This window comes from Ornithorhynchus anatinus, chromosome 4 (assembly GCF_004115215.2).
Source record: "Ornithorhynchus anatinus isolate Pmale09 chromosome 4, mOrnAna1.pri.v4, whole genome shotgun sequence".
NCBI lineage: Eukaryota > Metazoa > Chordata > Mammalia > Monotremata > Ornithorhynchidae > Ornithorhynchus > Ornithorhynchus anatinus.
In genome coordinates, this window is record NC_041731.1 from 57,889,415 (window position 1) to 58,177,772 (window position 288,358).

Here is a 288,358-nt window from a genome sequence, read left to right on the forward strand (position 1 = left end):
TCTCATTGGATAGGTCCCCCGCCCTTCATCGGATAGGCCCCGCCCCTCCCCGGAGCCCCCGCCTCTCATTGGATAGATCCCCCGCCCCTCAGCGGATAGGCCCCGCCCTTCTCAGGAGCCCCCGCTTCACATTGGATAGGTTCCCCCCCTCACTGGATAGTCCCCGCCCCTCCCCGGAGCCCCCGCCTCTCATTGGATAGGTCCCCCGCCCTTCATCGGCTAGACCCCCGCCCCTCCCCGGCTTCCCCGCCTCTCATTGGCTAGCTCCCCGCCCTTCATCGGCTAGGCCCCGCCCCTCCCCGGTGGCCCCGCCCCCCGGCCCCTGGGCAGCCTCTCTCCTCCCTCGGCCCCGCCCCTTCCCCGAGCCCCGCCCCCCGGTCCCGGCCCTGGGAGGCCCTCGGCGGCCTAGCTGCGGCGCCCGCCCGGCTCTGCAGCGCTGCACCGCTGCCCGGCACTGCAACGCTGCACCGCTGGCCCTGCACCGCCCTGCACCGCCCTGCACTGCACTGCCCGGCCCGGCCCGGCCCGGCCCGGCCCGGCCCGGCCCGGCCCGCGGAGCCCCGGAGGCAGGAGAGGCCCGGGCCCCGCCGCGCCCATGGAGGAGGAACAAGGTGAGGCTCCCTCCTCTCCTCTCCTCTCCTCTCCTCTCCTCTCCTCTCCTCTCCTCTCCTCTCCTCTCCTCTCCTCTCCTCTCCTCTCCTCTCCTCTCCTCTCCTCTCCTCTCCTCTCCTCCCCCTCCCCCTCCCCCTCCTCTCCGGGCCCCCGCCGCCCCCATCGAGGCCCTGCAGCCCAAAGGCCTCCGCAACCCGGCGCCCCTCCCTCCTACGCCCGGCGACGGCCAGCCCCTCATCACACCTACAGATACACAGATACATACATACGTATAAGATATATAGAGATATATGATGCACATATAAGATCTGTGTGTGTATATAAATATATATATATATATATATACACACCCCTGGAAGCACCTGCGGGGAGGGGCGGGGAGGGGGTGCAGGTGGGCTCTCACCTGCACCAGTTGCGGGGGTGGGGAGGGGGAGCCACTAATGACACCTAGAGATAGAGAGATAGCTTCATATAAGATATATGTATGTCTACATATGTGTGTATGTATATAAGATGTGTATATACGTGTGTGCGCGCACATATATACACATATGTGTGTGCATATATATGTACACCCGCATATGTATACATACACATATATGTGTGTGTATATATATGTATGTATACACACACACACGTATACACACACACATACACACACCCACACATATACATACATACACCCACACATATACATACACACACACATGTATGTGTGTAAATATATGTGTATACACACACACACACACATATACACATACACACCCCTGGAAGCACCTTTAGCAAGGCACGGGGAGGGGGTGCAGGTGGGCACTCACCTCCACCCCGCGGGGAGGGGCAGCCACTCATCACACCTAGAGATAGAGATATGTATGTATATGCATATAGATGTGTGTATATATCTGTATCTATATATGGACAGATATAGATATCTATATATGCATACATACACACACACCCCTGGAAGCACCTTTGGGGAGGGGCAGGGAGGGGGTGCAGGTGGGCACTCATCTCCACCGGTTTGCGGCGGGAAGCCAATATATATTGGGTATATATGCACCCATATATATGCATGTGTATATATGTGTGTGTTTGTGTATATGTGTGTGTGTGTGTGTGTGTGTGTGTATATACACCCCTGGAAGCACCTTTGGGGGGGACGGGGGTGCAGATGTGCACTCATCTGCACCAGTTGCGGGGGCAGGGGGAGGGGGAGCCACTAATGACACCTAGAGATAGATACATATTTATATGCACCCCTGGAAGCACCTTTCCGGGGGAGCGGTGCAGATGTGCACTCACCTGCACCAGTGGGGGGGAGGGAGAGCTACTAATGACACACACACACACACACACATATATATAATAATGTTGGTATTTAAGCACTTACTATGTGCAGAGCAGGGTTCTAAGTACTGGGGTAGATACAGGGTCATCAGGTTGTCCCATGTGAGGCTCACAGTTAATCCCCATTTTACAGATGAGGTCACTGAGGCACAGAGAAGTGAAGTGACTTGCCCACAGTCACACAGATGACAAGTGGCCGAGCGGGGATTCGAACCCATGACCTCTGACTCCCAAGCCCGGGCTCTTTCCACTGAGCCACGCTGCTCCTCTATACACCCCTGGAAGCACTTTGGGGGGGGTGCAGTTGTGTACTCACCTGCACCAGTTGGAGGATGGAGGGATGGGGAGCCGCTAATAATGTTGGTATTTGTTAAGCGCTATGTGCGGAGCACTGTGCTAAGCACTGGGGTAAATACAGGGTAGTTGGGCTGTCCCACGTGAGGCTCACAGTTAATTTTACAGATGAGGTAACTGAGGCACGGAGAAGTGAAGTGACTTGCCCACAGTCACACAGCTGACAAGTGGCAGAGCTGGGATTCGAACCCATGACCTCTGACTCCCGAGCCCGGGCTCTTTCCACTGAGCCACGCTGCTTCTCCTATTTATATATGCACCATTTACATACCTATTTATACAAATAGGTATGTATGTATATACACCATATACATGCATATTTATATATCCACCATCAACATACACCCCTGGAAGCACCTTGGGGGGGGCAGGGCAGGGCAGGTGTGCAGATTTGCACTCACCTGCACCAGTGGAAGGGGGCGGGGAGGGAGAGCCAGTAATGACACCTATTTATAAATATATATACACACAGCTTGGCACATAACAAGCATTCAACAAATACCAACATTATCCCATTTAGACCGTGAGCCCGTCATTGGGCCGGGATGGTCTCTCTCGGTGGCCCAGTTGTCCATTCCGAGCGCTTAGTCCAGTGCTCTGCACATAGTCAGCGCTCAATAAATACTATTGAATGAATGAATAATGTTGGTATTTAATGATAATAATGTTGGTATTTGTTAAGCGCTTACTATGTGCCAAGCACTGTTCTGAGCACTGGGGGGGGGGGGGGGCGGATAAAAGGTGATGAGGTTGTCCGCCGTGGGGCTCACAGTCTTCATCCCCATTTTACAGAGGAGGGAACTGAGGCCCAGAGAAGTGAAGCGACTTGCCTAAAGTCACCCAGCTGACAACTGGCAGAGCCGGGATTAGAACCCACGACCTCTGACTCCCAAGCCCAGGTTCTTTCCACTAAGCCACCTTGCTTCTCTGTGGTGATGATGATGGTATTTGTTAAGCGCTTACTATGTGCCAACCACTGTCCTAAGCGCTGGGGCAAGTATAAGGTAGTCAGGTTGTCCCACATGGGGCTTACAGTCTTAATCCCCATTTTAAAGACTCATTCAATCGTATTTACTGAGAGCTTACTGTGTCCAGAGCACTGTACTAATGAAGGAACTGAGGCACAGAGAAGAGAAATGAAGTGACTTGCCCAAAGTCACACACCTGACAAGTAGCAGGGCCTGGATTAGAATCCATGACCTCTGACTCCGAAGCCCGTGCTCTTGTTCTTGTCTGTCCGTCTCCCCCGATTAGACTGTAAGCCAGTCGAAGGGCAGGGACTGTCTCTATCTGTTACCGATTTGTACATTCCGAGCGCTTAGTCCAGTCCTCTGCACATAGTAAGTGCTCAATAAATACTATTGAATGAATGAATGAATGAATGAATGAATGAAGCCACACTGCTTAGCTATATATATAGAGGGCGAGATACGCACATATCTCTTTCTCTCTCTGTATATATATATATATATATACACACACACACACACACACACACATTTGATGGTATTCATGACTGACTGCTTGCTCTGTTTTTCTGTCTGTCTCCCCCTCTTAGACTGTGAGCCTGCTATTGGGCAGGGATTGTCTCTATCTGTGGCCAAATTGTGCTTTCCAAGCGCTTAATACAGTGCTCTGCACACAGTAGGTCCCAGCTCTGCCACTTGTCAGCTGTGTGACGGTGGGCAAGTCACTTAACTTCTCTGTGCCTCAGTTACCTCATCTGTAAAATGGGGATTAAGACTGTGAACCCCACGCGGGACAATCTGATTACCCTGTATCTACCCCAGCGCTTAGAACAGTGCTTGGCACATAGTAAGCGCTTAACAAATACCAACATGTAATAAATACAATTGAAGGAGTGAATGAATATATATATATACACACACACGCATATATTATGATATTTGCTGAGCACTTACTATGTGACAGGCACTCTACTAAGTCTTGAGGTGGACACAAGCAAATCGGGCAGTCCCTGTCCCGCATGGGGCTCACAGTCTCAATCCCCATTTTACAGATGAGGGAACTGAATCACAGAGAAGGGAAATGATGTGCCCAAGGTCGCACAACAGACAAGGGGCAGAGGCAGGATTAGAACCCACAACCTTCTGACTCCCAGGCCCGTGCTGTAGCCACTACGCCATGGTTGGACTCTGCAACATGTAGATTAATGCATGTAATAATAATAACAGTATTAATGATGATGGTGTTTGTTGAGCACTTACTGTGTACCAAGCACTGTTCTAAGCACTGGAGTGGATACAAGAAATCGGGATGTCCCACGTTCAGCCGCTTGCCAGCTGTGTGACTTTGGGCAAGTCACTTAACTTCTCTGTGCCTCAATTACCTCATCTCTAAAATGGGGATGAAGACCATGAGCCCCATGTGGGACAACCTGATCACCTTGTATCCTCCCCAGCGCTTAGAACAGTGCTTTGCACATAGTAAGTGCTTAACAAATGCCATAATTATAATAATAATTATTATTATTATGGAGCTCACTGTCTTAATCCCCATTTTACAGATGAAGGAACTGTGACCTAGAGAAGGGAAGTGACTTGCCTAGGGTCACACAGAAGACAAGAGGCAGAGCCAAGATTAGAACCCAGGTCCTTATGACTCCCAGGCCCAGGCTGTATTCACTAGGCCATGCTGCATTTCTGGAAACTGGGCAATATTTTGCCCCAGGAAATATTCCGGGGGTGTGATAATGAGTTGCTCTAATTTAGACTTTAAAAAAATATATATATATATATATTATATATATATAAAGTAACCAAGTGGGAAGAGGGCGTTGGAAGAATTCAGTGAAAGGGTGGATGACTATTCTCTTGTTCTTTTCATGTTCCATCTCTACTTCTTTCTGTTTGCAGATTTTAAAATGTAAACGTTCATGTCCATTTAAGACCTTTTAAGAAAACAGTTCTGGAACCAAACAGCTTTTTAAAATTGTTCTTTGGCTACAATTATGATTTTTTTTGCCTTCATCTTTTGGATATGTGATCTCTGTTGACCAAGCAACCCTCACTTTTAAACCCTTCATATGTATCATTTGATACTCCTTTCTTCCCATGATTAATTGCAATAATATGTGAGGTAGGACTAATAATAATAGCTGTGGTATTTCTTAAGCGCTTACTATGCGCCGGGCACTGTAGTAAGCGCTACGGTGGATACAGGCAAATTGGGTTGGACATAGTCCCTGTCCCATGTGGGGCTCTCAGTCTCAATCCTCATTTTATAGACGAGGTAACTGAGGCACAGGGAAGTGACTTGCTCAAGGTCACACAGCAGACAAGTGGCAGAGTCGGAATTAGAACCCATGACCCTCCTACTTCCAGGCCCGTGCTCTATCCACTACTCTATGCCACTTCCCACCAATACCCCGGGTCTTTCCTTTATTGCCTTAGTGATTGGGTTCTAACTAAAAGGGTAAAATATTGAAAACTCCAAAATTACAGTAACCTGAAGTGCCTTAGTTTATTACATTTCAAAGAGCAAAGGTATCTTTGATGTTGGGCCCTCTATCGCTTATTTTTCGCATTGTGTATCCTAAAATGAGGCTGTGGAATTTTTTTATAAGATGACAACTCTTTATAGTTTTAGTTCTTTTCAAAAGGGGAGGAGGCATTCTTAGAAAAATTCATCAGTGAAAGAACTTGTAGGGTTCACATTCAGAAAATATTTAAAAGTGTTTATCCCCAGCCACAGGTTGTCACTGTGATATAAAGGGCCTGAGAAGGCTTTCATTTTTGCTCTTCATCTTGGTACCCTAGAAACTTAATCATGATAGTTTTGTGCAGTAATTCAATGGCTAAAAATATGTGTTACTTATAATACTAAGTAAAGACATTAATGTGACTCTAAATTGCTTAAAATATGTGCTACTTATAATACTAACTAAAAATATAGTAGTGTGACTATATAGTTGTATCTAATCATGGCCACAACAGTTGTGTAACCTTGAGTACGTCACTTTTGTTCTCTGTGCCTCAGTTCCCTCATCCGCAGAATGGGGATTCACGACCTGTTCTCCCTCCTACCTAGACTGCAAGCTCCATGAAGGACCTGATGATCTTGAATCTACCCCAGTGTTTAGTACAGTGCTTGGCGTAGAGTAAGCGCTTAACGAATACCAAAATTATCAACTGCATCCTGCTGAAAAGCAATTCAGTGTATTTTATAGTTCGGTTGATTCTAGAAATTCATCTTTCTGGATTCATGGTCTGCACAGCGAATACGGTAGCAAACGTTCCCCGATTTTCTCCTGTTCCCCCATATTCTTTTAGAGGAATTGGTCAAGAGAGTGGTGAAGGAGGAGCGGTTCATTCTCTCCCTCCCTTCCAGAGGCTGATTTGGAATATTGGGGTAGTTTGTCCTGGGCCCCGGGCGTTAGGTGTTCTGTCCACGTAAGCAGCAAAGCTGTTCAGTCTGGGAGAGATTGGCTTGCGTGGGATCCCGGGAGCCGGTGTTTCACAGGCTCTGTTTCAGGAGAAGCAAAATGGGACTATGGAGATGGTTAAGGGACCAGAACTCCAGCAGCAGTGAAGAGTTCTCCCCTACACCCCTCCCAGACAGACAGCCTCACCCTCCTAGGTTGACCTTTAGACCCTCTGTTGCCCACAGACGATTTGAGGGGCAAAGATAAGAATAATGAAGAATTAATGACCTTTTGGAGCATCAGATGATCCATTTGAACCTAAAATTACATGGGAATGGACAGTAGAGCCTATGGGGCTGTAGCCCAAATAAATCCTCAATTTAATTGACCATCCTCATTTATTCCTTCAGTCGTATTTATTGAGCGCTGACTCTCCGCGAAGCAGTGTACTTAAGTGCTTATTTCGTATCCCCTAAGGTAGGTCTTGGGAAAATCTTAAATGGGTATCACTGTAGAGACTGGCTCAGGATTGTTCCAGACTTGAGCACAGGTGTGGGGTCGGAGGATCTAGGTTCTAACCCGGGCTCTGCCCCTTTTTTAAATGTTATTTGTTAAACGCTTATTGTGTGCCAGTCACTATACTGAGTACTGGGGTAGATAACAAGCTATTTGGGTTGGACACAGTCCATGTACCTACATGGGACTCTCAGTCTTAATCCCCATTTTACAGATGAGGGAATTGAGACACAGAGAAGATCACACAGGTCACACAGGCAAGTGGCGAAGCCGGGATTAGCAACCCAGATCCTTGCGACTCTCTGGCGTGTGATCTCTCCACTAGGCCATGCTGCCCCTTGTCTGCTGTGTGACCTTGGGCAAGTCCCTTAATGTCTCTGTGTCTCAGTTCCCTCACTTGTAAAATGGGGATTAAATCCTACTCCCTCCTCGGACTGTGAGCCTTGTGCGGGACAGGGACCGTGTCCAATCTGATTGTCTTGTAGCCACCCCAGTGCTTAATACAGTGCTGAACAAGTGCCCTAATACTAATATCACTTTTGCTTTCACAGCTAATGCAGAAATAGGAAATATTAACTCTTATTTTAGTAGCCAATTTCAGGGCGAAATTCCCAGTTTGTGAACTTCCGCCCTGAAGCTTCTTGCTGCTTCTCTTCCATGCTGCCTGCCATTGCCGGCTTCCTATTGGGGGTAAAAGTGGGGCAAAGAGAGAAAAGGAATTTTTTTTGATGAATCAGCTGTAATTTTTCCATTTGATGAGGCAAGAGACTGAAACAGTTGACTGAAATGAGTGTTTTGGATTATCTGAGAAGTTGATTTATCCATGTTGTCCTTCACTGGAGGCCTGGCATCCAGCTGAAACATGAAAAGTTGAAACATGAGTAAAATGCCCAAGTTGGCATGGTGTAGGGTGGGTTGCCATTTACTAGTCTAGAGAATCAGACTGTATTCTACAATTTTGTAATGCGTCGCCGACGGAATAAAATAATATAAACTGCTTTTCCCTTGAAAGGTTCAGAAGGTGATATAAATCCAAGAGCCGAACTCAAAGGTTTGTTAGAATGTCAAGATGGGACCTTCCTATTTCATTGCCGTCTTACTACTTTAGAGTAAGAAAACCACCTTTTCGGAAATCTAATCTGCAGTGGAATTCTAGGAGAATTTTATTAGGTTCAAGATAACATCGCAGTACATTTCTAGTGCTCCTTTCAATGCGATACCGAGGTGATTAACTCCAAGTATTGAATTAAAACAATTTGGCAGGCTTCATAATGAAATAACTCTCTGAAATATTTTAAGGAGCGACAACCGAACTGCGACAAAGAAAGAAACCAAGCTGCTCAGGAAAGGAAGAAGCAAGCCTCGGGAAAACCAAAGACGCTCCCACCTCGGGGAAGTCACCAAGATGTAAGTATCGTTGGTTTTACGGTGTCGCTTTTGCCCATCGTGTATTTGGCTCTTTAACATTTTCGCCCACTCCTTTGGAGAACTCATTCATTCCCATGGCTTCAACTACCACCTCTATGTGGCTGATTCCCAAATCTCCGTCTCCAGCCCTGATCTCTCTCCCTCTCTGCAGTCATGCATTTCCTCTTGCCTTCAAGACATCTCTACTTGGGTGTCCTGCTGTCACCTCAGACTTCACATGTCCAAAACAGAATTCCTTATCGTCCCGTCCAAACCCCATCCTCCCCATGATTTTCCTATCGCTGCAGACGGCACCGCCATCCTTCCTATCTCACAAGCCCGTAACCTTAGTGTTATCCTCGACTCATCTCTCTTATTCAACCCAAATGTTCAATCTGTCATTAAATCCTGAGTTCAACCTTCACAACGTTGCTAAAATCTATCCTTTCGCCTCTATCCAAGCTGCTACCACGTTAATCTGAATTCTCATCCTATCCCACTTTAATAATAATACTAATAATTATGGTTTTTGTTAGCCGCTTACCTTGTGCCAGGCCCTTTACTAAGCACCGGGGTGGATCCAAGGTAATCGGGTGGGACACAATCCCTGTCCCATTAAGGGGCTCACATGCTTTGATTACTGCATCGGCCTTAGACTGTGAGACCATCATTGGACAGGGATTGTCTCTATCTGTTGCCGATTTGTCCATTCCAAGTGCTTAGTACAGTGCTCTGCACATAGTAAGCGCTCAATAAATACTATTGAATGAATGAATCAGCCTCTTTGCCGACCTCCCAGCCTCCTTTCTCTCTCCACTCCAGTGCATACTTCACTCTGCTGCCCAGGTCATTTTTTGCAAAAATGTTCAGTCCGTGTTTTCCCATTCCTCAAAAATCTCCCATGGTTGCCCATCCATCTCTGCATCAAACAGAAACTCCTCACCATCGGCTTTAAAACACCCAGTCGCCTTGCCCCCTCCTACCTACCTCATCTTGTTTCTCTCCTACTACGACCCAGCCCATGAACTTGGCTCCTCTAATGCCAACCTTCTCCTTGTGCCTCCATCTCATCTATCTTGCCCCTGGCCTTTCACCCACCTCCTGCCTCTGGCCTGGAAAGAGAAGCAGCGTGGCCTAGTGGATAGAGCACGGGCCTGGGAGTCAGAAGGACCTGGGTGCTGATCCTGGCTCTGCCACTTGTCTGCTGTGTGACCTTGGGTGAGTCGCTTGACTGCTCTATGCCTCAGTTTCCTCATCTGGGAAATGGGGATTTAGACTGTGACCCCAGGGGGAACAGGGACTATGTCCAACCTGATTAGCTTATATCTTTCCCAGCACTTAATACAGTGCCTGGCATATAATAAGCACATAACAAATGCCATTAAAAAAATGTCCTCCCTCTTTATTATCCAAAAGACGAATACCCTCCCCGGCTTCCAAGCCTTTATGAAGGCACATCTTCAGGAAGCCTTCTCTGACTAAGCCCTCGTTTCCTCTTTTCCGCTCTCTTTATTCATCCCTCCCTCCACCACTCAGCTCTTAGGTACCTATCTGTAATTTATTCATTTATATCAATGGCTTTCGTCCCATCTAGATTGTAAAGCTCGTCATGGGCAGGGATTGTGCCTATCCTGACTCTGTTATATTGTACTTTCCCAGGTGCTTAGTACAGTGCTCTGCACACACTAAGCACTCAGTAAATATGAATGATTCAAAATGATATCTAGGAGTTTAGCTAGCGGGTCTCATCTAATAGTATCACTAACATTTCTGTAGCATTGTGCAATCACCAATTTGTCCATTAAGTGCCTTCTTTGAGACAGGTGGATGCCCAATTCTACAGAGAAAGGAACAGGGAAGTAAAGGAAAACTTTCCCTAAATCTGTCAGGAAAATTGGGAAGGGCTCTGTAGTCCCAGGCTTTCTTGGTGCTAGGTAATGGGTTTAATTATTTTAATGGTAATAATAAAAATAATTATAATAATAATCATGTTATTTGTTAAGCACTTACTATGTTCAGAGCAGTGTTCTAAGCACGGGGAGAGTTACAGGTTAATCAGATTGTCCCACGTGGGGCTCACATCTTTTTTAATCCCCTTTTTTACAGATGAGGTAACTGAGGCCCAGAGAAGTTAAGTGACTTGCCCAAGGTCACACAGCAGACAAGTGGCAGAGCCGGGAGTAGAACCCATGATCTTTGACTCCCAAGCCCGGGCTCTTTCCACTAAGCCATGCTGCTTCTCTATGGCATTTAAGTGCTTACTGTATGCCAGACACTGTACTAAACTCTGGTATGAATACAAGCAGATTGGGTTGGACAAAGTCCCTGTCCCACAGGAGGCACACAGTCTTAATTCCCATTTTATGGATGAGAGAACTGAGGCCCAGAGAAGGGAAGAGATTTGCCCAGGGTCACACAGAAGACAAGAGGCAGAGCCGGGATTAGAACCCAGGTCCTTCTGACTCCCGAGCCCGTGCTCAATCTTCTAGGCCATGCTGTTTCTCTTCTTTTGGGAATTGCTGGACTAAATCTTAATATGGTGTGCATGAAAACCATCCTTGGCTTTTTTCCCTGTTGCTAAAAACCTTCGACAGTAGTATCAAGTGGTGTTTTGTTCAGTGGTATTTATTAAGCACTTACTGTGTGTCAGCACTGTTCTAAGCTTCTGGGGCAGATGCACGTTTATCAGGTTCAACACAATCCCTGTCCCACATGGGGCTCACAGTCTAAGAAGGAGGGAGTAGGATTTAATCACCATTTTACAGTTGAGAAAACTGAGGCACAGAGAAGTTAAGTGACATCCCCAAAGCTACACAGCAAGCAGTTGGCTGATCTGGGATTAGAACCCAAGCCTTCTGACTCCCAGGCCCATGCTCTTTCCACTAGGCAACACTGCTTCCATTTAATTTTTAACAAACTAGGAATACTGAAAAAATTCCAATCAAATGTTTGTATTTCTATTTTTCACTTTAAGTGCATTTTCTTTAATTGTTTTATTGAAATCTGTTTTTTCAGATGTATTATTTCAGCGTTTTGCAAAGCTTTTCTTTGGCTGCCTTGCAGCAGTAACAAGTGGTATGATATACGCGTTGTACCTCTCGACGTACCATGAACGGAAATTCTGGTTTTCCAGCAGGCAGGTAAGAAAACAGATTTATGTGGATGTCTTTTGTTAGTGTTTCATAAGGAGTCATATCCTGCGGGCATGTGTGGATACCAAACTAAAAAAATATTTCACCCTTGAATATTTAGAAAACTTTGAAAATTTCTGGATACATAGCTTATAGGTGGGATTCCATAATTTTTTGCATTCAGCTTAGTTAGGTGTCCCACAAAATCAACCAAAGTGGTAGGATTTGTTTCAGGACCAAAAAAAAAAAAAGGGGGTAACATGAACCTGGTTTTTGGAGGGGAGCTAGGGAAGGAAATAAGTACTTTGATAATCGTTTGGTTTTTCTTTTAGGAGCTTGAACGGGAAATCACATTTCAGGGAGACAGTGCCATTTATTACTCCTTTTATAAAGAAATGTTAAAGGCTCCTTCATTTGAAAGAGGTATGGCACTCATATTTACATTTATTTATTACCAAGTGGCTTTTATGAAATAATCAAATAATGTTCTCTAAACAGACATGAATGTCAAGGGTCTGGTACTGTTTGTCCCATTAGATCTTTTCAGGTAGGTGTAAACTGTTGGGAGTTAATGTATGTGAGGCTTTCATAAAAGAATTAATAACTTTAGTTTGAACCAGGATTATATTTTAGGACTAATGGAAATGCTTAGTCTTTTTTATGATTATCCTTTTCCTTTCCCCTTGCTCATATAATAATGATAATAATGATGGTATTTGTTAAATGTGTACTATGTACCAAGCACTGTTCTAAGCACTGGGGTAGTTATGAGGTAATCAGGTTGTCCCATGAGGGGCTCACAATCTTAATTCCCATTTTACAGATGAGGGAACTGAGGCCCAGAGAAGGGAGTGACTTGCCCAAAGTCACACAGCTGACAAGTGGTGGAGGCGGGATTAGAACCCTCGACCTCTGACTCCCAAGCCCGGGCTCTTTCCACTAAGCCAGGCTGCTTCTCCTATCGGGCTGTTCATATTCCCAGAAATTCTCGTGTACACTCCCTCTCTCTCGTATGCAAAAATGTACTAATATTAATGCACACAAACTAACAAACCCACCTACAGACTCTTGTCAGGGCCGTGATCAGCTATCGGTGCCAGCTGAGTAAAGAATTTACAACACTCTCCTTTTCCCTTTCCCCCAACTACACTGACCCCCAAGGCCATTAGGGGCCCGCTGTTCCATTGGATGGGCAGGCTTCAGTCAGTCGTATTTATTAAGCATTTACTGTGTGCAGAGCACTCTACTAAGCGCTTGGGAGACTACAGTACTGGGAGACTAACAATATAAGAATCTCATTCCCCGCCCACAACGAACTTACAGTCTAGAGGAGCGGCATTCCAGGGAGAGGAGGAAGCAGATTGGATGGGGAAAATGTCTTTTGTTCCTCCTCCTTCCTATCCTCCGCTAAGACCAGGAAAAGGGCCTAAAGCCTGGCCTCGGTTTTCCCCTGGGGCAGGGACAAGGACCGGACTAGGAGTTAGGTGGGATGAAGGAGAAGGAATTGGAGACACTTGTTGATTAGTGGGTTGTGGGGAAGAGGAGGAGGGAGGCGAGAAGGCTGGAGGCTGGGAGCCATTCTGTCAGCCGGGACAGGGACAGACCACAGTGCAAAACCGGCCGCTGGGGAAAAAGCAGACCTTTTCTGCCAGGACTTGCTGAGGTTCAGTCTTAGCCCCTTTCGGTTGAACATTTTGTAGTCCTGCACCTCCAGGTTTGTCATTCCAAGCTATGTGTCCCAAGTGACTTTCCCAAGGTCATACAGCAAGTGATTGGCAGAGCGGGATTAGAACCCAGGTCCTCTGACTCCCAGGCCTGTGCTCTTTTCCCTTAGGCCACACTGCTTCTCAGCAGAGCGGAGGTGACATTGATTCCTCTTCTCTTGTCCCTTCCTTCTGCTCCTATGTCTGCCCCTCCTCTTTTCTCAGCTTTTACAGATAATCACTGCTGGGTTATATCTCTGAACAACTCAGCAAATATGTACTGCTAAAAGCCCTCACCACTTCAAACACATCATCTTTTCATTTACCTACATTCTTTCTTTAAAATGATGGATGTCTTAATTGCCTTTCTGATTTATTGCCCTCACCAAATGCTTAGTAGAGTACGCTGAACTGCATTAGTGTTCAGCAGATACTAATATTAGTATTAATTGATCTGTATGCCATAGTAGTATTTTTACTGGATAATTGATTTCTTTGTTCTTTTTTAATTTAATCACTACTATTTAACGTACAAAAACTCTAGTGTCATCAAATACAGTCATTCATTCATTCAATAGTATTTATTGAGCGCTTACTATGTGCAGAGCACTGTACTAAGCGCTTGGAATGAACAAGTCGGCAACAGATAGAGACAGTCCCTGCCATTTGACGGGCTTACAGTCTAATCGGGGGAGTCATCTAGGTATGTGTTCAGTGGGGGTTTGGGATAAACTGCAGATGTGGGGAAGACTTTTTTCATTATCACAGTTTTCTTAAAATAGTATTTGTTAAGCACTTACTGTGTGTGCCGGGCACTATACTAAGTACTGGGTTTGATGTAAGCTAATCAGGTCAGACACAGTCCATGTCCCACATGGAGTTTACAGTCTTAATCCTCATTTTACAGGTGAGGTACCTGAGGCACAGAGAAGTGAAGTGACTTGCCCAAAGTCGGGCAGCAGACAAGTGTCAAAGCTGAGATTAGAACCCAGGTCCTTCTGACTGTAAGGCCCATGGTGTGGTCACTAGGTCATGCCGCTTCTCCAAATTCCTGAAAATTCCTTGATAGTTCATTGACTTCTCTGATCAAAACAGTGCAGTTTGGATAGTTCGACTATCTACTCTCTCTCCACCTTTCTCTCTGCTTCTCATTACAGCCTCTCTCCCCCTCCCTCCCCACATGCGTCTAATTGTTTGGGTGAAACTCTGTGCCGTGTTGTTTTAGAAGGTACAATATTCACCAAATGTCGAGTCCTGGTTCTGGGCCTTGTAATGAGTCGAATAGACTGCAGAAGGAGCACACTACGACCCAAGGCTGGAAAAATGTCTCCCTGTCCTTGTTCCTACTTATACCATAAGCCCTCCGTGGGGTAGGGACTGTGTCCGGCCTGATCATCTTGTATCTGCCCCAGTGCGTAATATAGTGCTTGGCACACAGTAAGTGCTCAAAAAGTATCATAATCATAATTATGATTGCCATCAGTAATTATTAATGGCAAGCAGAAGGTGCTGGCTCTTGCCAGTTCTGATAGGGACAAAGGCCCTATTGTTCCACTGATTTAGAATGTTTCTTGAAGGAAACAGGGGCCCGGGAGACAGGACACCTGCGTTCTAATCCCTACTCTGGTAATTGCTTGCTGTGTGACCTTGGGCAAGTCATTTCACTTCTCTGTGCCTCAGTTCCCTCAACTGTAAAACGGGGATTAAAGACCTCTTTTCCTTCCTGCTTAGACTCTGAGCCCCGTGCGGGACAGGGACCGTGCCCGACCTAATGAACTTGTACCTACGCCAGCCCTTAGAATAGTGTTTGACATACAGTAAGCATTTAGGAAAGACCATTAAAAAAAAGCACTCAGAAAAGTGAATGCTAGAATTCTACTGCGGATGCTGATATCATCAGCTGGACTCCAGTTCTGTACAGAAACTGGTTCTAACCAAGAATATGGGAAAAGGAAGAGTATTAGCATGCCCCATTGGGTTACAAGGAAGATATCCATTTGGCCCCTCACTCAGGGTCACATCCAGAGAGCTTCCAGTACTCTACCGGTCTCGACTATGGGAAGGAGAGTCAAGCAGAGGCCTTGACATATAGTAAGCGCTTAACCAATACCAACATTATTATTACTATCCATTCCATTCCTAGCTTGGGCAATGGCTAGTGAGTGGAAGGCAATCTGCTCTAAGTCAAAACTCACCTGTGTGTGCATGGGAGAGAGTCACAGGCAGAGACTCGTTTACTGTACAAAAGGAGACAATGGTAAACAGTGCTTGGCACACAGTAAGCGCTTAACAAATACCAAAATTATTATTAAACCACTTTCATATTTTTACCAAGAAAACTCTCTGGATCCACTACCAGAACGATTGCAGGTGGAAGTGGGGCGTTGTGGGAGAGATTTGTCCATGGCGTCGCTATGGGTCGGACGCAACTCGACAGCATAAGACAACAGTTCATTCAGCCGACTCTGTAGTTGTTTGTGGGTGTAGTAAGAGTGAAGTTCCAAACTTCGGGGATTAGTGGAAGAAATAGGTAAAGCAAATGCTTCCTATAGTTCATGCCACTGAAACGACGTATTAAATATGTTTGTAAAACAAATACATCTTTCCACTGCCTCATGGGCAAGCCATTTAACTTCTCTATGCCTCAGTTACCTCATCTATAAAATGGGGATTTTACAGACAGGGGACAACTTGATTACCTTGTATCTAACCCAGGTCTTAGAACAGTGCTAGGCACATAGTAAGCACTTAAGCATTATTATTATTATTATTACTATTCTATGAATCCCTTCTGAAATTTACACCAATACTTGTGAAAAAGAAATGTTGACTATGGATGTTAGAAATTTTGATATTAACTTGCTGCATTGTATTCTTCTTGAAAGGCTTAAGCCCATTTTTACTTACACATGTGAATGTGTTGGGGCTCTCAGGAAACCTTATTATTCTGATAACTCTAAGGCAAGTGGTTGTGAAATTGATGTAGAAGCAAGATAAGTGGTCTGTAAAAGAACTTCTCTGTCCTTAGGTGTTTATGAGCTGACACATAACAACAAAACAGTGTCACTGAAGACCATAAATGCAGTGCAACAGATGACTTTGTATCCAGAACTGATTGCCAGCGTACTCTATCAAGCAACTGGTAGTGAAGTCAGTATTTCTCTTGTGACATTTCAGTGTTTACATTCTCATGCACTGGAGGCTGCTTAAAATGGCCACCATCTTAGCATGCTCGGTTGGATGCATTTAGATTTGTTCATGATAGTTCTTTTGTTTCCTGTTTCAGGAGGTCATTGAGCCAGTGTATTTCTACATTGGCATTGTTTTTGGACTGCAGGGAATTTATGTGACTGCCTTGTTTGTGACGAGTTGGGTTATGAGTGGAACTTGGCTAGCAGGCATGCTGACTGTTGCGTGGTTCATTATTAACAGGTAGGAGAAGTATTTTCTATAGCTTTATCTTGGTTTACTTCTTTTCCTATGTGGACGTTTCTTCAAATATAATCAGCTCAATTTAAATGAAAAGTACCTGTGATAATTCATTTTTTTTCCCCTATCATACATCTATTTTCTGTCACCCACATAATTGTACAGCTCCACATTTGGAAAGTGAGGCATCCAGATGGTGAGAATTGACACTGAATCCGACCGGCTGCCTTGCTTTATACGCATGTAGATTTATAGGCTGACAGCAAGTTGAAGTAAAAGATTTTAGAATCTCCTTTTCTGGAAGCCTTTAAAAATAGACTGGACATCATCTGGCTGGGTGTTTTGAGATGTCATTTCGGGAGAAAGGTAGATGGATCGGGTGACCACTCAACACTTACTCTAGCTAGTGCTGGACAGGGGGCGGGGGGAGTCATTAAAAATAAGTACATTTCATTGAAAGTAACTCTAAAATTTGGAGACATCTGAAAGTAATGTATTGATACCTTGAATCGTTAATGTAAACGTTCTTAAATTTTTGTATTTTTTTGAGAGATTGCCACAGCAGAAAAATTGCTACTCTAGGCCAAAAGAGGGCCTATTTGAAAATCAGTTAGTGAAAGACTGCAGAAAGGGAGTAATGGCCAGCTTTCATCATTCAGCAGCTGGGACCCGCCCAAGGCAGCGTATCTGACTTCCTGCACGATTTCAGTAACATCAAGACTTAACATGAAACGGCCAGGTGGAGTCCCAAACCACAACATCCTAAAATGCAGTCAGCTCACTAGCATGAAGTAGGGGCGCCCAGCTTTGCAACACTCTTGCACAGGGCGTGTGTGGAGAACGGGAGTGACAGCAAGAAATTCAAGCTGCTCTTATTTAACAAGCTGAAGCAGAACTGCAAACAGAAGAACCCTAGAAAGATGGCGCTCCCCCATCTTATGTCTGTGGGGTCCCATTGTAGAGGGAGGCAGCCAAACATGACATGTCTTTGTGAACCAAGGTAGAAAACAGAGCTGGCAACAAGAAGAGACTTTTGACTATTTTGTGGCTAGTCCTGGGAACCAAAATGTGGTGTTCACATTAGTCAATCACTGACATTTATTGAGTGTTTGCTAAGCGCTTGGGAGTGTACAATACAACAGAATTAGCAAACAAGTCCCCTGCCCATTACGAGCTCAGAGGGGGGATTATGTAGTGCTGGAAGAACTGTTGATTACATGTCAGTCTTTAGTTACAGCTACCCACATGGCTAATGACGCTGTCAGCAGCATCTCCTTCAAATGCAGAAGACACCAATGAGCACAGTAGAGCATTAGTTCGACAGTCGATAGTATTTATCGAGCACTTAGCGTGTGCAGAGCTCTGTACTGAGTGCCTGGGAGAGAACAGTCACATTGGTAGACGTGATCCTTGTCCCCGAGGGCCCTAAAATCTACAAACGTAGTCTTCTATTTGGGGGGTAAGAAAGCAGTTGGGACACAGCCCTAATCTGGCTCAACACTCCTCTAACGTGCTGGGCTAGCAAATCTTGAGCACGAAGCCGTTGGAGAAAAAGGCCACGTTCTTAGCTTTTCTTTTGTTCCTTGGGTCTCCCAGTGACAGTTGAGTCAGGACAATAGCTTTTTAACTTTATCCAGGGGCCTTAATTATCCAAACAGGCCTCAGCCCCAACTACTGTGGATAACCAACTTCTGACATATGAATTGGTGATATCAAATATTTTACCCTTTTTGTAGTTAAACCAGTACATTTTAAAGCAAAGTGTAAATAAGTAGGATTGCAAAAATCACTGAACATGGTTTAAGTCAAATTGTCATTAATATTTGAAAAATCAATGATGTCTGTTTTTCATCTGTGCTGTGTAGGGCAGATACAACAAGAATCGAATACTCCATTCCTTCAAGAGAAAACTGGGCACTACCATATTTTGCCTGTCAGGTTGCTGCTCTTACGGGCTATTTGAAAAACAACATAAATCCTTCTGCAGAGGTAAAATACAAGGCTCTTGTTTATTATATTTCAGTTGTTCAGTGATGTGGTAAATATCCATTTAGGGAGAAAATAAATTAGAGATATTTGGTGAAATCTTGTTTCCAGGAAAGCTCACAACATTTTGAAAACTATATTCAGGGCTCAATATATCAATGAGTTCTTATCTCATGGTTAGGTCCATGATTTTCTCTCGCTTTCTTGAGAGTTCTCACTCATGGTTATCATTGTTTCATTAGAGTTTCAGGGAATCAGTTGTATTTATTGAGTACTTACTGAGTGCAGAGTACGGTAGTAAGTGCTTGGAAGAGTTCAGTGAACCAGAGTTGGTAGATCTGTCTCTTCCCCGCCTACAGAAGGCTTATGATCTAGACAGGGAGACAGACTCCAGATCAACTCCAGGTATATTCAAAAGTGCTGTGAAGCCAAGGGTAAAGTGAAAATCAAGTGTGTAAAGGGAACGGATCCAAGTACAAGAGTGATGCAGAAGGGAGAGGAGGCAGAGGAAATGAGGACTTAGTCAGGGAAGGCCTCTTGGAGATGTGATTTTAATAAGCTTTGAAGTGGGGGAGAGTGACAGTGTGTTGACTATGAGGGGGGACAGCGTTCCATGCATTCCATAACTGCAATTTATTTGTGTATATTAATGTCTGTCTCCCCTTCTAGACTCTAAGCTCATTGTGGGCAGGGAATGTATCTGTTCATTGTTATAGCGTACTCTCCCAAATGCTTAGAACAGTGCTCTGCACTTAGTAAGCACCCAGTAAATTCAGTTGAATGAAAGGAACAGGATAGAAGCAAGACGTGAGTAACCGGTCAGCAGTGAGATAGACAAGATTGAGGTTCAGTTAGTAGTTTGGCATTAAAGGAGTGAAGCATGAGGGCTGGGTTGTAGTAGGAAATCAGCAAGGTAAGATTGGAGGGAGCAAGTGACCGACTGCTTCAAAGCCCATTCTGCTTAATTTGGAGGTGGATGGGACATGACTGAAGGTTGGAGATTCATGGACCACACATTTTTTTCTAACAGCAGTGAAGTACGGACTGGAGTCAGGAGAGAAAAGAGGCAGGGAGGTCGGCAAGGAAGGTGATGTAGCAGTTAAGGCGGGCTAGAATAACCACTTACATTATTCATTCAGTAGTATTTATTGAGCACTTACTACATGCAGAGCACTGTACTAAGCGCTTGGAATGTACAATTCGGCAACAGATAGAGACAATCCCTGCCCAGTGATGGGCTCACAGTCTAAACGTCAGTATAGTAGCAGTTTGGTTGGAAAGGGAAAAGTGGATTGCAGAGATGTATTGAGGGTAGAATCAATAGGATTTGTTGACAGAATATGTTGGATGAGAGATAAAGATATCACCAGTGTTAGGGGCTTTTAAGACAAGGAGCACTTATATACATACCTGTAATTTATTTATATTACTGTCTGTCTCCTCCTCTAGACTGTAAGCTAGTTATGGGCAGGGAATGCGTCTGTTTATAGTTACATTATACTCTCCCAAGCACTTAATTCAGTGCTGTGCACACAGTAAGCGCTCAATAAATATGTTGGAATGAATGAATGAATGAAAGGAGGATGGTGGTGCTCTCTGCAGTGATGGGAAAGACAAGGGGAGGATAGGGTTTGGGAGAGAAGATAAGGAGTTCTGTTTCGAACATGTTAAGTTTGAGGTGTTGGGGGGACATCCAAGTAGAGATGTCCTGAAAGCAGGAGGAAATATGAGACTACAGAGAAAAAGGGAGACAGGGCTGGAGAGGTAGTTTGGGCAATCATCCGCATAAAAATGGTAGTTGCATCCATGGGGGTGAATTAGTTCTCAAAGGAAGTGGGTGTAGATGGAGATAGAAGGGGATCGAGAACTCAGTCTTGAAGGATTCCTAGAGTTAAGGGGCAGGGGAGAGAGGAGGAGCTTGTGAACTAGACTGAGAATGAGCAGCCAGAGAGATAGGAGGAGAACATGGAGAAGCAGTGTGGCCTAGTGGAAAGAGCCTGGGAGTCTAAGCCCAGCTCTGCCAGTTGTCAGCTCTGTGTCCAAGGACAAGTCACTTAACTTCTCTGTGCTTCAGTGATCTCATCTGTAAAATGGGGATTAAGACTGTGAGCCCCATGTGGGACATGGATTACGGTCCAAACTCAATAACTGGTACCTGCTCCAGTGCTTAGTACAGTGTTTGGCACTTAGTAAGTGCTTAACAAATACCACTTAAAAAAAATACAGGAGAAGACAAGTGTCAGTGAAGCCAAGGTTAATGTTTTGAGGAGGAGGGGGTGGTTCACAGCTGAGAGGTTGAGCAGGATTAGGATGGAATAAGGGCGTTGGATTTGGCAAAAAGGAGATCATTGATGACCTTTGAGCGGGCAGTTTCCATGGAGTGATGGGGCGGAAGCCAGGTTGGAGGGAGTCAAGGAGGGAATTGGAGGAGAGGAACTTAAGAAAGTGAGTGTAGACAACTCGCTCAAGGAGTTTGGAGGGGAATGGTAAGAGAGAGTTAGGGTGAGAAGTTTAGGGAGCAATGGGGTCAAGGGAGGGTTTTTTCGGCCAGGGGAAACTTAAGCATGTTTGAAAGCCAGTGGGGAGGAAGTTGAAGATGGTAGTTGAAGATGGCAATCAGGGAGGGAAAAAGGAAGGGGGCAAGTGTTTGGGTAAGGTGTGAAGGGACTGGGTGTTGGAAGCTTGGAAGGAGGGGGTAGATTTTGAGAGGAGGTGGGAGAGCTCCTTGAGATATTTCTGGGAAAGGTAGGAGAGGCGAAGTTACTTGAAACTGAGATAATATGCCAGAAGTAGTTAACTGTATTAGGTTTTAAGCTAGGCAAGGAACTTGTATGTGCTGAAGCTGGAATTTACAATTGGAATGGGAAGTTCCAGCTGCATTCTCTTCACAGTTTCTTCATATGGCTTCATTTGACCCAATTCAATCATTCATCCACTCCTATTTGACTGATTACTGTGTGCAGAGCACTGTACTAAGCACTTGGGAGAGTACAAAATAGCAATAAGCAGGCACATTCTCTGCTCACAACCAGCTTACAGTCTAGAGGGAGAGTCAGACAGTGTAAATAAATAAATTACAGATATGTACAGAAATGCTGTGGGACTGGGAGGGAGGATGAATAAAGCGAGCAAGTCATGGTGATGCAGAAGAGAGTGGGAGAAGAGGAAAGGAGGAGTTAGGGAAGACCTCTTGGAGGAGATGTGCCTTCAATAAGAGTTTGAAGCGGGGGAAAGTAATTGTCAAATTTGAGGAGGGGGAGGGCGTTCCAGGCCAGAGGTGGGACGTGGGTGAGGATCGGCAGGGAAATAGACAAGATCAGGTATAGTGAGAAGGTTAGCATTAAAGGGGTAAATTGTGAGGGCTAGGCCATAGTAAGAGAGAAGCCACCTGAGGTAAGAGGGGACAAGGTGATTGAGTGCTTTGAAGCCAGTGGTGAAGAGTTTTTGTTTGATGCGGACGTGGATGGGCAACCACTGGAGGTTTTTGAGCAGTGGGGTGACGTATCCTGAATGTGAAGTATGGACCTGGAGTGGGAAGAAACAGGAGGCTGGAAGGTCAGCCAGGAGACATATAGTATCAAGGTGGCTTAGGATAAGTGATTGTAGTACCATCGCAGCAGTTTAGATGGAGAGGAAAGGGTGGATTTTAGCGGCTGTGAAGGTGGAACCGACAGGGTTTAGTGTTGGATTGAATATGTGGGACGAATGAGAGGAGTCAAGGATAACGCCAAGGTTCCGGGCTTGTGAGACAGGAAGGATGCACAGCTCAAACTGGATACAGTTTGCTCAGGACAGATTGATTTTTTTTCAGCTGCTGAGCTACGGGGAGTGAATTAGCAGAAGAACCTAGCAGAGAAAGTCCTTGACTTAAGACTTTTTAACTGACAACATTTCTATATTGCACTGTTTCAGTTTTATAACACATTGACTTTGACTTTTCAAACTCTCTTTATGGCACAAGTTCTTTTTTGATGTCCTTCTTAATCTCTTGCTTTTCTGTTTCATTCTCATTTCACTTTTAGTTTCACTTTCCTGTCCTTTTTTTTTTTTTTTGCATCTCTTGGTGGGATGAGAGGAGGGCACAAACTCTAGAACAGCAGCATTTTGAAGGGGCTTTGTCAATTTTAAAAGCAAGGAAATTACTAAACCATCCAAGGCAGGTAAAGATCTTCAGGAATAGAAACTTGTTTATGTCCCTTACTAGACCATTTCAGGGTTTCTCACTCTCTGTCAACAGGTTTTTCCTTATCCATCAGTCAGTAGTATTTATTGAACACCGTATGCAGAGCACTGTGCTAAACATTTGGCAGAGCCCAAAGCAGTGGAGTTGTAGATACGTTGTTTTATTGTACTCTCCCAAGTGCTTAGTACAGTTCTTTGCACAAAGTAAGTGCTCAGTAAATACAATTGAATGAATGAATACCATTCCTTGCCCACAAGGAGCTTATAAAATCTGGGGTGGGCCGGGGGGAGTCAGACGTTAATATAAATAAATTACAGATAAATTAGCTTTATTAAAACACATCTCCAAGAGGCCTTCCCAACTAAGCCCTCATTCCTCTTCTCCCGCTCGTTCCTTTGTCACCCTTGCACTTTGAATTGTGTCCTTTATTCACCCCTCCCTTAACCTAAAGCACTATTGTATATATCCGAAATGTATTTGTATTATCTGTCTCTGGCTGAAGACCATAAGCTCCTTGTGGGGAGGGAACGTGTCTTCTTGGTTATAATGTACTCTCCCAAGATCTTAGTATAATGCTTTGCACGCAGTAAGCTCTTGATTAATATGATTGATTGGAAATGTTCATCTGTACATTTTAGGAAATGACCTAATGAACGGTAGTAGTGACCAAGTTTTTTGGCATTTAGGTTATTTCTCTTGTTTTCCCTAGAGGTTCTGCTACCTGTTGGTGAGTGCTTCGACATATACTTTCATGATGATGTGGGAATACAGTCACTATCTCCTCTTCCTTCAAGCAATTTCTCTCTTCCTGCTGGACAGCTTTTCCTTGGTACAGACAGACAAGGTATTACTTTATGAAAGTCAATCCAAACGTTAAAGTGCTCTGTGACGTTTTCAACATTTCTGTGTATTCTAAAAATGTTTGTTTTTTATGTATTTTTGAAAATTGTTAAAAAGCAATGTTAGTTTTTTTACGTATTTTTGAAAATGCTAGTTACACAGAATTTCTTAACCTCATCAGTTCAGTTAGGGCGATTGAGACCAAATTAGGGAAGAATGTAAGTTGTAGAAGCATATTTTAGTGCAGATGCCATTTTATTGCAGTACTGGGTGTCTGTGTGTGTTTTCATAGCTTTTTTTTCTAGTTCCTCTTCTGTCTTGTCTCTTTCTCCGTGCATTTAAATCTATTATAAGGGCAGCTAAATTGGCAAAACTACTCTCTCTTTCCCCTGACCCAGTTTTCTGCCCTGGTTTGCCAAAAGTTTGTAAGCCACAGGGTTTATACCACACCTGATTCCCTTCTTTTAGAGGAAGACAGTGCTAAGTGCTTAGTACATTGCTCTGCACACAGTAAGCACTCAATAAAAACCATTGATTGATAGAGGGAAAAGGCAGGGGACAAGTACCAAATTTTGGATGAGTCGATTAATGACTCATTATCATTATTATATGCTGCTGTATTGTATAATTTCGATGTGTCACTTCTTTCAGTGAGAAATTAAGCTTCATCTTAAAACCACCCTTCATCTTCCTCTGGGAGTCTAATATATTGACTTAGGGTATCTCTTTTTGAAAAACATGGGTTGTGGTGTTTGTGCCACCCAGGCTTTCTCCAGTGTTTAGATAGGGAGTTATGGAGAAAGTTGAGGGCTTCTCAGGAAACAGCCATATCTGCCCAGAGAAAATATGTTGTGAAGATCACTTTTTGGAAGAAGGATCTATTTGGGGTTCAGATATACCTGGGACAAGTCTAAGGCTATGACAGTACTCTCCTAAGGACTTAATACAGTGCTCTGCACACAGTAAGCACTCAGTAAATACGATCGAAGGAATAAATGAATGACCATTTTTCATGCAGACCGGAGGTGAGGTTCCATTAGTCTCACTTCCAAGCCCGCCTTGGTGGATAGCCTGGTACATATGCCGTTAATTGAAGCCTTTTAGATGTTTCCATCCCCTCTGTCCTGTCCTGTCCTGTCACCCCTTCCTCACTGCCAGCTGGTTAGAGGGGTGCTCCCTAGGCTCCAGGTAGGTGGGGGTGAGGGGAATTTGGGGCCACCAGCTTCCCTGGATGGCAACCGTCCAGCTCCAAAGATAATTAGAAGCCAGTACAAGAATGTAATCTCCGGACAATAACACCCTTCTCTAGTGACTCAGTATATTCACCCTATCAAATAGTAAGAGGAACAACTCTCCATGGTGAACAAGGCAGGTTAGTCAGGGCTGTTAATACTTTGGTGGAATCTCTAAACCAGTTTTCCACCCTCTCATTAGGCTTTCTGCGGGTCAGGCGTGGCCTCCATCGCCTATTCTTGCCTATAAAATAGAAACCACCTTCTCTTAGATTATTAACAGGCGAAATTGTGAGTGGCAAATTGCATACCAAATCTGAAGAGGAAAGATTAAGACTCAGGTCTAACCTCAGAAGCAGTCGAGCCCCCTGTGGGTCCAGGGTCGCAAAGTCACTACTTTGATTGTGGTGTGGGTCTGGCCCTAGACTTTGTGTCACCGGTGTTATTTGTGGAGCTGGTGCCAGCCTAGGTTAGCATTCCTGCTGGGAGCAGCTGGAGGCTTGGGCGAGCTGGGCAGCCTAGGTGGGAATCCTAGCCCCAAGGTGACATCTTCCTGGAAGAACCCCAAGGCAGAGGGTAGGGCGGGGACCCCATTGGCCTTCGTGTCACCCCACCACTTTCCCAGAAACTACCCCAGTCTGGACCAGGATCCTCCCTTTTCCCTGCTCCAGGGCAATAGTGCTGCCTCTCGGTGGGAGACCTGGAGTAAGGCAAAGATGGAACAGAGATGCCGTATGGCATCGTGGATAGAGCATGGGCCTGGGATTCAGAAGGACCTGGGTTCTAACCCCAATTCTGTCACTTGTCTTCTCTGTGACCTTGGGCAAGTCACTTCACCTCTCTGTGCCTCGGTTATCTCATCGGTAAAATGGGGACTAAGACTTTGAGCCCTATATAGGACAGGGATCGTGTCCAACTTGATGATAATAATAATGTTAGTATTTGTTAAGCGCTTACTATGTGCAGAGCACTGTTCTAAGCGCTGGGGTAAATACAGGGTAATCAGGTTGTCCTACGTGAGGCTCACAGTCTTCATCCCCATTTTTACAGATGAGGGAACTGAGGCACAGAGAAGTGAAGTGACATGCCCAAAGTCACACAGCTGACAAGTGGCAGAGCCAGGATTTGAACCCATGACCTCTGACTCCCAAGCCCGGGCTCTTTCCACTGAGCCACGCTGCTTCTATGATCTCTTATGAGATCATCTGTATGATCATACGTATGCGTATGAGATCATCTCATATCTACCTCAGCATTTAGAACAGTGCTTACATAGTAAGCGCGTAACAAATACCATCATTAACAGAGCCTGTGGCAGCACAGTCTGGAATCAGGGAAATCCATGATCCCTTCCTTCTTCTCCCCAGGCAACCAATGGTCCTATTTGGTGAGGGGCCCAGTGCCACTGTCATCCACCTTCCCCACTTCCTCTCATCCTTCCTCTTTCCCTCCTCCTTTCTTTTGGTCCTGACCAGCCTCGTTGTAAAGATCCACATATTATAAATCTACAGTGGGAACTTATGATTATAAAATCTAAAAATTATTGGATCAATATTTGCAGGTTCATGTTGTGTACAATCAATGAAAGAAAATTTAGAGCTTTTTCAGTATAAATATTGAATATGTTTTATAGACAACTCATCCTCTGTAGCAAAAAAGGAATAGGAAGTTGAACCGTATTTGAGATGTTTGGTTGAAAATGCTAATCATTCCCAAAATTCATCAGCATTTCTGAAATGTTTTAATAATTAATATCTGGAAATGCCATGAAAGGAAGGAGAATTATATCCTGAAAGAAGTATGAAATGTTATTCATTCAAATAATCGTGATATCCACTCGGAGAGGGAGAAGATTAGTTGCAAAATTAAGATGCGGTGGGAAGAGTTTCTTGTATTTAATACACTATCAGATTCATAAACATTTATTAAACATAAACAGGAGGCGACGTGGCCTAGAGGGTAGAACATGAGCCTGGGAGTCGGAGGACCTAGGTTCTAATCCCAGCTCCACCCCTTGTCTGCTCTGTGACCTTGGACAAGTCACTTAACTGCTCTGGACTTCAGTTCCCTCATCTGTAAAATGGGGATTAAGACTGCAAATCCCACGTGGGACAGGCACTTTGTCCAACCCGATTATGTTGTATCTACTCCAGAGTTTAGTACAGTGCTTGGCACATAGTAAGCGCTTAACAAATACCATAATAATAATAAAAGTCATTATTATTACTAGTGTCTTACTTTAGGCATAGTACTATCTGCAACCTATTAAGTACTCACTGAGTGGATGGCATTATACTAGGATCTTGAATCATAGAAAATGAGATATTACAGAAATACTAAAATTATAGATTTTTATGGTCATGACAGTCTGCTCTCACATACATTTAAGCTCAACTAAACTAAAAGCAAGAAGTGTTTTTAAAACCTAATTTAATTTTAATTGATTTTATTTTTCCAACAGGTGCATGAAGTGTACAAAATCTACTTATTTTCTCTCTTCCTGGGATATCTCTTACAGTTTGAGAATCCAGCTTTATTGGTGTCTCCATTATTAAGCTTAGTAGCAGCCTTAATGTTTACTAAATGCCTGCAGGTAATCAGGATGGCATCTCTTTGTGGGTTTTGTGGTTTGTTTTTGTTCTTGCTGAGTTTTGCAGTAAATCTTATTTAATGTTCATCATCTTTATTCTAATCTTTTTTCCACAGCTGAATGTGAAAAAAGGATCACTCATAGCTAAAATGTTGAAAGTAATGCATTTTTACTTGGTGTTTACACTCACAGTGACCCTGAACATTGTAATGAAGGTAAGACACTCGTGTCAAAAGGAAGGCAAACGAAAACATACGTTGGTTCAGACATTACCGTATAAATCATGCGACTCCACAAAAATGGTTCAAATGCCTTCACCGTATAACTGTCATGTGACCTTTGTTCAAAAGAGGCTTCCTAAATGGTTTATGGGGCTTTGGTACAGCATTAAACCTTTTTTCCTTAAAAGAAAATTATTTTTAGCCAATGAAAATAAATTTCATCATGACCCAGTGTTAAGACTCTATTCAGAAGCAAGTGAGGGTCCCCAGAAGGTGGGTGAGTTAGCGGGGCCTAAGATTGAATCTGGATATATTTCTTGCACTCACTATTCAATTTTGATTTTAATTTTCATATTTGTGTCTGAGAATATTAACCATTTAGAAGCACAATTTAGAAATGTTTAAACTACTGCAGAATCTCTTTACTGTCTCTTTTTAACTATCTTTTCAGAGTTTTGTTCCAAACAGAGAAAATGGCCATGTTTTAAAATTCCTTGAAGTGAAATTTGGGCTAAACATGACAAAGTAAGTTTGAAGAAATTACTGCTCTCTGAAAAGCTTAGTGTGGAAAAGTTGAATGAGCAATGAAATACAGAGCAATTTGTTCTCCCTAGAGGACATATTTAAGGTTGCATTTATGTTTTTTGGGTATAAGTGAGTTGTGCTCAAAACCTTAGAAATGTTGCTTTAACATATCTTAGAGCTGTGTGACAATTGCATGCGAAGTAGAACTTGTCTGTGCCTTAGTTACCTCATCTATAAATTGGGGATTAATCCTGGGAGCCCTATGTGGGACATGGAGCTGGTCCAACCTGATTAGCTTGTATCTACCCCAGTGCTTAGTACAGTGCCCGGCACATAGTAAGTGCTTAGCAAATACCATAAAGTAAAAAAAACAGTAGAGGAGGGACTTCAAGGTAAGATGAGCTGAAGGAGCGGAGGAGTTTGGCAGGCCTAAGAATTTAACCACCAAAAGCAGGCTAGGATGAGGTCCATCAGTGTCAGAGAAGTCAACTCTGGTCACCTACTGTGGCCCTCACCTCCTCCAGGACAGTTTCGAGACAGAGACAAGGTCTAGACTAGCCATAGAGAGGAGGGGATATATGTGAGTACCCCACATCCCCCTCACATGCTGGACATCATGCAAGGTTTGGGGTCAGAGGCAACTGGAATTTGAGAGGGAAGTATCTGTAGTCAGATGTTTTCTAGGCAAATTGAGGAAGCCATCAGAAAAATTGGTGTTTTGCCCTTGGGGTGATAAATTTGTAGGACTCTGCCCACAAAAATTGCTAACATTAATGGTGAATTCATTTAAGCTTTCTTAGTGTAGGGTAAAAGACTAGTAGAACCTGACATTAGTAATAAACGATGACAGCTATAGCTTGTAGTAGTGCAAATGTATTGCGATCAGGTGCGATCAGAGCTCAAAGTTGGGAACGGGGGCAAGACCAGATATGTGAGTGGGGAAAGGAAAGCAGCAGGAGAAAAGGCAAGATGGAAGTGAGAAAATAGGTGGAGGCATTGAGCAGTCACAGGCAGTTTGCCAGGCCCAAACTGGGCCATTGTTAGTTGGCCCTCAATAGACCCTATCCACCCGGCTTTTGTAAGAGATCGTCTCAGAGGTGTGGCTGCCTCAGGAAGGCAAGAGTCACCAAAGAGGGCTCCTCCATTTGGTCTGGATTCTGGGACTTCAGAGCCCACAGTCACCACGAGCCAATGTATCCCCATCTTGTCAATTGATTGCCCCATACACAGGCTTGTCCTGACTGCCCCAGGGCCTGTTGCCAGACTGTCTTAGAACCATTTGCGTAACATGTTACTAGGAAAAAAACCACAGAAATGGCTTTGACCACGGAAGTGGACGATGATCTAAACACATATTTTGAAAGAAGACTGGAACCTGGCTTGACAGAGCCGGTTCCTTCTGTAGGATAAAAGTTTGTTGTTGTTTTTGTCTGGCTGTGACTAAGGGTTTGTATCGCTTCCCTGAGAACACTGCATAATTATCTTAGCTTCAGCTTTCTTGTCTTTTGAAAGGTGCCCAAGAGCATGAGTTTTGATGTGTCCTATTTTAGTTTTCTGTTCTTTTCAAACTGTCATATTGGTATGTTTCTGATGGAAAATCTTTTAGAAGTAGGTTGTTTTGGTGACACAGTATTTTGACAACCAAGCATATTTGCCGAATAATGTTTTCAGGTTGTGGCTCCACCAACGAAATCGAATCAATCAGTAAATAGTATATATTGAGTACCTACTGTGAGCAGAGCTCTGTACTAAGCGTGTTTTTAGTTGATCTGGAATATCATGGATGTTTTTAATTTCTGTTTTTATCTTTACTAGGAATTTTACCATGAATTGGCTTCTCTGTCAGGAGTCCCTCCAAGCCCCATCTCAGGAGTTTTTTTTGCGGCTCACACAGTCATCACTATTACCTTTCTATATTTTGGTATTAACGATCTGCCTTTTTTCCATGATGCAGGTTATTTTTAGGAAAATCAGGTGAGGACCAATCAATCAGTCAGTGGTATTTATTGAGAAGCAGTGTGGCTTAATGGAAAGAGCACAGGCTTGGGAGTCAGAGGTCATAGGTTCTAATCCCAGCTCCGCCACGTATCAGCTATGTGATTTTGGCAAGTCTCTTCACTTCTCTGTGCCTCAGTTATCTCATCTGTAAAATGGGGATTGAAACTGTGAGCCCCAGCGTGGGACAACCTGATTACCTTGTATCTACCCTGGTGCTTAGAACAGTGTGTGGCACATAGTAAGCGCTTAACAAAAAACAAATAGAGCACTGTACTAAAGGTTTGGGAGTACAGTATAACAGACTTGATAGTTACATTCCCCGCCCACAGTGAGACCATTGATAGATAACAAGGTGGGATATTTTCTAACCCTGGGCTCTCTGACCAAGCTGAGGCAGGTTGAGGCCCAGCCTTGGGCTACTTTCTGGTTTTTAGGGGACCTCTAGGTAGCCAGGTTGGTTTGAGGATGTTTCAGCTGCTCAGGGAGGAGGCCTAGCAGGAACCAGTTTGAGCTAGTCCTGTGATAGCTAGCCCTGCATGGAAAATCACCCTCTTCTCATTTGCTGCTACCTTTTGGTTAAAATTACAGATCAGGTTTGTAATCAGCCCAGGGCTACTTGAATGGCTGACAGCCTCTTAAAGGCCACCTACAGCAGGTAGCCAGGAACAGTTAATCTCTCAAGAAGGTTGGTTTGCAAATATGTGGTAAAAACCTCTATCTGTATCTTTTCCATGCCCAGTGGTGAGCCCTTGAGAGAGACAGTTACTCTTGAAGATGGGAGAATCGGAGAAAGACCTGAAATTGTTTATCATGTGATTCACACTATTTTGCTGGGTTCTCTTGCAATGGTCTTGGAAGGGTAAGTGTCATTTTATTTGATCTCGTTTTGGGTGTGACTTTTATATTTTGATCGAGATAAGTAATGTCTGGCTGGGAGAAGAATATAGACTTAGACTAGATATGTGACTTTCTTCAGGAAGCAAGCCATTGTTCTGAGTGCTAACACTGTTAGACAGTACCTGTTTTTTTTTTAACCATAGCAAACCAGAACCATGCAAACTTTTTCTGGATTTCACTTCAGTTGGGCGGTGAATGTGAGGCTTAACAATTGCTTCATGTCTCTTATTATCCATTTCCCCCCCAATTGGCTAATTAACCTTAGTCAGATGCTTATTTTACTCAAGTCAGTTTTCAGATATATTTTTTATAGTCCCATGTACTACTCCTTTTGAACTTTGGGAACCTGGAATAGAATCCTCAGACAACAAGGTTATTTGTTTTTTTCTTAGTGAATTGAAGTCTTTTGAAATCACAATTGTTTTTTACTCTGCATTCAGCTCGCTTTTCTGCCTCCATCAAAATCAGGGCTCCCAGTAATTTATAATAAAGTCCACAGAAAGAAATTGAGGCCTGAAACTGCTTAATCCTAACAGCCAATTCTATTTTCATTTGCTCCTTATTCCAGTGTTTCTCCCATCTCTCTGCCTGGGTCCAAAAGTCAACATAGTATTGCTGACCACGGTTCAAGCTCTACACAGACTTTAAGCTCATTGGCTGAGCTTTACAGTTTCAACTACATATTATTGACACTTTTTATTATCTACCCTTATTCGGCACCCTTAGACATAGCACCCGTTCTCTTGGATAAGCATACTACTCTCTCGAAAGCAAAATATATCAGAAAAAGCCGGTGATCCCAAGTGACAGAATTCTCAGGAACCCATTTTTATTGGCGTGTTTATTATTTATTTGGGACATCTGTTCAAAGACCAAGGTGCTTGAGAGAAGCAGCGTGGCCTAGTGGATAGAGCATAGGCCTGGGACTTAGAAGGACCTGGTTTCTAATCCCGGCTCTGCCATTCCTCTGCAGTATGACCTTGGGCAAGTCACTTCACTTCTCTGTGCCTCAGTTACCTCATCTGGAAAATGGGAATTTCAGACCACGAGCCTTATGTGGGACAAGGACGGCATCCAAGTTGATAAACTTGTATTTTCCCCAGCACTTAGTAAGCACTTAACAAATACCATAAAAAATAAGCTTTGTGTTTTCTCCAAGCCATTCAGATGTCTTTTCTAAGCTAAACCCTCCAAAGGAGGGCATCTCAGGGTTTTTGAGCTGTCAGTCAAGGACATTCCCCCTTTCTCTCCTTCCTCTTAGACTAAGGCTGGGAACAGACAGTTTTTGGCCTTAATTTTCTTCTCTTAAGGAAGGGACAAGGGCACTGATCTAACTCTCGGGCTTCCCAGTGAGGATTAACAAAACCAACTAGCAATAATACTCCCGGTTGAATTGGCCTAGTCTTTGTGTCATGGGCTAAGGATAGATGTTTTCATTCAAAATAAAAGTTACCTTGGCTCTGACATAAGGAGCCAACCCCATGAAACCCAGCCAGCTTCCTCCCTCCACCCAGCTGTTGTTTCTGTCTGGTGGAATGCCCAGACCAGCTGGGACTGATCCCAGATATGGCCGAAATCCTACTTAGGCTGTTTTCCTACTTTTTTCCCTTATTTTCTGCTTTTACCACCTACTGAGTCTGGCCTGCTAGAAGCGACTTTGAAGACAGGCATGCACCTGTAAACCTCTCATCTCAAGTAGAGCCGTGCTTTTAAATGGCTGGGTGAAAGCCCAACTCAAGTTTAAACCTATTGTAACCTTATCTGCTTTGGAGTCCAGCAGAGAATCAATCCATCAGTGAATTTTTTTGAGTGCTTACGGGGTGTACCAAGCGCTTGGGAGAATACAACAGAGTTGGTAGACAGGTTCCCTGCCCACACCGAGCTTGCAGTCTAGAGGGGGATATAGCCTAGTCTAGAAATTTTCCCGAAACTCCCTCCTGACATCTCAGGAGTCATCCCTTCTGTCCCAAGAGGAAACGGGAAGGAGACAAAGTTACTTCGGTCTCTCCCAGACATGTCTGGTGTTGCATTTGACTGGGCAAGCCGAAAGAAGGGATTTGTAGTAATCCCAAAAAAGATGAAATATTCTTATGAGACTGAAGAGTTTCTTCTTCAGACAGTCTAGTCTTGTAGGTGGCCAAGCTAGCTAGTAGCTAGGATTCTGCCACTTTTCTCTGTAAATCTGTGGAGGTTTTTTTGGGTTTTTTTTGTTTGTTTGTTTTGGGTTGTGGGGAGGTTGGTGTGTCACATCCAAAACTGATATTGAATTAAGGAACAAAAGTAGAACCTTCCAGATGCACTAAAGAAAATAAAGTTTTCTGCACATGGAAGGTTTGTCACCATTCTTGCAGGATCCATACATCATAGAAACATAATCTGAACCAACATTCTCTGAAACTATTGAAAAACTTTTCAAAGTACAGTACATGCCACTTATATCAAGCCTCACAATGTCTGCAGTGCTTATTACTCTCTTGCTCATTAGCCTTCTAAACTTTCTCCAGATGCTATTTAATTCCTATAGCTCAAGAAAAAAAAAATCTGGCATTATGGTACACCAAGCATATATAGAGCTCTTTATATTTTGATTTTGTTCTTATAGTGATGGAAGCACTCCCTCCCAACCACTCTAGTCAGTTAGACCTGTTATAGCTCTCCATTCTCGGGTACTCCCATCTCCATTATATTCCTTGTTTCTTTTGATCTCTGTTGCTTACGATCCTTCCTGTAACATCCGTACCCCTTCCTCATCACCCGCTCTGCTTTTTCCTCACAAACTCTTCTCCAGTCTGTCAGTGTCATCACATCAACCCATCCCTTCTCCTTGTCCTCTTGCCCCATAGTGGGTGACCCTTTCCTCTATATCAGGATCATTTCTTCCCTTTTTGCCCATTGAATTCTGTAATGTATGATCATTCACTGATTGTAATGTTCATTAAAGAGAAGAAAAATGCTCTTCCCTATCATCAGTTTTCCCCCATTTTAAGGAACCATCACAAATTTAGTCCTTGGTTCCACTGCTTTAGTTTCTCAGTTCCACATTGAGCTATTCTGTTTTGAAGTTGATTGCTTTCCAAGTTCCACGTGAAGGAAGAGTTAATCTGAGCCCTAAAGTCAGAGGTCAGGTTGTACCCGACTTCTTCACGCCTCTTCACCTCGGTGTAGAATTATGGGGGAATATTCACCAGGTTTCAGGTTGGGGTGAGAAAGAAGGGGAGGGAGGAAATTTTCCAAGACCTTTCCATTAGGAGACCGTGAGTCCTTCACGTAGCCAGGGTTGTGTCTTAATCTGTTTATCTTGTAATAACGATGATGGTATTTAAGTGCTATGTGGCAAGCACCATAATTAACGCTGGGGTCTTGTCTTACGCTGTGTAGTCATTTCCGACCTTAGGCGGCACCATGGACACATCTCTCTCAGAATGCACCACCTCCAACCGCAATCGTTCTGGTAGTGTATCCCTCGAGTTTTCTCGATAAAACTACGGAAGTGGTTTACCATTGCCTCATCCACGCAGTAAACTGGAGTCTCCGCTCTCGACTCTCTCCCATGCCACTGCTGCCCAGCACAGGGGAGTTTGACTCGTAGCAGATTGTCTTCCACTCGCTGGCCACTGCCCAGGCTAGGAATGGAACGCGTATGCCTCTGTTTTACTCTCCCTCCTGCAGTTGAGACTGGTAGAGTAATGGAAACTTTCCAGGTGCGAGAGGGGAAAGACTGGGGTAGATACAGGGTAATCAGGTCAGACACCATCCCTGTTCATCATTGGGCTCACGGTCTCAGTAGGAAGGAGAACAGGTATTGAATCCATGTTTTACAGATGAGGAAACTGAAGCACAGAGAAGGTAAGTTAAGATCACACAGCGGGCAAGTGGCGGAGCCGGGAATTAGAACCCAGGATCTCTGACTCCCGGGCCTGTGATGTTTTTTCTAGATCAAGCTGCTTCTTAGTGTTATAACAATAATAATGATGGCATTTGTTAAGTGCTTACTGTGTCCCAAGCACAGTTCTAAGTGCTGGGGTAGATACAAGGTAGTCCCACATGGTGCTTAAATTCTTAATCCCCATTATACAGATGAGATAACTGAGGCACAGAGAAGATAAGTGACTTACCCAAAGTCACACAGCTGATAAATGGGGAATCTGGGATTAGAACCCATGACCTCTGACTCCCAAGTCCGTGCTCTTTCCACCAAGCCATGCTGCTTCTGCTTAATGCAGTGTCTAGGACATAGTGAGGGCTTTATAAATACTACAGTTCACCCAAAAGTACATGTGGAATTTCATCTTTAGATGTTTGTGTTCTTCTCCAGCATGAAATATCTTTGGACCCCCTATATGTGCATGCTTGCAGCATTTGGTGTATGTTCTCCAGAGCTTTGGATGACACTTTTCAAGTGGCTTCGACTGAAAGCAGTGCACCCATTATTGCTGGTGAGCCAGTCATTCCGTTCTAAGGGTGTAATCTCCCCCAACTGTGGAAGATCGGGAATGCCAATGACACTTAAAGAGCTGATAATAATCCAGGCTGATGGGGTAGAAAAATTGGGCTTGAAACAGTATCATGAGAAGGCTTGAACTCTTTGAATTTCATCTGTGTTGTCAGTTCTTTGAGAATCTTATGGTGTTCATTTTCACTGGCAGAGTACCTTAGAGCTATTTAATAGTATATGTGCAGTATATTGGTATCGGCTTGATTTTTTTTTTCCATTGTTAAGATAAATACTGGTTCTTCAACTAAACTTCATTTATATCCGATTTTCAGTTAGAAGTTCATGAACGTTTATATGGACTCTTCATTGTACTTTTTTTTATTCTCCAATAGATGATTTGCCACCAAAATGCCGCTAAGGAACATTTCATTTGTACCTCCTGCTTAATTTTAATATGAGTTTTTATGTAGTTTTAGTCATCAGTCATGCATGAAGTTTTCATCATTGAAATATATTGTATGACAATGATATTTTAATGCAGAGGATCCATAACCTTTTTTTGTTTTTAATATTTTAGGCTCTCATTCTGAGCATGGCAGTACCCACTATAATAGGTTTTAGCTTATGGAAGGAGGTAAGGAAATTAAAATTTTGCACTGGGTAGTGTTAAACAAGGAAAGTAATATTTCATGTAGGCAGTACTACATAAATAGTAATGGTACACAGGGGCTGGATATTTTGCATGGGCTTTGTTAAACCCAGGTCAGTCTTGAACCCAGCTTTGTGAGTGACCAGAGAATGTTATAAAACAGTTTGGTGTCTAGCAAGAAGAATCAGCATGGCCTAGGGGAAGCAGCATGGCCCTGAGTTCTGATCCTGGCTCCGCTATTTATCCACTAAGGATGTGTGACCTTGGATAAGTCACTTCTCTGTGCCTCATGTCTCTCATCTGCAGATTCAATACCTTTTCTCCCTCCTACTTAGACTGTCAGCCCCAAATAGGACCTGCTTATCCTCTATCTACCCCAGTGCTGAGGACAGTATTTGCTACATAGTAAGCCCTTAGGAAATACCAATATTATTATTATCAAGTAGCCCAAACCCTTTTGGTGTGCTCTTGTTCTTCTTGGGTGATGTAAAATTGTTTTCCTGCGGTTTTGACTGCCTGTTGCCTCAGCCCCCCAAAAATAAATAAATAAAACCAGTTTCTTCAGTAAGCAGGTGCAAAATGCTGTGATTTTCGTCAATCAATCAATCAATGGTATTTATTGAGGACTTACTATGAGCACAGCACCATACTAAGCACTTGGGGGAGTACAATACAATAGAAGTAGCAGAAACATTCCCTACCCATAGCGAGTTTAGAGTCTATGGGGGAGCAGACATTAATATGAATAAGTAAGTAATTTATTATTTATGTGTCTGTGTGTGTGTATATATATATATATATAAAATAAATTACTTTCAATTAATTCCTCCTGAACTCACTCTGTAGATATTGCAAATACTTCTTTCCTGAAAAAAGGTCAATTCCCTGAACATGTCCTGAGTGTTTCTTATAGTGAGAGAATCAGGCAACAAGGGATTCAGGTGGATAGGAAAAAGAGGAAGCATCTTAATCTTTTCGTGAATGATGTGCCGCTTCCAGAATCTCTCGCGTACATCCCCTCTAGACTGTAAAGTCACTATGGGGAGGGAACATGTCTGCCAATTCTGTTGTATTATACTCTCCCAAGCACTTAGTGGAGTGCTCTGCACATTGGAAGCGCTCAATAAATACGATCGATTGATTAATGCCCACCCAAATATACTTTTCCATTTTCCCTTGTCCCTCAGCAAGGGAGAGCAGGGGAATTCTAGAGCTGTTAAAGTTTGAAAATTCCAACCAGGTGACTTTTACGGCTCTATCCACCTACCCTCTTTTCTCTTCCCTGCTTTGACATCTCCCCTCTGACCTACATATTTTCCTCACCCTCTTTTACCTCCTCCCTGTACTTTTTAGTTTTGTATTACTGGCCCCTCCCCGTGGCTGCTGCTTCTCTTCCCGGTCATTAAAGTAAAAGTAAAACTCTATTATGAATGTAAAAATTACAAATTAATGGAGCCCAGTTTGTGAGTTTAGCTGTAACATTAAACCCAACTGTACCGAGAGAATGTCATCCCACTGAACTGAATCCAGAAGCAGAGTCATGGGAAAAAACAAACTAATCTGGTGAAACAAAGAACTGGAATTCTAATGCTCCAGAACGTCATTTTCTTCGCTTGAATAAGATTGTTTTTGTGCTGTGCTGGAAGAAATGTATCCATTGCTGAAAATATTATTTAGTGACTTTTAGGTATGAAGTAGCTCTGCTGTTGGTCAGGGCTAAGAGCACAGCTCTATGACTCAGGTGACGGGGTTCTAATATCCGTTCTTTAAGTGGCCGAATGACTCTTGGTGCTGTGCCAAGAGTCCGTTTCTGATCGGAGAGCCTCTTGGCATGTTCCATGAGATGGAGACATGTAGGAAAACCTTAATCATTTCTGACTGATGTCTGCTTCTTTGATCATGCTGTTACGGCATAGTGTCTACACGAGGCTAAGGTCACTTCAGAGTGTCTGCTTGTCTTACACTTTCGAGTCGGCTCTGATCCCATAGCGACTCCAGGGACACATCTCTCCCAGAACGCCCCACCTCCATCTGCAGTTGTTCTGGTAGCGTATCCAAAGGGTTTTCATGGTAAAACTACGAAAGTGGTTTACCATAGCCTTCTTCCGCGCAGTAAACTCGAGTCTCCGCTCTCGACTCTGTCCCGTGCCGCTGCTGCCCAGCACAGTTGAGTTTTGACTTGTCACAGATTGCCTTCCAATCGCTAGCCATTGGCCAAGCTAGGAATGGAATGGGTATAATAATGATAATATTTTTTAAGTGCTTATTATGTGCCAAGCACTGTTCTTTGCCTCTGCTTGACTCTCCCTCCCATAGCCTAGTAGAGTACTGGAAACTCTCCAGGTGTACTGCTGAGAGGGAACGTGTTTGCTAATTCTTTTTTTTATTGTACTCTCCCAAGCGCTAAGTACATTTGTCTGCCTGTAGTAAGCCCTCAATTCCAATGATTGATTAAATGACTTCAGCTATCGGTGAGTCCTGTACTTAAAAACCCTTTACATACATTTCACATCAGGTTGCACCCCTGACTTTAAACTTTTCCGTTTCACTCCAAACCCAGCAGAAATATGCCTTACAATGCCTTTTGAACTCTTGTTCCTGCCAATGCCACTCTCACTCTAGTCCATTCCTTAGTAATAATAAATAATCGTCATCATCATAGTATTTGTTGAGCTCTTACTATGGTGCAAGGCACTGCGCTAAACACTAAAGTAGATACTAAACACTAAACACTAAAGTAGATACAATGCAGTCAGATCATACAGATCCAGCGCTTAGAATAGTGCTCTGCACATAGTAAGCGCTTAACAAATACAACATTAACATGGCCCCCGTCCCACATATGGTTACAGGCTGAGGAATGGGAACGGGGATTGACTACCCATTTTACAAATGAGGAAACTGAGTCACAGAGAGGTTATGTGACCTGCTCAAGGTCACATAGGCATGTGGCAGAGTTGGGATTACAATGAAGGTCTCTTCTGAGGGTTTTCGATGTAAAAAGATTTCATTAGTAATGGCTATTACAAGTAAGCACTTACATGGCAGCACAAGTTTTGTTTTTTTAAAATCATAGCTAGTCTCTGTACCATGCCTGTGAAGGAGGAATTTTCCAGGAAATTATACTTTTCATCCTGCCCTAAATTGGGATATCGGCTTTATTGAAGTATGGCTACAAAATTATGAAGATTTGTGATTGTTTTATATTTTCCAATGTAAAAATGTATTTTTTTCCTTTGTAGTTTTTTCCAAGAATAATGACAGAGCTTTCTGAACTGCAGGAATTCTATGACCCAGATACAGTGGAACTCATGACCTGGATAAAGTAAGAATGGAATTCAGAAAATATTTTCAAATGTATGAATTTAAGTAGAAATTTGTTTTAAAGCTCTGGTGTTGAGTTCATGCCGAAGGATCTGGGGAAAATGGTGTTATAAATTATCAGTTGAAATCTTAGTGGATGAAGGACAGATTCACCCCTGCCCTCCACACCTGTCCATGAACTTTTTTGGCCTCTGCGTCTCTCTTTGTCTTTCTGTGTCATTTTGACCCTCTCCCCTTTTCCTTTGTCACTTTCTCTTTTATTCCATCTTTAGGATCTGCCTATGCGTCTCTGACTCTTTTTGCCTTTGTCTTTCTCTACTTCGGCTCCTGGCTCATATATTGCCTCTGCCTCTTTAAGTAATACTTAAAGCTGTTGGCGAGTTAAAATAATGCAAGTATTGCAGTAGTGTTCATATTTGCCAACAAATAGCACTGGGGTCTCCTTTGTGAACAGGTTTTAATAATAATTATGGTATTTAAGTGCTTACTATGTGCCAAGCACGGTTCTAAGCACTGGGGTAGATACAAGGTAATCAGGTTGTCCCATGTGGGTCTCACAATCTTAATCCCCATTTGACAGATGAGCTAACTGTGGCACGTTAAAGTGAGGTGACTTTTCCAAGGCCACCCAGCAGACCAGTGGTGGAGCCAGGATTAGAACCCATGTCCTCTGACTCCCAAGCCCTTGGTCTTGCCACTAGGCCATGCTGCTTCTCTGCGGTAGCTGAACGAGTCACAAGACATCACAAAGCCATCTCAGCTAGATGCTGAGCATTCTTCAGCATCAGTTGAGCTGTATTTGATTCCATTCCCAGGTTTAGTTGTTTAGTTACCGCACTGAAGCCAGTTGGAATATACTTTCTCGGTCCTTTCATTTTTTCACATCAAAACTTTTTTTGGTTGGCATAGTTCACTGAACTAAAATCAGGTTTTTTGTTGTAGGTCTTTAGTTTCTGCATAATTGAACTTCCGAACTAGTTTTCACCACTAGTCTCTTTTGGACTTTGATTCTGTTCCTGTCTTTATGTCTCTGAGTCTCTGTTTCTCAGAGAGCTTAGATACATGCCCTCTGGGAGGCTGGGCCTGTGACTTGCTTCACTTCTCATCTTCTTTGAGGTCCAGATTCCTTCGTGACAGGTTTGTCGGCCAGTCAGTTGTATCTGTTGAGGGCTGTACTAAGCGCGTGGGAGAGTAAAATGTAACAACAAAGAGACACATTCCCTACCCACAGCAAGCTTACAGTCTAGAAGGGTTTCACCTTGGAATTTTGGGTGGGGGCGGGGAAACACTCACAGTTCTGCAGCATCAACTGCCACAGCCAGGGCAATTCTTGGCCAGTCTTCACAAGAGAAAGAAATGTATAAATTGTTCAACCTAATTTCTGCCTTAAGGTTTTCTTTGGTTTGTCCTCTTGAGGGAAGGGTCAGCCTGAACGGGAATATTCCCTCCACTCCCTTCCTCCTTTCCCCTCTCCTTTTTCCCTACACCCACCCCCCGACATACCTTTGCTTTCCTCCCCTGCTCTCTAACACCCCTAATCCTTATAAAGGCAGCCGTGTCAGGAGGTATCTATCGGTTCCTAACCTTTCCCCACCATTTCCATGCTTCCTTGTTCCCTTCGAGAAGCAGCATGGCATAGAGCACAGGCCTGGGAATCAGAGGACTGGGGTTCCAATCCCCCCGTCCACCACAAACCTACCGGATGACCTTAGGCAAGTTCCTTGACTTCTCTGTGCCTCAGTTCCCTCATCTGCAAAATGGGGAAATCCCTATTCTCCTTCCTACTTAGTCTGTGAGCCCCTGGGGGACCTGATTATCTTGTATCTACCCCAGCGCTTAGTAGAGGGCTTGGCACATAGCAAGTACTTAACAAGCACCACAGTTATTACTATCATCATTATTATTATTAACATCCCTTACTTGCTTCCCTCCTTTCTAAAAATTTGGTAAAATAAGTCATTGGCAGAAGTCAAGAGTAACATCAAGAGCAACAATGTGTCTGAAAGCAAGTGAGCTGTCTTGGTTAATGGGAATGACTAGAAGAGGCCCTGCCCCTACCTCAACAGTAGCCATCATGTTACCTCCCAACTTCCAAGCAGAGTAGGTGCTAGAGCCAGGCCTTCAGCACCAAGCCCTCTGGCTGCTCAATCAATCAATCAATCAGTGGTATTTATTGAGCGCTTACTCTGTGCAGAGCACTGTACTAAGCGCTTAAAGTGAAAAGAGAGCAATGAGAGGAGAAGGAAATGGTGAAAGAGGACAAAGAGCAGTCCCTCACTGGCTCTTCATTTGCACCGCCTCAATTCCGCTAGGGTGGAATTTTAGTGCCAACTCATTAATGAGAAGGAGGTTGGCCTAGTGGATAGAGCACGGGCATGGGAGTCAGAAGGGCCTGGGGCTCTAATCCCGGCTCTGCCACTTGTCTGCTTGGGCAAGTCGTTTTGCTTCTCTGTGCCTCAGTTACCTCATCTGGAAAATGGAGATTAAGACTGAGTAAGATTGTTATGGGCAGGGAATGTGTCTGCTAATTCTGTTGTACTCTCCCAAATGCTCAGTACAGGGCTCTGCACATAGTAAGTGCTCAATAAATACCTTGGATTAAAGTGAGCCTCAGATGGGACGTGGACTGCGTCCAAACTGAGTAGATTGTATCTACCCCAGTGCCTAGTACAGTGCCTGGCACATAGTAAGCACTTAGCAAATACCATAGAAAGAATGCCGGTGGCCAAGCAACCCTGTATTTTCCTGTATATGACTTTCTGAATGGTGCTGTGCGCCAAATCATATTCTGCTCCTCTCCCGGTTACTTTCCTCCCTTTTTTTAAGAATATTTTCAGTCTGGTGAACAATAACTACCCAGCCTATAAAAGTTGACACTGCTAAGGCCCATTCCAATGTCTTCACCAAGCACTGACCATTTTCCTTAATTTCCGACTCTATTTTAATCTGTCTGAGATTTCAGAAATGATGCTGGAGGGTGTTCCTAAGCATTGATCTGTCCATTTGGAATATAAATTTTTTTTTGTGGGTTTTTTTTTTTTACTTTGCAGAAGGCAGGCTCCTGTTGCAGCTGTGTTTGCAGGAAGTCCCCAGTTAATGGGGGTGATTAAGTTGTGTACTGGGTGGATGGTGACAAATTTGCCTCTTTATAATGATGAAGATCTTCTGAAGAGAAATGAAAATGTAAGTCCCACCTGGGGGATGGGACTGATCTTTTGATTTTCCCATGACCCTTACCCATATATGTCTATGAATATGCAGATATACTTAATTGATTTGAAAGACAAATAGAAAAAAAGAAAAGTCAATGAGAGAAGAGATGTCTGGAGAGCTTCATAGGCTGATTTATTTTATAGCAGCAAAATATGCTAACACCCATTCCGAGGGAGCGTGGCTCAGTGGAAGGAGCCCGGGCTTTGGAGTCAGACGTCATTGGTTCAAATCCCGGCTCTGCCACTTGTCAGCTGTGTGACTGTGGGCAAGTCACTTCACTTCTCTGTGCCTCAGTTACCTCATCTGTAAAATGGGGATTAAGACTGTGAGCCCCACATGGGACAACCTGATTCCCCTGTGTCTACTCCAGCGCTTAGAACAGTGCTCTGCACATAGTAAGCGCTTAACAAATACCAACATTATTATTATTATGTTGAGGACTTTCCTTAGGAAATGAGTTGGGGTTTTTTAAAAATGGATTTAGTATTGAATTGGTTCTAAAGGAGGCAGCAGCGTTGTTTCTCAGTGGACTTTGTCCAACCTGATTTGCTTGTATTCTCCCCAGTGCTTAGTACAGTGCCTGACACACAATTAAGTGCTTAATGAATACCATTATTATTATTATTATAAATAACAGTAATAATATTTTTCCCATTCAAAAGTACTCATTTATGTCTAATGGAGTCCATGTGCACCTCCCCTGAGTCAATTTGTGTGTCTGTCATGGCCTTGATTTACATGGGGATGCCATTCTAACTCAGGCAGCACTGTATGTGGGTCATGTTTTAAGCATGGTCCTGCCCCCCAATTCCAAGCTGTATTGGGCAACAGAGGGCAACTTTTGGGGCAAGGACCCCAGCAGTCACTGGTGGAGTGTAAATAATAATAATAATTATGGTTTATGCTAAGCACTTACTATGTGCCGGGCATTGTACTAAGCACTGGAGTGGATACAAGCAAATAGGGTAGGAAACAGTCCCTGTCCCACGTGGGGCTCACAGTCTTAATCTCCGTTTTGCAGATGAGGTAACTGAGGCACAGAGAAGTGAAATGACTTTTCCAAAGTCACCCAACAGACAAGTGGCTGAGCTGGGTTTAGAACCCACAACGTTCTGATTCCCAGGCCCGTGCTCTATCCACTACGCCACGCTGCTTCCCTGGAATTGGAGGTAGTCAGTGCAGTCCAGTGCCAGGAGATACTCCCCCAAATTCTATGAGAAGCTATCAGGAAGGAAATCCCTTATCCTAACCCTGCATAACATCGGGGATTCCTTTTTTACGGCTCTGTGCAGGAATGGGAATGTTTTGGATTTAAGTCAAAGGACAATAGAGTGAAGTCCCTTTTGCCTTTGTTCTAGCAGAATCTAGGAGATTTTTGTGTATAAAACAATTATTCATCCTTGCTGAATCCAATTAACTTTGGTTATATGCCTGGTACTGAAATTTCTGATTGTTTCAGAGTTCCAAATAATATTTAATTTTTGGAATGGATTTATTTATCAAAATGCCATATTAAAATAGGTTTAAAGAACCCATAGTTTCATTTAGTGAACCCAAATCTGAGATTTCTGGTTGCTTTTGTATTTTAACTTCTCCAAATTTTAAAAGTGCACATCATTTGAGGTTCAACATGTCTTAAAGATCTTATTTCAAGAAGATAATAGTTCCCCGCTTTACAGAACAAAAAAAAGAAAAATAGGACTAATGCAGTTGGTTCTGCCATAATTCAAGTTTCCACTGTGCGTTTTTGGGTAGAAGGTGACCTTAAAATCAAGGAATATTTTTCCAACAACACTTGTTTGCCCGGATAGAACACGATGTAGTTTCAGAAGAAGCAGTGTGTCCTTGCATGTGGCATTAGAAATGGTACCAGTGGCAAAGTCCAAATTTTCCTTGATGGGTTTTGCAAAAACACCACCCAATCAATCAGTGGTATTTGTCGAGTGCTTACAATATGCTGAGCACTGTACTAAGCGCTTGGGAGAGTACAGTACAATAAAGTTGGTAGGCACATTCCCTGCCCACAAGGAGTTCAAAGTCTAGAGCACATTATAGGAAAGCTGACTTTTGACAGTGTAAGAATAGAGTAACATTAGTGAACGTATTTCCTTATTTCCTACTTATTAATGAACACCAGAGGGACCTGCTCCTCTTTCATTTCTTCCCTTCCTCTAATTAGGTAGCTACTGTTTCATTTAGGTTTGCTAAACACTATACACTTCATATAAAAGAACATCCTCGATTCTAAGGAAACATTGAAATAAAAACAAGTTTCCCTGCCTTCTCAATGGATATAACAGTTCTGATTTTCCACGGCTTCCCATTTTACAGATTTATCAGATCTATTCAAAAAGGTCTGCTGAAGATGTTTATAAAATACTCACATCCTACAAAGCTAACTACTTGATTGTAGAGGATTCGATATGCAATGAAGTCGGAACCATGAGAGGTTGTAGGGTTAAAGACCTGTTGGACATCGCTAATGGCCATGTAAGTAACCCAAAACACCGGGAAAGTTCATTATTGCCAGAAACAGAAACAATGGCTTGTAGAGCTCCCTGGGTTTCAGGCTTCAGTTCTGAGAATTTATAAGTAAAGTAATTTAGTGATTGAGCAGTGAGATGGGTCAGAAAAAAATACGTTTTCTTCGATTTTTGTATAGTTTTTTAGCTAAAGTTTTTGAATTCAGGATACTAAGAATTACTATTTTTATAAATTTAACAACAGCATTAATTAAGCACGTACTGTCACGTACTGTTCTAATCACTGGGGTAGGTACAAGTTAATGAGGTCGGACCTAGTCCCTGTCCCACATGGAGCTTGTAGGCTAAGTAGAAGGGAGATCAGGCATTGAATTCCCATTTTACAAGTGAGGAAACTGAGGCACAGAGAAGTTAAGTGACTTTCCCGAGGTCACAGAGCAGGCAAGGGGAAAATCCAGGTCCTTCTGGAAAAAAGACCTATTAAAATTTTTTAAATTGGGGTATTAAAAAAAATTGGACCAAGTAGAGGGTTAGATACGAGCAGAGAGGACCAGATGAGCCAGTCAGTCAGTCAGTCACATTTATTGAGTGCTTACTGTGTGCAGAGCACTGTACTAAGTGTTTGGTGAAGTACAGTACAACAATATGAGGCGCATTCCCTGCCCAGAATGAGTTTACAGTCTGTAGGGCCAGCACATTCTTTGGAGACTGGTGCGGGAAGGTGGGAAGAGACTCAGCCAGGTTACAGCCCCGACGTCCTGCTGCTAGCATCTTCTCAAGATCTCATATATCCCACCACTCGCATGATAATGACTGTGGTATTAAACAGTTACTATGTGTAAAGCACTCTACTGAGCTCTGGGCTAGATCCAAGATGATCAGGTCCCACATTGGGCTCACAGTCTAAGAGGGGGAATAGGTATTGAATCCCCATTTTGCAGATGAGGGACAGAGAAGTTAAATGACTTGGCCAAGGTCACACAGTAGGCAAGAGGTGGAGCCAGGATCAGAACCCAGGTCTCTGACTCCCAGGCCCGGGCTTGTTCCCCCAGGCTGTGCTGCTGGATTCTTCTCCACACCTCAGATCTCACTGCCCTCTCCCTGCCAGATTCTTGGGCAGCGTTGGTTTAGTTTCTTATAGAAGTTTAAAAAAGCATATTTTAATGTATTGTTTCATCTCTTTTGTCAGGTGGTTTGTGAAGGAGACAGTTTTGCCTACTCAAAATATGGCCGATTTTGTCATGAGATTAAAATTAACTATTCTCCATATGTGAATTATTTCACTCGAGTATACTGGAACAGATCCTACTTTGTATATAAAATCAACACTGTGATATCCTTCCAATCCTGAAAAAGAGCAGAGGCTTCTGTTCAAAGACTGATGTTACATGAAATGGAAGGGAATGGTATTTTCCTACTTTTTTTTGTGGTTTTTTTTGAGGGGGTGGGGGTTGTGGTTCAAAAGTATGGACATTGGAAATGATGAGATTTCTTTTTACTTAACTGGACCTGGAGTTCTGTAAACAAGTGCACATCGAGTTACTGTACTGCAAGGAAATATCAAATCTTCCAATTTTCTATTTTCAGTGAAATGACTGTCTTCCAAATTTTCACTTCAAACTGTCCAGATTTTCCCATCTACGATACATCTAAATATTCATCATGGGTTTTCAAGAAAGTATAAATTCCTTTTCCTGTTTCAGTCAGGTGATAAGGAACACAGTCACTGGAGAGACATTTATAGTCCAATATTAAATAGGATTTATGTTAAAGGGAAGTGTTATTTTTTCTAATGTTGAAGGCAATCAAAAGTTCCTAGCTGTTAAAATGTGACTTTTTTTAAATACAAGCAAATGCTGCCAGAACGTTGACACCACAGAATGTGATGTGGATAGAATTTGATGGATAAGTAAGGGACCGTAAATGCAATAATGTGGCTTTGAATTGGTTATATGCTGAAGCTCTGCCAGAAATATGTGTTAAAGCTTATTTCAAGCAGGACTGCATGGTAACACATTACTATTGCAAAGGAAACCTGTTGTAGATAGTTAAAATTCATTGTTTTCTGGAAACTTTATGTAGTTACAGTCTGGTTCTCTGTCAGGCACCTATAAGTGGTAATTGCATTTATTAAGAACCTATCGGGTGCAAAACCCTGTTCTAAGCTGTGGAAAAAAAACTTGCATAAGATTTAGACACAGTCCCTGGTCCGCAAAGAGACACACAGCTTTAGAATAAGGGGAGAGATAATAATAATAGCAGTGGTATTTGTTAAGCGCATACTATGCGCCGAGCACTGTACTAAGTGTGGGGTAGATACAAGATAATCGGGTTGGACAAAGTCCCAGTGTCAGAGACTCCAGGCTGCTTGAAATGTACACATGCAGGCTTGCCTCATCTTCCACGACCTTACCGAACTTCACCTGGCATGATGGAAACCGGGTACTACTTCAATTTTTTTCCAAACGTCTTCGCCCTAACCCTTATTTTCCATCAAAGCCACTGTTGATTAAAAACACGATATTGTGGTAACGCAAGTTTTCAAGAACGCCACTAATGTGTTGTGACTGGGAAATTGTACTGCTTAGAATTATGCATAATTACAATATAATATCAAATGCCAAACATGGGCACAAAATTTATTTTAGTATGATTATCTGTAGTGGAGTCTAATTTTTGTTGCAGCTATAAATTTGCCATTTTAATCATTAAAATGTTTACTCGGTTTACTTAATTTTAATAAATATGTAAAAGGAGGCTTGTCAGGTTTTAAAAAATTAGATAAAGTAACTTTTTAACACCCCTTCAGATTTGAATGTTTCCTTAGGTAAATTTTTTTTGTAACTCTTTTGTTAGGTGCTGTATATAGTGGACTTTTTTTGTTTTATACCCATTAAAGAAATATTAAAATCTGAAGTACACTTAACCTTCAGGTGAAAGAAAATGCACTGTTAGATGTTTAATTCAGATTTACTGAGGGTGCATGGCCATGATCCAGAAATTTATTGCAAACCCCTAATTGAATGTTACTTGTGTTGTTATTAACAAAATGCTGACCCTACAATAAATACCAAGATAAGATGGCAATTCATAATAAACTTTCATATCGGTTATTTTAGAAGCCTAAAAGCCCTGCCGGTGTTCTTTCTAATTTTTGCATGTAATTTCAAGTGGCTTATGAACCATAAAGTGAAATTCTAAAGAAATTCATTACGTCTTAGAACTGACTTTTAGAATTGATTTCAGGATAGGTAATTGTCTGTATACACATTATGTTAAATTGATTGTTAAGATAACTAAGTGTATGTTTGAGTATTTCTCTCATGTTTACATGAAACGTTTTTCAGAATTTTCATTTGTGTGGTGTTTACTATAAACGAGTGTGAGGGAAGGAAAAATTTTTAGCTAACTTAATTATACATGAATGTATTTTTTGCAAAATCACATGCATGTTTATGTTAGCCCGAAAATGGTAGACACTGTCGAAGCCTGTAGAGAATTGGATAGACATGTCAAACGTGTGAAGTGCAGTTCCATTCAAGTTCCTTTTTTAAAGGGTTATTTGTCAGTAATTTTTAGTAATACACCTTGCACTATTCAAGATGTTTGATTTAATTGTGCAGGAAATGCATCTCTAATGCCTGATTGTGTAGTACTTGGTGGGTGCAGATTCAATTTGAAGGTCATTCCAAATCTTGGGAGAATAAAATAAGCCCTCTACAAGCATATTGGTCTTTTTGCAGACAACTGAGTTGTGATTCTTTAAAAAGTAATACTGCTTATATTTTTGTTTCTTGTGGTTTCTCTCCAAGGTTGCTTACAGCCCTCTGCACACAGTAAACGCACCATAAATCCTTTTGCTGTTGAGCTCAGTCAGTGAACTTCTTGTCCTAAACAGAAATATTACGAGGGCTTAAAGGTTTTTGTAATTGGCTATTTTAATAAAGTGAAACTAGCAGTTGTGTATCATGACTATCAAGGGAAGAGCAAAAGCTCTATAATGAGAGATGAGAGTAGTTATTGGGAATGATCTTACAAGACGATTCCCATCATCCCAACTAAACGAATCGTACACATTATGTAAACTCTATTTCATATTCAAAGCTAAGGATGGTGCAGTTCACCTATGAATGTGCAATTCACACAAGTGCCTGTGTGACTGAAAGATCCTTTCACTGCAGGACCCACAGGTCAGGCCGTATAGTGTACACACAGGCCGTGGCTCTAGTTTTGTTCTGATAGCTCACATTTGCTTGGCACTGTTTTCTCATTTTTGCCTCTTTGTTTCTCGTTCCTTAAAAAACTTCTGCTCAAAAAGACCCACTCCATTCTGGATTGCACTAAACCTTCTTCTGTCTTTAGCAGTTAACTCCCGGTTTGCAGCGGGAATGAAGCATCGTTTTAGGGTTGGTTTTACTGAGCCCTTAAAAATCTATTCTGTCTTCCTTGTTTCTAGTTTCTTGATTTCAGCTCACTGTAGAGCAGCTGATGGGGTGTTTGACTGCTTTTCATTCTCCTCACGTGCCCCACTTCACTGTTTGGGATCTATCATGCTGTTCGATGTTGAGGAGAGCTTGTAAATGGTAATCAGTGGTATTTATTGAGCACTCACAGTACAGAGCACTGTACTAAGTGCTCAGGAGATACAGTTTGATAGAGTTGGTAGAAAGGATAATAATAACTGTGGTATTTAAGTGTTTACTTTGTGTACTAAGTGCTGGTGTAAGTCAGGATAATCACATTGTACACAGTCCCTGTTCCTCATAGGACTCACGGTCTAAGCAGGAGGGAGGACAGGTTTTGAAGCTACATTGGATAGATGAGGAAACACCGAAAAGTTAAGTGACTTGCCCAAGGACACACAACAGGTAAGTGGTGGAGCTGGGATTAGAACCCAAGTCCTCTCAGACTCCCAGGCCTCTGCTTTTTCCACCCCACAATGAGTTTACAGTCTAGAGAGGGAGATATTGATAGAAGCATTAGGGGTGTGGCTCCTTGGTGGAAGTCCAGGTTTCTCAACCATTTCTGCAAAATCATGTGCATGTTTTTGTTAGCCTGAAATAATAATAATAATAATAATGTTGGTATTTGTTAAGCGCTTACTATGTGCAGAGCACTGTTCTAAGCGCTGGGGTAGGCACAGGGGAATCAGGTTGTCCCACGTGGGGTTCACAGTCTTAATCCCCATTTTACAGGTGAGGTAACTGAGGCACAGAGAAGTTAAGTGACTCGCCCACAGTCACACAGCTGACAAGTGGCAGAGCTGGGATTCGAACTCAAGACCCCTGACTCCAAAGCCTGTGCTCTTTCCCCTGAGCCATGCTATTTCTCACAATACAATTTATCATTCATTATAAATAATAATTTATAATATTATTTATACTATATTAGATGTCCTTCCCAAAAACTATCCGCCAATCTCCAAAGGATATGCTGGGCCTCTAGAATGTAAGCTCCTTCTTGACAGGAAACGTGCCTGTTAAATGGTTGTATTTTACTCTCCCAAGCGCTCAGTACAGTGCTCTGCACACAGTAAGTACTCAATAAATGTGATCGACTTCCTTATCTAGCACTGTACAGTGGGACATTGACCTTCCTAGGTAACATGATCCCATGATGGAGTGTAGCTCTGTATTACCAATATAAATTTGTCGTGCATATGGCTTACATGGGACAGGCTATTAACCTCACTTCAACTTTCTTTACATTTGTCGCAAGGCCGTAACACCTGTATGATTTGACAAGGCAGTGTGCAATCCCTTTTGGTGGTCATTTGCCTCCAGCAATTCTCAAATGACTGTAAGACTTGATGATTTTGGGAAGTCTTCAGTTAGAAATACTTTAACAGAAGAAATACTTTCCAGAGGTGAGGAAGCATATTCCAGCTCCCACATCCAGGTCTCTTGTTGGGAAGTCCAGCTTGCCTGCGTAGAGTAAATTGAACAGAACATTGGTAACCTTGCATCCTGGCTTCACTCCTTTGGCACCGGGGAACGGCTCCGACAGGGCCCTCTCGGCTCTGACCCGGGCAGTCATGCCATCCTGAACGAGTCTCAGCACACGGCTGAACAATGTAGGGCGGCCAAGCTTGCTAAATAATTTCTAGAGCTTAAATCTTGAGAAGCAGCGTGACCTAGTGGAAAGAGCATCGGCCTGGGAGTCAGAGGACCTGGGTTCTGATCTCAGCTCCTCCACTTGTCTGCTGTATGATCTTGAGCGAATCACTTCACTTTTCTGTACCTCAGTTGCCTCATCTTTAAAATGGGGATTAAGACTGTGAGCCCCATGTGGGATAGGGACTGTATCCTACCCAATTTGCTTGTATCTACCCCAACGCTAGTACAGTGCCTGGCACAAAGCAAGTGCTCAACAAATGCAATTATTATTATCATTATTCTTATTATCACTGTTGTTATTTCTGGTTGCCTCTGGTATCTCGCCCCCGAACTGGCCAGGTAGCCTTTGGCCAGCCCCAGCTCATATCAAAAAGTAACTGGGGCTTGAGAAATGGCTTGTAGCAAGTGTTTTTGACAGAATTCATTCAATCGTATTTATTGAGCTTTTGCTATGTGCAGAGACAGAATCTGGGCCCGAGCCCCGGGTAAGTCCCAGCATAAACCAAGCCCCATGTAAAGCCTTAGTCCCCATCTAGACTGTAAGCTCATTTTGGGCAGGGAGCGTGATCACTAATTCTGTTGTACTGTATTCTCCCAAGATCTTAGTCTAGTGCTCTACCCCTAGGAAACACCCAATGAATACCAGTGATTGAATGATTCTCCGGGAGCTGTGCGAATCTACTCATAGAAGCACAGTTTCAAGGCGGGGGCACATATTTTCTGTAGGCAATCCAAATCATCTGTAGCTACTGTGAAGTTGAATAAGTGCCTTGAATGCTTTGCTTGATAGTCTTTGGGAAGATCATCTGTTTCTCCAAATGTGGCAACAGGGGCAGTTATATTTTTTTCTGCCAAAAGTCCACTCTGCGGGCTCAGGTGAGGTCTTCATAGTCATTATGGTGCAGTAAATGTTTACTGTGTGCTAAGCGCGAGGGCGGATACAGGGTGATCAGTCAGAGGGGAGGCAGTCTGAGGCCCACATGGGGCTCCCAATCCTTTTTGTTCCCCTTGTACAGGTGTTCTGTGACTTCCACCCCTGGCTGACAGAACTGGGTACAGCCGGGCCCCACTCTGTGGATGCTTGGTGGACAGATGGCCCCATGTGAGAGTTGTGGGGGATCGGTGTGGCCCTTATAAAGGTGCTTCCAGGCCGCTTCTACATGGGAACTGCACCTAGGGGCCCTCTCTGGGCCTGGGAGTCGAGCTACCCCCGTCTCTTGCCTCCCTCTTACCTTGCCGACCGGACTGAGGAAGCACTCCCAGAGTTCCTTCAGTCCCAGAGACGCCATGTGTAAGAGGGAAACAGGGAGGACCCTCCCGAGATGGGACTGTTCTGCTTCTGCCCTCAAACTTCTCTTAAACAGAGAGCAAACATTTCAGGAAAGAAAGTACTGATTCTTCTCTGCTTGGTGTTTTCTCCTAAACGCAAAGCCAGAGGAAGACTCACTTGAATGACCAAACGGAACAGGTCGACTGTTGGACTTTCCTTTTTTGACATTCCTATCTTGAACTTCCAGATTTCTGAGACTCTACTTTAGACCAAAGCTGTTGTACGGTTTGAGGAGCATAATCGTGCGTACCCTCAAAAGGTTTATGAAACTCCAAATTTAAAATGGAATTTTTAGGAATTGAGAAGTGTCTTTAAACAATGTGTAGATCTGAGGCTTCTCTGTAGAGGTTTAACAGTTTCTTTTATTGTTGAAATACCAAGAGTTATGTTTACCTTTTTAGAGATAGAAAATTACTAAGGGTCTAAGTTCCTCTAAGAGTACCTAAGCCTATCAGACTCAAGCTAAATTACTTCTCTTTAGTAAAACTATTGCTTACCATGGTTAACCTTAGTTTTTGTATCTTGATGAAACTCAGTTGGGAGAAATTGAATCCTTGGTATGCATTTCTAATTTCCTCTTTTTAGTTATTTAAACATAACCTCTACTGTAATGAGTGAGATTGCAATGTGCATTTCTGTATCTATATAGTCAATTTAAATAGAAACCAATAGTCAAGTAGCCCCTGATGTGTATTAGAATAATAATTATTAGGGAATCCAAGTGCTTACAGTTTGCTAAGTACTGGAAGACGATACAAGGTTACCAATTTGGATTTAGTCTCTAGACTGTGAGCAGGGGCAGGGAATGGATCTGTTTGTTGTTGTAGTGTACTTGCCCAAGTGCTTAGTATAGTGTTTTGCACACAGTAAGCGCTCATTAATACAATTGAATGAATGAATAGTCCCTGGGTCACACAGGCATCACAGTATAAGAAAGAGGGAGAGCTGGTATTTTATACCCATTTTGTAGATGAGGAGGCCCAAAGAAGATGATTTGCCCAGGGTTACACAGCAGGCCAGTGGCAGAGCTGTGACTTGAACTCTGGACTCCTGACTCCAAGACCCTGCTCTTTCATCTCATCCACGCTGTCAGTGATGGGAAATTAAAGCGGTGCTGATATCAGTACACTGGAATATTACCTCATAATTAGGTAATTTAAGTGCGTGTAGTACACATATCAAAACTTAGTAATGGAAGGTCTCAAGAAATGTATTCGTCATAACGTTTTGTCCATCAGTATTTTTGAAAGTTGTGTTTCTTTTGCTCTGTTTCATAATTGTGATGGCTAAAAGTGTTCCAAGGGACATAAAGTCATTTCTGAATATCATTTCTCCTGGAAATGGTTACATTTGAATGTTGATGGTATGAGAGGTATGTGCAGTTCTACAGGTGACAGACAAACTGTATTTAAGATAGTGACAAGATTGTAAAATTGTATTCATTTTATGGAGACGGAGGTGCTAGAAAAAAATTGTCAGCAGATTTCCCATTTTTAAGAATTGAAACATCTTAATATTAGTAGTTTAGCTTTTTTATTCTGATAATTTATATATTGTTTGGGAGAATAACTAGTACCTATGCTCTGAGCAGCCATTCGACATATTTGAAAAGTGCTATTTTGACTCGCGCTCCCTTTTGGTCCCAATCCCAGGACAAATGTGTGGTCGTGTAGAGAAATGATTATTTGAACAGCGATTCTATCTTTGAAAAACAATGGAAGTTTGAGGCAATGTGGCCTATAATAGATTTGAGTTACATGTTCCTTAGTTTTTGTAGCCTCAAATAGGATTTCTCCTGGAAAAAATTTCCTTTTTTCATAATAAAATAATTTTTGTTTTCCATTTCAGTAATAAAGTTTGTTTGGGAATTGTAAATTGTTCTTTGTTTTCTTGAGGGTGTTCAGACACAGTAAACTCTTACAGAAATTGGGGAGGGGACTGTTCTGGATTGTAGAGTGTTAATTACAGTGTGGTAGGGGTGTTCACATGTTCTGAGTTTAGCTTTGTCCTTTCTGTCTTTCCTCTCTAATTGTCTCTGTCTCTATAGAGCCGAAGGACTCCATCTCTTGCTTCCTGATTGAATTCCAGCCCCTCGTAGTATTCAGCTGCATGGCTGGGAATGAAGCTTTTAAATCAATACAAATCAGATATTTCCCTTTGGAGAACAAAATCTGCCTTTGATAGAAATTCTAAGGAGAAAAGGGGGAAGCCAAGGGGATATCCTGTCATAATTATTGTGAATTCCATATTAGCAGGGTCAGCATTAAGCCCTTCCTAGGTGCGAGGCACTAAACTAAGCACTGGGGTAGATACAAGCTAATCAAGTTGGTCATAGTCTATGGTCCCACATGGGGATGGAGGGGCCACGTTGTCCCTAGAGAAATACCACTTAGCAAGCAACCAAAAGTCCTACCTCTGGCCTGGAATGCCCTTTTTCCTCAAATCTGCCAAACTAGCACACTTCCCTCCCTTCAAAACCCTACTTGAAAGCTCACCTCTTCCAGGAGGCCTTCCCAGATGGAGCCCCGCTTTTCCTCTGCTCCCTCTCCCCTTCCCCATCACCCCAACTCCCTCCCTCTGCTCTACCCCCTCCCCACCCCACATCACTTGTGTGTTACATGTACATATTTATAATCCTGTTGATTTCATTAATGATATGTATATTTATATTGACGCTACCATTGCCCATTTACTTGTTTTGGTGCCTGTCTCCCCTCTTCTAGACTGTGAGCCCGTTGTGGGGAGGGTTTGTCTCTATCTGTTGCCAAAATGTACATTCCCAGCGTTTAGTCCAGTGCTGTGCACATAATAAGCACTCAAATACGATTGAATGAATGGATGACTATGAGCCCCACGTGGGACAACCTGATAACCTCGTATCTACCCCAGCGCTCGGAACAGTGCTCGACATATAGTAGGCGCTTAACAGTCGTTGGGCAGGGATTGCCTCTGTTGCCGAATTGTGCTTTCTAAGTGCGTGGTACAGTGCTCAGCAGGCAGTAAGCGCTCAATAAATACGATTGCGTGAATAAGTGAATGAGTGAAAGAATATTATGATTGTCCCTGGAGATCCCAGCGGTGGTCCAAGCCCACGCGGCCCCACCCACTTTCACACCTTGGCCACGCCCGTTCCCACATCTTGACCACTCCCACTTTCACACCTTGGTCCCGCCCACTGCTTCACCTCTACCCCGCCCACTTTCACACCTCGGCCCCACCCGTTTTCACACCTTGGTCCCATCAGAGAAGCAGCGTGGCTCAGTGGAACGAGCCCGGGCTTGGGAGTCAGAGGTCATGGGTTCAAATGCCGGCGCTGCCACTTAGCTGTGTGACTGTGGGTAAGTCACTTAACCTCTCTGGGCCTCAGTTACCTCATCTGTAAAATGGGGAATAAGATTGTGAGCCTCACGTGGGACAACCTGATTACCCTGTATCTACCCCAGCGCTTAGAACAGTGCTCTGCACATAGTAAGCGCTTAACAAATACCAGCATTATTATTATTATTATTATTATATGTGCCTCAGTGACCTCCTCTGTAAAATGGGGAATAAGATTGTGAGCCTCACGTGGGACAACCTGATCATCCTGTATCTCCCCCAGCGCTTAGACCAGTGCTCTGCACATAGTAAGCGCTTAACAAATACCAGCATTATCATTATTATTATTCTATATGCCTCAGTGACCTCCTCTGTAAAATGGGGAATAAGATTGTGAGCCTCACGTGGGACAACCTGATTACCCTGTATGTACCCCAGTGCTTACTTAGAACAGTGCTCTGCACAAAGTAAGCATTTAACAAATACCAGCATTTTTATTATTATTATCCACTCCTTCACCTCGACTCCACCCACTTTCACACCTCGGCCCCGGCCATTTTCACACCTCGACACAACCCACTGCTTCGAATTGACCCCGCCCATCCTTCATCTAGGCCCCGCCCGATTTCACAGCCTGACCCCACCCACTGTTTCGCCATGACCCCACCCACCTTCCCTCTGGTCCCCGCCCATTTTTAACACCTTGACCCCACCCATTCCTTCACCCTGACCCACCCACCCTTCCACTAGGCCCCATCCATTTCCCCACCTTGCCCCCACCCACTCCTTCACCCTGACCCCACCCACCCTTCCTCTAGGCACCGCCCACTTTCACACCTTGACCCCACCCACTCCACCATGACCCCACCCTTCCTCTAGGCCCCGCCCATTTTACACCTTGCCCCCACCCACTGCTGCACTTGACCCCCCCACCCTTCCTCTAGACCCCGCCCATTTTCCCACCTTGACCCCACTCATTGCTTCACCTCTGACCCCGCCCACTGCATGACCCCGCCCACTTTCGCACTTTGGCCCCGCCCACTCCCTTACCCCGCCTCCGGGCCCCGCCCTCCGGCCTCCCGATTGGTTGGGAAGGAGGGATGCTTGCTCCGCCCCTCCCCTCGGAGGTGGTGATTGGTGGGTGCGGAGAAGGGGCGGGGCCTGGCGGTCCTGCAGGTGATGCGGGGGCAGGGGGTTTGCAGAGCCGGGCCGGGCCGGCTGCGGGCATGGGGCATCCCCTCCTGCCCCGGCTCCTGCCCCTGCCCCTGCCCCTGCTTTTGCCCCTGCTCCTGCCCCTGCTCCTGCCCGGACACGGTAAGCCTCAGCCCTCCCCCTGGGGAGTCGGAGGACCGGGGTTCTAATCCTGGGGCAAGCCCCTTCCCTCTGCAAAAAAGGGGATTGAGACTGGGGATCCCACGGGGTTACCCTGCATTAATAATAATAATACTATTAATAGTGGTGATGATAGTATTTGTGAAGCATTTCCCACCGTTCCCTCGTCTGTAAAATGGGGATTGGGACTGGGGATCCCACGGGGTTACCCTGCAATAATACTACTACTAATAATCATCATGATGATGGTATTTGTGAAGCCCTTTCCCCCCTTCCCTCCTCTGTAAAATGGGGATTAGGACTCGGTGTCCCACGGGGTTACCCTGGAATAATAATGGTACTAGTAATAATGTTAATGTTGGCATGTGTTAAACGCTTACTATGTGCCAAGCACTGTTCTAGGCACTGGGGTAGACACAGAGTAATCAGGTTGTCCCACATGGGACTCACAGTCTTAATCCCCATTTTACAGATGAGGTCACTGAGCACCGAGAAGTGAAGTGACTTGCCCAAAGACACACAGCTAAGTGGCCGAGTCGGGATTCGAACCCGTGACCTCTGACTCCAAAGCCTGGGTTCTTTCCACTGGGCTACGCTGCTTCTCTAGTGATGCTGATGGTATTTGTGAAGCACTTACCGCCATTTCCTCGTCTGTAAAATGGGGATTGAGACTGGGGACCCCACGGGGTTACCCTGCAATAATAATAATACTAATAGTAGTGAGGATGATGGAATTTGTGAAGCCCTTCCTTGCGTTCCCTCGTCTGTAAAATGGGGATTAGGACTGGGGACCCCACGGGGTTACCCTGGAATAATAATAATACTAATAATATGAGGATGATGATGATGGTATTTGTGAAGCGCTTACCCCCATTCCCTCGTCTGTAAGCGTGGCTCAGTGGAAAGAGCCCGGGCTTGGGAGTCAGAAGTCATGGGTTCGAATCCTGGCTCTGGCACTTGTCAGCTGTGTGACTGTGGGTAAGCCTCTTAACTTCTCTGTGCCTCAGTTCCTTCATCTGTAAAATAGGGTGAAGACTGTGAGCCTCACGTGGACAACCTGATTACCCTGTATCTATCCCAGCACTTGGAACAGCGCTTTACAAATACCAACATTATTATTATTATTATTATTATTATTAAAATGGAGATTAGGACGGGGGAGCCCACGTAGTTACCCTGGAATAATAATTATACTAGTAATAGTGATGATGATGATGGTATTTGTGAAGCGCTTACTCCCATTCCCTTGTCTGTAAAATGGAGATTAAGACTGCAGACCCCACGGGGTTACCCTGGAATAATAATCATAATCATAATGAGGATGGTATTTGTGAAGCGCTTACCCTCATTCCCTCCTCCGTAAAATGGGGATTGAGACTGGGAACCCCAAGGGGTTACTCTGGAATAATAATACTAATAATAATGATGATAATGATGGTATTTGTAGAGCATTTACCCCCGTTCCCTCGTCTGTGAAATGGGGATCAGGACTGGGAACCCCACGTGATTACCCTGGAATAATAATAATAATAATGATGATATTTGTGAAGCGCTCACCCCTGTTCCCTCATCTGTAAAATTCATTCATTCATTCAATCATATTTATTGAGTGCTTACTATGTGCAGACACTGGACTAAGCACTTGGAATGGACAGTTCGGCAACAGAGACAATGCCTGCCCAATAGCCGGCTCACATTCTAAAAGGGGGATTAAGTAATAATAATGATGATGATGGTATTTGTGAAGCATTTACCCCAGTTCCCTCGTCTGTAAAATGGGGATTGAGACTGGGAACCCCACGTGATTACCCTGGAATAATAATAATGATGATGATGGTATTTGTGAAGCGCTTACCATGTGCCAAGCACCGTCTAAACGCTGGAGTAATAATAATAATGATGATGGTATTGATGAAGTACTTACTGTGTGCCAAGCACTGTCCTAAACGCTGGGGTAATAATAATAATGATGGTATTTCATTCATTCAATCATATTTATTGAGCGCTTACTGCCTGCAGAGCACTGTACTAAGCACTTGAAAAGTACAATTCAGCTACAGATAGAGACAATCCTTTCTCAACAACTGTTAAGTGCTTTCTATGTGCCAAGCACTGTTCTGAGTGCTGGGTTAGATACAAGGTAATCAGGTTGTCCCACGTGGGGCTCACAGTCTTCATCCCCATTTTACAGATGAGGGTACTGAGGCACAGAGATGCTAAGCAACTTGCCCAAGATCACACAGTGGACAAGTGGCAGAGCCGAGATTAATTCTGTTTGTTTATATGGTTGCCTGTTTACTTGTTTCAATATCTGTCTCCCCCCTTCTAGACTATAAACCAGGTGTGGGCAGGGATTGTCTCTCGTTACTGCTGAATTGTACTTTCCAAGCGCTTAATTACAGTGCTTTGCACACAGCAAGTGCTCAATAGGTACGACTGAATGAATGAGAACCCAGGTCCTTCTGACTCCCTGACCATGAGATTCAGTGTACCATTCACGGTGATGTGTCTGTTTATTGTTATATTGTACTCTACCAAGCGCTTAGTACAGTGCTCCGCTCCAGTAAGCGCTCAATAAATGCTCCTGAATGAATGGATGAATGATTGGCTGCCTGGTCTCTGCGTCCTGGCCCCCCAAGTGATTAGCAATGATGGTATGGACCAGAGTTTGACAGCTTGACATTCCTTCTCCACCTCCATGCGGGGAACATCACCTCTCCTTTGTTTTACTCCTCTGTTGTTGGGGTCAGTTAGTGTCTCCCTACACCCTGGGCTCCCTGCTGCAGCCCTGCCCAGAGGCGAAGAGGGACCCCCTATCTAGGGAAGCAGCCTGGCCTCATGGAAGGACCCTGGACTCCAGAGTCAGAAAAGACCCTTTTTTGTGAGCCCTTGCCAGTTTTTCGGTGTTTAACTCCTTCCTTAACCCCTTGTCTCCTCGCCTCCCCCATCCCTAGGCCCTACTTTATTGAGAAAATTGACCTTATCGGGTGTGATCTTCCTAAAATCACCCCTACCCCCCTCCTGCCCCTTCTTTAACTCGCCCATCTTTCCCAGCAGTATCTCTAGAGGAGAGCTCCTGCTTTCTCTCAAACTCCTCCCCCCACCCCTGTGTATCCGACCCCATTCCTTGGCAGCTTATCAAAACACTTCCCCCTCTCTTCTTCCCTCCCTAACTGCCATCTTCAACTGTTTGCTCTCCAGTGGCTTCTTCACTGTTTTTAAACATGTCCATGTCGCCCCGTCCTAAAAAGAACCCTCCATTGATCCCACAGCTCCCCATCTCCCTCCTACCATTCCTCTCCAAACTCCTTGAGCGAGTTGTCTACACCCACTGTCTTAAGTTCCTCCCCTCCAATTCCCTCCTTGACCTCCTCCAATCTGGTTTCCGTCCCCTTCACTCCACAGAAACCACCCTCTCAAAGGTCACCATTGATCTCCTTCTCGTCAAAGCCCACAGCCTCTACTCCATCCTAATCCTCCTCGACCGCACAGCTGCCTTCAGCACTGTGGACCACCCCCTTCTGGAAACTGACGCTGTCCTCTCCTGGTTCTCCTCCTGTCGCTTTGGTCTCTCATTCGAAGTCTCTTTCGTGGGCTCCTCCTCTGCCTCCCACCCCCTAACTGTGGGGGTCCCAAGGTTCAGTTCTGGGACCCCTCTTATTCTCCATTTACACCCACTCCCTTGGAGAATTCCTGTGGCCTTAACTGTCACCTCTATGAAGATGATACCCCAATCTTCATCTCCAGCCCTTACCTCTCTCCCTCTCTGCAGTCTTGCCTTTCCTCCTGCCTTCAAGACATCTCAACCTGGATGTCTTCCCGTCACCTCAAACTTAATATGTCTAAAACTGAATTTATCTTCCCACCCAAACCCTGCCCTCCCCGTGGCTTTCCCATCACTGTAGAAGGCACCACCATCCTTCTCGCTTAGAGAAGCAGCATGGCTTAGTGGAAAGAGCACGGGCTTGGGAGTCAGAGGACATGAGTTCTTAACCTGTCTCCGCCACTTGTCTGCTGTGTGACCTTGGGCAAGTCACTTCAGCGTGGCTCAGTGGAAAGAGCCCGGGCTTTGGAGTCAGAGGTCATGGGTTCGAATCCCAGCTCGGCCACTTGTCAGCTGTGTGACTTTGGGCAAGTCACTTAACTTCTCGGTGCCTCAGTTCCCTCAACTGTAAAATGGGGATTAAGACTGTGAGCCCCACATGGGACAACCTGATTCCCCTGTGTCTACACCAGTGCTTAGAACAGTGCTTGGCACATAGTAAGCGCTTAACAAATACCAACATTATTATTATTATTATTCTGTATGCCTGTTACCTCACCTGTAAAATGGGGATTAAGACTGTGAGCCCCACGTGGGACAACCTGATTACCTTGTATCTACCTCAGCTCTTAGAATCGTTCTTGGCACATAGTAAGCACTTAGCAAATACCTTAATTATTATCATTATTATTATTCCTGTCCCACAGTGAGACTCCTCTCTCTCATTCAACCCACATATTCAATCCATCACTAAATCCTGTCACTTCCACCCTCACAGTATCACTAAAATCCACCCTTTCCTCTCCATCCAAACTGCTACCACATTAATCCAAGCACTTATCCTACCCCACCTTGATTGCTGTATCAGCCTCCTTGCTGACCTCTCTGCCTCCTGTCTCTCTGCACTCCAGTCCTTACTTTACTCTGCTTCCCGGATCATTTTTCTACAAAAACATTCAGGCTGTATTTCCCCACTTCTCCAGAAACTCCAATAATTGCTCATTCACTTCCATATCTAAGAGAATCTCCTCACTTTCGGCTTTAAAGCAGTCAATCCCCTTGCCCCCCTCCTACCTCATCTCTCTACTCTCCTACTCCAACCCAGCCCTCACACTTCTCTCCTCTAATGTTAACCTTCTCACTGTGCCTTGATCTCATCTATCTCACTGCCGACCACTCGCCCACGTCCTGCCTCTGGCCTGGAACGCCCTCCCTCCTCGTATCTGACAGACAATTCCTCTCTCCCCCCTTCAAAGCTTTATGGAAGACACATCTCCTCCCTGAGGCCTTCCCTCCTTTCCCCTTCTCCCTCTCCCATCTTTGTCACCCTGACTTGGTCCCTTCATTTGTTTCCCCCCTCCCAGCACTACAGCGCTTACGTATATATCCGTAAGTTATTTACATTAATGTCTGTTTTCCCCTCTAGACTGTAAACTCGTTGTGGACAGGGAATGAGTCTGTATATTGTTGTATTGTAATCTCCCAAGCGCTTAGGACAGTGCCCTGCACACAGTAAGTGCTCAGTAAAAACAATTGTTTGAATGAATGAATGAATGAATGAATCACACAGCAGGCAAGTGGTGTCTCCAGGAATTAGAACCCAAGTCCTCAGACCTGTGCTCTTTCCCCTGGATCCTGCTTTTCCCGGATCTGCCGCTTGCTGGCCGTGTGACCTTGGGGAAGTCCCTTAACTTCTTTGTGCCTCAATTTTCTCATCTGTAAAATGGAGATTAAATACCTATTAATGTTGGTATTTGTTAAGCGCTTACTATGTGCAGAGCACTGTTCTAAGCGCTGGGGTAGACACAGGGGAATCAGGTTGTCCCACGTGGGGCTCACAGTCTTAATCCCCATTTTACAGATGAGGGAACTGAGGCACAGAGAAGTTAAGTGACTTGCCCACAGTCACACAGCTGACAAGTGGCAGAGCTGGGATTCGAACTCATGAGCCCTGACTCCAAAGCCTGTGCTCTTTCCACTGCGCCACGCTGCTTCTCTTCTTCCTTTCTCTTAGACTCTGAGACAAGGACTCTGTTTGACATGATTATCTTGTATCTATACCAGTGGTTAGCGCATAGTAAATGCTTAAAAAGTACCATAATTATTTATTGCTATTAGTTCCGGGCAATACAGGTGCCTTCATTCTCTCAGACCAGGAACACAAAGAGAGATGGGTTTCTCCAAAACAAATCCTCTTCCCAAAGGATGAGTGGTGCCGAGCTCTGTTGCCCCCTGGCACTGCGGGCACCCTTCTGCCTCCTGGGCAGCTTGAGGTAATGGATGGGCAAGGGGCCAGATGTGCCTCGGGTCTTAGGGCAGCTGAATGAAGAGAAGTAGAGTGGCCTAGTAGATAGAGCCTGGGCCTAGGAGTCAGAAGGACCTGGGTTTTACTTCCTGCTCTGCTAGTTGCTTGCTGTGTGACCTTGGGCAAGTTACTTCACTTCTCTGTGCCTCCGTTACCTCATCTGTAAAATGAGGATTAAGACTCCGAGCCCCATGTAAACAGGGACTGTGTCCAACCTCATTAGCTTGAATCTACCCCAGTGTATAGAACAATGCTTGGCACATAGTACATGCTTAACAAATGCCACAATTATCATCATTATCATTATTAAGTAGCATTTAAAAAAAAATCAGGGTCCGAGGCCCTTTAGGGAACCAATTTCTGGCGTTGGGACCTAATCCCCAGTCTGCTGGGGGTCACACTGTATCCCTGCACTGCTCAGGATACTAAATATTTCTGCCATTGACCAGAGGTGCCTCCCCTTGGACTGTGTTTGGGATGGGGAAGCCTAATGTGTGACTGTGGGCAAGTCACTTAACTTCTCTGTGCCTCAGTTCCCTCATCTGTAAAATGGGGATGAAGACTGTGAGCCCCACGTGGGACAACTTGATTCCCCTGTGTCTACCCCAGCGCTTAGAACAGTGTTCTGCACATAGTGAGCGCTTAACAAATACCAACATTATTATTATTATTAATGTGGGGAAATAGACTCCCACAGAGGATTGGAAGACCATCCATCTTATTTTTCTATGGGTTATAAATGTATATAAATACATATATACGGTTAACAATACTTATGTATTCTTGGCTCTGTCGTTCATCATTTCTATTCCATCTACTGTCTCTATCTTGCTCCTCTTGATTCCCACTAGGTTCTAAATTCCAATAACTGTCCCCAGTAATAATGCTTATAATAATTATGGCATTTGTTAAGCACGTATTATACTTAGCACTGAGGTAGATGCAAGCTAATCAGGTTGGGCGCGATTCATGTCCCACATGGGGTTTGCAGTCTTAATCCCCCTTTTACAGATGAGGTAGCTGAAGCAGAGAGAATTGAAGTAACTTGTCCAAGATCACACTTGTCCAAGGTCACAAGTGGCAGAGCTGGGATTAGAACCCAGATCCTTCTGACTCCCCGGACCGTGCTCTATCCAATAGGCCACACTGCTTTGCTGTCTTCTGCTGCATCTACTTTGACCAGCAACCATCCTAAGGTGTCTTGAGTTCTGATTGAAACTTTGAACACAATAACCCAATGAGAGGCAACATTCACCAAAAATATGAAGTTTCCACAAACATGGGAGGGGGATTTGTTTTTCAGATGTTGGCAATGATAGGGGAAATACTTTATATTTCCCCTCTAGTTGTTCAATAAATGTCGTGGTTGATGAGAAGAGTCGGGTCCCCCTCGCCACCTTCCCCCGACATCCCTGACCCCAGGGGAAGATTAGATTAAAGCCTCCTTGCCCAGGAGATCAGTGCAGTTTATCAAACTGGGTAGGATCCCATTCTGTGCATGGTAATCATGCCTTACCACTATTCATTGTATTTGCCAAATCTGAGGAATGCAATAGAGTTTATATCTGAGTTAGCACCAGCAGCTTGTCAAAACCATATGAATAAATTTGGATTGACGCTCAAGGCATAGGGTCTGCCTCTATGTTGAGGATTCTTATTCACTTCAACTACATACCTCAATCAAATTTTAAAAACATCTCGGTTTGTAGATACATCTAACATATGGGTGAGCGAGGTTTACTATTTTTTAAATTATCAGCTGAACATAAAATGTGTTTTTACTCAGAATTAACCAATAATCATGGACCAATCTTTAACTCATTAACCCTTGTGTAATGAAACAGTAAGGTAACACATTAAACAGATGAATATTACATTTTAAATGTGAGATTTGCTCCATCGTATTCCTTTGGCTCCATCTGAATTTTACCATGTATTTTTTGCCCCAAATAAAGTATTGACAAACAAAAAGCCCTGAGGGATGAAACCTCAGCAAGCAGGACAAGGTCATTTCAAGCCTTTCATGTTTCATTAATATAGAAAACCTAATGTACTGTATTTTCAAAAGCCAAGTTGATTCCATCAATAAACTGACAAGGCTCTGAATGTAGTCACTATAAAACATAACTGCTTCCAGAGCCCACTGAACTAGGAAGAACCAGGTAAGGATGATTAGGTTTTGGTCGTAATAGCATTCTTATTTGTTGTTTGCCCACCAAGAAATACAAAATGAAAAAGCAATATGTTTCCTGCCCACAAGGAGCTCATACTCTAATGAGGGTTGCCTATTCCCTTTACCTTTCTAAAGGAAACCTCTCCAAATTCATTGTTAATTGGAAATCAGTACTATTCCACTGTCAATATTGCCTGCTGTGGTTTTACTCATTTTAAGCAGAAGCAGCATGGCATAGTCGATAGAGCACGGGCCTGGGAATCAGAAGATCATTAGTTCTAATCTCGGCTCTGCTGTGTGACCTTCATTTCTCTGGGCCTCAGTTACCTCCTTTGGAAAATGGGGATTGAGGCTGGGAGCCCCATGCGGGTCAGGGACTGTGTCCAACTCGATTGGCTTGTATCCACCCAGTGCTTAGTATAGTGTCTGACACATAGTAAGTGCTCAACAAATACCTAATAAATTGTTTAGAGAAGCAGTGTGGTCTAGTGCATAGAGCATGGGCCTGGTAGTCTGAAGGACCCAGGTTCTAGTCCCAGCTCTGCCACTTGTCTGCAGTGTGACCTTGGGCAACTCACGTAACCACTTTGGACCTCAGTTCTCTCCGTAAAATAGGGATTTAGACTGTAAGTCCCAGGTGAGACAAAGGACCATTTCCAACCTAGCTTGCTTGTATTCTCCCCAGTGTTTAGAATAGTGCCGTGCTTACAAATATCACACTTATACTACTAGGCCATGCTGCTTCCCATTTGTTGTGAGATTTTTGTTAATTGGTGGCTACCGTTAATTTGTGGATAGCTTCCTCTCAGTGGTTTGGCCACCTGAAATAGTCGAGGATCTGCCACTCTCAAATCTGTCCTGTCCTGTTTCTGCCTACCTAACTGCAATGTATGCAGGAGATCCCTAAGAACATATATTCTGGTCATGCAGAACTGTTGATTTGCACTGCAAAACACTGATCTCTGAGTGTCCTACATCACCCCAGAACCCCAGAATGGGTTTTTAATTTGTTGTTATTTACTTGGCCTAACCATCAGTCCTGGCCCTTGTGTATATAGCAGGACTATAGCAGGTCCTTATGAAGGTGAACAGCCTGGGGAGGAAAGCTCTCTGTGGGCAGGGAATGTGTCTGTTTATTGTTATGCTGTACTTCTCGAGCGCTTAGTACTGTGCTTTGCACACCGTAAAGTGCTCAGTAAATATGATCGAATGAATGAATGGAAACAGTCACCTTCTCAACCCAAATGAATGGAGAGAACAATAATAATAATAACGATGGTATTTGTTAAGCGTTTACTATGTGCTGAGCACTGTTCTAAGTGCAGGAGTAGATACAAGGTAATGAGGCTGTCCCACGTGGCACTCACAGTCTTAATCCCCACTTTACAGATGAGGTGACTGAGGCACAGAGAAGTTAAGTGACTTGCCCAAAGCCACACAGCTGATAAGTGGTGGAACTGGGATTAGAAGCTACGATCTCTGACTCCCAAGCCCGGGCTCTTTCCACTGAGCCACGCTAACCGTTGGAGGCTTTGGGAGAATGGAGAGAAAAGTCTACTCCCTCTTGAAGATTTTAGTGGCTTGGACAGCAATTTTGATACCTCTCCTTACCGATCCCTGTTTTGGAAAGGTCAAAGAGACCTAGAAAGGAGAAAGAAAATTCTTGAATTTCCATGAAGATTTGATCCTCAACCTGGGTATAATTTAAAAGAATGGAAAATTTGCAAGGAGAAGATCGATTTCAAATCGGGAAAAGTGTGATTGTGGGAGAGAGGATTCAGCAAAGGAGTTATCACTTTTTAGGGGGTGCTGAAAATAATAAATAATAAAGATATTAGTTAAGCACTTACTATGTTCCAAGCACTGTTCTAAAAACTGGGGTAGATACAGGGTAATCAGGTTGTCCCACATAGGGCTCATACTTTTAATCCCCATTTTACAGATGAGGTAACTGAGGCACAGAGAAGTGAAATGACTTGCCCAAGGTCACAGCAGACAAGCAGCGGAGCCAGGATTAGAACTCACGTCCTCTGACCCCCAAGCCCATGCTCTTTCCACTAAACCACGCTGCTTCTCAAAAGCTGCCCCCGATTAACTCTTCCATAATCTTACCGTTGACATGTATGACTTGTTGAATTTTAGCAAGCTCTGGTTGCGTGTTCATTCTTGTCACCATCTGCTCTTTCTAATTTGGGCAGGGAGTTCCCCTGTGGCTATGAAATTTCAGGTCATGAAACCAGCAGTTAGTACAGTGCTTTGCAGAATCGTTGTAGAACCTTGGCAAATTTTAACAGCAAAAATTCAATGGTGTTTATTGAGTGTTTACTGTGGGCAAAGCATTCACTGTACTAAGTACTTTGGAGAGTATGGTATCAAAGTGTTGGTACCAAAGCTCCCTGCCGACAACGTGCTTACAGTCTAGAGAGGGAGACAGACACTGATGTAAATAAATTATAGATATGGACATAAGTGCTGTGGGGCTGGGAAGGGGAGGGTGAATAAAGACAGCAAATCAGGGAGATGCTTAAGGGAGTGGGAGAAAAGGAAATGAGGCTTTAGGGAGTAAGGCCTCTTGCAGGAGATGTGCTTTCAGTAAGACTTTGAGGGAGAGAGAAATTGTCTGGCGGATATGAGGAGGGAGGGCATTTCGGCTAGTGGTAGGAGGGAGGCGAGAGGTCGGCGGTGAGATTAATGAGACCGAGGTACGATGAGAAGGTTGGCAGTAGAGGAGCGAAGTGTGCTGGCTGGGTTGTTATTAGGAGAGCAGTGAGGTGAGGTAGGTGAGGGCAAGCTGATTGAGTGCTTTAAAGCTGATGGTAAGGAGTTAGATGTTTTATTATTATTGATAATAATCTAATAATACTATTGATGATGATGATGATGTTGATAGCAATCCGTTTCTAAATGAATTTAGGCCCCGAATCATGGCTCAGCATTTATTTGCACTGTATATAGAGTCCACTAGTCATGTCACAGAAGACAAAAGAAGGTGGCGCAGGAGCTGTGGGTGTTCTGCCTCACTGGAAAAGCTTCCACAAAACACCGCAAGCTCTCCTTTCCTCTTCTCCCACTCGCTTCCGCATCGCCCTGACTTGCTTCCTCTGTTCTTCCCATCTCCCAGCCCTACAACACTTACGTACATGTCTGTCATTAATCTCCCCCTCTAGACTGGAAGCTCACTGTGGGCAGGGAATGTGTCCACTCATTGTTAAATTGTACTCTCCCAAGCGCTTAGTATAGTGCTCCACACATGGTAAGCACACAATAAATGCGATTGAATAAGTGTATGACCTTGTCTCCGATTCCAGAAAGCTGATCTGGCCATCTTACTCCTTCAAGCAGGATCAGAGCCTTACCGGTTGTGGTTCTCGTACATGAGGATCTCTCAGGCGTTCATTTTTTGCTGCAATGTTACCTTCCCCCATATGTTTCCTTAAAAGAAATCCTTGATTGTTTCTTTATGCATTATCCACTGCCTTGTAGACCTTCAGAAAAGGTTAAACAGCCAATCAATTATTGATTGGTCACACATGACTGAACGGTACACAGCGCTCCAATTGTCGACTTGGTCACAAATCATTAAAATACGATTTCAGCCTTGGTTTTTCCCGTTTGAGATATAGTCCCAGTGGAGCATGAAGAAAGCCCACCCGTGATTTGTTTCCTCGTGCTGGAGTCATAGCAAAGGTTTTCAAATGCGCCGGTAACCGTTTCTCTTCATCCAGTCCTGGCTCCGGTGTATGACCTTGGGCAAGTCGCTTAACTGCTCGGTGCCTCAGTTTCCTCATCTGAAGAGTGAGGATTCAAAACCTTTTCTCCTTCACTCAACGAATGGTATTTACTGAGTGCTTATTGTAGGCAGAACACTGAACTAAGCGCTTGGGAGAGTACAGTACGACAGAATTAGCAGATATGTTCCCTGCCCATATCAAACTTACATTAGATTGAGCCCCATATGGTAAAGAGACTTTAACCAAACAAATTAGCTTGTATCTATCCTGGCGCTTAGTACACTTCTTGGCATATAGTAAAGCCCTTAACTAATGCCATAAAAAAAACCCAAACCTTTCCAGCCCCCAAATCAGGGCACTGCTGATATAAATGATTGCTTGGAGCTATCATGCTGCATTTAACAAAGCACAGACCTTGCAATATGATCTGTAACATTTTAAATACATTTTATAAAGCAGGCAATGCGGCCTCATGCAAAGAGCACAGGCCTGAGTCAGAAGATCTGGGTACTAATCCCAACTCCTCCACTTTCCTGCTGCGTGACCTTGGGCAAGTCACTTAACTTCTCATGCCTAAAGTGAAGATTAAATTTTTCCCTCCTATTTAGAGTGTGAGCCTCACATGAGATAGAGGTTGTGGCTGACTTCTTTATTCATTCATTCAGTTTATTCATTCAATCGTATTTATTGAGTGCTTACTGTGTGCAGAGCACTGTACTAAGCACTTGGAGTTTATCTTGCTTCTACCCTAGCTCTTAGTACTGTTTTTGGCCCATAGTAAGTGCTTAACAAATACCATAATTATTTTTCTTGTTATTATCATTAAATTTGAAAAATGTCAAGCTGCCTGTAATCCCATTTACATTTTATAAAAATCTGCCCCCTTATTTATATAACTTTTTGGCCTGTCAATAAACAAGCCAATAAAATGTATTTATCATTCTAGCCCTTCAAGATTAACTTGCCTTTTAAATAAAGTATCATGAGCTGATGTTCAAGGACTTTGATTTCATGTTTTATAAAGTCAGGATGGAAAGCTGAGAAGTCACTTTCATTAGAGAATGCCAAAGGTTGAAACCAAATAAATTTAACTAATTATTGACATGAGCTTATGTTTAATATTTGGACTTCACATTTGAACAAAAATAATTAGTTTTGTGCATTGATGGCATATTAAACCAAAATTGAAGTCTGTCAGGGGCATTAGTTGTTTTTAATATTTTAACACAATTTGGCAACATATTTAATTCTTAGGTGAAAAAAAAGGCTGATGAATTTCATTTAGAAAAAATGAATCAGTGCGAAAGAACCCGCCGAAAGCCCTATCAGTATCAGTGTGGGTGCAACTGCCCAGGTTTGATGAGATTAAGTAAAATTGATTTCTCTGTTGCTCTGCTCTTCCTTGCTTCCCCATTATTATCTAGGCAGAGGAATCGTCTGCATAATTTGAATTACCCCTAGTGAACAGCATGCCCAAGAGAGATCTGGTAAATATTGTTTCTGATTGTGAATTGAAAATAATTTCGTGGGTCTCAATAAAACTCATATGGAGGTCTCTAAACTTTCTGAGGAGGAAAGAGATGAATAACCTCATCTAGTTTCCAGTTTCTGGGAGTGATGTATTCCTATTCTGTTAATGTCCTGAACATTTCAGGGTCTGCTTAGCTTCCGTCAGAATTCGAAATAAAGCATTTTAAAAATACTCTATTTACAGAAAATGACTGGTATTTGTGTCGCTCAACGACTGTTGCCCAAGAGGAGGAACGGCCAGAATGGACCATGTCCCCATTTCCCTTTTTGGCCTGTGTGGCTCCTAATGCATCAGAAGGCACTCTTGTTTATCAACTGGAAGCTCACTGCACTAGCAGTGTTTCCACTGGCCGAATCAGTTATGCACTGGTAGCAGGTAAGCATGGAATTAATCTGGGAAAACTGCAGATCGTATGTGTTGTCAAATTTTTTTTTAATGTGTGTTGAAAAAAACCACAGGCTTTTGATTCTAAACTGACTGTGGTTTGCTGAAAATTTTAGTGCTAGAAGGAAACTTGTCTCAGATGCAGTTATAATAATAATAATAATGGTATTTGTTAAGCATTAATTGTGTGCCAAGCACTATTCTAAGCACTGGGGTAGATACAAGGTAATCAGGTTGTCCCTCGTAGGGCTCACAATCTCCATCCCCATTTGACAGATGAGGGCACTGAGGCACAGAGAAGTGAAGTGATTTGCCCAAAGTCATACAGCTGATAAGTGACGGAGCCTGGATTAAAATCCATGAGACTGCAAGCTCATTGTGTGCAGGGAATGTGTACTCTTCCAAGTGCCTAGTACAGTGCTTTGCACACAGTAAGCACTCAATAAATATGATGGAATCAATGAATGAATTTGTTCTTTCTCTCATCCCATTTCAACTCCCTCTGGCAAGATTTAATGCAGGAGTTTAAGGGGCTGAAGCTCTGAGTCCCAGGCTAAGAGGCTCCCCACCCAGATATCCAGGTTTAAACAGTAATTATGTGCCTTCCGATCCTAACACGATGACTGCCACGTGGGTCACTCTAAGGTGGTGCCCATACCATCCTTTTTAAGATGACTGCCACGCAGGAGAAATGCCATTGTGGGGTGGGTTGACACCAGAGGGCAATAGCTCCCTCACCCCACCTCCCTCTGGCACTGCAAACTATTATTATTATTATTTTATTATGTTTTCTTAAGCACTTACTAGGTCAAACACTGTACCAAGTGCAGAGGTAGATGCAGACACCACTCTCCCTTCCTTCCAAGCCCTATTAAAGTCTCTTCCAAGAGGTCTTCCATGACTAAGCCCTCACTTTCCCTATCTGCCCTCCTTTCTCCATTGCTTATGCACTTAGGTGTCTACGCCTTAAGCACTTTGATATTCACTCTCCCCCAGCCCCACAGCACGTATGTACGTACCCAACTTTAATTTTCTTTAATGCCTGTCTCCCCTTCTAGTCTGTAAGCTTGTTGAGGGCAGGGATCGTGTCTGCCTACGCAGTTTTGTTCTCCCAAGCACTTAGAACAGTGCTCTATACACAATAAGAACTCAAGAAATACCATTGATTCACTGATTTATTCCAAAGGTGCCTGACCAACTTTCAGGAAATAGTAGGGCATTGAAAGAATAGGGCTAATCTTTCTTAATAAATTTGGCAAAGCAGAAATTATGTCTTCCGAATTTTTACATCTTTTGGCCCACTGTGAGCAGTTAATGTGGCTATATCGATTTTTTCAATCAGTGGTATTTACTGAGTGCTTACTGTTTGCAGAGCCCTGTACTAAGCAGCTGGGAGAGTACAACAGAGTTGGTAGATACAATCCCTGCCCACAGCGAGTTTACAGTCTAGAGCAGGGAGACAGACATTAATATAGCAGCATGGCGTAGTGGATAGACCACAGGCCTGGGAGTCAGAAGGTCATTGGTTCTAATCCCAGCTCTGCCACATCTGCTGTGTGGCCTTGGGCAAGTCACTTTACTTCTCTGTGCCTCAGTTTCCTCATCTGTAAAATGGGGATTAAGACTGTGTGCCCCGTGCAGGACAGGGACTATGACCAATCCGATTTGATCATATCCACCTGTTCTTAGTACAGTGCCTGGCATATTGTAAGCCCTCAACAAATACCACAATTATTGTTATTATAAATAAATAGATGTTTATTTCTGATGATTTCTGTTGCAAAAGATCTAAGTGTAATTTACTCCAATGTCTTTGACTTTTTCTAAAGGTGGAGAAGGGCGATTTGAAGTGAATAAGCTTACGGGGGCCATAGTTGTAACTGATCTGCCTCTTTCCTGGGACATGGAATATGTGGTCATTGTCCAGGCCACTGATGAGTATGGCAAAAAAAGCCCTTATGCCTCTGTTTCCATCTTGGTTGGTTCCAGACCCCCCCAGTTTATGAATGGGACTTATAATGTGTTGGTGCCAGAAAGTACTCAGGTGGGAGAAAGGTAAGTGGAAGCATCCTGGGGAATAATAATAATTACAGTATTTGTTAAGCTCTTACTATCTACTAGTCACAGTACTAAACAAATCAGGTTGGACACAGATCCTGTCCTGCATAGGTCTCACCGTCTTAATCCCCATTTTGCAGATGAGGAAACTGAGGCACAGGGAATTGAAGTGCCTTGCCCAAGGCCACCCAGCAGACAAGTGGCGGAGCTGGGATTAGAACCCGTAACCTTCTGACACTTAGGCCCGTGCTCTAGCCATTATGCCAGGCTCTCTGGAAAGCTGCACATCTTTGGCATGGAGAGAAATAGCTTTTCATTCATTCATTCATTCAATAGTATTTATTGAGCGCTTACTATGTGCAGAGCACTGTACTAAGCGCTTGGGATGAACAAGTCGGCAACAGATAGAGACAGTCCCTGCCGTATGATGGGCTTTCAGTCTAATAGCTCTACGGTGACTGGTGGGACAAGAGGACTTAAAAATCTTACTGGCTTGTCACAGACATTGTCCTTCTTTGGTGAGGAGAGAAATTAGTTGAGTGGTGTTTAAAGATCCCCTAGACTGTACGGTCATTGTGGGCATGGAACAACAACTCTGTTGTGTTGTTCTCTCCCAAGTGCTTAGTAGAGTGCTCTGTATGCATTAAGCACTCAATAAATACCATCGATTGATTGACTGAGCACAAGTATAAGCCAAAAGGAACTAGAGGCTAATGCTACTGGGAATGGCTCCACCACTTGTCTCTGTGTGACCTTGGACAAATCACTTCACTTCTCTGGGCCTCAGTTACCTCCTCTGTAAAATGGGGATTACAAGTGAGCCCCATGTGGGACAGGGACTGTGTCCAACCTGATTAAATTGTATCTACTCCAGCGCTTGGAACAGTGCATAGCACATAGTAAGCATTTAACAAGTACCATAATAATAATAATTATTATTACACTGTCTCAGGTTAGACAGAGTCCCTGGCCCATATGGGGCTCGTGTTTAAGTGGGAGGGAGAACATGAGGAGCAGCATAGCCTAGTGGCAAGAGGACGGGCTTGAGAGTCAGAGGAAGTGGGTTCTAATCCCAGCTCTGCCACTTCCCTGATATGTGACCTTGGGTAAGTCGCTTAACTTCTCTGTGCCTCAGTTACCTCATCTGTAATGGGGATTAAGTCTGTGAGCCCCAGGTGGGACAACCTTACTACCTTGTATCTTCCTCTGTGCTTAGAACAGTGCTTGGCATGTAGTAAGCACTTAACAAATACCATTATTATTATTATTATTAAATCCCCATTTTACAGTTTAGGAAACTGAGGCACAGAGAAGTTAAGTGACTTATCCAAAGCAAGTTAATGGCAGAGCCAGAATTTGTATCTAAATTGATACATACGTCTAAGTGCTAAGGATGCCAAATCTTTCTTTGCCACCATCAGTCATGATGCTTCTCATTTCTCTTTTGTGTTTTGGAAAGAATCTGGGCTTTGAAAAAAATGAAAAACCCAGAAGCCGCCTCCTGCTTAATTTCAGAAAATTCTGAGATGGTTTGCAAATTATTGAGATCCCAGGGAAACACCCATATCCATGGCACTTCTTTGTCACCGGCAGGGTAGCCGTGGTCCGAGCTTTGTCTTTCCAGAGGCAGCCTCTCTTGTATTCACTGGTGACGAACCCCAGCAGTCTGTTCAGCTTGGACCAGCAGAGTGGGGAGCTGGCCCTGGCCCACCCCATGGACTACGAGACCCAACACCGCCACTACCGCTTCCTGGCCAGAGCCACGGAAGCCGAGAGTGGGCAAAGCGGCATCGCTGAGGTACTAATAATAATCATGATAATGATGGTATTTGTTAAGCGCTCACTATGTGTCAAGCACTGTTCTAAGCACTGGGGTAGATACAAGGTTATCAGGTTGTCCCACGTGGGGCTCACAGTCTTAATCCCTATATTCCAGATGGAGTAACTGAGACACAGAGAAGTGAAGTGATTTGCCCAAGGACACATAGCAGGGAAGTGGCGGAGCTGGGATTAGAACCCTTGACCTCTGACTCCCAAGTCCGGGCTCTGTCTGCCACGCTGCTTCTCGACACACAGCTCAGTCCGTTAGTCCACATCTCCTGGCCCATTTGTGCAGTAGCACGATTTTCAAATAGATTAAAAGGGGGTAAACCGAAGCCCGCCAACATGCCACCTCCCCTTTGATTCTGCTTGTACCAGGGTAGGACTGTGGGTGTGCCTCTCTGCCCAGCCCCTCTGACCCTCTTCAACGCATGTGGTTTGTAAAACACCCCAGGCAATAGGGAAGAAAGATAGTATGAAGAAAGAAAACACGCTTGTGGTGGGCAGAGAACGTGTCTACCACCTCTGTTATATTGTACTCTCCCAAGTGCTTAATGCAGTGCTCTGCATTCAGGAAGTGCCAATAAATACAATTGATTGATAATGGGCTAGTCTGTTGTCACCCGGGTGTTCAATCCACCCACCTAACAGGATTCCCCAGTTGCTAGTAGGACCCCAGCCGTCTTTGCCCCAAGCCCTGATCTAGGGCAGGGCTCTTTGAGGGGATCCCAGCCCTAGCCTCTTGTTGCCACCCCCGTGAGCTCCAGGAAGAGAGATCGGGGAGTTCTTGTCCTAGTAGCTGTTGGTCCTGGTTCCCTCACTCCTTTCCGACCCACCTTTTCTCCAGGTTTTAATGTTCAGTCCACATTTCTCCAGTCAAGAACCTCCAGTGGTTTCCCACCCAGATCCTCATCAAACAGAAATCCCCTTGCCCCCTCCAACCTCACCTCACTACTCTCCTACTTCAACCCAGCCCTCACACTCTGCTCCTCTAATGCCAACCTACTCACTGTGCCTCGATCTCGTCCAACTCGCCACTGGCCTCTCACTCACATCCTTCCTCCCTCATCATATACAACAGACGATTCCTCTCCCCATCTTGAAAGCCCTATTAAAATCACATTTCCTCCAAGAGGCTTTCCCCAACTAAGCCCTCATTCCCTCTTTTCCCTCTCCCACTCCCTTCCACATCACCCCGATTTGCTCCCTTTATTCACCCAACCCCGTCAGCCCAACAGCCCTAACGTACATATCCATAATGTATATATATTAAAGTGTGTCTCCCCCTCTAGACTGCAAACATTGTAGGCAGGAAATGTGTCCACCAACCCTGTTATATTGTTATATTGTACTCGCCCAAGTGCTTAGTACAGTCCTCTACACACAGTAAGCACTCAATAAATACAATTGATCAGTCGATTTTGATTGATTTGTTCCTCCATTTGTGTTCCTGAATGACAGGTCTCTCCCCTAGACATGGAAGGTGACTAAGAAACCTGAGCTGCCTTGAGCCCCACGTGGTCTGGAAGGGGACTTCCTCTCCTGCTCTTACCCTGCCCTGGCTGTTGGAGCTCCACGTTTACCGCTGAGCTCCCCAGGCCTTGAGTTCTTATCATCTCCATCCTTTGTTGCTTACACTAGACTCTAAGCTCCTTGGGCATGGATCATGCCTCCCCGTTCTATTTTTTATATTTCCCCAGGCTGTAAGTATAGTACTGGGCACACAGTAAGTGCTCAGTAAATACCATTGATTGATTGATTGTAGGTTGTAGTGCACATCACAGATGAAAATGACTGTGCCCCGGAATTCCGACAACCCATCTACAGCAGAGAGAACATTCCCGAGACGATTCCCGTCGGCACATCTTTGCTACAAGGTGACGAAGTCCTTTTCCTTTTCTACCTACCTCCTTGGTGACGTTTTCAGTGAAGGGATGAGAGTCGTCAGTTTGCCCTGGGCTTTTCCTTTTGAGGTTCACTGGCAATTAATGAGTTAAGTAATAATGATGGCATCTGTTAAGCAGTTACTTGTGCCAAGCACTGTAGTAATTAACTGTGGTTTTTCTTAAGCATTTACTCGGTACCGAGCACTGTTCTAAGCCCTAGGGTAGATATAAGGTAATCAAGTTGAACACTTATTCCTGTCCTGCATTGGGTTTACAGTCTAGGTAGGAAGGAGTAGAGTTTAATCCCCACTGTACAGAGGTGGAAACTGAGGCATAGAGAAATTAAGTGACTCGCCCAAGGTACCACACAGCAGACAAGTGAAGGAGCTGGGATTAGAACTCAGGTTTTCAGACTTCCAAGCCCATGGTCTTTCCACTAGGCCCCTTAGTTTTCTAGAAGTGACAGTTCTCCACTGCTTCTCCTGAATCTGCTTACCTGGTAGCTGTTCACTTTCCTGGATTTCTCCCTTACTCTGCCATGAGTCACTAAACTACCTTTCACTGCTTCAAAGCTTCCATTTGGTCCGTGGAGAGTTTTCCAAACAGTGCAGGTTCAGGAGAGGTTTCTAACTAAAAGGGTTTGCTTAGTAAACAGTTGAATACTCCAATTGTCTTAAATCCGTCCTGATGTAATGCGAGGTGTTCACATTTGGTGAGAAAATGGCAAGGGGTGAAGACTTCGAAGACTCCACGGGATGACAGGGCGCTCACTGTAAGTGCTCAATTACCATTGTTCGATTGATTGTATGATCAATCAGCCTTGTTAGGCTGCATCATCTAATCCTGAACAGAGAGCACATAGGCAGACTATGATATGGCAAGTCATTAACACAGCAGACAGATCCAAATCACTAAATGCACCGCGGGGGGGCTAGCAGGTAGAGCACGGGCCTGAGAGTCAGAGGACTTGGGTTTTAATCCCGGCTCCACCACCTTGGGCAACTCACTTAACCTCTTTGGACCTTGGTTACTTCATCTGTAAAATGGGAATTAAGATTATGAGCCCCATGTGAGACGTGGACTGTGTCCAACTCGATGAGCTTGTATCTACCCCACTACTTAGTACAGTGTCGGGCACATAGAAAGTGCTTGAAAAATACCAGAAAAAAAGGCGGACCAGTTAATTCACTTCAAAGTGTTTAGTTGGCAGAGTCAAATATTTATCCTTCTAATCTGGGCTGGTGATCAAAATTTGATACTTAATTGCACAAGTTTGGAGGCAGGCTCGTTCAGCGACTAGGCTGCTAAATAGACGTCTCTCTTCCTCATTCCATCTTTGCAGCCAAAAAGGTTTGCCAACTAACGCAGCGTGACAAAACAGATTTATCATCTTTTCCATGCCCCAGTGGGTGTTTGACCCAGGCACAGGTGAGCAAGCGGGAAAGGCTGATACATCCAACTGTCTGAGTTTCCGAGTTGGGAAGGGGAAAAAGCACTCTTCCACTCCCAGGGGGCTCTGTCTCTTGTAAAAAAAAAAAAAAGGACTTCTCTGCTCAGGTAGCCTCCCACCCTGGAGTGGAAAATGAGTTCTCCCCACCACCAAACTCCATTCCGACAGCTTCTAGCTTCCATCCCCCTTTCTTCAGTGTCCACCTGGCTCCCTACCACTAGCAGTGTTATTTTGTGAGTGGGAATAGAAGAGCCCAGATCCAGGGCTTTTCTAAATAATGGGAGCAAAGCAGTCTAGAGGATCCATGATCAGAGAATAGGGAAGAATTACGTGCCTACCAAATCTGTTATATTGTTCTCTCCCAAGCACTTGGAACAGTGCTCGGCACACAGTAATGCTATTGATTGATTGATTGATTGATTGATTACTCAAAGGAGGGAAACATATTTGGGGGTGCTTGTGGGCCAACCAATAAGACTCCCACGGACCTGGTTGCCCGTCCACCTCCGCATCAAATAGAAACTCCTTACCATCGGCTTTGAATCAATCAATCACCTCACCTCCTCCCACCTCACCTCGTTGCTCTCCTACTACAACCCGGCACTTCGCTCCTCTGATGCCAACCTACTCAGTGAACCTCGATCTCATCTATCTCACCACCGACCTCCTGCCCACATCCTGCCTCTGACCTGGAACCCCCTCCCTCCTCATATTCTACAGATTATTACTCTCCTGACTTCAAAACCTTATTGAAGACACATCTCCAAGAGGCCTTCCCTAAGTTCTCATTTCTTCTTTTCCCACTCCCTTTATTTACCCCTCCCTTAGCCCCGCAACACTTAGATGCATTGCCATAATTTATATTAATGTCTGTCTCCCTCTCTAGTCTGGGAACTCACTGTGGTCAGGAAATGTGCCTACCAACTCTGTTGTACTGTACTCTCCCAAGAACTTAGTACCATGCTTTGCAGACAGCAGTTGCTCACTAAATACGATTGATTATGGATGGATCACACAGCCCAGTCCCTGCTCTTCTATTGGAGCAGGAAGGAAATTTTGAACTAGAAAAATCTGATTTACAAAGTCTTACTTACATCTAATCTCCTAGAGGGCTTCGTAGACTAAGCCCCACTATCTCCCACTCCCTCGCGTCACCCTGAATTGCTCCTTTTGCTCTTCCCCCCTCTCTCAGCCCACAGAACTTATGAATATATCTGTAATTTAATTTATTTGTATTGATGTCTGTTAATTTGTATTGATGTCTGTCTCCCCCCCTCTAGACTATGAGCTCATTCTGGACAGGGATTGTCACTCTTCGTTGTTTATTGCACTTTCTCAAGTGCTTAGTACAGACATCATCTCCATTTCTCTCTTTAATTAATTGCTTTAGAACTCTCTTGCTTTGTGCTTATGATCAAAATATATAGAGCAGAAAGGAATCTCTTTTTTTTAATATGATGTATATTCACATATCTGTGTCTCAGTTACCTCATTTGTGAAATGGGGTTGAAGACTGAGCCCCATGCAGAACAGGGACTGCTTCCAACCTGATTAGCTAGTATCTACCCCAGAGCTTAGAATAGTGCTTGACACGTAGTAAGCGTTTAACAGATACTATTATTAATATTACTTTATTATACTTTTGGGTGCATATTATGTGCCATGCACTGTTCTAAGCACTGGGATAGATACAAGTTAATCAGGTGGGACAAAGTCCCTGTCCCACATGGGGCTAATAGTCTAAGTAGGAGAGAGTAGGATTGAATCCCCATTTTAGATGGGGTAACTGAGGCACAAGAAGTTACATTACTTGCCCAAGGTCACACAGCAGGCACATGGCAGAGCCCACATTAGAACCCAGGTCCTCTGACTCCCAGGCCCGGACTCTTTCCACTAGGCCATACTCCTTTCCTCATGTGTGTGTCTCTTGATGTTGAATGTCCCTGCCTGACATCTAAAATATCTCTCTCCTCCATTCCTTGTAGTTCAAGCCACTGACTGTGACGTCGGCCTCAACTCTGAGATCACTTACTTCATCCAGAGTGCAGATTTCTCGGTGTCAGCGCAGGGGGATGTCAGGACGCTCCGACGCTTAGACTTTGAGAGAATAAGCCCCCTGTATGAGTTGGTGGTTGTGGCCCAGGATGGAGGGTTCCCAGCTCTGACCAGCACTGCCTCCATCCGCATTCGCACGACCAACAGGAATGATGAAGTGCCCGTGTTTTCTCAGGCAGTGTGAGCTCTGGTTTCAGTGTTTCTAGATTACTAGATTCCTGGTACCTTCATGGGAAAGAAAAAAAGACCCACCAAAAAATCCCCTGAACTACACTGATTCCCAGTGAGTGCCAGATTGGAGCAGCATGGCTCAGTGGAAAGAGCACGGGCTTTGGAGTCAGAGGTCATGGGTTCGAATCCTGGCTCGGCCACTTGTCAGCTGTGTGACTTTGGGCAAGTCACTTAACTTCTCGGTCCCTCAGTTACCTCATCTGTAAAATGGGGATTAAGACTGTGAGCCCCACGTGGGACAACCTGATTCCCCTGTGTCTACCCCAGCGCTTAGAACAGTGCTCGGCACATAGTAAGCACTTAACAAATACCAACATTATTATTATTATTATTTTAAAGATGGCTTGAGAGTGAAGGGATGGGGAAGACTAAAGGTGGACTTTGAGTGGTTTAGGGGTTGGTATGCTCAGAGGTAGGGAACTGGACAAGATGACTTCTTGGGATCAGTCAATCAGTCAATCAATGAAATTTATTGACTGCTTATATGTGGAAGCTTTTAGTTTTCTGATCTATTGATTTGGTCAGATGGTCTCTTTGGCTCATGAAGTCAGCTGCCTGCTAAGAAACTGCAAGTGTGTTTCTTACATTCCCCTCATGGTTCTAGGTTTTGAAATCTCATTCCCATGCATTGCTTTACATTACATATGGATTTATCACCACTTGTACTGTCGACAAACTGACTTCCCTATCCTGAATGAGTACATATATGTGTTTTCATGCCAATTGCTATTCCATTCCCATTGGTATATCAATTGTTTAAGCCGAGACATTCTTAAGCAATGAAATATTATTAATTGATTGATGGAAACAGAGGTAGTCCTTGTCAGCTGCAGGAATTCAATTCCTGAAGTACCCATAGTTGTTGTTTGTTAGTGGTATTATTGAGCACTCACTGTGTGCAGAGGTCTGTACCAAGTGCTTGGGAAAGTACAACACAATGAAAGAGGTAGACACGTTCTCCACCCACAGTGAGCTTACAGTCTAGAGAGGGAGGCAAACATTTTATTTCCATTATATGTCTGTCTACTGTCCAACCCAACCCAATTATTTTGCATCTACACTAGGGCTTATACAGAGCAAGTTATATAGTAAGTGCTTAACAAATACCATTAAAATTAAAATTAGATTCACAATGAAGCCAGTATGTTATATGTCTGTCTACTGTCCAACCCAATTATTTTGCATCTACACTAGGGCTTATACAGAGCAAGTTATATAGTAAGTGCTTAACAAATACCATTAAAATTAAAATTAGATTCACAATGAAGCCAGTATGTTAAGGTGTTTAAATAGTGCAACTGGTCTTTGCACACCAACTGTTCAAAAGTTTTCATTTTGTTTCGCTCTTTTGGACAAAAAGATGACTGACCTCTGATATAGGGTATGCTAACTGGTTGGAATTAGGTGGCGGAGTTCTGTTCAGAAATATGGGGCTTAAAGATTTTGATTTGGAATACTTAAAAAAATATGAAGTTGGGTTGAAATGTAGTGTTTATATGCTCCAAGGCCTTGATGTAGATCATTCAATTCCACCTCTCCTTTTGATTTATAGTTATAGTTCTCAAAATGTCTTCTCTGCATCAACCCCAGGCTGGAGTGGAAGGATGATACCAGAGCCCGGGCTTGGTCTCTCCTCCACCCTCAAGGGTTTTTGGCTCTCCCTTCCTCTGGAAGGACCCCCTCCTGCCCCTGATCATGACAATTCCCAGATCCTGCCCCAAGAGCATTCACATTCTGAAGATCCTTGTGGGACAACATATGGAGCCGTGAGGGCTTCTGCTATGTGCCCCCAATTAATAATGGCGAACTGGAGACCCAGTTGGAAGCCACATTAATAAGAATGGAGGATGGTTGTCCAGAGACAAGAAAAACTGAAGCGGGACCTCTTCTACCTGGAGGTGAAAGCCTCTCACCCTCCTGCCCTGCTGATTGGTCCTTGGGCTGAAAGGGTAATGGTATTTATTGAGCGCTTACTGTGTGCGCTGTACTAAGTACTTGGGCGAGTACAGTAAAATGGATTTGGTAGACACATTCCCTTCCCTCTAGACTGTAAGCTCCCCATGGGCAGGGAATGTGTCTGTTCATTGTTGAATTGTACTCTCCCAAGCGCTTAGTAGAGTAAGTACTCAATAAATACGATTGACTGATTGCCCACAATAGGCTTATGGTCTAGAGGGTTCCTAAGTCATAGGCTGCGGCCCTCACATTCTTACTTTGAATTCTCCTTGTGCTTTAGTTACAAAACATTCCTCTCAGAAGATGCCGGCCCCAACACCTTAGTAGCTGTTGTCCACGCTAAGGATCCAGATGGTGATGGCGTTTCCTACGAGATTGCTGATGGGAACGAGGAGGGCAACTTCGAACTGGATGGTCAGAAAGGTAAGAGAAAAGACTCAGAGAAACCTGAGCCGGGATTCTGAGACTGTTTCCCCCAAGTCCCCCTGCCCACACCCACCCTCAAACTCTGTATTGCTTTTTGATTGCAGAATACGTCCCCTATCTTGAACTAAGGAAATTTTAGCCTCTACCACCATTCAGGTCATCACCAGATCCAACTGCTTTTTCCTTCACTTCTTAGAGGCCTCTAGACTGGAAGCTTCTTGTGGACAGGGATCACCACTACCAACTCTGTTGTGCTCTCCCAGGCACTGAATATAGTGCTCTGCACACTGTAAGTGCTCAGGAAACACCATTCATCAATTGATTGCCTGTAAGGGGCCAGTAATGGGTCTACCAATTCTGTTACATTGTACTCTCCCAAGCACTTAGTAAGTGCTCTGCACAAGTATTAAGCACTCTGCACATTCTGCACAAAGTAAGCACTCAATAAATGCCATTGATTCGGAATGACGTAGATTGCTACATCTAACAACACAATTTTCCAATCTTTCTCATATTCCTCTCCTCATGGCCCCCAAACTGTCTTCCTCTCCTTCAAAGTCTAAAAATTCACAAAGTCTGCCCAGTTCGATGGAAAAAAAAGGACCTACATTCCAGATAAGGCTGAGACCAGGATTTGACCTAAAACTCCCAAAAGACAAAATACGCTGATATTAGAGAGCCAGAACGCTCACTTGAATACAGTTCTGAAACATGAGTTGGAACCCCATTGTTTCAGCTCAACTGAGCTCCGTGATTTAAGGGAACTTAATGTGGTGGATTCCCAGCCCTGGGAACCCATCCAGCTCTATACAGACTGCTGTATGGCTGCCCAGCTGGACAGGCAGCTAAAAAAAAATACTCAGAAAAGGGTGGATATGAAGCTAAGAGGATTTTTCCCACAGTCCAAGGGAAGAACCTGGTGCCTCTAATGCTGTTAATAATAATAATTAATAATTGTGATATTTATTTAACACTTACTATGTGCCAGGCACTCTTCCAAGCGTTGGCAGTGGATCAAGCAATCAGTTTGCACACAGTCCCTGCCCCATGTGGGACTCACAGCCTCAATCCCCATTTTACAGATGAGGTAACTGAGGCACAGAGAAGTTAAGTGGCTTGCCTAAGGTCACACAGCAGACAAGTGGTGGAGCCTGGATTAGAACCCATGTCCTCTGACTCCCAGGTCCGGGGTCTTTCCACCAAGCCACACTGCTGACTCTCAGGCTCGTGCTCCATCTATGCCGCCATCCTGCTTCTCATAGCCCCTGGGCTCCTATCTCCCTCTAAGGATGTGACAGAAGAGACAAATGAGTCCTGCTTCACAGGGAATCCCAATTAAAGTGTTCTACTTTTGCTACAAATTCCCTGGAATGAGCAAGTGGCTTTGGCTGGGGCTCCCAGTTGCCTACTTTTGGTAGTGTAAGAATTGAAGTCAGTCAGTCAGTCAGTCAGGAAATCGTATTTATTGAGGCTTACTGTGCAGAGCTCTGTACTAAGCCCAGGGGAGGGTACAGTATAACAATATGGCAGACACTTTCCCGACCCAAACGAGTAGCGTGGCAAAGTGTCCAGAGGACAGGCCTGAGAGTCAGAAGATCATGGGTTTTAATCCTGACTCTGCCACTTGTCTGCTATGTGACCTTAGGCAAGTCATGGCTCAGTGGAAAGAGCCCGAGCTGGAGAGTCAGAGGTCATGGGTTCTAATCCCGGCTCCGCCGCTGGGCAGCTATGTTACTGTGAGGCAAGTCACTTCACTTCTCTGCCTCGGTGACCTCATCTGTAAAATGGGGATGAAGACTGTGAGCCCCACATGGGCCAACTTGATCACCTTGTATCCACCCCAGCGCTTAGAACAAACAGTGCTTTGCACATAGTAAACGCTTAACAAATACCAAATTTATTATTAGTAGTAAGTCACTTCACTTCTCTGGGCCTCCGTTTCCTCATCTGTAAAATGGGGGATAAGACTGTGAGCCCAATGCAGGACAGGGACTGTATCCACCCCAGCACTTAGTACAGTGCCTGGCACAAAGAAAGTGTTTAATAAATACCATAATAATAATAATAATGTCTAGAAGGGGAGACAGACATTAATATAAATAAATCAAATTACAGATATGCACTTAAGTGCTGTGGGGTTGGGAGGAGGTGATGAATGAAGGGAACAAGTCAGGGTGACATATAAAGGAGAGGAAGAGGGAAGGAAGGCTTAGGCAGGGAAGGCCTTTTGGAGGAGATATGCCTTCAGTAAGGCTTTGGAGTTGGGGAGAGTAATTGTCTGTCAGCTATGAAGAAGGAGGGTGTCCCTCCCTGAGGCTGGGAATGTGGACAAGAGGTTGGCGGTGAGACAGACAAGATGACGGTACAGTGAGAAACTTGGCATTATTGATTCATTCAGTCGTATTTATTGAGCACTTACTGTGTCCAAGGCATTAAAGGAGCAAAGTGTGCCTGACTGGGTTTTAGTAATCAGTCAGTCAGTCAATCATATTTACTGAGTGCTTACTGTAATCAGAGCACTATACTAAGCGTTTAGGAGAGTACAAGACAACAGACACATTCCCTGCCCACAATGAGCTTACAGTCTAGTGAGGGAGACCGACATTTATATAAAAAAAAAATTAGCAGGCGAGCAGTAGGTGAAGTAGGAGTGGGCAAGGTGATTGAGTGCTTTAAAGTACTTCAAAATAAAGGTGATAAATTGCTGCTTTGCTGTCAATCAATTGATAAATGGTATTTATTGAGTGCTTATTATGTGCAGAGCATTGTACTAATCACTTGGGATAATACAGTATAACAGAATTGGTAGATATGTTCTCTGCCCACAAGGAGTTTACAGTTTAGAGGGGGAAACAGGCATTCAGATAAATTACAGATATGTACACAAGTAGGAAGCAACATAGCCTAGTGCATAGAGCCTGGGTCTGGGAGTCAGAAAGACCTTAATTCCAGCTCCAACATTTGTCTGCTGTGTGACCTTGGTCAAGTCACTGAACTTCTCTGGGCCTCTGTTCCCTCATCTGCAAAATGGGAATTAATACTGTGAAGCCATGTGGGAAATGGAATGTGTCCAACCTGATTTGCTTGTATTATCTACTCCAGCTTGTAGTATAGTGCCTGGCCCATAGAAAGCGCTTAACAAATGCCATTAAACAATTTGCCATGGGCCTGATGGTGAGATAAATTAAGGGTACAAAATCAAGTGGGAAGTCAATGCAGAAGGGAGAGGGTGTAGGGGAAATGAAAGCTTAGTCAGGGTAGGCCACTGGAAGAGATGTGATTTTAGTAAGGATTTGAAGACTTCCCTTTTCCAGTCCTGCACTCCATTTGCCACTTCCTCACACCCTTGTCCTGTTCATTGTTGAGGCATTTCAAACAGGTAACAGGTAGCAAATATTTTATTTTGATTCGTTTGGTTCGTTTTGCAGAGAGTTGGAGAAAGGGTTGAGCATATCAAAGGAGGATTCTCAGTCCCCTAAATTTAGCTGCAGGCACACACTCACGTTACAAGATTTCATATCCCAAATCGAAACTTGGCTGCCCCACTTTCCTCTTTTTCTTTATTTGGAGTCAAAATTGGTTTTATTTCATTTGGTCTTAGCTAAGCTAAGCCTTTATCTTCCCTCACCCTCTTAATTCTAGGTATCATTAGACTTCGTAGACACCCTCTGCCTAGACTTAAGGGTCCTCAGTACATACTAAACATCTCTGCAATCGACGACAATTTTTCTGGGGGTCGATCGTCTCTATGTAGCTTTGCCCAAGTTGTTGTGGAAATTAATGACGTAAACAACCACAAACCTGTCTTCAGAAAGGTGAGGTGTATTGACCTAATTTTCCCTAAACATCACCCCACCCTCACCCCATGCCTCATTTCTTTCCCTTGAACTAACTTTAAGAGAGAGGTTTTGGGTGGTATATTTTATGTGGTCCTAGTGAGTTTGGTTGCTGAGTGTTTTTGAAATATTAGAACAGGGTCACTGTTCTGTCCTGTCTGATAATTGTACCAAATGTGTTTCATTTTAAGAAGCAACATGGCCTAGTGGCAAGAGCACGGGCTTGGGAGTGAGAGGATGTGGGTTCTAATCCCAATTCTGCCACTTGTCTGTTGTGTGACCTTGGGCAAGGCACTTCACTTTTCTGGGCCTCAGTTCCCTAATCTGTAAAACAGGGATTGAGACTGTGAGTCCCATTTGGGACAAGGAAGGTGTCCAACATGATTATCTTGTATCTACCCCAGTATTTAGAGTAATACTTGGCCTATAGTAAGAATTAAACAAATACCGTAAGGATTATCATCTCTGAGGCTTTCTTTTTGTTTCCAGTGTGCTCAGTACAGCAGAAGCACCTGGGTGCTGGAGAACCAGCCTCCAGGCACCTTTGTGCTACAGGTGGAAGCGCAGGATGCAGACCTTGGTCTGAATGGCGAAGTAAAATATGGGATTATACACAGGGACGGCGTAGCCCCAGGGTTCAGAATCGATCCAGACACAGGTGAGGGCACTGCTTTCTGTGGCCTCCAGCATTAATGACATGGGGTGAACAGGAAGAGGTGAATTGTGTCCATTCATTCAATCATATTTATAATCACTTACTGTGTGCAAAGCACTGTACAAAGCACTCAGACTCTGTGATCTGGGAATGCCTCTCTCACCCAATTGGCTAATTATGAGACACAGCCTTGGGTCTTCAACACAGCTGAACCCAGCTTCCTTTAAAAAAAAAAAATAGTTCAGCCACTAGGCTCTTTAACCCTAAGCAGCCATCTACAGCTGTCAAGACCTAAAAGTTGCAATTTTAAGTCAGAACATCACAGTTCTATTCAGTGGTTGGGAAGTTATACTGAATAATACAGACATGTCTCGTTGTGATATTTTGGTCTTGAAGTCGCACCCAAACTGGCTATTTCGGTCTCCCTTGGGTGCGTAAATAACCAGTATGGGGTGACTTGTCCGAATTGACGCTCAGGGGTGTAACACAGAAAGGACTCTTCCCTTTCCAGGAGTCATTGTTACCGCTCGGACCTTTGACCGGGAGAAGCAGAAAGCCCATCTGCTCTCCATTAAAGCCTCAGACCAAGCCCTGGAGCCTCTGATCGGACTGTGCCGAATCACCATTTTCATCGCTGATGCCAACGACAATAGTCCAAAATTTCAAAACAGTCACTATCAGTGTGAGGTTTTTTGGGTTTTTTTGGTGGGGGTGGGGCGGGGGGGCGGTTTTACTGCATTTGCTTTCTAGGGCCTCACAAGCCAGACTGAGGGGAGGTTCCCAAGGAGGAAATTCAGATGGACAAACAATATTTGAGAGCAAACAATCAGTTAGTATATGTATTGAGTGCTTACGGGGTGCAGAGTGCTGTACCAAGAGTTTGAGGAGAAGTATACCATAGCAGAGTTGGCAGTTCTATATAATCTCTGTAGTTAAAGAGTTTAGAGTCCAGTGGGGGTGACAGTAAAATAAATTACAGATAGGGGAAATGGCAGAGTGTAAGGATATTTACCCAAGTGCTGTGAGGCTGGGGAGAAGGGTGATTATCAAAGGGTTTAAGAGGCACAGACCTAAGTGCATAAGCCACCCAGAAGGTAAGGGTGGGGAAAAGAGTTAGTCAGGGAAGGTTAAGATTTTTGTTCTACATGGAGGATGGAGGGAGGATTACTGGAGAGAGAGAGAAGAGCCTTTTTCCACAGCAGGGATTTATATTCTTGTAGCAGAATGGAGTGCAATTGGGTCTGGGATCAGGCCTGGGATGAACCTAGGAAAGAATAAGGGTGGGGCCAGATCAGAGCAGAAAAGAGGGTTAATTTGGGGTAGGGACTAGGACTAAAACCAGGGTTAGCACACGGGAGGCTGAGATTGGAGGTCTAAGCCAATCTCATTCAGGCCCCGGGTTCATCAATCTGTCATTGGTATTTTTTGAGCTCTTACTGCATGCAGAGCACTGTAATAAATACCTGGGAAAGAACACTACAACAGAGTTGGTAGTTGTGATCCCTGCCCACTAGTTTACAGGCTGCAGGGGGAGACAGACATTAATCAATCAGTGGTATTTTTTGAACACTTACTGTGTGCAGAACAGCATGCTTCAACACTTGGGAAAGTAGACTGCAACAGAGTTAGATGTGATCCCTCCCCCCTAGGAGCTTACAGTCTAGAGGGGAAGACAGACATTAAAATAGATTATGGGTAGGAGAAATAGTAATAATAATCATAATAATTGTGGCTTTTAAGCACTTACTACATGCCAGGTACTGTGCTAAGCGCTGGGGTGGATACAAGCAAATCAGGTGGGTCTTCTGTGGGTTGGTTTAACCAGGTGAAACAGGGTCCGGCTCAGTAGGCATGTGGACAAACCCAAGCTTTTGCTTAAACAGAGCCCAATGAGTACCAAATCAATTAAGAGAACCTGAGAACCGTCCACAGCACGGATTAACATCAAGACCATATGCATAGAGTTGTGGATAGAGCACGGGCCGGGGAGTCAGAAGGTCATGGGTTCTAATCCCGGCTCTGCCACTTGTCTTCTGTGTGACCTCGGACAAGTCACTTCACTTCTCTGGGCCTCAGTTACCTCAGCTGTAAAATGGAGATTGAGACTGTGAGGCCCCACATGGGACAGGGGCTGTCCCAAGGACTGTCCAATTTGATTTGCTTGCTTCCACCCCAGCGCTTAGTACAGTGCTCTGCACACAGTAAGTGCTCAATAAATATGATTGAATGAATGAATGGCACATTGTAAGTGCTTACCAAATGCCATCATCATTATTATTTCCCCTTCTCCGAGTTTCTGCAGACTTCCTCCCTGAAGACACGGCAGTGGGGACGAGTTTTCTCCAGGCAGCAGCACGGGATGCTGACCTGGGGGCGAACGCGGCCATTCGGTACTCCATGTCCTCATGGGGACAGGGCCAGGAATCCCTCCAGATCGACCCCGCCACAGGCTGGCTCTATGTGAGCCACCCCGTCTCCCAGGTTCGGGGCCAGGTCCGAGCCGGCTCGGGGCCTCAGATGGGGTCGGGCTGGGTCGGTGGTCGGGTGCGTCGTCCCCTTCATCTCTCCCCTGGAACTTGAGGTGAACATCTGTTGGCAGGTGCCTCGGATCGGCTGCCGCATCGTGGCGACGGACGGAGGGAACCGGAGCAGTACCATGGAGCTGAATGTGACTGTCACCGGCGTTCTCCAGCCTCCCCCTGTGTGGGAGCAGGGGGACTACTGGATCTCCATCCCAGAGAATACCACGCGGGGCACCAGGATAATGGTATATAATAATAATAATAATTATGGCGTTTAAGTGCTTACTATGAGCCAAGTCCAAGTGCTGTTTTAAGGTTAGCACTTTAGACACAGTCCCTTTCCTGCGTGGGGCTTGTAGCCTCATGGGCTAGCTTCTCTCTCTGGGCTTCAGTCTCCTCATCTGTAAAATGGGCATTAAGACTGTGAGCCCCAGGTGGGAGCAGGCCTGTATCCAACCCATTTACCTTGAATCTACCCCAGCGCTTAGTACAATGCCTTTCACATAGTAAGCGCTTAGCAAATAAAATAATTATTATTATAGTTATTATCATTATATAGGGAGTTTAGGAAGGGTATTTTTCCACAGCAACCCCACAGGAGAGTAGGATCCCAACAGAAAGTGCCCTACCTGGAGGTGCCGCCTGTATCCGGCAGCCTGTATGTTTGAGCCCCCACACTGCCTATTCCAAACTGGCCTCCTCTGACTTGAGAAAGTGACATTTGTCTTTGTCAGGGTCATTGCCTAGGGCTCTGACTGGCTCAGCGATCGATCGCTCTCCGGAGGCATTTGTCAGAGTGGGCTGAGCAAGAGCAGCGGGAGGAGCCGAAGCACAGGAGAATGGAAAAGAGGGGCCAACCAAGAAGGGTGGGAGCTGGTGCCTGGGAAGGGAGCCAGGCTGAGAAGGGAATACTCTGGGACGGAACAAGAGCACTGGAAGGGACAGCGTTGGTGAAAGGAGTAGGAACAGAAGCTGGGACAAATGCAGAGATGCTTGGATGCAGACCAACAATTTCTATTAGAAAATCTATCTTTCTGGGTTCCAGTGATGTTCTATGTGTGCCCTTCAGACTCTCAAAGCGATATCTCCTTTTGGAGATCCGAGGGTGACGTACGACCTGGAGGAAGGAAGGATTCTAGAGGCAAACACCCCCATCCACTTCTACCTCAAACCAAACCGGCTGGACGGATCTGCTGCTCTCCTGGTGGCTGAATCTCTTGACTTTGAGACCACCCCTTTTTTCACTCTGAGAGTGAGGGCACGGAACTTGGCTCCAGTTCCGCTGGCCTCCTTCACCACCGTCTACATTAACGTAACTGGTAAGGGGATAATCGTAACCAAGCAGGGCTCTTGCTACGGAAATTCCAGACCTTCTGGTTACTTTCTGGCTGTCAATGGAGGCAGGACATCCAGTGGGGGAAGAGTACTGAGGCAGGAGTCAGGGAGAAATGCTCCTAGTTCCATTCCATCGATGGTTCAATCAATGGTATTTCATTCATTCAATAGTATTTATTGAGTGCTTACTATGTGCAGAGAACTGTACTAAGCTCTTGGAATGTACAATTCAGCAATAGACAGAGACAATCCCTGCCCATGGATGGGCTCACAGTCTAATCGGGGGAGACAGATGGACAAAAACAAGACAACTTAATCGCAATAAATAGAATCAAGAGGATGTACACCTCATTAACAAAATAAATAGGGTAATAAAAATATATTCAAATGAACACACTGCTGAGGAGAGGGGGAGGAGCAGAGGTATTTAAGGAGTGCTTACTGTGTGCAGAGCACTGTACCACGTGCTCACCCCAGTGGGTGGCGTAAGGGATGCCACCATCTTGCACTGAACCTCAGCTTCTCCTAGGCTAGCCAATTTGGGGGAGAAATCTAAAGACAAGCAATTGGAGTAAGTAGTAATAATAATAATGGTATCTGTTAAGCACTTACTATGTGCCAAGCACTGTTCTAAGCGCTGTGGGTGGGAGGGTGGATACAAGGTAATCGGGTTGTCCCACTTGGAGCTCACAGTCTTAATCCCCATTTTACAAATGAGGTAACTGAGGCACAGAGAAGTTAAGTGGCTTGCCTAGGGTCATACAGCAGAAAAGTGGTGGATTAGAACCCACGTTCTCTGACACCCAAGTCCATGCACTTTGCACTAAGCCACACCACCACACCTACTCTGGGGAATAGGAGTCTTACCATTTAGGTCAAAAATGTGTTTCATCCTTAGTGTGCTCTTAATAGAAACGGTGTTCCAAACATCCACTGGTTAATTTGATTTAGGAATCGTTAGTTTTGCAGCGGTGGTTTTTATGGTATTTATAAAGGGCTTACTGAAGCAGCGTGGCTCAGTGGAAAGAGCCTGGGCTTCTGAGTCAGAGGTCATGGGTTCGACTCCCGACTCTGCCACTTGTCAGCTGTGTGACTGTAGGCAAGTCACTTCACTTCTCTGGGCCACAGTTACCTCATCTGTAAAATGGGGATTAACTGTGAGCCTCACCTTGGACAACCTGATGACCCTGTATCTACCCCAGCGCTTAGAACAGTGCTCTGCACATAGTAAGCACTTAACAAATACCAACATTATTAGAAGCAGTGTGGCTCAGTGGAAAGAGAACGGGCTTTGGAGTCATAGGTCATGGGTTCGAATCCCAGCTCTGCCACTTGTCAGCTGTGTGACTGTGGGCAAGTCACTTAACTTCTCTGTGCCTCAGTTACCTCATCTGTAAAATGGGGATGAAGACTGTGAGCCCCACGTGGGACAACCTGATTCCCCTGTGTCTACCCCAGCGCTTAGAACAGTGCTGTGCACATAGTAAGCGCTTAACAAATACCAACATTATTATTATTATTATATCCCAGACACTGTATTAAGCACTGTTCCTGTCCCACATAGGGCTCACAGTCTTAATTCCCATGTTACAGGTAACTGAAACACAGAGAAGTTAAGTGATTTGCCCAAAGTCACATGCTTTTCCACTAGGTCATGCTGCTTCTCATTTTTTTCACTTCATATTCAGCACATAGGGGAGGTTATGTACAGCACTTATGTATATATCAGTAATGTATTTAAAATATTTGTTTCCTCCTCTAAACTGAAAGCTCATTGTGGTCAGGACACATAGCCTCCAATTCTGTTGTATTGTACTTTCTCCCCACTCCAGGCCATACTGCACTCTGCAGCCCAGATCATTTTTCTACAGAAACATTCAGTCCATGTTTCCCCACTCCTCAAAAAAAATCCAGTGGTTGCCCATCCACCTCCGCAACAAACAAAAACTCCTCACTTTTGGCTTCAAGCAGTGCATCACCTTGTCCACTCCTACCTCACCTCACTTCTCTCTTTCTCCAACCCAACCCACACACTTTGCTCCTCTAATGCTAACTTTCTAACTGTGGCTCGATCCTATCTCTCTCACCGCCAACCCCTTGCCCACGTCCTGCCTCTGGCCTGGAACGTCTTCCCCCCTCAAATCTGATAGACAATTCCTCTCCCCACTTTCAAAGCCTTATTGAAGTCATATCTCCTCCAAGAGGCCTTTCCTGATTAAGCCCTCCTTTCCTCTTCTCCCACTCCCTTATGAGTCACCCTGACTTGCCCCCTTTATTCATCCCCATTCCCAAGCTCCACAGCACTTATGTAGATATCCGTAATTTATTTATTTATATTAATGCCTGTCTCTCCCTCTAAACTCTAAGCTTGTTGTGGGCAGGGAATGTGTTTGTTTACTGCTCTCCCAAGTGCTTACACTCAATAAGTAGGATTGATGGACTTACTGACTAGTTTCCCAAATGCTTATTACAGTGCTTGATTGATGGATCATTGACCCTGTAGCTTTAAGGACACTGCATCTCCCAGAAGCCTTGAATATTGTAACCTCTGAAGATTGTTTCACCTTTCTGGTTCTCCTCCTCTCTCTCTGGCCGCATATTCTCAGTCTCTTTCACTGGCTCCTCCTCTGCCTCCCACCCGTTAAATATAGGAGTCCCTTAGAGTTCAGTTCTGGGTCCCCTTCTATTATCTATCTACACCCACTCCCTTAGAGAACTCATTCTCTCCCATTGCTTCAACTACCACCTCTTTGTGGATGATTCCCAAATCTTCATCTCCAGCCCTGATCTCTCTCCACCTCTGCAATCTCACATTTCCTCCTGCCTTCAAGACATTTCTACCTGGATGCTCTGCCGTCACCTTAACTTAGTCCATAACAGAGCTCCTTATCTTCCCACCCAAGCCTTGTCCTACCCCTGACTTTCCCATCACTGTAGATAGCACCACCATCCTTCCCGTCTCACAAACCCATAACCTTGGAGGTATCCTTGACTCCTCTTTCTCATTCTACCAATGTATTCAATCTATCATTAAATCCTGTCAGGTCAACCTTCACAATATTGCTAAAATCCACCCTTTCCTTTCCATCCAACCTACCACCCTGTTAATCCAAGCACTTATCCTAGTCCACCTTGATTACTCTATCAGTCTTTCTGCTGACCTGCCAGCCTCCTATCTCTCCCCAATTCAGTGCATATTTCACTCTGCTGCCCGGATCATTTTTCTACAAAATGTTCAGGCCACATTTCCCATTCACATTTCCCCAAGAACCTCACTTGGTTGCCCATCCACCTCCACATCAAACAGAAACTCCTTACTGTTTAAAGTACTCAATTACTTTGCCCCCCACAACTCACCTCGCTGCTCTCCTACTACAACCCAGCCTGCACACTTCACTCTTCTAGTTCTAGCCTGCTCACTGTGCCTTGATCTCATCTGTCTCACCGCTGACCTGTCGCCCACATCTCTGACCTGAAACACCCTCCCTCTTCATATCTTACAGCTGATTGCTTTCCTCCTTTTCAAAATCTTATTGAAGGCACATCTCCAAGAGGCCTTCCCTGACTACACCTTCATTTCCTCTTCTCTTACTCCCTTGTGTGTCCCCCTGATTTGCTGTCTTTATTCATCCTTCCCTCAGGTCCACAGCACTTACGTATGTATCTGTAGTTCATTTATTGATATTAATGTCTCTCTCCCCCTCTAGACTGAGAGCTTCTTTGGGGCAGGGAATGTTTCTACCAACTCTGTTATTTTGCACTCTCCCAAGCACTTAATACAGTGCTTTGCACACAGTAAGCACTCAATAAATATGAATGAATGAGTGAATGAATTTTCAAGGGGAGAAGGGGAAAGGAGAAAAGAAGAAAATTTTCAGAAAAATTCTGAAATTTAGTCTTGCCATTAGACTCAAAAAAACAATCTTCCACAGAATTTTCCAAGCTTTCTCCACATTTAATATGACTCTAGTAATAGTCCATCTACTAGCCATTCCAGTAATTGGTCACTGATGGTCAGTGTTTTGGGTGATTAAAATTCAGATTTGTACAAATCCAGATTTATTTCGGGTTTCTCTTTCATTTTTTCATTGTTTTTGGGGGTAGGTGGGCATGGTAATTATAATTGCATTAAAGGTTTCCAACCTCCTTTTGCAGATGTCAATGATAATGTTCCATTCTTTACGTCTTCTACTTATGAAGCGGCTGTACCTGAAGGGGCAAAGATTGGCACAGCAGTTGTACAGGTTTTAGCCACTGATTTTGACTCTGACCTACATGGAAAGGTTGGCATCATTTCCTCTAAAAGATGATTTTCATTTTACTTGGGAAGCTAGTTCATTGGTCCCTCATCTCTTCTCCCACTCCTTTATGTGTCACTCTTGCACTTAATCATAATAATAATAATTATGGTATTTGTTAAGCACTTATTATGTGCCAGGCACTGTTCTATGCACTGGGGTAAATACAAGAAAATCACATTGGAAACAATTCCTGTCCCTCATAGGACTCACAGTCTTAAATCCTCATTTTACAAATGAGGCATCTGAGGCACAGAGAAGTTAAGTGACTTGCCCAAAGTCACACAGCAGCAAGTGGCAGACCCGGGATTAGAACCCAGGTCCTTGAGACCCAGGTCCTTGAAGCCTGTGCTGTGTCCAATAGGCCACACTTATTCACCCTCCTTCAGCTCCACAGCACTTATGTACATCTCTAGACCGTAAGCTCGTTATAGGCAGGGCACGTGCCTGCTAACTCTGTTGTACTGTACTGTTCCAAATGCTTAGTACAGTGCTCTCCACATAGTAAAAACTCAATAAATATGTTTGATCTCCTTAATTTAATTATTTGTATCAATGTTTGTCTCTCCCTCTAGACTGTAAGCTCACTGTGGGCCGGGAACACGTCCACCAACTCCGTTGGTACTGTACTCTCCCAAGTGCTTAGTGCAGTGCTCTGCAAACAGTAAGCACTCAGTAAATACAATTGATTGATTCATTCATTAAATCCAACATGTGTATCTGCTCATAGGGAAAGTGTTTTCCCTGAAAAGATAAGCCATGAAGGGATCAGGAGATATCACTTGAACACCTAGTGCATCGGTTGTAAGAAGCACTGAGAAAATCATGCTGTATTAGAAAGACCACCTTCTGGTACTGATTTGTGGCTTCCTCCGAGGGATTTTTATTGCCCTTTTTTGTCTTTGGAAGTTGATGGGAAATGTTTAACTCAAAAGTCTTGTAGTCAAGTACCTCACTTACTATGCCTTTCTATATCTATGCCTTTAATTCTATCATTGATTACCCTAAGATTTACAGCCAGATTTCAAATCCAAGTGATCAGAGTATTTGAGGTGTTTCAGGACCAGCATGCTCACCCTGAGCACTAAAGAGTACTTGGAGTTGAAGCTGCATCCTTATGTGAGGTGGTACCAACTTAGGGATAGGTGTGAATGTAAGCCCTAAATTTCTGCCTTTATGGGTGATCAGAAGAATTAGAATGAAATAAGAACTTTTCCACAGAGAATGTATTAGGGGAAAAAATGAAGAAAAATGGAGAGTTAATCATAACTTCAATATGTCTATTCTCAGGTCCAGTATGTCATACTGAAGGACCCCGCTGGAGACCACCAGTTCTTCACCATTAACCCCAGGACAGGGGTCATCTTCAGTGAAGCATCTTTTGACAGAGAGGAAAAAGGCTGCTATTTGATTGAAGTACAGTCCCGGGACTCCTCTGAATCTGCTAAGCCAGGCATGCTTGGGCAGCCGAACACAGGTATATTGGGTTTTTTCCAGGAGCCTGACCAGAAACACACTGAAACAGAGGTGCCAGTTGCATACAGTTGAGGAAGAGCATCACCCACTTGACATTGTAATAACAGGGTGGAGCCAGAGTCAGAAGGTAATGGGTTCTTATCCCGGCTCTGCCACATGCCTGCTGTGTGGCCTTGGGCAAGTCACTTCATTTCTCTGTGCCTCAGTTATCTCTTCTGTAAAATGGGAATTAGGACTGTGAGCCCCATATAATAATAGCAATAATAATGATGATGGTATTTGTTAAGCACTTACTATGTGCCAAGTACTGTTTTAAGCACTGCTGGGGAGGTGGGTATTCAAGGTAATCAGGTTGTCCCCCGCCGGGGCTCACAGTCTTAGCCCCCATTTTTCAAATGAGGTAACTGAGGCCCAGTGAAGTGACTTGCCCAAAGTCACACAGCTGACAAGTGGTGGAGCCAGAATTAGAACCCATGACCTCTGACTCCAAAGTCCATGCTCTTTCCACTGAGCCTCACTGCATATGAGACAAGGACCATCTACCCCAGGGCTTAGTACAGTGCCTGGCACATAGTAAACACTTAACAAATACCACAATTATTATATATTATGAATAGGGTATTATTCCTTTAGCAGGGATAAACTTCCCCAGCTCCCGACTGTTCGTCGGGGTATCTGCTTTGGGAGGGAGGTAGTCCCTTGACTCTCCAGGATCTCTCTTCTCCTGGTGATAAATGCTGGGTTTCTTTCATCCTTTTCAGACAGAGCCTGTGTGAGGATCTGGGTCATTGATGTCAATGACAATGCTCCAGCCTTCCTTCAGCCCATCTACAAGGCCAGGATAGAGGAAGACAAGAAGCGGGGTCACGCTGTGATAACTGTGACAGCTAAGGACAAAGATGAAGGTATGGGAACTGGCCCAGAATAGCCCTTACCCTGAAGCTACCTACTGCTCTCCCGTGCCGGGGTGGACAAAAAAGTGACTCATTAAATTAATTCATTCATTCATTCAATCGTATTTATTGAGCACTTACTATGTGCAGAGCACTGTACTAAACACTTGGAATGTACAGTTAGACAACAGAGACAATCCCTGCCCAATGACGGGTTCACAGTCTAAACAGGGGAGACAGATGGCAAAGCAAAGCAAAACAGAACAAAACAAAACAAGACAACATCATCAAGATAAATAGAATCAAGGGGATGTACAGTTATGTTACCTGTGATCTCTGTTTCCAGGGCCCTGAGTGAAAGAGAAGCAGTGTGGCCTAGTGGATAGAGCACAGGCCTGGGAGTCAGAAGGATCCGGGTTCTAATCCCGGCTCTGCCACTTATCTGCCGTGTGACCGTGGGCAAGTCACTTCGCTTCTCTGGGCCTCAGTTACCTCATCTGTAAAATGGGTGTTAAGGCTGTTTGCCCCATGTGAGACATAGACTATGTCCAACCCTATTTGCTTATATCTACCCTAGTGCTTAGAACAGTGCCTGGAACATAGTAAGTGCTTAACAAATACCATAATTATTATTATTATCATCATTTCTCCTCTGGTAGTGACCACCCACTGAGCCAACTCAGCAGCTGCCTAAATCATCCCCAGAAAGTCCTCTGGTGCCCCACTTCCAAGGCTACACTAGGCAGCTGGAATGAAGACTTGGTAGCTTGAGGTGCCCTTGTATGTCTGAGTGGGATTTCTGTGCTCCAGAATGGGGTATTTCAGAGAGGATCAATCAGTGGTATTCCTTGAGTACTTACTGTGTGCAGAACACTGTACTAAGCACTTGGGAAAGCAGACTATAACAGAATTGGTAGATGCGATCCATGCCCACAAAGGAGTTTACACTCTATGGAGGGCGACAGACACTAAAACCAATTTCTGATAGGGGAAAGTACAGAGTTATAAGGCTATGAACATAAGTGCTGTGGGTCTGGAGGGGTATTAAAGTGCTTAAGGGGTACACAGCCGAGCGCACAGTCGACAGTGAGGGAAGTGGGATAAAGGAAATGAGGACTTAGGGAAGGCCAGAGAGGAGTGCCTAAATTACATCTAAATTAGTTACACGACCCCCCCGAACACTCTCCTGTTACCACCCAGCCCTCACACTTTGCTCCTCCAATAATAATGTTGGTATTTGTTAAGTGCTTACTGTGTGCAGAGCACTGTTCTAAGCGCTGGGGTAGACACAGGGGAATCAGGTTGTCCCATGTGGGGCTCACAGTCTCCATCCCCATTTTACAGATGAGGTCACTGAGGCACAGAGAAGTTAAGTGACTTGCCCACAGTCACACAGCTGACAAGTGGCAGAGCTGGGATTCGAACCCATGACCTCTGACTCCAAAGCCCATGCTCTTTCCACTGAGCCACGCTGCTTCTCCAATGCTGCTTCTCCAATGCCAACCTATTCACTGTAACTTGATCTTGTCTATCTCACCGCCGCCCTCTGGTCCACATCCTGCTTCTGGCCTGGAACGTCCTCCCTCTTCATTTCTGACAGACCATTAATTACTCTCCCCACTTTCAAAGCCTTATCAAAGACACATACGCTCCAAGAGGCCTTCCCTAAGCCCTCTTTTCCTTTTTTCCCACTCCCTTCTATGTCACCCTGATTTGCTCCCTTTATTCACCGCCCCCGCCCCCCTGCTTCAGCCTCACAGTACTTATGTACATATGTGTGGTTGATTTACTTATATTAATGTCTGTCTCACCCTCTAGACTGTAAGCTTGTGGATAGGCAATGTGCCTATTATATTGTTATTTTATACTCTCCCAAATATACCTGTTACATTGTTATTTTATACTCTCCCAAGTGCTTAGTCCCCCTCTCAGGATCACACCTGGAGAGTTTCCAGGCCTCTTCCAGTCTTGGGAGAGAGAGTCAAGCAGAGGCCTACCCATTCCATTCCTAGCTTGGGCAGTGGCTAGCGAGTAGAAGGCAATCTGCTACCAGTCAAAACTCACCCATGCTGGGCAGCAGCGGTATGGGAGAGAGTCAAGGGCGGAGACCTGAGTTTACTGTGCGGAAGGCGGCATTGGTAAGCCACTTCCATATTTTTACCAAGAAAACTGTATGGATCCACTACCAGAACAATTGCAGATGGAGAGCGGGGCGTTCTGGGAGAGATGTGTCCGTGGCATCACTATCGGTCAGAAACGACTAAACAGCACAAGCGCTTAGTACAGTGCTCTGCACAAAGTAAGTGCTCAATAAATACAACTGACTGATTGATAAGGCCATGGGCTTATGATGTAGAATTGCCCCTGAGGAATTTACGAATGGACAAGTTCTAGATCAGGAGTTATTAACCTATCCCCTGAGTCCCTCTTGGTCTAAATCAGCCCATCAACCTGTCATCGCACGTTCCAGTTTCTCCTGGGCACGTCACCTACCCTGCTTCCTTGACCAGCTGGCTGCCTCTAGAGAGCCTGGAGGTAGAGGAAGAGGAGAAGGTGTAATGGTGTTTATTGAGCACTCCCTGAGGCAATGCACTGGACTAGCCTCTTGGGAAGGATCAACAGAATAAGGGGACAAAGAATGATGCTGAAAGCAGAAATGAGTTCAAATTTCAGAAAAAAAAGCTCTCCTCAGAGCCATGGCCCTAAATCCTAAACTTTCCCCTGTGAAACAGTTTCTGCTCCCTATTTCTCCAATTCCTTTTCAATCAATCAGCCATATTTATCGAGTGCTTACTGTGTGCAGAACACCATACTAAGCGCGTGGGAGAGTAGAGTATAACAGAGGTGGTAAACACACTCCCTGCCCACCACACGCTAGTTTTCTATCTGCATACCATCTTTCTTCCAAATTTTCCAGGGCGTTTTACAATCCACATGTGTGGAAGAGGGTCCGAGGGGCACCCCGACAGCCCCACCTTGGTAGAAGCAGAATCAAAGGGGAGGTAGCGTGTTAGCAGGCTTCATTTTACCCACTTCTTGTCTGCTTGAAAGATGTGTTTTAGCACTAGCGGGCCAGGAGGCATGAATTAACGGACTGAGCTGTATGTCCTACCTCAGCGATGCTGCTCTGCCCACTCTTGGCTTCCGTAACTCTGGCCAGCACGTGGTAGTGGTGGTGTTGGCTCTCGTCATCCACGGGGCTCTGCTAGACGAAGCTGTACAGGTCGAGGCTGAACAAACCACTGGGATTTGTCACTGGTGAATACAAGAGAGGCTGCCTCTGGAAAGACAAAGCTTGGACCACAGCTGCCCTAGCTTTCCTCTACCTTTCCTCTCCTCCCCTTCTCCCTCTTGGAAAATTTTCCCAAGATGGTAAATGTCTGCCAACACTATCAGAAATCTCAAAAATGGAGATTCACAAACAGTTTTCTCAAAAAATGACCCTGAATCTTGCTTTCCTCGAGTTTTTTCTCTGTCTCCTTCTCTCCCTCTCCTCCTCTCTTTCTTTCTCTATCGCCTCATTTTTTCTTTCTTGTCTCCTTTTTTCTTCTCTTCTCACTGTCCTAAGCTAACTCTCTCTGTCTCTCTGTTTCTCTTTTCCTTTGGACTTTTCTTCCTTTTCCCACCACTGAGGCTCTGAAGCTGAGGAAGAAAGAGAGGGCATCTTTGGATATTGCCTTAGTCAAGAAAGCTGTAGCTAGTGAAAAGAGCACTAATGAGATTGATTTCAGAATCTGCTGGCCAGACTTCAGGATTTTTTGTTTAATGGTATTTGTTAAGTGCTTATTTTATGCCAGACACTGTACTAAACACTGAGGAGATACAAGCTAAACAGGTTGGACACAGTCCATGTAATAATAATAATAATGTTGGTATTTGTTAAGCGCTTACTATGTGCAGAGCACTGTTCTAAGCTCTGGGGTAGACACAGGGGAATCAGGTTGTCCCACGTGGGGCTCACAGTCTTCATCCTCATTTTACAGATGAGGGAACTGAGGCACAGAGAAATTAAGTGACTTGCCCACAGTCACACAGCTGAGAAGTGGCAGAGCTGGGATTCGAACCCATGACCTCTGACTCCAAAGCCCGTGCTCTTTCTACTGAGTCACGCTGGGGCTCATAGTCTTAATCCCCATTTTACAGATGAGATAATTAAGGCACAGAGAAATCAAGTGACTTGCCCGAGATCACCCAACGGACAAGTGGTGGAGCCGGGATTAGAACCCAAGTCCTTCTGACTTCCAGGCCTGTGCTCTACCCACTAAGGCCACAGGCTCATTGACCTGTCCCTGTTCCCACGGCAACAACACTTCTTATTAGAGTTTCCGTGCAGGGCCAAGTACCAAACTGAGGTACCAGATCACATCCGGCAACGAGAGAGGTACCTTTGACATGGATCGCCAAGTCGGCACCGTCTTCGTGGCTCAGGCTCTAGACTACGAGCAGGAGCGGCTGTACAGGTTGCGATTGGTGGTTTCGGATGGCAAGTGGGAGAGCCACACTGAGGTTCTCATCCATGTGGTGAACCAGAATGATGAAGCCCCGCTGTTTTCCCAGAAGGAATACCACCTTCACGTGCTGGAGGAGCTGAGGGAGCTGCCCATAGGGATTTTGCAGGTAAACATCCCTCCTCCTAAAGGCGATTCGTTCGGAACAAATGTCCGTTCTTCTACTGCGCCCTTTTCAGAGCCATCTTGTCTTGGCTGTGGGATTGTCTTCAATCAATCAGTTGTATTTATTGAGCACTTAATGTGTGCAGAGCACCGTAGTAAGCGCTTGGGAGGGTACAGTATAACAGAGGTGGTAGACATTTTCTTTCCCCACAGTGAACTTATTGTGTTGCCTGCATGTGCTCGTTCAGAATCTCACACTTCATTCATTCATTCAATCTTATTTATTGAGCACTTACTGTGTTTGCCCCGACTCAAGGTCTGAGGTGGCTGATTTGGTGTAGATCACCGATGCTATTGTGAATCCTCACCATGTAGTTTTCTGGCACACAACTCTCCTGATAGGTCTCTGTCCCATTCAGTCATTGTGGGAAAAATGCTCATTAGATCCAATTCTCAGTTCTCAATATATTGTATTCATTCAATAGTATTTATTGAGCGCTTACTGTGTGCAAAGCACAATTTACTAAGCGGTTGGGAGAGCAGTAAAGCAATGTAACAGGCACATTCCCTGCCCACAACAAGCTTACCATCTAGAGGGTGATGCGGGAAAAGCTGGGCTTTCCCAAGTGCCAGGACTATTGGGGTAGTCATCTGGATGGAGGATCTTGGAAATGCTGTGGAGGAAGAACCAAAGGATTTGGTGACAGACACAAATGTGAAGGTTGAAAGAGAGGAGTGACTCAAGGATGATATCTGCAAACACATTTAACCAACATGATGGTTGATGCTGCTGGTGTCCTGATTTCATTCACCGTTGCTACTATAATAATTTTTTTCCCCACTGTTGCGACCTTAATTCTGTAAACCACAGTGGCTAGTGAACACATGAGTAGTTTCTTGGCCGTGAACTGACACACCATAATAATATCCATGATATTTCTAAAGTACTTCCTATATGTGAAAGCACAGTGCTCAGCACTGGGATAGATACTGATCATCAGTTCGAAAGCAGTCCCTGCCCCACATGGGTCTCAGAGTGTAAGAGGTGGAGAGAGCGAGTATTATCCTCATTTCACAGATGAAGAAACTGAAGCTCAGAGAGTTTAAGAGACTTGCTCAAGGGCGCACGGCAGTTCAGTGGCCGAGCTGGAATTAGAACTGGGTTTCTTGACTTGCAGTCTTCTTGTTCTTCCCACTCGAGCTGATCGCCTCTCCTGCACGTCTCATCTCTCACTAGATTATAAGCTCCTTGAGGGCAGAGATCACATCTACTAACTCTGTTGTACTCTCCCGAGCACTTAGTACTGGGCTCTGCATAGAGTAATAAATAAAATAGTAGTAATAAATAATAAATAAGTACCACTGATTGATCCCCGTGTGTAATTAATTCCACCTCAGGTTTTTGCCATGGACCCTGATCAGGAAGCAGACCAGACAGCTCTCCGATACTCCCTCCGCGGACAGGGCACCGGTGGTGAGTTCCTCATCGACGAGGTAACGGGTCAACTTTCTTCGTGGAAGAGCTTGGACCGTGAGAAGCGTTCAGTCTGGCATTTCCTCGTCTTGGCCACTGATGAGAATGGGGAGGGGCTGACCGGCTTTGCCGACGTGGTCGTTAAAGTGGACGACATAAATGACCAGGCCCCTTTCTTCCTCTGTGCCACCGATGACTGCTTCGTGGGGCACGTTCCTGAGGATGCTCCGGCGGGCACAGCCGTCCTAGATATGGCTGCGGTGGACTTGGATGACCCCCGGGCAGGAAAGAACGCTGCCCTCGCCTACCGGATTTCCCACAGTGCACAGAACGACACCTACCTAGACTTGTTCTCTGTCCATCCCACCACCGGCACCATCTACACCCTGCGGAAGTCACTCGACCGGGAAGAAAGAGACGAGTATCTGGTGGTGGTGGAGGTGAGAGATGGTGGGGGACTCACGGGAACAGGAACAGCCACCATCTTGGTGTCAGATGTCAATGATCACGCCCCCGTCTTCACCCGGGATGTGTACACGGCCTCCGTCTCTGAGAGCGCTGACCCAGGCAGCCAAGTGGCTGTCGTATCAGCCACCGACTGGGATGAGGGAGAGAATGCAGCTGTGACCTTCAGCATCCTGGAAGGTGATCCGGAACGGAAGTTTTTCATGGAGACCGACAGAGGCTCCAGGCGAGGCTGGATCCACCTGAGGAAGAAGCTGGATTTCGAGAGGCCCCACGAGCGGGTATTCAACTTAACCCTCCGGGTGGAGGATGCGGACTTCTTCAGCCTGTCCCGCTGTGTGGTCCAGGTGGAAGATGCCAATGACCACGTGCCCACTTTCTCCCCGCCGCGGTATGATGTCCCTGCTCTGCGCGAGGACGTGGCCTTGGGGACTGTAATAGCTCAGGTCTCCGCCGTGGACCTGGACTCGGGACCGAATGGCCGGGTGTCTTACCACTTGCAGGACCAGCCCTACGCAGGCGGCCGGTTTTCGGTGGACGGCGATGGCAGGGTGAAGGTGGCGGGACCTCTGGACCGAGAGGCCGTGGGCCAGCACCGTCTGGTGATCCTTGCGGTGGACGAGGGCCGTCCGGCGCTGACGGGCAGTGCCACCGTGCTGGTGACCCTCCGGGATGTCAACGACCACGCCCCCACCTTTGAGGTCCCGTACCGGCCGGTGGTGTGGGAGAACACTGCCGCCCCACGGGTCGTCCCGATGAATGAGACGTCTCCTCTGTTGTACGCCATGGACCGGGACTCTGCGGCCCATGGTGCCCCGTTCTCCTTCCATCTGCTGAGTGGCACAGCACCCTTCAGCCTGCGGGATCTCCACAATGGGAGCGCCCTGCTCACGGCGCTGAGCACCTTTGATCGGGAAGTCCAGGAGACTTTTCACCTGCCCATCCTGATCACGGACAGTGGCGACCCCCACCTCAGCGCCACCCACATGCTCACTGTCACCGTTGGAGACAGGAACGATCATGCTCATGCCCCCGGGCACCTGGAATGTCTAGTCTACGCCTTTGAGGGTAACATCTCCCCTTTTCTGCTTCATTGCACTGGGCCAGACTAGGGATGACCTGACGTCACCTTTGACCAGAGAAAGCATGGCTGCGGCACCTCTCGGAGCTCATGGAGCCTGTTCTCTTAATGTTAATAATAATAATTGTATTATTTTTTAAGCAATTACTATGTGCCAGGCACTCTACTAAGCACTGGGATAGATACAAGTTTAATCAAGTTGAACACAGTCCCTGTCCCACATGGGGCTCATAGCTTTAATCCCCATTTTGCAGATGAGGTAACTAAGGCACAGAGAAGAGAAGTGACTTGCCCAAGGTCACACAGCAGGCAAATGGCAAAGCTAGGATTAAGACCCATGACCCTCTGACTCCCAGGCCCGTGCTCTGTCTACTAGACCATGCTGCTTCTCTACCACTATGCTCAGTGAGCAGCTACTTTGCCAGAAAGAGAGACAGACTGTGAGCTTGTTGTGGGCAGGGAATATGTCTGTTTATTGTTATATTGTACTCTCTCAAGTGCTTAGTACAGTGCTCTGCACATAGCGAGAGCTCAGTAAATATGAATGAATGAATAAATGAATGAATAAATGAATGAAAGTGAAGCTTACTGTCCGAGGAGATGGGTTTTTAGGACATGTGGATGAAGGATGACATTAGAGAAGCAGTTTGGCACAATGGATAGAGCATGGGCCTGGAAGCCAGAAGAACCTGGGTTCTAATTCTGGCTATGCCACTTGTCTGCATTGTGAACTTGCATAGGTCACTTCACTTCTTTATGCCTCAGGTACCTCATCTGTAAAATGGAGATTAAGACTGTGAGCCCCACGTGGGGCTGCTACCCGGATTATCTTTCTATAGAAACGCTCTGAGCATGTCACTCCCCTCCTCAAAAATCTCTAGTGGTTGGCTATCAACCTTCGCGTGAAGCAAAAACTCCTCACTCTTGGCTTCAAAGTTCTCCATCCCCTGGACCTCACCTCCCTTCTCTCCTTCTAAAGCCCAGCCCACACACTCCGCTCCTCTGCCTCTGCTAACCTCCTCACGGTGCCTAGTTCTCACCTGTCCCGTCGTCGACCTCTGGCCCACGTCCTACCACTGACCTGGAATCCCCTCTCCCTCCTCACATCTGTCAAACCAGCTCTCTTCCCTGCTTCAAAGCCCTACTGAGAGCCCACCTCCTCCAGGAGGCCTTCCCAGACTGAGCCCCCCTTTTCCTCTGCTCCTCCTCCCCTCCCCATCTCCCTGATTCCCCACAGCACTTGTATATATTTGTACATATGTATTATTCCATTTATTTTATTATTGATGTGTACATATCTATAATTCTCTTTATCTATTTGATGGTATTGATGCCTGTCTACTTGTTTTGCTTTGTTGTCTGTCTCCCCCTTCTAGACTGTGAGCCTGTTGTTGGATAGTAATTGTCTCTATCTGTTGCCAAATTGTACTTTCCAAGAGCTTAGTGCAGTGCTCTGCACACAGTGAGCACTCAATATATATGATTGAATGAATGAATGAATGAATGAATGAATGACAGGGACTGTGTCCATCTTGAGAACCTTGCATGTACCCCAGCGTGTAGAAGAGTGATTGGCATTTGATACGCACTTATGTACCATCATTTTTATTTGCGTGGTCCTTGGTGAAGATGCATTTTTGAAGTTTGTCAAACTGGGAAAAAGCTCTGATTTATGACTTCAAATGCCATCGACTCTCTAGCCCGAAAGGTTTTCTGTAAATTAGAGCTGTGCAAGCAGCTCATGTGAGACAAAGAACAGCCCACTGTGTCATCTAAGCTATAAAGTGATACCTGAAACAGCTGCCCCATCTCAGATTTTCCAACTCTCCCTCACTTGAAACTCTCTGTATTCATTCACACTAAAGTGTTTTGTTCACACCAAGCAGGAAAGTTGGCGTAGAGAGAAATGTTTTGGAAGGGATTTGATTTAGACTTCTTGCGCTCAGAAAAAATTTATATAATCAATGAATGGTATGTTGAGCACTTACTGTGTGCAGAACATTGTACTGTTTGCACTGTACTAAGAAACACACTATTTGTGATTGTCTGTCTTTCTCCAGGATTTAGGTCTTTGGTATGAGGTTTTTAAAGTCAAATCCCACTACAGTATGTGTAAAAGAAATTGTTCCAAATGGAGGGCATTGAGGTTACTGCTTGTGTGTGGGTATGTAGGGAAGCAGCATGGCGTGGTGGATAGAACCCAGGTCTGGGAGTCAGAAGGTCATGAGTTCTGCCACTGTCTGCTGTGTGACCTTGGGCAAGTCACTTCACTTCTCTGGGTCTCAGTTACCTCATCTGTAAAATGGGGATTGAGACTGTGACCTCCACATGGGACAGGGACTGTGTCCAACTCAATTTGCCTGTATCCACCCCCGCACTTACTACAGTGTCTGTCACATAGTAAGTGCTTAACAAATGCTATTATTATTATTATGTATGGGGGCACAGGGGAGCAGGGAGGTCTGTGATGTTCCTACTGGATTCTGCCCAGCTGGGTAATGTATGTGTTTGTTCCATTAGGCAACCTCCCCACGATGGTCCTGGGTCAAGTCCATGCTCTAGACGTGGATGTCTGGGATGAGAAGACCTATCACTTGGAAGGAAAAGCCTCCAGGTACCCTTGATGCAAAAAGGTTGTGGGCAGGGAATGTACAGTACAGTGCTCAATAGATACGATTGAATGAAAAGCATTAAGTAAACTTTCTCACTACACTTCTGCAAGGTTATTACAGGATTTTAATTTTCCAATGCTCAACTCTCTCTTCCTCCACAATCACAGACCTATTGGGAGTCATTTTAAAATATAGACTTGCCATTCTTCACATCCCTAGAAAATCACATCTTACAAATCCCAGAACTAGCATTGACCTTTGTCAAACCGCTCAGTCAGTCAATGAGTGATATTTTTTGGGCCCTTACTGTGTGCTGTGCGTTGAACTAAACACCTGGGAGAGTACAATATAATGAAGTTGCTAGTTGCGATCGCAGCTCCCAAGAGCTTATAGTGTAGAGGGAAAGCCAGACATGGAGATAAATACAGCTAGAGGAAATGGCAGGATTTAAGGATCACCTTAAAAGTAGGGAGAGCAGATGTTTTCCTTTCCTTTCTCATACATCAACACCATTATCAATGGTATTTATCGAGTGCTTACTGTGTGCTGAGCACTGTACTAACAGGAGAGTACAATACAACAGAGTTGGCAGACACATCATCCTGCCCTCAACAAGCTTACAGTCTCAAAGCTTCCCGTCTCAGAGCACCACCATTCTAACGTCTAAATGACTTTTTTGGTTTTTGATATTTCTCTCACTAGAGAGCCCTATCCATGGTTTCATAGGGTTTTTCCAATCTAGAGAAGATCTTCTAAGTTCAGATTCCAAGGAGTTGGCTTTACGTGTGGATGTAGACAATCTATAGAATAATTAACTGATGCCGTGACACTGTCTCTCTCCCTCTTCCCTAAATCCCTTGTTCAATCTGTTTGCTGCAGGCACTTTTTCCTTAATGGCACCTCTGGTATATTGAGTATCAAAGAAGGTATCCCCCCAGCAACTTACAATCTTGAAGTGAAAGTTTCAGATGGTGTCTGGCCAGATGTCATCTCCACTGTAAAAGTCATCGTGAAGGAAATCAAAGAAGATGCCATCCGTAATGCAGGCTCCATACGAATTCCAAGTAATATTTTGCGACTTTCATAATAGTAATAATAATTATAGTGGTATTTAGTAATAATAATGGTGGTAGCTACCAGAATGATTGAAGGTGGAGAGCAGGGTGTTCTGGGAGAGAAGTGTCCGTGGTGTCGCTATGAGTTGGAAACTACTTGACGACATAAGACCAGTATGTGCCAGGCACTGTACTAAGCTCTGGGGGGGATACAAGTAAATGGAGTTGATGGAGTTGGACAGAGTCCCCATCCCATGTGGGGCTCACAGTCTCAACTCCCATTTTACAGATGAGACAACTGAGGCCCAGAGAAGTGAAGTGACTGGCCCAGGGTCACAGAGCAGACATGTGGCAGAGCCGGGTTTAGATCCTATGACCTTCTGAATCCCAGGCCTGGGTTCTCTCCACTTTGCGAAGCACTTTCTATCTATCAAGGATTGTTATAGAGGGTGCTGGTTTAGATACAAGATAATCAGGTCCGACATGGGGTTCACAGTCTAAGTAGGAGGGAGAACATGCATTCATGCTCAGAACTTTGTCTTAACGGGCTTTATAAACCTAGACTGTGTTTATACTTTGGATTATTACATGGGCCTCCCACATTTATTTTAGACTGCCATGCCTTGCATCTAAAAAGCACTTTTCCTCTAGGCTGTAAGATTATTGTGGGCTGGAAACGTGTCTACCAACTTTGTTATATTGTACTCTCCCAAGTGCTTAGTACAATGCTCTGCACACAGTAAGCACTCCATAAATATCAATTGATTGATTGATTTTCCTTATAGAAGTTGAAAGCCTATGAAGAGCTGAACCTGGGCATTTTCGTTCTTTGCAGAGTATCATTCAGTCAATCACTAGCATTTATTGAGCGCTTAATGTGTGCAAAGCACTGTAGTAAGTATTTAGCACTACAGTAGAGTTGGTGGACACAAGGAGCTTATAGTCTAGTGGGGGAGGCGCACATAAAACTACATTAGAGATAGGGGAAGCAATGAAGTATAAGGACGTGTACATAAGTGCTTGGGATGAGAATCAAAGGGGAACGGACCAAAGTCAAAGGCGACGCAAGCGATGGGAAAACAGGGTGGGGAAATGAGGGGTTAGTCAGAGAAGTCCTCTCTGGAGATATGACGGAGGAGGTATGATTTTAGTAGGGCTTTAAAGACGGGGAGAATAGTGATCTGTGGGAACATTTCTACATCCATCCCATTGTCCTCCCCAGCCCTGCTGTCATAGTAGAGTGTCATAGCAGAAGGCATTTCGCACTGGCCCTTTTCCTCCCCAACCCCTCCTTTTATAAAGCCGCCTGTCAATTGAGTTCCTGGCCAGGGTGGTTTGGAAGGGAGAAGCAGCATGGTCTAATGGGTAGAACATGGGTCCAGGAGTCAGAAGGACCCAGGTTCTAATCCCAGCTTGTCTGCTGTGTGACCTTGGGTAAGTCACTTCACTTCTCTGGGCCTCATTTCCCTCACCTGTAAAAGGGGGATTAGCACTGTGAATCCCACATGGGACAGGAACTGTGTCAACCTGATTAGCTTGCATCTACTCCAGTGCTTAGAACAGTGACTGGCAGATAGTAAGCACTTAAATGCCATAAAAAATAAAGGGAGGTGAAAGTCAACTTCCTGACAATGGGGGAGGGCATTCTGTTGTACTCCCTGAAGGCATGGGCCTTGATAGAGGTCCTATTGGATTGGCACAGACCCTCACCCAGGATGAACATAGTGAGTGCAGCTATCTCCCCACCAGACCAAGCAGCCAGAGGGAGGGGTGGGAAAAAGACTAACTGGAGGTGCAAATCCCTCCCGCCGAGGACGTTATTCTAGCAATCAATTGTATTTGTAGAGCACTTCCTGTGTGCAGAGGACTGTACTAAGCTCCTGGGAGACTACAATACAGTGGAGTTGGTAGACAGATTACCTGCCCACAACAGGCTTAAGGTCTAGAAAGGAAGACAGACATTAATATGAATAAATAAATTACAGCTATGTACCTGAGTGCTGTGGTGCTGAGGGAGGGGTGAATTAAAGGGTGCAAATCCAAGTGCCCGGGTGACACAGAAGGGAGTGGGAGAAAACGAAATGAGAGCTTACTGGGGGAAGGCCTCTTGGAAGAGATGTGCTTTTAATAAGGCTTTGAAGGTGGGGAGACTGGTGGTCTGTCGGATATGAAGAGGTAAGGCATTCCGGCGGCAAGATGTGGGTGAGAGGCTGGTGGCGAAATAGACGAGAGATCAAGGGACAGTGAGTAAGTTGGCACTAGAGGAGCAAAGTATGCAGGCTTTGTTATAATAGTGTTGTTGTAGTAATGTAGGTGTGGGGGGGGATGTAGGAGCTGAAAGGGCCATAATAAATGAATCTCCCCTGTCGTGGCATAGGATTGTTTTCTACAGCGTCAGAGGGTCAAGGATTTTCCTGCTGTCATTCCAGATCTCACCGCGGAAGATTTCATATTTCAGCCCCCTGGTCAAGACAGCAAGTATAATCAAGTGAAGAAAGTACTCTCTGAAATCATTCCAGTTCAACCTGAAAACATTGATCTCTTCAGTGTCTTGGATCACCAGGGCCAGAGTCAAGGAATTGACATTTGGTTTGCAGCAGGCGGGTCCTCCTATTATAAAGCAGAAAAGCTGAACGGAAATGTGGCTGCAGCCAAAACGCAAGTATGCAGATATCCCTGTCCCTCTCCCCATGCCCTGGAAATATAATAATACTACTAATAGTGCTTGTTAAATCCTTACTATGGGCCAAGCTTTGTACTAAGCACTGGGTTAGGTACAATATCCTCAGCTCCTACATGGGGCTCAGAGTCTAAGTAGGAGAGAGCATGGAGATTGAATCCCAATTTTGCAGTTGAGTGAACTGAGACAGAAGTTAAAACGACTTGCTCAAGGTCAAGACATGGGCCTGGGGGTCAGAAGAGCCAAGATTCTAATTCTGGATCCACCATTTGTCTGCTGTGGAACCTTGAACAGGTCACTGAACTTCTCGGTGTCTCAGTTACCTCATCTGTAAAATGGGGATTAAGACTGTGAGCCCTGTGTGGGACATGGACTGTTTCCAACCTGATTAGCTTGCATCTACTCCAGCGCTCAGTAGAATGTTTGGCACATAGTAAATGCTTAATACCAAAAAAGAAAAGGTCACACAGCCAGCCCCTCTGACTTTCGGGCCCATGCTCTTTCCACTACGCCATGCTGCTTCCTGATGAGGCAGGGGTGTGAGGAGAAAAGAGTCAATCAGCTCTGGACTGCTGAGAGGCCTCATTCAGCAGAGGTCCAGGCCCCATGTTTCTTTCATTTCTTCATTCTTTAGTAATAATTATGGTACTCCGCAAGCGCTTACTATTTACCAAGCACTGAACTAAACTCTGGAGTACATACGAGATATGAAGTCAGGCCCAGTCCCTTTCCCATTTGGGGCTCACAGTCTAAGTAGGAGGGAGGAGGAGATGAGGTACAGATGAGGTAACTGAGGCACAGAGAAGCTAAGTGACTTAGCCAAGGTCACACTGAAGACAGATGGTGGATCCGGGATTAGAACCCAGGCCTTCTGACTCCCTGGCCCGTGCTGTTTCCACTAGGCAATGTTGCTCCCTTATAATGTGGATGTAATTTTGATTTGATACAGTATTGGTGGAACAGCTATGGTGGGCAAAGCACTCTGCTGAGCATTAGGATAAAAAGCCAGGAGGAGAATTAAGCCTGGGCCCTTACCTCAAAAAGACTCAAGCTAAGAATAAGGGGCGGAGAAAGGGATTTGCAATGGACACGGAAGGAAAGATGAAATCAAGAAAAGATGAGGGCGACAGAGCCCTGCGGCTAAAGGAGCAGAGTTTTAGGTTCATTGCCTCTGAGGTAGGACTGCAGGTAGGGAAGTAAATCTGCCACATTGCTGATGGATCTGATGACTGTGGGAACTTTGAGAAACTTTGAGAAACTTGCCACTCTGAGCCCCACCCCAGCGGTTCAGGATTACTTCATTTGAAGAGCCATAGACCCAAAATCAGACTAACCATGCTCCACTCAAACAAGCTGAAGGATTTTTAAAATCCTCTGAGTCTCAAGTTTTCGTCTGAGCAGCCCCTCTTTTCTGGGTCTCCCTTAACACAACTCACTCACACAGACCTGCACACACTTTTCATTCTGAGTGCATGCATGAGAAGCAGATATGAATTTAGGCTGGGGGCGTATCCAAGTTTCTAAGGGAGTTTTGGCCACAAAGCCACTGTTTTGAGTCTTTATTAACAATAATAATAATGGTATTTATTAAACGCTTACTTTGTGCCGGGCACCGTACTAAGTGCTGGAGTGGATACAAGCAAATCGAGGTAGACATAATCCAACTTAATACATCTCTACATATACACATCTCTACGTACACACCCATATCTCTACGTGCCCACAGGCATCTCTGTATACACACATACCCATCTCCACACACTCACAGGACGTACTCATTGGAGCTGAATGACCCTTCTGGCAGAACATGTGGGCCACAGCAGCCAGAGCTGATGAAAAGGAAAAATAACGCTTCTCCTGTGGCTTTTGGGACTCAGTTCCCTGGGAAAAGTCAATAATGATGGTATTTGTTAAGCGCATACAATGTGCCAAGCACTGTTCTAAGCACTGGGATAGATACAAGGTAATCAGGTTGTCCCAACTGGGGCTCATAGTCAATCTCCATTTTACAGATGAGATAACTGAGGCACAGAGAGGTTAAGTGGCTTGCCCAAGGTCACACAGCGGACAAGTGGCAGAGTATCACCTGTTCCTGCTTCCGCTGCTCTTTGCTGTGCTCCTTGCTGTGCTCCTTGCTGTGTTCTTTAAGGTTCCCATGGCCTCTGGGTAGCCGTGGTCTGCCAAAATTCCAAGAGCACTGTATCCATTGAAAATTTCCAATCAAAGCTAAAGGGGGAATAATAAGAATGATAATGGCTTTTTTAAAGCACTTCATATGTGCTAGGGTAGTTACAAGACAATCCGGTCAGACAGTCCCTGTCCCACATAGAGTTCACAGCCTAAGCGGAAAGGAAGACAGGTATCTAATCTCTATTTTACAGATGAGGAAACTGAAGTCCAGACAAGTTAAATGACTAGCCCAAGGTTACACCGCAGACAAGTGTCAGAGCTGAGATTAGAACCCAGGTCCTCTGACTGGCAGGCCCGTGTTCTTTCCAGTAGGCCATGCTGTTTCCCTGCCTGAGTTCTGCCTCCCTGTTCAACACCCGAGCGAGTGGGAAGAAATATAATAATACTAATGTTGGTATTTGTTAAGCGCTTACTATGTGCCGAGCACTGTTCTAAGCGCTGGGATAGACACGGGGGAATCAGGTTGTCCCACGTGGGGCTCACAATCTTAATCCCCATTTTACAGATGAGGTAACTGAGGCACCGAGAAGTTAAGTGACTTACCCAAAGTCACACAGCTGACAAGTGGCCAAGCCGGGATTCGAACCCATGACCTCTGACTCCAAAGCCCGGGCTCTTTCCACTGAATCACCAGAGAGCTGTGAGAAGCCTGAACTATGTAGCTCTGGCCCCTTACCTTCCTCATGACAGAAATAGACCTGCCGAATTGGCTCTCTTCAGCCACTCCACCCAACTTCCCACTCTTATCTTCCCAAATTCGCCTCTTTAACTGTCCTGTACACTCTCCTTCCCTATCTCTGAACTCAATCAGGTTGTTCCCTGCCCTGGAACTCCCTCCCCTCACCTATCCACTAGACCTCAGCCCTTCTCACTTTCAAAGCCCTCCTAAAATCCCACTTCTTCCAGTAAGACTTCCCTAATTCATTTGCAGCCCCGTCCACCTAAAATAAATCAACCCAACAGTCAACTCTGGCATTTAGGCATTTACGTAAATCCATCCCATTCTCAGTGTTTGTAAATTCAACTGTACATTCAATTTTTTATTCCGATCACACTATAAATATTTTTTATGTCTATCTTCTCCGTTAGATTGTAACCTCCTTGTGGGCAGAAAATATGTCTTGTGCTTCTGTTGTTCTTTTCCGAACACACAGAGCACTCAGTAACCCCGTTACCACCTCCACCACTACTCTGAAACCTCCAAATCCCACCAGGTCTTTACCACTCATGAGCAGGCAGCAGTCATCTGGTAACTTTTCTTTATAAAAATCATCCCATCAGAAACACAGAACTGGGAGTCAGAAGATCTGGGTTCTAAACCCAGTTCCACCGCTTTCCTGCTGGGTGGCCTTGGACAAGTCACTTAATTTCTCTCCCTCAATTTCTCTGTGCTTCCATTGTTCTATCTGTGAAATAGAGGTTAAATACTTGTCCTCCCTCTCCCTATGTGGGGCAGGGACAGTGTCTGGTGGTCAGTCAGTTGTATTTATTGAGCACTTAATGTGTGCAGAGCACTGTACTAAGCACTTGTGAGAGTACAGTATAACAGACGTAGTCCCTGCCCACAGTGAGCTTACAGTCTTGGGGGAGACAGGTAAATAAATGGGGGATATGTTACAAGAGTGCTATGAGGCTGGGACAGAAGATGAATAAAGGGTGATGCAGAAGAGGAAAGAAGGGCTTAATCAGGGAAGGCCTCTTGGGTGAGATGTACCTTCGATAAGGCTTTGAAGAGGGGGAGAGTAATTGTATGTCAGATATGAGGAGGGAGGGTGTTCCAGGCCAGAGACAGGATGAGGGCGAGAGGTCAGCGGCGAGATAGACGAGATCAAGGTAGAGTGAGAAGGTTAGCACTAGAGGAGCAAAGTGTGTGGACTGGGTTCTAGTAGGAGAGTTAGCGAGGTGATATAAGAGAGGATAAGATGATTGAGTACTTTAAAGCCAAAGGTGAGGAGTTTCTGTTCGATGCGAAGGTGGATAAGAAACCACTGGAAATTCTTGAGGAGAGGAGATTGCATTGATGGGATTTTTATCTACAAGGACACTTAGCACAGGGCTTGACATTTAGTAAGAGCTGAACTTATACTTTATTTTTGTTGCCAATACACCTTTTTTTCCTCCAGGATTATTACATGGTTTGATCGGTCCTCCAGATGATTTTTCTAACCCATGTTTCTTCCTCTCCTTTAGCTGGAGAGCCTCTTGGGTGTAGACATCACCCAGGTTGGCATAGACGAGTGTGCCAATGTAAATTGCAGCCAGGGCACCGGATGCGTTAGCAGCAGTGACCACAGCCCGGTTCCCAGCGTTGTTACAGCTGGGAATGTTTCTCTGGCCTCAATCACAATGCTCAACAGTGCTCAGTGTTTCTGTGCAGCCCGGGAGAGCCGGCACTTGTCCTGTTCTACCTACAAGACGGACCCGTGTCTTAACGGAGGCACCTGTGTCGACACCGAGCTGGGCTTCAGGTCGGTTGGTTGTGGCCGTTCCGAGTCCGAATCAACAGGGACGAGGAAGGGATGGACCTCTTTTATGTGTTTGGACCAAATTAGGCTCAGTACTTTAATAATAATAATATATGGTATTTGTTAAGCACTTACTATGTGCCAGGCACTGTACTAAGTACTGGGGCAGATACAAACTAATCAGATTAGACACAGTCCATGTCCCACCCGGGTCTCACGATCTTAATCCCCATTTTACAGCTGAGGTAACTGAGGCCCAGAGAGGTTATGTGACTTGCCCAAGGTTACACAGCAGACAAGTGGCGGAGCCGGGATCGAATCCCAGGTCCTTCTGACTCCCAGACCGGTGCTCGATCCATTAGGCCATTTGAATATGGCTAACGTGGCACTAAAATCATGTCAGTTTAGAAGTTGCACAGCCCAGGCTCTCCTTCTAAAGTGCATTGTCTGAGGATCCGTGGACTTGGCAAATTGTTTGTTTGCATCCTTCGCCAGGTGCAGGTGTCCCGTAGGCTTCCGTGGCCCTGAGTGTCAGCAAACCCAGCGCACGTTCAGAGGGGTGGGTTATGCCTGGTTCCCCCGCATCAAGCCCTGCTCCGAGAACCACATCTCCTTGGAATTCATCACCGAGGAACGAGACGCCCTTCTCCTCTATAACGGCCCGGTGGCAGAGGTGCAACCAGGAGAGGCTGAAGATTTTATTGCGTTGGGTAAAAGATGACCGACCAGAGGGCTGGATTTTTGGGAGTGCACGCGATTCAGATTCAAACTTGGCATCTCACAGATCCTCACACTCTATGGGTCAGGAAGGTTCACTAGGGATAACAGAGTGAGAGAACAATTTGGATCTGACCGTAATTGCCAGTTTTTTTTCCTTGCATCAGCAGTTAAAGGGGCAGCGTGAAACATCTTGGCTTAGTGGAAAGAGCACGGGCCTGGGAGTCGGAGGACGTGGGTTCTAATCCTGGCTCTGCCACGTGTCTGCTGTGTGACCTTGGGCGACTCGCTTCACATCTCTGTGCCTCAGTTACGTCATCTGTAAAATGGGGGTCAAGAGTGTGAGCCTCGTGTGGGATAGGGACTGTGTTCCACCAGATTACCTTGTATCTACCCCAGTGCTTAGAACAATGCTTGGCACACAGTAAGTGCTTAACAAATACCACAATTAAAGAGGCAAGGAAATGGTTGCTTCAAACTTTAGGGAACCTCCAAAGAATCCTCAAGTAACAGACTAGTCGTAACAATAATTGTGGTATTTTTTAAGTGCTTTACTATGTGTCAAGCATTGTACTGAGCTCCGGCGGAGATACAAGACAGTCAAGTCAGACGCAGACCCTGTCCCTGTCCCACGTGAGACTCAAAGTCTAAGGGGGAGGGAGAACAGGAATTTTACCCCCGTTTTACGGATGAGGAAAATGAGGCACAGAGAAGTGAAATGACTTGCCCAAGGTCATGCAACAGCCAGGATTAGAACCCAAGTTTCCAGATGAATCAGCCCAATAGTATTCGTTGAGTGCTCTGTGCTAATGATAATAATAATTGTGGTCTTCATTAAGCACTTACTATGTGCCAGCGAGTGGATTCAGGGCAGTCAGATCAGACAAAGTCCCGGTCCCAGCAGAGCACTGTATTGAGTATTTGGGAGCACACAATAGAGTTAATGGACATCATCCCTCCCCTTAACGAGCCCATGCTTTTTCTGCTACCCACCGCCTCATAATTTAAAACTAGTAATCTCTGCCAAACGTGAAGAAATGCAGCACCAAATACAGCACCTGGGTTTTATCTGGGGAAAGGACGAAACAAATCAATCAACCATTTCATTAATAATAATGTTGGTATTTGTTAAGCGCTTACTATGTGCAGAGTACTGTTCTAAGCCCTGGGGTAGATACAGGCTAATCAGGTGTAGTCACTTAACTTCTCTGTGCCTCAGTTCCCTCATCTGTAAAATGGGGATGAAGACTGTGAGCCCCACGTGGGACAACCTGATTCCCCTATGTCTACCCCAGCGCTTAGAACAGTGCTCGGCACATAGTAAGCGCTTAACAAATACCAACATTATTATTATTATTAGGTTGTCCCACGTGAGGCTCACAGTTAATCCCCATTTTACAGATGAGGGAACTGAGGCACAGAGAAGTTAAGTGACTTGCCCACAGTCACACAGCTGACAAGTGACAGAGCCGGGATTTGAATCCATGAACTCTGACTCCCAAGCCCGGGCTCTTTCCACTGAGTCACGCTGCTTCTCTAATTCATTCAGTCATATTTATAGAGCTCTTACTGTGCAAAGCACTGTACTAGCTCTTGAGAGAGTACAATATAACAGAGTTAGTAGACACATTCCCTGCCCACGACAAGCTGACAGTCTAGAAGAGTGAAGTATCTGCCTCCTTTTTCTCTTTAGAGCTCCGAGATGGTGTTCCCTGCCTGATGCTGAACCGAGGGTCCGGACCCCTCTTTCTCCAGTTGTCCCCCGAAGTTAATGTGGCTGATCGTCACTGGCACCACCTCAAAATCTTCACCAACGGGAAGGCAAGCGTGTTCCTTCTGACTGGTTCCCCAACAGGGTGGTGAAATTTTCACTATGACATGTTTTTTAGGCGAAATCCTTCAAGGCGATATGTCAAGTGGCATTCTTAAATACCTGCGGGGTCACCTGTCTCGTGTGCGGTTCATAACCAAGCTGTAAATTAGCCCTCTCAACGGAGTGGAGCCGTAATCCAATCAGACAGAGCTCAGGCACTTCACACCCATGTCATCTACCCTCCTGATCCATCCTAATTCTAGCTACCTGGGAGGTTGTTTCATGTTTTCTACCTGACTCAGTTCCCTTTTCAAAATGCAGTGGGTAAATGTTCTGTTTTCAACAATGCAGTCACATTCTAGTGCTTTTCAGCAATCTTCACTCTTCTGATCTTTTCTGGCATCATTCTGCCTCTTCAATACGTTGTTAAAGGATCCTTTTCATTCTCTATTTATTCCTTCTCTGGGCCATTCTTCTTTTCTTTGTCCTCTATCTAATACCTCTCTTAATAATAATGGTATTTGATAAGCGCTTACTACATGCCAGGCACTGTACTGAGCACTGGGATGGATACAAGCTAACTGGGTTAGACACAGTCCCTGTCCCACGTGGGACTCACATTCTCAAACCCCATTCTACAGATGAGGTAACTGAGATCCAGAGAAGGGAAGTGTCTTTCCCAAGGCCACACTGCAGACAAGTGGCAGAGTCAAGATTAGAGCCCTTGACCTTCTGACTCCCAGATCCATGCTCTATCCATGTTGCTTCTCTCTTGAGAAGCATTTAGTACAGTGTACATGTTCCAGAGTTAATGATCATTTGGCTTTTTCCACTCCTTAAGCAATCTCATCCATCCTCATGGCTAAAATCACAATGCAAAGGACTCTGAAATGATTGTCTATCCTTTTGATCTCTCCCCCCGTACCTCCTGAGTCTCCAATTTACTGACTGTAACGTCTTCCTAGATATCACCAGCCTCTAACTGATAAAACCAGGACTCTTCTCCCCGCTGCCACTTAATCCTACCCAACTCCTCAAATTCCTTGGGTACAAAAATCTGAGACCCTGAAAACTCCCTACTGTTCTTCTGTCCCTCCATTTAAATAGTCCTCACATTCTAAAGAGAGAGTTCCACATATCTACAGAAGGCATCCTGGATGCCAGCGTTTAGTACGTTGCTTGGCACATAGTAAGCACTTAAATACCATTATCATTATTATTGCATGTCTGTGGACTCGCACACTCCCACTTATATCCTGCAGCAACTGTGCTCCTTTGGAATCCCTTTTCCTCAGACCGACTATTTGAATGTGTTCCTTTCTTCTCTCCACACTGCCTTTTAAGTTTTAGAATCAAATACAGGAGAATAAAAGTATAAAGGGAAGCAGATAGCCTAGTGGGAAAGAGCCCAGAGAGAGCGGGAGAGAGAAAAAAAAACAACCCGGGTCTTGTCCTAGCTGTAGTCACTGGTCTACTGTGTGATCCTGAGCATGTCATTTAACTGCTCTGGGCCACAGTATTCTCATCTGTAAAATGGGGATAAATACTCCCTCTTTCTTAGACTACGAGCCAGTGTGAGATAGGGACTGTGTCAGATCTGATTATCATAATAATAATAATGTTGGTATTTGTTAAGCACTTACTATGTGCAGAGCCCTGTTCTAAGCGCTGGGGTAGATAGAGGATAGTCAGATTGTGCCACGTGAGGCTCACAGTCTTAATCCCCATTTTACAGATGAGGTAACTGAGGCACAGAGAAATGAAGTGACTTGCCCACAGTCACACAGCTGACAAGTGGCAGAGCTGGGATTCAAACCCATGACCTCTGACTCCCAAGCCCGGGCTCTTTCCACTGAGCCAAGCTGCTTCATGTATCTACCCCAGCACTTAGCACATTACTTTGACATGTCGTGAGTACTGAATAAACACCGTTGTTATTGGTACTATTTTGTCAAAATCAACTCTAAAAAGAAATAGCGGCCCTATATCCAGCTGTTTTAGATCAGCTGCCAAATGTTGAGCCCATCCTTCAGATAGCATCTAGCATGTGCTCGGCACATAGTAAGCGCTTAACAAATACCAACCTTATTATGTAGTGAGTGCTGAAGAATGATAAAATATTCATGCCTATTAGCACATCCAAGGATTTAAGGAGAAGGCAGTGTACTTCAGTTGGAAAAGCACAGGATTGGGAGTCAGGAAACCTGGTTCTAGTTTCTAGTTCTGTCACAGGTCTGATTTGTGACTTTGGGATGTGTCTGATTTTTCCTACCTTTAAAATCGGGATAATTATATCTGCCTCTCTCTGCCTCACAGGAATGTTACAGTGATAAAATAAGGTAACTAATGTCAAATCACTGTGGAAAAATAAAGGGACTATGCCAATTCTAGATAGTGTTCTATGCGACGAAGTGTGTTAACCTTCATAATCATAATACTAAATGATTTTCTGATTTAGAAGGTGAAGCTGATCCTTGACCACTGCATTAATGCTTCTGCAAAGGAGGAGTCAGAGAAGGCTTCATGGGGAGAATCTTCACATTGTGAGGTTTCCGAGGAAATTCCAGGAAGCAAGAGGTAAAATGGGAAAACTAAGACCAAAGAGAAGTAAAGCAGAGAGTGTCTCACAGTGCAAACCAAGTTTTCTTTTGTTTTGAACCTTTTGGCAGGTTCTTCAACATTCAGCAGCCCCTGCAGCTGGGTGGAGTTAAGAAGTTTTTGCCTTACCACAGTGCAGAAACTCACCTCAGAGGGTTTGTCGGTTGTGTGAGGAATCTGGTCGTCAACAGCAAGGTAGGCTGACGGAAGGATCTTATGGGATGCCAGCAAGCGGTCCTGGAGAGAGCACTCAGTCAAAGGATGCTCAGTGGAGCTCACAGACCCAGAAATATGTTCAGTCAGGCCTCAGGAAGCAAGATGAGGGGAGGAGGAAAAGGAAGAGGGATCCCATGGCATCCTGCTGCAGTACCAGCACCAACAGACTCACCAAGATGGGCATTCATTAAGTCGTATATATTGAGCGTTTACTGTATGCATAGAACTGTATTAAGTGCTTGGGAGGGTACAGTATAGCAATAAACAAGACACATTTCCCTGCCCACAACGAGCTTACAGAGGTGGGTAGAGTAACTTCTCTATGAGGGGAGGTTGAAAAGATCGCTATGCTTTAATCTGGAAAGACAGAAGCCAAGAGGACACAAGATTGCCGTTTACAAAATTATAAAAAGGGTATGGAGAGGGCACAAACGAAATTGCCATTCATCAGATCGCACATCAGGACGAGGAGAGACCCAGTAAAGCTGAAACTTGAAGGTGGTAGGTTTGAAATAGAAAAGGGAAGTGCCTTTCTCACACAGTGTAAGAGTGAGCAAGTGGAATTTGTTACCATAGGAAGCAGGCTGAATATACCAAGAGGTTCAAGAGGTTTGCACAGATTCATAGATGACAAGGCCATAAGGACTTACTTAGAGGGGCAAGTTAAGGACGTTGAGGTTGAAGAGAGAAGTGCTACTCCTTCAAACTCCCCCTGGCCAATACGTTACTATGAATTACAACAAAGCCTCCCCAAAGGGTTACTCTTTTCTAATCATTCCCCAGTTATACTGGGAGGGGACTTGGGAGATGACTCCATCCTTAACAAGGTTTTGGCAAGAATAACATGCCTGTCTCTCCCCGCCCTAGCCAGAATTCCTCAGCATGGTCCTGCAGTACTATGACCCAGATATGCGACAGTCTGGGGAGTCTAGAGAGATGAGTTCACTGCTGGTCCTTCCTCTCCTTCCCCTTGGGCTCTCTCTCCTCCTGTTGCCATCGGCAACCCCCGCATCTCCACTCCACCTCCCGCTGCCTTCTTCATTGGTCTTTGCTCTCCCTCCTTGCGTTGTCATCCAGACCACCACCCAGAGCCGAAAAATAAGTCAGGTGAACCAGTGATTCAGTTTTGCAGAAATGCAGGCTAGATAAAATGAGTTTATCTTGAGTGCAGTGTTTCCCTGGCCCGCGCTTTCCCCAGTTAGCGCCGTTTCCCTTGCGTGCTTTCGGCTCTGGTGCACGAATAACCAAGAGGCTCCAGAACAGTGTGCTGACTGGCTTCTCAGAAGGCTGCCCCGTCTCTTTCCTTGCCAGGTTTATGACTTGGAGCAGCCAGCGGAGTCCTTACACAGTTCCCCGGGCTGCGGCGTTACCGATGGGATGTGCGGAGAGGACGGGGACTCCCCCTGTGGTCCTCATGGCACGTGCACGGGGGAGTGGAGCTCCTTCAGCTGCAGCTGTCAGCCTGGTTACACAGGAGCCAAATGCGACAAAGGTACTTTCAGCCCGGCGGAGAAATCCTGCCCATCTCTAGCACAGTTCATTCATTCATAGTATTTATTGAGCGCTTACTGTGTGTAGTGCACTATACTGAGTGCTTGGAAAGAACAGTTCGGCAACAGATAGAGACAATCCCACCCAACAACAAGCTCACAGTCTAGAAGGGGGAGACAGACAACAAAACAAGTAGACAGGCATATTGCCCCTGGGAGTTTGTGGAGAGTAAAGGAACAGGTTCCAACCAAGCAGGACTCATTTCTGTTTACAGGACCAAGTGGGAGATGAATTTGATGAAATACAGGCTGCACACTCGTCCCTCTCTGGGGAATGAGCCAGCTTGGTCTCCACCCAAGGGAAGGGCTTGTCAGTCAACCAATCAGTGGTATTCAGTGAGCACTTACCATGTGCAGAGCACCAAATTAAGCACTTGGGAGAGTGCAGTGCAACAGAATAAGTAGATGGGATCCCTGCCCTCAAGGAGCTCATAGTTGAGAGTGGGAGGCAGACATTAAAATAAATTACACATAAGGGAAATGACAGAATATAAGAATATATCCCCTTCTCAGGCTTGAACGTGGAGAGTTTCCAGTACTCTACCAGTCTCAGCTAAGGAAGGGAGAGTCAAGCAGAGGCCTACCCCTTCCATTCCCAGCTTGGGCGGTGGCTAGCGAGTGGAAGGCAATCTGCTACAAGCCAAAACTCACCCATGCTGGGCAGCAGCGGCATGGGAGAGAGTCGGGGGTGGAGACTCGAATTTACTGTGCGGAAGGTGGCAGTGGTAAACCACTTCTGGATTTTTACCAAGAAAGCTCTACGGATCCACTACCAGGTCGATTGCAGATGGAGAGCAGGACATTCTGGGAGAGATGTATCGGTGATGGCGCTATGGGTCGGAAATGACTCGACGGCATAAGACAAGACAAGAATATATACATAAGTGCTTTGGGGTTAGGGGTGGGGTGAGTATCAAAGTGCTAGAGAGGTACATACCCCGTCAAACGCAAACTTCTCACCGTTGGCTTTAAAGCAATCAGTCACCTTGCCCTCTCCAACTTCACCTCACAACTCTCCTACTATAGCCCACCTGCACGCTTCACTCCTCTAATGCTAACCTACTCACTGTACCTCGATCTCATCTACTTGGCCTCCAACCTCTTGCCCACATCCTCCCTCTGATCATTCCTCTTCATATCCAAAAGACAATTACTCTCCCCTCTTAAAAGCCTTATTGAAGACATATCTCCTCCAAGAGGCTTTCCCTGACTAAGCCCTCCTTTCCTCTTCTCCCACTCCCTTCCGTATCACCCGATTTGCTCCCTTTATTCACTCCTTCCTCAGCTCCTGGTATAGGCCTCACAATCCAAGTCCCTCTAACGTCCCGTCGCCCAAGTAATCTTGTGTGCGGTTGGTCTGGCCCTGCTCAAAGCGAGTTCCGGATGTGCTCTTCAGGAAGGCACAATGCAAGGCGGCGGGGGAGAGGTAGGGAGAGGTGGAGGAGGTGGAAATCACTGCCTCGTAATCCCAGGCACACAGCCACTCAGGAAAGTTAGAAAGAGATACTTTCGTCACTCAAGTTAGGAAAGAAATGAGGGCAGAAACTCGACTTTAACACTTTGGCTTTCAATTCTCCCTTTTAATTTGATGGGAGTGGGATCAGTTTATTCCCTCAGATGAAAGTTCCATACTACTACTAAGAATAATAGTCATAACAGCAATGATAGTAATAATAATTGTGGTATTTGTTAAGCACTTATTATGTACCAGGCATGGTTCTAAGCACTAAGGTAGATACGTGGTAATCAGGATGGACACAGTCCCTGTCCCACATGAGTCTAACAGTCTTAATCCCCACTTTACAGATGACGTAACTGACACTCAGAGAAGTTAAGTGACTTTCCCAAGGTCACACAGCAGACATATGGTAGTGCCGGAATTAGAACCCAGGTCCTTCTGACTTTCAGGCGCATGCTCTTTCCACTAGGCCAAGCTGCTTCTTACTCTTTGGGCACTAGGTAGTTACCCTGCCCTGTAAGCCCATCAATGGGCAGGGATCGTCTCTCTCTGCTACCGAATTGTACATTCCAAGTGCTTAGTACAGTGCTCTGCACATAATAAGTGCTAAATAAATACTATTGAATGAATGAATGGATGAATGAATGAATGAATGCCCTCAGCCCCACAGCACTTATAAACAGATCTGTAATTTATTTATTTATTTATTTATTTATTTATTTATTTATTTATTTATTTATATTACTGTCTGTCTCCCGCTGTAGACTGTAAGCTCATTGTGTCTGCCAACTCTCTTACATTGTCTATTATACAGAGAAGCAGCATGGCCTAGTAGATAGAGCACGAGCTTGGGAGTCAGAAGGACCTGGGTTCTAATCCCGGCCCTGCCACGTGTCTGCTGAGTGACCTTGGGCAAGTCACTTCACTCCTCTGGGCCTCAGTTCCCTGAGCTGTAAAATGGGGGTAAAGACTGTGAGCCCCATGTGGGACAGGGCCTGTGTCCAACCCGATTAGCTTGAATCTACTGCATCACTTAGTACAGTGTCTGACACATAGTAAGCACTTCAAAAAATACCACAATTATTATTATCATTATTACTCTTCCAAGCATTTAGTACACTACCCTGTGTACAGGAAGCCCTCTACAGGTGCCACTGATTGATAATAATAATGATAAATAATTAACAAATACCACAGGTACCATTACAGTTTTCTGCACACTGTAATCACTCAGTAAGTACCAGTGATTGATAATAATAATAATGCTGGTATTTGTTAAGCGCTTACTATGTGCCGAGCACTGTTCTATGCCCTGGGGTAGATACAGGGTAATCAAGTTGTCCCACATGAGGCTCATAGTCTTAATCCCAATTTTACAGATGAGGTAACTGAGGCACAGAGAAGTGAAGTGACTTGCCCACAGTCACACAGCTGACAAGCGGCGGAGCCGGGATTAGAACCCACAACCAAGCCCAGGTTCTTTCCACTCAGGCACGCTGCTTCTCTGATTGATAAAGATAATAATAATAATAATGTTGGTATTTGTTAAGCGCTTACTATGTGCCAAGCACTGTTCTAAGCGCTGGGGTAGACATAGGGGAATCAGGTTGTCCCATGTGAGGCTCACAGTTAGTCCCCATTTTACAGATGAGGGAACTGAGGCACAGAGAAGTGAAGTGACTTGCCCACAGTCACACAGCCGACAAGTGGCAGAGCTGGGATTCGAACTCATGAGCCCTGACTCCAAAGCCCGTGCTCTTTCCACTGAGCCACGCTGCTTCTCTAAAGAGACAACTTAGCCACACTGTCCTGGGCAGTGCTTCCCTGACACATCCACCATTCCGGGGATGTTCTTCCTCCGGGAAGGGGACTTGTGCTTGCCCTTCTTCCCTTGTCTCCTTTGGCGTGTTCAGCAGTGCCTTCCACGCAGCTCTTCTCCTCTCCTGTTTCAGTTCTCCCAGAGTGGTCTTTTGGCAGGGACAGCTGGCTCCGTTTCAAGCTGAAAGGCCCTCTGAGTGCCCACCAGACTCACGTCCAACTCATGGTCCGCACCCGGGCTTCCTCTGGCACCCTCCTCAGCCTGGCCTCCGCAGCTGGCCCCGGCCATATCCGGCTGGAGGTGAGTCACTCGAAAACCTTCGTCCCCGCCACCTCTTGGGCGAGAGAGGTTTTGTGGAGAAAATGAAATGAGCTGGAGGTCTCCTTTGGTGATGTCTCCCCCTCTAGACTGTAAGCTCATTGTGGGCGGGGAATGTGTCTGTTATATTGTTATAGTGTACTCTCCCAAGCACTCAGTACGGTGCTCTGCACACAGTACGAGCTCAATAAATCAGGCTGATTGACAAGAGTCTGAATTTTAGGGAAAGGTTGTTCATGTTCCCGATGCCTAGACTGTAATAATGTTGGTATTTGTTAAGCGCTTACTATGTGCAAAGCACTGTTCTAAGCGCTGGGAGATACAGGGTAATCAGGTCATCCCATGTGAGGCTCACAGTTAATCCCTATTTTACAGATGAGGTAACTGAGGCACAGAGAAGTTAAGTAACTTGCCCACAGTCACACAGCTGACAAGTGGCAGAGCGGGGAGTCGAACCCATGACCTCTGACCTCTGACTGTAAGCTCATCATCTGTTATATAATAATAATTTTGGTATTTGTTAAGTGCTTACTATGTGCCAAGCACTGTTCTAAGTACTGGGGCGGACACAAGGCTGTCCCACGTGGGGCTCACAGTCTTAATCCCCATTTTCCACATGAGGTAACTGAGGTTCAGAGAAGTTAAATGACTTGCCCAAAGTCACACAGCTGACAAGCGGCGGAGCCGGGATTAGAACCCTCAACCAAGCCCGGCCTCTTTCCACTGAGCCATGCTGCTTCTAATGTACTCTCCTAAGCACTTAGTACAGTGCACTGCATATAGTAAGTGCTCAAAAAATACAATTGACTGACTATCTGACAGACTAACTGCCAAGGGTCTGCATTTTGGGGAAAGGTGGGTGTGAGGAACACCTTTCCCCAAAATGCAGATCCTTGTCAGTTCAAGGAAATCCAAATTTAAAAAAATTAAATAAAATTGTGGTATTTGTTAAGCGCTTACTATGTGCAAAGCACTGTTCTAAGCGCTGGGGGATACAAGGTGATCAGGTTGTCCCACGTGGGGCTCACAGTTTTAATCCCCATTTGATAGATGAGGTAACTGAGGCACAGAGAAGTTAAGTGACTTGCCCAAGGTCACACAGCTCATCAGCAGCAGAGCCGGGAGTAGAACCCGTGATCTCTGACTCCCAAGCCTGTGCTCTTTCCACTGAGCCATGCTGCTTCTCAGCAGCAAATGGTGGGGTTTTTTTCATTAGTTGATTTTTACCTACTGCCACATTGGGAAAAGCCACCTCTCTTGGGTCCTCACTTCGGCCCCTGTTTGAACCAGGTCTGTGCCTGGCTCCGGCAGAGGGCTGCCCCACAAGCGGTGGGAGGTTTCAGTGAATCTCACGTATATATTATCCTCAAATGCAAATGGGAGGCTTCATCAAGGGAGAAGAGCAGCTAAGACTATGTTTCCAGATTGGGTGACTTCCACCCCACCTCCACTCTCAATAATAATAATGTTGGTATTTGTTAAACACTTACTATGTGCAGAGCACTGTTCTAAGCGCTGGGGGAGATACAGGGTAATCAAATCGTCTCACGTGAGGCTCACAGTCTTCATCCCCATTTTACAGATGAGGTCACTGAGGCCCAGAGAAGTGAAGTGACTCGCCCACAGTCACACAGCTGACAAGTGGCAGAGGCAGGATTCGACCCCATGACCTCTGTCTCCCAAGCCCGGGCTCTTTCCACTGAGCCACGCTGCTTCCCAAGTAAAGTATACTTAAGATTTGTCTGATTTGCCCATTCTCTGATCCAAATATTGGACTGCTATAGAATTGGACTACCCCCGCAATTAAGAGGGAATTTCTTTAGCGGAAGGAACATGGCACAGTGGATAGAGCGCGGACCTGAGAGTCAGAAGGTCAGGGGTTCTTATCCTGGCTCCACTACCTGTCTGCTGTGTTGCCTTGGGGAGGTCACTTCACTTCCCTGGGCCTCAGCTCCCTCATCTGCAAAATGGGAATTAAGACTGTGAACCCTATGTGGGACAGGGACTGTGTCCAATCCGATTTGCTTGTATTCACCCCAGCGCTTAGTACTTTGCCTGGCACAAAGTAAACGCTTAACAGAAGCAGCGTGGCTCAGTGGAAAGAGCACGGGCTTGGGAGTCAGAGGTCATGGGTTCAAATCCCAGCTCTGCCGCTTGTCAGCTGTGTGACTGTGGACAAGTCACTTAACTTCTCTGTGCCTCAGTTACCTCATCTGTAAAATGGGATTAAGACTGTGAGCCTCACGTGGGACAACCTGATGACCCTGTATCTACCCCAGCGCTTAGAACAGTTGCTCTGCACATAGTAAGCGCCTCACAAATACCGACGTTATTATTAACAAATACCACAATTATTAATGATTATTTTACCCACACAATTTGGAACAACTTTGATTTGGGGGCTCAAGGTAGGATCTGCGTGATCTCCAGTACCCCAGGACTAGTTCAACTAATCATACGAAGAAGCATAATAACTGTGGTATTTGTTAAGTGCTTACTCTGTGCCAGGGACTGTACTAAGAGCTCGGGTAGAGACAAGCAAATGGGGTTGGACAGAGTCCCTCTCCCACATGGAACTCCCAGTCTTAATCCCCATTTTGCAGATGAGGTCACTGAGGCAAAAAGAAGTAAAGCGACTTGATCGTCCAACAGACAAGTGACAGACCTGTCTCCTTCTTCTCGCAGGTGGTGAACGGGCACTTTGGGATGGATTTCAGTTTAGGGGAAGAGAAGCACACCGTGCAGCTGCCGACTCCGCGTGTAGACCACGGGCAGTGGGTCCTCCTGCAGCTGGAACGATACGCCCAGGAGTTCACTCTGCGAGTCAATGATGGCGGAGGGGACCGGGAAGCGACGTTGGTGACTGGCACCCGGTGGCGGTTTGAGATCGATCAGGAGGGTGTGCTACTGGGGAATCACCTCTTGAACCATTCAGAGAGTGACTTCCAGGGTAAGGCCTGCGACTTAAACAATAGACTCTCCAAGGGACGTGACCTCTTGGGCTTTCAGGCTATTCAATCAATGGTATTTATTGAGCGCTTACTGTATGCAGAACACCGAACTAAGTACTTGGGAAGTACAACAGAGTGGTACATACATTCCCTCCCCCCAACAAGCTTGGAGTCTAAAGGGGAAGCAGACATTATTATTAAGTGCTTAATATGTGCCAAGCACTATACTAAGTGGGGGGTAGGTACATGTTTTGATGTCTGTCTCTCCTCTTCTAGAATATGAGCCCGCTGTGGGCAGGGATTGTCTCTATCTGTTGCCAAGTTGTACTTTCCAAGGGCTTGGTACAGTGCTCTGCACACAGTAAGCGCTCAATAAATACCAGTGAGTGAATGAATGAATGAATACAAGATGAACAGATCCTACATGGGGCTCACAGTCGAAGTAGGAGGGGCAACAGGTATTGAGTCCCTATTTTATAGATGAGGGAACTGAGGCACAGAGAAATTAAATGATTTGCCCAAAGTCACTCAGAAGGTAAGTGGTGGAGATGGAATTAGAACCCAGATCCTCTGACTCCCAGGTCCAAGTTACATCCACTAGGCGTGCTGCTTCCCTATCAATTTCTAATAATAATAATAATGTTGGTATTTGTTAAGCGCTTACTATGTGCCAAGCACTGTTCTAAGCGCTGGGGTAGACATAGGGGAATCAGGTTGTCCCACATGGGGCTCACAGTCTTAATCCCCATTTTACAGATGAGGGAACTGAGGCACAGAGAAGTTAAGTGACTTGCCCACAGTCACACAGCCGACAAGTGGCAGAGCTGGGATTCGAACTCATGAGCCCTGACTCCAAAGCCCGTGCTCTTTCCACTGAGCCACGCTGCTTCTCCACAATTTCTGATATGTACATTAGTGCTGTGGGGTGAAGGTGGGGTGAAAACCAAGCGCCCAAAGGCCACAGATCCAACCCCCATGTTGTTGTTAACTTCTCTGTGCTTCAGTCTAAAACTGAGCTTATTTTCCCTCCCAAACCCTGTCCTCTCCCTGACTACCCTGTCAGTGTGGACGGCACTACCATCCTTCCAGTCTCACAGGTCCGCAACCTTGGTGTCGTCCTTGACTCATCTCTCTCATTCACCCCACACATCCGATCCGTCACCGACACCTGCCGGTCTCACCTTCACAGCATCACCAAGATCCACCCTTTCCTCTCCATCCAAACAGCTACCGTGCTGGTACAAGCTCTCATAATATCCCAGCTGGATTATTGTGTCAGCCTCCTCTCTGACCTCCCTTCCTCTTGTCTCTTCCCACTCCAGTCTATTCTTCATTCCGCTGCCTGGCTCATCTTCCTGCAGAAATGCTCTGGGCGTGTCACTCCCCTTCTTAAAAACCTTCTTAAAAACCCTCCGCATGAAGCAATAATAATAATAATAATGTTGGTATTTGTTAAGCGCTTACTATGTGCCGAGCACTGTTCTAAGCGCTGGGGTAAACACAGGGGAATCAGGTTGTCCCACGTGGGGCTCACAGTCTTAATCCCCATTTTACAGATGAGGGAACTGAGGCACAGAGAAGTGAAGTGACTTGCCCACAGTCACACAGCCGACAAGTGGCAGAGCTGGGATTCGAACTCATGAGCCCTGACTCCAAAGCCCGTGCTCTTTCCACTGAGCCACGCTGCTTCTCTCACTCTTGGCTTCAAGGCTCTCCATCCCCTTGCCCCCTCCTACCTCACCTCCCTTCTCTCTTTCTACTGCCCACCCCATACACTCCACTCTTCTGCCGCTCACCTCCTCACAGTCCCCCGTTCATGCCTGTCCCACCGTTGACCCCTGGTCCATGTCCCCCCGCTGTCCTGGAACGCCCTCCCTCCTCACCTCCACCAAAATAACTCTCTTCCCCTCTTCAAAGCCCTACTGAGAGCTCACTTCCTCCAGGAGGCCTTCCCAGATTGAGTCCCCCTTTTCCCTCTGCTTCCCCTCCCTTCCCATCTCCCCACCCTCTGCTTTTCCCCCTTTCCCTCCCCTCAGCACTGTGCTCATTTGTATATATTATGTATTACCCTATTTGTTTTGTTAATAAGGTGTACCTCTCCTTGATTCTATTTATCTTGATGATGTCTTGTTTGTGTTTTGTTCTGTTTTGCTCTGCTGTCTGTCTTCTCCGTTTAGACTGTGAGCCCGTCACTGGGCAGGGATTGTCTCTATTTGTTGCCGAATTGTACATTCCAAGTGCTTAGTACAGTGCTCTGCACATATTAAGCACTCAATAAATACTATTGAATGAATGAATGAATGAATCTGTAAAATGGGGATTCGATACCTGTTCTCCCTCCTAGTTAGACTGTGAGCACCCTGTGGGATCTGATTATTTTGCATCTGCCCCAATTCTTAGTACACTGCTTGACACATAATAAGCACATAAGTATCACGATAAGAATAATAATAATAATAATAATGTTGGCATTTGTTAAGCGCTTACTATGTGCAAAGCACTGTTCTAAATGCTGGGGGGATACAAAGTGATCAGGTTGTCCCACATGGGGCTCACAGTCTTAATCCCCATTTTGCAGATGAGGTAACTGAGGCACAGAGAAGTTAAGTGACTTGCCCAAAGTCACACAGTTTAAGCACTTACTATGTGCCAAGCACTGTTCTAATTGTGATTGTGATTTTACAGATGAAGTAACTGAGGCACGGAGAATTTAAGTGACTGGCCCAAGGTCACACAGCAGACAAATGGCAGAGCAGGGATTTGAAACCAGGTCTTTGTGACTCCCAGGCCCGTGCTCTATCCACTAGGCCACGCTGCCTCACGCTGATTTTTGCAGGCGGTGCATTGCTCTGGCTCACAGTCACTGGGATGGCTCACACGGGACGCTCGGACAGCCACCCAGGCAGCATGGCTCTACCACTCGTCTGCTGTGCGGCCTTGGGCAAATCACTTCACTTCCCTGTGCCTCAGTTACCTCATCTGTTAAAGGGGGATTGAGACTCTGACCTTCAACCCCACCCTATTTGTTTATATCCACCCCAACGCTTAGTACAATACCTGGCATATGGTAAGCGCTTGATAAATGCCACGTCGGCTTTGACTCGGAACAGCACATTGGAATGCAGCCTCTCTGTGTGGACTTAGTCTTGGCTTCCTGGGTCCTAGAATCTGGGCCAGGGTTCCCATTTCTGCTTATTTCCTTCAGCCTGGATGGGATTTCCAGTTGACAAGGCCAAGTTGGTCTTTTGATGTTGGGGGGGATAGGGGCAGAAGGGGAGGTTGTTCTTTGCGCTCTATTCTAGAGGATCTTAAGCTCCGCCGTGTCCTGTGCTCTTCTCTTACGAATAAGGTTGCATGCGTGATGTCCAGCTCAATGGGAGGCCTCTTCTTGTGGAGAGTAAATCGGCGGGGTTTGGCTTGATTCTGGGCAGCCAGGGCGTCACGGTGGGCTGCCATTCCAGAGCCTGCAGCATTAAACCCTGCTATAGTCCTTTTCACTGTGTGGACTTATGGAGAAAATATGAGTGCAGGTAGGTTACGGACCTTACCGGCTTTTTCTTCCCCCGTTCTTGCTCAGTGAGTCATAAGAACACTCAGTCACCTTGCTCTCTCCTACCTCACCTCGCCGCTCTCCTCCTACACCCCAGCCCGCACACTGCACTCCTATAATGCCAACCTTCTCACTATACCTCAGTCTCATCTATCTTGCCTCCGGTCTCCCTCCCATGTCCTGCCTCTGGCCTGGAACGCCCTCCTCTTCATATCCGACAGACGATTACTCTCCCCCGCTTCAAAACCTTAGTGAAGACATATCTCCTCCAAGAGGCCTTCCCTGACTAAGCCCTCTCAAACTCTTCTCCCACTCCTTTCTGCATTGCCCTGTTTTGCTCCTTTTATTCACCTCCACCACCCTCAGCCCCACAGCACTTATGTACAATATCCGTAGTTTCTATTAATATCCGTCTCCCCCTCTAGACTGCAAACTCACTGCAGGCGGGGGATGGTGTCTACCAACTATGTTATATCGTACTTCCTAAGCGTTTAGTACGGTGCCTAGCATGCAGCGTGGCTCAACGGAAAGAGCCCGGGCTTTGGAGTCAGAGGTCAGGGGTTCGAATCCCGACTCTGCCACCTGTCAGCTGTGTGACTGTGGGCAAGTCACTTCACTTCTCTGTGCCTCAGTTCCCTCATCTGTAAAATGGGGATTAACAGTGTGAGCCCCACGTGGGACAACCTGATTCCCCTGTGTCTACCCCAGCGCTTAGAACAGTGCTCGGCACATAGTAAGCGCTTAACAAATACCAACATTATTGAAGTAAGAGTTTAACAAATCCCCCAATTATTATCGAGTGCTTACTGTGTGCAGAACACCGTACCAAATGCTTGGGAGAGCTCAGTACAATCGAGTAGATAGAGCCGAGCTTGCAGACTTAAAGCGGGAGAGCACAGTACAGCAATAAACAGACACGTCCCCTGCCCATAATGAGCTTACAGTCTAGACTGACGTGGAGAGAAGCTGAAAGCAGGGAGACCAGCGAGGAGACTAAGAATCAATCAATCAGTGGTATTCACTGAGCGCTTACTTTATGCAGAGCACTGTAATAAGCCCTTGGAAGAGTACAGTACAAAGGAGTTGGTAGACATATTCCCTGTCCACAATGAATTTACAGTCTAGAAGGGGAGACAGATATTAATATACATAAATAATTTTGGGCAGTCTAGTCGTGATATGAACTTGGGCCAGGGGAGCAGCTGTTTGAGTGGAAAGAGGGCCTATCCATTCATTTATTCATTCAGTTGTATTTATTGAGTGTTTACTGTGTGCAGAGCACTGTACTAAGTGCTTGGAAAGTACAATTCAGCAATAAGGAGAAACTATCCCCGCCCACAGTGTTCTTCCCCTCGACTCTATTTATTGCCATGGTTCTTGTCTGTCCATCTCCCCCGATTAGACTGTAAGCCCGTCAAGCGGCAGGGACTGTCTCTATCTGTTGCCGACTTGTTCATCCCAAGCGCTTAGTACAGTGCTCTGCACATAGTAAGCGCTCAATAAATACTATTGAATGAATGAATGAATAATCCAGAAAATGTTTTGAAGGGAGAACCTTTTGGCAGTTAATGAATGTGAAGGTGGAGGTAGTCATTCATTCAACTGTATTTATTGAGCGCTTACTAATAATAATGTTGGTATCTGTTAAGGGCTTACTATGTGCAGAGCACCGTTCTAAGCGCTGGGGTAGATACAGGGCAATCAGGTTGTCCCACGTGGGGCTCACGGTTAATCCCCATTTTACAGATGAAGTAGCTGAGGCCCAGAGAAGTGAAGTGACTTGCCCACAGTCACATAGTTGACAAGTGGCAGAGCTGGGATTCGAACTCATGACCTCTGACTCCAAAGCCCGGGCTCTTTCCACTGAGCCACGCTGCTTACTGTTTATTGAGGTAAAAACAGAGATGGAAAGCTAGGAGACAGAGTGGTTTTGGAGGGAAAAAGAGAAGCACAGTTTGTGGCATGTGGAGTTTGAGGTGTCAGTGAGACATCCAAATGAAGAAGGCGGCAAGAGGAAATGTAGGATTTTGGAGTAAATGAGAGGTGGGAACCGGATGGGCAGATTTGTGTGTCGTCCACATAGAAGAGGTAAATAATAATAATGTTGGTATTTGTTAAGCACTTACTATGTGCAGAGCACTGTTCTAAGCACTGGGGTAGATACAGGGTAATCAGGTTGTCCCACATGAAGCTCACAATCTTCATCCCCATTTTACAGATGAGGGAACTGAGGCACAGAGAAGTGAAGTGACTCGCCCACAGTCACACAGCTGACAAGTGGCAGAGGCAGGATTCGACCCCATGACCTCTGTCTCCCAAGCCCGGGCTCTTTTCCAGGAAAGTAAACAACAATAACAATGATGGTATTTGTTAAGCGCTTCCTATGTGCCAAGCACTGTCTAAGCGCTGGGGTAGGTGCCAGGTCATCAGGTTGTCCCATGAAGTGCTCACAGACTTAATCCCTATTTTACAGGTGAGGTAACTGAGGCACAGAGGAGTTAAATGACTGTTCAGAGTCACACAGCTGATAAGCAGAGGAGCCAAGATTAGAACCCATGTTCTCTGACTCCCAAGCCCAGGCTCTTTCCGCTGAGCCAGGCTGCTTCTCATCTGTTAAGCGCTTAGTTTGTGCCAAGCGCTGTTCTAAGCGCTGGGGTAGATGAGGTAATGAGGTTGTCCCAGGTGGGGCTCACAGTCTTAATCCCCCTTTTACAGATGAGGTCACTGAGGCCCAGAGAAGTCAAGTGACTTGCCCAGAGTCACCCAGCTGATAAGTGGCGGAGCTGGGATTAGAACCCACGCCCTCTGACTCCCGAGCCCGGGCTCTTTCCACTAAGACACATGCTGCTTCTGAACGAGGGGAACAGACACCCTCTTGACGTGTGGTGTGTTTTTTCCAGGTGCCCAGCTGGCCGAGTGGAACTCATCGACGGTCTGACAGGTCTCAAGCAGTGCTCCCCGCCCCCCTGCGAGCCAGGGAGCTGTAGAAACGGAGGCACTTGTGTGGGGCGATCCCCGGAAAAATTCATCTGCCGTTGCCTGGATGGCTTCCGGGGGAAATGGTGTGAGATCAGCCGGGCGAAGACTGCGAGCCCGGGGGGACTCAGCTCCGGATCGATCCTAGCCATCAGCATGGGCCTTCTTGTATTCCTAGGTAGGAAATACATTTGGGGAAGTTTCTGATGGGGCTCCTGAAGACGGTTTATAACATAGCACCAGTGTGCTAGCTCTGGCTTAGCGGATAGAGCGCGGGCCCGGGAGTCAGAAGGATCGGGGTTCTAATCCCGGCTCCGCCACGTGTCTGCTGTGTGACCCTGGACAGGTCACTTCACTTGTCTGGGCCTCAGTTACCTCATCTGTAAAACGAGGATCAGAGTGTGAGCCGCATGTGGGACAGGGACTGTGTCCACCCTGATTACTTTCTATCTACCCCAGAGCTTAAAACAGTGCTTGGCAACATAGTAATCACTTAACAAGTACCATCATTATTATTATTGTTATTATTATTCATTATTATTATAGTTTGGCATGCCTCCAAATGGTGTGGGGATTTTTGTAATAATAATAATGATGTTGGTCTTTGTTAAGCGCTTACTATGTGCAGAACACTGTTCTAAGCGCTGGGGTAGATACAGGATAATCAGGTTGTCCCATGTGAGGCTCACAGTTAATCCCCATTTTACAGATGAGGTAACTGAGGCCCAGAGAAGTGAAGTGACTTGCCCACAGTCACACAGCTGACAAGTGGCAGAGCCAGAATTCGAACCCATGACCTCTGACTCCGAAGCCCGTGCTCTTTCCACTGAGCCACGCTGCTTCTACAAAACAAGTACCGTAATTATTATTATTGTTATTATTAGTCATTATTATTATAGTTTGTGCATAGCCTAGTGGATAAAACATAGGCCTGGGAATCGGAAGGACCTGGGTTCTAATCCTGGTTCTGCCACTAGTCTGACCCTGAGCAAGTCACTTCACTCCTCTATGCCTCAGTTACCTCATCTGGGAAATGGGGATTAAGTCTGTGAGCCCCACATGGGACATGGACTGTGTCCAACCTGACTAGCAGCGTGTGTCTTTGTAGAAAGAGCAGGTGCTTGGGAGTCAGAGGGCATGGGTTCTACTTCTGGCTCTGCCACTTATCAGCTGTGTGGCTCTGGGCAAGTCACTTCACTTCTCTGTGCCTCAGTTCCCCCATCTGTAAAATGGTGATTAAGACTGTGAGCCCCACGTGGGACAACCTCTTTACCTTGTATCTACCCCGGCGCTTAGAACAGTGCTTGGCACATAGTGAGCACTTAACAAATACCATCATCATTATTCTTATTTTGCGTCCAAACCCAATTTGCTTGTATCTACCCCAGTGCTTAGTACAGTGCCTAGCACATAGTAAGCGCTTAACGAGTACATGATTATTATTATTACCATAATAATAACAATAATCATGGTTATTTTAGCTTGCATCTGCCCCGGTGCTTCGTACCGTACCCGGCACATAACAAATGCCTTAAATAAAAAACGTTGTCTCTTCTTTCCCTGCCCTGCTCACCCCCATCAGCAGAGGTTCCCCCCCTTCCCCCGGGGGCTTTTGACACCCCAAATCCTGCGCCCCAGCTCTGAGAGGGAGGGCACTGAGTTGAGTGATCAAATCAACGATAATAAAAGAAACATTGATGGATCTGTCTGTCCAGCTCTTCTGGTCTCCTACACTGTTTGGAGCCAGTGGGGACGGGCCAGGTTTCAGAAAGGAGAAGTCTATCGCGTCCCAAAGAAACACGAGAGCCGGGAGGACGCGCGAGGAAACATCTTCAACTCTAATGAGGAAGGTGGAGGAGAGCATGAGCTGGTATGACATCTTCATCTCATTTTCAACAAAAACCCCTCTGTTCGGATAACTAGCGAAAGCATAAAGCACCGTGTGCGTTCAACAGCAGCATCGATCGTATTTATCGAGCGCTTACTGTGTGCAGAACACTGTACTAAGTGCTTGGGAGAGGACAATACATCAGACTTGGTAGACGTGCTCCCTGCCCACAACGAGCTTACATTCTAGAGGGAGAGGCAGACATTAATATATCTAAATCATTTAATATATATAATTTATAGACCTGAATGTAAGTGCCCGGGGGTTGAGGGTGGGCACGGAGCAACTGCCAAGGGGTCAAAGATCCAAGTCCAAAGTGATTTTCCCCAAATGAGCTCTCCTTTCCATCTACTTCCACTCCCTTTGGTGTCACCTATGCACTTGATTCAGTGTGTGCAGAGCACTGTACTAAGCACTTGGGAGAGTACAATAAAACAACGAACAGTCACATTCCCTGCCCACAGTGAGCTTACAGTCTTGGATCTGTACCTTTTAACCACTTGATATTCACCCCACAATCAGGTCCACAGCACTCTAAACTGAAAGCTCCTTGTGAGCAGGGAATGCGTCTACCGACTCTTGTATCTACTCTCCCAAGCGCTTAGCCCAGGGTCCTGCATCCAGCAAGCGCTCGATAAATCCCACTGCTTGCTCTTCTTCTGCGGACTCCGTGTTATGAGATCGCACCCAGAGTATGGCAGAATTTCACTTGTTCCCTCTCGGCATCATCCAAGCTGGGGCTCAGACCCCTTTCGTCTTCCAGAGACCCAGACTTCAGGAGCCGGGTTCTCCCAATCTGTAGCTAGCCCCGGGTACCGCGTGGCGCCGCGAAAATCCAGCACCTTCCAGAAGGTATCAGCCGACGCCACGGGCCTAAGCGGCCTTATCCGGTCTTCCAGGTCGTCTTGGGTCTGCCGCATCCTGCCCCGTGGGGAAAACTACTCCGTTCATTGTATTTATCGAGCGCTTACTGCGAGCGAAGGACGATACTAAGCACTTGGGAGAGTACAGTATAACAATAAAAAGACACATCCCCTACCCACAACGAACTATCCGTCCAGAGAGGAGGGAAGAGGAGAGATTGCCGTGGGAGAAGAAGGGTGTCTTGGCAAGTCTGGGTTAATCACAGAGGTCAAGAGAGTCTCCTAGTGTTTGGATGAAGCTTTCGGTGACTTTTTCTTCTTTTCATTTTCAGATCTCCCGTGCTGCCGATGAATTCAAGAGGCCTCGGCCCCCAGGCTGCATCCCCCAGCCACTTTCAGACCTCTCACCCCAGGAACCTCACCCTGGACCAGGGAAAGACACCCAGCTCACATGCGTCATTCACCCCCAACCCAGAGAGGCCAACCTGGCAGCGGCCAGCGGCCCGGACGCTACAGATTCCGCCTCTCCCGGAGCAGAGGAGGCGGGCAGCGAAGGGCAGAATCTCCCAGGGGATACCCTCTATGGGGTCCGCTTCGGAGGGTGGGGGACTCTAGCAGGGAGCCCGAGTTCTTTAGGTTCCCCCAAGAAGGTTGGAGACGTAGACGATGATTCCCTCAAGGAGTCGGGCTCCGACTTTGACCCCCTCAAAGACCTCTACGAGCTCTCAGAAGGGCAGCTCTAAGGGGGGAATTCCATCCTATGCTGCGGTCGGGGGCGAATCCTGCCATCTCCTGAAGATCTCCCCTCCCTCTTGGGGGCTTCATTCATTCATTCATTCATTCAATAGTATTTATTGAGCGCTTACTATGTGCAGAGCACTGGACTAAGCGCTTGGAATGGACAAGTCGGCAACAGATAGAGACAGTCCCTGCCCTTTGACGGGCTTACGGTCTAATCGGGGGAGACGGGCAGACAAGAACAATGGCAGTAAATAGAGTCAAGGGGAAGAACATCTCATAAAAACAATGGCGACTAAATAGAATCAGGGTGATGTACATCTCATTAAACAAAATAAACAAAATAAATAGGGTGATGAAGATATATAGAGTCGAGCGGACGAGTACAGTGCTGAGGGGGTGGGATGGGAGAGGGAAAGGGGGAAGAGGGTTTAGCTGCTGAGAGGTGAAGGGGGGGTAGAGGGAGCAGAGGAAAAAAGGGGGGAGCTCTGTCTGGGAAGGCCTCTTGGAGGAGGTGAGCTTTAAGTAGGGATTTGAAGAGGGGAAGAGCTTCAGCAGCAGGGACCGTCTCAGTTATTGAGCTCAGGGAAACAGGAGGGAAAAGGAAACTTGGTTAGACCCGCCACTGGTGGCATTTATTCGAACCGTTGCCTGCGTCAAGTAAATAATTAGTGATTTGTCTGACACGCTCCAATTTTGCCCATTGCTTTGGGTCACTTACTGGTGCCAACATTTGGCAGGAGAGGCTGTGTTTTAAATGACCACCTTGGATTTTTATTATGTATTTTATTATTGTGTATTTAATTATTATTAGATTTTATTATGCATTTGTCTGAATACTGAAATCTAGAAGTTTAAGATTTTGTAGGTGATTAAATGAGGGACTCTCTGAACCCATGTATTTCATTGTGTTTTCCATTGTTTTGGCAATTCATCTCATAGTGGGGAGTAGGGAAGCAGCGTGGCTCAGTGGAAAGAGCCTGGGCTTGGGAGTCAGAGGTCATGGGTTCGAATCCCAGCTCTGCTGCTTGTCTGCTGTGTGACTGTGGGCAAGTCACTTCACTGCTCTGGGCCTCAGTTCCCTCATCTGTCAAATGGGGATGAAGACTGTGAGCCTCACGTGGGACAATCTGATGACCCTGTATCTACCCCAGCACTTAGAACAGTGCTTTGCACATAGTAAGCGCTTAACAAATACCAACATTATTATTATTATTATTATCATTATTATTATTATACAAGATGATCAGGTTGTCCCACGTGGGGCTCACAGTCCTCATCCCCATTTTACAGGTGAGGTTACGGAGGCACAGAGCAGTTCATTCAATAGTATTTATTGAACGCTTACTTTGTGCAGAGCACTGTACTAAGCAGTGAAGTGACTTGCCCAAAGTCACCCAGCTGACAAGCGGAGGAGTGGGAATTAGAACCCACGACCTCTGACCCCAGCCCGGGCCCTTTCCACTGAGCCACGCTGCTTCTCTGCACACAGTGAGCGCTCAGCAAATCCCCCTTGATGGAGGAACAAAGACCATCATTATTCCTACTCCTTGGACACTTCCAGGTACGGCTCAGGGAAAGGGAAAGTGGAGGAGTCCGGGATAAAAACTAGGGAAAGACGGGGAGGGGGGAAGAAGGGGAGACCCTTAAAGGCTCCGCCCACCCCCTCTTTAGCTGCGTTCTGATTGGTGGAAAAAGATGAGCCGTGTGGCTCACTGGAAAGAGCCCGGGCTTGGGAGTCGGAGGTCATGGGTTCGAATCCCGACTCTGCCACTTGTCAACTGGGTGACTGTGGGCCAGGCGTTTCACTTCTCTGTGCCTCAGTTACCTCATCTGTAAAATGGGGATTAAAACTCTGAGCCTCACATGGGACAACCCGATCACCCTGCATCTCCCCCAGCGCTTAGAACAGTGCTCTGCACATAGTAAGCGCTTCACAAATACCAATATTATCATTATTATTATTATTACGGAGCGGGAGGAGAGGAGGAAACCTTTAAAGGCTCCGCCCACACGCTCTTTAGCTGAATTCTGATTGGTGGAGGAAGACTAGGGGGCGGGAAAGAGGAGAAAAGCCTCAAAGAAGGCTCCTCCCACCCCGTCTTTATCTGGATTCTGATTGGTGGAAAAAGATGGGGGGGAGGGGGGGAAAAGCCTCAAAGGCTCCGCCCACACGCTGTTTAGCTGGATTCTGATTGGTGGAAAAGGACTAGGGAGAAGGAGGGGGGAGGTGGAAAGGGGGAAGGGGACCCTTAAAGGCTCCGCCCACAAGTTATTTATCTGGATTCTGATTGGTGGAAAAAGACTGGGGGGGAGGAGGGGAGAGAGATGGAGAGGAGACTCTTAAAAGCCCCGCCCACCCGCTCTTTATCTGGATTCTGATTGGTGGAAAAAGACTGGGGTTTGGGGGGAGGAAAAGGGGAGGAGGCCCTTAGAGGCTCCGCCCACCCGCTCTGTAGCTGGATTCTCATTGGTGGAAAAAGACTAGGGAGCTGGAGGGGGGAGGTGGGGCGGGAGAAGGGGAGGGGATGCTTAGAGGCTCCTCCCACACGCTCTTTGTCTGGATGCTGATTGGTGGAAAAGACTGGGGGAGGGGAAAGAGGAGGAAAGCCTCAAAGGTTCCGCCCACCCGCTCTTTAGCTGGATTCTGATTGGTGCAAAAGACTGGGGGCGGGGAGAAGGGGCGGAGACCCTTAGAGGCTCCGCCCACCAGCTCTGTAGCTGGATGCTGATTGGTGGAAAAAGACTGGGGGGGGTAGGAGGGAGGAGAAGCTGTTTGGCTGGATTCTGATTGGTGGAAAAAGACTAGGGGGCGGGGAAAGAGGAGGAGACCCTTAGAGGCTCCACCCATCCGCTCTGTAGCTGGATGCTGATTGGTGGAAAAAGACTGGGGGGAGGAGGGAGGAGAAGGGGAGGAGACTCTTAGAGGCTCCGCCCACCCGATCTGTAGCTGGATTCTGATTGGTGGAAAAAGACTGGGAGGGGGGGAAGGGAGGAGAAGGGGAGGAGACGCTTAGAGGCTCCGCCCACCCGCTCTGTAGCTGGATGCTGATTGGTGGAAATGACGGGGGGGGAGGGAGGAAAAGGCGTCCTTTAAAGGCTCCGCCCACAAGCTCTTTATCTGGATGCTGATTGGTGGAAAAGATTGGGAGGGGAGGAGGAGACGCTTAGAGGCTCCGCCCACCCGCTCTGTAGCTGGATGCTGATTGGTGGAAAAGACTGGGGGGGGAGAGAGAGGGGGGAAGGGGAGGAGAGTCTCAGAGGCTCCTCCCACCCGCTCTGTATCTGGATGCTGATTGGTGGAAAAGACGGGGGGGGAGGGAGGAAAAGGCGACCCCTAAAGGCTCCGCCCACCCGCTCTTTATCTGGATGCTGATTGGTGGAAAAGATAGGGAGGGGAGGAGAAGGAGACCCTTACAGGCTCCGCCCCCCCGCTCTGTAGCTGGATGCTGATTGGTGGACAGAGAGGCGGGGCGGGAGGAGCAGGGGAGGGGGCCCGGCGAGGCCCCGCCCCCTAGCGCTCGATCCGGCCTCCGATTGGTGGAGCCTGGGGTGTGGGCGGGGCGGGCGGGAGGGAGGGAGGGAGGGAGGGCGGTGTCCCCGGGCCGGGCCGCCATTTTGTATGAGGGGAGCGGAGCGGAGCGGAGCGGAGCCGAGGCGGGATGAGCGCCGAGGCGGCCGACCGGGAGGCGGCCACGTCCAGCCGGCCCTGCACCCCGCCGCACACCTGCTGGTTCGAGTTCCTGCTGGACGAGGCGCTGCTCGACAAGCATCTCCGCAAGCCCTGCCCCGGTGACCGCCACGCCCCTCCCCTCCCCGATTGCTTTATTAATAACAACAATAATAACGGTATTGGTTAAGCGCCTACTAGGTGCAGAGCGCTGCTCTGAGCGCTGGGGGAGATACGGGAGAATCAGGTTGGCCCACATTGTTTATTATTAATAATAATAATGGTGGTATTTGTTAAGCGCTTATTAGGTGCAGAGCGCTGTTCTGAGCGCTGGGGGAGATACGGGAGAATCAGGTTGGCCCACATTGTTTATTAATAATAATAATAATGGTATTTGTTAAGCGCTTACGAGGTGCAGAGCGCTGTTCTAAGCGCTGGGGGAGATCCAGGGTCATCAAGTTGGCCCATATTGTTTATTATTAATAATAATAATGTTGGTATTTGTTAAGCTCTTACTAGGTGCAGAGCACTGTTCTAAGCGCTGGGGGGGGGGATACGGGAGAATCAAGTTGTCCCACATTGTTTATTAATAATAATGTTGGTATTTGTTAAGCGCCTACTAGGTGCAGAGCACTGTTCTAAGCGCTGGGGGGGATACAGGAGAATCAGGTTGTTCCACATTGTTTATTAATAATAATAATGGCATTTGTTAAGCGCCTACTCTGTGCAGAGCACTGTTCTAAGCGCTGGGGGAGATACAGGAGAATCAGGTTGGCCCACATTGTTTATTAATAATAATAATGGCATTTGTTAAGCGCCTACTATGTGCAGAGCACTAAGTGCTGGGGGAGATATAGGAGAATCAGGTTGGCCCACATTGTTTATTATTAATAATAATGTTGGTATTTGTTAAGCGCCTACTATGTGCAGAGCACTGTTCTAAGCGCTGGGGGGGGGTCCAGGGTCATCAGGTTGTTCCACATTGTTTATTAATAATAATAATGTATTTGTTAAGCGCCTACTAGGTGCAGAGCACTGTTCTAAGCGCTGGGGGAGATACAGGAGAATCAGGTTGGCCCACATTGTTTATTAATAATAATAATGGCATTTGTTAAGCGCCTACTATGTGCAGAGCACTGTTCTAAGCGCTGGGGGAGATACAGGAGAATCAGGTTGTCCCACATTGTTTATTCATAATAATAATAATTATGGTATTTGTTAAGTGCCTACTATGTGCAGAGCACTGTTCTAAGCACTGGGGGAGATCCAGGGTGATCAGGTTGTTCCACATTGTTTATTAATAATAATAGTAATGGTATTTAAGCGCTTACTCTGTGCAGAGCACTGTTCTAAGTGCTGGGGGAGATACAGGGTCATCAAGTTGGCCCACATTGTTTATTAATAATAATAGCATTTGTTAAGCGCTTACTATGTGCAGAGCACTGTTCTAAGTGCTGGGATAGATACAGAGTCATCAGGTTGTCCCACATTGTTTATTAATAATAATAGTAATGTTATTTAAGTGCTTACTATGTGCAGAGCACTGTTCTAAGCGCTGGGGGAGATACAGGGTCCTCAGATGGTCCCACATGGGGTTTACAGTCTTCATCCCCATTTTGCAGATGAGGGAACTGAGACCCAGAGAAGTGAAGTGACTTGCCCCCAGTCACCCAGCTGACAGGTGGCAGAGCCGGGATTGGAACCCATGATCTCTGACTCCCAAGCCCAGGCTCTTTCCACTGAGCCACACTGCTTCTCTCCAGCAATAGAGAGAGGCCATCCTTGCCCACAGCGGGCTCACGGTCTGGAGGGGGGGGGAGACGGGCAGCAAAATGAGGAGACGGGCATCAGTGCACCCCCGCCTCCTCCTTCAGAACCCTCGCTCCCTGCACCCTCCTCCTCCTCCCTGTATCCCTTCTTCCCTGCACCTTCCTCCCTGCAGCCCTCCTCCTCCCTCTTTGCAACCCCCCGCACCCCCTTCTCCTTCCTCCCTGTGCTCCTCCCTCCCTGCACCTCCTCCCTACACTCCTTCCTTCCTGCACCTTTTCTTCCTTCTCCCTCCTCCCTGCATCCTTTCCTCCTTCCTTCCTGTACCCCTTCCTTCTTCTCCTTCCTGTACCCCTTCCTTCTTCTCCTTCCTGCACCCCTTCCTCCTCCTCCCTCCTCCCTGCATCCCCTCCTCCCTGCATCCCCTCCTCCCTGCACCCCCTCCTCTCTGCACCCCGTCCTCCCTGAACCCCCTCCTTCCTACACCCCCCTCCTCCTCCCTACACCACCTCCCTCTCCTCTCTGCATCCCTTCCTCCCTCCTGCTTGTGCCCCCTCCTTCCTTTCAGTTGTATTTATTGAGCGCTCACTGTGTGCAGAGCACTGGACTAAGCCCTTGGAAAGTATAATTCAGCAAGAGAGACAATCCTTGCCCACAACAGGCTAACAGTCTGGAATGGGGGAGACAAGACATCAAAACAAGGAAACAGGCATCAATGCACCCTTTCTCCTCCCTCTACCCCCTCCTCCTCCCCCTTCCCTCCTCCCCTTCCCTCTCCTCCCCCTCCTTCCCTCCTCTTGCACCCCATCCCTCCCTTTCCTCCTCTTTGCATCCCCTCTCTCCTCCTCCTGCCCCCACAGCCTGGAGTCTTTTGGAGAGAGGTACCCAGAAAGGAGGGATGGAGGGTGGCCTTTCCCCGCTGGCCTTATTTTGTTCGATTCCAGGCCACTTCGGAGAAGTTCCCCTCCTAACTTCTCCCGGGAGAAAGGTGCAGTAGTGGACGGAGATCCTGCCTGCTGCCCCCCTCATTGTGGGCAGGGAATCTGTCTCTTCTGGTATTGTACTCTCCCAAGCGCTTAGTACAGTGCTTCGCACACAGTAAGCGCTCAGTAAATCCAAGTGAGTGAATGAATTAATCCACCTGCTAGCTAGTCATTGGGGCGCTGGGGGGGAAAGGGGGAAACCACACGTCCTTCCATCCATTCATTCAATAGCATTTATTGAGCGCTTACTATGTGCGGAGCACTGTACTAAGCGCTTGAAATGTACAAATCGATAACAGACGGAGACAGTCCCTGCCCTTTGACGGGCTTACAGTTTAATCGGGGGAGACAGACAAAAATAATAGCAATAAATAGAATCAAGAATTCCAGCAGAATCTCTACTCCCTCCACACCCCCAAACGGTTGTATTTATTGAGTGCTAACTCTTTGTGTACACCAGCGTGCTAAGCACTAGAAAGGTGCGTTCCCCGAATGACACAGAATGAGCCAATCCATCGGTGGAATTTACTGAACACTTACTCTGTGCAGAGCACTGTACTAAGCACCTGGGAGAGCACAGTTCAACAGAAATTAACGGGCACGTTCCCTGTCCATAACAAGGAGCGTTCAGACTAAATAGTAGGCAATGAAAACCAAAGCACGATTGATCGCTTGGGTTAACTGAGCACCAACTATGTGGAACGCTGCCTTGAGCTCCTGGGGAAGTATGCGGAGAGCAAAATATCCCTGTTCAGATGCTATCCTATCATTTATTGTCGTATTTATTGAGCGCTTACTGTATGCAGAGCACTGAGCTAAGCGCTTGGAGAGTATACAATCAGAGGTTATACTCCTTCATGTGGGGAAAGCTCTCGCATTCACCCCACACATCCAATCCATCGCCAGCGCCTGCTGGTGTCACCTTTACAATATCGCCAAGATCTGCCCTGTCCTCTCCATGCAAACGGCTATCGGGCTGGTACAGGCTCTCGTAATATCCCGGCTGGATTATTGTGTCAGCCTTTTCTCTGACCTCCCTTCCTCCTGTCTCGTCCCACTCCAATCTATTCTTTATTCCGCTGCCCGGATCATCTTCCTACAGCAATGCTCTGGGCATGTCACTTCCCCTCTCAGAAATCTCCAGTGGTTGCCTCCGAATGAAATAAAAACTCCTTGCTCTTGGCTTCAAAGCTCTCCATCCTCTTGCCCCCTCCTACCTCTCCTCCCTTCTCCCTTTCTCCTGCCCAGCCCGTACGCTCCGCTTCTCTGCCGCTCGCCTCCTCACCGTCCCCCGTTCTCGCCTGTCCCACCGTCGTCCGCTGGCCCACGTCCTCCCGCTGGCCTGGAATGCCGTCCCTCCTCACCTCCGCCAAACTAACTCTCTTCCCCTCTTCAGAGCCCCACTGAGAGCTCATCTCCTCCAGGAGGCCTTCCCAGACTGAGCATCCCCTTTTCCCTCTGCTCCTCCCCCTCTCCTCAGCACTGTGCTCATTTGTACATATTATTTATTACCCTATTTATTTTGTTAATGAGATGTACCTCCCCTTGATTCTATTTATTGTGATAATGTTGTCTTGTTTTTGTTTCGGCTCTGCCGTCTGTCTCCCCCGATTAGACTGTGAGCCCGTCATTGGGCAGGGATTGTGTCTATCTGTTAGCGAATTGTCCATTCCAAGTGCTTAGTACAGTGTTCTGCATATAGTAATCGCTCAGTAAATACTATTGAATGAATGGAAATGTGGGCACACTGTGGGTATCCCTCCTACCAACTCTCTATCTGTAAACTCAGTTTCCAGATTACATCCAACCTCTGCCTAGAAGCAATTCTCTTCCTGCCCCCTTCTCCCCTAACCTCTCTGTTCTTCTTCTGTCCAGTTCCGAACAGATTTCATCCACCCCTTCCCAACTCTGAAGCCAGTTCCTCCCCACCCCTTTTCGCCTTCCTCCCCTGGCATTAAAAAAAAAAAAAAAAGAGATGCAGTGCCAGTGCCCCCTTCTAGCCAGGTGCCAAGAAGTAGCATGGCATAGAGGGTAGAGCAGGGGCCTGGGAGTCAGAAGGTCATGGCTTCTAATTCCAGCTCTTGCACTTGTCTGCTGTGTGACTTTGGGCAATCCACTTCACTGTGCCTCAGTTCCCCCATCTGTAAAATAAGATCGGTAATCATGATGGTGTATATATTAAGCGTTTACTATGTACCAGGTACTGTGCTAAGCCCCGGGGTGGATACAAGGAGATCGAGTTGGATACAGGCCATGTGGGGCTCACAGTCTCAGTCCCCATTTTACACATGAGGTGGCTCAGTGAAAAGAGCCTGGGCTTCGGAGTCAGAGGTCGTGAGTTCGACTCCCGGCTCTGCCCCTTGTCAGCTGTGTGACTGTGGGCAAGTCACTTCACGTCTCTGTGCCTCATCTGTAAAATGGGGATTAAAAGTGTGTGAGCCCCACGTGGGACAACCTGCTTCCCCTGTATCTCCCCCAGTGCTTAGAACAGTGCTCGGCACCTAGTAAGCACTTAAATACCAACATTATTATTATTATTATTAAGTGAGGCCCAGAGAAGTGAAGTTACTTGCCCAAGGTCACACAGACAAGTGGCAGAGCTGGGATTAGAACCCAGAACCTTCTGACTCCCAGGCCCCTGCCCTGTTAAGACCTTAAGCCCTACATGGGACAGTATGTCTAACGTGATTAGCTTGTATCTACCCAAGCTCTTAGAACAGTTCCTGGTACGTAGTAAATGCTTAACAAATACCACGATTATTATTATTATTTTACTAGTAGTAAGGGTGGAAAAAACATGGAAAATGTTACTTGGGGTCAAACTGTGTCAGCTCTTTGCTGCTTTGGGCAAGGAGCCAGCTGTCCAACCTAGCCCTCCTCTCACACCCTCCCTGGCCACCTCCCTCCATGACCCCAAACCCTCAGCTTGCATCAGAAGACCTCCTCATTTAAAGAGACGTGAAATTTTCTGTTTCTAACTTAATTTGTTTTTTTGTTTGTTTTTAAATCCTAGATCCTGCACCGGTTCAACTGATAGTTCAGTTTTTGGAACAGGCATCCAAACCGTCCGTCAATGAACAAAACCAAGTCCAGCCTCCAGTCGATAACAAGAGAAATCGTATTTTAAAACTTCTTGCCCTTAAAGTTGCGGCGCATTTGAAGTGGGACTTGGACATACTAGAAAAAAGGTATTGGGTACAACATCACGAGCTGAATTTCATTTAAAGCACTGTCCTTTTGGGGTTCCGTTGTCCCCCGTTCTTGTGGTGCCAAAGTAATCCTATTGGGTATTCAGGATGAAATGTGAAAGGAAAGTGTTTAAATGTAAACATTTTGACTGCGGGCTATTAAAAAAAATGGACTCGTATAGTATTTATTGAGCACTTACTGTGTGCAGAGAACTGTACTAAATGCTTGGGAGAGTACAGTGCAATAGATGCGGTAGCTCTCCCAGAGACTATGATCTAGTGAACGAAAAATGATTGATGGAAACCGGGAGCTGATGTACGGTGTTCATTTTAAATGTTATCGTGTCTGGACATCTTTTTAAATTGTAAGCTTGGCTGCCGCCTGGGCACAGGTACAAAGGTAATTAGAGAGGAAAGTTATTGGCAGTTTTGAAACTTTGTAAGATGACAATTGATGGCATTTGTTGAGCGCTTACTATGTGCAGAGCACTGTACTAAGCACTTGGGAGAGTACAGTACAACAGATTTGGTGAAAACACCCCCTGACCTCAAGGAGCTTGCAGACTGAGAGAGACAGACATCAAAGTAACAGCCAGGGGAAGCGGCCGAGGGTAAGGGAATGTACCTAAGTGCTGTGGGGCTGGGGTTGGGGTGACTGTCAAAGTTCATTCAGTAGTATTTATTGAGCGCTTACTATGTGCAGAGCACTGTACTAAGTGCTTGGAATGTACAATTCGGCAACAGATAGAGACAATCCTTGCCCACTGACGGGCTCACAGTCTAATCGGGGGAGACAGATGGACAAAAACAAGACAACTTAATTGTAATAAATAGAATCAAGGGGATGTACACCTCATTAAAATCAAAAGGATAATAAAAATATATACAAATGAGCACAGTGCTGAGGGGAGGGAAAGGGAGGGGGGAGGAGCAGAGGGAAAGGGGGGAAAGGGGGCTTAGCTGAGGGGAGGTGAAGAGGGAGCAGCGGGAAAAGGGGCAACTCAATCTGGGAAGCCTCTTGGAAAGTGTTTTAGGGATAGAGACCCAAGGCCTCAGAGGATGCCGAAGGGAGGGTGAATAGGATGGAGAAATGAGATGTTAGAGAAAGCTTTCTGGAAGGCCTAGGATTTTAGGAAGGTTTTGAAGATGGGGAGAGTGGTAGTTTCTTGGGAGAGGGAGTTCCAGGCCAGAGGGAAGAAAAGAGCAAGGGGTCGTAGGTGAGAGGGATGAGAGGTTACAGTAAGAAAGTTGACATTAGAGAACTAAGTGGGTGGGCTGGGTTTTAGTGGGCGATGAGCGAGATTAGTTATGTAGGAGGGGGAGAACTGATGGAGCTCCAATGTTAAGGAGTTCCTGTTTGTGGTTGAGAGGACGTGATATTAAATATAGAGGGATTCTCTAATGCGTCCGGGTGCATTCTTAAGAGAGTGTATGCAAAGCCGACATTTGTGAACTGTGATTTCAGTGGAAAATTAAGGAATGTGTTCCAACCCCCAGCACCAAACTTCGCTTATATTATTTACTCATTCAGTAGTTCATTCAATAGTATTTATTGAACGCTTACTGTGTGGACAATCCCTGCCCAATGACGGTTCACGGTCTAAATGTGGGGTGAGGGGAGCAGACAGAAAAGCAAAACAGAACAAAACAAGACAACATCATCAAGATAAATAGAATCAGGGAGATATAGACCTTATTAACAAAATAAATAGGGTAATAAATAATATATACAAATGAGCACAGTGCTGAGGGGAGGTGAAGGGGGAAGAGCAGGGGGTGGGAGAGGGGGAGTTAGTGTGTGCTTCCTTCATTCCATGTTGCTGCTAATTGGTGAATTCACTTATCTCCCATCAAGCTGGATTTCCTAGGTAGTTGAAATTTTCAAATGCAGCTGAAGGCACAGATGCTCATGGCCACAATAACGCAGTTATTTGCATTCAAAAACCCAGCAACTTTTACACCGCTTTGTTTCACAAAAACATCCATTTGTAAATCCCCCTTGATATTTGTGAATTTTTGGCATTTAGTTAATCGTTCAAATGTGGAATAGAGAATGTTTTTTGTGGAGGCTCTGACATTCTTGCCCCTATGAATCAGTCAGTCAATTGTATTTACTGAGTGCTTACTGTGTTCAGAGCACTATACTAAATGCTTGGGAGAGTACAGTGTAGCAGAGCTGGTAGTCATAGGGGCTTACAGCGTAGGGGGACACAGACATGAAAATAAATTGCAGATATATGCTTACATGCTGTGGAACCTAGAACGGGGTGAATAAAGGGGACTCATCCAAGTGCAAAAGGGCTGCAGAAGAGAGAGGGTGTAGGGGAAATGGGTTAGTCTGCAAAGGCGTCTTGGAAGAGATGTGATTTGAATAAGGCTTTGAAGGTGGGGAGAGCGATTGTCTGTCGGGTATGAAGGGGAAGGGTATTCCAGGCCAGAAGCGGGACATGGGCAAGAGGTCTGCAGCAAGATAGATGAGATCTAGGTATGGTGAGTAGGTTGGTGTTAGAGGAGTGAAGTGTGCTGGCTGGTTTATAGGAAATCGGAGAGGTCAGATAGGAAGAGGCAAGGTGATTGAGTGCTTTAGCACCAATGGTAAGGAAGTTGTTTAACTGCTGAGGAGGATGGGCAGCCAATGGAGGTTCTTGAGTAGGGAACATGAACTGAACAGCTTTTTGGAAAAATGATCTGGTCAGCAGAGTATGGACTGAAGTTGGGGGAGGCAGGGAGGTCAGCAAGGAGGCTGATGCAGTAATCAAGGGAGTTTAGGATAGGTGCTTAGATCAACGTGGTAGTTCGGATGGAGAGGGAAGGGTAGAAATCAGTGATGTTGGATTTGGTGATATTGATTTTGTGGGTTGATGGGGATATTGCCAGAGTTTGTGAGACAGGAAGGCTGATGGTTCTGTCTACAGTAATGGGAAATTCATGGGGGAGGATACAATTTGGGTGTGAAAATGAGCTCTGTTTTGGACATGTTAAGTTTGGGGTGTAAGTGGGACACCTATGTAGAGATGTCTTGAAAGCAGAAGGGAATTAGGAGATTTTATCAGGGAAGGGGAGAGGTCAGGACTGGAGATGTAGATGGGGGAATCATCCACATAGAGATGGTAGTTGAAGTCATGGGAGCGAATGAGTTCTTCAAGGGAGTAGGTGTAGACAGAGAATAGAAAAGGACCCAGAAGGGAGCCTGGAGGGGCTTCTGCAGCTAGAGGGTGGGAGGGTGAGGAGGGACCTGAGAAAGAAACAGAGAATGAGCAGCCACAGAGGTAGGAGGAGAACCAGGAGAGGACAATGTCAGTGAAGCCAGGAGAAGAAGGTGGCCCACAGTGTCAAAGCAGCTGAGAGGTTGAGGAGAGTTAGGATGGAGTAGAGGCTGTTGGATTTGGCCAGAAGGATCGTGGTGACTCTTGCGAGGGCGGTTTCTGTGGAGTGAATGGGATGGAAGCCAGATCGAAGAGGGGTCAAAGAGAGAATTGGAGGAGAGGGATTTGAGACAGTCGGTGTAGACAACTCGCTCAAGGAGTTTGGCAAGGAATAGTATGAGGGATATGGGATGATAACTGGAGGGAACCATGGAGTCAAGGGAGGGTTTTGTTTTTTGTTTGTTTTTTTTAGGATAGATGCATGAGCATGTTTGCAAAGCAGTGAGAAAGAAGTCTTTGGAAAGCGAAAAGTTGAAGAGCGAGCGGGGGAGGAGAGAGGGGGCGAGTAAGTGTTTTGATAAAGTGTGAAGGAATGGGGTCGGGGGTGCAGCGGAGAGAGTGGATTTTGATGGGAGGTGGGAGATCTCTTGAGACACTGCTGGGAAAGATGGGAGAGTTGAAGAGGCCACTGGAAGAGGGAGAAATTGGAGATATTTTAGGGAGGTCACTACTGCTGGTATCAGTTTTATCAGTAAAATATGTGGCCAGTCAGAGGCAAGAAATAAGGCAGGTCGGGGGACAGGAGGTTTGAGAGAGCTAGACGTTTGAAACAACTAGTGAGGGCAATGGGCGTGGGAGTCGGTCAGTAAGGAAGGAGAAAATAATGTTGCTAGGCAGAGAGAGAGAAGCAGCATGGTCTAGTGGATAGAGCACGGGGCAGGGAGTCAGAAGGACCTGGCTTCTAATCCCATCTCCACCACTTAGCTGCCGTGTCACCCTGGACAAGTCACTTCACTTCTCTGGGCCTCAGTTACCTCATCTGTAAAATGGGGATTAAGACTGAGAGCCCCTTGTGGGACAGGGACTGCGTTCAACCTGGTCAGCATGTATCTACCCCTGCACTTGGGACATGGTAAGCGCTTAACAAACACCATAAAAAAAAAGTTGAACTAGTCCAGGATGAATTTGAGGTGGACAAAGTTGGCGTGATATCTGGATTTCCACCAGCAGCGCTCGGCTGTTCGTACACAGGAGTTAAGGAAAGCGGACTGTAGAGGTGATCCAGGGCTGTGGCTTAATAATATGAGATCGAAGGGATGGGAGATCAAATGAGTTGACTAGAGCGGATGGTGTTGAGGGTGTCAATTTGTGCGGTAGTTTGGGTGTGGAGATTAACTGTGGCATGATGACTTGAGAAAATTGGGGAATAGGACATTCATTCATTGTCGTAATTACTGAGTGCTTACTATGTGTAAAGCACTGTACTAAGAGCTTGAGAGAGTACAATATAACAACAAACAGACACATTCCTGCCCACAACGAGAGCTCACGGTCTAGAGGGGGAGACAGTAATACAAATAAATAGGTAAATAAATGACAGATTATGACAGGTAAATAGGTAAATAAATGACAGATAAATGACAGACGAATAAAGGACAGATTTGCAGGAGGTGGGTGGTGGGAGAGAGGCAGTTGAAGTTACAGTTTGCATAGAGGGATTTCAGGGTGGATGAGGGGAAAGATGGAAAAGTGACTAGAGATTAGTGACTGTGTCAGTGTTTGAATTTTCAATTATCTCAAATTTTGTATAATTGATATTTAAAGTTCTGATGCTCATTTGGACCTCACACCTGGGTCAGAAATGTGAGCCAGATATCTTACCCGTCCCTTCATACCGTAGACAGCACCACCGTCCTCCCGGTCTCACGCCTATAACCATATCATTATCCTCCACTCATCCCTCTCATTTAACCCCCTTATTCAGTCTGTCACCAAATCCTGTCAGTTCATAGCCAGAAACCATCCATTCCATTCCTTTTCATCCCAATCACTTACCGTATCCTACTATAATTGCTACATCAGCCTTCTTGCTGACCTCCCTGCCTCCTGTCTCTCCCCACTGTAGTCCATACGTCACTCTGCCGCCCAGATCATTTTTCTGAAGAAATGTTGGGCCCATGTTTTCCCACTCCTCAAGGATCTCTAGTGATTGCCCATCCACCTCGGCATGAAACAGACTCTTTACCAGAGAGTCTTTATTGAGCACTTTAAAGCATTCAATTCTCTTGCCCTCTTCTACCTTTCCTCTCTGATTTCCTACAGCCCAGCCCAGTCCTCTAACGCCAACCTACTCACTGCACCTGGATCTCTACTATCTCACTGTCTGCCGCTTGCTTACGTCCTGCCTCTGACCTAGAGCTCTCTCCCCCTCCATATCCGACAGACCATCGCTCTCCCCACCTTCAAAACCTTATTAAAATAACATCTCCTCTAAGAGGCCTTCCCTAACTAAGCCCTCCTTTCCTCTTTCTCTCTCCCACTCACTTCTGTGTCACCCTTACACTTAGATTTGCACCCTTTATTCACCCCACTCTTAGCCCCACAACACTATGTACGTATCTGTAATTAATTTAAATTAATGTCCCTATCCCCCTTCAGACTGTAAACTCATTGTGGGCAGGGAATGTGTCTACCAACGCAGTTATATTGTACTCCCCCAAACACCACTACAGTCAACTGTGTGCAGTAAGCACTCATTAAATGTGATTGATTAGTTGATCTTACCTCTTCTCAACTCCTTCAGACTTGAAATGGGGTGGAATGTTTTTAGTCACCTGACAAAGACATTTTTGCCCAGTGGTATCTAGTTGTCACCTGTCGCTGGGGACAGGTTCTTTCAGAGTCGGCGCAGCGAGAGAGAGAGAGAGAGAGAGAGAGAGGCTGGGGATGGAAAACCTGAGTTTTGTATAGAATTTATTCCGCGGGGCGAATTGAATTAATTATTTAGACCCGACAAATCGGCCTTCCCTTTTGGGAGAAATATGGTATTAAAGCTTCCCTAACGGGAGGAATACACTGGTATGTTACTTGCGTGTGGCCGGACACCCGATCCCACTTATGATTTACTCACAACGTGGGGAGGCGTCTGGCTCCCACCATGTGCTCGCCCCACCCAGGAGGAATCCACATTTGCATTAAATACACTTATGCGTTAAATACTGAGTTACATACACTTATGAGTTACATACACTTATGCGTTAAACCCAGTTATGCATTATCCACTTGTGGTTACTCGCACTCGGTGAGGCGGCTAGCTCCCACCTTGTTCACGTCCCACCGGGGAGGCACCCACTTAGACATCAAATCCATTTAAGTGTTACATACCCACGGTGAAGCATCTGGCTTCCAACCCCATGAGCACTCAGCAGGACGGGACACTCACCCATCCCACTGCTCCTCGCTTGGTACAGGCAGAGCGGCCTGCTCACGCTCTGGACAGAGGCGACCTGCAGCCGGCTGCTGCAAGTCCAGTTCCTCTGCACAGAAGGTTAGAGGCAGCAGGTAATTATCACCTGTGCCCTTAGGCCATTCCAGCTTCTGGCCTCAGTTTATCCAATCTCTGCCCTCCCCCCCTCCTCCATTCCTAATTTGAGTGGCACGGGGGCGAGGGGCACCTTCTGTATTCCCAGCTCGGGCTATCAATCTGGCAGTTTCGGGTGTCGGGGCGGTGTCCCACCCTCACTTTCGAGTTCCACCTGCTGGCTCAGGAGGTCACGAGAAAGCATTTGACCTTGAGATGGTCGGTAACCCAGGGTCACCTTGGGACACTAGTGTACCTCCATCTACTCCATCTTTGGGTTAGAAAGGGGACCAATCAATTGATCAGTGGTGTTGATTGCTTACTGTGTGTACTTTCATTCATTCATTCAATAGTATTTATTGAGTGCTTACTATGTGCAGAGCACTGTACTAAGTGCTTGGAATGTACAAATCGATAATAGAAACAGTCCCTGCCCTTTGACGGGCTTACAGTCTAATCAGGGGAGACAGACAAAAACAATAACAATAAATAGAATCAAGGGGATGAACATCTCATTAAAACAATAGCAAATAAATAGAATCAAGGTGATGTACATCTCATTAACAAAATAAATAGGGTACTTGGGAGAGTACAGCATAACAGAGTTGGTAGATACGTTCCCTATCCGCAGTGAGTTTACAGTCTAGAGGGGAAGAGAGATGTTAATATAAATAAATTCAATTGTGGATATTTATTTGTGCTGTGAGCCTGAGGGAGGGGTGAAGAAAAGACGTAAATCCCAGTGCAAGGGAGTAGAAGAAGAGGAAAATGCAAGCTTAGTCGGGGAAGGCCTCTTGGAGGAGATGTGCCTTCAGGAAGGTTTTGATGTCGGATATGAAGAGGGAGGGTGTTCCAGACCTGAGGCAGGATGAAGGCAAGAGGTTGACGGTGACCTAACTGCCCCCTTTCTTCCTTCTCAGTTATCCAAAATATTTGGTACCCAAAAAAGATTGTCCCAAACATTTGGGATTCTAGAGAGTTTGCTCTGTGTAAGTGGAGTTTGGTAAAAATGTTTGTTCCAGAAAAAGTTGTTTCTTAGGTATTCTAATCTATTTTCCTCTAAATATTTTAGAAAAAGGAAAATTTAGTAGCTGTGCCTCGGGAAACAATACCAGTTACTTCTCCAGTGTTTATATAGATCTTTAACACTGCGATTTGTTGTAGGCACCAATATATGTTAGTCTGCGTACGAGTAGAAGCGTGAAGATCTTACAGATGTAGAATATGATTTCTTTCAGTTTGTCCGTTCCTGTATTGAATATGCTACTAAATGAGTTGCTGTGCATCAGTAAAGTGCCTCCAGGGACAAAGCACGTAGACATGGATCTGTCTACTCTACCTCCGACCACTGCCATGGCGATCCTACTCTATAATAGATGGTAAGACCCCTTATCACCTTGGGATTTATTTCACTAGGTGTGTAGCCTAGCGGAAGCAGCGTGGAACTGGGAGTCGGGAGATCTGGTTCTAATCCCGGCTCCACCACTTGTCTGCTGCGTGACCTTGGGCCAGTCACTTCACTACTCTGGGCCTCAGCTTCCTCATCTCTAAAATGGGAATCAAACGCCCATTCTTCCTCACCCAGAGACTCGGAGCCCCGAGTGGGACAGGGACTGTGCCTGACCTGATTATTTTGTGTCTACCCCAGCACTTGGTAGAGTGCTTGGCACATACTAAACGTTTAACATGTTCCACAGTTGTGGTGATAAATTTGAGGGGACATATTCATGCCATTTTAAAATTGAAACAGTAGCGTGGTAGCCTGCGGTACTTATCTGGTGTTTTTAGTAAATCAGTAATGATAGTATTAGTAGTCGTAGTATTCATTCATATATTAAGTGCCTACTGCATGTGCAGAGTGCTGTACTAAGCACTGTTCACCACACACAGATGAGAGTTTAGACATGGGCTCTGGCCCTCCAGGCAGTCACCATCTAAAAGTATGTCAGGGCTGGGTTTGGGGGCAGACCCAGTCGGAAAGATGATGCTGTAAATGCAAAGCGACGTAAAAGTACCGGTCCAGTGTTAAACGGGACCTTTCCGTCCCTCTCTTCGTAGCAGCTGTACCTAGTGGAAAAGAGCACGGGCCTGGGAGTCAGAAGGACCTGGGTTCTAATCCTGGTGCTTCTGCATGTCTGTTGGGTGACCTTGGGCAAGTCACCTCACTTCTGTGGGCCTCAGTCTCCTCAGCTGTAAAACAGGGATTAAGGCCGTGAGCCTTAAGACTGTGTCTAACTCGATTAGCTTGTGTCTGTTCCAGCGCTTTGTACAGTATCTGGCACATAGTAGGCGCTTAACAAATACCAGTAAAAACCAGCAAGAAAAAAGTCCAGAATCCTTGTTGAAGCAGGGTTGCCCTGAGATCATCTCCATAAGGAAAGCAGGATTTGCGAAGAGAAGGAGGTGCCTTGAGGTGGAAGTTAAACAGAGCAGCAGATGGCAACGGGCACCTGTAGGAAATATGATGAGACACTTGCTCCCGGCAGATGTTAGGGTGATAGCTGGCCCTGTGTACCGAAAGCATGAACAACTTAAAATGTGTTTACTCCACTCTTTAGAAGCCAATCTTCTGAGTTTTAAATTCAGTTCTGTTTTTATTTCAGGGCAATCAGGACAATTGTTCAAAGTAGCTTTCCTGTTAAGCAAGTGAAACCTGGTCCCCCTCAGCTGAGTGTGTAAGTCAGCAAATGTACTTCTAAATGTTGCTTCTATCACCCTGGCAAAATACCATCTGTTCTGTTGTATAAGGTTATTAAAAATACGTCGGAGAATTTGCCAAGAAATTCAAGAAAAATTCCGTAAACATCGAAGTTGTCTTCAGACTCAAAGATTTTAGTTTTCGTTGGTATTTGGAAGGAAAAACCCCTGAAGGTGAAATTTGGCAGGGTGAGGTTGGGAGGAGCACTAACAAGGGACTGTCCTTTGTTTTGCCCTAGTGAGTTTAATTATGGTCTGGCAGTTATAAAAATGGCTCAAAATTGTTCAGAAAAATCTTCAGCAAGACAATGGACGGAATTATCTTCAAGGGACAATTTGGGCCACCCACAAACCTTTATAAAGTGAACTTGAATAAATTTCATTAGAGCGAGTGCATCCGTATTAAACCCATATCTGAAATGTAGAGCTCAAAATAAATTTAGCCATCCAAAACAATTTTGGAAATGTTATTTTAATGAGTGACGATGCATAGAACATTTCAATGTGCTATATGCTTACACAACATGGAACTTCTGAGAGACCAAAAGTATACAATACAGTACAAAGAGATTGATTTTTAAAAGTTTACATAAATGGAATTATATATGGAGAAATTATGTTCACAAGTACAGTAATCGTGTAAATGGTATATCTGTCCATTTGTTACTAATTAATGCATTTTTGCATTTCAGCAATTTGTGTTCTGTTTTTACGGTTAACCTCCCTGAATATTAGTAAATCCTTAATTTATTTTTTAGTATGAATCAGGTCCAGCAGGAAAAGGAACTGACAGAAAATATTTTGAAAGTGGTGAGTTCTACGTTTATTTTTTAGTTTTGGTATTTTTATTCACGTTGAGCGAAGATAACGTTATCTACCGATTTTAAATGAGTGAATATTTGTTGTGTTCAAATTTTTGACTTGGTGAATTTTAGACTTATGGTTAGATGAAGGATGTAGTCTGTTACTAATAATAATATGGTGGTTTTTGTCTGAGGTGTAGCTTTTTGATTTTTGGTTTTTTCTTCTTAATATTAAAATGATTTACGTTTGCTACCAATTTCCACTGAGATGGACTTGTGGAAAGCTTGTTTTATAAATAAATTAGAGAATGATTACATTTTGTTCTATTTTTTAGAAAAGCGGAAATGTGATGGTGTTATTTACTTCAATAATATTGCCTATAATAATTCATGGTAAACAATGGTAATAGATGATCATTCATGGTCGGAGTATCTAATAGAAGCCCCCAAAGGATTGCTTCCACTCCCTGTTCCCTAAAGCTCACAATTTCACTGTCATCACTGATCCCACTTTTTATTTGCTTCCTTTCTTCATTTAGTCTTTGCTTTTCCATGTCTTCCTCAGTATTTCCTTTCTAGTTTTCCGTCTCCTCCCGTGACACAAATTGTAATCCCCTTCTGGCTGGATTACCATAGTAGAGCCTTGTCTAGCTGTCCTAGTCCTCTCCCTTCTTCAGACCCCCTTCTTCCTCCAATAATAATAATAATAATAATGTTGGTATTTGTTAAGCGCTTACTATGTCCCGAGCACTGTTCTAAGCGCTGGGGTAGACATAGGGGAATCAGGTTGTCCCACGTGGGGCTCACAGTCTTAATCCCCATTTTACAGATGAGGGAACTGAGGCACAGAGAAGTTGTGACTTGCCCACAGTCACACAGCCGACAAGTGGCAGAGCTGGGATTCAAACTCATGAGCCCTGACTCCAAGCCCGTGCTCTTTCCACTGAGCCACGCTGCTTCTGTGCTCTAGACCATGTGTTCGTTGTGGACAGGGAAAGGTTCTGTTGTATTGAACTCTCCCAAGTGCTTAGTACAGTGCTCTGCATATAGTATGTGCTCAATAAATACCATTGAGTAAGTCTGTTTTGCATTCAGCTGCATGAATCATCTTTCTAAAATGCCTATTGGTGCAAAACAACCTTTTCTTCTAACCTCCAATAACTCCTCCATTACATCTTTTTTTTTTAATTCATACTGAGCCTTTGCTTTGTGCAAAGCACTGTACTAAGCGCTTGGGAGAGTACAGTCTAACAATAAATAGACGCATTCCCTGACCACAGCGAGCTTACATCTTACACGAAAGACAGGCTCCAACTCATTAGTTTCAAAGTTCTCTGTCGGGTGGCTACCCTCCAACCTAGTTGCCCTCTTATCCCACCACCCTTCAACTGGTGCTGATAATCTCCCCTAAAGTCATCGCCCAGTGTCTCTTCACTCAGCTGCTCACCTGTTCAGTTGTTCATACCATTCCCTCTGAAACGGAAATAACCTCTTCTAATCTTCACCAAATCACATCCATTTCCCCACCTTCAGCGCCCTTCTAAAAAACCATCTCCTGCATCAGTGGTATTTGAGTGCTAACTTTGGGTAGAGCCCTGGATCAAACGTTTGGGAAAGTATAATACAGCAAAGTCGGTAGATTTAATCTCTGCCCACATTGAGCTCGCCGTAAACAGGGATCTTGCAGTTTCCATATAGGAATCCCTGTCTAATCTAGCAATCCCTGTCTAATCCATGTCATTCTGGGATCGTTTTATGTAGTCATCCCTTTAAAATGGGCTTCCGCAAACCCTCAATTAATGAGGCTTGTGTTTTGGTAGAAATTGGGCGTGCCATCTCAGAGTAAATGCTGTTCTTGGAGTTCCCTGTTTTTTGTTTATTATTGATTTATTCGTATTTATTCCTGGAATATTAGCATCACTCCGGGCCCACCAAGGGTGTATATTTGACCAGATTTTCTCTTTACATTTCTCAGATTTCCTCCTAAAGTTGTAAACACCTGCCCATCAATTGCCCTTCCACAGGACTGTAGCATAAAGAGCGATCAAGATGGAGGGTTGCTGTAGGAGTTTTCCATTGCTCTCTCCCTCTGGGTTGTAGCCGAGCTCCAACAGACACAGAGAGTTTTGGTCGGACTTCAGGAACTTGAAAAGCAGCATGGCTTCATGGATGGAGCATGGGCCTGGGAATCAGAAGGACCTGGGTTCTAATCCTGGCACCATCACATGTCTGCTGTGTGATGTCGGCAAGTCACTTCACTTCTCTGTGCCTCAGTTACCTCATCTGGAAAATGGGGATTACGACTGTGAGCCCCATGTGGGACAGGGACTGTCCAACCGGGTAAACTTGTCTCTACCCCAGTGCTTAGAAGAGTGCTTGGCACGTATTAAGCTCTTAAATACTGTTGTTATTATTAAACCATTAAATAGTTTATAGAAATGCCATTTGTTCTGACCCACCATTAAGCAGGGCCGTTTATGTGGAGGCTGTTAGAAGAAAGCTACTGAAATGATACTTGTCAGCAAGAAAGTTTTGTAGATAGGGGTTTTTTTTTTAATTGGCATTAAGCGCTTACTATGTGCCAAGCACACTTTCGCAGCCCACAAAGACCTTACAGTCTAGAGAAATGTTAAAATCAATTACTGACAGGTGAAATAATCTTGGTTTTTGTTAAGCACTTACTTTGTGCCAGACACTATACTAAGCGCTGGGGTAGATAAAGCTAATCAGGTAGGACACAGTCCCTGTTCCATTTAGGGCTCTTGGGGACACAGTCCTTGTCCCATTTAGGGCTCACGGTCTTAACCCTCATTTTACAGATGAAGTAAGTGAGGCACAGAAAAGTTCATTGACTTGCCCAGGGTAACACAGCGGACAAGTTGCAGAGCTGGGATTAAAACCCAGGTCCTTCTGTTGCCCAGACCTGTACTCTATCCACTAGACCACACTGCTTCCTATCTAGGATGCATGGTTTGCTTCTCCTATAGGAATATTTTTAAGAAGATTAACCATTTTACAGTTTTAACAAGTTACTGTCAAAATTACAAAATAATTTATTAAAAATTGTTAAAAATAATATTCCAGTTGTTGAGTGCTTAACCTACTTTTAAAATATATTTATAGAATTTACTTCCAAGTTGGTGTGAAAATACATCATAAAACCAGTCTTCTCTTGCATACATTCTCTATTGTGACAACAGGTGCATCATTTTTTTGTATTTTAAAAAAAAATATTTGAAATTTTTGTAATAGCTTTAGTCATAGGGCTAATAGTTCTAATCTGGTTCTTATTGCCACTGAATTAGTGTTTCTTTCGTTTTTTTTTTAACTGTTGTAGCTCAAAGAACAGGCTGCTGATTCTATCTTGGTGCTAGAAGCAGCACTTAAATTAGACAAGGATCTTTATGTGCACACTATGAGGACTTTGGATTTACTGGCCATGGAACCGGGAATGGTGAATGGAGAAACCGAGAGTTCAACTGCTGGATTGAAAGTCAGAACCGAGGAAATGCAGTGTCAGGTACGGTACTTAGAGTACTTAGAGAAACAGCGTGGCTCAGTGGAAAGAGCCCGGGCTTTGGAATCAGAGGTCACGGTTCAAATCCCGGCTCTGCCACTTGGCGGCTGTGTGACTGTGGGCAAGTCGCTTCACTTCTCTGTGCCTCAGTTACCTCATCTGTAAAATGGGGATGAAGACTGCCAGCCCCACGTGGGACAACCTGATTACCCTGTATCTACCCCAGTGCTTAAAACAGTGCTCTGCATATAGTAAGCGCTTAACAAATACCAACATTATTATTACTTCAGTTTTCCAGTGTATTCCGGACAACTTTCCAGAATTACTGGAATGAGATGAAATTAGTATTTTAAAGTGAAGTGATTTGAGATTCCTTGCCCCACCATTTCTGTAGTTCTGTGCCATCATTGACCACTTTCTCATCTGGGCCCTCCCCACTTAGAGCAGAAAGATCTGGAAGTACCCTCAGTTTTTGCCATAAACACGTTGGGTGGACCGTTGCTGGGGAGGAAGGAAACATTCTTCTGACAATACAATCCTGTTGGGATACAGTGTGATTCAGGGTTGAAGGAAGTCAGTCGATCAGTAGTATTTATTGTGTGCTTGCTGTGTTCAGAGCACTGTAACAAGTATTTGGGAGAGTACAGTACACTAGAGTTGGTAGACACTTTCTCTGCCCACACAGACCTTACAGTCTAGAGAAAATGTTCAAATCAATAACCGACGGGAAATAATAATTCTGGTATTTGCTAAGCGCTTACTATGTGCCAGGCACTATATTAAGCTCTGGGGTGGATACAACCCATCGGGTTGGGCACAGTACATGCCCAACACGGGGCTCACCGTCTTAATCCCCATTTTACAAAAGAGGCAACTGAGACGTAGAGAAGTCAAGTGACTTGCCCAAGGTCAGACAAGAGGTGGAGGTGGGATTAGAACCCAGATCTCTGACGCCTGGGCCCGGGCTCTGTCCCCCAGGCCACGTGGCTTTCCATATAGTTTGTATTCGACTTGCTTATATATCTCTTTTTATCAAGGTAAAGTTAAGGGATGGAGCCAGGATTGGAACCCAGATTTAGCCCTCAATCTAATGGTACATACTGAGTGCTTTCTGTGTGCAGAGCACTGTACTAAGTGCTTGGGAGAGTACAGTATACCTGTTGGTGGACTCATTCCGTGCTCACAGTGAGCTCACGGTCCACAGGTCCTCTGATTCCCAGGCCTGTGCTCTTTGTTCTGTGACAAACTGCCTCACAATTCACTGTGGACTGTTTTCAGGAAAAATACAGCATTAAAATTTAAGACCGAATTAATCGAGCCCTTAATGTCAAATTAATTCCGCCTCCGTTAATAGAACACCTCCTATCTACGTGGTGCTACTACTAATAATAATACTAATTATGGTATTTGTTAAGCGCATACTATGTGCCAGGCACTGTACTGAGCGCTGGGGTGGATACAAGCAGATCGGGCTGGACACTTTCTCTGTCCCATGTGGGGTTCACAGTCTCAGTCCCGGTTTTACAGAGGAGGGAACTGAAAGAAGAGGAAGTGAAGTGACTTGCCCAAGGTCACACTGCAGAGAAGTGGTGGAGATGGGATTAGAACCCATGACCTTCTGAGTCCCAGGCCAGGGCTTTATCCACTGCGCTATGATGCTCCTTCTACTATAGGTTCTAGGCCTTTTAGTCAGTCAGTGATATTTATTGAGCACCTACTGTAAGCGGAACACTATACTGAGCATTTGGAAGAGTACAATACAGCAGAATTAGTAGACGGGTTCCCTGCCCACAGAGAGCTTAAGAAACTGAAGGACAGAGGTCTTTTCTGACTGTGTAAATTTTAAGTAAAGTGTTCAATGTTCTCTCTTCCAGGTGTGTTACGATTTGGGAGCAGTTTACTTCCAGCAAGGCTCTACAAACTCAGCTCTATATGAAAATGCCAGGGAAAAATTTTTCAGAACCAAAGAATTAATTTCGAAGGTAAAATATTACACTCGGATTGTGGAGCTGCAAAACCTCAGTCCTTTTGGGCAACCGGAATTTTTGATTAAGTGGCAAAACTGGTGTTATTAACAATAATAATAATAATAATAATAATGATCATTAAGCGCTTACAGTGTGCCAGGCACTGTACTAAGTGCTGGGGTGGATACAAAATATAGGCCCTTCACAGTCCCAGCCCCACTGGGCATGCAATGTGCACATCATCCATTTGTCTGTGGTATTTATGGAGCACTTATTTGCACAGCACCATACTAATAAAAACAATTGAGGTATTTAAGTGCTCACTGTGGGCCAGGCACTGTTCTAAGCGCTGGGCTAGATATAAGATAATCGGGTTGGACACAGTCCCTGTGCCACATAGGGTTTACAGTCTCAATCCTTATTTTGCAGATGAGGTAATTGAGTCACAGAGAAGTAAAGTGATTTGCCCATGGTCACCCAGCAGATGTGGTGGAGCCGGGATTAGAACCCACGTCCTTCTGACTCCCAGGCCCGTGCTCTAGCCACTAGGCCACGCTGCTTCTTAGAGCGCTTGGGAGAGTATAGCCCAGTAGAATCAGCGAACACGTGCCCATAACAAGTTTACAGGCTACAGTCGAATTCCTTAGGTTTGCCCAGTCCTAAAAGTCACCTCCCCTATAAAGAAGCAGCATGGCGTAGTGGATAGAGCACGGGCTTGGGAGTCAGAAGGTCATGGGTTCTAATCCTGGATCTGCCGCTTGACTCCTTTGCGACCTTGGGCAAGTCACCTCACTTCTCTGAGCCGCAGTTACCTCATCTGGAAAGTGGGGATTGAGACTGTGAGCCAGCCCCACATGGGACAGGGACTGTGTCCAACCTGATTTGCTTGTATTCATTCATTCAATAGTATTTATTGAGCGCTTACTATATGCAGAGCACTGTACTAAGCGCTTGGAATGTACAGTTCGGCAACAGAGACAATCCCTGCCCATTGACGGGCTCACAGTCTAATCGGGGCAGACAGACAAAAACAAAACAACTTAATCACCATAAGTAGAATCAAGGGGCTCCACCCTCGCGCTTAGTACGGTTCCTGGCACATAGTAAGCGCGTAACAGATGCCATTATTATTATCCCCCCTCCCTTCCTCACTAGAGCTACCTAGGTCCCTTGAGAATCCATCACCCCGCGAATCTGCCCACCTGTAAAGCCTCCTGAACTTTGTCATCTCGGGAACCGAGGATGCCAACCACCTCTGTCTGAATGGCTGAAATTCATTCATTCGTATTTACTGAGCCCTTATGGTGTGCAAAGCACTGTGCTAAGTGCCCGGGAGAGTACTGTAGAACAGTTCCCTGCCCACAACAAACTTAGTCTAGAAGGAATGGCAGGCATTAATCAAAATAAATAAAAATTGCTTTACTGCTTCAACCACATCATGTGAGGTAAAATCAGTCGTGCCCGAAAGTCAGGAAAAATCTTTGGATGCGTGCATATCCTGCAGTGCTGAGCTCAGTATACTACTGCTCCAGTTCTTGCAGCAGCAGACACAACTACCTGAATATTAGAGAAGAAGCGTGGCTCAGTGGAAAGAGCCCGGGCTTGGGAGTCAGAGGTCATGGGTTTGAATCCCGACTCTGCCACTTGTCAGCTGTGTGACTGTGGGCAAGTCACTTCACTTCTCTGTGCCTCAGTTACCTCATCTGTAAAATGGGGATGAAGACTGTGAACCTCACTTGGGACAACCTGATTACCCTCTATCTACCCCAGCACTTAGAACAGTGCTCTGCACATAGTAAGTGCTTAACAAGTACCAACATTATTATTATTATTATAAGGACAGTGCTTCCCTGCGGGGAACTCTCATTACCTGCAAGGACTAGCTAAGCAGTGCAGCTTTGTGCATTGAGCACAGGCCTGAAGTCAGAAGGACCTAAATTCTAATCCCAATTCTGCCACATGGCTGCTGGGTGACTTTAGGCAAGTCACTTCACTTCTTTGTGCCTCAGTTGCCTCATCTGTAAAATGGGGATTCAGATTGTGAGCCCTATATGGGCAACAGGAATTGTGCCCAACCCGATGATCTTGGACCTACCCCAGCACTTAGTACAGTGTCTGGCACAGAGTAAGCGCTTAAATGCCAGAAAAAACTTTTGGCACAGTCATCTTGTTTGTTTGCTTTTTTAACCCAAACATTGTCTTTACAATCTTTTCAGGAATTTTTGTTTTTATTGTATTTGCCCTGCCAATTTTTTATTATGATTTTTAGCCTTCAAGTCATAATTGTTTTAAAAAAAAATCATTTTTGGTCGATTTCTACTCTTTTTCCTCAGTGTAACTCTCTATTACCTGAAACAGCAGCCCAAATTTTCATGTCTCACTAAAGCACACCCCCAGGGCTCTAAATCCCCAAAAGAAGAGCATTTGGTCACAATTGTCATGGATTCCCAAATACTTATAGAGAAGCAGCATGGCTCAGTGGAAAGATCCCGGGCTGGGGCGTCAGAGGTCAGGGGTTCGAATCTTGGCTCCACCACTTGTCAGCTGTGTGACTGTGGGCAAGTCACGTCACTTCTCTGGGCCTCAGTTCCCTCATCTGTAAAATGAGGATTAACTGTGAGCCTCACGTGGGATAACCTGATTACCCTATATCTCCCCCAGCGCTTAGAACAGTGCTCTGCACATAGTAAGTGCTGAACAAATACCAATATTATTATTAGAGAAGCAGCGTGGCTCAGTGGAAAGAGCACGGGCTTGGGAGTCAGAGGTCATGGGTTTGAATCCCGGCTCTGTCACTTATCAGATGTGTGATTGTGGGCAAGTCACTTAACTTCTCTGTGCCTCAGTTAACTCATCTGTAAAATGGAGATTGACTATGAGCCCCATGTGGGACAACCTGATCACCCTGTATCTACCCCAGCGCTTAGAACAGTGCTCAGCACATAGTAAGCACTTAACAAATGCCAACATTATTATTGTTATTATTACTTTCTCGTTAGGGTTAGCCAGTCAGACCATCATTGAAATATAAGGTACGGAGGGGTGTTTTCAACTGGAATGTCATTTATGCTGATTTAGCTAACAGAAAATAACCTTTTATTTTCCAGCTAGGTTCATTATCCCTTCACTGCACTATAGATGAGAACCGGTTAGCTGGCTATTGTCAGGCTTGCGGGGTTCTTGCACCGTGTGCTGATAATACAGCGCAACAATCAACCCCCTATGGTCAAATCCATACCTGCATGCGATCCGGCAACTATCAGGTAAGTTACAGAAGGACTGTATTGGAATTGGAGTGGGAGATGATTACATTTGGATGCATGCCTTTCTGACATCAATCTTAAACAACTTAGCTAAAGGGAAGATTCAGAAAGTCTAGAAGTTGTGTGTGGTTTTAAAACTGTATGAGACTCCGAGTTTTATATTCAGCCTGCAGTATGATTCCCGTTTCAGTTTCAGGTGGAATTTCTATGGAAAGACAGTTTGTAGAAAACATTAAAAAGGTAGCCTAGATAAAAATAAGGAAGGTTTTTTTTTTCCCCCCACCCTAATCCATACCCAAAAAAGAATTTTCAGGTGCATTCTCCTAAAAATGATTCTAGCATTTGACATGGTTTAGACTTCGAGTCGCAACTCTGCCAAGGAGTTTTGTGTTTTGAATTTTTTTCCTTTGCTTGAATCGTGGGAGCATTTGGGGATCCTGTGGATTTGTACTCAGGGTTTCATTTAACATTAGCAACAGTTTTGTGGCAATTATGATTTCCTCATTGGAGCCTTCGTGGTATAGATTTTTTGTTTCTCAAAGAAAATTGGATCCTGGTTGCGTAAGCAGCAACCACACATTGTAACGGCTGCACCTTTTACCAAATAGGCTGATAACAAAAAAAACCTAGCAGAATCACATTTTAAAATGATCACTGTGTGTCTCTTGCTACCCCCCTGCCTTTTGGTTGGTCTTTGTCTATGTTTCTCCCTCTGTGTTAATCTGTTTCTCTTTGTCCACCGGGAAATTACTTGGTGGTCATATATAAGGGACAGTTGGAAATCTGTGAAAATAATTGTGGAAATCCAATTTAACCCAAGCCTAGATAAAGGAATCTTTATTATCTGAGTTCTGCAAACCCTTTGCATTCTGCTTCTTGCTACAACTGCTCCTGTAGATCAGTCAGGGAAATAGTATCAGTTCATCTGTGGCAAGTGCTTGTTTGGATCCCACATTTGACCAACCCAGCCCCCACAATTGATTCTCAGGCTGTGGGCAGAAGTCGGACCCTGCTTTCATCAGCAGTCTCCAAAACTTGCTAGCTATGACGCCTAGGGCTGGAGTTTTGACAATGGGTTGGTTAAACCCTGGCCTGGAAATAAGAAAATCGAATTTTAATCCTGCCTGCTGGTGACTTTCTCTTTAACCCTGAGGAAATGGTATAACTTTAGTATATAATACGGATGGTGATTTTGAATGCCTCCAAAGATGAACAATTGTAATTAATATTTGTACTGTAAAACACAGGACAGTTTTTATTCTGCTGAGCTGTAGAATTGAGAGGAAGGAAGTTCAAGGGCTTCTTTATCTGTTTTCAGGATGGCTTTGGTTCCTTCCATTGCATTCTACAGATATTTAGGTAGTAGAAAAATTATTGATGCTAATGATGCCTGTTTACTTGTTTTGATGTCCGTTTCCCCTCGTCTAGACGGTGAGCCCGTTGTTGGGCAAGGATTGTCTCAATTTGTTGGTGAATTGTGCATTCCAAGTGCTTAGTAGAGTGCTTTGCACACAATAAGTGCTCAATAAATACATTTGAATGAATTAATGAATAATGTAAACTTGAAAATTAATGCGTTGCCACATATGTGTTCTAGGAAGTAATAAAGATTTTCCTTGAAGATAATCAAACCTTCAATTTACCTGTTCAATTCAGGCAGTCAGTTCTTAGAGAACTCTTCCAGAAAGCTCAACAGGGGTAAGTCAGTTATTTGAATGATTAAGCTTATGTTTCTACTCTAGGGAAACAAACTTCTTTGTCATCATCACGAATAGTGTATTATTGATGATGCTTTTGGCTCATTGGGACTCGGAGGCTTGGAGGATTTGCGGGATAGATTGGGATATCTAACTTCAGAGCAGACGGATGGGCGGACACCCACTCTCCTGTTCAGAGCTGACCAGTCAGTCTCCCGTCGGGCCCGGGCATGGCTCTGCGGTGACGAAAGACCCAGAATAAGCTGTATTAGCCCAGGAGCCTGACTGGTGGCAACTCAGAAGCAAAGGATTGGTCTGCCCTGCCCAAGCCCCATCCCTTCAGCCTCTCTCGTTTCCTCCCACCTTTGGACACGTTAGTGCGATGACAAAAGTATGTTATTTAAATAGTACTTTAGAAGTATTTATATTAATGTCTGTCTCCCCCTCTAGGCTGTAAGCTCGTTATGGGAGTCCATTAGTTCTGTGGTATTGTACTCTCCCAAGCACTGAGTAAAGTGCTCTGCACATAGTGAGCGCTCAATAAATGCCATTGATTGGTAATTTATCTAATCGAGCCAGGTGTGTATCCCATTGCAATGGCAGCAACTAAACCGTAGAAATCAGATTACCTTTACTTAGACTTTGAATAGCTGCTGGGTGACCACTCTTAAAACTTAGCTGATCCTTTTTATAGACTACTTAATTTAATGTTTGAAAAGACCCAAAGTGCACGAATGACCTGCAGGCAGACAGGAAGCTGAGCCTGAATCTACTATCTAGCACTGACTTGAACTGTAGTGAGATGATTCCACAATTTCTTTGTATACAGTCAAAATTCATTCTGTTTATTCTGTTTTTCTTCTTTTGTGGATCTGAGGGTGTAATTCCCCCAAGATGATACAAATTGTATTTGTGAAATTATTTTTAGACAAGAGCATATTTCCATTAGTATTTGCTCATAACCCCATTTTTTGTACTTTACAGAAATGAAGCGCTAGATGAGATCTGTTTCAAAGTGTGTGCTTGCAACACAGTCTGTGATGTACTTGAGGGAAGAACAGTTAGTGTTCATTTTAATCAGCTATTCCTACGACCAAATAAGGAGAAAATTGATTTCCTTCTTGAGGTGAGAGTTTTCCTTTTCTTTTGATGCTAGCTTCCAACCGGAACCATTAGGATTAGACATTTCAATCATTTCCACACCCCTGAATTGTGCAGGTTTTCTTTGTGGCTTTGTAGATAGGACCGGAGTAGGAAATTATTTTGGCCAGAGGGACACTGGCCAGATTTTCCAATGTGTGGACTTCTACGGGGAATGGAAAGTGGGGGGAAAGAAGAGTGGATTAAGAGGTTTAAAAAAGCAGTCCAGTCAGCAACCCTTAACTTCCACTGACGGAGGTGCAGTTCCTGGCATCATGGGATCCACTGCATCTGCCCCAAGGGCCGTATTATATCCATTCCCTAATTAAAAACTACTAAGTACCGGGGTAAGATACAAGATAATCATGTTGGACTCAGTCCTGTCCCACATAGAGCTCACGGTCTAAGTTGAGAAGCAGCATGGCCTAGGGAAAAGAGCACGGGGCTGGGCGTCAGAGGACCTGGGTTCTAATCCCAGATCTGCCACTTATCTGCTTCGTGACCTTGGGCAGATGCCTCTAGATTGTCACTAATTCTGCTCACGCATTCCTCCCTGAGGTGAGTATAGTTTTGGTATTAGTAGACTAACTATGTTCCAGAACTTCATTTCTCAGGAAGCCTCACTCAGACCCATCTAAATGCAGAATCTCGATCTTTATCCAGCAGCACATGTGGGCTCTGGAAGTTGAGCAGTTTCTCCACCTCAAGTACGTTAGGTTCCCAAGTGAAAATTGTTTTCAGTTCTGGTTCATTTAATAAGTTATTGCTGAAGGAGGGATTTAAAAAAATAATAATAATTGGATTGCTATTTCCTTAGGTTCAACGTTGATATTCACTTGACTTTATGTTTTTCAGTTTGTCTTGAGTTAGGTATTTTTGATAAGAGGAATTTTGGAGGCTGCATAACCGTCCGTAGCAAACTGAAAGCTAGAATTTTTAAAGTGCCTACATTTCGAAAAGTTCTTTTATATTTTCATTATTTAGAGTCCTTAATTTTAATTATTTCAAACCCTTAGGTGTGCTCCAGATCAATAAACTTAGAACAAGCTTCGGAAACTTTGAAAGGAAACATGGCAGCTTTTCTGAAGTAAGTACCTAGAGACAGTGGTCAGCTTTTCACTTGGAGTGCAGAGTTGTAAAGGGGTCAGAGATTTTTAGAAGGAATGAGGACTTGTACTCTCCCAAGCGCTTAGTAAAGTGCCTCGCACTCAGTAATTGCTCCAAAAAATACGATTGAATGGATGAATGCCATGATCCCACAAGTGGAGAAGAGGTGAGATGGGCATGCCTTCACTCCAAAAAGGGACAAGATGGATTGCCCAAATGGGGAGGCAGAGCTCAGCCCCACCACTGCTGGAGGATGGATGAGCTGGAAGCCAAGCTGCCATTTTGGCAGGCTCCAGTATCAGGCCTTGACCTCATCCATCAGGAAGGAGCTGGGAGGGTTTTTAGGCACCTGAAGCTGCTTGATCTACGCAGGAAGCTCTGGGAAGGAAATATATGGCTAGTCTGACCCAGACCCAGTTATCAGGAGGGCGGTCGCTCCTGTTATTTCTCACAAATTGTCCCCTCTGTTAGTCGTAGTGAGACTGTATTTTCCGGTTTCAACTCTGTGGGGCATTAATGTTAAAATTTAGTTCAAACAAAAAGCCCTGAAACCCTCTCATAAATAAAACATTGCTTTTCGTCTTTATGGAATGTTGACTTCATAAAGAGCCATGGTAGTGGGTATTTCGTAATAAGATATTGCAGATTGTTTCTCCCACTCAGTATGCACGCTTGATTGGATTTGTCATCAGATTTCCATTAACGGGCAGTCCTTTTTTGGTTCCCCAGGAACCTGTGTTTGGGACTGGAAGATCTGCAGTTTGTCTTCATGATATCGTCTCACGAACTCTTCATTTCGCTGTTGAAAGATGATGAAAGGAAGTTGCTTGTTGATCAGATGAGGAAAAGGTGCCCTCGAATAAATCTGTGCACTAAACCTGTAACTTCCTTCTATGATATTCCAGGTTAGTTTTCTGACCAACCACACTTATTCCACCACTGTTATTAATACTGAAAAATACAGGAGCATGTTTCCAGCCATGAGTAGTTTACAGAATTTTTCTGTTAAAATTTTTTTTAATTACTACATTTCTTGCCAACTTGTGGCAAAAAGAACCCCAGGTACAGAGGAAGGTGCTAAAGCAGTCTATTCCCAAATATTCCTCTCCACAGACAGGTTGTCCCCACCTGTAATTCTAAAGTATACCTAAGTAGCTTGATTTGGTGGTAAGTGAAGGTGAAAGTTAGAAATTTGTGTTCATTTTTTAGAGTCTAGATTGCTTTCAAGGTGAAAATCACTCCCGACATTTATTTTACAATTGGTAGAAAATGTTTCTCAGTTCACTGTAGGATTCTTCTTCTTCTTTGTGAGCACAGTTCAAGGTCTGAGTTTATAGGGTTAGTAAGGAGCTGGGACGGTACAGAGATTTCAGTTGTGTGGTAAATAAAATCATTCTTCACCCAGCTCAGCGTGGATGTTTTAGGAATTACATTTATGGTTGTGTTTCATTTCTGTTAAATGGAGTCCACACTCCCGCTTATTGAATCGGGTCTTTGTCACAACTAGTCCTTAGGCTTTCATTCCGTAAGTTAGATAGTCAACATTGTTTTTCACCACTTAGCGTCAGCAAGTGTCAACATCGGCCAGTTGGAGCATCAGCTTATTTTATCAGTGGATCCTTGGAGAATTCGCCAGATTTTAATCGAGCTGCACGGCATGACTTCGGAACGCCAATTCTGGACGGTTTCTAGTAAGGTAAATCATCACCTAGTAAATGCAAAGGGTTAAAGTCACTGCATTTTATTTTTCAATTTGTATTATGAGAGGATTTCTAATGTATTAAATAGCGTGGCCCGAGATGTTTCGGCTTAATGTTTCTTTTTTTAAAAAATTGCGCCTGTCTCCACCTGAGGTCCCATAAACTCATTGTGGACAGGGAAAGTGCCTGTTCATTGTTGTACTGTATTCTGCTGAGCGTTTAGTACAGTGTTCTGCACACAGTAAGAGCTCAATAAATATGATTGAATGAATGAATAAAAGTTTTTGTACACCTACTGCAGATATGATAGTCATTTTAAAACGGTTACCATGCTCCAGTAGGAAAAGGGGGCCAAGCTGGGTTGGGCTTGAAGGTGGAGTGACATATGAAAGGGCCCCTAAGAAGAATAACGGGCAGAAAGATGTCACAGGGGCAGATAAAAGGAAGTTGTCTGTGTCTTCAGAAAATGGAAGGAAGGTAATAATATATTGCTACTGCCAAACTAGACTTCTAGTTTTAGAACATTTTCCAAGGGCGGGGAGGAAAGAGCCACTTTGAATAGTGTTCTCAAGGCATCCTTTCTCTTGCAAATACTCTTGGCTTAACTGGTTTAACTGCTGGTGCTGCTCCTGTTGTCATGCTAACCGATTATAACAATCAAAGGAATTTATTGAACACTTATTGTGCCCAGACCTCTGTCCTAAGCAATTGGGAGAGGGTAAACAGAAGTTTTTGAAGGCCGGGTATCTATAGGGTTCTAATTCCGGCTCCAGCACATGTCTGCTGTGTGACCTTGGGCAAGTCACTTTACTTCTCTGGGCCTCAGTTCCCTCATCTGTAAAATGGGGATTAAGAGTGTAAGCCCCATGTGGGACAGGGACTGTGTCCAACCCGATCTACTCCAGTGCTTAGAACAGTGCTTGGCATGGAGTAAGCACTTAAGTACTATGATCATTATTTTTCTAGAACGTATTTAAATTTTCCTTGAGGTTGACTATCGCCAACTCTAACCTAGAATTTGTCATTTGTTTCTCGCAATTGGCTATTTTGTAGAGACTTTTCATAAACAAGTGTGTCCTTTATGTTTTACCTTCTAGTGGGAAGTGCCAGCAGTGTACAGTAATGTCATTTTAGGAATTAAAGACAGTTTGACAAGAGATCTGGTGTACATTCTAATGGCAAAGGGCTTGCACTGCAGCATTGTCAAGGTAAGTCAGGCCATCCTTAATTAATGGTTCCGTTGGATGGCAGATCGTTTTTACGATGCCACCCTAGATTTAGGGTCATGGCTGTGACAGCTGGAATGGAGGTGAGGTGGAGGAGGATCGCGACCATGTTCCTGATCGTGGGGACAGAGCATAGAAGGGCAGGCACCTGTGCTGAGGGAAGGCAGTTCCAGCGCAATTCTTCTAGCCAGCCCAAAAAGATCCCCCTGACGCAACAGTCCGGCAACTAGAAACTTTCACTTCAACTGATCTGTGTCTACATTTTGAGTCCAGAGCGGTCCGGCATTTAGAAGATTTAAAGTGGCGTTTTAACTCAGTTGATAACACTGATTTCACTCTGAGGATTTCTTGTTCCCCTTAAAGTTTTCTGTTTTTGTTTTTAAGCATTAGTGCCTCATGTCTTCTCCCTAACTTATTTAAAAAAAAATACATCTACTCATAATAAAATACTTTATTGAAATTTTCCCTGAAGCTGACATTTTAGCCTGAAAGCAGGAAGGAAAAGCAAACCTATACTGGGGTGTGCAGAGTTGTTTTAAAAAAATCTTATAAATGAATATTATATAGCTGTAGCCAAATAAAATATGTCCTTAAAATCCCTGGTTCATGAATTATAACTTGAACGTGTTGTGTTCAGCTGTGCAAAAATAATTTTTGGTCTCAATCCTTTTTTCAACTCTTTACTTAAGAAACTAGATTACATAATATACCTGCCTAGTAGTATTTAAAATGTATTGTACTCTCCCAAGTGCGTAGTATACAGGGTTCTGCACACAGTAAGCGCTCAGAGAATACTATTGATGGTTTCCATTTTAATGCAAGCTCAATAAGCATGCTTTTCTGGGGTACTTAAGTAAAACAAGGAAAATTCATGTGCTCTAAAAGTTTCCGAGATTTCTGATTTTAACTTTTATGAGCCGAACAAATCCTGTTTTCACTTTGTGGTAAAGCTATACTTCAAGTCAAGGTTCACAGGCCTGAATTTTTTGTCATATCCCAAGTCATGCATTGCCATCTCATTTTCAGTTTTATTATGCTTCACCCTTTCCACATTTTTCAGGCCTCATGTCAGAGTAATTGAGGGTGAATCTCTGGCTCTGTTACTGTTACTTCAAGTCCAACCAGGATGAGAAGCAGCTTGGCCTAGTGGAAAGACCATGGGCCTTGAAGTCAGAAGACTTGAGTTCTAATCCCAGCTCAACCACATGTCTGCTGAGTAACATTGGGCACATCCCTTAACTTGTCTGTGCCATAGTTATCTGTAAAATGGGAATTAAGACTCTGAGCCCCACATGGGACAAGGACCATGTCCAGCCTGATTAGCTTGTATCTACCCCAGGGCTTTGAACACATAGTGAGCGCTTTACAAATACCATTAAAAAAATCTAGCATATAATAAGAAAACTTCTTCCAGTATATTTCCCAGGTCTTTCACCGTTACTTCCTTTCCACCATTACAGGTCTTGCTGATGAGATTCCAATAGGATATATTTTATTTCCTTGTTATGATGCTGGATTTCTGTATACATCATTTCAGATATTGAAATATCTAGGATTGGTTCACTGATTATCCGAGGAACACAACATGTATTGTGGGTTTAGAACTTGCAACCTCAGTGACAGTGAATGTAGAATTGGTCATTTTTTTCCACAGGACTTTGTCCACGCTAAACAGCTGTTTGCTGCTTGCCTGGAGCTGGTGACAGAATTCTCTCCAAAGTTACGTCAAGTCATGCTGAATGAGATGCTGCTTCTAGACATTCACACCCATGAAGCTGGACCAGGGCAATCAGGGGACCGTCCTCCTTCTGACCTTATCAGCAGAGTCCGAGGATATCTGGAAATGAGGCTTCCTGGTAAGAATTCTTTTCACATCAAACCTAAAAACATACGGGGCGATGGAAGGATATGCCTCTCACGTAAGGGAACCGGCACAAATCTACTGACCTTAGGTGTCCTATAGAAAAACATTCTCCCACATTTCGAAGGAGGGGTTGGTTTACGGGAGGAACACAAAGTCTTTAAAATAGCTAATAATGATTATGGTTGTGTCTGTTAAACGCTTAGCGTGGCTCAGTGGCAAGAGCCAGGGCTTGGGAGTCAGAGGTCATGGGTTCTAATCCTGACTCTATCGCTTGTCAGCTGTGTGATTTTGGGCAAGTCACTTCACTTCTCTGTGCCACAGTTACCTCATCTGGAAAATGAGGATTAAGACTGTGAGCCCCATGTGGGACAACCTGATCACCTTGTATCCCCCCAGCGCTTAGAACAGTGCTTTGCACATAGTAAACGCTTCACAAATACCATCATTATTATTATGTGCCCAACACTGAACTCAGCGCTGGGGTGAATACAAGGTGATCAGGTCAAACACAGTTCCTGTCCTACATCCCTGCTCTACCACTTGTCAGCTGTGTGACTATGGGCAAGTCACTTAACTTCTCTGTGCCTCAGTTCCCTCATCTGTAAAATGGGGATTAAGACTGTGAGCCTCACGTGGGACAACCTGATTATCCTGTGTCTACCCCAGTGCTTAGAACAGTGCTCTGCACATAGTAAACGCTTAACAAATACCAACATTATTATTACATAATGCTCACAGTCTAAAGGGGAGAGAAACTGGGCATTTCAGACCCATTTTACAGATGAGGAAACTGATGCAGAGAGAAGTGAAGTGACTTGCCTGAGGCCACATAGCAGACAGATGACAGAACTATGATTAAAATCCAGGTTTCTTGGACTCCCAGGTCTGTGTTCTTTGCACTAGACCACACTGCTTCTCCAGAATATGGGAGAGTTGAACTCAGTTATAAGCCTGTCCATATTAAACTGCTAATGGGGAAATAAGCAGAATTGATGACAAATTTGGTTGAAAATACCCAGGAAAACACATAAATTGTAACAAAACCTTTTTAAGAATTTTACCATGTGGTCTTCTGATTTGAAGCTTGTGGGGAATTAAAAGGGCAAAATTACAAAGAATCACCAGACTTTCAAGAGAATCTGGAGTAATTGTGTTGCTGGAGATTTGGGGGTTTCAGGCTCATTGATCAAAGTGAAAATTCCATTGTATTCAAGGTCGATTATAAACTTAGGAAAAGTCCTCCCACTTCTAATGTAATAGCATTTATACTAACAAATTTACTTTTCTTTTAGATATTCCTCTTCGACAAGTTGTTGCAGAGGAGTGTGTTGCTTTCATGTTAAATTGGCGGGAAAATGAATACCTTACTCTGCAAGTTCCAGCATTTTTGCTACAGAGTAATCCCTATGTGAAGGTAATGGAGAGGGTTCGTTTGAAATAGTTGTAAGGAGGATAGGGTCAGTACACTGACCCTTTAGTTAGTACTTCGAAAATGTATTTTCTTTCATCATCATCTTCATCCGTGGTATTTATTGAGTGCTTTCTGTGTGCAGGGCACTGTATTAAGCACTCGCTTGGGGGAGAGTACTAAACAACAGAGTTGGTAGTTAAGTTCCCTGCCATGTTGGGTAGGGATTGTCTCTATTTGTTGCCGAATTGTACTTTCCAAACACTTAGTACAGTGTTCTGCACATAGTAAACGCTCAAATATTATTGAATGAATGAACTTACAGTCAAGAGGAGGAGGCAGCTGTTTTCTTTCCATTATATCGTACAATTTTCTTATTTAATGAAAACTAGTAGTCCAAAAGAGTTTACAGTACTTTTGACAAATCTGAATGAGTAAAGAATAAGGTAAAGCAAAGGGCTGTGGCAACTCTAGCCATATCTCTTTATTGTATTGGGGCCATCTGCAGTTCTTATTAATAATAATAATTGTGTTAACCGCTTACTATGCACCAGGCACTGTAGTAAGCGCTGGGGTGGATACAAGCAAATTGGGCTGGACACAGTCCCTGTCCCACGTGGGGCTCAAAGTCTCAATCCCCATTTTGCAGGTGAGGTAACTCACGCACAGAGAAGTGAATTGACTTGCCCAAGGTCACACAGCAGACAAGTGGCAGAGCCAGGATTAGGAACCATGGCCTTCCGACTCCCAGGCCCGTGCTCTACCCACTCATTCATTCATTCATTCAATAGTATTTATTGAGCGCTTACTATGTGCAGAGCACTGTACTAAGCGCTTGGGATGAACAAGTCGGCAACAGATAGAGACAGTCCCTGCCGTTTGACGGGCTTACAGTCTAATCGGGGGAGACGGACAGACGAGAACAATGGCACTAAACAGCGTCAAGGGGAAGAACATCTCGTAAAAACAATGGCAACTAAATAGAATCAAGGCGATGTACAATTCATTAACAAAATAAATAGGGTAACGAAAATATATATAGTTGAGCGGACGGGTACAGTGCTGTGGGGATGGGAAGGGAGAGGTGGAGGAGCAGAGGGAAAAGGGGAAAATGAGGCTTTAGCTGCGGAGAGGTAAAGGGGGGATGGCAGAGGGAGTAGAGGGGGAAGAGGAGCTCAGTCTGGGAACGCCTCTTGGAGGAGGTGATTTTTAAGTAAGGTTTTGAAGAGGGAAAGAGAATCAGTTTGGCGGAGGTGAGGAGGGAGGGCGTTCCAGGACCGCGGGAGGACGTGACCCAGGGGTCGACGGCGGGATAGGTGAGACCGAGGGACGGTGAGGAGGTGGGCGGCGGAGGAGCGGAGCGTGCGGGGTGGGCGGTAGAAAGAAGGGAGGAGAGGTAGGAAGGGGCAAGGTGATGGAGAGCCTTGAAGCCTAGAGTGAGGAGTTTTTGTTTGGAGCGGAGGTCCATAGGCAACCACTGGAGTCGTTTAAGAAGGGGAGTGACGTGCCCAGATCGTTTCTGCAGGAAGATGAGCCGGGCAGCGGAGTGAAGAATAGACCGGAGCGGGGCGAGAGAGGAGGAAGGGAGGTCGGAGAGAAGGCTGACACAGTAGTCTAGCCGGGATATAATGAGAGCCCGTAATAGTAAGGTAGCCGTTTGGGTGGAGAGGAAAGGGCGGATCTTGGCGATATTGTAGAGGTGAAACCGGCAGGTCTTGGTAACGGATAGGATGTGTGGGGTGAACGAGAGTGACGAGTCAAGGATGACACCGAGATTGCGGGCCTGCGGGACGGGAAGGATGGTCGTGCCATCCACGGTGATAGAGAAGTCTGGGAGCGGACCGGGTTTGGGAGGGAAGATGAGGAGCTCAGTCTTGCTCATGTTGAGTTTTAGGTGGCGGGCCGACATCCAGGTGGAGACGTCCCGGAGGCAGGAGGAGATGCGAGCCCGAAGGGAGGGGGAGAGGACAGGGGCGGAGATGTAGATCTGCGTGTCATCTGCGTAGAGATGGTAGTCAAAGCCGTGAGAGCGGATGAGTTCACCGAGGGAGTGAGTGTAAATGGAGAACAGAAGAGGGCCAAGAACCGACCCTTGAGGAACTCCAACAGTTAAAGGATGGGAGGGGGAGGAGGCTCCAGCGTAGGAGACCGAGAATGATCGGCCAGGGAGGTAAGAGGAGAACCGGGAGAGGACAGAGTCCGTGAAGCCAAGGTGAGATAAGGTATGGAGGAGGAGGGGATGGTCGACAGTGTCAAAGGCAGCAGAGAGGTCAAGGAGGATCAGAATGGAGTAGGAGCCATCGGATTTGGCAAGAAGGAGGTCACGGGTGACCTTAGAGAGAGCAGTCTCGGTAGAGCGGAGGGGACGGAAGCCAGATCGGAGGGGGTCTAGGAGAGAATGGGAGTTAAGGAATTCTAGGCATCGATTGTAGACGACTCGTTCTAGGATTTTGGAAAGGAAGGGTAGTAGGGAGATAGGACGATAACTGGAGGGGGAAGTGGGGTCAAGAGTGGGTTTTTTTAGGATGGGGGAGACGTGGGCGTGTTTGAAGGCAGAGGGGAAGGAGCCCTTGGAGATTGAGTGGTTAAAAATAGAAGTTAAGGAAGGGAGGAGGGCAGGGGCGATGGTTTTAAGAAGGTGAGAGGGAATGAGGTCCGAGGCACAGGTGGAGGGGGTGGCACTTGCGAGGAGGGAGGAGATCTCCTCTGAGGATACTGCAGGGAAGGATGGGAAAGTAGGGGAGGGGGTTGTTGGGGGGGAGGGGAGAGGCGGAGGGGTGACTTTGGGGAGCTCAGACCTGATCGTGTTGATTTTCGTGAGGAAATAGGTGGCCAGATCATTGGGGGTGAGAGATGGGGGAGGGGGAGGAACACTCGGCCATGCTGCTCCTGCTGCTGCTTTTGTGGAGCGGGGGAGAATGATGTCACTGGGGGTTCTCAGCCCTAAATCCTGGCCAAAAAAGCTTTGCGGTCATTTTAGGGGTGCCCAGACCCTAGTCACCCTTCGCTGGGCCCTAAAGCATTCCAGTTCTTCCATTCTTCTAACCCAGGTTTGGAGACCTTTTCTGCTTGGAGCTTCCCAAAGCCCTGCACCCTTTTTTCAGTCACCGGCCTTTGACAAAAGCCCAGGAATCTCCCCAAAGGCAAAGGAGACGAAAACCAGCCTCCCTCCCTTCCCCCCCCCACCTCCCCCACCCCCGTCCTCACCCCCCACCTCCTCAGGAGGCTTGGTGGATAAAGCGCTTTCTCCTCTTACTGCAGCTCCAAGGCCACATATCTCCCCAGCCCACAGAGCTTCTCTTCAGCTCCTACCACAGCCAGACACCAAGATCTGAGATCTCAAAAATGTTCACTGGGGTCTTAAGTGGGTAACAATGAAAACAATTCCTTTTTAAACTGTCTTGCCCTAGCTCGATCAACGAATGGTATTTATTGAGCACTTAGTGTGCAGAGCACTATACTAAGCGTTTGGGAGAGTACGATATGTCAGTAAACAGACACGTTCCTTGCCCGTGATGAGTTTATGAACTAGAGGTAACACTTATCCCCTAGGACCTTGCAGTGTTGCCTTTAGGCATTCCAGCGCCTTCCCTTCTTTTGGGGTGCCCAAGTTTCTCTCCCCCCCCCCCCGAGTCTACTAATTCTCTCTTACATTCCCCAAGGTGTAACACAGTGTTCTCCCCACAGTAGGTGCTCAGTAAATAGAGACTATTGATTGATAAATGACCGATAAGTGCTGAGGATAGAACATCTCTCCCAGCTCAGTTATATTGTACTTTCCCAAGCACTTAGTACAGTCCTTTGCCCCCAGTAAGCGCTTAATAAATACTGTTGATTGATTGCTGGAAAAACTATAGCGGCACTAAGGACGGGGGTGGGTTAGTGCAGCTGCAGTTGTGTGACTTTATTGGGATTTTCCAATTAATTTCCCAGGAGAACCTGGGAAAACATAGGGCTCTTGGCTGGGTGTGAAGGTGGGGAGAGCATGAGGGAGGGGTAAAGGGTGAAACAGTCCAGTGCGTGGGGTACAGTTAGAAGGTGAGTTTGGCTAGAGCCTGAAGTAAATCTGTTTGGGCCATAAAGCGGCCCACGTGACCATACCTGCAAGGCTTTAGATAGTCACAGTAATACTATAAATCCAGATGGAATTGAGAAGCAGTGTGGCCTTGTGGGTAGAGCACGGGCTTAGGGGTTGGAATAATATAATAATTAGGGTATTTGTTAAGCACTTACCATGTGCCAAGCACTGTTCTAAGCACTGGGTTAGATACAAGGTCATCAGGTTGTCCCATGTGGGGCTCACTGTCTTAATCCCCATTTTACAGATGAGATAACTGAGGCCCAGAGAAGTGAAGTGACTTGCCAAAAGTCACATGGCTGACAAGCGGCGGAGCCGGGATTAGAACCCACAACCTCTGACTGCCAAGTCCGGGCTCTTTCCATTAAGCCACGCTGGGACCTGGGCTCTAATATTGACTTTGCCACTTGTCTGCTGTGCGAGCGTGGGTGAGTCACTTGACTTTTCTGGGCCTCAGTTCCCTTATCTGGCAAATGGGGATTGAAACTTTGAGCCCCATGTGGGCCAGGGACTGTGTGATCAGATTAGCTTGCATTTACCCCAGTGCCTAGTATGGTGCCTGGCATGTAGTGTGCGCTTAACAAATAACCACAATTGAATTCAGTTCTAATGTGACTCTTGTGAACTTCATTTTATTTTGTTTTCTCAAAGCTGGGACAACTTTTGGCAGCTACTTGCAAAGAACTTCCTGGCCCTAAAGAAAGCAGGCGAACAGCAAAAGATCTCTGGGAAGTGGTTGTCCAGATCTGCAGTGTGTCCAGCCAACACAAACGGGGAAATGATGGCAGAGTAAGCTTAATAAAGCAGAGAGATTCTACGTTGGGGATTATGTACAGGTGTGTTGGCCTTGATTTTTTTGTTTGGGGCGGGGGAGGGGGTGGTTTGGTAATATGTCTATCAGTTTTTGTCCGTGTTCCTATTTAAGTTAGCTAGCCTAAGAACTGTCAGGAGACCAGGGATGTAGGCAGGGAATGTGTCTGTTGTTAAATTGTACTCTCCCAAGCACTTAGTACAATGCTCTGCACATAGTAAGTGCTCAATAAATACACTTGATCGACTGACTGACCGTATTACCTGAGGAGGAATGTTAGGCCTCAAGCACCTTCCAAAGTGAGAGTGAGGTGGCCCATCTGTCATTTCCTCCTGAACCTTCCAAGGGTCAGCAGAACAGATGTTGATTGTCTAGAAAGTCCTGCCACACAGTTTAACCGAAAACACGTTACGGTAGATGAATCAATCAGAAGCCTCCAGGTCATTATTTTTGCAAAAAAGAGAGAATTCCTGTGTTATTACACATTTGTAAGCTCATTGTGGGCAGGGGACGTGTCTGCAAATTCTGTTTTACTCTCCCAAGTGCTTAGTAAAGTGCTCTGCGTGTAGTAAGTGCTCAATATTCATTCATTCAATAGTATTTATTGAGCACTTACTATGTGCAGAGCACTGTACTAAGCGCTTAGAATGGACAGTTTGGCAACAGATAGATACAATCCCTGCCCATTGACGGGCTTACAGTCTAATTGGAGGAAACAGATAAAAACAGTAGCAATAAATAGAATCAAGGGGATGTACATCTCATTAACAAAATAAATAGGGTAATAAACTATGTAAAATTGTATTAAGATTCAATATTCAGCCACACCAGTGAATGCATATTACGTGTTCCGGCAAGAATGAGCCTCTGATATGTAAATAGATCTGGATGATACCAGTGAAATCCCTACTCCTTGAGGGTCCTGGAACACTACCAAAAGGCTTGAGGTGAAGGGCAGAAATAATAGTGATAAGTCTCTCCCTGTTGGTCAGAGGAAGGGGAGAGAGGGAGAGGCAGAATCTGAGAGGAGAGAGAGAGAAAAAGGGCCAAAACGGGAAGGCCAGCAAGGATAAAGGAGCAGGAGAGGGAAAGAAAGAGAAGACAGGGCAATTGCAAGATCAGAATAAGAGTGACTTAGTGGGTTAAGAAGGATAATGGGAACAGGGAAAGATTGGACAATAGAGTGTCAGGCTAAAAGTAGAAAAATGAGGAAATGCAGAAGAGAGGCCTAGAGTTTGAAGACTGGGAAAGAGAGGGACAGATATGGAGCAGTAAAATGGATGGAGAAACTGTCCTGTCCCTGACTTTCCTCTCCCTGTAAACAGCACTACCGTCCTTTCTGCCTCACAAGCCTGTAACTTGAGCATTACGCTTGACTCATCTCTTTCACTCAAGCCACACATTTAATCTGTCATGAACTCCTGTCAGTTCTACCTTCACTGCATCTCTAGAATCAGCCCTTTCCTGTCCAGCCGAACTGCTATCATTCTGATCCCGGCACTTATCAGTCCCACCTTGACTACTGCATCAGCCTCCTCGCTGACTCCTCCCTGCCTCCAGTCTCTCCTTTTCCAGTCCGTACTTCCCTCTGCTGCCGGGATCATTTTTCTGCGAAACCGTTCAGTCCGTATTTCCCCACTCTTCAAGGACCTCCAGCGATTGACCACCCACCTTCACATCAGACAAACTCTTTATCTCCGGCTTTCAAGCACTCAGTCACCCCTCTCCCTCCGACCTAACCTCACTGTTCTACAATCCCACCTACAGACTCCGCTCCTCTAACAGCACCCTACTCTCTATACTCTATACCTCCGTCTCCTCTTTCCTGGCCCCTTCGCCTTGCCCACATCTCCTCCCTTTGGCTTGTAACTCTTTCCCCCTTCACATCCTACAGTCCACACCACTCCCTTCACCTTCCAGACCTTCCTAAAATCACATTACCTCCAAGAAGCCCCCATTTCCCATACCCACCCTTCTCTATCCTTTGCTTACGTACTTAGCTGTGTGCCCTTTAAGCCCTATGTTGCTCCTTCCAGCCCCAAAGCATAGATGCCCTTGTCCTTATAGTTTTCTCTTTCCCCTATGAGAAGCAGCGTGGCTCACTGGAAAGAGCACGGGCTTTGGAGTCAGAGGTCATGGGTTCGAACCCCGGCTCTGCCACTTGCCACCTGTGTGACTTTGGGCAAGTCACTTAACTTCTCGGTGCCTCAGTTCCCTCATCTGTAAAATGGGGATTAAGACTGTGAGCCCCACGTGGGACAACCTGATTCCCCTGTGTCTACCCCAGCGCTTAGAACAGTGCTCGGCACATAGTAAGCGCTTAACAAATACCAACAATATAATATATATATATATATTTTATTGTCTGTCTCCCCCTTAGACTGTAAACTCTGTGTGGGCAGGCTTTGTGTCTACTTTGTGGTATTGTATTTTCCAAGAGTTTAGTGCAGTATTCTGCACAGAGTCAGTGCTCAGTAAATACCATTGTTTGATAACCAAAAAAAATTGAGGGCTATGAGGAGAGGGGCAAGCAGAAATGAGAATAATAATAATTATGATATTTGTTAAGCACTTACTATGTGCCAAGCTCCGTTCTAAGCTCTGGGGTAGATACAAGGTAATCAGCTGAGGCGCGCATTCATTCATTTGATTGTATTTATTGAGCGCTTACTGTTTGCAGAGCATGTACAGAGCTTGGAAAGTATAATTCGGCGACAGAGACAATCCCTACCCAACAATGAGCTCACAGTCTAGAATCCCCATTTTACAGACGAGATAACTGAGGCACAGAGAAGTTGTCGTACAGCAGAAAGTAGCCGAGCCGGGAGCCGAGAAGGGTGATGGGGGGAATTCTAGGATGAGAGGACAGGATAAAAGAGAAGAAAAAGTGCAGCACCTTTAAGTGATTAGCAAGAATGATTTTTCCATTTTATTATTTTAAAATATATGTATGTTACATTATGGTATGTTTGTGACTGTAGACTTCCTGCTTTTACAAGTGGCTCGAGGGCAGCTTGTGCGCTCTAGGTTATTTCAGGTTGAATGTAATGTAGCAGACTTTTAAGAATGCCTAAGTTTATACCTGAGGATCGAGATATTAATTGAAAAGACACACAAATGCCTTCTGCTTAGTGTCAGGCAGTAAACCTCTTTATATGCACATCTACAAATTATTTCATTGATCTTAATCAGAATCTCCAAATATCAAATAACGGACATTAAATTTTCTTTTTTTATCATGTAGGAGTGAGCTGCTGTCTTTCATCAAAAAATTGCGGGTAGGTTTCACAAGAAAATTGCTGTGACTTACCCAGTGAGTTGAAAAATGGTGATAAATTCTAAAAATGTCTGAATTTGCATTACTGAATTCCAAGTTACTAGTATGTTGGGAATTGGGGCACAGAACTCAGTGGGTATTGCCCTCCCTAAGGGAGGAACTTTAAGTAGGCACCTTTTAGAAACTTTGCAGGTAGTCACCGGCCATCCTTGACCCGTGTAGTGCAAAAGAGCCTGCTGGGTCATAGAGTCCGCTAGCCAGTTTCTGGCCTAGGTGCAAGGAGTTGTCCTTTTCCCTCTCCATTCTGGAGTTTCGTATAGTCCTAGGTGTCCCATGTCACCCCTCTAGGAACCTCGTCCCTATCGTGTTTCTACCCTTGTCCACTTATGCCTCAGTTTATGTGACAGTCCCACCACAGTAAAAAAAAAAAAAAAAAAGCTTGAATGGGAGGAGGAGGAGTGGCTCTAAAGGCAGTGTAAAACTCTTCCTCCCTCCCCCTGTGGCCTTCATTGTGGATTAGTGGCTAGAGCACAGGCCTGAGAGTCAGAAGGACCTGGGTCTAATCCTGGCTCTGCAACATAATAATAATAATGATATTTGTTAAGCGCTTACTATGTGCCAGGTATTATTCTAAGCACTGGGGTAGATACAAGGTAATCAGGTTGTCCCCCATGAGGCTCACAGTCTTCATCCCCATTTTACAAATGAGGAAACTGAGGCCCAGTGAAGTGACTTGCCCAAAGTCACACAGCTGATATGTGATGGAGCCGGGATGAACCCATGACCTCTGACTTCCAAGTCCGGGCTCTTTCCACTAAGCCACTCTGCTTTTGTGGTGTGACCTTGGGCAAGTTACTTCACTTCTGTGGGCCTCAGTTATCTCATCTGTAAAGTGGGGATTAAGGGCGTGAGCCCTGTGAGGAACAGGGATGGTGTCCAAGCTAATTAACTTGTGTCTACTTCAGCGCTTAGAACAGTGCTTGGCACATAGTAAGTGCTTAACAAGTACCATTAGATTATGTTTTTCTTCCTGGCAATAGTGTGTCGTGGCAAGGTCCTGACAGTGGCCTGCTGTGCAGGAAAGTTGGCAGGGCCCACTCTCTGAACTTGTCTCTGAACTTTAGGGGAAGCAGCGTGGCTCAGTGGAAAGAGCCCGGACTTGGGAGTCGGAGGTCACGAGTTTGAATCCTGCCTCTGCCACTTGTCAGCTGTGTGACTGTGGGCAAATCACTTAACTTCTCTTGGTCTCAGTTACCTCATCTGTAAAATGGGATGAAGACTGTGAGCCCCACATGGGACAACCTGATTACCCTGTATCTACCCAGCACTTAGAACAGTGCTCTGCACATAGTAAGCGCTTAACAAATACCAACATTATTATTATTGTCTACTCTTCCAGGTATGGAAGCAGTGCTAATTCCCTCTGACCCTCTCACTTCACTCCTCTTCATGAGGTTCCAGACAACTCTGGAATTGCAGCTCTGCCCCAGCCTTTTCGCCCACCTTTAAAGGAGAATAAACATCCATTTTACACCCTCTTAAATTTGGTTTCCTGCAAAGATTTGAAATAGTTGCACAGTGGTTGCCTCTGAAAATGAGGAGTAAAGGTGGATTATCTAACCCTTCTTTCTGTTTGCTTTCTTTCCAGGAACCATTGGTTTTGACTACAATCTTATCTTTATTTGTGAAACTGCACAATGTACGGGTTAGTATTTATCACATTGTCTCGTCTTTGCATTTTGGAAAGAAATTTCTTATCAAATGGCTTTTTTCCCCTCCCAGGAGGACATCGTGAATGACATTACTGCAGAACACATGTCTATTTGGCCATCCTCCATTCCCAAGTAAGAAATCTGTTATGGAATACCTACTTTGAAGTTATTTCTAATGTTTGCAGCCAGTAAAATTAACTAAATCTTAGTCACGGTACTTAAAGCAAATCTTATTCTCTTAACAACTCCTGTTAAAATTGCTCATTTAACCCAAAATATGGATAATTGTATTATATGATCAGAGAGGGAACCACGAATTTAAGTCATAGATCCTCATCAGTAGTATTTATCAAGCAGAGGACTGCAGGTAACATTTGGGAGAGTTCAGTAGAAGGAAAAAACCGGTTTCCTCCCCCTCCTGTCATACAAGCTATGAACAGCAGCAGTAGTAGTGATAGTATTAAATGCTTCGTGGATGCAGAGCACTGTGCTAAGCGCTGGAGAAGAATATACAGGCAGGAATTAGATACTCATTCATTCATTCAATAGTATTTATTGAGCGCTTACTATGTGCAGAGCACTGTACTAAGCGCTTGGGATGAACAAGTCGGCAACAGATAGAGACGGTCCCTGCCGTTTGACGGGCTTACAGTCTAATCGGGGGAGACGGACAGGCAAGAACAATGGCACTAAACAGCGTCAAGGGGAAGAACATCTCGTAAAAACAATGGCAACTAAATAGAATCAAGGCGATGTACAATTCATTAACAAAATAAATAGGGTAACGAAAATATATACAGTTGAGCGGACGAGTACAGTGCTGTGGGGATGGGAAGGGAGAGGTGGAGGAGCAGAGGGAAAAGGGGAAAATGAGGCTTTAGCTGCGGAGAGGTAAAGGGGGGATGGCAGAGGGAGTAGAGGGGGAAGAGGAGCTCAGTCTGGGAACGCCTCTTGGAGGAGGTGATTTTTAAGTAGGGTTTTGAAGAGGGAAAGAGAATCAGTTCCCTGCCCCTTAGAGGCTCACAATCTAAACCTCTGCTCCTCATCCCCTCCCCGTCACCCCTACTCCCTCCCTCTGCTCTACCCCCTTCCCCGCCCCACAGCACTTGTGTATGTTTATTTTATTTATTCTATTTATTTTATTAATGATGTGAATATATCTATAATTCTTTGTATCTATTTTGATGCTCTTGATGCCTGTCTACTTGTTTGTTGTCTGTCTCCCCCTTCGAGACTGTGAGTCCATTGTGTGGTAGGGATTATCTCTATCAGTTGCCCAATTAGACTTTCCAACCGCTTAGTACGGTGCTCTGCACACAGTAAGTGCTGAGTAAATATGATTGAATGAATGAATGAGAGGGGACTGGAGACAGATACTTAAGGAGAGACATAGCAAACCACTAAGATGCCATAAAGACATGTAGGCCATTTTGTGCCATGAGATCAAGGATCCCACCAGGGTCTACTTGTGACGATTCTAAAGGCGCCGACCCGAAGGGAGGGCGTTACCTGCTGAGTTCTGCATCCCCAATTCCAAACTTACTATTGCCATGAAATTTTAGCACAGAATTCAGGTGTCATCTTCAAGAGACTGCTTTCTGAATTTATCGCCATTTTAAAACGTTAAGGGGTGAGTCATTGCAGAAAGTGGGATTATTGGGGCCCAGCTGGACCTACGCAGTATATTGCCCCAAGATCCTCCCCTTTCCTTTCTCTTCCCTCTAAGGCTGGTTGGGCCAGAAATGGGCACTGCGTAGCTCAGTGGAAAGAGCCTGGGCTTCGGAGTCAGAGGTCATGGGTTCGACTCCCGGCTCTGCCACTTATCAGCTGTGTGACTGTGTGCAAGTCACTTAACTTCTCTGTGCCTCAGTTCCCTCATCTGTAAAATGGGGGTTAACTGTGAGCCGTACAGGGGACAACCTGATGACCCTGTATCTACCCCAGCGCTTAGAACAGTGCTCTGCACGTAGTAAGTGCTTAACAAATACCAACATCAGTGCAGGTCCCCTCTTTTTGATGCCCGCAGAGACTATGGAAACAGTTTTCTCTGCTTTCGGTTTTATAATTCTAATAATAATTATGGTATTTGTTAAGCCTTTACTAGGTGCCAGGCACTGTTCTAACTACTGGGGTAGATACAAGCAAGTCGGGTTGGACAAAGTCCCTGTCCCATATAGGGCTCACAAGTCTCAATCCCCATTTTCCTGATGGGTAACTGAGGCCCAGTGAAGTGACTTTCCCAGGGTCACATTGCAGACAAGTGTCAAGAGTCAGGATTAGAACCCATGACCTTTGGACTCCCAGACCCATGCTCTATCCACTACGCATCCACGGGATGACTGTACTCCCTTCTCCCCCTCAGGGTTGCATCTGAAAGGCCTTTGGTAGGAAGAAACTAAAGAAAAGCCTTCTGGTTCTCATTTATGTATCCTTACTCTTGTAGGCTCCAGTCTATTCACAAGTGTCCTTGTGGGTCATTAGTTGTATTTGTTGATTGCTTTACTTTGTGCAGAGCACTGTGCTAAGCACTTGAGAGAGTACAGTATAATAGAGTCTGTAGACATGTTCCCTGCCTACAAGGAGCTTACAGTTTCACTATATAAGGTCTCAAGTACCAGAATTATTTGCCGTGTTCTTGTTAATTGCTTTAGAGTATATGTGTTGTTTGGGGCTTGGGAATTAGGTGAACCGTTCTGACAAACTGAGGCAGAGAAGAGTTGCGACTGGGTCTGTGAGTTACAATGATTTAAGATGCAGCTCCTATTTTTACGGTTTAAAAAAGATAAGTGCAAATTAGCATACCTGTACTGGAAGCAAATCAGTTTTGCCCAAATGCATTGGTTCCATCCACCTTGTCATCTCTGGGGTTGAAAGTACTGTGAGTGGTTCAGAAAGTGCCCTAGCACATCAATAGAGTCAAGTTTGGGGTTGGGCAAATGGGATGAGCCAGCAGGCTAGACCTGCATGTAGAGAAAGGGGAAAGTCCCAGAAATGCCTGAAGGAGGAAAACAATTCACTCCTCAAGTCCTCTTCCAGAAGGGAGAGCTCTTTTGCATAGGATGTCCATCACTCATCTGGTGACACCAGCCAGAGCGCAACTAATTACAGGGGAGTCTTGGGCAAGAAAGAGGCCAGAAAAGTGGGAAGGGAGAGCCACAGCCCTAAGGAGGGAAGAGTCCATGTTGGCATCTGAAGGCAATGAGCCATGGGAACGAGTGTTCCTGCTGTGCCTCCGAAAGGAACGGGCCTGGGAAGCTGGCATTCTCCAGGAAGGCTGAGAGGGAGCAGGGTGAACTCTCAGGAAAGGACCTGGAGACCACGAGCCCACAGAGATTTGGGGCTAAAGGAAGATCAGAAATGGGTTCAGGGAGCAGGGGCCTCTATTTCAAGTTAAAAAGTACCACCAGATCAGGGAAGATGATTATACTTTGGATCTAGCTTAAGATTCTCTTTTGTAATGACTGCCATTGCTGAAACCTTTACCAAAGTCAATGCTAGTTATCTGTTTGTAGCCAGTGTGCCTCTGTGTGTATTTTGCATGTAGTTTGTAATATTGCAGGTGTGCAGTCACAGGCTGGGAGAGGACTTGCATTTGGCATTCCTCCAAAACTCAAAGCCAGTCAGTCGAATTTATCGAGCAGTTACTGTGTTCAGAGCACTACTAAGCGCTGGAGAGAGTACGGTGCAACAGTAAACGGACACATTCCCTGCTCACAACGAGCTTACAGTTCAGAGGGAGAGACAGACATTAATAGAATAAATAAATTACAGATATGGACGTAAGTGCTGTGGGATTGGGGTGTGGGGGGATGAATAAAGGGAACAAGTCAGGGCGATGCAGAAAGGAGTGGGAGAAGAGGAAAGGAGGGTTTAGGGAAGACCTCTTGGAGGAGATGTACCTTCAGTAAGACTTTGAAAGGAGAGAAGAGTTATTGTCTTTCGGATATGAGGAGAGAGGGTGTTACAGGCCAGAGGCAGGATGTGGGCGAGAGGTTGCTGGTGAGATAGACGAGATGGAGGTGCAGTGAGAAGGTTAACGTTAGAGGAGCCCGGTTCGGGGGCTGAAAGTGCTGGACTGACTAGCTGAACCCGAGTGCTTCTCCAGGGGTTCCAGATCTAACTGTTACAGAATGGTGCCAGCAAACTACTGGAACAACATTAGGGAACACTAGTTTGGAGTCTGAAAATATTCCCCAGCCCTGAGTTGCTAGACACTGGACACCATGGCATAGTGGATAGAGCACAGGCCTGGGACTCAGAAGGTCATGGGTTCTAATCCCGGCTCTGCCACTTGTCTGCTGTGGGACCTTGGGAAAGTCACTTCACTGGGCCTCAGTTACCTCATCTATAAAATGGGGTTTGGGACAGGGACTGTGTCCAACCTGATTTACTTGTATCTACCACAGTGCTTAGAACAGTGCTTGGCACATAATAAAGGCTAAACAAGTACCGTTATTATTATCCAGTGCTTAGTATAGTGCTTAGCGCAGAGTGGGCAATTAACTATTATGATTATTTTTATCCAACCTCAGAAGTGGTAAAAATACAGAAGAAAGATGATTCCATAAAATAAGCCCAAATGTTCCGCGCCTATAAAGATACCCCAAAAGCCCATTTTACAGTGGCTCTAATAAACTGTAGAAGTCTAAGTGCCAGGCTTCAGTTTAGAGCACAAGGGTGTGAAGGTGATTGCTACCATAATCCCTGGAGAGTGGATACATCTTGGTGGGACAACAATGCGAAAACATTGTTTTCTATCATAAATGAGAATGCAAAATGACATCCACATCCATTCCATTGTGCCACACTTAAACACCTTTTTTATGGTATTTGTTAAGTGCTTACTATGTGCCGGGCACTGTACTAAGCACTGGGGTAGATACACGGTAGATACTGGGATAGATACACGTTAGATACTGGGTAGATGCTCGTGGGCAGGGAATGTGTCCATATGTTGTTATAGTGCACTCTCCCAAGTGCTCAAGTACAGTGTTCTGTACACAGTAAGCTCTCAAATACAATTGGATGAATGAATGAGGTAACTGAGGCACAGAGAAGCTAAATGACTTGTGCCTAAGGTCACTCAGCACACAAGTGGTGAGGCCAGGATTAGGACCCTGGTCTTCTGACTTTCAGGCCCGTATTCTTTCCACTAGGCCAAGCTGCTTCTTATTTCCTTACTTTTTCTATTGCAAGCTTTCCTGTGAAGATGAACCAGCATTTTCTATGCGGTTGAGGAAGCAAACACTTGGTGGAAGGGTCAGATCAGAATAGAGCCATTATTTCCTGACAGCCCTCCTTCAGGGACCCAAATGTGAATTCATTCCAATTCCAGACCATTTTTCAGTGGGCTCTCCTCCACTTCCACGCCAAGCTTTACTTTCAGAATGGCAAAAACGAGCCAGAAATTTGGATTTATTTCTTTCATTTAAAAATAAAATTGGTGGAGGGTTTTGTGGTCGTTGGGCTTGTTGAATTTAACTTTGGTAGCATCTTGAGAGAGAGACCTGTTTGAACCTTCATTCAAGAAGCTGTCTTATCCCTTCCTAGACCCAGTGAGGTAGCCCTCCTGAAAAGCACCCCCAGGAGGTATTCCTCAACTAATCCCCTCACCCCAGTACTCTTCAGCTTTTACTCAATTTCGATTTCCTTTTTCCCTTTTACTGTTTTCCATCTTTCTATGTATTGACATTGTGTGCTTATCAGCTCTTCCGCTAGACTGTAAACACATGGAAGGCAGGAACCATTTCAGTCAATCATATTTTTAAGCACTTATTGTGTATACTGAGTGCTTGGGAGAGTACAGTTTAACAGTTGGTAGGCTTGTTTCCTGCCTGCAAGGAGCTTACAGTCTTAGAGGGGCAGAACAGTCTAGAGGGAGACCATATCTTTTACTCGTATTCTCCCAAGGGCCTGTTTAAGCACTGTGCTATACAGCAAACAGTAAATACCAATGAAAGGTCTCTCGCCCATAATGGTTTTTGCACTTTTATCGGATTATAAAATTTAAACTTGTTTAGACATCTTACCTAATCCTCATCTCTATTAAGGTTTCTTTATAGATTTCTCATAAATGTGTGATGAAAAAGTAACATTTGCCCATGCCAAAGAGGTAACTCTTAAAATATCCTTTTTTAAGCCTTCAGTCAGTGGATTTTGAAGCCGTTGCCATTACTGTCAAAGAGCTAGTTCGGTATGCACTTACTATAAACTCAAACAACCACTCCTGGCTCATTATCCAGGCAGACATTTATTTTGGTAAGTGAAGCATTTACTTGATTTAAGTGTTCTTTGTTTTTTTTGTAATAAATGAAACTTGATTCCTTCCTAAATTAAGACAAAAACTACTAGTGATGGGAATACAGATTGATGGTAAACGAGTAAGGGAAAAGCTGGGGAGTATATACAGTTATTCTTCTAGTCTAGAGCGCATCATTTTCAGCAGAACAAGTGTCATCTGATACTGTAATAAAATTGGTTCAGTATTAATTGCCATGGTATTAGCTTCCTTTAGTCGTGCTGCATCCTTGCTCTGTATTTCCTTTCACTGTTTCTCATCCACTCCCTCAATTATTATTATTGTTAGATTTGTTATGCTCTTTTACTGTCCTAACCACCGAGCTAGATACTGTAAATGAGATCAGACACAATCCCTTCAAGACATCCCTACTTAGATGTCTTGTTGATGCCTCAAATTTATCATGTCCAAAAGATAACACTTTATATTCCTACCCAAACCCTATCCTCCCCCTAACTTTTTCCCATCCCTGTAGACAACACCACCATCCTCCCTGTCTCCTGAGTCTGTAACCTTGTCATTGTCCCTGACATCTCTCTATGAAGCAGCATGGCGCAGTAGATAGAGCACAGACCTGGGAGTCAGAAGGTCATGGTTCTAATCCCGGCTCCAAAACGCTGTCTCCCATGTGACCTTGGGCAAGTCACTTCTCTTCTCTGGGCCTCTGTTACCTCATCTGTAAAATGGGGATTAAGACTGTGAGCCCCATGTAGGACAGGGACTGTGTCCAACCTGATTTGCTTGTATCAACCCTAGCGCTTAGTACAGTGCCTGGCATAGAGTAAGTGCTTAACAAATACCACAGTTATTATTGTTGTTGTTGTTATCATCATCCAACCCACATATTCAGTGTCACCAAGTCCTGTAGGTTCAAGATCCACCCTTTCCTCTCCATCCAAACTACTACCATGTTAATCCAAGCACTTATCCTATCCCTCCTTGACTACTGTATCGGCCTCCTCTCTGACCTCCCAGCCTCTTCTCACTCCAGCCCTTCCTTCACTCTGCTGCCTTGATCATTTTTCTTTGCACGGTTCAGTCCACGTTACCACACTTTTCAAGCTCCTCCAGTGGTTGCCCATCCACCTCTGCATCAAACAGAAATCCTTAGCATCACCTTTAAAACACTCAATCGTGCCCCCTCCTACCTTACATTGCTGCTTTCCTCCTATAACCCAGCCCGCACACTTCTCTAAAGTGACCTCAATCACTGTATTTTGATCTTGTCTGTCTTGCTGCCAATCTCTCATCCATGTCCTGCCTCTGGCCTGGAATGCCCTCCCTCTTCATATCCGACCACTCTCACCAACTTCAAAACCTTATTAAAAGCACATTTGGGCTTCCCTGACTAAGCCCTCGTTTCCTCTTCTCCCACTTCTTTCTGCATCACCTTTTCACTTGGATTTGCACACTTTATTCACCCTTTGAGTCCCACAGCACTTATGTAAGAATCTGTAATTCATTTATTCATATTGATGTCTGTCTCCTCTAGACTGTAAGCTCATTGTGGGCAGGAAAGTGTCTACTTGTACTCTGCTTCATATTATATTGTACTCTCCCAAGCATTTAGTGCAGTGCTCTGCACACAGTAAGTACTCAATAAATGCAGTTGATTTCTTCCATACATCAGTTCTTTTTCACTTAGTCCGTATTCTCCACCCTTAATCTTTCAGTTCTCTGCAGTTTTAGATACCTTGGATGCCCCTTCTCCATCTTTCTTTCCTTTTCCTTTTACTTCTTTTTTTTTTCTTTTTGTCGTCTCATTTTCCTATCCCGGTGGAGGCCAGGAGTGTATCTACAAAGGCCAAACCCACTGTTTTCTAGGCTGGAGCAATACTACTTTCACACCTAAAATGGCTTTGTTTCATCAATCAATCCATGATATTTATTGAGTGCTTACTGTGTGCAGCCCACCATACTGAGAGTTTGGGAGAGTCCAGTGTAACAGAGTAGGTAGAGTTCTGCCATTTGTACAGCTGACATGCTGTAGTTGCCAGCATGGCTCCGTGGGTCTGCATGCCGTTTTCCACGTACTTAATTATCCACCTCAGATTTCTAGCCTGAACCAAGTCAGAATCATGGGATTCTCAACCTGGCCAGATTCACACCCATTCTCCAAGCAGGTGTCAGGCAGTTCTTGCTGTGGCTGTGTTCTAAGCTGTGGTCTGTAATGAGAGATGAATTCTCATTGTCAAATCAGCACAAAAATTCCTTACTTGATGGTACATTTTTCTGTGGGAACGTTTAAATTGGGTTTTTGGCCAATTCATTAAACTTTCAGCAGAAGACCAAAGTCTCATAGTCCTCAAAGTTCAGCCAAGGAAACCTGAATTAATCTGGATTTCCTTTACTTAGTAAATGGTAGGGGGTGTTTAAGCAGCCTCTGAAACTGCTTGGACTTGCTGGTGAAGTTTGCCAGCCTATCAACACTAATAATAATAACAGTTATGGATTTAAGCGGTTATATGTCAAACTCTGTGCAAAACGCTGGGGTAGGTACAAGCTAATCAGGTCCCACATGGAGTTGACAGTCTAAATACCTATTTAGGAGAAGAGGTATAGAATCCCCGTGTTACAAGTGAGGAAACTGAGGCACCTTGAAATTAAGTGACTTGCCCAAGGTCAGCCAGCAGACCAGAGGTCGGGCCAGGACTAGAACCCAGTTCTCCTAACTCCCAGACCTGCACGCTGCTTCCGACCTACCAAGTTATACAAGGTCTTCAAACTCAAGAATACCCTGTCATAGAAATGGCATTTTCCTCAAGCTGATGATGTTGTTGATCTCATTTTATGGAAGGCAAGTGGTAAAGTTTGTCTAATCTGTTTTCTCTTTCTCATTCCAGCAACTAATCAGTATTCAGCAGCTCTTCACTATTACCTTCAGGCAGGAGCTGTATGTTCTGATTTCTTCAATAAGGCTGTGCCGCCCGATGTATACACAGACCAGGTTTGTTGTTACTTAAAATTCTCACATAGTCCGTGAAAAATAAGACCTTTCCTTCTGCAGTTGACTGTTTACGGTCATGCAGCTAGTGAACATAGGCAACTTGCAGTGGCTGATAAGATGTAGCAATTACCTTCACTGGAATTAAGTGTTTGGAAGATGAGATTTAAAAAATCTTGGGAAATAATCATGTGCAATTTTATGTAGCAAAGTACAAGTTCTGTTGGTTTACTATTAGGGGATCTGACTTGTAAATTGGTAATAGTAACTCTGAAAGTAACTAGAATTGCTTTTCTCTGTAGGTCATAAAACGAATGATAAAATGTTGTTCTTTGCTCAACTGCCACACGCAGGTTAGTACGTACGTAAGTTCAGATTGTTTTCGTGGTGCTAATGTCACATTTCTCCAGGTATCTCGTGACAGTTGGGCTTCCAGGTTCTCTTAGGGGGTGCATGAATGTTTCAGCTCTTTTAATTTGTATGAGCTTTACCTATGTAACAGTTTATTTTTCATCATAATTATTATTACTTAAGTGCTGGGGTACATAGATAATTAGGTCCCACGTGGGGCTCACGATCTAAGTAGGAGGGAGAACTGGTATTGAATCCCCATTTTGCGGATGAGGGAATTGAGGCACAGAGAAGTTAAGTGACTTACCAAGGTCAGAAGGCAAGTGATTGGCAGTGCTGTGATCAGAACCCAGCTCTTCTGATTCCCAGGACCGGGTTCTTTCTGTTAGGCCACACTGCTTCTATGTACCGATTATCTGGATCAAAGTATATTATGGGGTGTTAACAAAACAAAGTATTCCCAAATTAGAAAAGTTTGAGGGTAATGCCAAGTCCATTGACTGAAGGGTTTAAAGAACCACATCTAGAAACCTTTTAGCCATAGAAAGAGTAGTGGAAGAAAAAGATCACATCCTGCAGGGATTATTTGTTTTGTTTTGCTCTTTTTTTTTTTTTCAGAAAATAAGTTGGACTTAAAGATTCTTGTAGTTGAAGAGAGTTAGTAGCTGCTGGCATTGAAGTGAACAAGGCCACTCAAAGAACCCTGCAAAGTCTAATGCTAAAATTAGATTAACTTTTCAAAAATGCACACCTAGACCTGTAGTCCAGCTTTGGCCCTTCAGTCTGCCGGTCTGCGAGATTGTAGGGAGGGAGAGAGATGGGGACTGGAGATGTAGATTTGGGTATCATCCGCATAGAGGTGGTAGTTGAAGCCATGGCAGTTCTCCGAGGGAGTGGGTGTAGATGGAGAATAGAAGGGGACCCAGAACTGAGCCTTGAGGGACCCCCACAGTTGGATGGGGGGAGGCAGAGGAGAAGCCCCTGAAAGAGACCGCAAAGCACTTGTTCACCGTTCTTTATTGAGTTTAGAACTCTGTATACATGGGTGAGGGTGGAGGGAAACAGGAAAGTTGCGTGTCCTCTTCATGTTATGTTTGACACCATTTGGGAATTTATTGCCCTGTCAGGAGCTGGGACTTAATGGGCCAAGCTTTTTCCATACCTCCCTCCCCTAAAGGTTGGCAGAGGGCAAGAGTTGCAGAGAAGCATTGTGGTCTAGTGGATACAGCACGGGCCCGGCAGTCAGAAGGACCTGGGTTCTGATCCAGCCTCTGCCCCTTGACTGCTGTGTGACCTTGAGCAAGTCACCTCACTTCTCTTTGCCTCTGTTCCCTCATCTGTGAAATGGGGATTAAGACTGTGAGCCCTATGTGGGACAGGGACTGTGCCAACCTGATTACCTTGAATCTACTCCAGTGCTTAGTATAGTGCCTGGTGCCACAATTATTATTATTAAGAGGACTGAGGCTGGATTTGTCAGGGGGAGGGGTTGGCAGTGAGCAAGAGGAACTTTTCTTTCCTTCCTCTTTGGGCCCTGCTCTTTGCATCACTTCTCGACATGCCGCCACAAAAGCTTCCACTCCGGCCCTCTACTCCTGCCCGCCGTCTTTTCCCCATATCCCCAGGGCTGACCTCTCTTTTCTTTTTTTCCCATGACCTCAGCGGTTGAATCTGAAATGGAGTCAACTCCTCTAGGAGGACGGGGGTAGAAGGCTGGTGTGGACATGGGCCGACCGAAAGAGTTTAGACTACACTGACCACGTAGCACAGAATTATTCAGAAGTTTCCCCGGTTCAGATTAGGTGAGGGAATTCCTCCACAAACTCTTGACTTTGGTTCCAAGAGTGAGGAATTAATAAGGGTTTTGGTTCTTCAGAGTTGCCTGAAACCAATTTTTAAACGACTTCTATTCTCTTTATACAGGTAGCAATTTTATGCCAGTTTCTCAGGGAAGTTGACTACAAAACAGCATTTAAATCACTGCAGGAACAAAATAGGTAAGCGTGGTTCAGAGATCTAATAGAGCAAAAATATACTGTGTACTTTAAGAAGGAGCTAAACTGATGGAATTACTGTCTTGCAGTCATGATGCCATGGATTCGTATTACGACTATATATGGGATGTGACCATTTTGGAGTACTTAACATGTATCCTTGTCGTGGGCACTGGACTAGAACAGAAGGCAAAAAAAACATTCAAAACTTTCCAAGTTTCCAAAGCTTTCAAGTCCAAACCGATAAGGGGACAAATGGATGGCAGAATTCCTGGTTTGGATTAAGCTGCTTTCTTGTTATGAATAATACTCAGGTTTCCTTGACTAATCTATCCAGATCTTCATCATAAAAGAGGAGAAACGGATAAAAGACAGATTGCGGTAAGTTTATTTCCTTATTGAATGATTAATTGTTCAGGATATCAAAGCCTAGCTAGGAAGGGAACAATATTAATTTGTAGGGTGCAATTTTTAATATTTCCTATTTAGAAAAGGTCTTTTCACTCTTCAGTCTACAGTATCAAGTGAAGACCTGTGTGCAAAGCACTGTGCTAAGTGCTTAGGGAAGTACAACAAGTAATAATAATGGTGTTTATTAATAAGCACTTAATGTGCCAGGCACTGTACTAAGCGCTGGGGTGGATACAGGCAAATGGGGTTGGACAGTCCCTATGCCATGTGGGGCTCACAGTCTCAATCCCCATTTTACAGATGAGGTAACTGAGGCACAGAAGTGAAGTGACTTGCCTATGGTCATACAGCAGACAAGTGAAAGAACTGGGATTAGAACCTGTGACCTTCTGACTCTCAGGCCCGTGCTCTATCCACTATACCAAGTAGAATTAGTAGTTATGCTTTCTGCACTAAATGAGCTTTTACGTCCTATCCAGGATGCAGATACTAAAAGAAATTCCAATACAAGGAAAAAATGGAGAATCAGGACAAACGTTGTGGCCTAGTGGATAGAACACGGGCCTTGGAGTCAGAAGGGCCTGTGTTCTAATTCCAGCTCCACCACTTGTCTGCTATGTGACCTTGGGCAAGTCACTTCACTTCTCTGTGTCTGAGTTTCCTCATCTGTAAAATGGGAATTGAGACCATGAGCCCCATGTGGGGCATGGACAGTGTCCCACCTGGTGAGCTTGTATCAACCCCAGTACTTAGTATAGTGCCTGGCACATAGTAAGTGCTTAACACCTGAAATATATAAGATCTGTACTTAAGAGCACTACAGTGTAAGCACTTACAGAAGTGCTGATGTGTGAGGTGGGACATTTGGAAATTAAGAAAGGAGATGGGATTCTAGAAGGGCTTTAAAGAGTGCAAGAGCTGGGGCCTGTCAGAAATGGAGGGCACCGTGGGCATGGGGAGGGTGTGAGCAAGGGGTCGGTGGTGGGAGAGTTGAGAACAGGGCACAGTGAATTGGTTAGCTTTTGAGGAACAAAGGATGGGAAATGGGGTGTGGGGGAAGAAGAGAGTGATTAAGTAGAGGAGAAAGCAGAGTGTTGTAAAAATTTGAGTTGGGGTCACTTTTTTCTTGATGTGGAACCATTTTTCTGATCCTGAGCTGCTATTTTACAGTTGGAAGTTGGACACTTAAAACAGACTGTAGAGCTTAATGCCGACCCTCCCAGGTCAAGGGTCTATTGCTTCCGCTTAGCTTCGCCACTACAGCATTTTAACGCCCAGCCTTTTACCATCCCACTAACTGCCCCCCTCCCGGCCCCCCTTTACCTTAGCTGCTGTTCCCACCATTTCTGAGTTGCTCTCCCTCCTTCTCCAGCTCTTAGAGGGCAGTGGAGAGGAGAAACAGAAGTGGAACCTGCCCTCAAAATATTGGGTGGGCAATTTTTGGCAGGAGAGCTAAAGAAAACGTGCCCAAAGAACCATACGTGTGACATTCTGAAATCACTGTCCTGGGCTGCAGCGGTCCACTTACCTCACTAGGCTGCTGGACTCATCCCCTGTCCTGGAGCCTTTCTGACCAATCTGAACCTTGGCACGGGGCCTTCTCAGTCTCCTCAGCTGACCGGTGGTGAGCGAACCTGAACTCCCTCCCTCCCCGGCCCCCTTAGGGCTCAGAGGGACAGGGTGACCCCCTTACTTCCCGCTTAGCTCTTGGCTGGGAAGGTGAAGCTAATGATACGGCCGTCCCAAGAGGCAGATTGGACTCCCAAGAGAGCCCTGGTTTACTCACCTAAAGTGTTCTTTACAACGCCAAGGTCAGTGCAGCCTGTTCCAAACAGTTCGCGGCCATGGGGAAAACGATATTTAAGTGAAAGTGGGATATCGAAGCCCACTCCCCGAGGCCCGTTTGCTTCCAAGGACGAGCCGTAACGGGGTAATGAGGTCTTTAGCCATCGTTTTTTCCACTGTCAGCGGTTAGAGCTAGAGGCTGCCATCCACGCAGCATGTAAAACCCTTAGCAGAGGTGTACCTAACGATACGTTTTCTTGTGTGTGTGGCGAAAGATCAAGGCCATAGGCCAGACTGAACTGAATGCAAGTAATCCAGAGGAAGTGTTACAGCTCGCGGCCCAGAGAAGAAAAAAGAAGTTTCTCCAAGCAATGGCAAAACTTTACTTCTAAGTTTCTAATGAAGGAATGACTTTTTTTGACTGGAAAATATTTTAGCTTTTTATTTTTAAACAATGTTAAAACAGTATTAAGATTAAATTTATACAATACATATGTACATATTTAAGTGGTGATGTTTTCTTCTTAGAATACTGCAACAATCATAGGAAAAAAATCTTATAAAACTATACAGAAGGCCTCACACCATATCGAGAATGGCTTAAATCTGTTGATTTCTTCAAAGGAAGAAAATATTTACATGTCAAGTGACAAGAGTAAAGTAGCAATTCAGTTAATTTTCTGATTAAATCCTGTGTCCAGGCTGAATGAAATAAGCATATTGAGATGCAATTATTTTATGCCCATCAATTTTTCTTGTGATTAAGTGCCCAGCTGCTTCCCCTACGTTCTTGGACTGAATCCTGCTTCACATATACGATTCTTTTTAGATTTGCATTTTCTAAAAGTTAGCATATAGTCGTTCCCCTCCTCTCCACACCAAAATGGCCTTTCAAGAACAGAATGCTACCATTTCACTACAAAGAACTGAATTTACTTTAGGAAGTTTTATGGAGGGATGACATCCTTGTTTCGATTACATGTGTAGAAACTTCCTTGTGACATCGTACACCATGAAAAAGGTTACCTTTTCATCAAAATAGGAGTCTCTCCCTTCCTAGCATTGAGGATTAGAAGGAATGTTTCCATTTGGTTTTGAGTAGTATCTCTGGGGCCCTGGCCCCAATAAAGGAACCCTTTTTATGGAAGGGGTTAGTATGGATGACTGGTGGCCTTTAAGCTTTTAAGGCCTCAAAGTCAAGAGAAGGTAAGAGGAAAAAAATATAATAATGGAAAATTCATGTTAGTTGCTAAACCTTGCATTTTTCAAACATAGTAAAAAAAATCAGATTGTAACAGCATCCTGTCCCAGCTGCATGTCATCTTAAACTTAGAACAATGTAAACAGATGCAATATTTGCTCAATAAATAACTAGCACCAACTATGAACTTGACAGTCTAAAAATTAGGCTCAGCTTTTTTGATTTTGACTGTTAACCAGCCCAAATGTCCATAAAAATTTAAAATTCCTAGTTTATCACAGTAAACTTAGCCTAACAAGATATAAAAACTTGCAGTGTGGTAGAAATGACTCCTGCCTGCTACCTTCCACTTTCCTTAAGTCTTGTAAACTGATCCAGTTTCCTATTTTTCAAGGACCCGATTACAGGTCGGTCCTTTAGCTGGTATTGCAGTGCAGTGTCTAAATTGGAAAAGACCATTGTAAAATTAAGTTTCGGTAAAGCTTTAGTAATCCAATCGGATCGGAGTCATTCTACCGTGATGTTAAAAAAAAATCCCTTGTTTCAGTCATCAGCTGCTGCAGTTATTCTCTAGTGTTTTGCTGGTGATTTTTCCGTGCTGGTCGGTGGGGTCATAATGCCGCCGTTACACACTGGTGATAACTGGCCTGCTTCGGTGAGAGCTGCTACATAGTTAACTTCATCCTATACAAGAGCAAAGAGGTTTTTGCGATTATTCTTCCGGTAAAGCAGCATAGAAAGTCAATCATATTCTGAGAATTTACTGTGTGCACAGCACTGTACTAAGTACTTGGGAGAGTACGGCACAAAATAACAGCATTGATGGACAAGTTCCCTACCCACAGCCACCTTACCATCTAGAGGGAGTTCTCATGCAATTCACTGTTTTTCTCAACCCTTTTCTTTACTGTCAGAACATATAACTCTAGGCATATACTGCTATTTCTACTAAGAGGAAAAGTAAGTACCCAGGGGACAATTTTAAAATTGTTTTACGGTGTTTGTTAAACGTGTACCATGCATCAGGCACTTTTAATAATAATAATAATAATGTTGGTATTTGTTAAGCACTTACTATGTGCCAAGCACTGTTCTAAGCACTGGGGTAGACACAGGGGAATCCGGTTGTCCCATGTGGGGCTCACAGTCAATCGCCATTTTTTACAGATGAGGTAACTGAGGCACCGAGAAGTTAAGTGACTTGCCCAAAGTCACACAGCTGACAAGTTTTCTAAGCGCTGGGGTGGGTACGAGTTAATCAGATCGGACACAGTCCCTATCTCAAATGGAGCTCATAGCCCTCCTCGTAAGCAGGAGGGAGGACAGGCATTGAATCCCCATTTGACAAATGAGGTAACTGAGGCAGAGAAATGAAGTGACTGGCTCAAATATCACACACCAAGCGAGTGGCTGGGTGGGGAGATTAGAACCCAGGTCCTCTGAGTGCCAGGCCTAGGATTTTTCATTCATTCAGTTAATTGTATTTATTAAAGCACTTACCATGTTCAGAGCACTGTATTAAGTGCTTGGGAAAGTACAACAACAAAGAGTGACATTCCCTGCCCACAGTGAGTTATTCGGGGGTGGGGGGAAGAAAGACGTCAATATAAATAGGCCACACAATTTCCCGTTGGTTGCCTAGTGGTTCAAGGTTGCTGAGGACACCTGATTTACTAACAGTCTCTAACTGGAATTGGGGTCTTGTTGTGGTAGCCATTAGCTCCCCAAGGCTCAGGGTTGAGCAGGGTTCTGGAGTGGAAAGGAGACTGCCGATGGCCCGGGTAACCCAAAACCACCACTCTGTCCTTTCTGCACCACAGAGGCCACAGGATCCCCAGCCTAAACTCTTCCCACCGTGACAGACACTAATCCTGTTGTAACAAGAGGTCAAACCTGAATCACCTTTGCTCCTCCTGGGGTTTCACTTTAACCTATTGGGTGAAATTTATGTGTCAGTCTTCATTTCTGATAGAGTATTAAAGGAAGTTGAAAGCCAGAAGACATTCTTTAGGACTTTTAAACCTATATTCTAACCTCTAATTTCTTTTGAGTTATTAAAATATTAAGTCATACCAGCATAGCCAAGTAATTTGTGTGGGTCTGAATATTATGCCTGTCTTCTACAGGAACCTTCTTAAAAGACTTTAGCTTCACAGGAGCAGCCCCTCTTACTACTTTGACAAAAGGTACCATCCAGTCTACGCATTCAGATATGTTTTCCCAGTCCAAACCTAGAAGAAAACAAGATGTAAAGGGGATTTATAATCTCTTATAATAGAAATATTCACTATTTCAAAGGCTGATGATAATTTTAAAATGTGTTGATTCCCATCTCAGAATTGGGGGTATGAACATGGTGCAGTTTGGCATTAAGAGTCAAAAACGAGAATACCAGTGCCACTGTGAATGTATAATGGCTAGTTTGCCAGATTAAAGTAAGGCACAGTGGGTGGGTGAAAATTCCATTTGATTTTGATATTGCCTCGTTTGTAGGGTAGAACATAGAAAAGTCTGCTTCATCCCCCAATTAAAAGCAAAAATAAGGCATTTAAATTCAAGTTGCAGTAGGATGAGGAACTGCTGTTTAGCATAAATTTTGCTTCAACTATCAGCCTAATTAATAGTGCTTTCTTTGGGATCTCAAATTAGAAAGAAAGGTATTACCTGAAGCTTTCTTAACTACTTCAATTGAGGTAAAATGGCACAAGGCAGCAGCAGCCAATATCCTATACTGGAACTCAAGTGAATCTAGAACTAGGATACACAGATCTAAAAGCTGCAAAATAAAAACATTGAATTCCAGTTAGTTTAGATCAAGGTTTCGAAGCTTCTGCTTCCAGAAAGAGAAAAGAAATTCCACCAGTTAGGTTAGTTTGGTTCACACTTTAAAAGTGTCAGAAAAATGCCGAGACGAGAGAGTGACATTTAATATAAAATCTGCCTTGCCTAGCTAAATATTCAGAAGTATAGGACCACCTTCCTAGCAAGACAGTTACTGCCCTTAAAAAAACAAACACCCTACAGTTAACAAAAGCTAAGCCATTTTTTCCCCTACCAAGCAAACTGCTCTGCTTTTCACACTTCATTGACTGACCATCCCAAGGGAGACTGACTGCAAATAGGGAACGTTTACCTCATTAAACTATCACATGGGGGTGGGAGATAGGGTAGATTATGTAAGAGACTCAATTAAATCAGTCTCTAGTTATCCCATTCCTCCATCTTAATCCTACACAAAAGCGTCTCATCACTACAAACAAACATTATAGTTAGAGTCCACCCTCGCTATGTCCTTTCTTGTTTCCTTCTACTTGAAAAAATTAAATTAGCTGCTACCTAGGGCAGTGTCTATTTTAAAAGAGTGGGTGGGAGAAAGGTTTAAGTAGGGATTAAGGGTAACCGACTAGGTTTTCAAAATTAGACTGATGGTTGAGATTACCTTGAGATTGTTCTGGGGGCTATTAGTCAATTATTCACCATTTTCATTTTCTGGATAAGAAAGAACAATCTCAAAAATTAAATTCCGTCGGACAACGCGGGTGAAACTTCAAGTAAATGAATAGGGCACACAACAAAAGGAGAGGCACAAATCAAATTAATGGTGCTCCATACAGAGGAATGGCATTTCCAGAGATGCTCTATATTATTCGGCCTCTAAATAAAATGAGTATCCGTTTCTCTTAACATATCAAAAGGCGAGATACAGAGAGGAGAAATTTAAATGAAAAATTTGTAAATGGACTGCCATGTACTGTACTGTTTCTTATTGTATTGTACTCTCCCAAGTGCTTAGTACAGTGCTCTGCACAAAGTAAGTGTTCAATAAATATGATTGGATGTTTACAAACATGATTGGTCTGCTTTCTGTGCATAATTTTTGTAACACTTGAAACAGAGATGGGGCTATTATATGGCAAGAAATGATTCTAACAACGAAAGAAGGGGAAACTGAAAATAAACGTAACCGGGCACTTGACATTAGGTATTTCACCTCGGTTGCACTCTCCTAAATGCCACACAAGTGGCTAACCTCATGGTCTCTAGCAGTCTTTTAAGAGCCAAATGGCTTTTCTGATTCAAAAGTACGTTTCTGGAGGAGCTTAAGTTGACAAAATACATCTGCACCCCTTAAATTGAGGTTGTTTTAGGAGATCATAAAAGAGGGAATATTCATCCTGAGCATTTTTCCAAATTGTGACCCATTTCCCTCTCTCCCTCCTCATCTTTCTATGTGAAAACACTGTCGTAGAACTCCAAAATGTGGCTTTCATTTGGCGCAATTTTATCCTTGGATGCTCTACTTCCGACGACTGGTACGGGTTAGCAGAATATACGTGCACAATATATGAAGCAATTCTTGTACCTGTGCTATTTGAATGAACTTTTCCTGAGAATACTGAGGTAAAAGAACTTTAGGAACATCTTTCAGAGCATCAACTTGGAGGAAGAGATTCAGCCAGGAGATGATGGTTACTGGACAGAGTTCCCATTTTAAAGCCTGTTGATAGAACACACAGTAAACTCTTGGATAAGAACCAATTCCATTCTCGCCTCACTTCCCCACAAGAATTACACCAGCTGTTTAGAGACTTGAAACAGATTCCTCTCACTTGCCTAATTACACGGTCATCATCATCTTGAGTACAGATAACTATCAGGTTTTAACATCACCGCTGGCCGGCTCCTCTCCATCGCAAATCAAAGAGTCCCAAATCTCTTTCTAGTACATTTCTAACCACTAAATTGACATTAAGGTGGCCACAAGATAACCAAAGATGGAATGCTTTGTCTGCTCCAATCTTGCAATCTAATAATGGTATTTACTGTGCTCTTATTGTGTGTAAAGTAATAATAATAACAATACCAACATTATTAAGCGCTTACTATGTGCCGAGCACTGTTCTAAGCGCTGGCGTAGACACAGGAGAATCAGGTTGTCCCACGTGGGGCTCACAGTCTTAATCCCCATTTTACATACAGATGAGGTAACTGAGGCACTGAGAAGTTAAATGACTTGCCCAAAGTCACTCAGCTGACAAGTGGCAGAGCCGGGATTCAAACCCATGACCTCTGACTCCAAAGCCCGTGCTCTTTCCACTGAGCCACGCTGCTTCTCAGTGGAGTACTGTACTGAGTGCTTGGGCAAATATAATACAACCGAGTTGGTAGATATGATCCCTACCCACTAGGAACTTATAGTCTAGAGGGAGACAGATACCAAATTAGATAGGGGAAATAGAGTATAAGGAGGAAGGAGTGAATAAAGGAAGCAAATCAGAGTGATGCAGAAGGGGGTGGGAAAGGAGGAAATAAGGGCTTAGTCAGAGAAGGTTTCTTGGAGAAGTTGTGCCTTAAATAAGACTTTTCACAGTGGAGAGAATAATTGTCAGATATGAAGAGGGAGGGAGTTTCCAGGCCAGAGGCAGGATGGGGGTGAGAGATCAGCAGTGAGAGAGATGAGATAAAGGAACAGTGATGGGTTGGTATGATGAGCAAAGTGTGCAGGCCAAGTTGTAGTAGGAAATGTAGGAGGGCACAAGGTGATTGAGTGCTTTAAAGCCTATGGTAAAGGGTTTGTTTGATGCAGAGGTGGATGAGCACCCACTGGAGGTTCTTGAAGAGTGGGAAAACATGACTGAACGATTCTGTGGAAAAATGATCTATCTGGGCAGCGGAGGGAAATAGGGACTGGACTGGGGAGAGACAGGAGGCAAGGGAGGTCAGCAAGGAGGCTGATAGAGTAATCAAGGCGAGATAGGGTAAATGCTTGGATTAACGCAGTAGCAGTTTGGATGGAGAGGAAAGGGTGGACTTTAGCAATGTTGTGCAACTTCAACTGACAGGATTTATGACAGATTGAATATGTGGTTTGAATGAGAGAGATGAGTCAAGGGCAATGTCAAGGTTACGGTCTTGTGAGACAGGGAGGATGATGGTGCTGTCTACAGTGATGGAAAGTCACGGGAAAGACAGGAGGTGAAAGGGGTAGAAGTGCCAGGCCTGAGGGAGGACGTAGGCAAAGAATCGGGAGGAGAATAGTGTTTGAGAAGCAGTGTGGCTCAGTGGAAAGAGCCTGGGCTTTGGAGTCAGAGGTTATGAGTTCGAATCCCAGCTTGGCCACTTGTCAGCTGTGTGACTGTGGGCAAGTCACTTCACTTCTCTGTGCCTCAGTTCCCTCATCTGGAAAATGGGGATGAAGACTGTGAGCCCCACATGGGACAACCTGATTCCCCTGTGTCTACCCCAGCGCTTAGAACAGTGATAATAATAATAATAATAATGTTGGTATTTGTTAAGCGCTTACTATGTGCCGAGCACTGTTCTAAGCGCTGGGGTAGACATAGGGGAATCAGGTTGTCCCACATGGGGGCTCACAGTCTTAATCCCCATTTTACAGATGAGGTAACTGAGGCCCAGAGAAGTTAAGTGACTTGCCCACAGTCACACAGCTGACAAGTGGCCGAGCCGGGATTTGAACTCATGACCTCTGACTCCAAAGCCCGCGCTCTTTCCACTGAGCCACGCTGCTTCTCTGCACATAGTAAGCGCTTAACAAATACCAACATTATTATTATTATTAATAGACAAGATAGAGGTACAGTGAGTAGGTTGGTATTAAAGAAGCAGAATGTGTGGGGTGGATTGTACTTTTCTACTGATCAGAGAGGTAAAGGAGAGAGAGAGCTGATTGCGTGCCTTAAAATCAATGGTAAGGACTTTCTGTTTGATGTGGACGTGGAGGGGAAATCACTGAAGATGTTTAAGGAGTGGGGAGACAAACAGTTTTTCAGAAAGATGATCTGGGCAGTAAAGTGAAGTAGAGAAACAACATGGCCTAGTATTTAGAGCATGGGCCTGAAGGACCTGAGATCTAATCCCAGCTTTGCCTCTGCTGTATGACCTCGGGCAAGTCATTTTACTACTCTAGGCCTTAGTTACCTCACCTGTAAAATGGAGATTAAGAATGTGAGCCCCACGTGGGTCAAGGACTGACTCCAACCTGATTAACTTGTAACCTCCCCCAATGGTTAGTACAGTGACTGGTTTATGGTAAGTGACTATTATAATAATGAAAAATAAAAGTATGGACTGGAGATGGGACAGGGAGGCGGCAGGAAGGTCAGCAAGGAGGCTGTTGCAGTAGTCAAGGCAGGAAACCATAAAATGCTTAAATCAGCATCACTGCAGTTGTTGATGGAGGGGATGGGGGAGATTCTAGATAGAAGGCAGAATCTACAGGATTGTATGCCAGATTGAATGTGTGGGCGGAATGAAGGAGATGAGTCGAGGTTAAGGGTTTTTTTTAAGAGAGGGACGGTTCTGGTGCTGTCTACAGTAATGGGAAAGTCAGTGGGAGGGCAGGGTTAGGGTGGGAAGATGAGGAGTGCTGTTTTGAACGTGTTAGGTTTGAGGTGTCAGTAGGATATCCAGGTAGAGATGTCCTGAAAGCAGGAAGAAATGTGAGACTGCAGGAGTGGCTGGCTTTAGAGTAATCCCCAACATTCGTGTCCCCCACTCTTGTCTGTAACATGCCGCTCAATACAAAAGCAATCTCCTCTCACCTCCAATCTACTCATTCCCCTCAGTCAGATATTTCTCATTTCTCTTTCACTACATCCCTAACCCTTAATGTACTTAAATTATTTGATATTTCTGCAAATATTGCTGTTTATGCATATCTTTTCTCCTATAATGAAATAAATTACCTGAGGGGAAAAAGGAATACGTAATCTTTACTATCTACTCTGGGAGCACTTGTAGTATGCTTATGATAAAAATATTTTGTGTATTTACCCCACCCTCATCCCCATTGCACTTATGTACATATCTATAATTTATATTAATGTGTCTACCCCTCTAGACTGTAAGCGTCTTGTGTCTACCAATTCTGTTGTTCTGTACTCTCCCTGGAGTTTAGTACAGTGCCCTGCACATAATAAGCACTCAGTACCATTTATTGAATGTGTAAACTTTAGATTATTTCCTTTAGATTATTCAGGAGCTGGTTTTCCAGTTTGATAGCTTCCCCATATTCCCCTCTTTGGCTATTTCACTTATTCCGAAAGGGAAAGGATTAGTGGTAAAAAGGTTAAACCTTTATGGGAAAGCAAATTGAAACTTGGCTAAAATGAAGATTGGGGATGATTGAGTCGTCACTGAATTCACTAATAGAAATTTCCCAGTCTAATCTCTAAAATTTACAATATCCATCTTATATTATTATTATTAATTTTATATACGCTAGGCTTTGTTCTAATCACTCGGGTAGATACAAATTAATCAGGTTGGATACAGTCCCTGTCCCACGTGTGTTTCAGTCTAGGTACAAGAGAGAAAAAAGGCACTGAACCCTCATTTTAAAGATGAGGAAATGGATCACAGCATCCATTTGGCAGAGCTGGGATTAAAACCAAGGTCCTCTGATTCCCAGGCCTGGGTCTTTTCCATTAGGCCTCACTGCTCCTCATATAAAATTCATAATATACACCACCACCACCAAGATTTTTCTCTCCAGAAGTCTGGACCTTTTTAATCTATAGATTAGTCAGCAGAAGTGGCATATGGTAGAGATGAGTTGCCCTTACTCAACGTGCCCGAATAATCAGGAGCAAAGAGACGGGACTCCCCAAGGGTTGAGCGAATGGGATGGGAGAAAGGAATGCCATCCCAAGGTTTCTCCAGAGGATAATTTCAAAAAGGTTGATGATGCACTACTGGCATGATGTTCAAATAGCCATTCTCACCCCGGCATGATCTGAAGTTTAAAAATGCCTGTTAATCAGTAGTACTTGAGTGCTCACCCTGTAAAGAGCACCATATGAAGTATGAATGCTGTCAGTTTTGAGTTTCCTAGTGGCGTTGGCAGGTGATGGGCTAGCATGTGGCATTAAAGCACTCAATCACCTTGCCCCCCCATCGCACTTCTCTCCTACTACAACCCAGCCCGCACACTTCGCTCCTCTAATGCTAACCTTCTTACTGAACCTCCATCTCGCCACCGACTGCTCATCCTCTGGCCTGGCCTGCCTCTGGCCTGGAATGGCCTCCCTCCTCATATCCGACAGATAGTCTCCCTGCCTTCCAAGCCTTACTGAAGGCACATCTCTCCTCCCCGAGCCCTTCCCTGACTTAGCCTCTCCTTTCCTCTTCTCTCGCTCCCTTCTGCATCACCCTGACTTGCCCCCTTTATTCATCCCCCTCTTCCAGCCCCACAGCACTTATGTACCCACCTGGAATGTATTCACTGTTACTAATATCAGTCTCCCACCCGCCCTCTATAAGCTCATTGTGGTCAGAGAATGTATCTTGTTTATTGTTAAACTGTACTTTCCCAAGCACTCCGTATGGTACTCTGCACACATACTGGGCATGTCACCACCCCCTCAAAGACCTCCAGTGGTTGCCTATCAACCTCCATATCACAAAAACTCCTCACTATTGACTTCAAAGCTCTCCATCACCTTGCCCCTTCCCAGCCCATACATGCCACTCCTCTGGTGCTAGCCTTCTCACTGTGCCTCCATCTCACTTGTCCCTACACTCAACCCCTGGCCCATGTCCTACCTCTGGCCTGGGAAGCCCTCCCTCTTCAAATCCGCCAATAACTCCCCCCTCTTCAAAAGGCGACTCACCTCCTCCAAGAGGCCTTCTCCGACTAAGCCCCCCTTTTCCTCAGTTCCCCCTCCCCTCCCTGACTCACTCCCTTTGCTTTATCTCCTTCTCCCCACCCCACAGCCCTGTGTGAATATGTAATTCTTCTTCTACTAATGCCTGTTTACTTGTTTTGATGTGTGTGTGTGTATATATATATATATGTATATAAATATAATTCTCTATTTCTATTGATGCCTTTTTACTTGTTTTGTTGTCTGTCTCCCCCCTTCTAGACTGTAAGGTCGGTGTGGGCAGGGATTGTCTGTCTCTATTACTGAACTGTACTTTCCAAGTGCTTAGTACAATGCTCCGTATACAGTAAGCACTCAACACAACTGAATGTAAGCACTCAGTAAATACCAATGACTGACTGACGCTGATAGTAGGAAGGTACCCTGCATGTTTATATACAAAAGGGATTGGCATGTTGTGGGAAAGTGGATTCCTAAGTGATACATAAGTCAGTTGACTGAGAGGTTGCCAAATTAAGAAAGTCACCTAATTATGGAATCTATGCATGTGCAGGCCAGTGAGGAGTCCTGTTAAGGGTAGGGATTGTCTCTATTACTGAATTGCATTTTCTAAGAGCTTGTCTGTATATGTATAGCCAATATTACTGGAGGCAAGGAAAATAATCAATTCAAGTGTCAGGGTTGAACTATGGAAGAAATGAGAAACATGGATGTTGACGGACAAGCCCAGTGTCACCAACTTGGACTAAAGGTTCCTAGCCCACAGCAACCCAGCAGCCCTGGCCTAGTGTGTGCATCAGACATGGGTTGATTAAAGCAGCACGCCCCTGATAAAATCAAGGAAACTGAGGACATGGCAAATAAGCCCCTCACCGACCTCAACCCCTCCCAAAAAAGGAAAGGCACCTGGTCTTTTCCCTCAAAGTTATCACCATTTTCCACCTTGTTAGTGGGACCCACAGAAGTCCTGAACCTCCATGTTACTGGGGTTCTGGGATTTGGGAGGAGTTCTGATTTGTACCAGGGCACCTCCCTCCTCTCCATCAACAGTATTTATTCATTCGATCATATTTATTAAGTGCTTACTATGTGCAGAGCACTGTACTAAGCACTTGGGAGAGTACAATGCCACAATAGACACATTCTCTGCCCACAGTGAGCTTACAGTCTATAAAGGAAGATAGATGTTAAAATAAATAAAATTACAGCTATGTACATAAGTGCTGTGGGGACAGGAGGGGAGGAGGGAAGAACAAAGAGAGCAAGCAAGTCAGGGTGATGCAGAAGGAAGTGGGAGAAGAGGAAAGGTGGGGGCTTAGTCAGGGAAGGCCTCCTGGAGGAGATATGCCTTCAATAAGTAAGAACCTATTGCATATGGGTATTATATAAAGCACTGTGGAGAGTATAATGCGGTGAGATGACATGATCTTAGCCCTCAAGCAGTAGTAAGACCATTTATTGAGCACCCACTAGATGTACAGAGTGATTGGAATTTACAAAATAAGGTAGTGTCACATACCTGGCCCCTAAAGAGCTCATACTCTAATGGAGGAGACAAAAATATTTACCAAAAAAGTAACATGTATACATAATTGTAGATCGTGATACTAGTACTAGAGAGATGGAGTGCAGATAGCTCTAGGAGTTTTCATTCTAATTGAGAAGGCAGATTGAGAATAAATTACTATTAGGAAAAAGAATGGAAAGATAAATGAGTTAGTGTTTAAAGAGTAGAATATGTAATTTGTTACATATAAAAAGGACTACAGTGGCTGTGAGTACACATAAGTAGATAGAGAAGTAGTGTGGCATGGTGGATAGAGTATGGGCCTGAGAGTCAGAAAGTCAAAAATGTGTAAAAAGAAGTCACCCTTGTTGATAGTCTTATTGCTTCATTGGTTTGTCTTTCACCACTGAGAGACTCCTTGATTATTAGTAAATTGTATTAGCCAGTAAACTCACTAAAATGTATTGTACTTCACTTTGCCAGATCAGAATCAATTATGCTTACTAAAGATAAACTATTACTTCCATATACTTATGATTCCCATCATAGTGTATCTGATCTAGCCTCCTCATCTATTCAACAAAGACTTATTTACAGAGCTCTGATGAGCACCGTGATATAAAGAAAAAAAAAAAGGTACATTACCTTTAATATAATGAGTTCCATCCTTAGGATATCTTCTTCACTGCAGGCACCATCAGTCACATAAGCAAACTCCTGAAGTTTAGGAGCATAGATTTCCTTTAGAGAGAACCAATTTTATGTTTAAGACATTTTGGATGTTCTCATCTATAAAAATCAGCAGTTCCACAGGATACATTTAAAAAGTGTTTTATTATCTTTTAAAAATCTATGCTACTAAAGAGAGACAGGAACCCAGTTTTCAGAACACTTTTCAATCAATTCAGGGTATTTATCGTGCACAGAACACTGTACTAGCCCCTTGGGAGAGAACACTACAGCAGAGTTGCTAATCACGCTTCCTGCCCACACTCCAGAGGGAAAGACCTCTTCTCTATATTCTAGAGACGCAACATGGCTTAGTGGATTCTAATCCTGGCTCTGCCACTTGCCTGCTGTGTGACCGTGAGCAAGTCACTTCACTGTACCTCAATTACTTCATCTGCAAAATGGAGATTAAGACTTTGAGCTCCATGTGGGGCATGGACTGTGTCCAACCTGATTATCTACTCCAGCACCTAGTACAGTTCCTGGCACATTATAAGCACTTAACAAATACCATTAAAAAAAGTCATTAAAACAAGTTATAGATAGGGGAATGGCAGGGAATAAGGATATGTACAAGAGTGCTGTGGAGCTGGGGTGAGTATCAAGTGCTTAAGGGGTTTTGATACAAGTGTGAAGGACCCATAAGAGGGAGGGACCAAGGCTAAATAGACTAAGCTCATTGTAGGCAGGGAATTTGTCTTATTGTTCTACTGTACTCTCCCAAGGACTTAGTACAGTGCTCTGTACACAGTAAGTGCTCAATAAATACGATTGAATGAATGGAAAGCCTCTCAGAGGAGATGTGCTATCAGTAGGGCTGCGGAAGTGGGGAAGATGTGGCCTGTTGTATGAGTGCGGATTAAGTTCCAGAACAGAGAGAAGATGTGGGCAAAGGGTTGACGGTGAGACTGAGGTACAGAGAGTAGATTGGCATTAGAGGAGCGAAGAGCATGGGTTGGGTTGTAGTGGGGGCGGGGGGAGAGCTGATTGAGTGCCTTAAAGCTGACGGTAAGGAGTTTTTACTTGATGCAGAGGTATAGAGCCAGCCACCGGAGGTTTTTGAGGAGTGGGAAGATGTCGACTGAACGTTTTTTAGGAAAATGATCCGTGAAGCAGAGTGAAGTAAGGACCAGAGCAGGAGAGACAGGAGGCAGGGAGGTCAGCGAGGAGGCTGATAAAGTAATCAAGGTGGGATAGAACAAGTGCTTGGATTATCATAGCAATAATTTGGAGGGAAAGGGCAGACTCTAGAGATGCTATTAAGGGAGAATCAACAGAATTTGGCAACCAACTGAATGAGTGGGTTGAATGAGAAAGATGAGAAGGAGAGGTCAGAGCTGGAAAGATAGATGTGGGGATCATCCCCACAGAGATGGTACTTGAAGTGAAAGAAGTGAATGAAATGTCTTTGAGAGCAGAGCGAGTGGAAATGGAGAATAGAAGAGGACCCAGAACTGAGCCTTGACAGGCACCCAGAGGGGGTGGGAGGCAGAGGAGGAGCAGGTAAGACACAGAGAAGGAGTAGCCAGAAAGGTAGAAGTGGCCAGAAAGATTGGTGTCAGTGACACCAAGATTTGAATGTGTTTCCACGAGAAGAAGGTGGTTCAGCGTCCAAGGCAGCTGAAAGGTTGGAGGATTAGGGTGGAGTAGAGGTGACTGAATTTGGCAAGGAGGAGGTCATTGGTGACTTTAGAGAGGTTGCTGTCTATGGAATAAAGGGGGAAGAAGACAGATTGGGGGGTGGGGGACGGTCAAGGAGAGAACTGTACCAGAGGAAGGAGACTGAATTTAAACATTTCACTTAAGAAGCCTAGAAAGGAACGGAAGGAGGGAGACGGACAATAACTGGAAGGTGCCATGAGGATCTCAAGAGGGTTTTTAAGGGCTAGGGGATACACGGGCGTGTTTGAAAACAGTGGGGAAGGAGCCATTGGAAAGTGAGTGGTTGAAGATGGAAGTCTGAGGGACAATAATAATTATGGTATTTGTTAAGGGCTTACTATGTTCCAGGCAGTGTTATTAAGTTCTGGGGAGGTTACAAGCAAATTGGGTAGGACACAGTCCCTGTCCCAAATGGGCCTCACAGTCTCAATCCCCATTTTACAGATAAGGTAACAGGCGGAAAGAAGTGAAGCGACTTGCCCAAGGTCACCCAACAGACTTGTGGCAGAGCCGAGAAAAGGGAGGCAGGCGTCATGATGAGGCATGAGGAGATGGAGTGGAGGGGGCCGAATTTGAGAAGAGATGGGAGATCTCTTCGAGATACCAGTCAGAGAGTGGCAGGAGGAGGGCGAGCAATACGCTGAGAATCAGGAGAGTTAGCTCATTGAGGGCAGAGAATATGTCTGTACATTTTAATGTACTCTGCCAAACGCTTAGTACAATACTCTGCACAGTAAGTGTTCAGGAAATACGAAGAAATGAATGAGAGCTGGGTTCCAATCTGATTATCCTGCTGGACTATGCCACTAGTAACGAAGAGCCACCAATAGCATTCCCTGGGCTGGGGGCAGGGGGGAGAACATCACAGCACTTACCTCTAATTTGGAAGCAATAAATAATGAGGTAATTCCTATGAGTTGAAGCATATTTTTGTTTATGTTCTTTTGTGTCGACATGAATCTATCAAAGAAATCCTGAGCAAGGTAAAATGTTTCTCTGTGAAGTGTGTATACTTCACATACCTAAAATAGGATGAAAACATTGCTTAAAATAATCTTCCAAGAGAAGGAAAAAAGTCACATGAATGCATATTGTGAATTGGAGTACTATTTTCTCCTTCCATATAAGTGTTTAGATAGTTAATGCATAAAAAATATCAATTGCTGGTATAACAACCACAAAATTGTGGTCCTTGTTTCAAAAGTGTTTTTGATTATTAAAATGTACACCCTTAAAAGAAGTCTCTGGGAAGATACATAAACCAACCCAATTATTCATGCTGATGGGGAACTGGGACAATATGGATAATTAAAATTAAAGTTCTGGATTATTTATTTCAATCTTCCTGTCTCTACCAGAGCTGCTAAGAAGCAATAGTTTTGACCCCCATCTCTGGTCCAAAGTCAAAATGAGGGACTTCAAAACGTTTGTCTTGAACGTGTTTGGTTAATAAGGCAAAAATGCATTTTGTCAGCTTTGGATACACACACCGAAGTGAATCTACATATACGCACCTCTAAAAGCCAGTCCAGTAGTATCGACCTCATTTGTGGCTCTAAATCGGAATGCAGGTCTTCAAAATGCTTGTCGTGAACATATTTGGTCTCTTTATTTAACAGGTTTAGCCAGACATCATTAGAACATCCCCAGCTGTAAAACCAAGCAAAAAGAAACTGAGATTAAAATATAGTGATTTTAAAACGCCTCCTCACAACTGTTCTTTAATCACATGCCATAAAGTTTTTGAAGAAGGATAGCGCGAGGGCTGAAAGTGCAAAGTTTAAAGTTGACACCAGGAACTAAGTGAGGCAGACAGGTACAAATGCATTCTCTCCTAAATCCCATCCAGATACATCCCCCTACTACCACTTCGGTGGTTCTCACCGCTCCCCTTGAGGTACCTACCCTTACTTCTTTCTTCCTTCCTAAAATGTATTTTAATGTATGTCTTCCCAGCTGGACTTGAGAATTCCTAAAGGGCAGGGATCACGTCTACTAATTGCATTGATTATTAGAAACAGTGACATGCAAATGATGCCCTTGGTGACCTGAAAGGAGGAGATGAACCCCTAAAGAAGTGAGTTGGGCCACGATTCGAATGTGTTTCCATGAGAAGGTGGTTTACAGTGTCCGAGGCAGCTGAGAGGTTGGAAGATTAGGATGGAGTAGAGATCAAGGGATCTGACAAGAAGGAGGTCACTGGTGACCTTAGAGAGGGCAGTGCTGGATGAACTGGCTGGAGTTCAGCTGCGGAATATCAAAAGGGACCTGAAACAAGTGGGCCAGAGACTGTAAGCTCATTGTGGGCAGGGAATGTGTGTTCATTGTTATCTCTTACTCTCCCAAGCATTTAGTACAGTGTTCCACACAGCACTCGAAAAATACAATTGAATAAATGAAGGAAGAGCAAGGGAAAGGAATGAGAATGGGACCCTCCCTCCCTCCCCAGCCAAGAAATCCCACCTTTCACCATGGCCATAACCACCACTCCTCCAAACCCCACATCCAAGATAATAATTTAATTTTAAAAAAAAAAATTCAGAACTGGTTAGGACCCTACCAGGAAATAGCCCACCATTCCATGTTATTTCCAGTTATTTCTTAACTTGGCTTGAGGGGGAAGGAGAGGGGACTCCTCCCAGATCAGGTCCCCACAAACACTGTTCAAATCTACAACTGGGATAAGCCAAGAACTGCCTTCATTTTGAACCAAGTAAAACCCGGATGACTGTTCTAGCATCTACTCCTTATGTTACCCTCCTAGCCAAAACAGAGACACAAGTACAATAGTAAAGTCCTTTAAAACACAATCATCAGGACAAAGTTACAGTATTGTCAAGTGCCACAGCCAAACGGGAACAGAAATAAATACCCTCTAAAATAACTTACCTCTTACGGAATTGCCATCGAGAACAAAAACAACAACAAAAAAATCAAACTAGCAAGCAATCGTATTGTCAGTGACTTAAAGCGTTTATTGGTTGGGCCCGGGGAGGTGGGGGTAAGTTAAAGAAAATAACTTACCTTAAGTCAGGTAAAGGTGAGGGATTTATGAAGAGATTTTTAAACCGATAATTGGTGAATCTAGAGAAGTCACTGGTGACTGTTTCTTTATGTGGCGTTTCAATTATGATGCAAGGACTGATACCTCCAGTCAACATAGATGGCCAACAACTCTGTCATTTAGAAGGAAATAAAAATTGCATCACTGCTGTTCATTTTATTCAAAATAACCTGCTGCCCTGATGAAAAAATGGAAGCTTTTCTAGAATGCTGTAATTAAATGTACTTCTATTTCATGGAACTGAGTGCCATAGTAAGGAAGCTTTGCATAGCGTTTTAAGTCTCAAATTTGATTTTCATTTAAAAAAAAAAGTGGACCAATTCAGAACCCCACAGAGTTACTAATCTGATATGGGGGAAAAAACAAACAAACAAAAAAACCCCATCAGGCAGGTGACCACAGTTCAAACAATTAAACGGATATTTGGGGAGGGAAAGAAGAGAGGGAGCATGAACACCAATGTACTTTCCCAGCTAAAACAGATCCATCCTTTATGATATCAAGTTATTGTTCAAAAAAGTTGTTGATTCCCCTTACCTCCCACCACCTCATTTGAGAGATAGCCCCCCCCCCCTTTTTTTTTTTTTTTTTTAATAAAATCTATTGCCCAGCTAAAGCTTATTTTAGGGATATGGGCCAGGGACCCTTCAAAGCCTCAGAAAATGTTGAAAATGGGACAACCGATAAGAGAGTTGTCTAGTTTCTGTCCAGGGGGGTGGCTTCGGAAGGGAGTGGGGGAGTTTTTTAAAAGAAATAAATTACAGAAGACAATGAAGGCTCTGGAGAATCCACAGATAGGAAGGCGAGTTGGGTACAAAGCTGATCCCAGGTGCCAGGCTGCCAGGGGACCCTGGGCTCCGGTTAGGGAGGGAACAAAGAGCAGTATATCCGACAGGATTAGGCGGGCCCTGGGCGCGCCAGGCGGCTCCGAGAGGGAGGGATTTACAAAGAGGAACCAGCTGCTTGGACAGGCTAAACTTACTCTGCAGCAGCAGCCAAAGCAGCAGGGGCAGCCCTGGCTGCAACATTCAGACGCACGCTCGGAAGGGCCCGAAGGTCGGAGCCCCCTCTCCCGACCTCTAGGCGGCCTTTAGAGGTCAAAATGTCAAAGGGGCCCTTCCCCCCAGGCAGCCAGCCCTGCCCCATACTCAACACAGTGCTTTTCACCTATGTCTCCTCCCCCACCCCCGTTGGTTGCCCAATTCTGCATTACCCGAATTTCATACTGGTGCCTCTTGCTGACTTTGTCGTCTTTCCTTTTCTTGGCATCCTGAACATCGTGAAGAAAGTAGTCATAAATAATATATGCAAATCGGAACAAGTGTGGTGGGGAGGGGAAGGGGGGTAGAGCGGAGGGAGTAGGGGGAGGGACAGAGGGAAAGGGAGGGCTCAGCCTGGGAAGGCCTCCTGGAGGAGGTGAGGTATGAAACAGCCCTGGTTTAGGGGTGGCTACCCCCAAAGTGGCCAGATGGGCACCTCTACGGGTCCATCAGCTCCCCTTCCCCCCCCACCAAGTGGCCAGGTAGGTAACAGTTAGCTTTCCCTTTTGCTTTTTTCCCCCCCTCCCCAATTATTTCTCGGCTCACCTGGATCGGTTTTCTCTTCCTCGTTTGGAGGAGCTGAAGTTCTTGGAGGGATTCCCCCTGGCTGGGCTGGGGCTGCTGCTTGGCTTGCAGTCGGCAACTAGATCGGGGGAGGGAGGGGAGGGCAAGAAAAGTCTTTTAATTCTTCCGATTTTCTGCTGTCGTGAGGCTAAAAGCATTCCACCCCCCCCCCCCCAAAAAAAAAAGCACACCCATAACGTTACCTGCGTCTTGACATTCTCCCGTTAGAATGGTTGGCCACCTCTGTAGAAGGGGGGGGGAGGGGGGAGAAAGAAAGCCAAATTTTCAGTCCATATCCGGACCCGACAAGCCCCAAAGAGCTGCACTGGGGGAACACAACGTCCAGCAGAGTGCCAGAGCCGCGTCGCACCGTGAGAACACAATTAAGGTCGCTGTGTGCACCGTATTAAACTCTACTTTCTTAACCAAGGAAGCAAGCCGGCCTGGCATCCGTCCCCGGGGTGCCTTCCTTAGCCCCTCCAGGATGCTCGGGGATGGATAAGTAGCGATTATTTGTTCCTCGGGCGGGGGAGGTCACCTTTCGGGACCCAGAAGGGGGTGGTTATGGAAAATGCAGCGCTCAGTACAGTGCTCGGCACCTAGTGGCGCTCCCTACTGACTCCTCCCTCCCCCTTCCCCTTTCTCCCGCCCTCTGCTCTTCCCCTCCCCACAGCACTGCGCATATTGGTAGAGATTATTCCTCTATCTTGCCCACGCTATGAATCTATTTCTCTTGACGCTCTCCATACCTGACTACTTTTCTGTCACCCCCTTCTAGACTGGGAACCCCTGGTGGGGGCCGGTGTCTCATCCTGAACTGTCCAGCCCCAGCGCTCAGCCCAGTGCTCTGCACACCGTGGGCGCTGCATAAATACGAAGGGAGGTTTCGTTGTCCGTCTCCCCCTTTTTCACCCTTTTGGGGGGGGGGGGCGGTCCCATTCCGGGGGGCTGAGTCCAGCGCTCCGCGCACAGTCATTGCTCCATAAATAGGACTGTGCTCGAATAAATAGGATCGAATGAAGGGAGGGAAATGAGGGCGGGTTCCCCTCCCCCAGGTGGATGTCCCCCTTCCCTCCCCCCCCCCTCCATGCGTCTGGTTGGAAGGGGGACTGACCGGTCCTTTTTTCAAACCCCCCAAGGAGGGGCAGGAGGACGTTGGCAGGCCCGGGCAGCCTCCCGGCGGGTGGCAGGGCTCAAGGTCGGGGGTCTCCATCCTCCCCCACCCCAGCTGGGGGCTGGAGGAGGAGGAGGGGGCTGGAGAAGCCGGTTCCGCGCCAATTTGGAGGGCGGCAGGGGCGGGGAAGCGAGGGGAGGAGCAGCGGGAGAAGCGCGGGGCTGAGCTCCCTCCCCTCCGGGCCCTCCCTGCCCTCCATCCTGGGGGGGAACGAAATTAGGGGGGGGGGGGGATCTCTCCACCGAGGGGGTGCCAACCACACCCGCCCCTCGATTCTATTTCTCGTCATTCCGTGGCCTGGCTTTTGTCCCTCCGTCCCCGATGAGCCCGGGACCGTCCCGGTGTCTCCACGACCCGATTGTCCAGTCCGAGCGCTCAGCACCACCGAGCCGCTCCCTCAATCCTCCCGGACGGATCCCGCGGCCGCATCCGAGGGGGCGTTTTCGGCACCCAGCGGGCGCTCCATCCATGCTCCCCAGGGAAGGGATGCGGCTCCACGGCCGGGACGGAGCTTCAGCGGGCGTTTGGCCCAGCGCTCCGCACACAGTGGGAGCAGCGGCAGCAGGGCCAGTCCTGCCTCCATCCATCCCCCCCCTCTGCCAGGCCTGCAGAGAAGCAGGCGGGCAGCAGGTTCCTCGTCTTTCCCGCCGTCCTGGAGCGAGGGGAGGGGGGGGGGGGGGAAATGGAGGAGCGGAGGCCGCGCCCCCCCGCCACCCCACTCACCTCGCCGGCCGCCGCTCAACTCTCAGCTGGCGCCGGCGCCAACCCCTTATATACCCCCCTTCCCGCGCATGCGCCCCGGCCTGACACCTCTGGCCGGCGCGTGCCCCGAGGCCCCGCCCCCTGGGCCCGCGCGCCCCTCGGGCGCCGCCCCCTGGGCCCGCGCGCCCCTCGGGCCCCGCCCCCTGGGCCCGCGCGCCCCTCGGGCCCCGCCCCCTGAGCCCGCGCGCCCCTCGGGCCCCGCCCCCTGAGCCCGCGCGCCCCTCGGGCCCCGCCCCCTGAGCCCGCGCGCCCCTCGGGCCCCGCCCCCTGAGCCCGCGCGCCCCTCGGGCCCCGCCCCCTGAGCCCGCGCGCCCCTCGGGCCCCGCCCCCTGGGCCCGCGCGCCCCTCGGGCCCCGCCCCCTGGGCCCGCGCGCCCCTCGGGCCCCGCCCCCTGAGCCCGCGCGCCCCTCGCCGCCCGCGCGCCCCTCGCCGCCCCAGCGCGCGCGCCTCCCCCTCCCCCCATCGTTAGAACGTTGATGTGGCTGAAGGGCGAATGTTCTCATCGTAACCGAATTATAATAAAAACAGATCATCCTAATGTCGGTGTTGGTGAAAGGTTGACTTCTGTGCCGAGCCCTGGGCTAAGCGCTGGGGGAGGCCCCAGGGGCATGAGGTGGGCCCACGTGAGGCTCCCAGGCTTCCTTCCCCATTTGACAGAGGAGGGAACTGAGGCCCAGAGAAGAAGAAGAAGAAGAATGTTGGGATTTAGGCGCTGACTGTGTGCTAGAGCGCCGTTCTAAGCGCTGGGGGGAGATCCAGGGGCATCAGGTGGGCCCACGTGAGGCTCCCAGGCTTCATCCCCATTTGACAGATGAGGGAACTGAGGCCCAGAGAAGAAGAAGAATGTTGGGATTTGTGAAGGGCTTACTAGGTGCAGAGCCCTGTTCTAAGCGCTGGGGGAGATCCAGGGGCATCAGATTGGCCCACATGAGGCTCACAGGCTTCACCCCCGTTTTAATAATGTTGGTATTTAGGCGCTTACTCTGTGCGGAGCGCTGTTCTAAGCGCTGGGGGAGATCCAGGGGCATCAGGTGGGCCCACATGAGGCTCACAGTCTTCATCCCCATTTGACAGATGAGGGAACTGAGGCCCAGAGAAGAAGAAGAATGTTGGGATTTGTGAAGGGCTTACTAGGTGCAGAGCACTCTTCTAAGCGCTGGGGGAGATCCAGGGGCATCAGATTGACCCACTTGAGGCTCACAGTCTTCACCCCCGTTTTAATAATGTTGGTATTTAGGTGATTACTCTGTGCAGAACGCTGTTCTAAGCGCTGGGGGAGATCCAGGGGCATCGGGTGGTCCCACGTGAGGCTCCCAGTCTTCATCCCTGGCATTTGCTGGCATTTGTTGAGCACTTACTAGGTGCAGAGTGCTGTTCTAAGCACTGGGGGGGATACAAGGTGATCAGGTTGTCCCCCATGGGGCTCCCAGTCTTCATCCCCATTTTACAGTGGAGGGAACTGAGGCCCAGAGAAGTGAAGTGACTGGCCCACAGTCGCACAGCTGACAAGTGGCAGAGCCGGGATTGGAACCCATGACCTCTGGCTCCCAAGCCCGGGCTCTTTCCACTGAGCCACGCTGCGGTTATCAGATTGTCCCACAGAAGGCTCACAGTCTTCATCCCCATTTTAATAATGTTGGTATTTGTGGAGCGTTTACTAGGTGCAGAGCGCTGTTCTAAGCGCTGGGGGAGATAGAGGATCATCAGGTGGTCCCACGTGAGGCTCACAGTCTTCATCCCCCATTTTAATAATGTTGGTATTTGTTAAGCACTTACTCTGTGCAGAGCACTGTTCTAAGCGCTGGGGGAGATCCAGCGTCATCGGTGGGGGGGGGGGGGGCCACGTGAGGCTCCCAGTCTTCATCCCCATTTGACAGATGAGGTCACTGAGGCCCAGAGAAGTGAAGTGACTTGCCCACAGTCACACAGCTGACAAGTGGCAGAGCCGGGATTTGAACCCATGACCTCTGACTCCCAAGCCCAGACTCTTTCCACTGAGCCAATAATAATAATGATGGCATTTTTTAAGGGCTTACTATGTACAAAGCACCGTTTTAAGCGCTGGGGGAATACAAGGTGATCAGGAGGTCCCACATGGGGCTCACAGTTTTAATCCCCATTTGACAGATGAGGTCACTGAGGCCCAGAGAAGTGAAGTGATTTGCCCACAGTCACACAGCTGACAAGCGGCAGAGCTGCTTCAAACCCATGACCTCTGACTCCCAAGCCCGGTCTCTTTCCACTTAACCATGTTGCTTCTCTAGGCTAATAATAATAATAATAATAATAATAAATGTTGGTATTTGTTAAGCACTTACTAGGTGCAAAGCGCCGTTCTAAATGCTGGGGAAGACCAGGGTCATCAGGTGGTCCCCCGTGAGGCTGCCAGTCTTCATCCCCATTTTACAGATTCATTCATTCATTCATTCATTATTTATTTATTGAGCGCTTACTATGTGCAGAGCACTGTACTAAGCATTAATAGTACTTATTGAGCGCTTACTAGGTGCAGAGCACTGGACTAAGCGCTTGGAATGGACAAATCGGCAACAGAGAGAGAGACAGTCCCTGCTCAACAACGGGTTCACAGTCTAATCGGGGGAATAGATTATGAAATAGATTATATTATAATAGATTATAATAATGACACTAGGCCCTTAATAATAATAATAATGGTTGGTATTTGTTAAGCGCTTCCTATGTGCAGAGCGCTGTTCTAAGCGCTGGGGGAGATCCAGGGTCATCAGGTGGTTCCCCCGTGAGGCCCCCAGTCTTCATCCCCATTTTCCAGATGAGGGGACTGAGGCCCAGAGAAGTGAAGTGACTGGCCCACGGTCACACGGCTGACAAGGGTCGAACCCATGACCTCTGACTCCCAAGCCCGGGTTCTTGCCACTGAACCACGTTGAAAGGATGGATGGCAGTTGCTCAGCCCTTACTATGTGCACTGTTCTAAGCGCTGCGCACAGGGGGGATACAAGGTCATGAGGTTGTGTGTCCCCTCCCCGCCCCGTGGGGCTCACAGTCTGCATCCCCATTTTATTGATTTGTAAAACGCTTACTATGTGCTAAGCACTGGGGATGAGGTTGTCCCCCCCCCGTGGGGCTCACAGTCTGCATCCCCATTTTATTTTATTTGTGAAGCGCTTACTATGTGCTAAGCACTGGGGTAGATGCAAGGTCATGAGGTTGTCCCCCCCGTGGGGCTCACAGTCTGCATCTCCATTTTATTTATTTGTGAAGCACTGACTATATGCTAAGCACTGCTCTAGATACAAGGTCATGAGGTTGCCCCCCACCACCGTGAGGCTCATGGTCTGCATTCCCATTTTATTTATTTGTGAAACACTTACTATGTGCTAAGCACCGGGGTAGTGACAAGGTCATGAGGTTGTCTCCCCCCACCCCCATGGGGCTCGCGGTCTACATTCCCCTTTTATTTTATTTATTTACGATGGTATTTGTTAAGAATGCTGGTATTTGTTAAGCGTTTACTATGTGCCAAGCACTGTTCTAAGCACTGTGGAGATACAAGGTCATCAGGTTGTCCCACCTGGGGTTCACTTCTTAATCCCCATTTTAGAGATGAGGGAACTGAGGCACAGAGAGTGAAGTGACTTGCCCAAAGTCACCCAGCTGACAAGTGGCCGAGCCGGGATTAAAACCCATAACCTCTGACTCCCAAGCCCGGGCTCTTTCCACTAAGCCATGCTGCTTAGGAGCTTACTATGTGCCAAGCACTGTTCTAAACGCTGAAAAGGACACAAGGTGATCAGATTGTCCCCCGTGGGGCTCACAGTCTTCCTCCCCATTTTACAGATGAGGTAACTGAGGCCCAGAGAAGTGAAGTGACTTGCCCAAAGTCACACAGCTGACGTGATGGAGGAAGAATTAGAACCCATGACCTCTGACTCCCCAGCCCGGGCTCTTTCCACTGAGCTACGCTGAACATTATTAATATTGTTAAAATGGGGATGAAGACTGTGAGCCCCACGTGGGACAACCTCATGACCTTGTACCTACTCCAGCGCTTAGAACAGTGCTTGGCACATAGTAAGCTCTTAATAAATGCCATCACAAATAAATAAAATGAGGATGAAGCCTGGGAGCCCCACGTGGGCCAACCTCCTGACCTTGTATCTCCCCCAGCGCTTAGAACAGTGCTTGGCCCATAGTAAGCGCTTCACAAATACCATTATTATTATTACCATGATTATTCTTATTACGTCCCCCAGCGCTTAGAACAGTGCTTGGCCCATAGTAAGCGCTTCCCAAATACCATGATTATTAGTATTATTATTACCATGAGTATTCTTATTATGTCTCCAGGCGCTTAGAACAGTGCTTGGCCCCTAGTAAGCGCTTCACAAATACCAATATTATTATTACCATGACTCTTATTATCTCCCCCAGTGCTTAGAACAGTGCTTGGCCCATAGTAAGCACTTAATAAATGTCATCACAAATAAATAAAATGAGGATGAAGCCTGGGAGCCCCACGTGGGCCAACCTCCTGACCTTGTATCTCCCCCAGCGCTTAGAACAGTGCTTGGCACATAGTAAGCGCTTCACAAATACCATTATTATCATTATTATTACCATGATTATTCTTATTATGTCTCCCAGCGCTTAGAACAGTGCTTGGCACATAGTAGGCGCTTCACAAATACCATTATTATCATTATTATCACCATGATTATTCTTATTGTCTCCCAGCGCTTAGAGCCGTGCTTGGCACATAGTAAGCGCTTCACAAATACCATTACTATTATTATTATTATTATTACCATGATTATTATTGTCTCCCAGCGCTTAGAGCAGTGCTTGGCACATAGTAAGCGCTTCACAAATACCATTATTATCATTATTATTATTATTACCATGATTATTCTTATTATGTCTCCCAGCGCTTAGAACAGTGCTTGGCACACAGCAAACGCTTCACAAATAGCAATATTATTATTATTATTATTATTACTATTACCATGGTTATTGTTATTATGTCCCCCAGCGGTTAGAACAGTGATCGGCGCCTAGTAAGGCAGGCGGTCGTGGCGGCGACCTCCTCCCGCCCGCAGCGTGGTTCAGTGGAAAGAGCCCGGGCTTGGGAGTCAGAGGTCATGAGTTCGAATCCCGACTCTGCCCCTTGTCAGCTGTGGGACCGTGGGCAAGTCACTTCACTTCTCTGGGCCTCAGTGACCTCATCTGTCAAATGGGGATCAACTGTGAGCCTCAGGTGGGACAACCTGATGACCCTGGATCTACCCCAGCGCTCAGAACAGTGCTCGGCACCTAGTAAGCGCTTAACAAATACCAATATTATTATTATTATTATTATTATTATTAGCCCCAGCTCCGGCCGGGCTCCGGCCACCGGGAGGGCTGCGGGGGGCGGAGCCCCGAGCGCGCCGGCCAATGAGCGGGCGGGGTGGGCGGCGCCCGGCCAATGAGAGGGCGGGGCGGGCGGAGACGGCCAATGAGAGGGCGGGACCGGCCTAGGGGGCGGGGCCGGCGGCGCGGCGCCCACCAATGAGCGGGCGAGGCCGTCCCACCACGTGCACCCGCCGCGGAATGTAAACAGTGCGGGAGGCGCTGCGCTCCCCGACCCATCCCCAGCCGCTCTCCGCCTCCCGGGGGGAAAATAATAATAATAATAATAATAATAATAATAATAATAATAATAATAATAATAATAATAATAATAATAATGATGATGATGATGGTGATGATGATGATAACAATAATAATAATAATAATGTTAATATTAGAGAATCAGCGTGGCTCAGTGGAAAGAGCCCGGGCTTGGGAGTCAGAGGTCACAGGTTCGAATCCCGCCTCCGCCCCCGGTCAGCTGCGGGACTTTGGGCAAATCACTTCACCGCTCAGTTCCCTCATCTGTAAAATGGGGATGAAGACTGGGAGCCCCACGTGGGACCACCTCATCACCTTGTATCCCCCCCCAGCGCTTAGAACGGCGCTTTGCACATAGTCAGCGCTTCACAAATATCATTATTATTAGGGGCATTATTGGCTCAGTGGCAAGAGGCCGGGCTTGGGAGGCAGAGGTCATGGGTTCCAATCCCGGCTCCGCCACTTGTCAGCTGTGTGACTGGGGGCCAGTCACTTAACTTCTCTGGGCCTCAGTTCCCTCATCTGGAAAATGGAGATGAAAATTGTGAGCCCCACAGGGGACAACCTGATCACCTTGTATCCTCTCCAGCGCTTAGAACAGTGCTTGGCACATAGTAAGCGCTTCACAAATACCAACATTTTTTAATATTTCTCAAGCGCTTCCTCTGTGTAGAACAGTGCTTTGCATAGAGCTTAATAAATACCAACATTACTATCAATACTATCAATTACTATCAATAATAATGTTGGTATTTAATAATACTGTTGGTATTTGTTAAGCACTTACTATGTGCAGAGCACTATTCTAAGCGCTGGGGGAGATACAGGGGAATCAGCTTGTCCCACATGAGGCTCCCAGTCTTCATCGCCATTTTACAGATGAGGGAACTGAGGCCCAGAGAAGTGAAGTGACTTGCCCCCAGTCACACAGCTGACAAGAGAAGCAGCTGGCTCAGTGGAAAGGGCACGGGCTTTGGAGTCAGAGATCATGGGTTCGAATCCCGGCTCCGCCACTTGTCAGCTGTGTGGCTGTGGGCAAGTCACTTAACTTCTCTGTGCCTCAGTTACCTCATCTGTAAAATGGGGATGAAGACTGTGAGCCCCACGTGGGACAACCTGATTCCCCTGTGTCTACCCCAGCGCTTAGAACAGTGCTCTGCACATAGTAAGCGCTTAACAAATACCAACAAATACCAACATTATTAAGTGGCAGAGCAGGGATTCGAACCCATGATTGCTGACTCCCAAGCCCGGGCTCTTTCCACTGAGCCATGCTGTTTCTCTGTGTAGAACAGTGCTTGGCACAGAGTCAGCACTTAACAAATTCCTACATTACTATTAAGCGCTTCCCCTGTGTGGAACAGTGCTTGGCACAGAGTCAGTGCTGATCCCGGGCTTGGAAGTGGACAGGTCACTTAACTTCTCTATGCCTCAGTTACCTCATCTGTCAAATGGGGATTAACTGTGAGCCTCACGTGGGACAACCTGATCTCCCCCAGCACTTAAAACACTGCTCTGCACATAGTAAGCGCTTAAATACCAACATTATTATTATTAACAAATACCAACATTATTGTTACTCTGTGCCATCGTTATTATACAAGGGAATTAGGCTGTTCCACGTGGGGCTCACAGTCTCCATCCCCATTTTCCAGGTGAGGTCACTGAGGCCCAGAGAAGTGAAGTGGCTTGCCCAAAGTCTCACAGCTGACAAGTGGTGGGATTAGAACCCACGCCCTCTGACTCCCACGCCAGGCTCTTTCCACTAGGCCACACTGGAGAAGCAGCGCGGCTCAGTGGAAAGAGCATGGGTTTAGGAGTCAGAGGTCAAGGGTTCTAATCCCGGCTCTGCCGCCTGTCAGATGGGTGACTGTGGGCAAGTCACTTCACTTCTCTGGGCTTCAGTTATCTCATCCTAAAAATGGGGATTAAAAGTGTGAGCCTCACGTGGGACAACCTGATGACCCTGTGTCTACCCCAGGCTTAGAACAGCGCTCGGCACATAGTAAGCGCTTAACGAATACCAACATTATTATCATTATTATTATCGTTCACGTGGCAGAAAAAGGACTGCACCTCGGCCCAGGCTTCCAGATGCCCAGGTCAGGGTCCCCGCAGGCCCCAGCCCCGAGGCCGCGTCACATTTGTGCATATTTGTATATATTATATATTACTCTGTTTATTCTGTTAATAATAATAATAATAATAATGTTGGTATTTGTTAAGCGCTTACTATGTGCAGGGCACTGTTCTAAGCGCTGGGGTAGATACAGGGTCATCAGGTTGTCCCATGTACGGCTCACAGTTAATCCCCATTTTACAGATGAGGGAACTGAGGCACAGAGAAGTTAAGAAGTGATGATCTGTATCAGTGATTCTATTTATCTTGATGGTACTGATGCCTGTCTACTTGCTTTATTTTGTTGTCTGTCTACCCCCTGTCTCCCCCTTTTAGACCGTGAGCCCCTTGGGGGGCAGGGACAGTCCCTCTCTGTGGCCCAGTTGTCCTTTCCAAGTGCTTAGTGCAGCGCTCTGCAGAGTCAACGCTCAACAAATACAATAAATAATCAATTGATACATAAAATAAATGTTTTGACTTGTTCTGTTTTGCTTTGTTGTCTGTGTCCCCCTTTTTAGACTGTGATTTCCTTCTGGGGCAGGGACGGTCTCTCTCTGTGGCCCAATTGTCCACTCCAAGCGCTTAGTCCAGCGCTCTGCACACAGTCAGCACTCAATAAATAATCAATCAATACACAAAATAAATGTTTTGTCTTGTTGTTTTACTTTGCTTTCTTCCCCCTTTTGACCATGAACCCGTCGCTGGGCAGGGATGATCTCTCTCTGTAGCCCAACTGTCCACTCCAAGCGCTTAGTCCAGCGCTCTGCACACAGTCAGCGCTCAATAAATAATCAATCAATACATAAAATAAATGTTTTGTCTTGTTCTGTTTTGCTTTGCTGTCTTCCCCCTTTTAGACTGTGAGCCCCTCGTTGGGCAAGGATGGTCTCTCTCTGTGGCCCAATTGTCCACTCCAAGCGCTTAGTCCAGCGCTCTGCACAGTCAGTGCTCAATAAATAATCAATCAGTACATAAAATAAATGTTTTGTCTTGTCCTCTTTTGCTTTGCTGTCTGTGTGCCCCCCTTTTAGACTGTGAGCCTGTCGTGGGGCAGGGACGGTCTCTCCCTGTGGCCCAGTTGTCCACTCCAAGCGCTTAGTCCAGCGCCCTGCACACAGTCAGCGCTCAACAGATACAATAAATAATCAATCGATACATAAAATAAACGTTTGGTCTTGTTCTCCTTTGCTTAGCTGTGTGTGAGCCCCCCCGCCCTTTTCTAGCCTGCGATCCCCTCGGGGGGCAGGGATGGTCTCTCTCTGTGGCCCGACCGTCCACTCCAAGGGGCTGAGCCCAGCGCTTCGCACATAGTCAGGGCTCCAAAAAGAGGATCGAGTGAATGAAGCCGGCCAAGAAAAAAGGCGGGCGGAAGGCCTCGGGCCGCGCTTTCTTTGGGCTCTGCCCCTCCTCCAGCCCCTCCCCCTACCCCCTCCCCCAGTTTGCGGGCCGGACCCCGCAGTCCCGGGACAGCAAGCCCTTCCCACCCCTCGGACGGGCCGGGGGAGGGGAAAGAAAGGTCAGCTGTCTCCCCCTTCCTTCATTTATTCCCTCCTATTTGGGGAGCTCTGACTGTGTGCAGAGCGCTTGGAGTGGACAGTTGGGCCCCAGAGAGGGACCATCCCTGCCCAGCAACGGGCTCATGGTCTAGAAGGGGGGGGGAGACAGAGAGCCAAGCAACTCAGAACAAAACATTTATTTTATTTATTAATTGATTATTTATTGGATTTGTTGAGCGCTGACTGTGTGCAGAGCGCTGGACTCGGCGCTTGGAGTGGACAGTTGGGCCCCAGAGAGGGACCATCCCTGCCCAGCAACGGGCTCATGGTCTAGAAGGGGGGGAGACAGAGAGCCAAGCAACTCAGAACAAAACATTTATTTTATTTATTAATTGATTATTTATTGGATTTGTTGAGAGCTGACTGTGTGCAGAGCGCTGGACTCGGCGCTTGGAGTGGACAGTTGGGCCCCAGAGAGGGACCATCCCTGCCCAGCAACGGGATCACGGTCTAGAAGGGGGAAGGCAGACGGCAAAGCAAAGCAGAACAAGACAAAACATTTATTTTTTGATTGATTTTTTATTGGATTCGTTGAGTGCTGACTGTGTGCAGAGCGCTGGACTCAGCACTTGGAGTGGACAGTTGGGCCACATCCCTGCCCAGCAACGGGCTCATGGTCTAGAAGGGGGGAGACGGAGAGCAAAGCAACACAGAACAAAACATTTATTTTATTTATTAATTGATTATTTATTGGATTTATTGAGCGCTGACTGTGTGCTCAGCGCTGGACTAAAGAGCTTGGAGTGGACAGTTGGACCCCAGAGAGGGACCATCCCTGCCCAGCGACAGGCTCACGGCCTAGAAGGGGGGAGACAGACAGCAAAGCAGAGCAGAACAAGACAAAACATTTATTTCTTTTGTTGATTATTTATTGGATTTGTTGAGCCCTGACTGTGTGCAGAGCGCTGGACTAAACGCTTGGAGTGGACAGTTGGGCCACATCCCTGCCCAGAAACGGGCTCATGGTCTAGAAGGGGGCAGACAGAGAGCAAAGCAACACAGAACAAGACAAAACATTTATTTTATTTATTAATTGATTATTTATTGTATTTATTGAGCGCTGACTGTGTGCTCAGCGCTGGACTAAGAGCTTGGAGTGGACAGTTGGGCCACAGAGAGGGACCATCCCTGCCCAGTGACGGGCTCACAGTCTAGAAGGGGGGAGACAGCAAAGCAACACAGAACAAGACAAAACATTTATTTATTTTATTGATTGATTGATTATTATATTTGTTGAGCGCTGACTGTGTGCAGAGGGTTGGACTAAGCGCTTGGAATGGACAATTGGGCCACAGAGCGGGACCGTCCCTGTCCAACAACAGGCTTACTGTATAAAAGGGGAGAGACAGCAAAGCTAAACAGAACAAGACAAAACATTTATTTATTTTACTTATTGATTGATTATTGTATTTATTGAGCACTGACTGTGTGCAGAGCACTGGACTAAGCGCTTGGAGTGGACAACTGGGCCACAGAGAGGGACCGTCCCTGCCCAGCGACGGGCTCACAGTCTAGAAGCGGGGAGACAGGCAGCAAAGTAAAACAGAACAAGACAAAATATTTATTTCATTTATTGATTTATTGATTATTTATTGAGAGCTGACTGTGTGCAGAGCGCTGGACTAAGCGCTTGGAGTGGACAACTGGGCCACAGAGAGGGACCGTCCCTGCCCAGTGACGGGCTCACTGTCTAGAAGGGGGGAGACAGCAAAGCAAAATAAAACAAAACAAATTCATCAAGATAAATTGAATCAGAGAGATATTCACATCATTAAGAAAATAATTAGGGTAATCAATAATATATTCAGCAGTTTTCTCCCCGGGCAAGGCCTCCGGAGCCACAGGGGAAGAAGGCCGCCAAGCCAGAGCCAGGGCCCTCCCTATTTGAGTTGTTAATAATTTCATTTCTTCAATCCTATTTATTGAGCGCTTACTGTGTGCAGAGCCCTGGGCCACTCCCGAATCAATCCATCATAGTTCTTCATTCATTCGATGCTACTTACTGAGCGCTTAACGGGGGCAGAGTACTGGATGAAACTCTTGGGAGAGGACACTAAAGCAAGAAACAGACACATTTCTGACCGCAATGACCCCCCACCTAAGTGCTCTTCGTTCATTCATTTAATGGTAGTCAGTGAGCACTAGTGTGTGCAGAGCACTGTACTAAGCGCTTGGGAAAGTAGCATGGCTCAGTAGAAAGAGCACAGGCTTGGGAGTCAGAGGTCATGAGTTCAAATCCTGGATCTGCCACTTGTCAGCCGTGTGAGTGTGGGCAAGTCACTTCACTTCTCTGGGCCTCAGTTACCTCATCTGTAAAATGGGGATTAACTGTGAGCCTCACGTGGGACAACCTGATGACCCTGTATCTACCCCAGCGCTTAGAACAGTGCTCGGCACATAGTAAGCGCTTAACAAATACCAACACTATTGTTAGTCGTATTTATTGAGCGCTTACAGAGTAAGCTGTACTAAGCGCTTGGGAGAGTACAATGTAACATCAGACACATTTGCTGCCCACAACGAGCTCACAAGCACATTTCCCAAGGCCTCAGGAATCCAACCTTGTCCCTTAAAACAATTTCTAAGATTTCATTTCTATTCATTCATTCATTCATTCAAGAGCACGGGCTTGGGGGTCAGAGGATGTGGGTTCTAATCCCCACTCTGTCATATGTTTGCTGTGTGACCTTGGGCAAGTCACTTAAATTCTCAGTGCCTCAGTTACTTCATCTGTAAAAATGGGGATTAAAAAATGTGAGCCCCACGTGGGACAATCTCTTTACCCTGTATCTATCCTAGCGTTTAGAACAGTGCTTTGCACATAGCAAGCGCTTTAACAAATGCCATCATCATCAAGTACCTCTCAGGGATTCTAAAGAATGTAATTAAAAATCATTTTCCCCATTTTTGCGCTTTTTCTTAGACATTTTTATATAGACTAAAATTTGTATATATTTTCATTAGCCTATTTATTTTGTTAATGAAATGTACAGCGCCTTGATTCTATTTATTTGCTAGTGTTTTAATGAGATATTCATCCCCTTGATTCTATTTCTTGCTATTGTTCTTGTCTGTCCGTCTCCTCCGATTAGACTTTAAGCCTGTCAAAGGGCAGGGACTGTATCTGTTACCGATTTGTCCATTCCAAGCGCTTAGTACAGTGCTCTGCACATAGTAAGCGCTCAATAAATACTATTGAATGAATGAATGAATGAATGAATGAATGAATGAATGAATCCTCACTGACCCTTTCTCTTTGTTTCTCTGCTCCATACTGAGCGTAATCCAAAAGAGAGCTTAAAATTTTTAATAGTTTAAAATTTTTAAACTATCATGTAGTAAGAAATGCATCTAGTCTGTCCCTGACATAATTAAGTCGGTTTGTTCCCAAAACAGCTTTTACCATTTCTAGAACTGTCTATGACTGGTGAATGCTACGTAGGAATTGAAGAGAGCACATTTTGAACAGTACTCGTTTGCCCTTATGTTTACGAAACGTTATTGCTTCAATCATCACAGGTACAGAAAAAAAAAGGCTGAAATGGAAGATTAAATTCAGTGACTACAAGCAGGATCAAACCCAAAATTATATAGCCAAAAAATGAGCCCACTTCACCAACTCTGTCAACACACAGTATTTAGCTTTTAAGAAACAAATGTATATGAAATCAATCAATCAATTACATTTCTTGAGCGCTTACTGTGTGCAGATCACTGTAGAGAAGCAGCGCAGCTCAGTGGAAAGAGACCGGGCTTGGGAGTCAGAGGTCGTGGGTTCTAATCCCGGATCCGTCGCTTGCCAGCTGTGTGACTTTGGACAAGTCACTTCACTTCCTCTGTGCCTCAGTTACCTCATCTGGAAAATGGGGATTAAAACTGTGAGCCCCACGTGGGGCAAGCTGATCATCTTTGTATCCCCGCCTCCCCAGTGCTTAGAACAGTGATTGGCACATATTAAGTAGTTAACAAATACCACCATTATTAAGTGCTTGGGAGAGTACAATAGAACAGAGTTGGTAGATGTGTTCCCTGCCCACATTGAGCTGACAGTCTGGAAGGTGAGACAGACATAAAGAAGCAGCGTGGCTCAGTGGAAAGCACAGGCTTGGGAGTCAGAGGTCATGAGTTCGAATCCCGTCTCTGCCACTTGTCAGCTGTGTGACTATGGGCAAGTCACTTCACTTCTCTGGGCCTCAGTTACCTCATCTGTAAAATGGGGATTACCTGTGAGCCTCACGTGGGACAACCTGATTACCCTGTATCTACCCCAACACTTAGAACAGTGCTCTGCACACAGTAAGTGCTTAACAAATACCAACATTGTTGTTATTATTATTATAAATAGATTATGGATGTGATCATTCAGTTGTATTTATTGAGTGCTTACAGGGTTCAGAGCACTGTACTAAGCGCTTGATAGGTAAGCACTGTGGGGAGGAGGTGAATAAAGGCTACAAATGTAAGTGCAGGGGCGAAAGCATGTAAAATGAGAATTCAGTAGCTCAGCTCATTCTGCACACACCTGAATGTTTTTCAGAAGGCTCTCCTGATCTTAATGATAGGTAATAATAATAAACATGGTATTTCCTAAGCACTTACGGTGGGCCAGGGACAGTACTAAGCGCTGGGGTAAATAAAAGCAAATCGGGTTGGACACCATTTCCTGTCCCACATGAGGCTCAGTCTTAATCCCCATTTTACATAGTTCGACATATTTGCAATTTTGAATCAATCATATCAACAAGAATGAGAAGCAGCGTGGTCTAGTGGATAGAGCACGGGCCTGGGAGTCAGAAGGACCTGGGTTCTAATCCGAGCTCTGCCCCTTGGCCATTCTGTGACCTTGGGCAGGTCACTTAACCTCTCTGTGCCTCAGTTACCTCATCAGGAAAATGGAGATTAATAAAGACTGTGAGCCCCATATGGGACATCGACTGGGTCCACCCTGATTAGCTTGTATATTCACCAGCGCTTAACACAGTGCCAGACACATAGTAATCACCTAACGAATACCATAAAAACAAAAGAATTTCACTTTGCCTTCCTTTTGTTATTTTGCTGCCAAGCTGGTGGCTCTCTCTCTCTCAAGCTAGGAGTCCTAAACAATAGTAATGATGATGAGGTATCTGGCAGGGAAGGTGTCTGTTATATTGTACTCTCCCAAGCGCTTAGTACAGTGCTCTGCACACAGTAAGCATTAAATAAATATGATTGATTGACATTTGGTAAGCACATATTATGTGCCACATACTTTGCAAAGCACTGGGGTAGATACCAGGTAATTGGGAACAGGATTTCTTATTTAGAAGCAACATTTTTTGTGCAATACCTTTTTACTTATTTTTGTTGTCCATTAAGAATTCAATAGTATTTATTGAGCGCTTACTATGTGCAGAGCACTGTACTAAGCGCTTGGAATGAACAAGTCGGCAACAGATAGAGACAGGAAGGCCTGGTCTGCCGTTTCAGATGCGTCCCACCAAAATAAAAACAAGCAATCTTCCTAGAGTAAATATTCAATTGCTCCCCTCTTCCTTTATTTCCACTTCAAGCAACCTCCTGAAAGCAGGTGGGCGCTAAAAGCATCATTGGTATTTACTGAACGTGAACCCCGGCTCTGCCACTTGGCAGCTGTGTGTCTGTGGGCAAGTCACTTCATTTCTCTGTGCCTCAGTTCCCTCATCTGTAAAATGGGGATTAAGACTGTGAGCCTCACGTGGGACAACCTGATTCCCCTGTATCTACCCCAGCGCTTAACACAGTGCTCTGCACGTAGTAAGCGCTTAACAAATACCAATATTATTTTTATTATTATTAGAAGTAGTATGTCCAGAACACAGTCCTAAGCACATGGGAGAGTACAGTTCAGCAAAATGGTAGACACGTTCCCTGCCCACAAGGAGCTTATGGCCTAGAGTCTAAAAGTCCCTCTATTTCATAAAAATGTGTGGCATGTTTGTCAGTGTTATAAAAATTCACAAGCGGCACTTGAGTGGCTTGCTTAAGTTTTCAAAAATCCAGTGAATGTTGTCTAGATTTGTGAATCTAATTCTCCCCAAACTGTAAACTTCTTCAGGTCAGGAATGTGTCCCTTAACTCTATTGTACTGTCCAAAGCACTTAGGATACTGCTCTGCACCGAATAAGCATTCAGTGAATGCTATTGATTGAGCTCGTTATGGGCGGGGAAGGTATCTGATAATTCTGTGGTATTGTCCTCTGCTAAATACTAGCTTAGTACAGTGCTCTGCACATAGTTGGTGCTCAATTAATACCATGGATCGATTGAATTGCCCAGAGGAGACCATCTCTCTCTGGCAGCACCTTGAGATTAGTACTTATTGGCACTTTTCCTTTTTTTTCTGCACGCATCATAATTTCATTTTCCATTCTCCTCTACCTCACTCCCAAATTTTAAACTCATTAAAATGATGGGTAAGATCTGTTCCAAAAAGCTCTTCATCTCATGCTTTTATGACTAGGTCAGTACCCTCTAAAAAATTGTATTTTGCAGAATGCATTTTTTAAATTTGTGACAGAGAGATTTTCATTAACTCAGTTTTTACTTTCATTCTTAATTCTCATTCTTGTTGCAAAATCCTCCACTATCCCATAAAATCCTTGTGAGCAGGGGTTATATTTACCAACTCTGTTGTTCTCTCCCAAGTACAGTACTCTGCTCTCAGCAAGCACTCGATCAATACTATTGCCTTCCAGTTCTCAATCTGAAAATACGAGAGTAAGTAACTACCAGCCCAGTTTTTCCTAACGCTACCTATTTACCTACCATTATCTACCCACTGACCCTGCTTTACTAGCAAGTCATACACATATTTCTCCACCCATTCTCTTGACGGTTTCTGTTTCTTTTTCCCTCCCTCCAGTTCAGTTCTTAAAGGCTTCTGCCTCTGTCTCTGTCTCTGTCTCCATACCTGTTTATTCCACCTTGACTACTGCTTTTCCACTCTCCAGTCCATGTCTCATTTTTCTGAAAAAACCTTTTATAATAACAATAATAATAATGTTGATGTTTGTTAAACGCTTACTATGAGCAGAGCACTGTTAATAATAATAATTATAATAATGTTGGTATTTGTTAAGCGCTTACTATGTGCCGAGCACTGTTCTAAGCGCTGGGGTAGACACAGGGGAATCAGGTTGTCCCACGTGGGGCTCACAATCTTAATCCCCATTTTACAGATGAGGTAACTGAGGCACCGAGAAGTTAAGTGACTTGCCCAAAGTCACACCACTGACAAGTGGCCGAGCGGGGATTCGAACCCATGACCTCTGACTCCAAAGCCCGTGCTCTTTCCACTGAGCCACGCTGCTTCTCTGTTCTAAGCACTGGGGTAGATACAGGGTAATCGGGTTGTCCCTCGTGAGGCTCACAGTCTTAATCCCCATTTTACAGATGAGGGAACTGAGGCACAGAGAAGTTAAGTGGCTTGCCCACAGTCACACAGCTGACAAGTGGCAGAGCTGGGATTCAAACCCATGACCTCTGACTCCCAAGCCCGGGCTCTTTCCACTGAGCCACGCTGCTTCTCTCTCTACTCCTCAAAATCCTCCAATCAACCAGGGGTGCTTATTGAGCGCTTACTACCTACAGGGCACTGAATTAAGCACTTCAGAGACTACAATACATCAGAATTAGCAGACACGGTTATTCCCTGCCCCCAGTGATCTTACGGTTTAGAAGGTTCGCCTCCGCATCAAACAGGGACTCCTTAGCGTCGGCTCCAAGGCACTCAATTGTCTCTCCCCCTCCTACCATCCACCCTGTACACTTCACTTCTTTTACCCCACCTTTCTCATTGTACCTCGATATTGTCTTATGTTGCCGCTGACCTCTTGCCCACATCCCCCCTCTGGTCTGGAACTCCCTCCTCCTTCATATCCCACTTACCACCACTCTCCCCATCTTCAAAGCCATCCTAAAATCACATCTCCTCCAAGAGGCCTTCTCTGACTATGCCTTCATTTCTGCCATTTTCCCTCCCTGTGCACTTGGATCTGTAGCCCTTAGCGTGGCTCAGTGGAAAGAGCCCAGGCTTGGGAGTCAGAGATCCTGGGTTCGGATCCTGCCTCTGCCACTCGTCAGCTGTGTGACTGTTTGGCAAGTCACTTCACTTCTCTGGGCCTCAGTTACCTCATCTGTAAAATGGGGATGAAGACTGTGAGCCTCACGTGGGACAACCTGATGACCCTGTATCTACCCCAGCGCTTAGAACAGTGCTCTGCACATAGTAAGCGCTTAACAAATACCAACATTATTATATCCCACTTACCACCACTCTCCCCATCTTCATAGCCATCCTAAAATCACATATCCTCCAAGAGGCCTTCCCTGACTATGTCTTCATTTCCGCAATTTTCCCTCCTTATGCACTTGGATTTGTAGCCCTTAGCGTGACTCAGTTAATAATAATATTGGTATTTGTTAAGCGCTTACTATGTGCAGAGCACTGTTCTAAGCGCTGGGGGAGATACAGGGGAATCAGGTTGTCCCACGTGGGGCTCACAGTCTTAATCCCCATTTTCCAGATGAGGGAACTGAGGCCCAGAGAAGTGAAGTGACTCGCCCACAGTCACACAGCTGACAAGTGGCCGAGCCGGGAGTCGAAACCATGACCTCTGAGTCCGAAGCCCAGGCTCTTTCCACTGAGCCACGCTGCTTCCCTTATTGAAAGAACCTCAGTTGAAAGAACCTGGGCTTGGGAGTCAGAGGTCATGGGTTCAAATCCTGGCTCTGCCACTCGTCAGCTGTGTGACTGTTTGGCAAGTCACTTCACTTCTCTGTGCCTCAGTTCCCTCATCTGTAAAATGGGGATGAAGACTGTGAGTCTCACGTGGGACAACCTGATTATCCTGTATCTCCCCCAGCGCTTAGAACAGTGCTCTGCACATAGTAAGTGCTTAACAAATACCAACATTATTATTAAGCACTGGATATTCACCCCACCCTCAGCCCCACAGCATTTAAGTACATATCATATTTACTTACAGGCTGCCATTTCTCCTGTCAGCAATTTATTTTGATGCTTGTATCCCCCTCTAGACTGTAAGTTCCCACGTGGCATAGTGGCGAGAGTATGGGTCCGGGAGTCAGAAGGTCATGGGTTCTAATCCCAGATCTGCCACTTGTCTACCTTGTGACCTTGGGACAGTCACTTCACTTCTCTGTGCCTCAGTTCCCTCATCTGCAAAATGGAGATCAAAGACCTGTTCTCCCTCCTACTTGGACTGTGAGCCCCATGCGGGACTTGATTATCTTGTATAATCAGAGCTCAGTCCCATCTTGGCACATAGTAAGCCCTTAACAAATACCACAATTATTAGTAAGCACTCAATACTACCATTTGGTTTATATGCTTAAAATTGAACTTCCCATTTCTTTCCAAAACCCGCCCTTCTTCCTAACTTTCTCACCTCTGTCAACAATAACACTATCCTCCTTGTTCCTTACCTTCACAACTTAGTCATTTTTGACTTCCCTCTTTGTTTAATCCCCACATCCAGTCAACCAGAATATTGTTGACATATTTCCATATTTCACAGATTTATTGAGCCGTTCCTCTCTCACAGCTGTGCCCCCTGTAAAGGCCTTAAGAACCTTTTGCTTTCACTATTGCAATCAGCCTCTTTCTTTCCTCCACACAACCTCTCCTTTGCTACAGTGCATCCCAACACAGCATCACAACACATCTTTCTAAAACATGGGTCAGGTCTCATCACTCTCCTCCTCAAAAATGTACACTTTTAAGAGGCTTTCCCTGACTAGGCCTTCATTTCTTCTTCCACTCCCTTCTGTGTCATCCTTGTGCTTGGATTTGTACTCTTTATTCACCCCCTCCCTCGGCCCCACGGCAGTTATGGACATAACCATCATTTCTTTATATCAATGTCTGTCTCTCATCTAGACTATGAGCTCATTCTGGGCAGGCAATGTGACTACGAACTTTTGTTATATTGAACTCTCCCAAGTGCTTAGTACAGCGCTCTGCACATGGTAAGCATTCAATAAATATGATGAGGTTGATTGATTGATTAGACTAGCTCCTGGTTACTTCCCGCTTCCTTAATCTCCAGTTCATAAGGTTCAAAGTGAGAGGGCAGGGTTAGAGACTTAGATTTCTCGACTGTGATCTTGTTGTTGGATAGGGATTGTCTTTATCTGTTGCCGAATGGTACTTTCCAAGCATTTAGTACAGTGCTCTGCACACAGTAAGCGCTCAATAAATACGATTGAATGAATGAATTAATTTGGGAGATGGTAACTAAACCATGTGAGTGGAAGAACTCCCTGAGAGAGCGAATGAAGAGAGAGAAGCGAGTAGGGGAACTAGAACAGAGCCTTCTGAGATGCCCACAGTAAGAGAATGAGAGGCAGAGGAGGAAACACTGATTAAAACTGAAATAATAATAGTAATTGTGGTATTTGTCAAGCGCTTGCTGTGTATCAAGCACTGTCCAAATCACGGTGATAGATGCAAGTTAATCGTCAGCCACAGTCATTCATTCATTCAGTTGTATTTATTAAGTGCTTACTGTGTGCAGAGCACTGCTTGGAAAGTACAATTCAGCAATAAAGAGAGAGACAGTTCCTGCCCACACTGGGCTTAAAGTCTAGAGCGGATGAGAGGGACATCAAAACAAGTAAACAGTCATCAGTATAAATAAATGGAATTACAGATGCTATACACAAGTGCCGTGGGGTGGGTGGGGGGGCGATGAGCAAAGGGAGCATGTCGAGATGATGCAAAGGGGGAGCTGAGGAAAGGGGGGACCTTAGTCTGGGAAGACCTCTTGGAGGAGGTGCGCCTTCAGTAGGGCTTTGAAGGGGGGAAGTGTTAGTGTTTGGCGGATTTGAGGAGGGAGGGCGTTCCAGGCCAGAGATAGGACGTGGGCCAGGGCTCAATGGTGGGACAGGAGAAAGGAGGCACAGTGAGGAGGTCAGCACCAGAGGAGCGGAGTGTGTGGGCTGGGATGGAGAAGGAGAGAAGGGAGGTGAGATAAGAAGGGGCAAGGGGATGGAGAGCTTTGAAGTCAACAGTGAGGAGTTTTTGTTTGATATGGAGATTGATAGGCAACCACTGGAGATTTTTGAGGAAGGGGGTGACATGGCCAGAGTGTTTCTGTAGAAAGATAATCGGACAGCAGAGTGAAGTATGGCCTGAATACTTCTCTTATTACTCTTAGTATTTACTGAGCGCTTACTATGTGCAGAGCACTGTACTAAGTGTTTGGAATGTACATATCAGCAACAGATAGAGACAGTCCCTGCCCTTTGACGGGCTTACAGTCTAATTGGGGGGAGACAGACAGACAGACAAGAACAATGGCAATCAGTAGAGTCAAGGGGAAGAACATCTCATAAAAACAATGGCAAATAAATAGAATCAGGATGGTGTACATCTCAATAAACAAAATAAATAGGGTGATGAAGATATATACAGATGAGCGGATGAGTACAGTGCTGAGGGGGTGGGAGGGGAGACGGGGAGGAGGAGAGGGAAAGCGGGGAGAAGAGGGTTTAGCTGCAGAGAGATGAAGGCGGGGGTAGAGGGAGCAGAGGGAAAAAGCGGGGAGCTCAGTCTGGGAAGGCCTCTTGGAGATTCAGAGGGCAAGATAGATGAGATTGAGGTACAGTGAGCATTAGATGAGCGGAGTGTTGTAGTAGAGAGAAGCAAGGTGAGGTACAAGTGTGCAAGATGGTGGATTGCTTTAAAGCCAAGGGGGAGGAGTTTTTGTTTAATGTGGAGTTAGGTTGGCAGCCACTGCAGGTTCTTGAGTGGAGAAACGTGCCCTGAACGTTTTTGTAGAAAATGATCTGGGCAGCAGAGTGAAGTATGGACTGGAATGGGGAGAGACAGGAGGCAGGGAGGTCAGCAAGGAAGCTAATGCGGTAATCAAGGCGGGAGAGGATAAGTGATTGTACTGAAGTAGAGGCTATTGGATTCCAAGCACTTAGTACAGTGCTCTGCTCATAGTTTAGCACTCAATAAATATGAATGAATGAATGGCAAGAAAGTCATTGGTGAACTTTATTATTATTATTATTATTATTATTATATGTTATTGTATATAGTGGATATATATATATTTATATTCATTCATTCATTCATTCAATAGTATTTATTGAGCGCTTACTATGTGCAGAGCACTGTACTAAGCGCTTGGGATGAACAAGTCGGCAACAGATAGAGACGGTCCCTGCCGTTTGACGGGCTTACGGTCTAATCGGGGGAGACGGACAGACAAGAACGATGGCACTAAACAGCGTCAAGGGGAAGAACATCTCGTAAAAACAATGGCAACTAAATAGAATCAAGGTGATGTACAATTCATTAACAAAATAAATAGGGTAACGAAAATATATACAGTTGAGAGGACGAGTACAGTGCTGTGGGGATGGGAAGGGAGAGGTGGAGGAGCAGAGGGAAAAGGGGAAAATGAGGCTTTAGCTGCGGAGAGGTAAAGGGGGGATGGCAGAGGGAGTAGAGGGGGAAGAGGAGCTCAGTCTGGGAAGGCCTCTTGGAGGAGGTGATTTTTAAGTAGGGTTTTGAAGAGGGAAAGAGAATCGGTTTGGCGGAGGTGAGGAGGGAGGGCGTTCCAGGACCGCGGGAGGACGTGACCCAGGGGTCGACGGCGGGATAGGCGAGACCGAGGGACGGTGAGGAGGTGGGTGGCAGAGGAGCGGAGCGTGCGGGGTGGGCGGTAGAAAGAGAGAAGGGAGGAGAGGTAGGAAGGGGCAAGGTGATGGAGAGCCTTGAAGCCTAGAGTGAGGAGTGTTTGTTTGGAGCGGAGGTCGATAGGCAACCACTGGAGTTGTTTAAGAAGGGGAGTGACAGGCCCAGATCGTTTCTGCGGGAAGATGAGCCGGGCAGCGGAGTGAAGAATAGACCGGAGCGGGGCGAGAGAGGAGGAAGGGAGGTCAGAGAGAAGGCTGACACAGTAGTCTAGCCGGGATATAACAAGAGCCTGTAATAGTAAGGTAGCCGTTTGGGTGGAGAGGAAAGGGCGGATCTTGGCGATATCGTAGAGGTGAAACCGGCAGGTCTTGGTAACGGATAGGATGTGTGGGGTGAACGAGAGGGACGAGTCAAGGATGACACCGAGATTGCGGGCCTGCGGGACGGGAAGGATGGTCGTGCCATCCACGGTAATAGAGAAGTCTGGGAGAGGACCGGGTTCGGGAGGGAAGATGAGGAGCTCAGTCTTGCTCATGTTGAGTTTTAGGTGGCGGGCCGACATCCAGGTGGAGACGTCCCGGAGGCAGGAGGAGATGCGAGCCCGAAGGGAGGGGGAGAGGACAGGGGCGGAGATGTAGATCTGCGTGTCATCTGCGTAGAGATGGTAGTCGAAGCCGTGAGAGCGGATGAGTTCACCGAGGGAGTGAGTGTAAATGGAGAACAGAAGAGGGCCAAGAACTGACCCTTGAGGAACTCCAACAGTTAAAGGATGGGAGGGGGAGGAGGTTCCAGCGTAGGAGACCGAGAATGATCGGCCAGAGAGGTAAGAGGAGAACCGGGAGAGGACAGAGTCCGTGAAGCCAAGGTGAGATAAGGTATGGAGGAGGAGGGGATGGTCGACAGTGTCAAAGGCAGCAGAGAGGTCAAGGAGGATCAGAATGGAGTAGGAGCCATTGGATTTGGCAAGAAGGAGGTCACGGGTGACCTTAGAGAGAGCAGTCTCGGTAGAGTGGAGGGGACGGAAGCCAGATTGGAGGGGGTCTAGGAGAGAATGGGAGTTAAGGAATTCTAGGCATCGATTGTAGACTGTGTCTACCCCAGCGCTTAGAACAGTGCTCTGCACATAGTAAGCACTTAACAAATACCAACATTCTTGAAAGAAGTGGGGAAAGAGCCATTGGAAAGTGAGTGGTTGAAGATGGCAGTCAGGGAGGGGAGAAAAGCGGGGGTAATTGCTCTGATGGGGTAATAATAATGTATAAGTGCTTACTATGTGCCCAGCACTGTTCTAAGCGCTGGGGTAGATACAGGGTCATCAAATTGTCCCACTTGGGGCTCACAGTCTTAATTCTCATTTTACAGATGAGGCACTGAGAAGTGAAGTGACTTGCCCAAAGTCACCCAGCTGACAGGTGGTGGAGTCGGGATTAGAACCCATGACCTCTGACTCCTAAGATCGAGCTCTTTCCACTGAGCCGTGCAGCTTCTCTAAGGTGTGAAGGGATGGGGTAAGAAGCACAGGTGGTAGAATTTGAGAGGAGGCGAAAAAATTTCATCTTGAGATACTGCTGGGAAGGATGGGAGAGTTGAAGAGGGTGCTTGAGAAGGAAGGGACTAGAGAGGAGCAGAAGAGATTTTAGGGAGACCAGGACTAATGGTTTCAATTTTATTGACAAAGAACTTGGCCAGGTTCATGAGGGACATGAGACGGGGGCTACAGGAGAACAGCGCGTTTGTCGGGGGGAGGTTAAAAGTCTAAAACAGCGGTCCCAGACAATGAGCATGGGAGGAAATGAGGATGGAGAGGTCTAGAGCACCGGCCTGGGAGTCAGAAGATCATGAGTTCTAATCCCGGCTCCGCCACTTGTCTTCTGTGTGATCTTGGGCATGCCACTTCACTTCTCTGGGCCTCAGATACCTCATCTGTAAAATGGGGTTTGAGACTGTGAGCCCTACATGGGACAGGGACTGTGTCAAACTTGATTTGCTTGTCTCCACCCCAGTGCTTAGTACAGTGCCTGGCACATAGTAAGCACTTAACAAATACCAATATTATTAGTATTATTACTATTGCTCGGCAGATGAGAGGGCCAGATTAGAGCAGGCGGAGGTGAATTCCCACTGGATGAGGTCGACCTGATGTGTGGATTTTTGGGAGCGGCGCTCCACAGCTCATGCGCTAACAATAATTACGGTATTTGTTAAGCGCTTACTCTGGGCCAGGCACTAAACTAAGCCCTGGGGTAAATACAAGATCATCAGAGTAGACTCAGTCCCTGTCCCACGTGGGGCTCACAGTCTTAATCTCCATCCTACAGTTGAGGTAACTGAGGCACAGAGAAATGAAGTGACTTGCCCAAGGTCACCCAGCAGACAAGTGGCAGACCTGGGATTAGAACCCCGGTCCCTCCGACTCTCCGGCCCTTGCTCTATCCATTAGGCCATGCTGCTGTGTGACCTTGGGCAAGTCACTTCACTTCTCTGTGCCTCAGTTACCTCTGTATGGTGGGGATCATTGTGGATGGGGAATATGTTAGATTGTCATATTGTACTCTCCCAAGCACTTAGTACAGTGCTTTGCACACAGTAAATGCTCAATAAATACCACTGACTGTGAGCCCCTTGTGGGACAAGGACTATGTCCAACCTGATAAATTTGTATCTAAAAGCAGCATAGTGGATAGAGCACGGGCCTGGGAGTCAGAAGTTTCATGGGTTCTAATCCTGGCTCCACCACTTTTCTGCTGTGTGACCTTGGGCAAGTCACTTCACTTCTCTGTGCCTCATCTGTAAAATGGGGATTGAGACTGTGAGCCCCAAGAGGGATTGTCTTTATTACTGTATTATGCTTTCCCAAGCACTTAGTACAGTGCTCTGCACACAGTAAGCACTCAATCTATACCACTGAATGAATAAATGAGTGAATGAGAGAGACTGTGTCTAACCTGATTTGCTTGGATCCACCCCAGTGCTTAATACAGTGCCTGGCACTTAGTAAGCACTTAAATACTAGAATTATTATTACTACTAACATGGTAGGCATTTAACAGATACCATTAAAACAAATTCAAAATATAAACGAACTGACATCCCTCACCCCACTGTACTCTCCCAAGCACTTAGTACAGTGCTCTGCATAGAGCAAGTGCTCAATAAATGCAACTGATTGACTGATTTCCCACAGCGGCATGGAGGTTCCAGGCTGCAAGGGTCCCGGTTTCTGCTGGCTCCCCACCCCTGTGGGCAGGGAGTGAACGCCAAGTTTGAGTCTCAGGGCAACAAAACGCCAACGGGCCATGCGTTTCCAGACGTGATTTGGCTCTCCAGCGTCTCAACTGTCGGCCGAAGGGCTTCCCAGTGGGAACCTTCTTCGTCCGTCTCTTTGGAGGAGCAGGGTGAGTGGGCAACTTCGACTTTGGTGAGGTGAATGCGCGCCTGGGTCCTCTCAGGTGACTTTTCCCTATTGGTGTAGCACCTCTGGCCCACATCCTCCCGGATTTCCTAGGCTTTGCAGGATGCAAGTTCGTTGGCAGTAAGGTCAGAGAAGGTCTGTGCATCTCCTCCCGTGCCTTCTCCCCCTCAGGACTGCAGCGATTCATCCCGACACGGGGTCTTCAACACTGCTTTGTGACCTCAGTTTTACTGATACTCCTTGCTTCCTGTGTGAACGTGGGCAAGTCACTTCACTGCTCAATGCTTCAGTTTCCTCACCTGTAAAATGGGAGAGTCAATCCCTGCTCTCCCTACTTAGATTTTGAGCCCCATGCGGGGCAGGGCAGGGGCAGGGCATTCCTACTTGGATGTCCTCCCGCCACCTAAAAGTCAACATGTCCGAGGCAGAGCTCCTTATCTTCCCTCTCAAACCCTGTCCTCTCCTGAACTTTCCGTCACTGTGGACGGCACTACCATCCTTCCCATCTCACAGGCCCACAACCATGGTGTCATCTGTGATTCTGCTCTCTCACTCCACAGGTCCAATCCGTCACCAAAACCTGCCAGTCTCACCTTCACAACATCGCCAGGATCTGCCCTTTCCTCTCCATCCGAGCTGCTACCACATTAGTACAGTCACTCAAACTACCCCGACTGGATGACTGCATCAGCCTCTTTCCTGATCTCCCAACCTTCTGCCTCTCCCCACTCCAATCTATTCTTCATTCCGCTGTCTGGATCATCTTCTTGCAGAAACGCTCTGGGCATGTCACCCCCCTCCTCAAAAACCTCCAGCGGTTGCCTATCAACCTCCGTATCAAACAAAAACTCCTCACTCTTGGCTTCAAAACTCTCCATCCCCTTGCCCCCTCCTTCCTCACCTCTTTTTCTCTCCATCAACATCCCAGCCCGCACACTCCTCTCCTCTGCCGCTAACCTCCTCGCTGGGCCTTGTTCTCACCTGTCCCGTCGTCGACCTCTGGCCTAGGACTTCCTCCCTCCTCAAATCTGCCAATCACTCTTCCCACCCCCGTTCAAAGCCCTACTGAAAGCTCACCTCCTCCAAGAGACCTTCCCAGACTAAGCCCTCCTTTCCTCAGCTCCCCCTCCTTTCTGCATCTCTTCAACTCGCTCCCTTTGCTTGTTCCCCCTTCTCCCCGCCCCACAGCACTTATGTATATATCTAAATTAATGTTATTTGTTAAGCGCTTACTATGTGCAGGGCACTGTTCTAAGCGCTGGGGTAGACACAGGGGAATCAGGTTGTCCCACGTGGGGCTCACAGTCTTCATCCCCATTTTACAGATGAGGGAGTTCCTACTAGATGAGGCACAGGGAAGTTAAGTGACTTGCCCACAGTCACACAGCTGACAAGTGGCAGAGCTGGGATTCAAACTCATGACCTCTGACTCCAAAGCCCGGGCTCTTTCCACTGAGCCATGCTGCTTCTCTAAATTATATCTATTGATATTCATGCCTGTTTATATATCTATAGTTATATTCATTTATATTGATGTCTGTTTACTTGTTTTGATGTCTACCTCCCCCATTCTAGATTGTAAACCTGGTGTGGACAGGGATTGTCTCTTTATTGCCAAATTGTACTTTAGTACTGGGCCTGCACATAGTAAGCGCTCAGTAAATACGACTGAGTGTATCGCACTCTACAAAACACTTGGGAGTTAGAGTAGAAGCGCAAAGACGAGTTTCTTGCCACACCGAGTTTACATTCAAATGGGGAAAGAGGTATTAAAATACGGAGTTGGGATGTGGAGCAGGAAAGAAGGCAGAAAAATCAGACTCAAGTATCTCCCTTGCTGTCCGGAGCTAGCTCTGAGCTAAAAGTTAGCGCCCACCTCTGTGGCCTGAGAGGAGCATTCTTTGGTGTTCTCCCTTTTTTAATAGTATTTGTGAAATGCTTTACTATGTGCCAGGCAGTGTATTAAGTCCTGGGGTAGATGCAAGACAGTCAGGTTAGACACAGTTCATTTCCCCCATACGGTTCAGTCTTGAATCCCCATTTTACACATGAGGTAATGGAGGCACAAAGAAGTAAGTGACTTGCCCAAGGTGAGAGTAAACAAGGAGTCAGCATGTTCTGAGTTCTAATTCCAGCTCCACCACATGTCTACTGTATGGCCTTGGGCAAGTCACTTACTTCTGCACCTCAGTGACCTCATCTATAAATGGGAATTAAGACCGAGTCCCATGTGGGACAGGGACTGTGTCCAACCTTGTATCTACCTCAGCACCTCTGCGTGTTGAGGGGAAGAGTATGTGTCTGTTTATTGCTGTATTGCACTTTCCCAAGCGCTTAGTACAGTGCTTTGCACACAGTAAGCACTCAGGAAGTACAATCGCATGAATGAACAGTGTCTGGCACATAATAAGCGCTTAAGAAATGCCGTTACAAAAAAAAAGTGGCAGAGGCAGGATGAGAACCCAGATCTTTAGACTCCCAGGCCCCTGCTGCTTGTCCCACGTTATCAATAATGGTAGAATGGATGTTTACTGAGTACAGCCAGTGCTTTTACCGTAAGAAAGATGTTTTATGAAATACAGCCCGGCTCAGACTTTTCTAAAATTAAAACTGGCCCTGAGGAAAAAAATTACCCTTACCCAGCAGATGTACATCCTTCACACCAAAACTTTATGAGCCAAACAAACTTATAGGTTCCACTCCCTTCTTGCTATCAAAGCCTTCCATCAAGGTGATTACAGCAGGGTAGGGTGGATCAAAAGAAATTGTAACATTTGGAATAGCTAGACTGGAGCAAAAGGATTGTAGTTACCATTGATTTTGTAAGGATGAAATTGTTTAATACCTGTCTACTACAAAAAGAGATTCTAGAGTTTTAAAATGGAGATGGAAATTTGGAAGACAATATGTTTAGTAACTAATATTACATGAAAAATACTTGAAATTACACAATAGGGCAATTTTTTGATAGTAATAGATCTTTATTTGCAGATGAAAGCCATATACTTCTTCCAGAGGTGCAAAATGTACCTTGAAACCCAAATTGTAGAATTTGTGTTAGTATAAACATTTGTTTAAGCACTGCTAGACTCCTTTTTGGCAAACTGCTATATTATATTGTTTAGTCTTGTGCAAAACTGACCATTCAACTATGAACCAATCAATATCAAAACATTTCTACAAAAAAACAGAAAGTACAGGAATAGTGGCTCAAAGAACAAGCTGCCATTAATGCATAGATTGGTTTACAGTATTTATCCCAACTGAAGTATCCCTTTTGTGACTTCAAGTTTTTCCAAATCATCTGTGTATCTATATACATAAAAACCCTAACAAGGCACATAATCCCTATTTAGTTCTACTGCAGTCAGTCTTTCGGCAAACTGTACACCAAGATTGTTTCAGTAAAACTAATTCATAACATTACAAGACAAACCAAAGCCACCTTTACTACATAGACTTAAAAAAACAAAACAAAAAAACCTTAATATTGATTACAGTCCAAAGCCTTGCAGGGAGTGGTGAAAAGAAACAAAACTGGAGGCACTCATACCCACACACCACAAAAATTTCAGCTCATACACCCTCATCCTCCCCAGTTCAAGGCCGGTTTTTAGACAGCCATCCTTTTAAATGAACACGGCCATCTAAATTCCAGACCAGAGTACAGCTTTACCTTAGGCATACAAAAAACATTTAAAAAAACAAACCTATCATGGATACACAACTATATTAGCGCATATTGAAGCTGCCTTTTGCTAACTGGGAATTTTTACTCTAACAAAATACTGTTGCAAGGAGGTTTTTTTTTTTCCATGTACATTAACTAAAAAAGTGCTCGATTTTCCTAGTTTTCAAACTGCTTAAGCCTGCCACTTTATTTTAATGGCAACTGTGGCCAAATATTCTAAAAGTGGCATATTACCTATACGCACACACAGCAATGTTGAAGACATAACACTGTACATTTTTCTAAATAAAGTAGTTTTCCATGGAAGTGTAGATGGGGAATAAGTTATATTATATCTGATCGGCTCTTGACAAAGATCTTCACCAAACTCAAATTTCATTGGAATTATTGAGGTCAGCATTTAGACCAAGTGTCTCAAAATTGTGCAGTAACTTTAAGAAAACGAGAGAATCTCCCAGATAGGGAATAGTGGCAAATTGCCTCCAGGTGCAAAAATAGGTCTAAAATGGGAAGCTATTTAATTCCCACCACCCATTTAAAAGAAGAGAGTCTTATTATTCAAAGATAAACGGGTTTATCTTTCTTCATGTTTACTTTTCCATCTCAAAGAAAATGAAGCTCTAGGTATTGGCATTTTTCTTAGGAATGGGTAAATGCAAGGTATTTCCAGGAGTTGGGAGATGAATTTAAGGAAAAGGAAAATCGGAAATGAGGTAATATGAAGAGAATTATGAACCAAAATGTGAAAACTTGACAAGAATAAACAAGTGATGAAAAACTAAATGACTTCACACACTATATATATTTTAAACACTCTGTAAAAGTAGCAGAAACCACGACATGTAAACAGGAATTAGTAGCACAAGAAAGGATAAAGAAAAGCAGAACAAAGTTAAAAAAATCCAGTCATTAGGTCTACAAAATATTGTAAAAAAAAAAAGGAACACTAAGGAAAAGTTGTAAATGCATTGATAAGAATTGTGGACAGTCAATTTTCAACTGTTCAGCAAAGGACAGAAATTAGAAAGATAAAGGAAGATAAACTTTATAGGCTGATTCTGCACAGTGTGATTTACAAACCCTGGAAAATGCAGTACTTAAATCCGGTGTGCCGTGGATTTTAGAGATATTTCTCCGTCCCCGTCCCCGTCCCCGCCCCCTGCCCAGAACATTTCATTTTTGCCAGTGTGGACACAGCAATAGTCAATCATTCTCCAAACCGGAGAGCCAAGAGGAATTTTCCTCTGCCCTAATGTCATGTAATACAACTGACAGCAAAAGGTCTTTTCGAAACACTAGTTTGCATCAAGAAGACTAAAATTAAGTCATACTAAAACATACATTTGGCTATATTTCAAAGAACTCTTCACAGGACGTAGCCTGTTTTCAACAATATCATGAAGTCTTATATAATGAAGAACTTCAACAAAGTTACACTACTTTCTCCAATTTCTCAGTATATAAGAAATTGTCACTCCAGTCTGAAAACATCAACACCAGAGGATGGTGCCAGCTGCAACTTTACTGGGAGGGTTGATCCAGCTTTAGGACCTCTGCTACCTGGAGTTCTCTGGTTCAAAAAAAGGTGAAATGGTGTTTTTTTGGTTGTTGGAGTTGTTCCCCAGTTCCTATCAACCCCTTACCCATCCTAGCCCTTTTTTGATGATCAGTTTGAACTCCCCAAAAGCTGAGCTTCTACCCAGTAAGCAGCTTCTGTAAGATGTCTGTCACTTGGGCTGGGCACCAATTGTCAGGGAACCCGCAAAGCCTTCAATCCCAAGCCCCATGTGGCAAATTCAGTCCAAGATATAAACGGCTGAAAGTATCAGCATGGCCCCCGAAGAGGGAGATTAAATTTAACAGTTGGAGAGAATAAATTAATCACGGTTGAACGTCTGTTCTGAACATCTCTATTTACTAGTGCTTTCTTGTAACATATGAGCAAGGGGACTCCTTGCTGCTCAGAAGCTTCCTTTGAGAAATTATCTGAGCAGATATTTTCAAGATTGTTTTTCTGACTAGATGTGAAAGAGCTAAATTTTACAAAAAGCCTTTCATATAATTACCTCTCTCTCTCTCTCTCACACACACACACACACACACACACACACACACACACACTCTCATGTTAAATAGGCAAGAGGAATCAGTTGGGGATCTGAACATAGGTAGTCACTTTGGAGAATGCTGATCCTTAAGTGGATTTTTTTTTTTAAGGTAATTCGTTGGTCAGCCTTGGTTTAGAGAAGCCACGGTGCAACAAGATATCCACTGCCCCATTTTGAAATCACCCTTGTGATCTTGGCCCTTAATTACAAAATAAATAGTAGTGTACAGGAAAAGGAGGGGAAAGAGGGGGAGGGGGTAGAGAAGGCAAAAGGAAAAAAAAAACTGAATGACATCTCTTCTATTATTGGATTTTCCTAGCACTTCTTTCAGGCCCCTTAAAGAACCAACCCAGCGTTAGCATCTAAATATACTAAATGTCTTCTAACCACACCATTCTCAGGTTATTCAAGAGAGAGTCTCATGCTGAGAGAATTTAAAAATAGGAGTCCTCACTAAGATGTTTCTCCTGCCACTGGATCAGTTTTAACACACAATACCACTTGTATGTTTTTTTTTGAAAGCACAGTGCAAATATTATTGGAGAAGGGTCGAACTAGAAGTGGATATGGGTGGTGGGAGAAATACAGCTGATTCAGTAAATATCCCCAGATGATTCAGTAAATACCTAAATCCAACCAGTTCCCTGATCCTCCACTTTCTCTCTCTCTCTCTCTCAGAATATATGGTCCTCACAACTTTCCTGTGAGGTAGTTATTATTCTTCCCTCTTACAACAGGGAGTTCAGAATCTAGAGTGGTAAAATAAGATCCATGAAGGCAGGAATCATGTATACTAATTCTATTCTACTCTCCCAAGCACTTAGGACCGTGCTCGGCACACAACTGGTGCTCAATAAATGTGATTGTCTAAAGCCATTACAGTATTAAGAGCTTCCATTAAGAAAAAAAGACCAAACCACCCAAAAAGCTCAGAACATGACTGCTAACCCTGAATTAAAGACTTTCCCCCACTCTCAGTATCAAGCTTCAATGAAAAGCTTCCAGCAGGACCCCAACAATGGCCCCTATATATCCATCTTGGATAACTCTGGAAATTAAACTCAAGTTTAAGAAGATGTTTGGAATCTACAGGATTATGGTTACTTTCTGAATTCCATCTAAGAAGTGGGGAGAGAGGCAGTGGTCAAAAATAGAGGACAGCAACCAGATTTTATTATCAGCCAGAGTTCGGGACAGATGGGCTTATACTTAAAATTACCCAAGCCCTTTCTTTTAATTTCACTGCATGAAATAGGAACGTGTCTCCAATACCTGTAGTGCCTTTAACACAGACAGTGATATCAAGTGAAAAATCCAATTTACCTTCAAGCTTAATGTACCTGATGTGTCAAAGTGACTTTCCTGACTAATTTGAGGCAGGAGTGAAATATTAAGTTACACTTCAATAGAAAAATTCAGTCAAAATTCTACTCTATACTTAGGCAACAGTCACCTTTAATGCTTGGTTAATGTGGAGTATGCATCCATTATATACAGAAAAGGTTATCAAGTATTGGTCATTAAAGTGTATGACTGACCCTGAGAATAAGTTGTTTTGATTAATATAAAATATAACATGTGAAGGATGCCTAGTCCACACTTCAACCAGGAATTTCTTTAACTAGCCGTGAAGTCCAACTATGTAGAGTTGTAACATTACAAAAAGACATCTCCTGAACACAAAACACTGCAATTGTACTGATATGTTTTCAGAACATTACAAAAATTTTTTACAAAGAGTAAGGCATTTTTAGTGATACACAGTATGGAAATGTGGTTTCAAAGTTTACAATGCAATGTGATAAAGTAATTGGTCATAAATTGTCTTCAGATAGGTATTATACACACACCACACACACACACTCACACACAGTATTCTACCGAAGTTATGATTAAAACTTAAAAATCCTCAATAATTGTACTGACGCTGGCAAGGCTGGTGAACAATCAATCCACTGTGCTTAGTTTGCCGGGAGTGGCAATCCCTGGTAAGATTTTGGCGACGAAGGCTATTTCTAGTCAGAGAATGTCTTCCGCTGTGTTTTTTTACCCACGGGGTAGGACGCAAGCTCTTGGTTTGTTCCAGAAAAGTCGTCTGAGTAGCAAGGGCCGTAACATAGCAGTGGATGTGCTGCTCCATTTCATTTTGTGCTTCCATCCTGGAAAAGGAGAAAAGTTAGCTTTAAAACAGGCACGTTTCTAATTTAACGCCGAAGACACATACTTATTAGAGGTAACAAGATTCATTTTACAGCTAGTGTTCTTTGCTAAGTATCTTTTTTCTGGTATTTAAGTGCTTACTACGTGCCAGGCACTGTACTGAGCACTGGGGAACTTACAAGCTAATCAGGTTGAACACAGTCTGTGCATCACGTGGGGCTCGCAGTCTTCACCCCTACTTTACAAAGAGGTAATTGTAGGCACAGAGCAGCAAAGTGACCTGAGCGAGGTCACACAGCAGACAAGTGGTGGAGCTGGGATTAGAATCCAGATCTTTGATTCCCACACCCTTGCTCTAACCTTTAGGCCACGCTGCTTCCCCTTGGCTACTGCATGAACAGAGGAAGAGTTGGGTGTTCTTACAAAGCCATGTTCATTCTCGGTCTAAAAAAATATTCTGGCCTACAGTTTTCTTCCCCACTGTTGTGTCCATGCCAGTGTTGGCAGAAGGGGGGAAGTGCGCATCTCCAACTCTGCTGTATTTATCTCAAAATGTTTCTCTTCCTCCATAACAAGCTATAGGACTGTAAGAGAAGAGTTAGGAGATACTTCTAGATAAGGACCCCCAGTCTTGAAAGACTTGGCTGTTAAATGGTCTCGCAAAAATGCTACCTCATTCCCAAATAACTTTTGTCTACATTTTTAAACTCTGTGGCATCTCCCTTCCTTTTTCTTTTAGCATCTGTCTCCCCCACTAAGCAGCAAGTTCCCTGAGGGTGGGAGTTGTGTCTTCCAACCCCTATCGAATTCTCCCAGATACAATTCTTCTGATACAGAGCACTGCAATATTTTTGATACCTGAGGCTTTTTTTGGTTAGCTCTACACCCAGTTTTATAATACGAAGGCTGTCATCTCGCAACCCTCTCAGGGTCGCGTCCGGAGAGTTTCCAGGACTCTACCAGTCTCAACTACAGGAGGGAGAGTCACGCAGACCCTCCCTATCTTAGCCAGTGGCTAGCAAGTGGCAGGCAATCTTCTACAAGTCAAGACTCCCCTGTGCCAGGCAGCAGCGGCCCGCAAGAGTCGAGGGTGGAGACTCAGGTTTACTGCGTGGAAGGAGGCAGCGGTCAACTACTTTCGTATTTTTACCAAGGAAACTCCCTGGATCCACTACCAGAACGATGGCAGATGGAAGGGGGTGTTCTGGGGGAGATGTGTCCGGGTGTCGCTATGGGTCGGAGACGACTCGGCAGCATAAGACAAGTTGTCTCGCAATGCTGTGCGGTAAGATGAACGAGGGGTGCATCACTCCCGTCCCCCTTCCCAATCCCTCCCCTCCACCCCAGTGCATTAGAGTTTGCTAATGTCACTCGCACTGAGCCCCAGCAGGCTCGTATCAAAAGAACCTTCTGACACTGCCCCAGATGCACAGTAGAACACGCATTATGGCAGAACGGTATTACGTTTATTCTCCTAGTTTAGGGGCCCAGAGACATTAGACAATGAGACAGCAAACACACTGAGTTCAGTCGTGTATGTGATTTTTTTTGGCATGGGATAATGTTCAAGCAGTGGCTTAGTGGAAAAGACCACAGGCCGGGGAGTCAGAGGTCCTGGGTTCTAATCCCGGCTCCGCCACTTGTCTGCTGTGACTTGCCCAAGGTCACACTTCACTTCCCTGGGCCTCAGTTTCCTCATCTATAAAAGAGACAGTCAGTGCCTGTTCTCTTTCTTACTTAGGCTGCGAGCCCCCATGTGGGACAAAGACTGGGCTTGCACTTGCTACCTTATATCTACCCCAGCGTTTAGTACAGGTCTTTGCACTTGGGAGGACTTCACAGATACCGTAATGAATGTTTCAACAGCAGCCTGGAGACACTCCCTCTAAAACGAATGCTGCATCTGGACTCAAACTGAGTCCCTCCTTTCAGTTTCGGTTTAGTGTTAGGCTGGGCCCTCCAATCCTGGAGCTCAGCTCAGGAGGGGCTGCATCAGGCAGGGCAAAACACTATTTGCATTCATTCAATCATATTTATTGAGCGCTTACTGTGTGCAGAGCACGGTACTAAGCACTTGGGAGATAACAAGAAACACATTCCCTGCCCACAACGAGCTTACAATCTAGAGGGGGAGACAGTAAATTTTCCACCGGTGCTGCATTCTCCTAGGCAGTTGTGATCTGTGGAAAATTCAAAAAAAATACTTGAAAATGACTATGAGGTTCTGGGCTCTTCCAAAGCCTGTTTCTTTAGGAAACCTTAACTATGACAGCCCCCACAAAATCCATTAAACTAATTCTTTCTACCCTGAAGGCTATTTTTACAATAAGCAGCCGAAACTATTTAAGAGCCATTCTACATATGGAAATCAAGTGCGCGCAGCTGCTCTAGGCTTATTTTGGTTGCGAGGGAGTGGCTACTGAATGGTAAGTTGCCAGTCCATTCGTATTCCTAAAATAGAACTTTTCCAGGAGAATAAACGATCATACTAACTTTATTAACAATGAGTTGGTTTGAAAACCAGTACACTTTTAAACATTTTCAGTGAACAATAAACAACCTTTAGACTCACTAGCAGATGGATAAAAACAAAAACAGCATGGTCCCAAAGTGAGAATACTTACTGTGCCAGTGAGCCTTAAGCAGCTTTTCCTGGCCCTACAATGTTAAATGGTGAACTATTAAATCACTAGAATGACTTCATACGCTTTAATTTTACTATATGAATTTGATCAAGTTACTTGTTTACAATCAAGTCATTAAGTGACATTTATCTTAATCATCTGATCAGGGCACCATAGCAATTTATCATACGAACAACTCTTACAGAAGTTAAGCACTGACAGCTCCCTTTTTCAAGTTGTTTACCGTGACATCCCGGGATGGTTTCAACAAAAATTACTGATCACGTTGACCTCTTAAAAAAACAATGCTGATTCTTTGTATATGACAGATCAGAGTGAGACAGTAGGAGACCATACTTTATTATTCCTATTTAAAACACTTAGGTCAACCTAAAAATAAAGGGTGGTAACCGATATTCATTTATGCATCATAGAATCATGTCATATGCATTTCAAGACAGTCTGTCACATTGGAAGGCAATGTACAGTGTCGGCAAACTGATATTCGCAAAGTTAAAACGGAATTAGGCTAATACTGGTTTTTTCCTCAGAGGATTTAGGGTAGGAGCTAGATTCTTAAATTTCTTGGAATTTAAGAAAAAAAGTTAATAAGAGTGCAACGTATTTAAATTTGCATGGTTAAACTTGTTTGTGACCTATATTTCTGGTTGCTTCTTTTTAGGAGCAGCACAATATCCAGTCTTACTGGTAACCAGAGGGACACTGGATCCCTCCCTCTCCCATGCCAGCTGAAGGCAGATTTCCCAACCTCTTCTCTCTTTACCCATTAAGAAAAGGTTTGACTGGGAATCTTGCCAAAATTAGGCTCTGGCACTATGGAAAAAAAATCCCAAATGAATTGTAATTTTTTTCCCCCTGGGATCAGACAGCAGTCATCCCTCACAAAATGATAAAATTTGAGATTTCATTGTTCATTCAGCCTACTCTTAGATCACTCAATCAAAAGTGTATACTCCTCAAACTTTCTCCTGCAGTGTTACTATAGAATACAAAATGGAATTTAAACACTGGAAGAAAAAACAGATCCAGAAGAATTTCTCCTCTGGGAAATTGAATATCTTCTCTTATGTGTTAGGGTTTATCCTTTACCATTGTATACAAATGATTGTGCAATTGGTTATTTTTAATAGTCGCTAAATTTCTGGTCAATTGAAATGATTTTAATCATACTCCAAAAAATAATATTTACCAGGATTCATTTCATAATGAAATGCATAAACAAAAAAAATATTCACTGGTTGCCCATAAAGGTACTGAATAATTCTAACTTATGTATGCTGTTGAATTACTGAGCTACTAGATGGTTAAAATGTGGGTCATCTTCCCTACTTTCAGGTTATTTATGACATCCAAACTTGGGTAAATATCCTTTGGTAGGAAATATATGGAGTTGCATTTGAATTGTTCTGTGAAAAGCAAAAATTTTAATGACAGTCCAGTTGTTTGGTATCGTTTGCAAGAACAGAAAGTTTTCTACTCGTGCCTTTGGACCTCGTATCTAGAAACTACCTAAAATTTACAGCAACCGTGATCTCACTCCTACTCAAATCGAGCATGCATACGAAACCTACGTTTAAGTCTACGAATTTATAATCTTTAAAAAGACAACCCAAAATGACTGCCTGGAATGATGCTTTCTGTGAAATATTACAGCTTACCTGGGACTACTGGAATTATGAAACTCTTCTGCCGCGCAGTTTGTCTCGTTGAGACTGCGACAAGAACCGTGGACGGCATACACAGACATGCTGGGGTGTTCGATTAGAAGATTCTCCATGGGACTGGTCTCCACCTTGATAGTGGTTAATCCACCTGCAGTAAAACATGGGGGCGGGGTGATAAACCAGCTCTCCTCCATCGGACAGGACTCAAACTGGATGAAGCAAGAATCGCTGGCTTCGGTCAAGCATTCGAGAGAAGCTGGTAAGCAGGAAAACACTGGCGGGTGATCATCGGATGACTCTTCGCTGGTGTCTTCTTCGGATGAAAAGCTTGTGCAATTGTCTAGGTGTATGCCACACAGTCCCAGATGTCATGGTTTGACAGTAAGGTAAAATCACCAGTGATTGTTTATTGAAGAGGGGTCAAATCCATTATGCACAGAAAGAGAATGAGAAAACTAATATTAATACCATTTTATGTCCTCGATTCTATTAGTATATAAAGGATAAAATAAAGCAGGCCCTGTGCGTTTGTCTTCACCATCATCACATAATCAAGCAACATGTGTAAAGCCCTGGGTTGGGATTTAAGGTTCCCCAAAGAGAAAAGAGCCCGAAAAACAAGACTGGTGATTACCAGTCTTGTAAAAGTGTAAAAGTGATTAACAAATTAGTTCCCTAGGGTATGAAACTCGTATCAATCTTATGGATCACTTGAAATACTGATTCGGGGATTGTTTTTTATTTACTTCAGAGCTGCTGGTTTACTTATGTAAAATTTAATATAAAAAATGCCTTTTTAAAAAATGAATAAATCAATGTTACATATACCAGAATCCTTACCTATAAAATCAACAAGAATCCATTCATCATCTTCTTTTTCACTAAATTCTGGTTCTTGGCTAGAAGAATCATTGATTTCGCCCATGAGCATACTATTCAGCCTTTGGAACATTCTTAAGGCAAGAATGAGGTTTGGCTAGTTGATCTTCGTATCTTGATACTTCAAAAACACACTTGCCTTCAACTAGCCAAATGGCACATGAAGGAGACAAAAGTGCATAGATGCTAACAATTTGTCGAGTGTGAAATTCACAAGCTGCAAGGCAAAAAAAAAAAAAAAAGAACTGTAAACTGGCACTGATGGACAACGCAAAAGGCTTGAAAATTTTATTTAAAAAAAACCAACAACCAAGGTTTACTTTTTTTTTTACTGGCATTTGTTAAGTGCTCACTATATGCCAGGTACTGTATTAATCACCCCTTGGGGTAGATACGAGCTAATCAGGTTACAAGCTAATGGGGGTCACAGTATTAATCCCCATTTTACAGATGAGGTAAACAGAGAAGTGAAGTGACTTGCCCAAAAAGTCACATAGCAGACAAGGGGCGAGGGCAGGATTAGAACCCAGCTCCTTCTGACTCCAAGCCCTGTGCTCTATCTACTAGGCCATGTTGCTTCTCCTCTTGTCTAGGAGGGTTGCAGCATTTCCTTCTCCCAAAGGCAGAGGGGAGAAAAATCTCCCTTCAAGTGTTTAGTACAGCACTCTGCACATAGTAAGTACTCAAATGCCATTGATTGGTTGCATGTAGAAGATTTTCTTGTCGTGTCCCACCCACCCACCTAATTCTTGGGCTCTGTCTAATGCGGAAGGACAAGGGCCACCTTCTCACTTTTTCAACAGTTCATTTCCTCAACCAAAAAGGAATCGGGATTATTACATGCCAACTTTTGTTCACCTGGAAGCTTGTACTTAGATAAAAGTGGCTAGAATAAAATAATTCCCTCCAATTTTACACATTATCCCCACTCCTCCCCCCACAAGGTCTTAATCCAGCTCCATGGAAGAGGGAAAGGGGCTATGGCCCCCATCTTGTTTTCCAGCTACCCCAAGGACTACAGTGGATGGTCAAGCAGAAGCTCTCCCTTGGCTCCTGGCAGGACAAGTTCATAGCCCCTTTTGGCATACTTTGGGCATATAATAGTAATAATAATGGTGGTCTTTGTTAAGCGCTTACTACGTGCAAAGCACTGTTCTAAGCGCTGGGGGGAATACATGGTGATCAGGTTGTCCCACGTGGGGCTCACAGTCTTCATCCCCATTTTGCAGATGAGGTAACTGAGGCACAGAAGTTAAGTTACTTGCCCAAAGTCACATAGCTGGCAAGCAGCAGAGCCAGGATTAAAACCCATGACCTCTAACTCCCAAGCCCGGGCTCTTTCCACTGAGCCATGCTGCATATCAAACCCACTGACTTATAAGTAAATGGTCAAATGTAACCCGCAAGTAGATACCCTAAGCAAAAAGCAAGCAGTTATGTGGCATACTACTGAATGAATAAAGAGGGAATACAAATCAAGTTAATATTTTGGTTTATGTGGTGTTAGATGTTGACACTGTTGTTCAAGTATCAGACCTACACTTTCTTAGGACAGCTGAGAAAACTGGAAGGTTAAGAGATGCGACTCGGATTCTGTCTCCCAATTCTGTTATACTGTACTCTCCCAAGCACTTCATTCAGTCAGTCGTATTTATTGACCCCTGGGTGCAGAGCACTGTACTAAGCACTTGGGCGAGTACAATAAACAGGCACATTCCCTGCCCACAACGCAGCATTTAGCACAGTGCCCTGCACACAGGAAGCAGTCAATACGATTGATTGGTTGCTCGAAATCCTGTGTGAACCCTGTGAAAAGCCATAAACCTATATTTGCCAAACAGGTGGGGAGGGAATTCATAGATAAAATGTTTACCTGCAATCATTTGCTTAGAGGAGGATTGAAATGCAGAGACAAGACTAGAAGATTCAATTCCCAAACCAGAACTCTAACCCTATTCACAAAACATTCCCCCCTTTCCCCTCTCCCTTCCCCTCAGCACTATGCTCATTTGTATTTTTATTACCCTATTTATTTTAATGAGGTGTACATCCTCTCGATTCCATTGATTGCGATTAAGTTGTCTTGTTTTTGTCCGTCTGTCTCCCCCGATTAGACTAAGCCCGTCGATGGGCAGGGATTGTCTCTGTTGCCGAATAGTCCGTTCCAAGCGCTTAGTCCAGTGCTCTGCACATAGAGGGGCTCAATAAATACTACTGAATGAATGAAAACATTAAAAGGTGATAAATGGGTCCATTTACCATACGGACATGTCGGTTCCCAGGATGGGGTGTGGGGGGAGACCAGCACTTAGATAACCAGCAATTGGGGGCGGGGGCACGGCACTGTCTTTTCATTGAAAGATTTCAAAAGGTTAGACCAGAACAGACCCTCTGATTACTGGGGAATGTAGTACCACCTAAAATTAGCTCTACTTCAGCTCAAACTCCTTTTTTCTCAAGTCCTATCGCTCCACCTCAAACAAGAGGTTTGTTTGGCTGCTTCTGAAAGACTAACTGCCCATCGCATGGTATGAAGATGGGATTTTATACTGAAGGCAGAGATCTAGATAGCATTTCAAATGAGAGCTCTTTTTCCCTACAGGTAAATGAGCAAATTAATATTATTAATAACCATAGTAAAGTATTTATTAAACACACGCTATGCCAAGCCCCGGGGTAGATACAAAATAATCAGGGTGGACACAGTCCCGGTCCACAAGGGGCTCACAGTCTGAGTAGGATTTAATCCCCCTTTTACAGATGAGAAAATTGTGGCACAGAGATAATAATGTTGGTATTTGTTAAGCGCTTACTATGTGCAGAGCACTGTTCTAAGCGCAGGGGTAGACACAAGGGAATCAGGTTGTCCCACGTGGGGCTCACAGTCTTATTCCCCATTTTACAGATGAGGTAACTGAGGCACAGAGAAGTTAAGTGACTTGCCCAAAGTCACACAGCTGACAAGGGGCAGAGCTGGGATTCAAACCCATGATCTCTGACTCCAAAGCCCATGCTCTTTCCACTGAGCCACGCTGCTTCCCTGAGATGTTAAGTGGCTTGCCCAAGGTCACACAGCAGAGTGACAAAACAGGATTAGCACTCGGGTCCTCGGACTCTTAGGCCCACGCTCTTTCCACTAGGCCACACTGCTTCTCAGGGAAACAAACTTTGTGGTGTTGCGTCAGACCAGGGTTAATAATAATAATAATAATGTTGGTATTTGTTAAGCACTTACTATGTGCAGAGCACTGTTCTAAGCGCTGGGGGAGACAGGGGAATCAGGTTGTCCCACGTGGGGCTCACAGTCTTCATCCCCGTTTTACAGATGAGGGAACTGAGGCCCAGAAAGTTAAGTGACTTGCCCACAGTCACACAGCTGACAAGTGGCAGAGCTGGGATTCGAACCCATGACCTCTGACTCCCAAGCCCGGCCTCTTTCCACTGAGGGTTCTCCAAACTGGCTGAGAAACACTTAGAGACCCTCGATACCTTGCCCCTTCTCTGAGTTGCCCCACTTTCTGCTGCCCAGTTCTTAAATAAGGAACCTTCAGATTCATTCATTCTTTCAGTGGTATTTATTAAGCGCTATGTGCACCGCACTGAACTATGCGCTTGGAATGGACAATTCGGCAACAGAGACCATCGGGGCAGGCAGACAAAGACAATAGCAGTGAATAGAATCAAGGAGATGTACACCTCATTAACAAAATAAATAGGGTCATAAATAATATACACAAATGAGCACAGTGCTGAGGGGAGGGGAAGGGAGAGGGGGAGGAGCAGAGGGAAAGGGGGCTTAGCTGAGGGGAGGTGATGGGGGGGGGGAAGAGGGGAGGGAGCAGAGGGCGGAGGGGAGCAGAGAGGGGGCACAGGGAAAAGGGGTAGCTCTTAGCGAAACACTCGTAATCCTGGAGGGAAAAAGCTAGTGGAGACAACTGGGAATAAGGCTTAGAACGCTGATTAAGCACCGGCTTGTAAAAAGAATCAGGTTCCGAAGTCAATGTATTCAGATGCTTGCCACAGTCTGCATTGCATCTTCCAACACAATAGCTTTTCCACCACTAAGAGGAGCAAGAGTCCTGGCAGCAATTCTTTGCTTTTTCCTTTGAAAGTAATAATTTTTAACCATGCCGGTATTTGGCAAGCATTGTACACAGTGCTGGGATAGAGACCAGATAATCGGGTCTGGCAGTCCCCGTCCCACATGGAGCGCACAGTCTAAGAAGGAGGGGCAACAGGTAATAAATCCCCATTTTACAGTTGAGGAAATAATAATAATAATGTTGGTATTTGTAAAGCGCTTACTGTGTGTCGAGCACTGTTCTAAGCGCTGGGTAGATACAGGGTAATCAGGTTGTCCCAGGTAGGGCTCACAGCCTTAAGCCCCATTTTACAGATGAGGGAACTGAGGCCCAGAGAAGTGAAGCGACTTGCCCACAGCCACACAGCAGACAAGTGGCGGAGCTGGGATTCGAACCCATGACCTCTGACTCCCAACCCCTGCTCTTTCCACTGAGCCACACTGCTTCTCTACCGGAAACCGAAGCACGGAGAAGTTAAGGCCCAAGCTCTTTTCACTAGGCCTTGCAGGCAAGGGAAAAGCTTTGAGTCAAATACACAGGGTCATAAATGGTCATATTTGTTCCTCAGCTATTACTTATTGAACCCTGGGTAAACAAAGTTCACTTGCATGCCTTCCTTAGTGGCCAAACAATGATCATCTACCTAGTAGTGACGGGAAATCTTTTTTTTTTTTTTTTTTGGAGTGCACTGCATTGTTTTCAGCCCAACAGAAGCACAACCTTTGTTTCCTGCCCACAATTCTTACGACGAGTCAAAATTAGAGAGTTGGGGAGGAGGAAGGGCAAGAAAGGTGATGATGCAATTTTCTCGAGCAAGATCCTGCATATTTGTTATGGTGTATAATTAGATTACCCAATAGATGAATAATGGGGCAATTTATGGTTAATGGGATATAGCATTACCCTAAATTCTCTGTGAACAGGGACCGGTGTCTTATGAGTCTCTCGAACTTTCCCAAGGGAAATAGATACCCTTAATCGATCATATTTCCTGAGCACTGTGTAAAAAGCACTTGGGAGTACAGCACAACAAAATTATACACATTCCCCTCCCACAACAGTCACTATTATGCTTTTCTTCACAGTGGGATATCTTCTGAGTGACTGAATTTTTGTCTAGGAAGCTATGCCTAAAATAAATAAAAATTAAAAAATCAAATTTTAAAATAAAAGAAGTTCATCTAGGTCCTACTTCTGGCTAAGCCATCCAGCTTTGGGCTTGTCAGCTTTGGGATATGGGGACTTTTAAAACAAACAATGTCAACGTCTTTAGTTTCAGAACACTCTTCTCATCCCCTGTGACCTCCATTGTTTCCATTTGGAAAAAATCGTGTTATCGACCTAACTGACAGAAGACAATTTAAATTCGTTTAAAAGCAGTTTTGAATGATATTGCTAGCTGGGCTATTAAGCAGATTTCATCTCCCCAGAGCTTCAGCCTCACTCGAGGGGTAATGACAGCACTTGGAACCGAACTGACTAGCCACAGTGGTAGCCTTGATTTTTAAAAGATGGATTAATCTCGTGAAACCGGAGACTCCTCTTGTGAGGATTACACTTCTGGCGGAGGGAAAGAGAAATAAACACTTTCCCCTGCCTAAACCTCATTTCAAGCAGTTTCTACATTTTCTGATGAAACATCGGAATGATTCCTTGCTGAGGGGGAGAATCAGTATTAGTATATTTGTCTAGAAACATTCCCCATACTCCCAGGTTTCGGGAAGGGCCAGCCCCAACTATACAATCCGATTTGCTTGTATCCACCCCAGTGCCCGGCACACAGTAAGTGCTTAAATGCCACAATCACGATTGCATCCAGAATGGCCGAAGAGCTTAAATTCAGCACAGTGAGGTTGCTGACAGCAGACCAATTCTACGAAAGAGCAATCGATCGATATTTATTGAGTGCTTCACTGTGTTTAGAGCACTGTATTACGCGCTTGGGCGAGTACCATACAACAGCTCTGGCTAGCATCCTGTTTCAGTGCTATACTGCAGTATGTAAAGTGCATCCTGTTTCTACTTTCGAAATGCACAAGCGCAAAGTTGCGTAGGAATGGCACTCGGGCCCTGTTAGGACACGCATTAGTAGGTACAGGGAGGACAAATGATAGAAGGCGTGCTAGGAGAGGGAGAAAAATAGAGGGATGGAAATATTAGGCAAAATATCCAGTCCCAGGTCCAGTCGCTAAAGGAGCAGCACTGTGGCTCAGTGGAAAGAGCCCGGGCTTAGGAGTCAGAGGTCGTGGGTTCGAATCCCGGCTCCGCCACCTGTCAGCCGGGTGACTGTGGGCAAGTCACTTCACTTCTCGGTGCCTCAGTTACCTCATCTGTAAAAGGGGGATTAAGACTGTGAGCCTCACGTGGGGCAGCCTGATTACCCAGTATCTACCCTAGCTCTTAGAACGGTGTTCTGCACATAGTAAGCGCTTAACAAATACCAACATTATTACTACTATTAAAGCCAGGATTGTGCAGGCATCTTAAGGGGACACTGATGGCTCCGGTCCTCAAGAATGATCTATGAAAGGAAAGGGGTTAGGGGTGGGGAGGGGAAAGGGGAAAGATACATTTTCTGTGTGTGTGCGTGCTAATTCTGTTGTATTGCACGTGGAAGAGTGCTTAGTACAGTGTTCTGTGCATAGTAAGTGCTCAATACCCCTAAATAACTGATTCACCCTCTACCCCCCACCCTCTGCTCCTCCCCTTTCCCCTCAGCACTGTGCTCATTTGTATATATTATTATTTATTACCCTATTCATTTTGTTAATGAGGTGTACACCTCCTTGATTCTATTTATCTTGATGATGTTTTCTTGTTTTTGTTTTGTTCTGTCTTGCTTTGTCATCTGTCTCCCCCGTTTGGGCTGTGAGCCCGTCGTTGGGCAGGGATGGTCTCTATCCTTTGCCGGATTGTCCATTCCAAGCGCTTAGTACAGTGCTCTGCACATAGGATGCGCTCAATAAAGACTACTGAATGATTACCAGAACTGTGACAGGCGCTGTAATAATACTAATAATAATGGTATTTAGACTGAAGGCGGCTGGCCGGAGGTACAACAAGTCAAGTGACCGCTCGTTGTGGGTAGGGAAGGCGTCTGCCACCTCTGTTGTACTGGACTCTCCGCAATGCTCACTACAGTGCTCCGCACACAGTGAGTGCTCGGTAAATACATCAGGCTGATTGTCCTTCGGCGGGAGGAAGCTGCTGGCCGCGGGATGGGCCGGGTTTGGGGCACACCTGAGTCCGGAGAAAGTAAACAAGGGTGGCTCTGCTGGCTGCGGGGGGAGGAGGAGGAGAAGGAGGAGGAGGAGGAGGAAGAAGAGGAGCAGGAGGAGGAGGAAGAAGAGGAGGATAGGAGGAGAAAGAAGAAGAGGAGGAGTAGGAGGAGAAAGAAGAAGAGGAGGAGTAGGAGGAGAAAGAAGAGGAGGAGGAGTAGGAGGAGAAAGAAGAGGAGGAGAAAGAGGAAGCGGAGGAGAAAAAGAGGAGGAGAAAAAGAGGAGGAGAAAAAAAGGAGGAGGAGGAGGAGGAGAAAAAAAGGAGGAGGAGGAGGAGGAGAAAAAAAGGAGGAGGAGGAGGAGAAAGAAGAGGAGGAGGAGGAGGAGAAAGAAGAGGAGGAGGAGGAGAAAGAAGAGGAGGAGGAGGAGGAGGAGGAGAAAGAAGAGGAGGAGGAGGAGGAGAAAGAAGGGGAGGAGGAGGAGGAGGAGGAGAAAGAAGGGGAGGAGGAGGAGGAGGAGGAGAAAGAAGGGGAGGAGGAGGAGGAGGAGGAGAAAGAAGAGGAGGAGGAGGAGGAGGAGGAGAAAGAAGAGGAGGAGGAGGAGGAGGAGGAGAAAGAAGAGGAGGAGGAGGAGGAGGAGGAGAAAGAAGAGGAGGAGGAGGAGGAGGAGGAGAAAGAAGAGGAGGAGGAGGAGGAGGAGAAAGAAGAGGAGGAGGAGGAGGAGGAGGAGAAAGAAGAGGAGGAGGAGGAGGAGAGGAGAAAGAAGAGGAGGAGGAGGAGGAGGAGGAGAAAGAAGAGGAGGAGGAGGAGGAGGAGGAGAAAGAAGAGGAGGAGGAGGAGGAGGAGGAGAAAGAAGAGGAGGAGGAGGGAGGAGGAGAAAGAAGAGGAGGAGGAGGAGGAGGAGAAAGAAGAGGAGGAGGAGGAGGAGGAGAAAGAAGAGGAGGAGGAGGAGGAGGAGAAAGAAGAGGAGGAGGAGGAGGAGGAGAAAGAAGAGGAGGAGGAGGAGGAGGAGAAAGAAGAGGAGGAGGAGGAGGAGGAGGAGAAAGAAGAGGAGGAGGAGAGGAGGAGGAGGAGAAAGAAGAGGAGGAGGAGGAGGAGGAGGAGAAAGAAGAGGAGGAGGAGGAGGAGGAGGAGGAGAAAGAGAGGAGAGGAGGGAGGAGGAGGAGAAAGAAGAGGAGGAGGAGGAGGAGGAGGAGAAAGAAGAGGAGGAGGAGGAGGAGGAGGAGAAAGAAGAGGAGGAGGAGGAGGAGGAGAAAGAAGAGGAGGAGGAGGAGGAGGAGAAAGAAGAGGAGGAGGAGGAGGAGGAGAAAGAAGAGGAGAGGAGGAGGAGGAGAAAGAGAGGAGGAGGAGAAGAGGAGGAGGAGGAGAAGAGGAGGAGGAGGAAAGAAGAGGAGGTGAAAGAGAGGAGGAGGAGAAAAAGAGGAGGAGTAGGAGGAAGAAGCAGCCTTCCCGGCAGCGCAGGAAAACAGGCCCCGCCGCGGCCTTGGCCAGCCGTCCCTCCCCCCCCACCCGGGGGCTTCTTGAGCGGTTACTGAGTGCGGAGCACTGTACTAAGCGCTGTGGGGAGGAGAGTACGATGGCAAGGAGCCGGCAGACAGGTTGGGTGCGCAGGGCGAGGGGGAGACAGACGTTGGGCTGAGTAGTCAGTTGAGGGGGCAGGGCTGAAGGGGGGGGGGCAGGGCTGAAGGGGGGGGGTCCGGTCCTGCTCCGAGCCCCGAGCCCGACCCTGCCCGTTGGGACAGCGCCCCCTTCAGGGCGTCTCCTCTCCGCCCCCCCCCCCCCAGCTCCCCCTCCTGCCACCGCTCCACCACACACACACACACACACACACACACACACACACACACACACACTCTCTACCCCCCGGGCTCTCCCCTTCTCCCCCTCAGGGCTCTCCTTCACCTCCCCCCCCCCGTGCTCCCCCTCAGGGCTCCCCCCCTTAGAAGGGCTCCCCCCCAGGGCTCTCCCTTTCTCCCCGCTTCCCTCCAGTGCTCCCCTCAGTGCTCCCTTTCTCCTTCAATGCTCCCGTTCCTGTAGGCGCTCCACCCCCGCCCCCCGAGCTCTCCCTTTCTCCCCCCTTACCCATCTCAGGACTCCCCCTTTCTCCCCCCCAGTGCTCCCCCTCAGGGCCCCCCCCTTACAAGCGCTCCCCCCCCCCACCCCCTTCAGGGCTCTCCTTTTCTCCCCCTCAGGGCTCCCCCCCTTACAGGGGCTCTCCCCCACCCCCCTCAGGGCTCCCCCCACCTCAAGACTCTCCCTTCCCCCCCAACTCCCCCTCGGTGTTCCCCCCACCCCCGTCAGGGCTCTCCCTTTCCCCCCCAATGCTCCCCCTCAGGGCTCTCCGTTCCCCCCATGCTCCCCCCCCACCTGAAAGGCTCTCCCTTTCTCCCCCCAGTGCTCCCCCCAACCCCCCTCAGGGCTCTCCCTTCCCCCCCCCCACACTCCCCTCAGTGCTCTCCCCCTTGCAAGCGCTCTCCCTTTCTCCCTCAGGGCTCTCCCTTCCCCCCTCCCCCGCTCCCCCTCAGTGCTCGCCCCCCTACCTGAAGGTCTCTCCCTCTCTCCCCCTCCCCGTCCAGCGGCCGCCGCCCGCCCAGGGTGAGCGCGTCCCGGGCCGGAGAGTGGCGGGGGCGGGCACACTCACGGAGCCCGGCGGGGCTGACGGGCTGGCGTCGTCTTCCTCCTGTTCCTCCGCCGCCGCCGCCGCCGCCTCGGAGCCTTTTGTTGTTGTGGCCGGAGAACAGCTGATGGGCCGCCCCGCCCCCCGGACCCGCCCGGACCCGCCCCCTCGGCGGGGGAGAACGGCGCCCGCCAATCGGAGCGCGAGGGGCGGCCGGCGCCGGCCAATCGGCGCGCCAGGCGGGCCGGCGGCTCCGCCCGCGCGCCGGGGGGGGGGCCGGGCGGCGCCGACCAATCGGCGCGCGAGGGGCGGCCGGCGCCGGCCAATCGGCGCGCCAGGAGGGCCGGCTGCCGGGCGGGGCCGGCCGCTCGGCGCGCGCCGGCGGGGGGAGGGGGCGGCGCCGGCCAATCGGCGCGCGCGGGGCGGCCGGCGCCGGCCAATCGGCGCGCGAGGAAGCGGTGGGGGGGGGCGCGCGCGGGGACAGGCTGTCACTAACGCACGTGACCCGCAGCCCGGACAGAAAGGGGTCCGGGACAGCAAGGACCGGACCTGGCGGGGGGAGGGGGGACGGGCAGGGACAGACAGACAGATCCACAGCACTGCTGGACCATGGCGGGGAAATTCATTCAATAGCATTTATTCATTCAAAAGTATTTATTGAGCGCTCACTATATAAATAAAATAAATTGGTGGTATTTGTTAAGGCGCTCATTATGTGCCAAGCAGTGTTCTAAGCGCTGGGGGATACAAGATGATCAGGTGGTCCCACGTAGGGCTCACAGTCTTCGTCCCCATTTTGCAGAGGAGGGAACTGAGCCCCAGGGGCGTTAATAACAACAATAATAACAATAATAATGTTGGTATTTGTTAAGCGTTTACTATGTGCAGAGCACTGTTCTAAGCGCTGGGGGATACAAGATGATCAGGTGGTCCCACGTAGGGCTCACAGTCTTCATCCCCATTTTGCAGAGGAAGGAACTGAGCCCCAGGGGCGTTAATAACAATAATAATAATAATGTTGGTATTTGTTAAGCGCTTACTATGTGCAGAGCACTGTTCTAAGCGCTGGGGGAGATGCAGGGTAATCAGGTTGTCCCACGGGAGGCTCACAGTCTTCGTCCCCATTTTACAGATGAGGGGAACTGAGGCCCAGAGAAGTTAAGTGACTTGCCCCCAGTCACACAGCTGACAAGTGGCAGAGCCGGGAGTCGAACTCATGACCTCTGACTCCCAAGCCCGGGCTCTTTCCACTGAGCCGCACTGCTTCTCTGTTCTAATTCCGCTGATTCCCCTGTGTCTACCCCAGCGCTTAGAACAGTGCTCGGCACATAGTAAGCGCTTAACAAATACCAACATATAACATATATATTCATATAACATATAACATATATTCTAAGCACTGGGGGGATACGGGGTGATGAGGTTGTCCCACGTGGGGCTCACAGGCTTCATCCCCATTTTACAGAGGAGGGAACTGAGGCACAGAGAAGTGAAGTGACTTGCCCAAAGTCACACAGCTGGCAAGCGGTGGAGGCGGGATTAGAACCCATGACCTCTGACTCCCAAGCCCGAGCTCTTTCCACTGAGCCACGCTGCTTCTCTAATGTTGGTATTTGTTAAGCGCTTACTATGTGCCCAGCGCTGGGGGTGGATAGAAGGTGATGAGGTTGTCCCACGTGGGGCTCACAGGCTTCATCCCCATTTTACAGAGGAGGGAACTGAGGCACAGAGAAGTGAAGTGACTTGCCCAAAGTCACACAGCTGGCAAGCGGCAGAGGCGGGATTAGAACCCATGACCTCTGACTCCCAAGCCCGGGCTCTTTCCACCGAGCCACGCTGCTTCTCTAACCATAGCGACGGGGATGGGATACGAACCCATGCCTGCAGAGAAGCAGCGTGGCTCGGTGGAAAGAGCATGGGCTTTGGAGTCAGAGGTCATGGGTTCGAATCCCAGCTCTGCCCCTTGTCAGTTGTGTGACTGTGGGCAAGTCACTTAACTTCTCTGTGCCTCAGTTACCTCATCTGTAAAATGGGGATTAAGACTGTGAGCCCCATGTGGGACAACCTGATTCCCCTGTGTCTACCCCAGCACTTAGAACAGTGCTCTGCACATAGTAAGCGCTTAACAAATACCAACATCATCATCATCATCAGAGCACAGTGGATTAGCAGTCCACTGCTAATATGCCGAGCACTGGGCTAAGCGCTTGGAATGGACAATTGGACTGCACATAGAGACCGTCCCTGCCCAATGACGGGCTCACAGTCTAAACGGGGGACACTCATTCATTCAATAGTATTTTTTGAGCGCTTACTATGTGCAGAGCACTGGACTAAGCGCTTGGAATGGACACTTGGGCAACAGAGAGACCATCCCTGCCCCACAACAGTCTCACAGTCTAATCTGGGGAGACTCACTCATTCATTCAATAGTATTTAAGGAGCGCTTACTATGTGCAGAACACTGGACTAAGCGCTTGGAATGGACAATTGGGCAACAGAGACCATCTCACAGTCTAATCGGGGGAGACTCATTCATTCATTCAATAGTATTTATGGAGCGCTTACTATGTGCAGAGCACTGGACTAAGCGCTTGGAATGGACAATTGGGCAACAGAGAGACCGTCCCTGCTCCACAACAGGCTCACAGTCTAACCTGTGAAGAGAAGCAGCGGGGCTCAGGGGAAAGAACCTGGGCTTAGAAGTCAGAGGCCACGGGTTCTAATCCCGGCTCTTCCACCCGTCAGCTGTGTGACTTTGGGCAAGTCACTTCACTTCTCTGTGCCTCAGTTGCCATTGTTATTGCCATTGTTCTTGTCTGTCTGTCTCCCCCGATTAGACTGTAAGCCTGTCAAACGGCAGGGACTGTCTCTAACTGTTTCCGACTTGTTCATTCCAAGCGCTTAGTACAGTGCTCTGCACATAGTAAGCGCTCAATAAATACTATTGAATGAATGAATGAATGAAAATGGGGATGAAGACTGTGAGCCCCACATGGGACAACCTGATTCCCTTGTATCTACCCCAGCGCTTAGAACAGTGTTTGGCACATAGAAGCGCTTAAATACCATCATTATTATTCTTCTCTGTGCCTCAGTTACCTCATCTGTAAAATGGGGATTGAGATTGTGAGCTTCACATGGGACAGGGACCGTATCCAACCGGATTTCCTGGTATCTACCCCAGCGCATAGTACAGTGCCTGGTACGTAGGAAGCAATTAACAAATGCCATTTTTTATTACTTATTATCATAGTCATGGTATTTGTTAAGCACGTACTATAAGTAAGGATCGAATGCACCGTACTAAGCGCTGGGCTGGATACAAGCACATCGGGTTGGACACAGACCCTATCCCTCATAATGCTCATAACCTTAATCCTCATTTTACAGGTGAGGTAACTGAAGCACAGAGAAGTGAAGTGACTTGCCTAAGGTCACACGGAAGACAAGTGGCAGAATCAGGATTAGGGTTGTTGTTTGTCTCTCCCCTTCTAGACTCTGAGCCCGTTGTTGGGTAGGGATTGTCTCATATTTCTTGCTGAATTGTACTTTCCAAGCACTTAGTACAGTGCTCTGCACACAGTAAGCACTCAATAAATACCATCGAATGAATGAACCCAAATCCATGCTTTACCCACTACGCCATGTTGCTTCCCTGCATCCTACCCGAACTTAAGGATGACCAATAAGGAGGGTTGCTATGGAGGGGGTGTGACGCCTTTTCAGATGGAAAACAATAATAATCCTACCCATGGTATTTGTTAGGCACCTACTATGCCAGGCACTGTACTAAGAGCTGGGGTGGATACAAACAAATCAGGTTGGACACAGTCCCTGTCCCATGTGGGGCTCACAGTCTCAATCCCCATTTTACAGATGAGGGAACTGAGAGACAGCAAAGCAAAGTGATTTGCCCAAGGTCACACAGCAGACAAGTGGCGGAGATGGGATTCGAACCCATGACTTGACTCCCAGGCCCATTCTCTTATTCACTACACCATGCTGCTTCTCCAAGTTTAGGGCACCAGGAACAAAGAATTAGGATCTTTCTGCATCCAGCCAGCAAGCCACCCAGGAAAAAACGTGAAAAACCTCTCTCCATAGCGTAGCCCACGGTAGGCAAGGGATCTATCAGGTGTATGATTTGTGCAACTGGCAATGGTTCACTGAGGCAGTGACCAAGTGCGTAGGACTGATTCCACCAAACTTTTTTTAGGCTAATGCCCCTCACCCGCTCCCAGCTTCTTGGGGAAAGCAGAGCTGCCTCAAGTGAATGAGTAAGCTCCGTAGGCAGGGAAAGCATCTACCACCTATCGCATTGTACTTTTCCAACCATTCAGTACAGCACTCTGCACATGATCAGTAAGTACTATTGATCGAATAGCAAAACAAGCCATTTGAGTGGAATGTCCCTTAACCAGAGACAACTCAATGGCCCAATTAGGCTTCACCTAAGATCAAGGGAGGAGATGCCCCTCACCCAAATTTGCTCTGCTATTCCCTTCATTATCTCACTCCTCCTTCTGGTCCTGAACTCTCTCCCTCTTACTAAGTGATACATCACCGCTCTCCTCCTCCTCTTCCAAGTTTTACTAAAATAACTCCTCCAAGAGGCCTGACTATACATTCTCTCTTCTGTTTCATCCTTGCATTTGTACATGCTTGGCAGATAGTAAGCACTTAACAAATACCATCATTATTATTATTATTATTATTATCCTTTAATTACCCCATCCTCAGCCCCATAGCACTCGTGTGCATTTATTTTAATATCTTTCTTCCCCCCAGACAATAAACTCCTTATGGGCAGGGAACGTGTTTACCAAATCTGTTGTATCCTATACTCCCAAGTACAGTGCTCTGCACACAGAAAGTCCTTAGTAAATACCACCGATTGATTGCCTGCAGATTTCAGCAGGAAAAATTCCCCGTCAACCTGTTCCCTGCAGGTGAAAAACCTACCTTTTAATAATAATAATAATAATGGTGGTATTTGTTAAGCACTTACTATGTGCAAAGCGCTGTTCTAAGCACTTATGGTGATCAGGTTGTCCCACATGGGGCTCACAGTTTTAATCCCCATTTTACAGATGAGGTAACGGAGGCACAGAGAAGTTAAGTGACTTGCCCAGAGTCATACAGTTGCCAAGCGGCAAAGCCAGGATTAGAACCCATGACCTCTGACTCCTAAGGCTGGGCTCTTTCCACTGAGCCACTCTGCTTCTGTGGCTTCCCTGGGGGTACAGTGGAATCTCATCAAAAACTAGTTGCTGATTTTAGACTCTTTATATATCCTGTCCTTTAGACATGTACACTGAATTCACTTTTGAGGGCATGAAACAGTTTTTCATTTTCATTCGATCAAATGTGGACCATCTAAAAAGTGAGGTGAGAAACTGTGCTCCAGAATGGCAATTAAATCCAAATGAAATTAATCTTTTTAGTATTGGGAAGTTAGCCGAGGTTAAAAGCAAAACAAAGCCCTCTGTGTTGCAGGTGATAAGGTTAAATATCACTGTTTTATAGTGCTTCGTTTCGAGGCCTTTGAGTCCACAAACTATGAAGTAAACTTGGTGATTTTCAAAATCTGTGGGTTATTTGTCTTCTGTTTGCTCACCTACTGAGTCACGTCTTCTCACCTAGCAGTTGTTTATCTGTATAATAATAGCATACGGATCCTTGCGGGAGTAGCGTCGCCGTCATAGCACAGAGCTACATAACCAGAAACAGAAGAAGTTGCAAAATATGCCCGCTTTCCACTGTCCTAGGCAACTTTGCAGCCACCTGCCCATGAAGGGTCAATACCTTCTGACTTCAAGGTTGCTGAGTTAAAGTTACAGCTTAATCCAAAAAGGAATTCTCAGGATGCCATTATTAGCTGGATAACCCACCCTGAACTGCTCCCTTTTAACGTGGGCGTTATCCTTTCCTCAGCTGTTGGAGAATCCTCCAGTCTGGATGTCTGCATGCCTTCTTGTCCACCATTTTACCAGTGTTAATGTTATTAACAATAATAATTGCGATATTTGTTAAGCACCTACTATGCGGCAAGCACTGCTCTAAGCGCTGGGGAAGATACAGGGATAATCAGGCCAGACACAGTCTCTGTCCCACAGAGCACTCACAGTCTAAGTAGGAAGGAGAACAGGTATTGAATCCCCATTTTACAACTGAGGAACTGAGGCACAGAGAACTTATGTGGCTTGCCCAAGGCTGCACAGCAGGCACAGGGCCGACTCAGGATTAGAACTCACGTCCTCTGACGCCCAGGCCTGTGCTCTATCCACTAGGCCTGCCCACAGTGGGCTTATGATCTAGAGGCTGATGTCCGGCAAAAGGAGAAGGCCAGGCCAAATAATCAAAAGTGCCACCCAAATTTCGTAGGTCTGGGTTCACTGAGAACTATTCTCTAACAGCAACCCCCAGCTCGTCTCGATTCCAAACGTAGCTCTTGAGACTAGATCCCAAGAGACTGGCACTGTGAGGGTGACATTAGTTTGCCCAGTGACTTTTTGGACAGGAAACAGCTAGCCCGCCTCACCCCTGTGAGCCAAAAAGGGGCCCAGGTGGAGTCGAGATGGCCGCTCACTCCTCGTCCTCTCCTGCCTGAACGTGACCCCACCTAAGCCGGGAACGGGGCGAGGTTCCCATCATTTTCCAGGGCAGAGCTACCCCGGCCCCTCGCCTGCTACCCACCAGCTACCGCCATCAGCGAAGATGGCAGCGGCCCCCAGGTGGGCCAAACTGGACAGAAGAGGGAACCGCTCACCCGCCACAGCCACTGGAGACAAGAGCAGCCCCCACACCAGGTTTTGCCCACTGAAAGCCACAGCAGTGGCCAGCACATCTGGGGCAGAGAGACGCTAAGTGCAGGGGGCCACGTGCTCTTAGTAATAATAATAATAGTAATGTTGGTATTTGTTAAGCGCTTACTATGTGCAGAGCACTGTTCTAAGCGCTGGGGCAGATACAGGGTAATCAGGTTGTCCCAAGTGAGGCTCAAAGTCTTAATCCCCATTTTACAGATGAGGTAATTGAGGCCCAGATAAGTGAAGTGACTTGCCCACAGTCCCATAGCTGACAAGTGGCAGAGCCGGGATTCGAACCCATTATCTCCGGGCTCTTTCCATTGAGTCAGCTCTGCCCACTTTGAAAGCTGCAGCAGTGGCCTGCACATCTGGGGCAGAGGGAGGCTAAGTGCAGGGGGCCATGTGCTCTTATTGCAGACCCCAGGGGAGTTGGAGGAGAAGATTTTCCCCTCCCACACACTCACGCTCACCCCCACCTTGCCTCCCACTCCTCTCTCACTGTGTCTGGAGCAGCTAAGTGGCAGCATGAGTACCTGAGGAAAAAGATGAGGTGAGAGAGATGACTGCTAGGGCAGTCGGTGCTCGCAACTCTTGCACTCACTCACCCTCCGTCCTTCCCAAATAAAAAGAATTATTTTGTCATCATGCTCCTTTCCTTTCTCTCCTCTCCTTCCCTCCCTCCTCCCCTGCCTCTTTCGTCTCCTCTCCCCCTTTTCCTCTCTCCCCTTTTTTCACTCTCCCTTTTCTCTCCCCTTTTTTCTCTCTCCCCTTTATCTCCCTTTAGAAAATGACCAGGCAAGTATCCTATTAATTTTAAATCCTCTCTAGTATTTCATAATTGCGCTGCCACAATAAAGTACACCACATTAATGTGTCTTTCAGTCGCACGTTTGACTCTACACACCAACTGCTCCAAATTTTCATTTTGTTGGATTCTTTTGTCCAGAAGCTTGCTGACTCTACTTTTAACATCAAAATTAGTGTCTAGACATTAAGACACCTGACTCTTGGACTTGGGCAGAGGATGAGCAATGGATTCAAAAGAATAACATGGCCTAGCGGAAAGAGCATGAGCCTGAGAATCAGAGGATGGACCTACGTTCTAATCCCAGCTCCGCCACTTGCCTGCAGTGTGACCTCGGGCAAGTCATGAAACTTCTCTGTGCCTCAGTTACCTCCTCTGTAAAATGGGACTAAAATACCACCCTTTCTCCTCCCGCTTAGACTGGGAGTCCCATGCGTGACAGAAACTGTGTCTTTCCTTTTTTTTTTTCTTTTTAAGGTATCCTTTAATACCTGCTATGTGTCAGGCACTATTTTAAGGGCTGAGGTAGGTACAGGCTAATCAGGTTGGACACAGTCCTTGTCCCACATGGGGCTCGCAATCTTAATCCCTATTTTTCAGATGAGGTAACTAAGGCATGGAGAGATGAAGTGACTTGTCCGAGGTCACTCAGAAGGTAAGTGGTGGAGCTGGGATTAGAAACCAGGTCCCAGGCCCGTGCCACACTACTTCTCATCTGCTTATATTTTATCAACCCCAGTGCTCGGCACGTAGTAAGTACCTAACAAATGCCGCAGTTATTATTATTATTGTTATTATTATTCACTAATTCATTCAATAGTATTTATTGAGCCCTTACTATGTGTAGAGCACTGTACTAAGCACTTGGAATATACAATTCGGCAGCAGATAGAGACAATCCCTGCCCAGTGATGGGCTTACAGTCTAATCGGGGGAGACAGGCGGGCAATATAATCATGATAAATAGAATCAAGGGGACGTACACCTCACTAAAATAAATAGGGTTATAAAAATATATACAAATGAGCGCAGTGCTGAGGGGAGGGGAAGAGAGAGGGAGAGGAGCAGAAGGAAAGGGGCTTAGCTGAGGGGAGGGGAAGGGGGGGAAGGGGAAGGGAGCAGAGGGCGGAGGGGGAGCAGAGAGGGAGCAGAGGGAAAAGGGGAAGCTCAGTCTGGGAAGGCCTCTTGGAGAAGGTGAGCTCTCAGTAAGGTTTTGAAGTGGGGAAGAGAGTTAGTTTGGCGGAAGTGAGTAGGGAGGGCGTTCCAGGATGGTGGTAGGACGTGGGCCAGAGGTCAACAGTGGGATAGGTGAGAACGGGGGACGGTGAGGAGGTGAGCGGCAGAGTAGCGGAGCCTACGGGGTGGGCAGTAGGAAGAGAGAAGGGAGGTGAGGTAGGAGGGGGCAAGGGGATGGAGAGCCTTGAAGCCCAGAGTGAGAAGTTTTTGTTTCATGGGGAGACTGATGGGCAACTACTGGAGGTTTTTAAGGAGGGGAGTGACAGGCCCAGAGCGTTTCTGCAGGAAGATGATCCTGGCAGCAGAATGAAGAATAGACCGGAGCGAGGAGAGACAGGAGGAAGGGAGATCAGAGAGAAGGCTGACACAATAATCCAGGCGGGATATTATGAGAGCCTGCACCAGTATGATCACCATTTGGACGGAGAGGAAGGGAGGATCTTGGCGATATTGTCAAGGTGAGACCGGCAGGCCTTGGTGACGGATTGGATGTGTGGGGTGAATGAGAGAGCAGAGTCAAGGATGACACCAAGGTTGCGGACTTGAGAGACGGGAAGGATGGTCGTACCATCCACGGTGACAGAGAAGTCAGGAAGAGGACAGGGTTTGGGAGGGAAGATAAGGAGCTCAGTTTTATTAGCAAGATTCTGGTGCAGTCCCTGAAGTGTGAACTGCCATGAACTGTTACTATTCTCTCCCTGGATGGTGAACAGTTGCTATGCTGAGTGGGATAATGGATAGAGCATGGGCCTGGGAGTCAGAAGGTCATGGGTTCTAATCCCAACTCCACCACTTACCTGCTGAGTGACCTTGAGCAAGTCACTTCACTTTTCTGTAACTCAGTTACCTCATCTGAAAAATGGGGTTTGGGACTGTGAGTCCCACGTGGGACAGAGACTGTGTCCAACCTGATTTGCTAGTATTCACCCCAGCACTTAGTACAGTGTCTGGCACATAGTGAGCATTTAACAAATACCACTATTATTATTACTATTATTACTAATACAAATATGGTAACAGGGCACCTGTAATGGGGAAGATGGAGTAAATGTTTTAGGGGTGTAGTGAAACAGTCTGAAACTATGACCTGCCAGATTTGGGGATTAACTTGGTGTGCTGCAGGCAGGATGGAGGGGTTGCTCTCCAGGAGTGCAGACGCTGGGAAAGTCGAGAGAATAAAAATGACTTTCGGTGAAGCGGAAAGCACAGCAATCGATTGGTCATATTTATTGCGTGTTTCATGAGTGTAGAGCACTGTAATAATAATAATTATGGTATTTACTAAGGACTTGGGAGAGTAGAGTACAACAGAGTTGTTAGACATGTTCCCAGACGAAACGGATTGTCACTTTAGGTTAGACCTTTTCAGTGACATTGGCACATAGAAATAGATCTGCCAACAGATTGAAGGGAAATCTTCAAAAACAGGCCCCTGTATGTACAAACTGTCCTATTGCCTTGAGGAAGAACAGGGACGCTTCAGCTGGGGGAGGTGAGGACTTTACTAAGAAAAGCCCTTGGAAGAAATTGGGAAGGAAGCCCTGGGAAGCAGTCAGTTGTATTTATTGAGCGCTTACTGTATGCACAGTAATTTACTAAGCACTTGGGAGAGTACTATACAATGATAAAGACATTCCCTGCCAAGCAGCATGCCTAGAAAAAAGAGCAATGTGAGTTTGGGAGTCAAAGGACCTAGGTTATAACCCTGGCTTTGCCAATTTCTTGCTGTGTGATCCTGTGCAAATCATTTACCTTCTCTGTGCCTCAGGCATCTCACCTGTAGAGAAGCGTTATGGCATAGTGGATAGCGCACAGGCCTGGGAGTCAGAAGGTCATGGGTTCTAATCCTGGCTCCTCCACTTGGCTGTTGTGTGACCCTGTATAACTTTTCTGTGCCTCAGTTACCTAATCTGTCAAATAGGGATTGAAATTGTGAGCCCCATATGGGACATTTGCTTGTTTCCACCCCAGCACTTAGTACAATGCCTGGCACATAGTAAGTGCTTAACAAATAACATAATAATTATTATTGTTATTAAACTGGCGATTAAGACTGTGATCCCCATTTGGGACAAGGACTGAATCCCACCTGATTAGCTTATATCTACACCAGCACTTAGTACAGTGCCCGGCACATAGTAAGTGCTTAACAAATACCATTAAAAAAAAAGCGTCATGGGTCTCATAGACTATCAGTCACCACCAATACAGTTTTTACCCAGTCCCAGCCTGCCACATATTCAATAGATTTAAGATCTTTTGAGAATTTAAGTACAAAGACATTAATGGGGACAAAAGGTAAACATTTTTCCCTTCCTCGGTGACTATCACAAGAGATTTCCGAAGGCAGACACGGATTCCCAGGCAGATGTGTTTGGGAAGAAAAATGTTTCATTCATTCATTCAATCAGATTTATTGAGCAATTACCGTGGGCAGAGCACTGTACTAAGCGCTCGGGAGGGTACAATTCAACAATAAGTGAACACATTCCCGGTCCACAATGAGCAGGCAGTCCAGAGGGACGAGCTTACATTTTTCTCTGTTGTTGCTTCCATGAACGTGTAAGCTCCTTGTGGGCAGGGAATGTATCCCTTACTTCTTTTGAACTTTGCCAATGGCTTATTATAGTCCACTCCCTTCACTGAACCTTCAATGACTAGCTTTACTGCTCTCTTTTTCATGAGGCGAGCCTAATTCTGAGCACTCCCCCAAGCAGTATCAGACTTCGTCGACCCCATCTATTTTGAGAAAAGCAGGAAGAATTCATGTGACTGCTGAGTCCTCCCCAGATGGAAATGTCCATCGTGATGATCAGCAAACCCAAGATCAGGTTAGAAGAGGATTAAAAGTTTATGAAAGACTTAGGAGTGTCGGGCGGCCAATCTAATTATCGGCAGGAAACTTCAGAAACTGGTTTTATCCCCCACGTAAGCCAGCAGGTAGTGTGTAGGGAAGAGTGGGTCCATTCTTTAATGGAAAGAGCATTCTACTGCAGTTAATACTGGTGGATGCGGGTCTAATCCTACCTATTTCCAGTGATCGGTTGGAGGGGATTTTTAAGCCTGCCACTTAACCGCTTTGAATCTCAGTTTCTTTTTCTAAAACATGAGGCTACACACATTTAGCTCTCTGAAATCCATGAAACTATTTTTGCCATGTCACAGTACGTTCAAAGTACTTCCCAGAGAAAGGTATTATCTTGGGAAGCAGCATGGCCTAGTGGAAAGCCCATGGGCCTGGGAATCCCAGCTCCGTCTCTTCCAGCTCTTTGTCCTTGGGCAGGTCACTTAACTCTTCTATGCCTCGGTTTCCTTATCTTTAAAATGGGGATTTGATTCTTGTTCTCTCTCCTACTTTGACAGTGAACCTCATCTGGGACAGAGGCTGGGTCCAACCTGATTCTCTTGTATCTGTCGCAGTGCTTAGTACAGTGTTTGGCATAGAGTAGATGCTTAACAAATGCTATCATTATTATAGTAGCAGTGGTGACCTGATGATAGAATTGGCCATCCCTTCTTTTCCCATAATACTGGCCTTGGTTAAAATGTGATTCAGGCCAGCAAAAATGTGAAAACTCTGTCTTTCTCGCTGAGTTACTAGCTGGCACAAAGAGCAGAGACAGGGAAAGAGGGTGGATGTAATAATAATAATTGTGACATTTGTTAAGCGCCTCCTGTGTGCCAGGCACTGTACTAAGCACTAGGGCGGATACAAGCAAATTGGGTTTGACACAGTCCCTGTCCCACGTGGGGATCAGTCTCGATCCCCCTTTTCCAGATGAGGTAACTGAGGCACAGAGAAGGGTCACACAGCAGACAAGTGGCAGAGCTGAGATTAGAACACTCGACCTTCTGATTCACAGGCCCGTGCTCTAGCCACTCTGCCATGCTGCTTCAGTTTTGTGATACATTTACACATAAATGGTGCTCTTTAAGCACTTACTGTGTGCCGAGCACCTTCAAAGAGCTGGGATAGATGCAAGTTCATCAGGTTGGACACGGTCCCTGTCCCACATGGAGCTCACACTCTTAACCCTCATTTTACAGTTGAGGTAACCGGGCCCCAGAGAAGTGAAGTGACTTGCTCAAGGTCTCACAACGGAACCAGAATTAGAATCCAGGTCCTTCTGACTCCCAGACCCATGCTCTCTCTCTCTCTATATATGTATATATATTGTCCGTTTATACAGATACATTTCTTGAACTTCAAACGTCTGAGTATGCTAAGAGCCCATGACGTTTCCAGGAAGCTGATGGTTGGGGGGTCTACCTTTCACCCTTCACTTACTTCACACATCCCAAGACTAGCATTATCACCATAATATCTACTGCCAAATTTTAAAACTGAATAAAAGGCAGAGGACAGGAGGAAGAGGAGAAGGAGGAAGAATACAGATGCAGTAGGTTGCCTCAGTTAATCTATGAACCAAAGTATACACCTTCAGATAAGGTTTTCTAACCTTCAAATTTCCATCTGAAAAGTAAGCTGGGTTGCGTACTTCACCGTCCATGATAATCTGCCCTTTAGGGCCCAGATCTTCACAATTTAAAGAAGCAGCATGGCGGAGTGGATAGAGCACGGGCCTGGAGTCAGAAGGTCATGGGTTCCCGGCTCTGCCACTTGTCTGCTGTGTGACCTTGGGCAAGTCACTTCACTTCTCTGTCTCTCAGTTACCACATCTTTAAAATGGGGATTGAAACTGTGAGCCCCACGTGCGACGGGGACTGTGTCCAACCTGATTTGCTTGTATCCACCCCGGCACTTAGTACAGTGCCCGGCACATAGTAAACGTTTAACAAATACCATTGTTATTAATGTTATCATTATTATATAGTCTCACCAGAAGCATGTTGTTAGAGTGAGAGTCACAGTGCATAACCAATCAGAAATAGGAAACACGACATTAATGCTCTATAATAAAAAGTTCATTTGTTTTACTAAGATAGGCCCTCTTTACGCTTGCTTTCTTTGGGTTGAGGCAGAGTATGCTATCTGGTCTCATGTTATATTATAGTGTGGAAAGAACACGGGCCTTGGAGTCAGAGGAAATGGGTTCTAATCCTGGCTCTTCCATTGGCCTGCTTTGTGACCTCAGGGAAGTCACTTCACTTCTTTGGGCCTTAGTTTCCTTTTCTGTAAAATGGGGATTCATTGCCTGTTCTCCCTTTCCCTTGGACTGTGAGCCCCATGTGAGCCCCAGGGATGGTGCCTGATCTTTCATTCATTCATTCAATCATATTTATTGAGTGCTTACTCTGTGCAAAGCACTGTACTAAGCACTTAAACTGATAATCTTGTATCTACCCGAGTGCTAAGTGCACCTTTTGGCTCATAGTAAGCTCTTCATTAATAACACAATTATTATTATTATTATTATCATTATTATACTTTGCAAGCTCAGCTTCGCTGCTTTCTTGTATGATGTCAAATAGCTTGGTGCCTAGGGAAGGCAGAGCGGGGCTGGGATTAATATTCATTCATTCAACTGTATTTATTGAGCGCTTACTGTGTGCAGAGCACTGTACTAAGAGCTTGGAAAGTACAATTCGGCAGCAGATAGAGACAATCCCTACCCAACAGCGGGCTCATCAAAGCCAGGTGGAGTTCGGCCTATTGTAGACTTACGGATACTATGTTGGTGCTAGGCCATGGAGGAGGACAAGGAGAAGTAATGATGAAGACTATAGGTAATCACTTTTAATAGCTACAGTAATAATAATAATAGCGGTATTTGTTAAGCACTTACTGTGTTCCAGGCCCTGGGGTGTTTACAAGCAAATGGGGTTGGACACAGTCCCTGCCCCACATGGGGCTCACAATCTTTATCCCCATTTTACAGATGAGATAACTGAGGCCCAGAGAAGTGAAGTGACTTGCCCAAGGTCACACAGCAGACAAGTGGCAGAGTGGGGATTAGAACCCAGGGCCTTCTGACTCCCAGGCCCGGGCTCTATCCACTAGGCCATGCTGCTAGGTGAGAGCTGCGGTTGTTGCCCTGTTTCTTGTTCCTACAGTTGGGCATTAATGGGAAGCTGGGAAAATCCTTGTCATTACGCATAATTGTTTGTTTTGATGTATGTTAAATGAAGTAATGTTATTCTGCTTCTACTACCTGATGTACTTGAAAATTAATTGTCCTGAGTGGCTCCTCCTATGTACTAATTGGGAAGCACCATGGCCTGGGGGAAAATGACCTCGTTTTAATCCCAGATCCGCCACTCATCAGCTGTGTGACCTTGGGCAAATCGCTTAATTTCACTATGCCTCTGTTACCTTGCTGTAAAATAGAATACAGACTGTGAACCCCATGTGGAACATGGACTGTGTCCAATCTTGTATCTACCCCAGTGCTTAGTACAGTGCTTGGCAAATAGTAAGTGCTGGACAAATACCATTAAAAAATAATTTTGAGTGACCTTGTTGTACCTTTTCTCATTTCAGGCACTTGGAAGGTCCAGCCCAAGTGGAATACAAATTGTTAAATAAATAAACCTTGGCTTTTTGTCCAGGCAAGTGTTACTGGCAGACTGATCATGCAGAGAAGACTAGGTCAGCTGCTCAGTGAAGTCTCTGGAACGGGAGACCTTGGTGTGCGAACATGTACATCTTTACACTGAAAAGTTTATCAGAGTAGACAGGGTCAACATCCTAAACTGCCATTTGGTCTTTGATTTCCTTGTTATTCTTATGTCCCCTTCAAGGTTCTCCTTGGGCCAACTCTAATAAGGTTGTGGCTGCATTTGGTATGTTTCACCTGTTCGTATTTAGGAGATGACTTCTCTCCCCACCTTCAAAGCTTTATTGAAGGCACATCTCCTCCAGGAGGCCTTCCCTGACTAAGCCCCCCTTCCTCTTCTCCCACTCCCTTCTGCGTCACCCTGACTT

At 45.6% G+C, this 288,358-nt stretch overlaps 5 protein-coding genes and 1 non-coding gene across 12 annotated transcripts; 4 read left to right on the forward strand and 2 right to left on the reverse strand.

Moving 5' to 3' along the window:
* Positions 1 to 554: 554 nt before the first annotated feature.
* DPY19L4 (dpy-19 like 4) lies at positions 555 to 49,203 on the forward strand. Of its 2 annotated transcripts, XM_029063359.2 has the most exons (19): positions 555 to 611; positions 8,513 to 8,620; positions 11,636 to 11,760; positions 12,084 to 12,174; positions 16,483 to 16,604; positions 16,741 to 16,886; positions 18,749 to 18,872; positions 23,762 to 23,896; positions 27,586 to 27,717; positions 27,831 to 27,929; positions 28,387 to 28,460; positions 30,276 to 30,434; positions 31,198 to 31,317; positions 35,671 to 35,791; positions 36,368 to 36,424; positions 39,682 to 39,764; positions 42,814 to 42,946; positions 45,308 to 45,466; positions 46,649 to 49,203. In XM_029063359.2, the coding sequence occupies exons 1-19, from the start codon at positions 596 to 598 to the stop codon at positions 46,808 to 46,810; spliced, it is 2,166 nt and encodes a 721-aa protein (XP_028919192.1). In that variant the 5' UTR covers positions 555 to 595; the 3' UTR covers positions 46,811 to 49,203. The 2 variants fall into 2 exon arrangements, with proteins under 2 accessions (XP_028919192.1, XP_028919193.1); XM_029063360.2 differs by lacking the exon at positions 27,586 to 27,717.
* Positions 49,204 to 70,817: 21,614 nt separating this feature from the next.
* Positions 70,818 to 140,501, forward strand: LOC100075702 (neural-cadherin-like). The gene is made up of 33 exons (XM_039911974.1): positions 70,818 to 70,881; positions 71,242 to 71,433; positions 73,272 to 73,497; positions 75,094 to 75,298; positions 77,087 to 77,198; positions 80,643 to 80,892; positions 83,180 to 83,322; positions 86,968 to 87,140; positions 87,651 to 87,819; positions 88,328 to 88,498; positions 90,119 to 90,297; positions 90,416 to 90,583; positions 91,408 to 91,657; positions 95,829 to 95,956; positions 97,262 to 97,448; positions 98,209 to 98,352; positions 102,674 to 102,957; positions 104,352 to 105,960; positions 108,494 to 108,587; positions 109,465 to 109,649; positions 112,070 to 112,302; positions 116,701 to 116,978; positions 117,471 to 117,685; positions 119,386 to 119,513; positions 121,964 to 122,082; positions 122,175 to 122,298; positions 123,631 to 123,811; positions 127,281 to 127,447; positions 130,151 to 130,415; positions 133,766 to 133,946; positions 136,867 to 137,120; positions 138,658 to 138,812; positions 140,026 to 140,501. The coding sequence occupies exons 1-33, from the start codon at positions 70,818 to 70,820 to the stop codon at positions 140,434 to 140,436; spliced, it is 7,644 nt and encodes a 2,547-aa protein (XP_039767908.1). The 3' UTR covers positions 140,437 to 140,501.
* Positions 124,372 to 124,510, forward strand: LOC114811394. Its single transcript, XR_003759098.1, has one exon. It is a non-coding gene; the product is annotated as a small nucleolar RNA SNORA7 (small nucleolar RNA).
* A 3,569-nt stretch (positions 140,502 to 144,070) lies between the features above and the next one.
* Positions 144,071 to 203,313, forward strand: INTS8 (integrator complex subunit 8). Of its 2 annotated transcripts, none has more exons than XM_029062194.1 (27): positions 144,071 to 144,223; positions 149,865 to 150,039; positions 158,004 to 158,144; positions 159,369 to 159,440; positions 160,221 to 160,272; positions 163,603 to 163,785; positions 165,657 to 165,764; positions 168,857 to 169,012; positions 170,610 to 170,710; positions 171,694 to 171,835; positions 172,866 to 172,936; positions 173,686 to 173,861; positions 174,519 to 174,652; positions 175,754 to 175,864; positions 177,537 to 177,738; positions 179,039 to 179,160; positions 183,884 to 184,068; positions 187,288 to 187,321; positions 188,969 to 189,025; positions 189,103 to 189,164; positions 195,172 to 195,290; positions 198,174 to 198,277; positions 198,577 to 198,627; positions 200,549 to 200,622; positions 200,709 to 200,773; positions 200,957 to 201,000; positions 203,091 to 203,313. In XM_029062194.1, the coding sequence occupies exons 1-27, from the start codon at positions 144,094 to 144,096 to the stop codon at positions 203,205 to 203,207; spliced, it is 2,988 nt and encodes a 995-aa protein (XP_028918027.1). In that variant the 5' UTR covers positions 144,071 to 144,093; the 3' UTR covers positions 203,208 to 203,313. The 2 variants fall into 2 exon arrangements, with proteins under 2 accessions (XP_028918027.1, XP_028918028.1); XM_029062195.1 differs by having other exon boundaries at positions 188,969 to 189,019.
* Positions 203,231 to 224,123, reverse strand: CCNE2 (cyclin E2). The gene is made up of 12 exons (XM_029062196.2): positions 224,106 to 224,123; positions 222,412 to 222,451; positions 222,191 to 222,287; positions 221,818 to 221,874; positions 220,565 to 220,716; positions 219,055 to 219,190; positions 218,416 to 218,562; positions 215,795 to 215,890; positions 208,380 to 208,514; positions 206,681 to 206,792; positions 206,090 to 206,247; positions 203,231 to 204,700 (listed from the first exon to the last, which is right to left on the reverse strand). Exons 2-12 carry the CDS (start codon positions 222,423 to 222,425, stop codon positions 204,587 to 204,589), a joined length of 1,218 nt encoding a protein of 405 aa, XP_028918029.1. The 5' UTR covers positions 222,426 to 222,451; positions 224,106 to 224,123; the 3' UTR covers positions 203,231 to 204,586.
* A 28,393-nt stretch (positions 224,124 to 252,516) lies between these two features.
* TP53INP1 (tumor protein p53 inducible nuclear protein 1) lies at positions 252,517 to 272,749 on the reverse strand. 5 transcript variants are annotated; one of them, XR_003758820.2, is made up of 5 exons: positions 272,543 to 272,694; positions 262,665 to 262,920; positions 261,819 to 262,164; positions 257,206 to 257,514; positions 252,517 to 255,367 (listed from the first exon to the last, which is right to left on the reverse strand). XR_003758820.2 is itself a non-coding variant. In XM_029062405.2 (5 exons), the coding sequence occupies exons 2-5, from the start codon at positions 262,774 to 262,776 to the stop codon at positions 257,497 to 257,499; spliced, it is 510 nt and encodes a 169-aa protein (XP_028918238.1). In that variant the 5' UTR covers positions 262,777 to 262,920; positions 272,543 to 272,690; the 3' UTR covers positions 257,280 to 257,496. The 5 variants fall into 5 exon arrangements, 4 of the variants coding, with proteins under 4 accessions (XP_028918237.1, XP_028918236.1, XP_028918238.1 ...); XM_029062405.2 differs by lacking the exon at positions 252,517 to 255,367 and adding an exon at positions 260,140 to 260,173 and having other exon boundaries at positions 257,280 to 257,514; positions 272,543 to 272,690; XM_029062406.2 differs by lacking the exons at positions 252,517 to 255,367; positions 257,206 to 257,514 and adding exons at positions 259,261 to 259,695; positions 260,140 to 260,173.
* Between the last annotated feature and the right edge of the window lie 15,609 nt (positions 272,750 to 288,358).

What these genes read in the sequence shown, in the direction of transcription:
- CCNE2 (XM_029062196.2), bottom strand. An exon ending in TTATTGCTTCCAAATTAGAG is followed by an intron (nt 215,891 to 218,415) that starts GTAAGTGCTGTG and finishes TTCTCTCTAAAG; the next exon opens with GAAATCTATGCTCCTAAACT. An exon ending in AGTAGTTAAGAAAGCTTCAG is followed by an intron (nt 206,248 to 206,680) that starts GTAATACCTTTC and finishes GTTTTCTTCTAG; the next exon opens with GTTTGGACTGGGAAAACATA.
- LOC100075702 (XM_039911974.1), top strand. Translation starts at nt 70,818, where the DNA reads ATGAATCAGTGCGAAAGAACCCGCCGAAAGCCCTATCAGTATCAGTGT. An exon ending in CGAACTGGATGGTCAGAAAG is followed by an intron (nt 83,323 to 86,967) that starts GTAAGAGAAAAG and finishes TCTTAATTCTAG; the next exon opens with GTATCATTAGACTTCGTAGA. An exon ending in GGGCCTTCTTGTATTCCTAG is followed by an intron (nt 137,121 to 138,657) that starts GTAGGAAATACA and finishes CTGTCTGTCCAG; the next exon opens with CTCTTCTGGTCTCCTACACT.
- INTS8 (XM_029062194.1), top strand. Translation starts at nt 144,094, where the DNA reads ATGAGCGCCGAGGCGGCCGACCGGGAGGCGGCCACGTCCAGCCGGCCC. An exon ending in CCAAAGAATTAATTTCGAAG is followed by an intron (nt 165,765 to 168,856) that starts GTAAAATATTAC and finishes TTTATTTTCCAG; the next exon opens with CTAGGTTCATTATCCCTTCA. An exon ending in ACGTTGGGGATTATGTACAG is followed by an intron (nt 184,069 to 187,287) that starts GTGTGTTGGCCT and finishes TTTATCATGTAG; the next exon opens with GAGTGAGCTGCTGTCTTTCA.
- DPY19L4 (XM_029063359.2), top strand. An exon ending in CAGTGCACCCATTATTGCTG is followed by an intron (nt 35,792 to 36,367) that starts GTGAGCCAGTCA and finishes TTAATATTTTAG; the next exon opens with GCTCTCATTCTGAGCATGGC. An exon ending in GTTTTAGCTTATGGAAGGAG is followed by an intron (nt 36,425 to 39,681) that starts GTAAGGAAATTA and finishes TTTCCTTTGTAG; the next exon opens with TTTTTTCCAAGAATAATGAC.
- TP53INP1 (XM_029062404.1), bottom strand. Translation starts at nt 262,776, where the DNA reads ATGTTCCAAAGGCTGAATAGTATGCTCATGGGCGAAATCAATGATTCT. An exon ending in GATTCTTGTTGATTTTATAG is followed by an intron (nt 262,165 to 262,664) that starts GTAAGGATTCTG and finishes GCATACACCTAG; the next exon opens with ACAATTGCACAAGCTTTTCA. An exon ending in CATAATTCCAGTAGTCCCAG is followed by an intron (nt 257,515 to 261,818) that starts GTAAGCTGTAAT and finishes CTCCTTTTCCAG; the next exon opens with GATGGAAGCACAAAATGAAA.